At 33.9% G+C, this 288,358-nt stretch overlaps 14 protein-coding genes, 3 long non-coding RNA genes and 1 other non-coding gene across 21 annotated transcripts in view; 7 read left to right on the forward strand and 11 right to left on the reverse strand.

Annotated features, from left to right (window-relative positions):
- LOC119081621 overlaps positions 1–456 on the forward strand; it is a 3,190-nt gene extending 2,734 nt beyond the window's left edge. Inside the window, exon 3 of the long non-coding RNA XR_005088501.1 lies at positions 446–456. This is a non-coding gene — a long non-coding RNA (uncharacterized LOC119081621). The remainder of the gene's footprint in view (positions 1–445) is intronic.
- A 22,611-nt stretch (positions 457–23,067) lies between these two features.
- LOC119081623 (sex peptide receptor) lies at positions 23,068–88,611 on the forward strand. Of its 2 annotated transcripts, none has more exons than XM_037190671.1 (8): positions 23,068–23,114; positions 56,280–56,431; positions 79,592–80,019; positions 80,102–80,267; positions 80,347–80,473; positions 83,782–83,970; positions 86,756–86,920; positions 87,522–88,611. In XM_037190671.1, the coding sequence occupies exons 3-8, from the start codon at positions 79,642–79,644 to the stop codon at positions 87,841–87,843; spliced, it is 1,347 nt and encodes a 448-aa protein (XP_037046566.1). In that variant the 5' UTR covers positions 23,068–23,114; positions 56,280–56,431; positions 79,592–79,641; the 3' UTR covers positions 87,844–88,611. The 2 variants fall into 2 exon arrangements, with proteins under 2 accessions (XP_037046566.1, XP_037046567.1); XM_037190672.1 differs by having other exon boundaries at positions 80,350–80,473.
- On the forward strand, positions 23,098–23,169 carry Trnad-guc. The gene has a single exon. It is a non-coding gene; the product is annotated as a tRNA-Asp (tRNA).
- On the reverse strand, positions 43,179–44,639 carry LOC119081580 (piggyBac transposable element-derived protein 2-like). Its single transcript, XM_037190615.1, has one exon. The coding sequence runs from the start codon at positions 44,637–44,639 to the stop codon at positions 43,179–43,181; it is 1,461 nt and encodes a 486-aa protein (XP_037046510.1).
- On the reverse strand, positions 47,285–49,111 carry LOC119081581 (O-acyltransferase like protein-like). The gene is made up of 6 exons (XM_037190616.1): positions 49,045–49,111; positions 48,479–48,913; positions 48,188–48,401; positions 47,973–48,130; positions 47,782–47,902; positions 47,285–47,713 (listed from the first exon to the last, which is right to left on the reverse strand). Exons 1-6 carry the CDS (start codon positions 49,074–49,076, stop codon positions 47,285–47,287), a joined length of 1,389 nt encoding a protein of 462 aa, XP_037046511.1. The 5' UTR covers positions 49,077–49,111.
- On the reverse strand, positions 51,325–53,142 carry LOC119081582 (O-acyltransferase like protein-like). The gene is made up of 6 exons (XM_037190617.1): positions 53,076–53,142; positions 52,519–52,953; positions 52,228–52,441; positions 52,013–52,170; positions 51,822–51,942; positions 51,325–51,753 (listed from the first exon to the last, which is right to left on the reverse strand). Exons 1-6 carry the CDS (start codon positions 53,105–53,107, stop codon positions 51,325–51,327), a joined length of 1,389 nt encoding a protein of 462 aa, XP_037046512.1. The 5' UTR covers positions 53,108–53,142.
- Positions 59,284–62,221, forward strand: LOC119081622 (zinc finger protein weckle-like). The gene is made up of 2 exons (XM_037190670.1): positions 59,284–59,538; positions 60,271–62,221. The coding sequence occupies exon 2, from the start codon at positions 60,272–60,274 to the stop codon at positions 62,075–62,077; it is 1,806 nt and encodes a 601-aa protein (XP_037046565.1). The 5' UTR covers positions 59,284–59,538; position 60,271; the 3' UTR covers positions 62,078–62,221.
- A 2,903-nt stretch (positions 88,612–91,514) lies between the features above and the next one.
- On the forward strand, positions 91,515–106,668 carry LOC119081624 (Bardet-Biedl syndrome 4 protein homolog). Its single transcript, XM_037190673.1, has 11 exons — positions 91,515–91,783; positions 91,905–92,044; positions 92,214–92,326; positions 92,395–92,489; positions 96,829–97,006; positions 97,098–97,251; positions 97,416–97,538; positions 105,910–105,994; positions 106,063–106,149; positions 106,209–106,408; positions 106,472–106,668. The coding sequence occupies exons 1-11, from the start codon at positions 91,693–91,695 to the stop codon at positions 106,616–106,618; spliced, it is 1,413 nt and encodes a 470-aa protein (XP_037046568.1). The 5' UTR covers positions 91,515–91,692; the 3' UTR covers positions 106,619–106,668.
- On the reverse strand, positions 104,546–105,465 carry LOC119081625 (akirin). Its single transcript, XM_037190674.1, has one exon. It carries the CDS (start codon positions 105,197–105,199, stop codon positions 104,639–104,641), a length of 561 nt encoding a protein of 186 aa, XP_037046569.1. The 5' UTR covers positions 105,200–105,465; the 3' UTR covers positions 104,546–104,638.
- A 5,990-nt stretch (positions 106,669–112,658) lies between the features above and the next one.
- On the reverse strand, positions 112,659–119,641 carry LOC119081626. Of its 2 annotated transcripts, none has more exons than XM_037190677.1 (13): positions 119,348–119,641; positions 119,171–119,264; positions 118,643–119,111; positions 117,751–118,577; positions 117,474–117,687; positions 116,911–117,422; positions 116,707–116,856; positions 116,432–116,647; positions 113,720–115,710; positions 113,478–113,661; positions 113,174–113,416; positions 113,019–113,110; positions 112,659–112,954 (listed from the first exon to the last, which is right to left on the reverse strand). In XM_037190677.1, the coding sequence occupies exons 1-13, from the start codon at positions 119,521–119,523 to the stop codon at positions 112,834–112,836; spliced, it is 5,289 nt and encodes a 1,762-aa protein (XP_037046572.1). In that variant the 5' UTR covers positions 119,524–119,641; the 3' UTR covers positions 112,659–112,833. The 2 variants fall into 2 exon arrangements, with proteins under 2 accessions (XP_037046572.1, XP_037046571.1); XM_037190676.1 differs by having other exon boundaries at positions 116,357–116,647.
- Positions 119,642–120,916: 1,275 nt separating this feature from the next.
- LOC119081583 (zinc finger protein 2-like) lies at positions 120,917–121,855 on the reverse strand. Its single transcript, XM_037190618.1, has 5 exons — positions 121,834–121,855; positions 121,693–121,775; positions 121,230–121,332; positions 121,086–121,169; positions 120,917–121,017 (listed from the first exon to the last, which is right to left on the reverse strand). Exons 1-5 carry the CDS (start codon positions 121,853–121,855, stop codon positions 120,917–120,919), a joined length of 393 nt encoding a protein of 130 aa, XP_037046513.1.
- Positions 121,856–123,298: 1,443 nt separating this feature from the next.
- On the reverse strand, positions 123,299–125,689 carry LOC119081627. The gene is made up of 6 exons (XM_037190678.1): positions 125,500–125,689; positions 124,302–125,428; positions 124,068–124,246; positions 123,801–123,998; positions 123,616–123,728; positions 123,299–123,442 (listed from the first exon to the last, which is right to left on the reverse strand). Exons 1-6 carry the CDS (start codon positions 125,592–125,594, stop codon positions 123,433–123,435), a joined length of 1,722 nt encoding a protein of 573 aa, XP_037046573.1. The 5' UTR covers positions 125,595–125,689; the 3' UTR covers positions 123,299–123,432.
- Positions 125,690–128,179: 2,490 nt separating this feature from the next.
- On the reverse strand, positions 128,180–130,306 carry LOC119081628 (tubulin polyglutamylase ttll6-like). The gene is made up of 4 exons (XM_037190679.1): positions 129,742–130,306; positions 128,862–129,673; positions 128,488–128,805; positions 128,180–128,380 (listed from the first exon to the last, which is right to left on the reverse strand). Exons 1-4 carry the CDS (start codon positions 130,214–130,216, stop codon positions 128,315–128,317), a joined length of 1,671 nt encoding a protein of 556 aa, XP_037046574.1. The 5' UTR covers positions 130,217–130,306; the 3' UTR covers positions 128,180–128,314.
- Positions 130,307–132,445: 2,139 nt separating this feature from the next.
- On the forward strand, positions 132,446–140,289 carry LOC119081629. Of its 2 annotated transcripts, none has more exons than XM_037190681.1 (9): positions 132,446–132,572; positions 134,961–135,096; positions 135,166–135,562; positions 135,626–135,802; positions 135,864–136,114; positions 136,189–136,316; positions 136,410–136,513; positions 136,581–138,178; positions 138,476–140,289. In XM_037190681.1, exons 2-9 carry the CDS (start codon positions 135,081–135,083, stop codon positions 139,384–139,386), a joined length of 3,582 nt encoding a protein of 1,193 aa, XP_037046576.1. In that variant the 5' UTR covers positions 132,446–132,572; positions 134,961–135,080; the 3' UTR covers positions 139,387–140,289. The 2 variants fall into 2 exon arrangements, with proteins under 2 accessions (XP_037046576.1, XP_037046575.1); XM_037190680.1 differs by lacking the exon at positions 132,446–132,572 and adding an exon at positions 132,823–133,337.
- On the reverse strand, positions 133,134–134,387 carry LOC119081630. Its single transcript, XR_005088502.1, has 3 exons — positions 134,145–134,387; positions 133,978–134,077; positions 133,134–133,832 (listed from the first exon to the last, which is right to left on the reverse strand). It is a non-coding gene; the product is annotated as an uncharacterized LOC119081630 (long non-coding RNA).
- Positions 140,290–165,284: 24,995 nt separating the features above from the next.
- Positions 165,285–207,061, forward strand: LOC119081631 (homeobox protein 5). The gene is made up of 4 exons (XM_037190683.1): positions 165,285–167,130; positions 201,940–201,945; positions 206,196–206,302; positions 206,371–207,061. The coding sequence occupies exons 1-4, from the start codon at positions 165,756–165,758 to the stop codon at positions 206,623–206,625; spliced, it is 1,743 nt and encodes a 580-aa protein (XP_037046578.1). The 5' UTR covers positions 165,285–165,755; the 3' UTR covers positions 206,626–207,061.
- A 26,678-nt stretch (positions 207,062–233,739) lies between these two features.
- Positions 233,740–252,833, reverse strand: LOC119081633. The gene is made up of 3 exons (XR_005088503.1): positions 252,823–252,833; positions 242,532–242,537; positions 233,740–233,879 (listed from the first exon to the last, which is right to left on the reverse strand). It is a non-coding gene; the product is annotated as an uncharacterized LOC119081633 (long non-coding RNA).
- Positions 235,664–238,476, reverse strand: LOC119081632 (segmentation polarity homeobox protein engrailed). Its single transcript, XM_037190684.1, has 2 exons — positions 237,352–238,476; positions 235,664–236,594 (listed from the first exon to the last, which is right to left on the reverse strand). The coding sequence occupies exons 1-2, from the start codon at positions 238,175–238,177 to the stop codon at positions 236,245–236,247; spliced, it is 1,176 nt and encodes a 391-aa protein (XP_037046579.1). The 5' UTR covers positions 238,178–238,476; the 3' UTR covers positions 235,664–236,244.
- Positions 252,834–288,358: the final 35,525 nt, after the last annotated feature.

Consider the following 288,358-nt stretch of genomic DNA (forward strand, 5'->3'; position numbering starts at 1 on the left):
TGAAATCAGAGTTTCACTCAATTTATCTTTTACTTCACATTTTAAACTCAATTGGAATACCAATAATTTTATAGGTATACTGTTAGATGGTGGTGGTGGAAGTCAAATTAAGCTCTATGTTAGAATCAAATGTATTTATGCTTTGACGTGATTTAAGCACGGAAATAATATATCTACTTTCCACTTGTTGCTTTTTATTGTTTCACGCAACATACTCAACCACAGAGTAAATATTAAGCGAAGGTATTTTTTTTTCTTGTTATTTTGTTGTACTTCGGGTGGGTGTTGAATTTATTCAGAACTCTGATGTATTTCGGAAATTTTGTTACTTACGTAGACGAACTTTTAAACGTCGAACATAAATGCCTGTTTATTATGGTTCGTATAAGGCGTTTACAAAATTGGTTGTGTAATATTCTCCACCGTTTATTTTCGGTTTTCGCAGTGGAAGTGGGAAGATGAAATGGTTTCACAATAATTGCTTGTCGACAACTCGTTTAACCTTTCGCCGACTGATATTTCTTCTGTTAATGACTGGCGACAACAAAAACAAGCCATGAAATTGAGCTGTAATTGAGCGCTGTTAGATATTGTTAGACTAATGACGTAAAGGTTTTACTTGCAGCACACTGAGAAACAGAAAATTATAGAAATTGAAAACGGTGGGCTTCGCAAGTAAAATACCTTACGTAATTGTTTGGTGATTGTTGTTTTGCCACGAGAGATTATAGCCCATGCCTTCGGCTCGTGCTATAAAGCTCCCTATCGGCAAAATAAAAATCTTCAAACAATGACGTAATGTACTATTTTCGTTTTTTAATTAATTTTTTATGTAATGCTACTAGAACAATACAACGGTATCTCGGTTCGAGATGGAGTAAACGGTTCGAGACGAAGCCGAGAACCTTGTTCACTACATCGAGAGCCAAGATACCGTTATCAAGTGCTAGTTGCATAAATACTTATTTACCAAGCTACTGAAAGTTCGCTTACTCTGCTGTAAAATTCTTAAATTAAACTTACAATAAACAGATAAATTTATGCTTTTTGTGGGGTTTGTTTGTTTCATTCGTTCTATTCGTTCCACATAAGATCAACTCTCTCACTTTACATTTATTCTATCACACAAGTACGTGTGAGTGAATTGAACGTCTCTCTTTACGTTTTCATCGTTGCGCTGACAACATGTGGAACGATGTGGAACAAATAAAACCGTAGAACGTTAACCACGTAAAAAGTTTATTTGAGTTTTGTTTACCTTCGATAATTATGTGCCGTCACTGAACTGTAGAAGATTACACTAAAAAAAATGGAATGGGATGCATAGCACATTTTATGTCATGCATTCATCCCCACAGTTGTTCGCATTATTCCGTAATACTTGAAAGAAACAAATGATGTCGAACCAAAATCTCATGGTTTCAGATCTTCAGTCTATTCGAAGTAGTACAACAATCTTATGGTAAATGAGAAATTTGTAAGAAATCGTACTCCAATCAATAAAAGGATCTCAACCCTTATGCCAAATAATTATTTACAGACACAATTTATTGCAAGTTACTATAGCATTTCTCTGCATCAACAGCGGAAAACAAACCAAGCGTAAATTGATCCAATAAATCTTAGATGACCACCATGACTATATTATAATTTCTTCAACATCAATAAACATATGAAACAATGGAAATTCCTTGCCATTAAACTGAAAATCTAAAGTGAAGTTCTATTTTTCACAATCAACCGAGAAGTCACTACCATGCCATATTTGTGTTACGGCTAATGGGATCCCTTAAATCAATTACTCTACACAGATATGTATCATGATTCCATCCACCTTTTTAGCAATCCAAAACTACATCAGGAATCCCAAACAAGAAAAAAAACCGGCTGCTGAGTGGTTTAATGATGTATATGCCTTCAACATAATAATGCTGCTAAAATGGAGTCGACTGACTAAAAAATAGAGTTTTCAAACAAAAACTGGATATTAACGTATAACGTTCTCTATAAATGAATTTAGGAGCATTGAATGCGTACAATGCTACCTATATCTCATTCCCCCTTATATCATCAAGAAACTGTACAAAGCACCGAATATAAAATACAACATCAGAGCTTATTATCGGAAAATTATTTGTGGAAAGGCTCAAAGTTGACTCTTACATTTCTTAAGTGAAGAAATGGGAAAATAAATTCAACAAAATTAAAACTTTTTTTTTAATTTTTTAAAAAGTTAAGAAGTTTGAGAAATATTGGAGATAGTCAAGAAAGTACTCTTCGAAAATAGGCCCTGCTAATGCTCACATATACCTACGGAAAGTTTAACATCGGAAAATCGAGTATAACTTTCAAAACATGATAATGATATCCAATTTAATGTTGATATTGTGTATCCCATTCACGTTCTTTGAACCTTTAACTATTTTATCAATCAATGTCTGTGCCTGCATTTGTACGGGGTGTTTATTTTGAATATCAATATAAGGAATTTTGTATTTTGAGTCTGAGAATAACCTAAAATGAAAAGAAATTGCTGAAGGTAAGCCGTTTTGATTCGACAGAGAATCAATTTTTCACCGACCTCAAATTAATGTAAATTACTCGAATGTTCGAGGCAAATGTAAATATTTATTTGTACAATTTGCTCGGCTCGTGTAGTCTATTACGTAAATAATTTTGATGGTTGGCAAATTTTGGTTGACTTTGGGCCATTTTAACAGACGCCAGTTCTATCAGTAGTTTTAGCGAGCTTGTATGACGATCAGGTATTTACACAGATCCGAGGTTACTTTTCAGATTTTTCGTTTCTCGTTCAGATAATTTTTTCGTCCAGCATAACAAAACCGAATTCTAAATCTCTCTAAATTCTTTGATATTTTTTTTATCTTGATGCAGATCCACGTTCCACTTAAATAATGTACGTGCGCAATTAAAAAGGTGTGGATGAGAAAGTTAAATTCATTAAAAATGATCTCGGGTGTTTTGAATGTTTATTTTAGCGTTTGGGACTCCTGGGCATTACCAGCAACATTATTTGACTTTTATTTATTTAGCTCCGTGAATCTTTTCGGGTATTTACTACAAGCAGGTGAAACGTTTATATAGTTTTGTTATACTGTAAACATAAACAACAAGTCACCCACACACTCCGGTAACCGGTAAGAGTATTCAACGGTCAAACTAAATGAAAACGAGGCTTAATTTAGATGGAAATTTCTTTTGTTTCTTTCAATTTATCGTTACACCAACAGTAGAGTGTGTGCATTTCATATGCGTGAAGAATCTGAATTACTTTAGCCATGAAACCGATTCGAGCTTGGATGAAACTATTTGGTTATTATATCGTGGTACGCTTGAAGTTTGTAAACAGCACAGTGCTAGGATGTTGAGATATTTATAACGCGTAAATACTTCATTATCATTATCACTTCAGCATTAGAATGCCAAAATAGGAAATTTATTTGAATGCAAATAACCAGTGGCTCATAAGTCGAATGAACTGAAGTAGAGTTAGTATCTTGAAGATTTATGAATTGTGATAGCTAGCAATGTAATTTGTATTCAACGAGCAATTCGGTTAGTAATAAAAATTTAATTATTTCGGTAAAATATTTGTTTTGTTGCTCACGAAAAAGAACTTAAACTGTGAGTGGAATTCATTCCATACAGTTTCCCTATAGTCAAAAAAAACGTTAAACTTTCTTTAGGCATATATGATGCTTGTACCTCTTGAAATGATTAGATTTTCTTATTCTTGTAAAAGGCCATTCTGGCGGTCCCAAAAAATACGAATGTGGTCATAAACGTTTTATAAACGGTCAATCATCTGTTATTGACAACGACGTGAACAATGACAATCTTCAACTAAAGCTTCTCTTTATAGCAAAATATACAGGAAAACTAAGGAAGTATAAGATTTGCTATGAAAAATTATGTGACTCTTTAAACAAAAGAAGTACCAGATTCAATCTTTATGCCTTACGCTTGAAGTTTCTTAAAGGTTATGGTTGAATTACTAATTATAACCCGAAATTTCATTTTAAACGCTGGGCCAAATTGAAAACAAAAGAAGCAGCAGGTTAAAGGTTAATAATGCCGATTCGTTTGCCCTTTATAATAGATTAACAATGGTTGCGGCTGGCGTCAGTCATTTTTGTATCGATATTTTATCACCAGAGCATCAGCTACTTTTTTGTAAACATGCTCAGACTATAGTGCAAGCTAACTTCATTATAAAATTGATTGTGCTCACTGTAAATATTTAAGTATACGAAAATTGTCTTCCGAAACCTTTAGCATTTTTACAGCTTGCCAAGAATAAATCAAAATTTCGGTTTATAATAAGTAAATCAACTATTAACCTTTAAAAAACTTCAAGCGTAAAACACAAAGATTGAATCTGGTACTTCTTTTGTTTAAAGAATCGCATAGTTTTTCATAGCAAATCTTATACTTCTTCTAGTTTTACTATTAGTTTTGTTATGTAAGAGAACTCTGGGTAGAGATTTATTATTCAATCAGTCAAAACCCCTTAAAGGGTAAATGTGACGCAAGTCCTTGTGTCTACTTACAAAAAAAACTGATATCGCTGAGTGTGACGCATTGTTCGCTGTACGCAAAAGTTTTATCAACGAAAAATTGACACAAAAAATTTGTGAAAGAAAATTTTACAAAAATAAATTAACAAGTGGCAGATGTTGAGGAAACTATTGTTAGGAAAATGGTTGAAAAATGTACTGATGGAATTTAAACGGAAGAAAACCGAATCATCTGCCACTTGTGACGCTTTATTTTTGTAAAATTTTCCTTCACAAATTTTTGATAAAACCTTTGCGTACAGCGAACAATGCGTCACCCTCAGCGATATCACTTTTTTTGTAAGTAGACACAAGGACTTACGTCACATTTACCCTTTAAGGGTTTTTTGACTGATATCAGTTCTTTTAGAAGTTTAGGGGTAAGGGTCACTTGTTTTGTAAGCATCTCATGTCAACAACAGCTCACATCCAACAAAAAATCCAATGGAAGTTGGGAATGCCAGAGGAATCATCTTTCATCCCAAAATTTAGGAACCAACCTCGGAACACCTCACTTATATCGAAAATAACTCAAATCCATCGAAAAATCCGGTGGAGGTTAGGAAGTGCCAGAGGAATCATCTGTCATCCCAAAATTTAGGAACCAACCTTTAAACACCTTACTTATATCTAAAATAACCAAAATCCATCGAGAAATCCGATGGAAGTTGGGAAGTGCCAGAGAAATCATCTGTCATCCCAAAATTTAGGAACCAACCTTGGAACACCTCACTTACATCGAAAATAACCCAAATCCATCGAAAAATCCGAAGGAAGTTAGGAATTGCCAGAGGAATCATCTCTCATCCCAAAATTTAAAACCAACTTTGGAACACATCACTCATGACGAAAATAACCCAAATCCATCAAAACACTTTTTCCAACATTTACCAATCATAATTCATAATTACTAGCTGAAAAAAAAATATTTCTTCTGACACACACACTCACACACACACACACGCAAAACACGCTGTTATATGGCATTGTATGGAAACTTCCGGGAGTCCTAGCTCTCAAAAACGCTTGTATACCCGCATTTTTCAAAATCTTATTTTGATCTAGGGCCCGAGATCGACATATAATCAAAATTTCAGGAAAAGAAACGTTTAGGAGTTACGAAATCGTCCTTTTTCATAGGAACTAACTAACTAACTAACGTAGGCGATTTGCATTATCTGAAAATTCGAGATTTTGCTTATTTTCATACAAACATCAATATTTCGAAATTCAATATCTCGGCCAATTTTGCCGCTGCAGTAACGTGTGATAGCTCGTTGAACTCGTATGGATTCCTAGATTCTAATTATTGCAGTTTTGGGGTCGTTGGGGTTAAGGGGGAGAATTCAAAAAGATGCTGTAAATATGCTCCGCCGTCCTCAAAAAAAAAAGTCAAAACATTTTTCGTAGTGGACTTGCGTCACACCCGCTTACTAACGTGCGGGTATGATATGAACTACCTTGCCAATAACATTTCTGATTTCTGTTTATAAAAGTAGGTAATCAGTTAAAAAAAAGAAAGCAGCTCCGTTCGCTCAAAATATACTCTAAAAAACTCAAAATACGTAAGGCTGTCAATTTGCTCGCTCTACGATTTTCGACGGATTATGCCAGATTGTGAGATCTGGTCGAAGTTTTTTTATAATGGCAAAATTTGTGTAAAAAGCAATGATCAACTTTGTATAGCACAAAAGAAGATTATACAGACTCGATAATTATGCTGGTAATATGTTGGTCTTCTGTGAAAGGTTTGGTCGTGGGTTTTGGCATGATGAGAAAGAAATTAAAAGAACATTTTACAAATGAAAAAAGAAATGGGAGAGAAAAAAATTGAACAAATTTTCCTCCAAAAAAAATGGAAAAGGCGATTCCGACCGCCACATTTTCGTTAGCATAAATTTCTTCAATTAAATGCGAAAAAGATGTTTAATTTTCTTATTTTTCATTATCGCTTTGTTGGAAATTATGTAATTCGGTCTCGAACATGTACGTACGTACAACAAACACATACCAGCCAGAATGAAATAATAATAATGAACAATTTATTTTATGTTAATGCCGAAAAGTTAATAAAAATAAATTTTCCTTTTTCTCAATTTTCAACCATTTTTTTTATTTGTTTATACATTACGCGGATTTTATGCTCTAACGCATTTTACACGATTATATCCATTTCGATTTTTCTTTTCTTTATTCGTTGTGGAGGTATCTATAGCTGATTTTTCTCACTGTTTTATTTACATCTGTTTTGTACATCGCTGAGCCATTTCAATGACTACATATTAATTTAAATTCTCCAAAGTATATCTGAATTTGCTTATTTTTTCTACCGACAAGGAAAAATAATAGAAATAGCGTGATAGATAGTTCTCAATGTTGTATAACACAAAGAAGGTCAGTGTAGACGTTAACGCATAAAAAAAAAACTTTCTCCCGGTGTACACAAAATTCTGGAATATAAGAAGGTTACGTAACAGAGCTTCAAAGGTCATTGTAGATTAATGTTCGATGATACTTCTGTTATGAAAGAGAGCGGACCATAAATCATAATCTTATCACTTACGTACATTTTCTTCGTGTTTCCATTGAAATTGGACAGAAAAGAACATTATCTTAGGTTACGTAATGCAATAAATTTGCTGCATGCAAAGTTTGAGGTGTATTTCTTCCACTAATAACGTTATTATGTATTGTGTGAGTGCTTTATTGTTCTTCCAAAATTGCAGTAAAAGTTCAGGGATTTTGAATAAAATGGTCTTTGTTCTATAGCATTCAAAAACTCTGAATTGCAATCTCTGCATTAATTGTTACAAATTTCATTTTCTATTTTCCATACTTTACTGAAACTTTTGATAAAATGATTTTCATAAAACATTTTCCTCAATTGTAAGGGGGACTTTCAAAAAGAACATTCAAATTGTTGACGGCACTGCAAACACGCTCGCCTCTTTCCGCTGTTATTCCATGCATAAATCGGGAAAATCATCTTTATATTTACTTTTCAGTTCCCCTCAAAAAGTGAAGTCCTTTTTGAATGTTCCCACGTAAAATGTAAACTATGAATCAATAAAGACTGATGGTTGAATAGAATGTTGGCAAACATGCAATGCCCTGTGGGCCCTAATAAAGCAAAAATTTCTGATTGATTGCGATAGAAACGTCGTAGAAACGTGCAAAAGTGAGTAAATAATGGAATGTTACTTACAATGAACAACGAGTTTAAACAATAGGACTTCGCCCTAAAGCAGACTAATTTCGTTCCTTTGAACACGAGAACGATAAATGTTTAATTTTAATTGGTTCACTACAGATTATTCGTTGTTTCTCTGTTTTATTGTAATTTGTATTTTATTCGTATTAATATCGTATTGGTAATAATTAGTCAAAAATTATTATTTCACAGATTTGTGGGATGTTTAAAACCTGACAAAGATTTTCCAGGAACGTAGATTAATGAACATGTTTCCTTTGATTTATCGATATATCATCGAAGGGATACGAAACCATATAAAATCCGTACCAGATAAACAAATCAATGTTTTAATTTAATCATATATGGATAGCACACGGCAATAACAATCCATATTACCATATTTGTTGTGTTAATACGATTATGTAAAATCATAATTAATACCAACCCTTTGTGAAACCTTATACAGCATCAGTTTATTAGCAAAGTTTGGCAATATTTCGTGCTAAGCCCATTCCGACCAATTCCACCCAACCCTCCGAACATTCTCATTAATTTATTGACTGAAAACTGAAGTATTATTTCCACATTTTTCTTTTCAAACAACAAAAAATCACTGGTCACTGATATTTCGTCGTCTGAGCTCTGAGCTCATTAATTATCGGTCGCTATTACAATTCAACAATAACCAAAATATAATTTAATGATTCATGTTAAGTGTAAACAAAAACGAAAACTGGGAAAAATTACCATAATTTTGAAATTTATTGTTTGATAGACGGAAAATTATTTTAGCGACTTTTGCGAACGGGCGGCTATAGGATCTAGGTATATACAGATAGAAAAGCCAATATTTAACAAGAAAATAACACGAACAGAGTGAATTTGTTTGAAGAGTGTAGCAGTACAAATTATGTGGGTGTTGGTTCAGAGTGTTGAACAAAACCGAAATGGAAACGATGGCATAATAAATTAATGGAATTTTCATGGTTGTGGTGAACTATCACAATTTTTCGGGTGCCCTGAATTTCTTCGGCTCTCCCTTTTTGGCAACATACAAACCTTTGTTGAAATATTATATGACACAAACTTGATTTCTCTACGTACATACACGATTTATTGCGTAGATCTTTTTGTTTGTTGGTTCGATTTACGGACTTTAATAGGCACTAAAGAAAAAAATAATTTCTGGTGTATGTGATCGACAGTAAGGCTTTATACTAATATCTTTAAATCTGTTGAGGAAAATGTTTTCATTAAAAGAATCTCGTTGCTTTCAGAAGTGACCAAGTCGAGGGGGGACTCACTCCAGTAAATCTCCAGTAAATCACATTAAATCAGAGTAAATCACAGTAAATCACGGTAAAACAACAAAGTCAATAATGTCGTTTGTACTAAATATGCATCAGCTTGGGTCAATTTGCATCAAGTTGGGCTAGTATATGAATTTAATTTTGTAAATTACCGGGCAAGATGCTTATAAATGATATAAAGTGCCATTAAAAATGTTGTTGTGATTTACTGTAATTTAATTTGATTTAATTTGATTTACTGACTCCGAAGTGAGTCCCCCCTCGGACCAAGTAGATGTAAGTGCATCATCTGTGAAAATATGTAATGTCAGTAGAATTACAAGTGGCATCTTCTCGGATTTCATATCAAACATCAATAAAAAAAATCAAGTCCGATGGACAACTGTGTTGCTATTTACAAACATCTATTCATGAATTCACAGTACTTAGATAAAAGATTATTATTTATCTTCCTTTGAAAAATAACTTTGATTGCTTCTGTTTCCAACGAAAAAAAACCCTAATTTCAAACGGAAGATATGCTTTTTTGTTAGAGCCTAACTAGACTGTCTTTTATTAAGCTTCTTTGTTCATTTGGTTGGTAACGTGCGTATATGAGGATAAAGTGCTTAAAGGGATATAATGAAAATAATATGAAAAATATTTGAAGATTTTAGTTGTTCTTTTTGTGTCGTTTACTTTCTTTGAGAAAATATATAAAAAAATGCTAAGGAAACGAACGTAAATACCAACGATGAATATTCTGAAGATCCTAAGAATTTCGAATATTTTTATCTTACGTAATTGTAGAAAATGAAACATAATTAAATTGAAGTAGATTCATGTAGGTAGCATGTTGTTGGGCCCATGTTTTTTTTTCAGCATAAACAATAAATGTATCGTGACTATCATTTGTTTAAAGAGTCGCACCGCTATGGTTTGATGAAATAGCTATTTTCATAATAAGGTAGTAAATGGGAGTGTTTTACGCACTAGATGTGAGATTGCCGATACGAGCGAGGCGAGCTCGGCAACACATCGTGTGCGCAAAACTCCCTTTTACTACAGTGTTAGGAACAAGGTTTTATCTACTGTAATGCCATAATCACAATTAAAAACTAATTTAAAAAATTGAACTGAAACATCAACACGCCATGACACCGGCAAATATTCATATTCCCCACAAACAAATCTCAGATCTAGTACACTGTCAAGAATCTGCCAATTTTCAGTGAATAAATGTAAAATTTTCGAAGGTAGCTGTGCGCAAATGAACCATTATCGAAATTTTCGGTTCATAAATTGATGTTCTAAGAATGACGTATTTAAATCTAGCTCATTTTTATTCTAAAAGTGTCACTAAATTGTGAATATTATGAGATTATAGTAGATAAAATGTTTTATTGCTTGCCCCATGGAAAATTGATTCTTATTTATCAATTCGGCCCATGCGAAAATGGTCGATTACATTAGGGATATTTGCGTGACACTATCGACAGAGAATCTCTAATTTCGCGGGGTACACAGACACAGAAAGTCGCCTTCGGCTCGGATATGTAAACACTTGTCTCAACTAACAGTTACTGAAGCTTGTTGCTCAACAACACACTTGTGCGGTTGCTCTTATCCCAAAATTGTTCCCTCATTCATCACATTTTCGCAGCATGCATTGTAACCTACTATTACTACCTGCCCCATGCGAAAACTGACCATGACATAGCATTGTCCCCTGCGAAAATGATCCATTACATGTGGACTATTTTCGGTTTCACTTTTTAAATTTTCCTACGCGGAAATCAACTTTTGCAAGGGACAGGTAGTAAGCCAGAATACATTGGATGCTGCTACGTACTCCATTACTTGTTACTCAAAAACAAACTGGTGAGTTTGCTTACATCATGTAATGAATTACTTATAATGTGAAAGATAACCAGACCCTTTCTATTATTATTGTTGTCACTGTCGATGACTATACTCGTATATATAATAATTCAACGGCGATTTCTTCTTCAATTTTTTTTACCTATTCGAGAATTGACAGTTTGTTTCGAATTTCGAATTAAGTTCTAGCGAAAACCAAAAATTCAAGAATGGAACAAGAGTTACGTTTTTGTTTTGCCAAGTGTGAGTGACACAAAATTAAAAGTTCTAACCTTTTACGGAAGTCATTTTACTCATTAAGCCGAGCTGTAAATTCGTGTTGGTATATATTGAATTAATGACTCATTTTCGGGAGGTGCAGAAAGTAAATTTTTTACTCAACGACAAATTTTGTTTTTTTAATTATTGCCTAATCTATAAGACACTTCGTTTATCCACTCGCGGAATTATTGCCCTAGACTTTGGCATGGATACAAGTTTCATCCTTTTTAGTAAGTCAGGTTTTCCAGCCTAATTACATGTTAAACTATACATCCTTCTTAATCTAATTCATCAAAGACTTAAAGAGGAAAAACGCTCAATCAATATTCCCATTCATGTCTCAGATTGATAGATTTTTTTTTGTGTTGAGTAGATTGCCTCGGTTGTTATTGATCTTATTCAACATGTGTCGACTAATCCCCCAACTCTGTTGCCAAAAAATATTGGTCTAACTCAAACATTTCGTGGAACGCTATATATCCATCAACTTCTTAATCCTCAAAGAAATTTTTGTTGATGTACGAATTACCGAAATCTATTTGGCAAACAGTCGATAAGTGGATATATCACCAGCATGGCGCAATGTCTGCTTTTGAATGACACAAATTTCCTAAAATGTTACTTCTACGTTTTTTAAATTTTTACATCTTTATCTTCTATCGGTATTAAGATTAATGGGTTCTTCAAATGGTCATAATCTATGTATGTCGATGCTTAATATGTAAGTAATGCTTTCGTTTAAAAAGAAGAAATGGTTTATGGGCATCATTTTATGATGCTGTTATTGACGGATATATTTTTCCCATTTTTGTAAACGAAAAAAAAAACGTCAATCGTTTTTTGCTGAAGCGTTGTCATCACCAATAAAATTAAATCTTGGTTTATATCCATCTTAAGTCATCAGTCACTAACCACCAAACTGCCTACATTTATATAGATTCATTTTATGCGAACATCAAACAGTTTGATATTAAGGAAATAATATGCTCTGCTACAGTTGAGCGCAAAGTAAACTTTCCGTGTTCAGATTTTAGTAACTTTTACGAGCATCAACTTTGTTTGCATTACCACATACAATTATGTTTCTTCTTATAGTTACTTATATAAACTTTTCCTTTCCATAGACCGATAATACAGTCAATAATTCTTCACACACACATATTTTGTGTTAGCCTAAAGCGATTGTTAAAGTTTGAAGACTAACCACTAGCCACTGGTAAAACGGTTAAAGTATTATGTAACAATGTCAATATGTTCTTAAAAATAAAAATCACATTTAGAGGAAGGATGTCGGAAGCTTATTTAAGGGATTTGTAAGTGGAATCCCAAGCGATAGCAATCAGATACCGTTGTTTATCATCCCGAGTGGAAAAAAAACTTTATTTTGTCGAAATGTCTCATCCTTTAAAAGGCAATAGAATTTTAGGCGAGAGATTTTTCATTTCGTTAAATTTGAGGATTTCATTTTCACTCGGGACCGTATTTTATTATATCCGAAACCCCCGAAACCAGATCTTTCGTGGTTAAATGACTTGTAAGCCACAATTTGAAATGGACTTGTTTATCTACCAAATGTTTGCACACATTAAATTCTATTGGGAACCGTTTACTTTCATACAAAACTCTATTGATGATTTCATTTAAAATTTTATGCATTACATGAAATATTTGTATTTATATCCCCATTTCGAAAATAGCTTGCCCAGTAATAACTTTAAAGCCAATTTTAACGTACGAAAATTTTCACTTATTTATTTGTATTAAAAATTTGTTTCTGTCGTTTTGTTTACATTCAAATGAACACGAATTACCAAAACTACACATAACATTTTTCTGCTTGTTGATTGATTTAAGTTGCGCTTTATAAATCGTTATTTAATTATAGAAATTAAATTTATTTTGTAAACTATGCTAAACATTTGAGCCGCTTGTTTGATGATGACATCCATATACAAAAGTTACTCACAACTTTCGAATTTAAATCGACATTTAAATAATCACTTCATATATAATTATGCTAGACGAACATATTCATGGAGCTTAGTTTTAGATAGATGTGGAGTTGAATACACTATAACATATGTAAGTCCTTTGGGATGTAATTCAGAAAAGGAAACGTTCACAAAGGACATCAACATTAAGAGTAGGTCCGACGATCTACAATCTACGTCATAGTTTGTAGGTATAATGGACAAAAATGTAGGAAAAGGTATCAAAAACACCGTGTTATCACGTAATTTTTGAATGTTCCCCTAACGACAAAAGGAATCATATCATATCCTACATATCCTTGTTTCCTGCTATTAAACAAATTAATTCAAGTCAAAACGCTCTTTACTCCGATACGTTCTTCCAACTGGGATTATGTGATATACGGAACATGAACACAAAAAGAAGGATTTTTAATGCTGATTTTCCATGCTCCACATCATAATCTGATACCTTGCTCGAGGCATATATTATATTCATTTCACAATTGAAATGGATACAATTATTGTTGTCGGTTTCGTTTCGACGAATGACATTTCTTTGTTTTATTATTATTATTTTTTGCTTGGATGTTGTTTGGCAAATAATTATACCATTTCGATGAATCATTAATACGCTGCTAATACCAACTCGTACAAAGGGGCTGGACAGAGTAATTATAAGGGGAAAACGTCGGTTCACATTTTTTTTTTATTAAATTACAAAGAAATGCTTGCTAAAGATAAAGACATCCTTAATTGATTCATCTTCAAAGCCTCTTACAGCGAACTTGTATAATTCAATTTCATACAACTTATAATAAGGAAAAATGTGTACAAGGTAATGCAGAATATATAATTAACTTCCCCATTTTCTATATGAATATCTGCATGAAATATAAACAAGAAAAAAGTGATTTATCTCGAATATTTTCTTCGACTAACTATGACTTATCATTATACTTTTTCGTGTTTTGTTGTTGTTAACCGTTGAATAACCGTTAATTTGTACATCTAATTTTTTCTCTTACAACACAAAACAAAATGATGTAATTTTCCATCTTTATTTTGTTTTATTAAAAACTTAATGAACAAAGTTGGGATGATTTTTAATTTGCTACGAAAAGATTGTTTTCGAAACAAAGAATTTCTAATTAAATGAGATAAAAGTTTTAACTGGTTATGTGTGTACCCATTAGATACTATCATGCGATTTTTCATTTCTATCTTACGTTTGTTTCAATATTTGACATTGAGGGCACGCTAAAAAAATCTTCCATCCATATCAAATCTTATATGACGACAAAAGAACCATTAAAGAATTCCCTCAAGACTGGACTGTAATATTACTAGCTATTAGGGACATTGCGATTTTCACTTGACGTAAATTTTCACTTGAGGTTGACGTAAGACTTGGAAATTATAAGTAATTTCTCCATACAGAGTACATCAGAGGTAGTGATAGTTCAACATAAATTTGCTTCAGCTGTTTTTCAGCTGATCCATATATTCAACCAAAACTGTTTATACGGTAGAAACTGCTACACGCACGTGCGAGATCGTGATAGATCCGTATAAACAGTTCTGATTGTTTGTGCTGAAAAACAGCTGAAGCAAAATCATGCTGAAATTTCACTGTATATGGAAAGTCAAATTATAAATTTCAAGTTCAACGTCAACTTAATTATAAGTGAACACCGCAATCTCCCTAAGGCGATGTCACTTTCAAGATATGTACATGTTCTATTGTGTACGTTATGTCGGGCTGGTCGCTTCAGCAAAAACTATAATGAAGTATGAAATAAATTGAAGTTTTAATGCAGCTTTACATGGCGACGGGAGCTTTTTTTTTTGTTCTGATGTCAAAAATAACAAAGATAAAGTCTTTGAAAGACGAACCCATGTGAAGGTAATGATGGAGAAAATGAAAAAAATGAAACCAGCTGTTAATTAATGTGATTGTAAAAAATGAAACTTAACAAACCATCCACAAAACCGAAATTGTGATCGAACACAGACGATTTGATAGGGTAACCTCAACTGTCCGATTTTTTTTATAAGATTATGTGCGGCTGTTGATGTTACTGAAAGTGAGAATGAGTTCCTTAAATGCGAAGTAATTGTTTACCAAAGTTGTACAAGGGTTGAGAAATTGAAAAGTTTTTTAATAAAACCTTCGGTATAATAGAGTTTGTAATGAAATATTCTTTCTAAAGCGAGACATAAAGGATGTAATTACCGTAACCAGTTAGTTAAACATGAAAGACGGCATAAGAAAATGCGGGAAGTTGGGAAACATGCATCTGCGGACAGAATGTTAACATCTTTAAGGAAAAATGCGAAAGTCGTCAACACTGAAAATGATGTTATGCTAAATATATAAACGAATGTTCGTTCTCTAGATTATGTTTTGGGCTGAAAATATTCATCAGACAACGGAGCTTGCCAAAGTATTTGCGGGTTTAAAATCTGTTTTTAAAAAAACCAAATATTTACAGAATACTGAGAAATGTTGTCATAATTTCTTATCGCATAATAAATCCATCAAGTTTCGTCGCACAGATTTTAAGACAATGTTGCGGCATCGATTTTTTTTTTACATTAAATGCGAAAGACGGAATGAAATTTTGCGAAATTGTTCATAAATGAGTGCGGAAGATAGGCATAAATGTTCTGTTAAGATGGTTGAGATAATCCAAATTATGTTTCGCGGAATTTAAAAAAAAATAAAAGCTGAGGCCTAAGTTAAATAATTTTTTAATAATGTTGGCGTATTTTAATATAGTTCACTTTGAAGACAATAACATGCCAAAGAGCGTTTTGCTGTTTAGGTTTTCAGTGAACGATATTTAAATCGGGTAATGCAAGGACGAGCATTTATATAGCTGTGATGTGAGATAATATAATCTTAGCTAATTAATCACAGCAAACGCATTAGGCATTACAATTTTAATTGGATTTTCAATCAAAGAAAACCATTAGTTCTTATCACAAGCTGATCAGGGCCTATTTTAAGGAAATTAAATTTCCAAAAATTCTTACATTTTTCCATCACTTTTCGTCATTTTATCTAAAAACACAACAGATTGCCTCGTAAATTTTGTTTTTACTGCCTTTTTAGTTGTTTTTCATGTCTTTGAGGTTAACTGATTACTTTGGAATGAGATCTAACAGAAAACAAAATTTAGAAATTTTAAGAATTTTTGTGAAATTTGTGAAATTTTGGAAATTTTTGGAAATTAAATTCCCTAAAATAGGCCCTGCAAGCTGTACCGTACTCTGGCAGAATCGCACAAAATAGCCTTGCCGTTCGTTGGCTGTTCGGGTATTTTCTTTATTTGCTACAGATAGATAGGGATACTTAAACTTTCAGTTGTATTTAAATTCACTCCAACAATAAAAGCAGACGATTATTCCTTGAAAATCTTACTATTACCAACGAAAAATAGACAGAGGAAAATAAGATTTTATTTCTGTGTTTTTGCCAAGTAAAACCATTCAAATCAATATAAGAATCTTAATTCGATGGAAAATATTTCACATTTTCCATAACTTCTGTTCTATTCAGCCTCATTGAGCATACAAGAATAACCATTCTAATAAACTTAGCTCATGCTCATTACATAAATTGAATGCACATAGAACAAACATGTAGTTTTGAACATTGGGAGTTATAAGTTAAATTTGCGAATTTAATAAAATTTAGGTCAACCGATGCAATTGATGGTGAATGTTATTATGCCAAATAATTTGCATAAATGTCGATAGCAGATATTACGCAGCACAGAAGAATGAGTAACAGTTGCAATTAAAGTGTAATTGATGAATTCATACACCGTATTTTCAGGGGTTGAAATTTCACTTTAACCAACTACTTACAAAACCAACTGGACGATTTACTGACACGATTATTTAATTACATAAAGGGGATTTAAGCGATTTCTAATACTAGTTTAAGTCTGCCTTGCGATACTCTTCGAAGTTGTCTTTCGACTGTGCAGAAGTTAAAATCAAACCTTTATCAAGAGCTGTAGATGAGTGAAGATAAAATCAAACCTTTTCAAAAGCTACGCAATAAATACATAAGTGCCGTCCATAAAGTTCATACGCGTGTATGATTTCGTGAACTCCTACCCTACCGTTCCGCACATTTTCTACCATAAGGGTAAAATTGACTGACCTTTCCCAACGAGAGTACATACTTTATGAACGTCCCCATAGAAGTTTCTCTTTCCCGCATTCAATTGTGTAAAGGATATTTGCATCGGAAATTTGATCAATGTAATCTCATTGATCCAGAATAATATTTCAAACCTTTGTACATAAACCTCCGTTTGCCATTAAAATGAAAAATTTTGTCAACCAGAAACTGATTTATTTATGGGATCTATAATTTCATTACAAATTTTGGATGAAATACATTTTTCGGATGATAAATTCATGTTGAATATTTGATTAAAAAAATTACATTTTTTGTTCCATTGTCAATAATATAATTTTCAGTATAGTGAATCATATTTGAAAATTTACATGCTGTGCATACGACATTAATTCTTAAAACGTGGTTGCAATGTAAACTATTCTGTTACCAGCATTATCTCTGATAGTGCTTCCAAGTCGGATTATTTTGTTCTGGTTACAATAATATTTTCAACAATATCGTAGGAAGGCTTAAGCTCACTTATTCTTACAAAAAACTTTATCCTTTATCTTACCACGACTTTTACATATTTTAGGTGTATAAATATTGAAGAAATAGACACAACAAAAATTAATTAATTTAGGTAATTGAAGTTCAATTGGTTGTCTTTAACCTTTCACAAACGGCAGGCGTAGCAATGTTTAATCAAAATCTACTACTTCGTTATGTCAACTTTTTGTACTTTTGATGCTAACAAACATTTTACCATGGTAAATATATGGGCGGAGATAATGCCACTCAGACGCGCGGTCTAGCACAATAGTTCGTTGCCACTGACATCTTTTTTTAAAATGCTTGACAAAACAGATGGCCCAGGTTTCTAAGCAATTTTGTTATTTTAAAGACAGGTAGAGAAGGCGTTAAAAGCAAACTTTCGTAACACTGCACATCTGATTCGGTTGTATATGGCATTACCTCCTCACCGAGGGGTGACTCACTTCTAGATTAAATTAATTAAATGGATTAAATGGACTAAATGGATTAAATGGAATAAAAATTGGATTAAATGAATTAAATGGGAAAAAAGTTCATTTTACCAAATACTGTAAAAGTCTTAAAAATGGTTGATTTTGATCGAACCACGTACTACTCATACAACAATGTTAAAAAGCGAAAAAATCCACTTTTAGGAGTTTTTGGTGTAAAGTGGATTAAATGGATTAAATAAATTTAATACCATTTTTAACAAAAAAAAATTCCTCTAACTCACGCTTACTTAAACGACCTGGGGATCGTGCAAATCTAATTTTCGTAATTAGTTTACAAATTTTTCAGGTGGGTAGCCTAATTATTTCGGTAAAACTTTTTTTTTTGATTAAATGGATTTAATGGATTAAATGGAAGTGCTTCACCCCTCGCTCCTCACTATATTTACCTTCCATTTTACTGATAGTGAAGTTGCGATTTTCACTTACAACGATTGTAGATAGACTTAAAAATTCTGATTTTTAACCACGCATATTGTATGGTGACGTTACCTACTGCAGCCGCTACATCTTTGGCGCCCTAGCGTAACACAGTAAATGGAGTTTTTTTCAAACATGTGGTCGAAAATTTATTATTTTTGGATATTCTTAATCAGCTCGTGTACCTGACTAATTGTAGCTACACAGCAATACGAAAGAGATCTAATTCAAATTTTATTTTTGTTATACTGTCAAACTTGACAGAAGACCGAAAGATAAATTTGAATTAGGTGTCTTTCGTGTCACTCTGTGTAGCTAAACTAAGACTATTCAAAAATATCAAATTTGCGATCACATGCTTAATAAAACGTCATTCAACCACACCGTGGCTAGACACAGTCATTTCTTATTGTGGTCATCATTTTTTCTATAATAGATGACTAGCTTCTTCTGTAAGGTTAATGTAAATGTTCTTAATGGGATTTCGGAATCTTTTAAATGTATATCTCCAACAGAGATTTTCGGCTCAATAATTTCTCGCTGTAGTTTTTATGTGGCCATGAAATCACGTATACAAACACATCACGTATGTAAATTTATATATAGAACCGTACACACTCCATTATTATAACGGTACAACGAATTTGAATTCGAAATAATGAAAGTGATTTGAATGTATTGTTGATCCCTTGAAGTGAGCATTATGTATGTGTATACCTTCTAACCGTGGAAAATTATTTTCTCATAGTGCTGCTATTTCACGGACTGAAAAAAAGGACGCAAAATAAAAAAAATGAAAATGGATAAAGTTGGTTTTGTTGCCGTTTTCCCTGGTTGTCAAGGATGTTTAAGACGTTTTTGATTGAAAATGAATATACTTCGTTTCTGTAATAATGTACGAAAATAAAAATAAAATTGGAGCTACGCAACCAACAACACCATGATATCATTTACGTCTTTCGCTAAAGAGTGTCATATACAGCCTTTGTGGTAAGGCGATAAAAGAGCAAAATATTGATGGTATTGTTTGTTGATAAAAATATGCCGAATTTACAGGAACATGTTTTCAGTATAACTATTAAAAAAGTTTTGTTTTTGGTTTACAGCTACTGCGTGCAAGATAATATTTCCTTCGTCTTAGGGAACGTTTACAGTTGTACGCTACACATTCAGTAGCTGTACAAAAAAGACCCTGAAAATATTAAAAATAACAAAAACTTATGCTCATCTTGATCGTAAATCTCCCACAGAAATCTGAATAAAATTTTGAAAATCTAAAAGTTTGCTGTAACCAATTTATTCACAAACGAATCGAAAGGTGCTATCTCGCATATTACAATATTCGATGTAGATGCGCATCAATTTTCCTCATTTCGAAATTTTCAAAGTAGCTTGTAACCTTTACTCAGAACAGTTAAATCTTATTAAATCGACGGGAAAGTTTTAACTTTCGTGTTCTACTGACTGTTTAAGTCAGAATTAGCCCAACTCTTTTCGATAATATTTTCGATTCGTTGCATCAACATTCCATCAGAAGTTAAATAAAGTGTAGATTTATCAACACATTTCACTTCTACTCGGAAAGCATTTGATTGATAGGGAGTATTGAGGGAAAAAATCTCGATTTTATTTTATACAATGAGTGACGAGCATGGATGCGGAAATAATTGCTTTGAACTTTACACATATGAGTGTATGAAGATGATGAGGAATAATGTTCCTGGAAACATATTAAACAACTATACCACCCCTATATGTAACACTAAATATCAAACACCTCCCATATGATTTTCTCGTTTCACATCGCCCGAGATAAATAAATCAATTAATCAGTGAAGTGGTACTCAACCGATTATTGAATGTTTTTCAGATGAATAACCTGCAAACGAGTTGGTTGAATGAAAATAATCTGAAAACTATGCATGGAGATGGCTGACAATTTATATGACGCGAATTTTTGATGTGTTTTTTAAATGAAAATTCGTCTAGATAGCACGCAGCATATTTTTCAATACTTTTTACGTATGTATAACAATGTTTAATGGATCATATTTTCCAGATCTTGACTCGGTGTCTTGATAGCTTTGTCGTCGTTTTGTAAGTTGAAAGTTGGGGTTTGAAAGCGATCTTATCATAGAGAGCGCTGAGTACCACTTTTTTATTTCAAGAACGATTTCTCGGTAGTGTAAGAATTTCGGAGAAAAGAAAGGCTTTGAATTTCTTGTCCTTTTAAAAAAGTAATGTCGCGTCAAAAAATATTATGATGAAAGTCATCAAAATTCATTTTAGGAAATAGTCTTTTACTCGGTTGTAGTTCCTTGGTACGAACAATACCTATCTAACAAGGACAGAGTATACTTTTTCCGTGTATATTCACGTAAAATAATGTCAATTTGTAACATAATCCCATTGCTTAAATTAGTAGTGAGAACAATAAAGTTAATCTACGGAATCTATGCAAAACTAATTATGGCCATAGTTCATGGCATGGCGGTAGCACGATAATAGGTTAAAGAAAATGGGAAAATGTTGATAATTTTCTTCTGTGCATGGTTCGTGACCATGAACTCATCTATTGAAAACTAATTCGAACAGCATTGGATTCACCTACCCAAGCTACACAACAACGTAATTCGATCTAATTATCACGTCAAATAAATAACATTAAAGAAACAAAATTTTGTTTCCAGCAAGGTTTCAATATTGAATGGAAACTTAAAAAAGCTTACGACAGATTTTCACGGTCGAAATTCATTTCACATTGTGAATTCACAATTCATGAATTGTAACGATTCAGACGCGAAGTTAATTGTATATCCGCGCTTTAACACAACAAAGCAAAACAAAGCCGAAAAATAATTTCATTAAATGAGCTGATATTTGTACAGTCATTACGTTATGTGGGTGGTATAAACATTATGGAATGGTATGGTGTTCTGTCAAACCTGTTTCAGAATAGGACAAAATGTTTACTTTCGACATTTTGTTATTCTTTCTATTTATGAATCAAGTGCACCGGGATACAAATAGACCTAACTTTCGAAATCAAATTGGGTGTATGGGGTATTGGGGTATATGGCATATTTTTTGATTAAAATTTTATCCACCAACCCAAGGGTGAGCGATATGAAAAGGGTAGCTTAATTGGAATTTAATTAATGTGAAAGGTGTGTTGAATTACTGTCAAAAGGCACGCTTTCATTGTATATCGCTGATTAATCTATGTACAGTTTTAATCAAATTTGTGGTTTAGCTTTATTTCGAAAATTTTCACGAGATTTTGTTTCGATCACGTAATACAAAGTAGAGAGCAATTTACATCGACTTTGATTATGTGCTAGCTTTGGATATTTTGACTTTATTTGTCCAAATTAAATAAACATTAGCACAACAAAGTCCTGTATACGTATACTTTAATGTGCGTCTGGTAGACGCTATGGAAGCTAAATAAATAACTACTTCAACTGAATACAAACGGGTTGAGTGAATGATCTATGAAATAATGGAAAGCAATTCAAAGCCAAAACACTGAGTCTTTGCTAATGGAGTCACTACACTACCAATGTGGAAGATATTTTGATTGTAATGTAGCTGATTAGATTACAGAGAAGCTGTATGAGCTTGTGACAAGGGGAAGAACCAATTTTTTGTCTGCACGATATTAAAATTGCTATATTGCCAAAGAATATATACTTTCTGTTCGCTCACTCACTTTAAATGTAATAAAAATCACTCTCGACTCGACTGTTATATTCGTAAGAAAAAAGATGTAAGAATATGAATTTTCACTGTAAATTTGATTAGAGTTAAAAATGTTTTGTGTAGGAATAATACGAACAATAATGTTGTTAGCCGTTCGTTTGCCTTATTTTTTTTACTTATAACCGGAAATTCAAAACCTTCCTTAAAACTCGTTTCATAATCTTACCAAATGTAATAAAATAATAACGAGTTTTAGAACTTGATTTAGTTGAAATTTAATTTTAAAAGCTTGAAATCACACGTATTTCCTTTATAACAAAACGATCGGAAAAGATGAAACAACATCGTATCATCAAGAAGCTCTGTGTCATGTCATCAACATAATATTGAAATTAGATTGATAAATATAGCAACAATTTGTTCATAACACCAACACTCATTACAGCAAGTACACAAACGTCATACTGTCATAAATGTAAACGACTCACTGTATACAAAAACACACACATACAGGTGTGTAAAGACGTACTGCATTTACAGATAACAAATTCTATTGAACTATGTGTGATTATTGTATTGTATTTTGTTTCAGAGAGTTCGGTTCTTTGGTTGTTCACAAGTCCTCGGTAGTATAGTGGTAAGTATCCCCGCCTGTCACGCGGGAGACCGGGGTTCGATTCCCCGCCGGGGAGGATTTTTTTTGTTTTTTATTTTAAGTTTAAGTCATTGACTCTAAATTAAAAGACAATTTTCTTTTTTACTTAAAAGTTGAAAGGTGTAAATGTCGTCGGTGAAAATAAATAGTGAAAAACATCGATTGCTTGTCGACGGTGAGAAAATTCTTTTTTTGTCTACTCGAATGTGGTTTGAATATGGCGTTTTTGAACGGATAGCGAAATAAAAAAATTTCGGTACCAGTTCCAAAACTAAAACTTGAGTTTGAAATTTATTAATTCGTTGACCATTTTTCGAGATGATAACACCAATTTATTGTAAGAAGGGTTTTTGAGTTGTCAAAATTTTTACACCGAAAACTTTGTTTTAAACTCTGCAGACGACAGTAAAATACGATCGAGTTGATGGCATTAAATATTTCTTGAATAAATAAATAAATTTTCGTATAAAGAAATATTTTTCAACAATTTTATTACTCATTAAAGTAATAGTCCACAGTTTTCGCCTTCGCTGTAAAATATAGGAAATTTCAATAGAATTATCAACAGTTATCAAGTACAATAATGGCCTAATGTGTCTTTTTAGTAGAGCAATAAAGCATTACGTATTATTACATTGTCAAGAAACTGTCGACAGCACACGACTATAATGTAGTGTTTATATTAAATATATGTCGGGCATGTCTATAGCTATGTCATTCGTATAATTTTGTCATGTCAATTTTCTATTTTCCGCTTGAAAAACAGTCTATGTAACACCTACCATTGGAAGTTAGTTGTCTGGTGAGAATAATCGGAATATTTAGTTACCATCGGAACAGTGAAATTCTTTGACAAATTGAATGAATATTTTGGGTGGCGTGGAATTGTATTGTCGAAATTCGAATAATGAAATATTTTTTGATTTTATGTGCCTCTAGATAGTGAAGATCTCATTCGAGAAACGACCTTTCCCAGAATATAAATTGATTCACAAATATGTTACACGATCTACCGTTTTCCCTTTATACACTCCAAGGACCCATAAAAAAGGAACGGAGAAATAATAGTACATTTTCTACCTTGGTGTATATTTCGAGAATAACTTCGTATGTACAATTGTATATAACGAGCGCCAGCGAGTGTATATACAATTGTACATAAGAAGTGATTCGAGAAATATACACCAAGGTAGAACAATGTTTTATCTCCTGCAAGCTGATATTTCATACATTAGCGAAATAACCACAAAAATTTGGATTTAAAATTAATTAATTAAGCATGTTGTTTTAAAACGCATTCACAACAAAAAAAACATCATACAGAGAATCCTTTATTTACTTACTCACACACATATACTATCCACCTCAACATTTCGTTCAAATCACATCATTCCGACTACTCTGATCATTTGATCGATGTAGAAGTGACTAACGAACCACTACCGACACCAATTGCATCGCGTTATGTGATTTGTTGGCGTAGTGGTCAGCATGTTTGGTTGATATGCTGCTGGTCCCGTGTTCGCTTCCGCCGTTCGGCGATTTTTTTTTTCAAATATGTAGATGGAAAGTAAATTTACCCTAGGTGGGTTATGTGTGAATTATCCAATCGTATAGGCTGTGGTTATGTATGTGTTTGTGTTTATATGCAGAAACGCGTAATGTATGAAATATCAGCTTGCAGGAGATAAATGTCTATAATAAACTCCAAAGTATTTTTAATGTCCAAAAGTTAGCTGACCATTTAAGTAATTTGAATCGTTACAATTTTTGTACAGTCTCGTCTCGTCTATTTTCGTTTCAATGCTTCATTATCATCGTTGTATTCAAAGAGGTAATTGTGGAAACAATTTGACCAAAAAAAAAAGAAACTTATAATGAAGCGATTTGTCCTACACATAATGGTGTATGGGTGTAAAGGCTTTCATCCAAAAATATGTTGAGCTTATGAACGAAAGGTTAAAACAGATGTTTTGCTTTTTTATATGAATGGATCGGTATAACAAGGCAGTATCACATAAAGAGGGTAAATTTATTACCTTGATTTCTGAAACTTGTCTTGATTCTCAATAAATTGCCATCCACTTCATGTGTAATTAAATTCCCATTTATCAATCAAATTTCGTGAAAAAATAAACCAAAATCTACTTAAACAAATCGATTTTGCAATTATAGCGACTTAAGTTGTTGTGACTGCTATAACGAAATGATAGCAGAAAAGGTTTCATATTCCGATTGTATCTTGTCCGTCATAAAGTAGTATAAAAGGAGAAAGAAAAATTATAATGAACGAAAATAAAAACAAAACAATTCAAACGAATTTCATTTTTGTTTCATGTTTGTCGGTTTGAAAAGTGTATTATAGAGGAAAAAAACAATATTCCATTGGTTATATCTCTTCAGCAAATCGCCCAGTATTTTTGAGTTTCTGTCCTACTTTCCTGTGGCTGCTTGGAAGTAAATGAACACAAATTTGCTATGACACCAAATATCTACTTTGTCTTTATGGTGGATATACATGATATGCGCTTATCCGTTTATCAATGGTCCCCTCGGTTAAACATTGATTTATTCATACACTTTACTTTTCCTCGAAAATCACCCTTTCCGTTTCTTCTACTTTTTTTATATTTTTATTTTGTTCATGTTAAACACATTTCATTTCCGGCATGTCCTTCGTATTCCCATTCTTTTTGTATACGTGGACAATGCTTCACGTTTTTTCATCAATAAATTACGAATTTTGACATATTTCACTTCCTGATCTTTGTTTATGAATTGAGTTAATTCCTTTGTCAATAAATTCTAACATTATGGTTTATTTAACGTAATAGCTAGGAGATATTCGGTAATTTGAATTATGACATTCTGTAATCCAATATCGGTGAATAAACTGAGGGTAGAACGTGAAATCGACCTCATCAATTTTTGTATATATACGGGAATTGTGCTTTACGGAGTTCTGTTTTTTTTAAACAAAATTTGATATCATTCAACAAAATTGTGTATTCAGTCTTTAACACTTGTTGTTAAAAAAATATATTCAAATTTGTGAAATAGAAAAAAAATTCCCTTAGGACAGCAAAATCTTGACGGTCAGGCTATACCATGCCGTACATAAAATCAATAACGTGTTGTGTTAACAGTTTCAGATTTTGTGAATGCTAGCCTTTTCTTGAAATGGTTCTTTACTTACTGCACCTCCGGAAAAAGAGTCATTACTTCATTGACATGAACTGATTACCCGGGGGCTTATCAGTAAAGTAACTTAGGTGGTTGCAGCCATATGCCTTTGAATCGGGCCAGCTGAAGCATAAACAAATAATATGTAACCCTAATGTTGTTTTACATACAAATCCAATAATGTCTACACTTTCGGAAACGTACAAGAAAACTTCAAAGAAACTAGAGTTTATCCACTTCTTTGTTCATAGTATACGTATCCACATAATGAAATTATGAAATACGTGACAAGATGGTGAGATAGATAGCTATATAAAATTCATAGATTAATTTACCACGAATATAATCCGTAAATGATAAATTACACCGTGATAGTTAGGGACATAGAACCGCAAGCAATTTTCCACGACATCCGGTTCAACTTTGCCGAGGTCGAGTATACTGTATGTAATATATGTATAATACAACGATGAGCGTCACGATACAATTATACATACACATATCTATCCCACAGAGAATGTTTTACAGCAAACAGTTCAACGGCATGAAATATGATTTCTGTGATAAATTAAAACAAACCCTAAAAAGATCTATCATTTAATAGAAAAAAAATAAAGAAAAATGTGTTGAAGCAAACTTTTTCTTTATCCGATAATATTGTATCGAGCAGAAATAAAACAGAAATGTTGGTGTGCATAAAGAATGGAATTAAAATTTTATGGAATTAAAATATTTTATTTTTTGCTGAGGGTAGTTTTCCATTGTAACGACTCAACGAGTTACAGACTTAAGAAACTTTATAATAGAGAGTCTCGAATCTAATGAAGTTGAGAGTTTATTAGAACAAGATAAGAAAATACGAGGGATTTACATGGTTGTATACAATACAAAGAAACAGCATTAAAGAATACCTAATTGCCTGTTGTAAAGATTAATCACTATTCACTATAAATAACCAGATACTCATTATAAGTTTTTCAATGCGAATACGCACAAACTGTATTTGGATTATAGGACGTCTGAGGTATGTATGTACACTGTACCGTGTACCTATTGTGAATTGGTTGTATTCAATCTATTGTATTCGGTTTCATAAGTTTTTGTTCATCATTAAACGATGTATTGGCATCTTATCATTTGTAATGATATGAATGAGACGCAGATAATCTTGATCTTAAGTGACAGAGGATAACAGATGATGTTCTCTAGAAATTTTGTAGAATTTTAGAGAATTTCTTGTTATTTTTAAGGATTATGTTTGAAGTTCAATGATTTTATACGAATTATTAGATTTTTTTAGGGGTTGTGAACTCAATTTTGAGGACTTTTGATACAAGTATTTTTCTTTAGGTTTTTTTTGCCATTGGAAAAGTTTCCGCTTAACATTTTCTATGTTTATCCACCTCTGCATGACAATGTGTTTGAAATATAATGATGCGCGTATTTCCCATATGTATAACCATATTAACTACAGACAGAAACTGTGCCACTTAAATGTACTATTTTTACTTACTGCTCCGTACAGTTCGTGTAACCGGAGAAATTTTTGTAAGAAAAGTGCAAGCTTTCGGTTTTTGATCACCTTTCACCAGCCTCACAAGCGTCGAAGAATTTTTTTGAAAACTGTTTTGCCTTAGGGTTGAAGTCTAGGTACATATAAAAAAGTCTGATAGCAAATGCATTCGATTTTGGTAGGCCGTTTTTCAAAAGAATCCCTCATAATGGTAAACCAAAACAAAATAATGATCGAATATTACTCTCCTGTACCAATGTCACACTTTAGTTTCCGACCGACATGTTAATGTATATTGTAGAATGAATTGAAATAAATTTTCCTACAATTTAATTTCCGTACTATTCCACTGTTACGGGACGGCTAATGCGGTCTTATAAAGCATGTTCACAAAAATTAAGTAATAGATTTGAAATCAAATTAGATTTGAGGTAATGAAGTAATAAATGCTATAGGAAAGCTGCTGATATAATTGCCGTCTGTTAAAAGTTAATCTTAATATGAAAGAAAAGGTATGGCAATTTTTTTAATATCAAATTACTGGCAGTTTGAGTCTGGCCACATCAATGTTCCCGTTCACTTTACATCAACTTCTTTTTCCACTGAAGACTCAAAAATTTATTTTGTTATTCAAATATACGTTCTTGCGTCAACAATAATAATAAAACTGTCATACCACGACTTCATAAATGTTTTGAACTTTTACCTGTAAAATAATATTTGCATAATATTGAATGAAATTTCTTTTACATTTTCTATCTTCATAACATTTTCGTAAGCGACACATTTCATACAATTTTTTTTATTTTATACATATTTAGTACCAGTATAAGTGTCATTTTTAAATCCCATTAAAGAGAAAACGCCTGTAGCTGAAAACCAAGCTCGTTGGGATTTTTTTTTTGGTCTGTAATAGAAAAGATATGTTTCCAAAGGAATTGAAATATAATCTCAGTTATTGATTGATCTCTCGGAAATGATGTGACATTGTGGTATTGCAGCAATATAGAAAAGGGTTTAACAAAAATACACCACTTTGTCGTGGCAAACAAAACAAAAGCTTTGTAAAGAAAGTTTCGACTCGATCTTCAATCATTAATCTTTAAAATGTCGGTAAAGAATTCTAAATATAGAGTCACGTGTGGGCGTGTGTCCTTTGATTCGTATTGGTGACAATTTTACAAAATATTACTGCTATCACACGTTATTATGTTACAAATAATATGACGGGCTTAAGAAGTCAGTTAATTAACAAAGCAAATAAAAAATAACTACTAAGCCATTGACCCATACACTGTTTGTTCATCAGACATTGAATTATTGGAAGAACAGATGTTCCATTCTAATCTAATTTATAAAAGAATGAGGAAATTTAATTTATATTTCGGGTAACAAACCTTGTATTATACCATCCCAGTCTTGACTTTTAATTAACGACACAATCAACTTACATTAATTGCATTGAATATAATAATGACGCGAATAATGGCATAAAGTGATCCCTTAAAACCTTGTTGAAATAATTTCGCGTTTAAATTTCTTTCTTCTACGCACCAATTCCAAAAATGTAAGCGATAACTCGGTTGAGGTATAAACTGTACTGTAGATTCGTGGAATTGGGAAAAAGTTTTATTTATAGAAATTTGCAAAGTCGAGTCAACCAATTTTATTATGGTTTCAACTTTCCTGTCCTGTTGTTGTTGCTGTATCAAGGTTGAATAGCTCCGTTGGGGTTGTCTCTGCGTTCAAGATCTAACAGTTTTTTTTTTTAAACATTTGATCACAAGGACCTCTTCAATTTAATTAAAAATCAAAACAGATTCAAAATAACGGCAATTCCAATTATCAAATACAACAAGAATTGTCGGTGTAACTTTAAAACCGTTGACAAAAGGCTTCCAATTAAACTGTGAATTGGATTTCTCATTAAACATTTCGCGTAGCCTGCATGTGACTGGAAAATTTTCGTGTGTCAGTATTGTTCTAATTTATTGTACGATAGACATTTTCATTGCATGTTTACTTATCCAGATAAAATCACATTACGCAGGCCCGGATCGGCCATATGTGGCAACATGTTAGCCAGTCCATTCCTGATATTACGATTCCAAAATATTTATTGTTTTCAATAACAATAGATTATTCATAATCGTAAATAAATATGTCATCATTCAATTTGACCTTTCTTCCTACATTGACAAACAATTGTTAGCCGCACATTAAGTTAATGTGTTCTTAATGTGCGCACGGTTGGTTTGAAACGATATTAAATAGGGAACGCCGACCACCAATAATTTGTTTTCATATTATTAATCAGTGATGGACAAGAACATCACACAGGAAAAAATCAGACCGAACGGCTGGGCTGTTTCTGAGAACCAGCAGCTCTGTCGACAACGGCCGGTGTGGAGTATCGATTAATTCTGACTTATATTGTGATCGGTAGCGGGACTAATTCTAAGACTTTTTTTTAAATTCACATTGGAACATCTGGTTGGGCAGCTGTAGTCCCAAGTAGTCGAAAAATCACGATTTTCAATGGGCGATAACTTCTAAAGGAAGCAATAGTTTCGGATTGTTGATATGTATAGAGGTTTACAAGCCCTATCCATCACTAGTAACTGATTTTTTAGATGTTGTCTCTAATGGCCAATTTTTGACCATTTTTTTTGCTACCGTCGCCGAACTTTGAGCACTGCTGAGCACACTTCCAACGTATGTTTTTTTTAAACAAAAAGATTAGATTTTTTATAGCGAGATCGCTCAACTACGAAATTTACAAACGAATCTTAAATTTCGAAATTGTAACTCAGTTACTTCGTGTCCTTTGTTCTTGAATGATTTTTTCGTGTTAATAGACAACAGTTGAGTGTCGAAGAAGTCAAATATGTCTGATTTTGGTGTAGGTGTCAATATCGGGCTTATACATGAATTCTGGTTTCTTCTAAAATTCAATTATTATTGAAGCTATTGTATTTAAAACGGTTGTAAATCATTATTGGCTCACTAAAAAAGATTTAACAACCAAAAACCTACAGAATTGTCGAACTTTCGAAGAAACCAGAATTCCCGCATAAGCCCGATAGTTTAGTGACACCTACACCAAAATCAGCCATTTTAATATGAAAAAAAAATATTGGTGGTCGGCGTTCCCTATTTAATCTCGTTTCAAACCAACCGCATGCGGTTAACAATTGTTAAACTGTTCAACAAAAAAAAAGTTTGTGGACTCTTTCAACCCGAATGTGTTAAAATATGATCACGTATCTACCCATGTCGCCATTCAAAAATTCAGCTCTACCTTTTACTTCAGCGGGCATTCAGTCACTCGACTCATATAAACTTGATTTATTGCTTATGAATAGCTCCAACATTTGTCCTCAATACAATAAATTACTCTCGGCTTGCATTATGTATTTCGGTTCTCATTTCCTCTGATTGTTTCGTTGCACCGCAAAGTTATTGCTAAATGAAATGTAATTGTGACATACACTTGAACTCATTCATTAAATATCCTTTCAAATAAAGCCACAGTTATAGACTGTCTAGATGAAATCTGTTGTTAGATCGACTCCTACTCTACAGGCCTAAATTAATAAAAAAAAACTCATGTATTCATTCAGAGTTATTACTATGTATCTAGCCCCAACTATGTCGATTTTATCCATAAATTAAATTCGAAGTTCAGCTGTGAAATCTCAATTTAATATTAAATCCTAGAATTGCTATAAGGCACTTAAAGAGGATAGAATGTTTGTTGGATGGGGAACAAAACATTGACATCATGTTTTGTAATACGTGACACATTGTGTGTCGTCAATCTGATTGATAAATAATGGTAAATTGAGGCTGAAACATTGTATTAATTAGACAAACACTACTCCTTATCATGATCGAATAAATATATTAGGTAACGATATTACATAATAATCATATTGACTGCAATGTATGTAAACGACATACTAACTGATGATAGTTTGGAACAGGAAAGGAGATTTTTAAAGGATTTTCCATCTCAATAAGCTCTTAATATAATTCATAATAGTAAGAAATCATCCACCCATATACTTGACCTTATTTACTGCATGACCAACAGTTGTATGAGAAAGGAGTTCTATGAAAAAAATAAGAGGTTCTTATACTATTAACTTTTAAAAGGAACTCATAGCCTACACATAAGTTATATCAAAATTAAAGCTGAACCTTTCACTATGTCTCAACAAGACCCAAATATGCCAATTTATTGCATAAATTAAGTTCGAATGTTAGTAACACGTGCGACTGTGAAATGTTAATTTAATATTTAATCCTAGAATTAATTAGTCACTTGAAGCGGATATAATGTTAGTTGAATGTGGAACAAAACATCAACATCAATCTGACGTATTATGCGTCAACTCCATTGATAAATAATGGTAAAATTAAAGCTGAAATATGTGTTAATTAGACATTAATTAAACAGCACTATGCACTATATACCATGATCGAATCGTAAACCTTCGTTCGTTTATAATTCTAAGAAACCTTTATGCTATGTCGTATCTGTTCATCATCTTTGATGCAATTTAAATTCTATGTTTCAATTGTAGTAAAGAGAATATAAACAACAAACGAATTTAATCAAACGGAAAACAGGAAAATTATCAACAGAAAAATGTTAAAACGAATAAAGTAAAAGATTTTACGTTCACCAGGCGATACAGGCGTTACTTTGAACAGAATAAGTAATAGATTTAATGATCAATTGCAACATGATCACTTCTTCTAATTGCGTGTTCTTTTTTGATGGATGAAATAAAAAATTATAAAAGATTTTACGTGTTACGGCATGTTTCATTTTCATTTAAATTGCCTAATATGTAGAAGAGCCTACAATAAAGAAAATCTGAAGATTAATCTAAATCTGCTTCAGAATTGGAACTTTGTATGAATCTGTGGAGGAACAAATGAACTGAAAAATAAATTTCAGCGCCACTGATATGAAATAGTTACTTGTTGTGGACGGTATAGTTTAGGCAATTTTTTGAGCTGTAGCCCGAACGAAGTGATGACGCCAAGCGAAAGTGCCTAAAATAAACCATCCATACCATATGCATATACAAGTTTTCATGCTGAAGGCCTAAATTACAAGAAAAATTACGAAATCTATGCTCAAAACATGAAAATATCATGAATATGAGTAATTCAACGCTGCGTTTGTTTACCCCTTCTCACTTTCATTTTTAATATTCAGGCGAATTACTGCGTCAATTGCAGCTACGAGCAGACGCACATTAAAAAATAATTTGTTTTATTTACTCATCACAAAGATAACAATATTATACTAATACGAAATCAGTCCGTCTGCGTCTGAAGATTTACATCTTTCAAACTTTGTTAATGAAAACAACTATAGTTTATTAATACAAAATGTAGTTCTTATGCGTATATGTTTAGAAATCTGCGGATTTAACGTTTCATTTCTACGCATTGCTGCTGGTAAAATGGCTCCCATTATTGTTAGAATTGATTTCGCAACATCTTTACAATTAAATAAAATCAATTGATATAAATCAGCATCAAGTTCGAATCGGAAAAACAGTTATATCATTCGATGTGTAAGAAAAGATGTGGAGTAAAGTTTATTTTCGGTCTTTGTTTGAAATTGGAAAATATATAAAAATGTTGTTTATTTAAAAATGAATAAAGCACGCAAATGAAAACACACTTTCAGCAAGTGTTTTCTTAACTCAAATGTGAATAGAAAACGTTTCTATCAGACGTCATGAAAGAACACTTAATTTTAATTTTTTTTTTCCTTCTTCTTTCGTTTCGAAACATATAAAAGAAGAATAAGTTTCTGAAGTAATCAAAAACACTTATGTCTGTCCATAAAGCTACGTGAAAATTCAAATCTAACATTGACTTTGACAGTGATGAGGAACATATTTCTCCTTTCGATACTTTAATATAATTCTGTTTGATAATGTTTGTTTTGGGTAAATAAAATTAGATTATACAAAAATTATATGATCGTACTGAGGAGGTTAGATAAAAGAAATATTTGATTTCATTATTTAAACACAAAAAGTAATAACTTTTTTATATGGAAATTAAATTTCCGGAGGATAGGCTTATGTACGTACATAGGTTCTATATGCTTTTTGCTCTCGAATCGGATCTGAACATTATTATACAAAATGGAACGTAATTCATTGTGGTCCATTGTTCATGGAGAAGCAGAAAACCATTTTTTCTGGAAATGTGAGTTCGAAAGTATTAGCGTTAGTCTGAGGTGAAGGTCGGACTGAGCATATATATTTAACGAATATTCGTTTAACATCCGTTTTTGTGAATATTTTTCATTAACTTCCTATGGGTGTCCTAGTAATTATTAAATTAAATTTATCCAGTACTTTCATTTAGTCTTTAAGAACAAGATAACCAACGATAACGATAAAGACATCCGATAAACTTTCAACGCTGCAGAAAACTGTGTATATTGAATACATAAAAATTCTATAAACGAGAGAATTAATATTACATTACACATCTGAGGCAAAATTTGGTTATCTATAGCGTAAAAACATAAGGCATTTTCTCAACAAAACAGCAAAGAAGTTAGTGGGATCACAACGACTGTGTATTGCAGTTGTCAATTGCAAAAAGTATAATGTGCAGCTCGCTTCGCTCTACGGAAATAAGAAATGTCATCGAGTAATGAATCATTACTCAACGCAGTGCACGTCTAAGGATATAAAGGAATACATTGTTTAAATAATTGGAATACAGTGAACGACATCTCAAATGTCTCACTGTCATTTTTTTCAGAGAATGTCATTGTGAATTTGCAATGACACAATAAAATTCTCAGAAAAATTTGACAGTGAGACATTTGAGATGTCGTTCACTGTAGGTTTATTTATTTATTTTATTATTTTTTCCGAGCTTTCGCACACAAACTGTGAGCTTCATCAGGGATGACAATAACTAATGAGACCTACTTATCGTTTTTCTAATTGGTGTGAAAGGGATGGATTTCTACGAATTTGGCTTTCTTGCATGAAATCTTTTATGTTCGGAATTATTGGATTCCACGCGTTACTCAAAATTAATCCTTGATCAGTGTTCATTAACGTTTTTGTACTTTGTTGGATTGCCAGTCCTTCTTTAATTTTTCTAAGACCAAAATCTTTCTCTTTTATGATTATTTTTCCGTTGTTCCAGTCAATTTCATGATTTCTGTTTCTGATGACATGTCTTGCAACTGCCGATTTCTTGTATTCTCTTCTTCTTACGTTGCCTTCATGGTCTTCTTTTCTTTCTTCGAAACGGAAGGTTTCACGAATGTAAATGTTCTGACATGTACCACAGGGAATGGAATAGACTCCAGCTTGATTCGTTGCTTCTTTATCTTTGAGGCTTCGGGTCATGTTTAACATTTTTATCCCTGGTGTGAAAGTTACTTTCCATTTCATTTTTCGACGTAAAAAGCCTCCAACTTTGTTCGAAATGTTTCCTATGTAAGGAAGTGGCACCCAATATTCTTCTTTTTCATCCTCATTCTCGTCTTCATTAATTAAGATTGATATGTTAGAATATAAAGGAATAGTTATTTTGCAAACATGTGCCAAAATCGAAATTTTGCGCAATCGATGTGAAGATTATCAACCCGAGGCGAAACCGAGGTTGACAACACATCGTATGCGCAAAATTCCAGTTTAGGCACAAGTTAGAAACAAGATTTTATGTGCAGGAGTGGGATCTTCATTTTACCAAACGTCACTTTTGCGCACAAGAAGTACCATTTACATCATCTGACCCATTGGTAAGTAATGTACTGTAATTACTTGGTATGCAACCCCTTCCAGATTTACAAATTTTCGCGCATATGCGTAATGTACTATTTACTTGGAGTGCTGTGAGTAATAGTATATTACTTCCGAGGTTCTAAGTTGTGTATTTGATAAGTGGGGTGTTACAGCCCGACCCGAAGGGGAGGGCTGTATTCCCCACTTGTCAAATAACAACTTGGAACCTCGTAAGTACAATGCTTTACATGATTAGGCAATGTAAATGAAAATGAAACATGCCGTAACACGTAAAATTATTTAGCAAAATTTATGGGCAGAATAATTTGAGTTTGTAAACATACACGGAAAGCGACAACCATAACGAGTGAGCATGAATAAACCGTGACGTAAACAATAAAAAATCGTATTTTATCGCTTCCTTGTCAAATTACCATCAATAAGTTATTGGTACTTCAGGTGCTTGATTGACATGGTTCATTGATAAAATAAATTACGTTTTTTGCTAGCTAGCCAATTGTAATCAATTTGGTGGTTGCATAAAATTGATTTTTAAATGTACATGTAGGTAGGAACTAATTACGGAGCAATATTATGTCAGAATTGCTGGGTTGTCGTATTTTCCGGGTACACTTGCGTCAACTGTAGTTACACCAGCACATAATAAAAATTCATGAATTCCTCGAAATTATACCTATTCATTTTGACGTAGTAAATAACCACGACACAGTAAATACACAGAGAGGAACGAATAAATTTTCGAAAGTTATAACTTATAACTTATAAATTTTCATTCATTTACACTGACTTCCGAAAATCTATGCTATCCTTATCAAAACAACCACTCCTGTCTGTGTCTTCTTACTATATCGTGCTTTCGACCTTTAAAACTGAAAACTGAAAACTGCAAACCCCTTAACCTGTTACCCCTGTTACAGACGGCAAGCATATGACCAGTATTTTATCGGGTCTATTACTTCCACCGATCAATTATATATTATGTACCTGTTGCCGAGATTGTTATTTTGACGTGTAGGACATTATTGCCAGAGCCGAAGGCGTGGGTAATAATGCATACACGTCAAAATAACAGTCAATAGATGCATACCATATTTTATCTGTCGAGAACAGATATATCGAGATAAGTAAAAACTCCCTAGAGAGATAAGCTCGAGATTATCGTTCTAGATAGATAAAGTATTTTTACTTTACTAGTGAGGTAAAGTGGCTATTCCCTCACTAGTGAAAACCTTTTCCCTCGCTCGTAAAGTAAAACGTTATACTTTACACGTGAAATAATTTGATATCTCGTATCACGATATATATACTTCACTGGTATAGTAATGTACTATTAATCTGTTGATTTCAAATCTTGTAATTTAATTCGTTTAACATGCATTTTACTATATAAAGGACCATATTACCCAGAACTTGCCAGTTTTTTTGTCGTCGTTATCGATATAGCCGTATATGACACATTAATAACTCTCGAGATGTTGTTCTTCATACATGATCTCATAATAAAATGTAATAATTGACATAATTGACCCAACTAATCCAGATCTACATCCTCCATCTATTAAGTACATAAAACAGTGGTATTAATCGGAATCACATCTCCTACAACATACGTTTAAATGATCAACAACTTGCTGACTCATTACTTTAAAACTATAACAATTTATTGCTATTAAATCTCTGGTGCTTTGATGCTGAGTTATTTACATCATATACATATCAGGAACGAAATTAAAATAAATTTGCTGCACAAATCCATGAATAATATGTGCTCGTAAATAATGAAATAAAACATTTTTGTTATCACATTTACATATTATACATAATATTCGAAGCCTCATACTCTTAAACGATATGGTTGTGCACATAGTAGAGCTACGAACGAATATAACATAGACTTGGGATCCAACATAAAACCATCGAGGGAGTGTGGGCAACCCAACGTTACACTGATTTAAGTCACTTTTACATTTTCTTCTAGAATTCTGTTTATTTTGCTTCCGAATATTTTTTATAGGCACACAAAGGTCGATACAATATACGATGGCATGTGGGTATTAAACAAAAGCAAAAGAAAATATAAAATTATATTACGGTTATTTACCTCAAGTCATTGCTCCTTCGAATATCCTACATGGCTAAGATAGACGTGGCCTTTTGCAGCCAGTTGTTCAGCTTTACAAGACTCATTGTTCAAGAATAATGTAGTATCCTCGTTGATTGGTTTCCAAAATTTCGAGTCTATGAACTTAAATGCGCCAAACTTTGCCGTCGCACGAGTACACGTTTTTAAGATCATAATGAAAAAGAAAATTGCCCGAAGTGAACACAAATCCCCTCACCATCGAACAAACAATTTGGTCAAACAAGAAATTTATATTTTCCTTATGCAATTTATAACAATGCCAACAGTAAAGTATAAAATATATCTACCAGATTTTCTGAACAATTCTGTGATATCTAAGCAAAACTTGAGCTTTTTTTTTCGGATGGAATGTGGGTTGGTTTGACTTGGATATAATAATAATGTCGAGTTGGTTGCTCGTTATATGAAAGTATACTTATTTTTATAAGAATGTACTTATCTACATCACGAAGCAGTAAAATAAAAATGTGTAAATAGCAATATCATAAAATGAGATTGCAGTTCGTATTCCTATACTTCATATAAATAATGATAAAAGTTAGAGAGCAATCGATGCGCGAAGTGAAAAAAAAATGTGGGAAATACATTCCCGATTGTCATTCTTCAATAGAAAATTCAGTACCTCCAAATATGTTATATCTACTTCAAACCGAAATTACTCTTATTAATTTTCATTAATCTTTCGTGGGATTTAACATCAATTGAAATCGCTTTAGATTTTAATTACAAAGTGTTTCGTTTGAAATAGCAATTCAAAGAGGAATTTTATGTGGCATTTAAGTCTTCACGTTTACAGAGTGTATTTAAGGTAAAGGATTTTTTTTAATTATTTTTTTGTAATAAACATCAAAGGAATAGCAACATCATTAATGGAAAAAAGACCTCCAAGTTCTGCGATCTTCTGTTTTATACTTTAAAAAGAATTAAAACATGTTAAATTATAGGATTACCAGAGGATTACAATGTAAACATGAACGAAGGCGTGCTTGCCAATAGGATTTGACACCATTTTCGTATCCTCAAATTATCTATTCAATTCGCTCAACCAAAAAATTCATACTTTTAACGACATTTAGTATAACACTCAAGCGAGTAACGTAATTGGAAGAATTTTTGAACAATTTAATTAATTTCCAAATAATCATTTTTGACTGCGTATTCATGTTGTCACATATTTACATTTTATTATTTATTCTATTTAGAATTTCCAACTACACCCGCCCACATATCGTTTCACTTAACATATTAACAATTTAAATTTTCACTTGAATGTTCGTCAACTCAATGTGACAACAATAAATGGTTTCAATTCAACTAACTTCCTACCTCGCTTCCCACTGTGCTTGTCCATTTATTCTCTATCATTTACGTGTACAAAGTCATCATTCGTTCCCGAAACATTTGTCATTTAAATAAATCGTACCAAGCAAACGCTCCTCGTATTGCGACTAGTGAAAATCTCGCAAACATGTCAATATTAACCGAGTTGATTGCAATGTTTAGCCGACCCAATTTTGTACATGACAAATTGTTTTTCCCGATACATTAAGTGATAACTTTCCGTTCGTTCAACAGGGAGTTCCGGAATCTATTCCGCTGTCATTCATACAGAGCTAAAGTCTTCGTACAACATATATACCCATTTATCATAAATCACAAGAGAAAAAAAAACTTTCTTGTTCATGTTATTCTGTCGCAAAAAGTAATGTTTTTTTCTGGTTTAACGTTCCGTAGAACTATTTCAATTTCTTGTTTCATTTTCATTAAGATTACATTAGAGGCTCGTACTATCCGAAAGTGTTTGGATCTCCTTTAATTAACAGAAGATGACCAATGTTAGCATGAATTAGTTGTAGACAGACATACAGTTATGAAGCCATCGAGAATTTCCCCCAGAGTCGAATCTCACACTGTTGAAGACTGTTTAAGATAGCAGGAGAATCGAACCCCGGTCCCTATGCAGTTCGTGTGTTCCATAAATTAATGACATATTGACTTGAAAGTGTATGTTGAAATTTATGGCGAATTTTACATAGATAATGGTGACATAAATGCTTAGTGGGCAAAAATCCATAGCCAAATGATACAAAGAAAAGAATCTCTGAGGCGTGAAAATCGCCAATATATCCTCGGGTTTATTTTGAATTCAGCGTTTTGACTATACGTAAATCTGATCTAGATCTGTCTATGTCATTGAAAATAACATATTGATCAACCTCTTTCAAAACTACTGTCGCTTTTATGTAATCAATTAGATAAAGAAAAAAAAATTCTTGAATAAATTAGTCAATGAATGAACTCACTTTTTGTCGTGTTACTCGGCCGTTCCATTCATCACACACAAATCAAACCGTAGTGGTCACAAGTGCTTTCTGAACAATAGACAAAGACAAACATTAATGTTGCTCAATTTATTTCGTAAGCTTTAGGAAAATAGATCAATGCTGCCTGTATAAATGTATATAGGACGAACATATAAAGTTGGTCGTAATGCCTTTTCAGATAACTAAAAGCTAAAAGTGTATTTATTCATTCGACCATATAATACCGAAAAAGCATAAAAATATTATAGTTATGACAGCACAATATTGTGTATTGTTATTATGCTATGAAAATACGACATTTTCACACAAACACGCGGTTCGACGTGCACCTATCCCACATTGGGTTTATTTTCGAAATCGTTATTATCAAAATGGGTTAAGCTTTCTTTCGCATTTCTCGAGTATGCCATAGTTCGTTTTATTAACGTTTATTAACCACATAAAAATCAAATGAAAATTACATTTATTAAAGGTCTATATCACCATAACGACACTTTGCTGTAACATGAACGAAATAGACTTCCTTTTTTTCCGCCAAAAATGTGCGTCATTTATAATATACAACCACTCCTCACACGTGGAGCAACAAAAAACAAAACTGCGATTCTTTTTTGCTTCACTGATTGATGTTTTGTGTGAATATATTTACACAAAAAATCGCGAAGAAGAATTGAAAACAAGTACTTAGTGGTCCTGTTCCCTGTAGCGTTTGCTGACATCCAAAGCTATTTATTTTTATACATTTTCTTTTGCGTACCATATATATACGAAGTAGAAGAATAAAATTTGTCCTATTTTTCCCGTTACTATTTCACATGGATGATGACAAAAGGAACACTCATTTTTATCTCATTTATTCTTCCAGAGGGAACACAAAATACATTGAAATAATTCATTGCTAAGACTTATGAACGTATGCCTGTCAGACTGACACCGATCAGAATGTATAATTCATACAGTGATATGGAAATTCACTTCTTTGTACTATGTACCAGATGTAGGACAGCTTTTTTTTTGTGAAAAATCATTCTTACGAGTCGACATTATGACATCTCAAGTCTTCGTTGTGGTGTGTGTGTATTGTCGGATTTGTAGTACTTGTCGTCGACACTTAATTGCCTGCGGATACTTATAAAAAAAATTGTTGAACATAGATATGAGGGAGAAATTGTCTTGTACATTCATACAGTCTTGAAAAAATATTTTGTATGCTTATTGTATAATTCATTATTTTGCTTCATATTTTGCTGTTATAACTCAATCTGTTATGATACACACAATTCTGCCATCACATTCTTTGATCAACTTATGAGTCCTTGGTACAATTCTGTCTGTCACCTTCCATATATCAATTTTTAAGTCCTTGACTCAAGTTTGTCATTTTCCATACATTTGGGACAACCTACATATAAGGCGACTCAATAGGGCCATTTCGAATTTATTGTGGTCTTTGATAAAATTCTACCATTTTCCATACGCTTTTGTCATCTTATGAGTCCTTGACTCAATTCTATCATTTTCCATATATTTTGGTCAACTGATGAGACCTTGTCTTAATTCTGTCATTTACCATACGTTTTTGTGATCTTATGAGTCCTTGACTCCATTCTATCATTTTCCATGTATTTCGGTCAACTGATTAGACTTTGTCTCAATTCTGCCATTTTCCATATATTTTGGTCTACTTATGAGTCCTTGACCACAGCACTGCTACTAGCACGAACATAGAAAATATTCGGAGGCTGATGAAATCTATACAGATAGATGACTTATTTTCGTTGTATGAGTTAAAACATACAATACAAGCAATCCTAAGCGGTAGCTCGCATCACTAAAGCCACCAATTTGACACTTGTGAATTCAGTGTTCCTGCTAGTAGCATTGCTGTGTCTTGACTCAATTCTGTCATTTTCCATATGATTTGGCCAAATTATGACAAGACCGGAACAGGCTAAAATTAATCAATCTAAGAAAGGCATGTTATGTTAATTGCATACAAAATTAATTTCTTTGACTGTACTAAATAATGTGGTAATGTGGTGAATAAGTCATGTAATATTTCAAAAAATATATTGGGCTAAAAAGCATACAAAATATGGTAACAGCTTGGTTGTTTTTAACATTGAGCAAAGCATAACCAGGCAGAAAGAAAACAGCGAAGTCATTCATCTGTAAATAAATAATTTCTCTGTTAACGTACTACAATATATCTTCTCCAATTTGGTAAAGATTTACTTATTTTTTCCTATTTTCTCAAAATACTTCAATTTCTCAAATCCACTTTTTGTAGTTGATCAATACAAATGAAGTTACTTCTCAAATTCACCAGAACAGTACTTTGACTTCGATAATAGAAAACAGATTCCTTTGTTCGATTAGCTTAAAGACGTTTGTAGAAAGAGAAATCTTTGATGTTCTGACTGAGTGAATAAACCGAACCCGAAATTCAAATATCAGCCGACTTTTGAGTCTATCGAAGTTCTGCGCTAATATTTCAAAGATATCTTTGCAATAAAAACGTGAAACTAATGAAAATCTAAAGACGTCATACCATCACAAACCACTCAAGAGTCATGTTTATTATCAGAATGATTCTATATATCAAAGCGACAATATTAATCCGAATCAGTCCAGACTTTTTTTATTAAAAAAAAAAAACTTTTGAAAGCTGACAGCAATGAAGCTGTCAGTTAATCATTGATCTCGCTAACAGCACTGAAAGTGTCATAATTTCCAATGTTTTGTTTCGATATATGAAGTCAAAATTTAAACATGAAGAATATCGAAGCAAAACGAGAAATTATCATAAGAAGCTTCTCGCAGACAACAGATGATGACATATCACCCTTTCGGGTGCAAACGGTAAGTACATAAAATTACTTTGTTTTGTGTTCCTGTTAACCTCAAATTTACTTTGAGACCTTCACTTTACGTTGACCATCAAATATATCCCGCCCCATTTCCCGAGTATATTTACCGATTTTCGAAACAGCTGTAGACCGTACTTACCAATCTGTTGTCTCACAGTTGAGTGGACGGAAAAAATATCGAGTAAAGTTTCAAATCAATCATTTATTCCTTAAATTTTTGCAAACTGTGGTAGGGCTCAAAGCAATTTACACATAACCCAACATCACATTTTACGCACATTGTTCTAATTGAACTTTGACAGGTTTCCAAAGCGCAACGGCGACGTTTTGCTGTCTGTCGAGGCCAATGACGAAGATTGTCATAACGTAAACTTGCGTAGTCCTCCTTCTCCATTTTTCTCTTCCTGTTACCTGTGGACTTTGGTGGTACACCATAATGGCGACAATAGTACAAAGCAATTTCTCGCCTGAAATCGAGTTGAGGCATCTCGGGATGTGCGACTCTGTGCAGCTGCCAAGCGTTCTGAATCGAAACATCTATCATCCACGTAAAGATGCAACTCCACCATTTTTTACCGTGGATGTTGATTCGATACAATGACACGTTCTGGTCCATTCTATCCACTCCTCCCATGCACTTGTTATATTGTGTCACTACCAGAGGTCGCGGAACCTCGACTTTTTTCTTTTCAACCGATGAATATCTCAGTGCTGGGGTGACCGGCTTCATTCCGAATACTGTCGATGCAACCCTAACAACGGAGTTGTCGACCCATTGTGTGAGATGAATGTTCAGGTTTTCGATGGTTTTGCTTGCCATGTATCCTCGTCCACGTTTCACAGTTTCCTTTTTTTTCTCTTTCAGCGGGCATCCTTCGGGTAATCGATTTTCACGTATAGTACCGGTACCGTTGTACCCAAGATTTTTGAGGTGCGTCAATGCACGAATGCTCGTAAACAAATTGTCGAAATAAAATGAGTATGGCAGGTCACGAATATTATCGTCGAAATCGTCGATCATACTGAATAGGGGTGCCATACACTTTCCGAATTTCGTCTCGTATTCCGATGTTGAGCGGGAATTCTTGCCTTGATAAATTTCGAAATTCACCAAGTAACCGCTAACCGTACAAAGTGACCAGCATTTATATCCGAACGGAGAAGGTTTCGCCTTCAAGCATTGTTTCATCCCATGTTTACCGAAGTATTCTATCATACTTTCGTCATACGAAAGGCTTTGTTGCGGGTGAAAATTCGATAAAAATTTCTTCTTCAAGTCATCGGTTATTGGTCGAAGTTTCCATAATTTGTCCGACGCATCTGGCTCGTTCATATCTTTAAAATGTAGAAATTGGCTGATCTTCTTGAATCGATTTTTTCTCATTGACTGGCACACTAATTCGTTTCTGAGATCTGGATCTGGAGACCAGTACGACTCAAGTCGTGACTGAACCGAATAACCGCTAACCACCAAGATTCCAATGTACACCTTCAACTCCTCAATAGTGATTTTTGGATCGGGTTTGTCGAGATACTCTGCATATTTTGATGATTCCTTTACGATTAACGAGAGTAACTGTTCATCAAAAAACTTTTCAAATTGCTCCACTGCCGTTTTTCCAGTGCAATCCGTGTAGTTTGCTTCAGGAAAAATTGGAATCATTGGTCTTGACACATCGTTAATCCACACGAGATTTTCTGTTGAATTTGTTTTCCGTTTTTCAGGTTCGATGTCAATAGACAGATGTGCCTTTTTCTGAGATTTGGCGGTCTTCTGACCTTTCATATCAGGTTGGGTGGCAATAGACATATGCGTGGTCTTCCGACCTTTCGTCTCAGGTTGGCTGGCAATAGACAGATGCGCTCGATCCTGAGATTCGACGGTGATCTGTGTTTTGGTTTTGGCACCATTGCGACGCGTTGTTGCACCATTGTTTTTCAGTCGTTTGGGTGGATTATCACGGTTAGAAACGCTAAAGCTTTCCGATGCTATACGCTTTCCGCTTCTTAGAACAACTTCACAATTTGATTTTAAAACCGTATCCGACAATTCATTGTCATCGGTCTCATCAGCACTCGCATTGGTTTCATCCGGTGGTTCTATGAAAATGCGGGCCAAATGATTTTCGTCAATTTGTTCGTCATAATATGCCAGGGCTGATCTTAAATTCCAACGCCTGGGGAAAATAATGTAAACAATGTGTTATATGTATTCAGTAAAAGAATAAAAAACAAAAACTCACGTTTTCTTCATATTTCTACAAGCAAACAGAAGTTTTACGTGAAAATAATCGTTGTGACGTAGGTGAGTGAACGACATTTAAAAATGACAGAATTCAACGGTAACTAGATCGTCAAAGTATTGTTGTAAGAAAGTGTTATATTGTACCAGGCGGTAACATTGAACTGATTCGGATTAATGTCGCACATTACATAGTACGCTGAAAGTGTTGAGCTTATACTTCATACATGTGTTCTTTATTCATTACTTACTATACGAACTGGATAAAAGTTCTTCGTACTTTATGCTTTATCATTTGAAAAAGTTTATGGTCTGTGTCGTGTATCAACGTCCAATTGTTTGACACAAGTTTCAGTTTCTGCTTTCGCTTTCTTCCCTTTCGTTTAAAGTACACGAGAAGTAAAAGTGCTACTTTAAGTTAAAAGAACAGAAATACTGAAGGAAATTCCAAAGTCGTTAATGTTTTATGATAATCGTACATACATATAGTCATATACAACTGGAATTGATCGAATTTAAGAAAATATTAAAATAGAAAATCTTTTCTTTGAATCATGCACGTATACCATTAATTCTATCACGTCTGCAATTGTATACACAAAAACTTTTTCAAATGTTTTCTTTTCTGTTAAAAACTTTTTAGCAAGAACGAAAAACAACCAACTGCATAATTTTCTGAAGCACTCACATCCCACATCGTCTATAATATATTTTTACTTTCTATTATCGTTTATGATTTTTGTAAAACAACGAACCTCTGCAAATTCCAAGTATTTCTTTTATCACTGGGGGAAAATGTATTCGACCTATACAGACAGCTTTCAATTTTCTATCGAAGGAAATCTTAACACGAAATGTATTTTCGATTTGATGATTTTGATGGTTTCATTCGATTATACATACTTTATGGGTAAAGGTTTGTTGAACTAATATACTTTTTCTTAGAATTAAATTATTAACCTTTCACAGGCGGCAAGCATATCAGCAGTTTTATTATCGGATCTATTACTTCAATTGATCAAAATATTTTCAAGAGATTGATTTCAGATCTTTTACCGAGTCGTTTACTAGATTTTTTGAACATGCTTTTTTATAGGGCTATTAGGACCGTATTCGTTAGAGCTTGTAGTTTCGTTTTTCTTTAGGGGCGATGCCCTCGCCGATTGAGCTCCAGTGTACACTTTTCATTTCGAGTTAATTTGTATACAGTGATGTATTTGTGTGGTCATTACATGTACAGGAACGGTCGGGGTGTGTGATTTTTAGTTGTTCTCAATAGATGGACAGATGATTGATCATTTGAAACTTCAATCATTTAATCACACAAACTTAAAGCATGTTCCATTCTTTATCCTTGTAATACAAGGCTTGTATGCAACTTGTATGCAATAAAAAATGAAATTTAATGTCTACAAACTAAGTTTGTGAAGTGTACCTTTTATAGCTAGCATTTCTTACTAACTTAAACTTTTTATCGACAAAAGAAAACCTTTATATTTTATTGCAACCCTCTTATTATTTATCGAGTTTTCATCTTTGACCATACCGGCGTACGTATGAAAATAAAGATCGGCAACACAATTCAACGCCCTGCGGGAAGCATCGCGAAAACCGCACTGGACTGGAACCCACAGGGAACGCGGAAAAGGGGCAGGCCTAAAATCACGTGGAAAGCGAGGAAAGCCGGAAAAGAATGGACGGAAGTCAAGGCGCTCGCTCCAAACCGAATTCGATGGCGACAATTTGTAGACTCTCTATGCTCCCTCGAGGAGTAAGAAGTCAGATGATGATTCGCACAATGTGCGAATAGCATCTACCTTGAATCCTTGAGGTTAAGTTCGAAGATGGACAATAACAGATCTTAGAGATATTCCCTACAGGAATATCTGTCTGGTTTCTATCATACGACACCTTGAGCAATTTTCGATAAGAAACGTTTGTCAATCGACGAAAAATGACATTTCTCGAGTTATGATCTAGGAGTTATTCAGTCAAGGCACCTGACTCACCCAAAAGGTGATGCCTAGTCTTATAGCACAATCGATAGTGAAAAATTGCAACAACTTTTATTTCAAAAGACATTTCAAAATTACAATCGATGGTGCTTCAATAACACAATAAACGACAGCACCGAACACTATCGAAGCAATAATGTCACCGCCAATAATATGGATCATCCACGCCGAATTCAACGATAACGCGGCTTCCATATTCGCAACGGTTAACGACTGGTAAACTTCATGAATTAGATATATACTCATGCTCATCTTAGCTATTGGTTGCCAGACTGGATGTGACAAACACCAATTGACTACTCCACCCGATTTCAAATGATGACAGACGAATATGGCCCAACTAGTTAATACAGTCCATGCAAGACGACCAACGGATGAATATAACGATTTCACGAATCGTTGCTCTTGATACAATTTGTGGATAACTTCGATTGAAACAAAGACAAGTATTGTTACTATCCATCCAATGCACTGGGTTCTCTAGGGAAAAAAAATTGTTTCATTATTTCATTGGCTAGATGATCGTATCGTAGGCTTGTAAATTATACCTTCCGCATGTGGTGTTTGCCCTTACGCTCGTGCATGATATAACCCAAAGCAATTCCGACAAGAAACTGTCCTATGCGGAAATGTGTTTGATAATAAATTAAATCGTTGGGAACGGTATCGCTAAAAGACACATTAGAAACGGACATCTCGTCGGGTTCAATAGTTTCAAGATCCCAATCACAAGACTTACTAGTAACTGGCAACGAAAATGCCAATTTGATTCGCCAAAATAACGGTCGCAAAAAGCAAAAACGCTTTGTATTTGAGCTTCCACACCGTAAATATGAACGCTGGGCTCAGCACGAAGAGGTGAAAGTCTGCACTCAAATACCATGTCGGCCTTATACACTGTTCATATTTTAGAAAAATTATTTGGAAGAAACATATATCCGATCACCGATTTACCACTGCCGTAGGGTTGACGTAGGTTTGAACGAGCAACAAACTGCTCCACCAATACTTGTGACAAGGTTCAGTTCTCGATTCGAAATATTTTTTCAAATAACCATCAACTAGCAATGCCGGAAACGAGCTCATGATGAAGAGAAGTATTGCAGCTAGAGTAGGCATGTACCTTCCGTATCGACCAATGTACATTTTAAGCAAGTTTACCCTTTTCCTTAAAATGAAGAACACATTCACTTGGTGCTCATGCTCAATGGACGATGCTAGATTACATGATTGGAAAAAACTCACTCATCTAGTGCTTTTAAAGTCGACAGTGTGACTAATATGCCAGCCATTAGAAAAAACACTTCGGCAGCATATTTGTTATTCCATACTACTTTGGTTACAAACTCCGAAAACGGACCGGTGTATTTCAGTGGTTCTTCCGAAAAATGCTTCCACAATCTATGACCCGCAACCACCCAGAATACCGCCAGCGCTCGAAGACCGTAAAAGCATTCAATGGTTTTCGATGATGGTGGTTCGATTTTCAATAAATCACTATAATTTCTATGTAACGAAAAGGCAAGGTAGAGAGTTGTTGGCTCATCTGAAAATCGATTCGAAGTGATTGTACTGTTGTACCATGATTTATTGAACAGTGGCCTACATAGGTTCCTTTCCATATACAGGTCATAGATTGTTGATGAAATTATCAGACCCAATAGCAGGGAAAAAATCACACTGAAATATTTAACTGCAGCGTTAGGTATCAAGCATTATAAATCTCGCGTCCATTTTAGAGTAAACGGAAAAGTGTCAACTAAAAATTAAGTTTCTAAGTTTACTTTACTTACTAGCACGAACGAACTTACATAGCTATGTAGTCGATAACGGAGAGCAACATTCTATTTTGGTATTCCTCGATACGAACAGAGACTAAATTCAATTTAAAATTGCTATCGGGCAGAGCTGGCGACAAATTAATCCACAAATCATCTTCATGAATACTTCAGTGCCGAAATATGTATTTTAGGTGCGCAAATATTTCTTTGAAAGCCAAGATTTCGTGTGAATTTTGTTGAACCAAGGTGAAGATGAACGTTCTGTACTTAATGTTATGTAATCTTACTTGTTATGGCAATGAAAATTACATAATCACGTAAAGCACAGTATGTCCGTGGTTTCAAACGTTCCTTTTGACGAGGGGAAATACCGACCTCCCCTTCGGTCGGGCTATAACGTCCCCGATGCGATATGTAATAGTAGATTACAGCAGACCATATGTAAATGATTAATACATGTGCGATTGTGCGATGTTGAAGCCTTCCGCACACATGTAGTAATCATAAACGTCTTCTGTAATCGACTACAACATGAGGAAGCCGTCGAAAGAATTGACTTCAAAAACCATAAGAACACGATCTTTGACGTATGTACACAGTACATTGAGAGTACTTATTTATGTGAGTATTATTGAAAATTAGCTTCAAAATTTGGTTTCGCAACGAATTTAGAATCTTCACATCTTTTGTGGTTCAGACCATCCGACACTTGCTATTCAATAGCTATTTAAACATCAGTTGTTTTTCAACCATTTTTTGTTTGCCAAAAACACACCTTTATTGGTATATGAATAGTTTAGGCGCTTGTGTCATAAAAAAAACGGTTCCGTTCAGAATTGTGTCCAACCAGCTAGTACATTTGTCTTGTTTCGTGTTTCCTTCAGAGAAATGATAAGTTGGTACGCCTGCGGCAATTTATCATTTCCTCTGGTTTGCTTTGCTGTGCTTTTTGTCTCGCGTAATGTTTCCAGTTTAATTTGTTGTCTGAGTTTTAGCCTACATATAGGAAGGAAATTCGGAAATTTGCGAGGTTTAAAAACCGGCTTTGTTACCGAAATAGAAAAGCTTGTAGAAACCAATGTTTTCCTGAAAAATCGGCCATTCAATAGTAACAGTTAGTAGAAATATTTGAGTCAAAATACTTCGGTGCATAAAGCGCATAAGTCTTCCTATACCATAACTAAGAATAATTAGAAACTAGAATTTTATAAACGTAGTGTTATGTGTTTATTTGCCGTGGCAAGTCAATAGTTATTTACATAACAAGGGATGAAAAGTTGAAAAGTAGAGTTTTCGTGTGAATTTTGTTGATCCGAAAACGAGAGTTTTCAACTTTTATCTTGAGTTTTGTAATGGATTTTACATACTACATGCGTCGAAAACCGTACTTTTCATGTTTCATGCACTACTTTTAGCGCCCTCAGCATGTAATATATATTACACACTTGTCACGAAGAAGTCGAGGCTTGCCGAGACTGATAGGGACAAGTGTGTACTCTATGTTATCACATAAGCGAAAACGAGACAACAACATAGAACTGAAGTGTAATTTTTGAATTAAACCTCTAGTTAAATAATTTTGACATCCGAACACCGCGCGTATGTGATAATAAATATTATGCACCTGTGTCCAAATGAACGCCTTCGGCTTAGGATCACAATCACCAACTCGTTAAAATAAACATTTGGACATAGGTGCATATCATTTTTTATGTGTCGATGCAAAGATAAACCCAAACTTTGGCTACGCCTCGGATCAACAAAATTCACACAAAAACTCCACTTTTCATCTTTTTATCCCTAGTCGTGTAAAATACTTATACATGCTTTTGAAACCTAAACCAATTTTCTTGTTTTCCCTAGGTGTGTAATTCGCCACTTTCGACCCTAGGGATAACAAAAACATGTAAATGGTATTTGTTGTTTTATGGGGTCTATACGCAGCATTTCTTAAACGTCCAGAATAATATAAAAAGAATTTTACCAGAGGTGGATTTGACTGAACTTCGCAAAATCCACTAGAATCCACAATGTACGAATAGCATCTACCTAAAATCCTTGAGGTTAAGTTCGAAGATGGGCAACAACAGACGGGTGATCTTAGAGATATTCCCTACAGGAATATCTGTCTGGCCTCTATCATACGACAACTTGAGCAATTTTCGATGGATTTCCAAAAACCTTTTTCAATTGACGAAAAATGACATTTCTCGAGTTTTAATCTAGGAGTTATTCAGTCAAGGGACCTGACCCACCCATAAGGTTATGCCTGGTCTTATAGGACAATCGAGTGAAAAATTGCAACAACTTTTATTTCAAAAGACATTTCAAAATCACAATCGAGGGTGCTTCAATAACACAATACACGACAGCACCGAACACTATCGAAGCAATAATGTCACCGCCAATAATATGAATCATCCACGACGAATTCAACGATAACGCAGCTTCCATATTGGCAACGGTTAACGACTGGTAAACTCCATGAATTAGATATATACTCATGCTCATCTTAGCTATTGGTTGCCAGACTGGATGTGACAAACACCAATTGACTACTCCACCCGATTTCAAATGATGACAGACGAATATGGTCCAACTAGTTAATACAGTCCATGCAAGACGACCAACGGATGAGTATAACGATTTCACGAATCGTTGCTCTTGATACAATTTGTGGATAATTTCGATTGAAACAAAGACAAGTATTGTTACTATCCATCCAATGCACTGGGTTCTCTAGGGAAAAAAAATTGTTTCATTATTTCATTGGCTAGATGATCGTATCGTAGGCTTGTAAATTATACCTTCCGCATGTGGTGTTTGCCCTTACGCTCGTGCATGATATAACCCAAAGCAATTCCGACAAGAAACTGTCCTATGCGGAAATGTGTTTGATAATAAATCAAATCGTTGGGAACGGTATCGCTAAAAGACACATTAGAAACGGACATCTCGTCGGGTTCAATAGTTTCAAGATCCCAATCACAAGACTTACTAGTAACTGGCAACGAAAATGCCAATATGATTCGCCAAAATAACGGTCGCAAAAAGCAAAAACGCTTTGTATTTGAGCTTCCACACCGTAAATATGAACGCTGGACTCAGCACGAAGAGGTGAAAGTCTGCACTCAAATACCATGTATACCTTATACACTGTTCACATTTTAGAGAAATTATTTGGAAGAAACATATATCCGATCATCGATTTACCACTTCCATCGGGTTGACGTAGGTTTGAACGAGCAACAAACTGCTCCACCAATACTTGTGACAAGGTTCAACTTTCGATTCGAAATATTTTTTCAAATAACCATCAACTAGCAAGGCCGGAAACGAGCTCATGATGAAGAGAAGTAATGCAGCTAGAGTAGGCATGTACCTTCCGTATCGACCAATGTACATTTTAAGCAAGTTTACCCTTTTCCTTAAAATGAAGAACACTTTCACTTGGTGCTCATGCTCAATGGACGATGCTAGATTTCATGATTGGAAAAAACTCACTCATCCAGTGCTTTTAAAGTCGACAGTGTGACTAATATGCCAGCCATTAGAAAAAACACTTCGGCAGCATATTTGTTATTCCATACTACTTTGGTTACAAACTCCGAAAACGGACCGGTGTATTTCAGTGGTTCTTTCGAAAAATGGCTCCACAATCTATGACCGGCAATCACCCAGGATACCGCCAGCGCTCGAAGACCGTAAAAACATTCAATGGTGTTTGATGATGGTGGTTCGATTTTCAATAAATCACTATAATTTCTATGTAACGAAAAGGCAAGGTAGAGAGTTGTCGGCTCATCTGAAAATCGATTCGAAGTGATCGTACTGTTGTACCATGATTTATTGAACAGTGGCCTACATAGGTTCCTTTCCATATACAGGTCATAGATTGTTGATGAAATTATCAGACCCAATAGCAGGGAAAAAATCACACTGAAATATTTAACTGCAGCGTTAGGTATCAAGCATTATAAATCTCGCGTCCATTTTAGAGTAAACGGAAAAGTGTAAAAATTAAGTTTCTAAGTTTACTTTACTAGCACGAACGAACTTACATAGCTATGTAGTCGATAACGGAGAGCAACATTCTATTTTGGTATTCCTCGATACGAACAGAGACTAAATTCAATTTAAAATTGCTATCGGGCAGAGCTGACGACAAATTAATCCACAAATCATCTTCATGAATACTTCAGTGCCGAAATATGTATTTTAGGTGCGCAAATATTTCTTTGAAAGCCAAGATTTCGTGTGAATTTTGTTGAACCAAGGTGAAGATGAACGTTCTGTACTTAATGTTATGTAATCTTATGTTGAAGCGTTCCGCACACATGTATTAATCATAAACGTCTTCTGTAATCGACTATAACATGAGGAAGCTGTCGAAAGAATTGACTTCAAAAACCATAAGAACACAATCTTTGACGTAGAGTACTTATTTATGTGAGTATTATTGAAAATTAGCTTCAAAATTTGGTTTCGCAACGAATTTAGAATTTTCACATCTTTTGTGGTTCAGACTTCAGACCATCCGACACTTGCTATTCAATAGCTATTTAAACATTAGTTGTTTTTCAACAATTTTTTGTTTGCCAAAAACACACCTTTATTGGTATATGAATAGTTTAGGCGCTTGTGTCATAAAAAAACGGTTCCGTTCAGAATTGTGTCCAACCAGCTAGTATATTTGTCTTGTTTCGTGTTTCCTTTGCTGAGCTTTTTGTCTCGCGTAATATTTCCAACTTAATTTGTTGTCTGAGTTTTAGCGGTTTTAGCCTACATATAGGAAGGAAATTCGGAAATTTTCCAGTTTTAATACCGGCTGCGGCTTAGTTACCGTAATGGAAAAGCTTGTAGAAACCAAGGTTTCCAAAAAAAATCGGTCATTCAATAGTAACAATTAGTAGAAATATCTGAGTCAAAATGCTTCGGTGCATAAAGCGCATAAGTCTTCCTATCCCATAACTAAGAATAATTAAAAACTAGAATTTTATAAACGTGGTGTTATGTGTTTATTCGCCGTGGCAAGTCAAATGGTATTTGTTGTTTCATGAGGTTTATACGCAGAATTTCAGAAACATCCAGAATATTATAGGTAGAATTTTACCAAAGGTCATCGAAGATTTGGCTGAACTTCGCAAAATCCATTAGAACTTCCATCAAAGAATTGTCTTATGTGATTTCGAAAGTTTTTTTTGTAAGAGTTGCGTCTTTCATATTACATAATGCTGTCAGTAAATTTTAAGCAATGTTCACTTTATTTGAAAAGTTTTACTGATACTAAACCAGGACAAAACGATTTCGAAAGTTCGTTCAGTGTGACGTGAGATGAGACCTTGCAGGTGAGGTCATTTTTAGGCTCTTGGTTAATTTTGCACATACTAATACCACGAGCAAATTTTAACAAAAACAAAAACAGTCGAAATCCGTTCAAATTTGGCCAAACTACAAGCAAAAACTGCTTCGCACCCTGTTCACATCAAGGGCTCTAACTCACGAGTCGGTTATCCAATTTTCATAAACTTGTTTTTTGTCGATTAGTATTGTAAATACCTTTCATTTGACGTATCACTAACAACTGTAGCGTTTTAATTGCCGTAGAAAAACCATAAAACACTTATTGGGCCCCAGCTCAGGAGGAGTCGACCCAAATGTGCCTATTTTTATATATTCATAACCTATCAGGGAAAAAGAGAATTTTTAAAAACGGTTGAGTTTTACTCAAGTTATCATCGTGTACACGGACAGACGGACAGATTTTTTTTTTTTATTGTGGATTCGTCATCTGTAATCATAGGCAAATGCCCTTACCTTTACCGTCTGCTTCGAATTCCATATGTTACAAACGGCATGATGTTCTTATAAGCCCCCAGTACTTCGTACGGGGCTAAAAATGAAATGAATGCGGTCGTCATAACTGAAATTAGTAATTTTCCGTTTGAAAGAAATTCTTACTTCTGTAATAATAAAAAAGGTCCTTTGTGCGTTCAAACCCCATTTAAATAATAAAGTTCTTGCTATCGATATGCCAAAGGCAATCAATTTATGTTTTATATCCTCTTCGGCAACAGTTCTCATAAACAAAAGAACAGTAAACTCTAGACAAAATATGTATGATAGCACGTATGATTTGCGATACATGTAATGTAGTATGTATAATGTCTCGTGGTTTGCCGATGAAATTGTTTTATGGAATATTTGAGTTGAAAATTCAATCGTTTTATTCTCATGAAATCGTTGATTTAAGATATTTTCAAAATAATAAATGGCCTTTACTGTCATAGATCTACATATCCAAATATGATTTAGTTGATAAATGTATCATTAAGTTGAAGTTGAAATCAAAATTATTGCGACATTGTTTTTGTCGTAAATATTAATTGGGTTAGACGATATCCATAAAATCGGATTTCTGTTCTAAGAAAATATTTTCTAAAAATTCAGAATGGTAAATATAATGTCTTTGTTTGGATGTTTTTGTTTTGCCTAGAGGATGGTTTGTGGCTCGCTCCAATAGAGAATGTCAAAACAATTATAGTTTAGTGAATATTTCTATGAGCAATGACTTTTTCAAAATTTACAAAATGAGTAGTGGGTCCACATACCACTGTTAGGAGTAGATAACCAACCCGCGATCTTAAGAGTACAGGGAAATCGTGGACGAGGGTAGGGAAGGTTTACAGAATTGCAGAACAAGCCTTTTTTACACATGTACAAGACTGTGATAGTGAAAGTATAATAAAAAATTTCTTTCTCAAGATTAGTACGTTTGTCGATAAGATGAAAAACCCTGTAATTTTGGGAAAGGTTAGTTCAAATACGGATAAATTCCACGTAAAACGTAATGTGTCTAGTCTACCGTTAAGAGATCAATTTATCAAGAAAAACACATTCCTTAGCTGAAATAATCGTAAATGACTAGCAGATAGTATATGTTCTATAGAACCTAAAAACTATGCTAAATAACATCAATGAGCCACTATACCACGAACACGAAGGATCTTCGTTCATAAATCTAAATATTATGTCAAAGCATTAATCAGTTCCATTTTATTAATTAAAACGTTGAAAGTTTCTTAACAATTCTCTTAGAAATTTGATCCTGTTGTTCGTTTCCTATAATCTTTTATGAAAATAATTAATTTAATCAACATAAGTAACTGGCTCTTTGTTGACTATACAACTATATACAAATCATTAAATTTCGTTGATTTCTATTAAATGATATTGATTACTTTCCGTATTATATTCGGTTACAGATCGTCGAATACACCAATGTTACACCAAAGCCTTCGTCGGACACTTGTGGATTATCTATAAAGTTTCATACCACTTTTTTGTGTATAGACGTCTGCATTAAGGAAAAAGAACTCTGGGAACTTAAAATTGAAGTTGTTTATAGTCTCCAAAGGTAAGAAAATGTTATTTATTTTTATGTTCCGTAGCAATAAAAGCACATAATGTACAACTGCTATGTGAACAACATTATATGTACAGCGTTGCTTTATAAATTTTCGTAATTTAACGGCTCAATAAAAGTGTTTTATGCATCGAATAAATGATCGTTTCTGAAGTCGTGAACAGTAGTGAAGACTATTCTTAATCAGATGTGTAGGAGCGGTTAATTGTGTTTATACAACACAGAAGCGAAACTCTTTTAGTAAGTGTGGTTCAATTTACGGGAAGAAAAAGTGTGTGGCTTTATTATAATTGCCATTTCATGTTTTTCTATTCATGTTTCTTGGAGAGTTTGGGACATGAGGTGCTTAAGTCAAGTGACGGTTTATAGATTTTTATTAAATCCAGACATTTGGCGCCTGAAAAATTAAAGATTTATTATTTACTGAACAATGTCAACTGTAGTAGTATAGTTGTTTGCGATAATGATTCAACGATTGACAACGTTTTTGAAAAACAAGATAATATGTTACAAAAGCTTGTTTACCCAGAACTATCTACTTAAATCTAAAAAAAAACCTGAAAGCTGACCTTTTAAGGGTACGTTGTGAGAATAATTCAAGAAGTTAATACGATGGGTACGTGCGTGTTATATTTTTATCTCTACACATAGTCTAGAACATACAGAGCTTAGCACTATATTAATGTCATCTATTGGTTATTTATTATTTCGTCAATCATGTAATTACTATATTTTCATGATTCAATTAGTACTATATCCATCCATAGAAATATTTTAATTGCAAGACATAGACATTAGATATAATACACGAGCCAATAACAAGCATATTCCCCTGGTACAAATAAAAGAAAAACTAATTCGAAACACAGACGTGACTAATATTTTGATTTTCATTGACTATATTATGAGAATAAATATCTGTATGTAAAAGGCATTCAGAAAAATCCAACGGTTTATAAATATATTTGTAACACCTTTGCGACAGTTACTGCTGATGTGTTTATATATATTTGTAGAGATAGTAACCACGGCAGAGTAAAATAAACCAGGCAGGAGCGGTTCATTTTCGAAATGTCAAATAACCTAATACACTGGATGAAAATGAACTCAAATGAACACTGACATAAATTGAACAATTTTGTTCGCAAAAAATATAGGGCTACTAGATTAATCAGGTCCCCAGTCAAATCAGCGCTCCTGCCTGGTTAACTTTACTCTGTCGTGATAGTAACACATCTGAGAAGTTTTACAATACAATTTACATGTATGACGGTTCCATATATTATGTACATGAAAATCTGTATCTTCCTCAGAATAAGATAACAAATTGGATTGGAATACAGGATTTTTTACTCGCATCAATAGCTTTTTTTTGTAGCTGAACTTCAAGTAACCTTTATCAAAAAGAAAAGTTAAGAAATTATTCAGCAATTTATGCTGGAATATTGACGACGAAAATTATTGAGGTGGAAATAATGCCAAAAGTATAACAGTAAATTGGCCAATTCAGCATCTTAACTTTAGTATTGTGTTTAATATTGGGTGTTTTGTACTATTAAAGTTGTTCCCCGAAGGAAAATTTAAAGAGGCTTACGATCATAAGAACTCACGACTCTCAGTCGGTTCATTCTCGACTATATTTAAAATATGCAAATTAATAGTAGATTGTGCACCTCTGAACAAATGTTTATTTTGACGGGGTTAGAAGTTGTGGTCTGGTTACATAAATCAACTCATCAAAATCGAAATTTTAATAGATTACTAGTATGAACTACAGTCACCTGGTTTAAGATACTTTTTGTTGTAACAGAAATAAAGGAACTTCAAAACATTTTGTGCCACCTCAAATAATTTGTGCTATCTTGAATGGGGTCTACACTTGTTTTTTTATGTGTTCACGGCGGGGTTGAAGAAAACTTAAATACATCACCTCTGATTTTTCTTCAAGTTCTGGTTGAGGGAGTCGAGTATTCTGTTTCCGTTTTGGAAAACTGGCACACATGGCCGTGCGGGACCGACGAGACAATTTGAATACAGATTGTTATCGCAACAGATAGAGGGTTTAATTCTAAGCTAATTCGTGTTAAAATAGCTTCCCTCGACAACCTGGCCACGGAACTACAGCAAGCTAAAGTCGAAAATTCGACATTTTTCAATGGTGATATGTCTAAGACAAAGAGAGTTTAAAACTCTTTGAATGGCGATATTGGTAGTATAGGGGATTTCATGATCTAGGAACTCAGAAACTTTTCAAGTGAATAACACTGTGAATGGATTTTACAAAAGACATCTGAATTGTAAAATATTTGAAAAAGTTAATTTTCACCATCCTCGGCGAAACTTGAACTCCTCTGTTCAAATTTACTCGTCAACCCCACCGTGATTGATTCAAATTTAACCCATTTTCCCTCTTCGAAACAAGCTACGTAATTGCACAGAGCCATCACATAGGGTAGAACAGTAGAATAGTACATAGATTCGTAGAACATTGTATATGACATTAATATAAAGCAAATTGAAATTTCCGATTGTCTACAACACGATTGTAACCTGGAAAATAGTGTCTAACGCAACGGAAATATTTTGTATAGCAAAAAACAAATCAGCAAAACCTTACGATTGCCGGCTACATTAAATTTTCAAAAAAGAACCTCCACAGTCGATCCACCAGCGCTGAAACAAAAGTAGTCTCATGACATTCAACACACACATGCGATTGAAGGTATCGAACGCTGAATCGGAGAGAATAAAAATGTATACGATGTATACTGCCACACACAAAACATCGGCTGTGGCTCCAAGTACGCATGACATTTGAAATATAATTCGGAACTGTTCACACTCATGCCTGATAATCACCGTTGAACATTGTTGAATATATGCTTCCCTGTCGCGCCTGTTAAAACACATTGACGCCGTCAAAAACACAAAATGGCCGTAATTGATAGTGCTGTTGAGTGCTTGATGTAATATCAAAACGGAAAATTTAGAGTGTTTTATAAAGAAAAACTTAAAATTTCTGGTGTACTTATAGACAGTGAGTCGTTTGGAACGAATTACAATTGGATTGCAGTGTTCATCTAATGAAAATTTGACAGGTTAATAAGTTTTTGCATTTCACAGCTTTGTATCCCCGGAATGCGCGTCTTTTTTATTGTGTGACGTGACGTTTACTGGATGTTTATAGTAATTTCAAAAAGTTTTCTTTCTTATTTTATCCGTAAAACACCTTTGATTATAATCCTTCATTGTTTTGAACTACACTTGCTCATAATATTGTACATAGAACAACTACAATATTCCTTGATTGAAACGTTCATTGCTTTCACCGCCAAATTCGTTTTCCATGTATTTTGCTTTATCAGTTCAGTTTTGACAGGCAGTAGTGGAATTCTAATTTCGGATCACTAAAAATTTTTGTAAAATTTATTTGAGCATTTGAGCAGCATAGTGGACTGTGTCGTAAGATAATTAATTATCGGACTTGTAAGAAACAAATTAAATTTGACTTGAGACATGTTGGGAACAACAACGACAGAGTCTAGAGTGTCACGTCACACAATGTTTGGAACACATAATGATCAAATTATATCGTAAAATGTCCTTTGACTAAGACAAAGAATCTGTGAAAAAATCATGTTCACTCAACTCGCCCTTTCCGATCTACTTTGTGAAGTGAATGACTTTTTAAAATGAATCAAAATGATTCTTCGTCCTTGATAAAACTATCCCGTCAATTCCCGAAACTTGATTCTGTTCCATTGCTAACCAGAACCTATGAACCCCTCATGCAAAACTAACCCAAAATTTTCTCTTGTTATTCTTTAAAGGATGGAAAGCTACAATCATCACATGATGGATGCAGACTATGGGAATATAGTTTACGGTAGTGGGATTCCCAATCAAATGCATCAAAATTTACCGACAGAAGAACTAATCATGAACAATCCGGATGTAGCCGTAAAGGATGCTGAATATCCATCGCGCGAAAGTATCATAACGAGTAATTTGACAAATACTCAAGTCGATGGAGTGTATCAGGCGAATGCAAATTTGGATAATGGCGAAGAAAACTTGAATGCAATCGTGGAAATCAATCAATTCATCAATAGCACGGATAACGACAAAGTAGATCCTCAAGCTATATCAGATACGGTTCAACAGATTGAAGAGGCTGTACAGATTGAAGAGGCTGTACAAATTGAAGAGCCGCCGAAAATAGACACATCGATGGAGGAATCAACAGAACCGGTTGCTAGTAATGTGCTAGAACCATTTGTACCAGAAGCAGGTACAACGACAAGTCTAGAAATTGAAAAAGTGGAAGATGTCGCACCCGTTGCCACAACTTCGAAAAAAGATAACGAAGTGGATCAGAATCAGTGCCGTGTTTGTTTGTCAAAAGACAATTTGATCAACATTTTCTCGTTCGAAAATAAGTCGAGAATATGCGACATAATAATGAGCATTTGCACAACAGTGAAAATAATTGAAAAGGATTATTTGCCCCATTACATCTGCCCTGAATGTTTGGATAAGCTAAAAATAGCGGCCGAATTCAAATCACAGTGTGAGACGACCGACACAGAGTTGAGAAAGAAATTGAAGAGAAGTAAGAACAAGGTTCGCGGTGGTGGTAGATTTCTATTGATTGACTGCGAAATGAGCAGCGGTTCCGATGTTGATGATAACAAAGATGATGACGAATTCCAAATATCTGACGTGGTTGAATCTGATCCAGATAGCGATGCTAGTTTTAAAATTGGTAAAAGAAAATCCACTCGGGTCAAGAAGAAAGCTTCACCAAAAAGGAAAGCTCAATCACGCGTGCGAACACCGTCAGCAAAAGCTAAAGCCTCTAGCAGTGTCACCAGTGGCAGTAAACGTTCATCAAAGGCTACGGAAAAACCCGCACCGGTCGAGACGAAACGTATAAAACATGATGTCGTGTACATTGAAGCTCTTCCCGAACTGAGCGACGACGAGAACGATGAAAAAGATGCGCCGAAGGGTCGGGCTCGTCGTTCAAATGCTAGTTACAATACACCAAAATCCAAATCGGCTGCAAGCCAACCGTCATCCAGTAAGACTTCGAAAATTCCACACAAGAAACGTGCCATCGTTGAAATGATTGATTCAGATGACGAAAATTCAAAAACAACAAAAGAACCAGCGAAATCCCGTGAACATACATGCACTACTTGCAATAAAACGTTGCCGTCTTGGAATGCTTTGAAGGAACACCGAAAGACCCATTCCGGTGAAACATTTGCCTGCAATATCTGCAACAAACCGTTCAAACAGCGAGCGAGCCTGGATGCGCACATTCAGAAACATAAAGAAGACGAATCGAGAACGTGTAAACCATGCAATAAACCATTTGCATCGAAATTGGAACTGCGAAAGCATCAACAGTCGATGCACGAGGACCAATTCACATTCGAGTGTAACACCTGTAAGCGAACGTTTACGGCTAAAGCTCGGCTGGACAAGCACAAAGAGGGGAAATGTCCAGGATTCGATACGAGTACAAAGAAAAAGAGTGAAGTAGAAGTCAGCTCACATCTTGGTAGAGATTTGTTCAAGTGTGTGGCGCCGTTGACTACTACATACTGGAGTGATAGTTTTTCAGAGTAAATTGGATATAAAAGGGTACTAGTGTTTTCTTTTCTTTCTTCTAAGCCGAAAAGAGTGGAAAAAGCAATTTGAATTTTATAAGTGAATTAAAGTGGATTTCAATTTTTGAGTTTATTATAAATAAAAAAAATATTTTGAAACGAACAGAAGTTTTATTTTTTAATTGAATTGCTCCGAAATGCAACAGGACAAAAGCTGGACCAACCAATCCGTTAAAGGTAAGCAAAGACATGTTTACCACCAACTTTTTTGTGGTTTGAGGATCTTCTGATTATTTAAATGTAAACGACATCAATTTGGAATCAGGCGAGTGTACCGGTGAAAATCTTCCAGCAGCGACTCTCGTTTTCGTTTTGTTAAGTTACATTTTTCACACACAGTTTAGGTCGCGGGTAAAGCTGAGAGAAGGTTTAATTCAGTTCAAACAAAATTAACTTAATGGCTGTATAGGGATGTAGGCAGTAGATCGAATTTAGTATGAAGATTCATTTGCGAGAGTATAATTTTCATTGTATCATATTGTTGGACAAAGTAGTTTGTAAACTACTCACGGTGCGGTTGAATGAATTTTAACTGAGCATTTCGATGCACTTTTGATATTTTCGGATATTATTAGTCAGCTAGGAGCCCTGAACAAGGTTCCAAGTCTCAGCTGTCCATTGACACCACACATGCAATGACTCATGTCAGCAATGCCGATATGTTGGATGAATAAGTGAAATGTGTCCTTCTACTGCGAAATTTTGTGCACATTTTCCACGATCCACACCTCTATGACTGTTTGAAAATCACGTTTTTTCAACTTTAGCGTGTCTCTGCCGGCTTCACATGCACTTAGGGCACCAAATTTTTGTACAACTGTTATTAAAATTTCAGGCACTATCAATTAAAACTACAACCAGTTTTCCACCACTCCACCTGTAGACAGGATGGGCTAATTGGACATTGGGCTATGCACTAATGTCACCGACGGTACGGATGAAAATCAAAAATTTTTTGTGTAACCTTGTTCAGGGCTCCGAGCTGACTAACAATATCCAAAAATATCAAAAGTGCATCGAAATGCTCAGTTAAAATTCATGCAACCGCGCCGTGTTCTACGCAGAATTTCCATTCATCTTCAGCTTTATGAAAAAGTTCTTTTTCAAAACAGTATGGGACAGATCAACTTATAAATCAGCGATTAAGTACCAATGGTTTCGTTCTGCGAATACATTTTTCTATTATAATTAATCTCCAATCTCAGGCTGAAGCACATCAGTAAAAGCAGCTATACGAATCGGAAAGTCTGGAGATAGTTTAAAAAAAATCCCATTGCTATCAATATTTATTTTCCTTTACGAGATCACATAAGTCGGAATCATCGCTTATTTTTGCTGTCGTTGTCGATAACAGATGACACGGCCGTAAAAGGTCATCCCATGCGCTCTTTCGAATATCAACATAGAATAAATGAGTCCGAGATTATTTGTTAAACAATATAATGTCAACAGTTAATATTTCATAAAATTTAAGTCTTAAGCTGAACACGTAGGACCAAACAAGAACACTAAACAGTCGGCTAGTCATCTGCTATCGAAAGCAACAGCGGAAATAAAAAATGACCTAACGTTAACGTGGTGTCATACAGTAAAATGTATGTAAAAAGAAATTAAGTAAAAGATGTGTCGTATTTGGGAACACGTTTGCCTTTTCTAAAATGTTTTAAACGCAAATTCGAATAGAACATTCCGATTTGATATTTAATTTGGCTTCTGTCTTAAACAAATAGCGAATCCAACATCATATTTGGAAGGTATTAATTTGTCAAAAGAAAGTAACTATCTTCTACACTCTCACTCTATCCGTTAAAAACCAACTATTTATTTTAATCACAAAATGGACTAATTTGATGTGTCGATAGCAAAATGGTTGAGTTGCAATTTTTTCGCTCGACATTTGTTTGATGTTTTCGATACATCTAGGATAAATTAGATGTCAATTCTTGAAGTATTTTCAAATATTTTTCAATATTTTCCTATAATGAAAATGCAACATGGGGAAAATGTTTTTTTTTTAAGTTATGGCTTAGAGCTGAATGAAAATACCGGTTTTATGTTTTCGGATCATGAAAATATTCGCGGAACAGTTTTTCATGTAAAAAATTGTTTAGATTATCTAAAAAATTTTCAGTGGAAAAATCGAGAAAGATTAATTCGTGGAATCTTACCAAAATCGCTTTGAAGAATTTTCCAACGGAAAGTAATCTTTCATAAACATTTACCCTCTATAATATATGTCGTGGTTTTTACTAGATGCAAAATTGTTTAGATAATGGTATTCTGGGTAAACAATATAGAAATCATCATGGCAATGGAATAAGTCAATCTTTCTATTTCAAAAACAATTACCTTCCACCCAGGGTTCAACTTGTTTTTATTACAACCATTTTATCAATAAATGGATCTCTGTAAAGCACGAACACATACAGAATTTCTACGATTCAAAACTGAATTTTATTCCGGAGATGAAGTCACCGTAATTCTAGATTCAATGTAATGTTCTAGATACAGATACATTTACTTTAGATAATGATGTTTTGATGCTACCACATACTGACCATCGGCCATGTCAATGACAATAACATTCTAAAAATATTTTGTGAGCTGGTATGCGATCGGGGTCTTTCCAACTTGTCCATTAAATTGCATTGACTAGTCACTGTTTCAGCATATGATACAATGTGGTATAAACGGTTCCAATGCTCTAGGGAGAACAAGAACCAGATTCGCAGAGAATATTGAGGCTTTCAACAATGGTATCATCCATTATGCACAGTCTGTGTGTTCTTGTATGTATCACTCGTCAGTAACAAGTTTAGTCGGGATGTCTGGCAATCTACTAAATTCTGAAGAAGTTGGTCATAGAAATGTAAAGCACGTAAAGAAGCAGATATTTAATATTTTAATTTTAGGGGTGGATATTCCATAACAGAATATGCTTTCACCTCTAATATATGCCGAACACATACGTCGTTTAACATGTTTCACATATTGCTGTTTTAAGTCTACGAATATTTTGCTGCAGCATTACGGGGAAATTTAAATTTCACTTTATGCCGTCACATTACACGTTCGATTTACATATTATGGAAAAGCTTTCCAAATGATATGTATTTTGACTTTGAGCTAAATGATTTGCTATGTCAGTTATTCGTGTCAATATGAATTTAAATATAAGCCATGTGCAGACGAAATTGGGTAAATCCAACAATTTTTATACAGCAGCAACATAAAAAATTCAGGTAATGGTTGCGTTTCGAACATAACATCAACAAAATCATAGTAGCATAAAAAAAGGGAAAATAGATAAAGCTCCACAACTGAGACCTAAGACTATATACCATCTACAGTGTACAAACAAAAACTCATCCTCACGTTCCATTAAAAACAACCACGTTAGTGTTTGAATAAAATTATTTAAATTTAATAAACGCTGACTTCTATACTCGAGTGGAGACGAAAGTTTTTCAGGTCTTTGAATTTAATTATCGCAAAGAAATGTTAATGTTAATGGATTTACTAACTTCTTCACTTCAACAGGAAAAAGGTATTCGGTAAAAGTGGTACATTTTTCATATTGTTTTGTTAAGCTCGTTCCCCATCTATCATAGTATATAGGATTGAAGTCCATATATTATTCCAGAAAAAGTTTTGTTAAGTAAATCTTTTGGGAAGCAATTTTCTGAAACACACTAATAAATAGACTAGGCTATGCAGCAACACAAAGGGTAAATTAATAACTCCAATGGTAATGATATATGCATATTATTGAATGTCCCTTGTTAAACGATCATAAATCATATTATGAAGCCAACATTTTGGTCAGAATTTCTATCACCTTTCATACGAATCGATTCCTATTAAGTGTAATGTATGGAAATTATTAGTACAAATTCTAGCTAGTGGTTTCTCCCTCGACCGACACCCACGTGCAACCTGTCATCAACAACTCAAAATAAACTTTTCCTGTCATTAGGTAGTCAATTAATGCTTTGAATTTTTAATAAACTATCGATTCCTCATTAAATACAACAGTGAAAGGATGACTTAAGTCCCGAAATTGCTAATTTGTCTCTAACATTTAGCAATGAGAATTTAATTGTGGCCTACATTCTCATGGAAAGATCGAAACGCTGTGTATTGACATGTCACTCAATTATTGAGATTTTAATTAAAACTTCCACGAAAACTTGTAGAAAACTTTCACAACACAGAATAAAGTTGGATAAAACTTAACGGTGTCCCATTTCGGTGGGTTGGTCCTGACTGTTTTATGCATGTGTAATACATTGTGTATACAGAGACTATTTCTATCATTTGAAATAACTGACAAAATAATAAGACTACATCAGGACCACCATTACCTGAAGTATATGAAGCAGATTAGTTAAATACAATTACACTGGAAGGAAAAGCTAAAGTTCGAAATTGTACGCAACACCTTTTAACCAATTTAGAGGCTATTGTCAGGTACATAGTACATTGGCAATTCAAAACATTATACACAAAGTTTGAATTACAAATCTGAAGTCCTCTTGTTCTCCTATTTCGCATTAACTATTGTTTGCACAATCGAGCTCGTAAAACGATTCTACGAAATAATTTTCAGAGTTGCAGTTTGAAACTTTAGTTAGTTCTCTCAATAATTTAAAAGAAAGACGACGTTTGCTTGGTTGCTACTCAAGCATTCTCTGTTTTATCATCTTCACTTGACAGGGGAGATATTACGACTGCATTTCTCTATTCTCTTCTCTATACTCTACCATCAAATCTGTGCACAGAAATTGCACAAAATGTGTATGTAATGTGCACATAATGTGCACAAATATTTATGTGCACATTATGTGCACATTACAAACACATTTTGTGCAACTTCTGTGCACAGATTTGATGGTAGAAAATAGAGAAATGCAGCCGTAATCTCTCTCCAGGAACGACGAAAATAAACAATGGGATAGAATACTTGTAACTTTATTCATCATTCAAATAAATGCCAAGGAAAGGTGGTCGGCCGTCAATCCGACCTGTACCTGTGTTATGTCTTTCATTATAGAATGCATGTTTAAATTAATTAAGTTAAATATTTTGTATTAGTGTAGTTAATAAGGACCAAAAAAGGCCGAACATTTACAGATCGGGTAGAGACAAACCAGTGATTGGATATTGTTTGAGATGTCAAAAAATGAGGTTTTGGAAGGGTAGCCCAAAAATCCCCTCCATACTTCCCCCCCTTTCAGCCCTTCAAACTTCAAATGCAGAGTCTTCTTGTATGAATTATTGTGAAGCGACGAATGAGCGTACAACATTGAGTGGGCACTCAAATGAAAGCTAAAAGATCAAAGTTTTTTTCTCTACAAAAAAATTTCCAGAATTTTCCGATTTCCTTGCAGTTTTTCCAACTTTTCTTAAAAACGAAGTTTTAAATTTGAGGTTAAAGTTAAATATTTTTTGAAATTAGTTCACAACAATATTTTTTTCTTCGCTATTATCGTTTAGCATCCCATTACCAAACTTTTTACAAACAAAAATTATTTTGATGTTCCGCAATTGAAGCAGTTATCGTAAATTTTCATCAAAAATTGGTACCCTTTTTGTATGGCAAATTTTTTTCGTCACTTTTTTTTATTATACAGGTGTGATAGTTGTTGGGTAGGCTCAGAGTGCCTCAAAAACGAAAGAAAACAAGTTTTTAGATTTGCAAAAATGATTCCGGTCTTGAACTCGGCTAAAATATTGAAATTTTCCACCCTCGGCGAACTTTGTCGAACACTACAAACAGCAAAATCGACTCATACACCATAAGATTACCCCTGGAAATTCTGGAAATTTTTTTGTCGAGAAAAAAACTTTGATCTTTTAGCTTTCATTTGAGTACCCACTCAATGTTGTACGCTCATTCGTCGCTTCACAATAATTCATACAAGAAGCCTCTGCATTTGAAGTTTGAAGGGCTGAAAGGGGGGAAGTATGGAGGGGATTTTTTGGCTACCCTTCCAAAACCTCATTTTCTTACATCCCAAACAATATCCAATCACTGGTTTGTCTCTACCCGATCTGTAAATATTTTGGTCCTTATTAACTACACTATATCCAACACTGATGATACACTATAGAAATAACAAAAGAAGTATTTAAAAGATTCGATAATTATATTAGTGAAATACTTCGGCCCAAAATCTTTGACAGAATTACAGACGAGCATAACCATCGAATAACTATTTGTGATTGATTTTTTATATTTGGATGGGATGGAGATGAAGCTATGCGTTCTGTTACGCCCAATTACATCTGCCATTCTAGGTTTTTACAATTCCAATTTCTACAAATTTACCAGCAATATAATCACGAACTTCTCTTTTCCAAATGCCACATAAACATTCTACGATGCAATCGATTATCAATATTTACAACATGGTGTGTTATCAAAGAATATTCTTTTAGCAATCGAAGTTATACATTATATATGTTGTAGACATTTTCATTGAAACAAGTTTAGCATTTTCCATTGATCACATGTTGTAATACATTATGTACGAATGAGTTTATCGAATAGCATCACATGTTTTATGTTCGCACCGAAATTGAAAGTGATGTAGGTTCTCCATTCGGGCGCGAATTTATGATGTTAACTAAATTCGAAGTACATCGTTCAATCAATATAATCAAGTCACATTTACTTAAAAATTCGTTTTTGCATGAACGAAATAACCCTTCGAATATATTCCGATCACGAATGAGAAGTACAAAAAAAAATTCTCGGAATACTAATGACATAGATATTGAGAAAAATGAAGTCATGCTCGACATAGGAAAAAAGCTTTTTATCACTTAATGTTTTCAATTAAAGAAGGAATGTGTTTATGTAAATCAATCGGTATACTGACTGTTACAGCTACAATTTATAAAGTATTGATTTTCTCTATGAGCAATACTGAACTATTCTGTTACCCTGACTTGGTGGTATGGTATAGGAATCCCAATTTACATGTTTTACAAAAAAAAACCCATCATGGGTATTCTACAGTTTGACAGACTACACGATTTACAAGTGATTAAAACTAAACTTGCATAGTCAATCAGCTTTATGTTGTTTTTTTTTCGACTATCTGTAACCCACTGAAAGCTGTACGTACTTTACCCATAACCAAATTTTCACTTGTATTTGATCAAACTGTGTAAGGTCAGCGAGTGTTCTTTTTTATTCCCAGGAGCGATACATTCTATACATGTTATGATGACATAAAAAAAATTTACATAAACGAAAGGGTATAAAAATCTTTACATGTTTTTAAAATTACCTGTTCCGCTGTTGTGGTATAATGGCGTTTGGTTTTTATACACTCGACAAGGTGTGAAAAGTGTATGAAAACTTTCCAAATTTGTTTTTGTGTGATAATGGAAATTGACATTTTAATAAAAATATCTCAACTAGCTGTATAGTCACGTCTATTATTTATGGGACAGGAACGTGGTAATGCAAGTAATGCACCGTAAAACTTAATTGAAATGCAGTAGATAATCCACATAAACAAAGTTTCTTATTGTGGTGGGTACTGAGACGGAAATTAAGCCGTTTCGATCACAAGCTTCGAATGGATTAATTAATTATTATCGGCTTAACTATTAAAAATTGATCACTACTCCAAAATAAACTAATTCCTTGTCATTTAACATTTTCCTGACTCAATAAATTATAAAAACAATTTTCGATTTGCTCGATTCTAATTTAATTTTGGTTCAGCAGATTTTCCTCGTTATGTCGTTTACAATTAGTTTCCCTGTCATTTTTATTCATTCAGTTTTATACTAATACTCGCAAAAAGAAACTAACAAACAAAATCGCAAATTTGCCACTTGCACTGTAAAATAAATAATTCAGGCAACGTTTGAATGAAAATTCTGTTTGTTTAACCCGGTAGATTGAAATGATAAACTAACAACTTTGGTACACGAAAAGTTATTTATGCAACAAGTTGAGAAATGGGGTTGTTTATTTCACTATAGATAGGAAGTGTCACATCGTGTGACAAAAACACTCAATTTCGCAGGCCAATTCCATACTGAGATTTTAAAGACAGGCACTTACGTATTTGTAGTATAACTTTGTCGCCCTGAATGGATAATGAAGATATGTAATATGAAGAGTAAGTTTAAGCACCAAAAGCATTTGAGCATTTGAGTTCTCATTTAAAAAACATTAGGAACAGTGATAAAAGACCCTTCATACATTACCCAAAGCATGCACGAAAAAATTCACTTTTCGCAGCTCAGTTGCAGAAACAATTTTACACGACAAATAATCCTGTTAGTGTGCAGTGCGGTGAACGAAAATGAGTTCAAATAGAAGTAGCTGAACCATTCCTTTAAAACAACTATGTATCTTGAAAATTATTGCAGTTACACCAAACCCATAACCGTTCGTTGGAGATAATTTTGATTGAAAGTTGAAAGTTTCTTTAACTTTCTTTTTGAACTTTTTTTATCTTTGAGTGAAGAAGTCTTCAAAACATCATGAGTCAAATTGTGAGTGCAACTCTTATATTCTTTCCTTTTTCAATTAGATCCTAAAGGAATATACATTTTAAAACGATGGTCTGACGTTCTGTTTGTCACTGTATTATACTTATAAATTAAAGTAATTAAAAATTCGGTCGTCAACTCACTCTAATATTTCCTTTTCGTGTTACCAAATGAATCGTGTTGTGAATGCTAATGCAGTATTAATAACATTATAAGTTTGTTTCAGTAACAGCTTTAAAAAAAAATTGTTTACACATAAATTGGTTCATAGATGATTTGAATAGTCGATGATAAATTGGGTACACACACTCGCACAAGTGTCGGAGCTCAATATACCATCTTTGAAAAGATATGAATATATTTACATGTCAACTTGATGCGAATAAAGGAAAAATTGTGGGAAAATCATGCAATATAGGAGCCGCTTATGGCGAAAATATTCAGAGAGTTCCTTTACAAAGTACCTACATCATCGATATAAATATACATAAAAATGATTATTATGTGCCTTATTATGTTGAAGGCTAATATGTAACAGTAACAGTAAAATACTCGACATAAACTTTCTATGCAGTAATAAATCTCTACATTAGAGAAATAGCGAATATATGAGCACTCAGCGGGTTGTGTGTGCTGATATGGTTTAGAGATATTATCAAGAAAGAAAAGGGAAAAGATTTTCTTATTTTACCCATAAATATGGAGTGACACAAATCTTGTTTTTTAGGGATTGAACTGACGGTGAAACTTATCTGTATGAATAGAATTTAGTTATCGCTGACATGAGTATGTCATCAACAGAAAAAAGTTTGTGTTTGTAGGTGCCGAAAGATGTAGATTGGAATAAGAAGGTGTTGTAGGTCATGTATCAAGCGGAAATCATGAAGTTCGGAAATCCTAAGGGAATTGAACTCACCTCTTGCACATATATTATTTATCACTGTAATTTACATAATTTTTCATTTTCAATTTTGAGTTACTTTTGCAAAATTATTTCAACGTAGACGTCTAAGTCCTAAATCCACACTCCACTTGATCTCAACAAAACGCTGGCGAAGTGAAAATTATGAAAAATACAGTAAAATAAAACCGGAAAGATATAAAACGGCACATTTATGCAACTATACACTCAGCAACTAAGTCTTTAGATAAATTTCAGGATCATGACTGAAACAAAGAGATAAAAGCAGAAAATATGAAAGAGCCAGACATTGAATTCATTTTATATGTTGACTACATGTGTAGACCGGTGTAGATACATTGAAAAATTTAAATTGAAAGAACATGGAGAGGATTGAGGATAGCATTATTGTGGAGATTCATTGATAGCGAATAAAGTGTGAGTTGTGAGTTAACTCATTCAAGACAAATATGTTACAACGTAACAGTTACTTTGTGCGAAATTTATATGATTAAAGTGTTGCCGACGAAAACACAAACAAAATATTTTGATGTAAACATATATTCAAAAAGTAATTTCTCGTGATAGATGGAGAAGGAATTGTTTGGATACAATATTTAACTTCTCGTACAAACTTAATTCTAAGAACTTCCATGAACAACTTGAAAAGCTCAACCTGTTGAGAATTCTACGTTTCACTACAATGAAATACTGAGACTTGGGGATGTTGTCCCCGGAAACACGTCTTTATTTGATCGATCGTACAATTGTAACTGACTTTTTCGTTCTTTTCTCCGTTCGTGTGTACTCTGATGTGTTTCATTCTAATGGCCGTCTAGATTAGGATTTCCACGAGTGAATGTGAGATACAATTCTCAACATACTCCCACCTTGACCTTCCATAACCTTGTTATTGAGGTCAACCAAATCTGATTCCAAAATGTTCGCTTCCTCAACATACTTCCATGTTCCTCGCTTTTTCGTTGTTACCACTGCGGTACTGTCTTCATTGAATGCTGCACTGAATCCTGATTTCTTTCTGTTATTGCATGCTGCCAAATTTTCTTGTCGATATTACTGCCAGTCCGATACTGACCAATTTCAATGCAGATTTATTGTCGACATTACTGTCAGTCCGATACTGACCAATTCCGATTGAGAGCTTTCCTCGTCACAGTTGCCAGTTACTTCGCTACTGACCAAAACAATCCATGAAATTTTACTAGCTCTTTCGTTGAATGTGCTGTGTTTCATCCGATGTCGACCACTGCGGCTCGACCATTCACCCATTGCGTGAATTCGCGCTTCCAATTTGATGGCGACCACTACGGTTCGGCCATCATTTAGCGTGCGTAATGTATCGTTACACTTCTCTTGCTGTCGACCACTGTGACTCGACCATGTACTACCACGTGAATTTCGAATTTGTGTGTATTTATCGTCGACCACTACTGTCCGACCATCCATTAGAGCCTGAATAATGTCGCTGTTAATTCATCGATTCACTACGGCTCAATCATCTTTGACTTGTCCATTGCTTTAGTGCGTTTCCATTTCGATGTCGTCCCCTTCGGCTCGACGATCATTTGCGTACGAAATTTCACTTCCATTACGATGCTTCGAATCGAATCTCTCGTTCCTCGAGTCGTCAGAACTCAAAATATTTTACTTTTGTCTGTAATTAGTGGTTGCAATGTCCGTCGTAAGATTTCATTCGCCACTGTTGCCAGTCGGCCACTGACCAATTCCGATGTTAATCTTCACCATTAGATGTTGCGTTACTGTCTGCAATCGATCCAACAAATTCCGACCTTTTTTCCGTTCTATCATTGGATGCTGTGCCATTCCTCCATTGGCCAAACAAATTCAGGTGTTGCGCGTCTTCTTATGTTGCTAATCCGACCCGACTATCTTTTATGTAAACTTCGTTTCTTCACTGTTGCCCGTCCGCCACCGATCAAATCAATTGATATTTCAGTTGTTGATGTGATGTTACCAGTCCAATCATCTTCGATGTCGACTCGTTTCTGAGACGTTACTAGTCCTCCACTAGCTTAAGTCGATATGAAACCTCACTTGCTACCAAGGGTGTGACACTATTCAGGCTATTCACATATATTTTCTGGCGAAGTGTCTAGGGTGTGCTTGCTACCACGTTGGACCTTTTACTGATGATTTCTTTTACGTCTTCCTGCTCATTTACGTTGGTTAAATTCTGTAGAGTTTCACTGTTACTCTCCTTGCTGATCCACTTATTGCCGTTCTTCCCTCTGAAATTCAAACTCTTTGCACATAGTAGTTCGCTACTATTGTCTACCTGTTCGTAGCGCCACGAATAATATTGTCAGCTCCGGTCAACCAAATTCTCATCGCGTCAATGACCAACTGAATGTTGCGTCCAATAGCCAACCAAATATCAGCAATGTTGCGCCCAATGACCAACCAATTCGTCGTGTTGCGTCCAATGACCAACCGAATATCTCAGCGATGTTGCGCCCAATGACCAACCAATTCGTCGTGTTGCGTCCAATGACCAACCGAATTGCCATGTTGCGTCTAATGGCCAACCAATTTGTACTGTACTTCAATTTCAATTTGTGGCAGTTGAGGAAAAACTCCCACCGTCCAATTTGTATCGTCAGCCGAATCTGATGGATTATTTCGTCTCAATTCTGACCGAACCGAGTTTGATGTTGAATTTCTGGAGGTTGCCAAGTCGCTCACTTAACTTGAATTCATCGATTTGGCATGTGGACGATGCCTTTTTCGTTATCCTTTCTCAGCACATCACTGACCAAACGTCATCCACTACTGCCAAAACCAATATTCGACAAAGCATCTCTAGTTTTTCTCTTGCTTACTCCACTACGACCTTGCAATATTGCATCATCGGATGCTACTAGTCCGATCACATGCTCCTACCGTTGCATTTTCTTACTTTTTCTTTACGCTCTCTCAGAATGGTACGCCAGTATTCGTTCGCTACGATTAATATTAAGTCCATTGCAGTTCCAACCAAAATCTCATATAGCCAATGCGTCTGGTAAGAATAAATTTCGAGGTTTCTTGAAAGAATATTTACCGCCTGTGCCCAATCCACACTCCGGTGAGCTGACTCCGGCCACATCCCCGGCAAATATCTTACCTCTACTCTTTATCTGACTTTTACCAACAATTCATCCATTTCCTTCTGGCTGTGCGCCCATTTTCAACAAATTGTTCACATCATTATGTTGCCGTTCGTAGTCACACCGATGTACTTAGTTGCCGTTCGAAATCATCTTGGTAATTGCTGCTGTAGCAACTGTAAATATACTGTCTCGGCACTGCTACGTTCACACGATACAACCAGTTCATTTTCGACCATTCGTGTTCGTCTTCGTCCACAGTCAAGTCAATTTCCCACCTCAATCTATAACGTTATTCTAGCTGATCACCCTCGCCCAATCACAGAACCTTCAAATTTGTTCACACTTGAATTACAGACATCACATCAATTCGGCGGAACACAAAATGAGCTCAAGAAAAATTAAAAAAAAAAAAAAAAAACCCCGCTGTAAAACAATCGTGAACAATTTTCCACTTCTTTGAGCCTAGCCTCAAACAACACACTCCTCCACACGAACGCAAACGTACGGTAGGAAGCGATGCTGATTTCTAACACTACCACGAAACCACTTGTCCTATAAATTGCATACATTCAACTCACGTCCTACTCAACCCAACGTCACAGTAATGTCCAAAGTCATGAGTGCACTCACCTGGTCGAAAATGCAAACGACTCCAACAAGGGTCCAATCAAACGATGCATTGTGTGGTTTTGTGGACGAATTCCACCAAAATGCTGATTTTTCGCTTCCAAACTTGGATCGACTCTGATTGCGTTCTCCGTACGCAACGGTTTTATGACTTTTTACTTTAACGATTCATTGGGTGGTAGGATTCATTTACCGATCGTTTCAACCTTCACAGCAGCTGTTGAATTTTACCAAATTCTGATTCATATTGGTTCAACTGAATGATGGATTATTTGCAAGTCAACGACTGATTCGAGTGCTCAATAGCAGGGTCTTTGATCTGTAAATTACGTCCATGACCACTTTGAGGAAAACAAACGGTTCGCCAAATGCAATCTTCGTCACTTCACCGTAACTTTGCGTTCGAACGAAGCGTGTAGAATTTTTCCATCTAGATTCTATTTCTTCGCTCGGAAAACTCGACACTTTTCCTTTCATGTTGCAACTTTTCGCCGATTTGTTTTTTCATTGACATCCACACAAAACTATAGCCGTCACTGTTTTTTTTTTTTTCTTTTTAGCTTTTCACTATTTTGCTTTTTTTCAGGCTGCGCCACTTGTTGAGAATTCTACGTTTCACTACAATGAAATACTGAGACTTGGGGATGTTGTCCCCGGAAACACGTCTTTATTTGATCGATCGTACAATTGTAACTGACTTTTTCGTTCTTTTCTCCGTTCGTGTGTACTCTGATGTGTTTCATTCTAATGGCCGTCTAGATTAGGATTTCCACGAGTGAATGTGAGATACAATTCTCAACACAACCCATAATCCAATCCAATCATATTTTCATAATTTCGATAAATGTTTTCCATTATCCTTGAATTGTTTGCTCGTTTTTCCATCAGTTGTCTATTTCTTGCGAGTACAACAACTCAGTAAGTCTGAACAAACATCCATTGCCACTATGTTTATTGAATGGAGAAACCTACGCGTTAACATACAAATAAGTACTCAGTGCTAATAAATACTTTAAGAATACATATCCACACACAAGTCCAATTTCAATCGCAACCGTGGAGGTCATTCGACAGACCGTTTATTATTAATGACAAATAAATAGATGTAGACACGTATTCGAAATGATTTGTTGGAGAAATGTGAATATAATTCTTTGGAATTGGCTTTAAGCTCATTACTACAATTTTCGATTGTTGAACTTTGAAGTCAACAGTTGGCATAATCGCAACAATTTTCATAAAATATAATGTAAGGGCGCACAAGCTAAAACTTATTCATTTATTCGGTTGCGTCGGATGAAATGTGAGTAAATCAGATTATTTATCTTAGATGTGATTGTGGTAATGGTAAAGTAATGAAAATTCAAACAATAGTTTGTTGCGGAACATGCTGATACAGAATTTATCTGGAATAGTTGAAACAGATGCAGAGTGAAATACCTAGCAGGTTAATTACCTAATTACTCGGTCACACTAAAAGGAAATATCAATTTCTTATGATAAAATTGAACAGAATGTAAACCAAAATGTATCGAAAATTGTTTGATTGGGCGGACGAATTTGGATCGGGAATAAATTATTCTAACATCTAATTATGATGCCGCACTCGATTGATAAACTGAAAGACTGAACTGGAGAATTATACATTTTTAATGCTACAGAAGCGATTCAACAGGAGGGATGAACCGTAGATATCATTAAAAATTTTGCAGAGATGTTCGTCTATAAATAATGTTCATTACAGTATGGATGTACGTCTATTTCGGTTTATTAGAATGCAAATTAATGATGAATTGATTTCCACCCAACAAACGAACGGATTTTCACTTCTGTGACTGTGTGAGCTATGTATAATACCCTCTGTCTACTATCCATTTCTTTTTTTAAAACTCAATTTTAACTTTATGTGGGATAAAAAAGCAAAGCCAAAATTAGTTTTCATTAAAAACTTTTGCTTAGAATAAGTTTAAATAAAAAAAAATCTTTTAGTAGGGACGAATTAACGAATGAAATAAACGTGCACACTTATTTTGTACTCATGCAATTATAGCACACAATAATGAATAATATACTAAACAATGCATTTGCAATTTATTCAAAGTTCTCATTAATTTCCATTAAATTTTCGAATCGAACAATGAGGTTATTTTGCAGTAAATAATATTGTTTCAGAAGGGGATTGCTAATTTTCATTGTGGCGAATCTATTTTTTTCTACTGTGGCATTGTTTGTTTGGAACGTGAGCTAAATGTGAAATGCATATTCAGAAAAGCAGGATAAATATCACCATAATCATATAGTATGCTTTGCTTACCAGTCCATTAGGATTATCAGTTTTTTTTTTGTGTTATTGTGAAGAGATTGTGAATAAAACTTGTACGTACGTACATCCATCTGCAGTTTTCCCTCTTACTTTATCCGAATCTTTTGTTCCAGGAATCACTCACCACATTCATTTAAAAATAATTTTCTTGCAAAAAATATATTCCGAAATAATTCGTCTTTTATGGGTGGTTCATTTTTCGCTTAAAACTTAAATAATACATTTTTCGCAACAAGTGACGAAAAGTAGGACTTTCCATTGCCTTTACTGCGAAAAATTATTGAAAAAAATGTTGAAAAATTGCGAAAAATATTGTATACAACTCGTTGATAAATGCTTTTTAGGCTCATGATGTGTATTGTCACACTCGGACCGCGACCTCGAGTGACAATCTACACATTCAGTACCTAAAAAAGCATTTATCACTCGGTTGTATAAATAACTATTACACTTTACTTGTGTAGAACGAACCCATTGCAGACACATAATGTGTAAGTGTCATGAAACGAAAGTCACTAAATGTACAGATGGACATTTCAAATCTACGTTGCGGCGAACATTGTGTTTGACAATATTATTTGTGCTTGTTCCAGGGCCTATTTTAAACGAATTAAATTCATGAGAATTCCCTAATTTTTACGTCCCCTTTTATCTGTTTCTCTAAAATAACAATATATCGAAATATCTCGAAAACGAGTCTTTTCATGCTTTTTGAAACCTAACCAACTTTCTCGTGTTACCTTAGGTATGTAATAAGCCACTTTCGACCTTAGGAAAGACAAGCATCTAAATGTTTTTTTTTATGTTTTTGAGCTAATTCTATTACATTCAGATGTAGTTTTTATAAGATTAAAGAGATATTAAAATTCAGGAATTTTCGATAATTTAATTCCCTAAAATAGGTCCTGACCTGATCTTCTTATCACATACAAAATATTCATTGCTCTAAATGGATATTAATTGCATTGTACTTCACACAGAACAATATTCAAATTCGTGGCCTGTAGCCACCGAATATATACTCAACATTGTGTGCAAGAAATGCAAGTTAGAAACGGATAGAAATTATGCAAAATGTGTCTGTTCTGTATAAAACACAAAGCTAATCGCATTTATAAAGTTTATTAATATTCATAGCAGCAATGTGTTTTGCTTATGGTTTGTCATGAAGTTTGATGATAAATTTTCAATCGAAAAATGTGAAAATCTTTGTGAACTTTAAACATGAAAATTTGTTTTCAAGATGTGAAGTTGTTTTTCATCAACGTTACTCGTTCTGTCAAAGCAATATATTGTCATGGGGGCGCTGGAATGGGAATCTCGGGCTAGCTATGTCGTATATTTTATTGTATAAAATGCTTATCAGTGCAAGGATAATTTAAGACGATAAAAACTCTGTATAAAATGCTAAACCTCAAATGTGAGGTTGATTCAGATTTCGAAAGATAAAGTTTTTGTCGAGTCTTATTGCATGGAAAGAAACTTTTGATTAAATACGGATAGTGAAAAAGTGTTTTAATTGAATGTTATGAAAATGAAGCATTCTCAACACTCTAGAGTGTTGGATCTGTCTAATGAAAATAAAAGGAATACTTTAACAAGAAAAAGAAAAGTAGAAAGTTAGGCAAAACAAAAATAAACCGAATCGAATCCTGCAATTATTTACCCAACTTATTTTAATGAGTATAGAAAAGTGAAGATGTAACGTTAACCCCAACGTTAAGGGTAGATTTTCCCAAAGAAATAAGTTTTTGAGTATGATGAATCGCAAACATCCTACATCCTGCTATTAAGTAGGAAAAGCTAATTAAACTCTTTTTATATTTCTCCCATTTATATCCAAAATTTATACGATCAATCCCTATAATAACACATCTTCCGATTAAATCTTTATCACGAAATTGCAAATAAAAATTTCCCTCATTTAATATGGATATTTGAATTAATTTTTGGTTTTGTTTTCCTTTTCAGGACGTAACAAACAATCGAGTGTAACAATATGGGCAATCACAAATTCGGATATGAACAGTTACATACGCCAAAAAGTTTATGAATGGCTTCTGATGATTACTTCGAACAGAACATTATTTGACCAACAGCAATACGAAAAATCCCACATCAACCCTTCCGTCAATGAACAGATCGAATTCACAACAACGAACATAGATATGGCCGCTGATACTAGCAGTTTTTTCACCCAGTATAATCTAAGCCAATACAATATAACACAGCGAAATTTGCAAGAATTTTTGGAAATACTAAATATTTCCAAATTAAATTTATCCAAACCGCATATAGCACACAAATATAATATTGACCCTTGTGCCGAATATTGTAGTGGTTCGTTTCATGATGCCATTTCGGGATACAAATCCTTTCATGGTTATGTGTCGCTCGTGGTTAGTAGGAATTGTGATACACATTTCCATGTTACATTATAATAGTTTTACAAAATTCACAAAAATTTCAATTTCGGTTCAGGTATGCATATTCGGAACGATAGCCAACATATTGAATATCATTGTGCTAACACGAAAAGATATGAGTAAAACCCCGATAAATATGATACTAAAATGGCTCGCTGTGGCTGACATGTTTGTGATGATTGAATATATTCCATTCTCATATTTTCATTACATTGCAGCAGGTATGTGTTTGACGGACAATGTGCTATTTGAACGTTTTTGGTTTTCAACGAAATTTTTTCTTCCTTTTTTGTTTTTTAGAAGGACATCGATATGCTTACTCTATGGCAACATTTTTGCTATTTCATATGAATTTCACGCAAATTCTACATACGATATCAATTTCACTGACCGTTACATTGGCCGTCTGGAGATACGTAGCGATAAAGTGAGTATAATTTTAGATATGAGTGATTGATTTAATTTGAGCACATAAAAAACATACACAAATTGAGTCTGAATAGATTGAAGAAATAACCGATAAGTGCTTCCACAGTTTATGTATATCAACATTGAAATGGCAATGGCACAAATGGATGATGCGACTCCTTGTGCTTCCTAATTAAATACCAAAATAATCATTGAAATACCATGACAAAAACAATAAAGTCCATTTCATTTTACTGATAAAGCCAATAAAATCTTCTCCCAACTTCCTAATCTACCAAGAACAATAATTATAGCGCAATATAATTGAAAACAATAAACACTAATCTACGATGTAATGTCTATCGTGCAATGCTTACACACACACACGAACGTAAATAAAGGATTTAGAGAATTTTATCATTACATCCCCCAGCCATTCCAGGATGGTTAGAAAAATAAAAAGCTACGACTTAACTACAGTTCTACTGGTGTAAAATGTACACGAACATGTTAACCCCCTTAACGTAAATAAATTTACATGTTTAAATGCCTTCATTCACTGATTATGTATAATGTGCAATTATATACATTGTGTTTTGACGGCTAAAACAAGGAGTATTACAGTTTAGCTGTAACGGTGTGATTGTGTTTGCTAATTGCTTTGTCAAGCTAACGTATAACCAAAAACCAAACCGCATGCGAGTTTATTTTGCGTAGTATATCTGCAGTATATTGATAGTGAAAAGATAAACAAACAAATAAACTGGTTGGTCCCACTTAATTGGATTGGTTGGAATCGGATTAGGGTTCGTTTCGCCCATAACACATTGATTATCCTTGTAACAATTAAGAATCGCTTCCGGAGAGCATTTTTGATGAATGGGGCGCTTATTGACCTACGAACTTACGACCATCAATGCATTCGTCCATTCACATGATTTCACGTGAATGAGCCAGGGCCTATTTTTGGAAATTTTTTCCAAAATTTCCAAAAAATTGCCAAAAATTGCCAAAAACTGCGAACGTCCAAAAACCGAATTTTTCCATCATTTCGAACTGTTTTGCCAACTCCTGAACTCAGCCTTGAGTTTTAACTGACTCTCAATTATTTTGTTTGATTCTTAACACTATCATCTTTGAGAGCCGGATAAAACACAAGGCTGAGCTCATGAGTTGCCAAAACAGTTCGAAATGATGGAAAAATTCGGGTTTTGAACGTTAGCAGTTTTTGGAAATTTTTAGCAATTTTTTGGAAATTTTGGAAAAAATTTCCAAAAATAGGCCCTGGAATGAGCAGTAGTAAAAGAAGATTTCGGGAATTCGGGAATATACTTGCTTATACACCTGCATTGCCACTGGTTAATTCAGTAACGAACGAAAAGCTCGTTTGGATCACCACAGCCGGTTCCAAGGACGCCATAGTATGAGTGATACCAGTCGTAAAGCTTGTAAAAGACACCAAAGCATCCCATAATTTCATCAAAGGCGGTTATTATTGACCATCTTCAGCCAACCTAATGTATCCGGCGATCTAAGATTCGCAATGGCTACTAATACCAGAAGAATCCTATTTATTTGACAATGTCCCAGGTTGGACGGTTAGCGAATTAAAGTACTTTCCTAGACATCCGAAACATGTGAATGCACCACACCATAGAAAGTAGAAAAACATAACGCTCACTATGCAGAATGTCTCCGTCAAAATCCTAAATGCATTTGTCGCAAATAACCAAATCCCACTACATCAACGTGAAAGGCATCTCATGAGCATTTAACGTGTTCCGACTTTCTACTATAATCAACCACAAAATGAAAAGTGTAGATTTGCAGTCAAAGTAACTAGTGGTAAATTTTTCTGCCTTTGAAGTGAAATTACATTCGTATTGTCATGCCTCGGGCATAAATTACGGAATTTTTCTCGTAATCTAGGCCCTCAGCATGAAAAGTTGTATACGCATCTGTTGTGGACGGTTTATTTTAGGCACTTTCGCTTGTCGCCCTCACTTCGTTCGGGCTACAACTCGCGAAATTGCCTAAAATATACCGTCCACCTACGTATCTGTAAATAAATATTGTTTTTTCATGAACTTATTACTATGCCCGCATATCTATTTAATTGTATCCTCCGGTTCATTTAATAACATCTTTTCTTTTACCATTCATTAGCGATTACTTGCATTAAGATTTAATTCACTAAACGTGTTTTTGCGGTTACATATCCCTAAACGGAAGCTAATTTGTTTGACAGAAAAGAGAGGAAGATCCGAAATCCTGTCGAAAAAATAGTTACCCATCGTTCAAATTCGTAATTTATTTATGTATCTTATATAACTTTAACTATAATGTCTGTCACAATGAAAGCTGAAAGGGAGAAAGTGGAAATTCCTTGAATGTGCACGGATTTTTTGTGGATGAAATTATAGTCGATGGGCAGAAATATGAAGCAATAATTATTGGTTATCGAACACAGGCGGCAAGCAAATATCATCCCATCAGTGTAATTAAAAATCGTGCTACCGTCCTCGAGCCTATCCTTAAAAGTTTTGAAGAAAATTTTCTATGAGTAGATTTCGTCGCTTTTTCACCAACGACACAAATACGTAGTGAGTGCAAATAAGAGGGTGAGTAAGGAAATTCATCCCAGGACCATTTCCGCTATCGGCGGCACAATCCGTACATGGCTAATGGTTTTTTAAGTTGCTGTACAAAGTAAAGAGTGCCAAATGATTTTCTTTATAGTATGATTACTCGCATTATCTCGCTTCCCATTGCAAATGAAGCAGTGAATTGAAAATGGACACACAACAAACTTTACCTAATTAATTAAAATAACATTTACTTCTTCGAGACGTCTTATTTAAGCTGTTTGTGTTTTCCATTAATTCGTTTTTAATTGGATGCCACTAGTGGGATATACCAGATGACAGTACATTACAAATGTATTAGTTTTGTGGAAATAATACAGTTGCCACAAGTTTATAGCGAAAAGTTCCTGTTTTCGAGTATAGACATTTTGGACAGTTATTTTCGTATGTAGCAAGTATCTATTCATATCTCCTGGTATAAATGGGTTAGTTCTTATATTTAACGACATTAATCTATTTGGCCGGCAGGCGACACTTTGTCTGTTCTAAGGTTTCCATCAAAATGAGTAGCAGAATTTCGGAAATGAGAAAATATTCGTTTCCTCCTCAGTTATAAGTTTTGGGAATTCGGGAAAAGTTTTTCACTTATTTTTCCGATTGAAAATGATTTCATGGAAATTGCACTTTATCTATACGTTTTTCGTTCTCCAACCATATTCAATTAATATTTTCTATTTCACAGACATCCACACGGAAAGTTTGCCACCCATTTACTATCGCATTGTGGCGAAGCAATATTGGTTTCGTTCGTAATATCACCAATCTTATGTATGCCAACATATTTTGTCTTTAAAGTGAATGAGAAATTTAACAACGCTACCTATTCGATGACCTATCTTTTGGATGCTGAGGAGGATACATGGCTGTACAGGTAAATAAGATTTTCATATTGTTTTCGTCTCTTTTGTGTTAATTTATGCTCAACGTTGTGTGGTTGATTTATTTAAGTGGCTTATTTAGTTAACGGGGGAATTATTTACGGAAATCATTTTGTTATTGTTTAATTTATATATGTTAAGTAGCTATTAAGTACACGTTTAAAGCGGCTTGTCATTGTCGTCGAAAATTCGTTATATATATTATAAGTTATTGTTTTTAACGAATTTCGAATTTAGAAAAAGTAATCAAATTTTGCTTCGACAAAACATAATGAGTTCCATAATTAAAGAATGAATGTTACGCCTCGTCTTTGTGTATTTTAGCGTTGCTAAAATCTAAATTATTTTCCTGGAATTCTGGGGTATACTTTTGTAAGACGAGTCGACGCTGCGTTTAGTGTTTAGCTTTGTAAAACAAAATTGTTAGCTTGATTTATTCCAAACTTTGGTGACACCATTGAATATTTTACACAAACTTCATGCATTTGAGGTGACTTCACCATACCTTACGTATAAATTAATTACAAAACTTTATTGTAATCGTTTGATAATTACAAAATCTAAATAATGCACTGCAGTGCGTCTATAAAATGCATTTCATAACGTATGGGGTTATGTTTTCGAATTTCACTCTGCTGAGAAATCGCTTTGCGAACAATAGCACCAGAGTTCAAGTTTGGAAACATGTCAATGCAAAATTAATTTACCCGAATAGATTATGCTGCCAGTTTCTTTAAACTACATCGATGTCTTACATTTGCATGCAGTTATCACCACTATCCACTTGAGAGACCGTTCCCTCAGTCACCATTCATCCATTCACTACCCACTGAATGAATTTGACTTATGACATGATAGAATACCAGCAATGTATCCAAGCTTTTGAGCTTAAATTCCATGACAAATATTTGATATAATAATCTGAATTAAATTTGAAATGACATCGAACAGCTTTAAGTGAACGTTTAATTGAAAGAAAATGTTTATAAATAGATGTCTTTTTGCGCAGCTCATAAAAGATGAATTTATACAAATTTTATGTACTTCACACCGACATCGAGCAAAGATTAAAATAATAAATTTATGAAAACCTACGATCGCGACAAGAATAATTGCTTCAACCATTATACAGTCATTTGAACCCTTTGTTAAGTTCATTTATGATTCTTTGTAATTCATAATGTTACGATGTCGGAAAATGTTAATTTTAATTTAATAAAGACATTCTTAAGACTCGTACGAATCATAATGGTTTGTAAGCCATGTCTAGCCGGTGGTCGTATTGAACGAACGATTTGTTTGGTATTTTGCAGTCAATGTTAATCGGTGAATCTATAGTCGTATGAATAAAATTAAAAGTACATCTACGGTACGTTCTATAAGTGGCTGTTTCGACTTGTCGCAAATACTTAAGTTGTATACTTAAGTTAAAGACAAAGACTTCAATTTCGTCAGTTTCAAAGATTTTTTTTTTCAAACAAGAAACTGTTAGGCATGTAATCATTAAAATCATTAAATCTGTTACTGCTTTTTTAGAGTGTTTGATATAAAATCTATTACTTCATTAATTTCAACATTCATTTTATTAGAACACTGGCCCAGACTCATATCCGATTTTTTTCGTTAACAGATGCCAAATCGCATATTCATGTCTTCTCCTCGTATCGTTCTGTAGCGGGTAAAATAATATACCAAAATCGTACTGAATCGAAATATTAAAACTTCATTTAAATTCAGCTGAGTATTCCGACCGTCGAAACGGTTGACAATTTCAATTTCTTATTCATATACAAACATCTACCCTGTAAATATTTAAATTATGATAAAAAAGCATTCATACATAATGTCCCAACACTTTTTTTTAGCGTTGTATGTCTTTAGCATATATAAAATATACGCTTGAAAAATGCATCGTAAAATTATTTTTTTTCCCTCTCGTAATGTTGCATTAATAAATCAAATCCATTGTTGTCTGTATGTGTAATTGGTTACGACGACATTAATGATAAATACAAGTTTTAATCAATCTTCGCATTTCAAGAAACCCAAGAAAATAATTTGTAAGTGGAGTGGTTTATTAATGGTTACTACTATCATCCTACAAATAAATCATCGATACGCTCGTATGAGTTTAATTAGTTGAATAAACTCGTTTATCGTCAGAGTATACACTAGTTTTAAGAATTGATTGCGGCAATAATGCAAATGACTGGGACGATTTACAAAATAACCCATTCTGGGTGAGAATATAATATACGAAACTGTTATTTAGGAAAAAGCTTTTCATGCTTAGGTTTTCTTTGAATTTTCATGAATTACAAATTATTAGTTAGAATTTCATTAAAAGTTTCGTATAGGTGTTTCATTAAGTGAAAAAACTTTTTTGTCGAGATTAAAATTATTCGCCAAGAACTTTACGATGTTTAATTATGAAGGTATTTCTCGTATAAGATCCAAATTACAATTGCGTTAAGACTTGATACGGTTTCGAATTGTCAGACTGAGTAGAATAATAGCAGGCATAAATTAATTAGTTTTTTTGTTCTTTGTCGAACTTACATTTATCATGGCTGCGATCTGAAAACGAGTCATTGTTGTTTGGGAGTTCAACGTCTTTTACGAAATTATTGACACCCATGGTCAAGCCAAAAATACCTTCGTCTCACTTATCGAAACACCCTCATGCATATTGCTCGACGCTGATTTTATTATTTTTGAAACATACTTTTATCGGCACCTACCTAGTCTAAATGAAATATTTTTGATTTTCTTTCACAGTGTTAATTTTTGGGTACACTCTGTGATAATAAAGCTTTTACCATGTTTGGTGTTAACTGTGATCAGCTTTATATTAATACGAGTGCTGTGTCAAGCTGCTAAGAGGAAAGTCAAGTTGAAGGGGTACAGCCAACCTACACCAAATATTTTGAACAGCGGTCATAGGTAAATTTATCTTTCAATAAAATTATTAAATTGTATGCAACTTAACACCATACAGTTAGAGGCAGTGCAATTTCACCATGAATTTGCTTCAGCCGTTTTTCAGCTGATCCACACAAACAATCAAAAGTGTTTACGACTTTATATGGTTTTAACACTACCCATATGTATGTAGCAGATTCAACCGTATAAACAGTTTTGATTGTATGTGTGGATCAGCTGAAAAACAGCAGAAGAAAATTCATGCTGAAATTGCTCATTGCCTCTGACTGTAATGTACAAAAGGTGTCTCTTAGATGCCACTGTTGCTCAATCGTTGAATGAATATCGGTGCAATAGTAGATTATTCACCTCTGTCCACATGTTTATTTAGACACTTGGACAGAGGTGAATACGCTATTTTATTTACCGACGGCGAAATAATAGCACTTTTTCACTGCCATTATTTCACCTAGGTAGATAAAGTACTTTATTAGGCTCACGATGTGTATTATGACAACCAGCCTCTCGTATCTACAGCCTAATATAGTACTTTGCATGCGATGTCGTAAATAACAATTATCAAATCACATTGTATGGATTGTCCATTTATGTAAAACTCTAGACCTTCGCGTTGCGAGAAAAGAACTGATCGAACTACTATGCTGTTGGTGGCCGTCCTACTGCTTTTCCTAATAACGGAATTTCCTCAAGGGATTTTCGGTCTATTAAGTGGAATATTACCAAAGTGCTTTTTTATACGCTGCTATCAGTTGTTCGGTGAATTAATGGATTTACTTGCGCTGATAAATGCTGCTGTGGGCTTTGTACTGTACGGATTAATGTCGAAGCAATTCCGAACAAGCTTCAAAGCGGTTTTCTTTAAAACGAGACTGTCCAACATTGAAATGACTAGAATAACGGGATTGAATACAACGTGCGTTTGACTAAATGTATTTTTCTGGAAAAATATCGAACAGAAAGAGAACAGTGAAATGTAAATTTCTTTTTTTCGTATTTTGTAAATAATCAACGAAAACAATTTTAATGAGGTGTTTAATGAATTGCAAAAATATCTCTCAACGCCATTTAGATTCACACAATTAATGGGTCGTTGCATTCAATTTAAATAAATTTTAATAATTTCAATAAATAAACAAAATGTGGAGAGAAAAAAATGATACGAATTTACTAAACTGTTATGGACACAAATATGAATTATTATTAATGTAAAAAATTAGTCGTAAAAATGATTTTTAATTGTAAAATGAAATGTGAAAAAAAATTAATTTTGATGATAATAATACCAGAAATATATTTTTATAAAAGTTCTCATTTTGTGAAGGTTTATTGTAAAAAAAAACGTATCTAGCTAGCTGTTAAATACATCCAAAATCAATTACATTAAGAATTGTACATAATAATAATAAAATCCAAGTCAATGTTTTTCAATAACTAATAACCGTTGTCTTTACACAGGATTTTTGGTTATAATATCGCTCGTTTTGTATAATCATAGCTGCTAGTGGATTTCATTTTTATTATGCATTTAAGAAAAAAAAAGATAAAAAATATATATTTAACGATGTACTTATAACTAACTATATAACTTACTGTTCACATCTCTAAATCGGTGTACGTTTCCAATGAGCCCGAGAAATGTGCTTCGATTTACAAAAAACCAAATAAATTTCAATAAATAATTGTTTATGCAAAGCCCACAAAGTAGTTTCCTTTTCACTCGATAACATGAAATGACTTTCAAATTTCAACAGATAAGAGCGCAGCGCAACAGAAGAAGAGGTCGATAGGACGAATTTGCATGTGCCGACAAGTCAAAAGGTATTGTGAAAATTCTGAAAATGGAGTAGACGTTTTCCAAAAGGTACCAAATCTAATACAATACCTTTTACAAGTGCGAAAGAGAAATTTTAAATTGAATGGTAGAAAGAAAACAAATCGATTCGGTTACTTTGGGAATGGCTCATCAATGATATAAGAAGAAATAGACTAGCACTTTATACACAAAATTCTACGTATTCTTCAAACCACAGTAAAAGTCATAGATAGACTGGATTTGCGTAGTGACCACTTACGTATAACGTGTATGTATATATACGCACTGAATATTTTTATTTAAACTACCCAGCCAAGTTCCATAAGGAGCTAACACAGACTGTTGTACATTTCATATTCTACGTTGTTTTTTTTTTTTGGTTTGAAATCGGCGCAATGTCCATCAGTGAACAAGTGTACGGATTCGGAAGGTATGCCCATACAAATGGGGCTCACCAAACTTGTATCTAAAATTCCACCACTTCTCTAAGAATAACGTCACTACCAGATAGTTCATCTACTCATTTTCAATGCATAAAACGCCTATTTTTGGAAATAAAGAGTGGACCACTACAATCTAGCGCCTCATTTTTGATTGTTTTTATTTTTTAAATATGTTTATAGATGAATTTATTTTCGACTTCAAGCAAGCTCTTACCAAACATTACCCTTGATCATATCTGATTGAACAGCATAGAACAAATACCCCGAGAAAGTTTTTCTTTCTTAAAGAGGCATCGATGCTTAGCTAAAACTGTGGCCAAAATTTGCGTGTCTCGTTTTTCATTTTTGTTAATATCTTTTCATCAGAATCTTTTTTGGAAAATATTCGACCGCAATAACGACGACGAATGTGTTAGCTTTAAATAAAACTTAGTTTTGGTTGTTTTCGTTTGAATACCAGCTCTGCGAAAAGTGAGCAGATAAATTTAACGAAATTTCCATAAACTGCTCAGTTTTCTCAGAGCTGGTCAAACCGATACAACCAAATCTATTTTCTTTGAAAGCTAACACAATCATTATTGCGGACATTTTTTTGAGATACATGAAAAAAACAGGAATTCCAATTAAGGTTCAAAGACTGGTTTTCCAAATCGTCGATTTTCGTCTTTGTTTCACTTATTCGCTGACTTGCAGCTGTTAGAACTTACTGTCCTTTAGCCTGTACACATTTGTCTGCGGTTAAGTTTAAGCTTGGTTAGTTTCGTAGCTACCGTATTATCCGGTAATTAATTGAGGACGCCAGCATTTTTGGACAAAAACGATAATGTCCAACAATGACAATAATTCCCAACAATAATGCCCCGTCAAAAATGGCGACCATTGTGAATGCATACACATGGACAAGTAAATTTTCTATTTATTTTTGATTTTTATTCTAAAAGTGCGTCCGGATCTACATTTTATTACTGCAACCCGTAGATCTAATTTGTAGGTAGCTAACGACATTGAGCTGGAAAAAAATGTTTCAATTTACAACACGCTGTACGACGACAAACATTATATGTTCCGCTTGCAGGTTAAGCACGTGTTTGTTGTGTAGTGGATGATGTTTGTCGTCGAACAGCGCGTTGAAAGATGAACAGATTTTTTCCAGCTTAATGTCGTTAGCTTCCTACAAATTAGATCTACGGATTGCAGTAATAAAATGTAGATCCGGACGCACTTTTAGAATAAAAATAAAAAATAAATAGAAAATTTACTTGTCCATGTGTATGCATTCACAATGGTCGCCATTATTGACGGGGCATTATTGTTGGGAATTATTGTTATTGTTGGACAGTATCAACGCACTTCAAGCAAAACTACTCTAAATAGGGTACTGAAACTTGACAGTGCTCCATACAAAATTTTACACTGTAAAAAGAGTAAGGATAAAATTTCATTCAAAATAGTACTCTATTTGGCAGCTGTAATTAATAGCACTTTTGCTTGAAGTGCGTTGACAGTATCGTTTTTGTCTAAAAAAGCTGGCGTGCTCTAATAAGAATTGAAGGAAATACTAGAAACCGTATTTTACAAACCGAATAGCCAAGACCGGAAACCCGCAGCTCGTGTAAAGATCAAGTTTTTTTGCATTCGCTTAGTTCTTTCATTCATCATACTTATCCGTATTTCCTTTCATTTATGTTCAATTTCTCGTATTTCTAGTCAATTCCTCTTTTACTATCAGTAACAATAAAGTAAACTTTCAACTTCTACACTGACGAACTTGTGTACGACGGGCTGAAGATAAAGACTCGAGCGGTCTGCGTAATTTCCTCATACAGTATATGAATCCCATGTTATGATACTTCAAGCAAAGTATGTAGTATGAAATTTCTGTTCGAATGACAACATAAAACCATTAAATCTGTTACTTCAATTGTTTACAGTATCTCGTGGTGTTTATCTCAAAATCTATCACTTCAACAATTTTATCATTCATTTCGCTATATAAGGAAACACTAGCCAAAGCCTATCGATTTTTCTTATTGTCGTTGCCGTTTTCAGATGAGTAACTGTTTTTTATAAGGACTAGTTGATATGTCTATCAGTTCCATAAGAGAGGGTCAAATAAGTTAGTCGATTTAGAGACCATTTTTGCTGTAGATGAAAAAATGGGAAATAATTTCACTCGAGAATTAATTTCTCCTTTAGTTGGACAGGACACTATCGAAAATAGTTTGTCACAAAACAAACTTATTTCACTATAATCTTCTTCCCAGCCGACAGCAAATAAACTATGTTGTTTCGGTCGTGCACATGTTTCCCTTAGCAACAGATTGTGTTGGCATCGATGTTGTCATAATATTTTGCCCTTGTTACATTAAAGCTTTTTAATTTTTCATTCCATTCATTCGGTTCAGAAGATAATTTTCATTGTGACGATTATTTACCGGAGGAAAATCATAAATTCCGGCCATTTAACCAGTTGCTTCAGTCAAAGGCTTAATAATAAAATAATTTAGCAAAATAAAATGACCAGCGAGATAACAATGGATTATATGGACGTTGTTTGTAATGGAAAGTCAGCCAATTCAACATCAAAAATAAATGTTTTGAAAAAAGGTTTGTGTGTGTTTGAACCGACCAATCAATCAATCACTTTATGAGTCTCTACAGCCGATAAACAATTAATCTAAATTTATTTCCACTCATGTTAAATCCTCAAATTCTTTATGGCACATAGAACCAATCAATAAAGCTACGTCAAATATGAATTGGCTTATCTACACCATGTACGCTCGCCAAGAATACCAATTTTGCAAAGAGATTATCGCACAGCAGCTGGAAGAAAACTATGACCAAGAATATCTATTTTTCATTAAAGTGAGTTATATCTGTTGTATTATGTGAAATTTGTGGTATGATCTTGTCCGTTGTTGCGTTTCACATAAAAGATATTTAATTCCGGCACTGGACATAAATTTTAAGTGACAGTGATGATAAACGAGTTATATATAAAAAGAAAGAAATAGTTCAGTACGAATGATTTTAGGGACTCATCGCACGTATCGAAGGAGAACTACAAGAATCGTTAAGATGCTTACAAAAGACAATCGAACTGAATCCGATGAATTATGAAAATTTTAAGGAAATAGGAAAAACATTGTGGGTTATTCTCCAAAACTGTCGTGTGGTATGAAAATATACATCAACTATTGATAGTTCTATCGTAGGTTTTTGTTAGGACGTTGGAGGCAAGCCCTAGACGTTTTTGTAAAGGCTGAATCTCTTCTTCAACGAGCTGATGCTGAGGTATATTACTATATTGGTAAGTAAAATGGAAAAACAAATCTTAGAAAGGTCGCTTTTTTCATGTTTCTCAAAGTGCACAAGAAATTTAATAGAAATGAAGAAATTAAAAAAATCCACAAACCACATTCTCAAGTATAAGCACTGATTGCAATAACACTGTCACTGGCACTGAAACCACATTGGTTATCACAACCACCCATTTCAAACTATCAATGCATTTACGTATAGTATCAATTGATTAATACAGCCTAAGAGAAATTGAAGGCAGTCTTTTGAATTTCAATTACTGAATTCCATAGATTGATTACATCAGTCGTGCGGTTTCGTCAACCATCTTAAGTGGTTTTCCGCAAATTAAAGTGTGTTTTCTGAAACATCTCTTCTCAAACATATTTCACAATTATAATTATGATATTTTTACAGAATGGAACCGTATAATTACCAGCGTATTTATCTGACGTCCATAAGATATAAGTCCGTATACCCAATTTTCAGACATTTATTAAAACGAAACAGAAAACATATTTCCATTAAATATCAAAACTCAATTATTTTCGCTAGAGTACAATCGAGATAATAATAAATGGCGTTTCCAGTCTCTTCTCTACATCCACACAATTTATAATAGCGGGATGCATAAAATGTGGACAACACCAACCAAATTGAAACGCTTCTCATGGAATGAATTTTCGAATTTTGTGTTTATGACAAGGGACAGACTTTATTTGAGACTGCTTAAAAATGCATTAGATAAATTTTAATAAACAATGCTGCGAATGCGAAATTCGACTGAGGCCATTGGTCAGCAAATAACCAACGGCGTAATTTTAATACAGTCAAAAAACCTTTAAAGGGTAACTGACCCAAGTCCTTCACTGACAAAATATCTGATATCACTATTAGTGACGAATTCTACGTCCTTACTGACGCCAACTAAGGTGGATACCGCTTGCCGCCGCATGTGGGATGAAAAAAAAGCCAATTGGATTATATTCGTTGAAATTGTGACTTCTTTATTTCCTCCCACTGTAATAACAAGCTGTAGCTGCTGCATTGAACACATAAGTACCACTTCTTTAAAGACAACCATCTTGTTCCATTATGGGAAACATTTCACAATGAGATTTTCATATAAATAATATGAGAAGCTGAAAACCATAGAAAAGAGCAGAGAAAATGGTGAACTAAAAAAGCAATCTAAAGAGGGTACAGCTGTAACAATACAAATGCAATGATTATGTTTGTTTAAAACTTTTACTCGAATCTTTTCTATGGTCCGAGGTACTTGCAATCCAAATGAATAATGATTCGATGAAATCAAATTTCCTCAGGAGCTTACAATTGTGTAATGTAGTTAATACTTTTCCTTAACAATGCATTTCAACAAACCCATAACCATGTCATCTGATTTCTTTTCGAGTTGATCGCGTACAAAGGATATAAATACAATTTTCGATTAAAAAATAGTGATTTTTCCACGTCTTTAATAATTTAACGTACGAATAAGAATTGAAAGAAAAATAGTTGCTTTTTCAATTGGATGTCGATCTCATCGACATGAAATAAGGGTGTAGTTGCTTTCGAGCTGCAGAAAATTCAATTTAAATCTTGGATCCATTATTGCTTCTATTCAATGATTGAAAATTGTTTTCTTTATTTAAATCTCACAATTATTTGACATGAGTTCAATATACTCCAATAATGGCTTAATAAGAAAACTAAATGAAAATAATATAAATGTTAAATGGAATGCAACAAACGTTTCTGTAGCCGGATTACTGAACAAGGAGATAATTAAAGTTACGGTTTAACCGAATTAACAGAAATACTCGTTCGACCAATATTGGGTCATTATGAAACAGCCATTGCTTGAGCTAATGAGAGCGCTGCAACGAATGTTTCCAACTGAACTGTTCGAACTGAATTCACCTCGATTAGGACCAGCATTCGTATCTCGACTTTGACCTTGAGCAGCAACCGTTTCTCGATTTAAGCTTTGACCTTGACCTCTGGCTCGATTCATCGGACAATTTCTTTGATAATGACCCAATTCATCACAATTGAAACATTTTACTCCTAGCAACAAAGGCTTCACCCAATTTCGTTTCCTCTTGGTTTTTTAGTCGATGTTCTTTCAATACCAATCTTGAGGTTAGCCGATGGCTCGTGTGTATGCGTTATTTTATACAAGAATGTGTTGGTGATAAATTTCTTTCAACATTTTTGTCCTCTAAATTCTTGAAATCAATGGCCGAAGGGTTTATGCGACTGGAGATTAGATGCATTTTTTAAATTCGCTTTGAAAGAAACACTTTCGCAAAGAAATTTCAGAAAATTCAAGAAATTCGAGAAATTAGTTTCTTGAAATTTCTTGCATTTCTCGAAGTTTCTCGAATTTCTTGAATTTTCTGGAATTTCTTGAAATTTCTCGAATTCGAGAAAATCAAGAAACTTTGAGAAATTCAAGAAATATTTCTCGAAGTTTCTTGAATTTCTCGAAGTTTCTTGATTTTCTCGATTTTCTCTAAAAGTTTCTAAAAAGTACGCCCTGTTCGCAACAGTTAGCTATAGTTACCATTTGTCGCGTTATTGCTATATTCCAGCACTTTAGGGAAAGGTAGTTACGGTATAAGCAAGTTTTATAAAAACCGACTGTAATGCAAATCTTCAGCGGATCACAATAAATACAGAAAACAAGTTTCACGTGAATATCAGCGTCATATTTCGTTTGGTGCAACGCTAGAATTTCCATAATATTATGTTTACATAGAGCAAAGAGTATGAATGTTGGAATGGTTATTTGTTCATTTAGGAAAAAAAGGTGGAAATTTCATTTCGAGGTTATCACCCGAGAAAATGAGGTTTCCCACTTCTTTCCCGAGATTAAAACATAATTCTTCACAACAAATCAGGGACTATTTTAAAGTGAATATTTTCCCAAATTTTCTCTTTTTTCGTAAAATTCCTTGTCTTTGAAAATTAGAGTTTTCGTGTGAAATTTGTTGATCCGAGGCGTAGCCGAGGTTAATAAACACACGAAAACGAGACTTTTCATTTTTATCCAGAGTTATGTAATGGCATCGGTAGTAGTTTATGAAACATGAAAAGTACGGTTTTCGACGCATGTAGTAAGAATGTAAAACTATTTACAAATGTTGAAATCGTATGTGTTACAATATAAATTGTACTTGCGTTGCACTCAAATTAGGATGAAACTTACCTTCCGTCGTTGAGGATTTGCATTACCTTTAGTGGTATGTGATATGCACTATTGAAGAAATACGCGAAACGTTCTCTTGCAATATTAAGCCAAACCGAACACAGTTTAAAAGTAAATAGATAGATTTCAAAGAGCGAATCGATCGTCCCAGAAATTTGAATAGTGGAACAAAATCGATGTAAAACCTCCGGATACAACCAAAATTTATATTGTTTCTTCATCACTCTTTACTCTAGCACAGCTTTACAAGCATTCAATGTACTATTGGAAGATAGCTTTGCGGGATAAAAGCAAAACTATGTTTTGGGTCTTAACTTTGCAAGGAATATAGAGAAGTTTTCATAATGTGGCTATTTCGTTGTTGAAGCTGGCGCAATTCCCGAAAATTTCCGGAATGAACCACAATTATTTGTTTCAAAACAAACAAACAGCAAGTGCTGTGTGTTTGAATTGCGATGACGATTGTGTCTGTTCCGTGAATTTTAAAATTTCCTGTTCAATTCAAAGTTTATTAAAAACGAGTTTTATTTATTTGGTGGTTCGATGGGTGGTAATGGCATGATATAGCGGACAAATTTGTAATTAATTTCATTTAATCGGTCAATTTATTGTATTAAATGTATTAATTTATGTATTAAAAGAGAACCGAATATTATACGTAGTATTGACCTTGATTTCATTATTTTTCGTGGCTCCATACATTGACGGTAAAATGCAATTGAAAACAATTTGCACAGCAAACAATACACATTTACATTTTGAACGATATCGGTGATACATTTTATGCATCCATAAACCAGACAATAAATCGAAATTGCACAGCAATATACTCAACGAATAAATAATGTTTGAACATATAACCATCAGTATAAATCTAAAATTTTTGCATCGAATTTGTTTTGCTTTAGAGACACCGTCTGGAAAAATTGTTTAGTGCAAGATGCACATGCCATTATTCCCAAAATTTTAAATTCAAATTTTAGAAAATTTATTTTATATGACGAGTGCGAGTGGGTGTAGATTTTGAAGTTATTAAAATCGTTCCACCCTACTCAAACAAACTCAAAAAAATTATAAATTCCATATACAATTGAGCCTTGAACCACACACATAAAATCATCAATTTTTATCACAGGTGACTTACTATGTCGTAATGCCACCCACCCACGTTCCAACATCAACGAGGCAAAAGAGTATTTCCATCGTGCCATTCAAAATGGTAGACAAATTGAAAGCCATCAGAAGCTAGCTCTTATCTACAAAGAGGAAAATAATTTCGCAAAGGCGATTGAAATTCTGGAGCACAGTTTACAGTAACAATAAATCTTGATACGACAACATCTATAGAGATAAATTTGTTTTCCAATTTTTTCTTTCATTTTCATTCATTTTGCGGCGCTACAGGATAATACCGGAAAATGTGGATGTGCTAACTGAAATCGGAATATTGTATTTGAAAGTAAACGACACTAAGAGCGCATTCGAGAAGTTGTTTCAAGCAACAAAGTTGGATGAAAATTGCACCAAGGCAATTATGGCACTAGGAGCTATACTGCAGGCAAGTGACTGATAGAAAGTAGAAAACAAAAAGTTGGATAAGTTTTTCCGTGAGAAACTAAGTCAAAGGTGTATTAACGCTCACCTGTCTTCTGCATCATTTTTATTACTTGATGACTACGTAATGAGTAAATGAAAAGCATAACAAAATAACATTCCTTGTAGTCCAAAAATGACATTGATGGGGCGCTTAATAAGTATAAATTGGTAAATACATCTACGGACGACAGTGCTGAGATATGGAACAACATTGGATTGTGCTTCTTCAAAAAGAAGAAATTTATAGCGGTAAGTTCTCTAGTGGTGTAAAGTAATGAATGGTGAATTGAGGCAGCAGTTAATTGGTGGTTTTAAGTATGTTTGTAATGCGACTCACGGTTGACGTTATAGGACTCTGTTAATACTTACTTATACAACCGAGTGATAAATGCTTTTTAGGCACTAGATGTGAGGCTGTAGGCCGAGTGTGACAATACACATCGTGTGCCTAAAAAAGCATTTATCATCGAGTTATATAAAACGCTTTTCGCAATAAAGGCAGCGGAAAGTCCTACTTTTCGTCACTTGTTGCGAAAGTATTATTATTGTAGATACAGAGGTAGATGTTTTTTAAACGGCTTGAAATATCTCTATTTCTTTGTTTACCACCGTTTTAGTGAGTTTTTGCTTAAGAAATATTTTTTCTTGTAACCAATAGGCATGGGCGATAATGAAAATGATTATCGATAATTATCAATTATCGATAATCGATAATTATCGACTTTTTTTATCGAAAATTATCAAAAAAATATCGATAATCGATAATTATTGATATTTTGATAATTATCAAGATATCGATTATTCGATATATCGATATTTCGGTCCGAAAATCCGATATTTATCGATATATTCCGATATATCGGTATATTATCATGAATTTTCAGATAAATATCAAAATATCGATATTTTGATAATTATCGAATTTCGATATTTTGATAATTATCGATAATTATTAAATTATCGATAATGATATGATTAATCGATTATCGATAATTTCTTTCGATTGATATTATCGATAATTTTGAACGCCTCCCATCCCTAGTAACCAATACTAAAGTAGGATACATTCGCTTTCAGACGCAAGAAAGCGAATGTGTACTATCCTGAGATATCAAGGTTCTAGTTACTGGTGTGATAGAGTCCTTTTATCGAATGTTCTCTGCCTCATATACGCTAAAAAACACTTTACATACAAATTAGGACGGAAAATTCATTCAATAAATTCAATTTCCTCAATAAATTATTATCTACTGTCTGTCCACCGGTCAGGTGGGGCGAACAATCGCATCCCAAACCATAAACATTTTATATAACGCATAAAAAAGAGTATATATCGGTGCCGGTTTTGTTAATTTAAAAAAATATTTATTTAATAAAACAAAATTATTTGCTGGCAATCCGAAAACGTCGCATAACATGTAGATATTGTCTGTTGTGATAGCAAACACAGTGTTGAACAAATATTTTAATAAACCCTCTCCATTTTTTATGTTTGTTTCATCATTTTAAATAATAATCAAAAATTGATTAGGTCGGGAAAAATGCCTAATGTTTGCTTTTTTCTCAACACAACGAGAACATTTATTTATTTGGAGCTTTCATAATTTATTTAGACCAATTTAATCCAAATTTTACAATGACGTGTAGCCAGGACTCAATGTCTATTTTTTGGGAATTCATTTCTTTCAAATTCCATACTATACTTTAAAAGTTACCTCATTTCTAAATGAGGGATGTGACCTACCCCTAACTAAAGGTGTTATCGTAAAGTTCCTCAAAAGTGATTGCTTTCGCACTAATTTGTTTTACCGGAAACTTATACACATTTAAGCTAAAGCGTTTCCGCTAAAACGTAATTTTTAAGATTACCGCCGACATTTTATTTCTACTGGGTCATCTCTTTTGAACTTCAGCATCACACCAAACGACAATATTGTTGTTTGTTTACATGATTGGTCAATGTAAATTTTTCGTAATTCCCTTGACTGAAAGTCAGGGTCTTACACCAGAAAATACCGAAATATGTGGGTAACGAAAAGGTTCACTGTGATTGAAAATGTATGAAATGCTATGAAAAACGTTAAATGTGGGTAACAAAAAATCGTTGAGGGCACGATAACTTGAGTAATTTTCAACCAATTTGGATGAATCTTTTTTTTAAATTTGTGGAAGTAAAATACCGAGGCTAAGTTCGAAGATGTGGGTCGAAGGATCTGGAAGCTATCCCAGAAAAACAGGATTTTACACTGTTGATTGTAGCCTCAATCGAAAAAGATTACTTTGATGAAATTTGATTTTGTTGCGTAGTGTGTGTAAATCGTATAAGTATGTTTTCGATAATGTGCATGAAACAAGTAGGAAGAAAAATTTCGTCACTACATGCCCAGCCTCTAACCGGTAAACATCTCTTGTGTACTGCTAACAACTTGATAGTTGACTATCAAATTTGATAGTTTACTAACAACTTGATAGTTGACTAACAACTTGATAGTTGACTATCAAATTTGATAGTTGACTAACAAATTTAATGGTTGCTAGGAATCTCGCGCCGCGTCATTCACAATAATTCACATTTTGACACATTTTGTATAAGGAAGATGTCACTTTGTGAATTATTGTGAATGACGCGGCGCGAGATTCCTTAACACCAATTTAATGCGTCTACTACCAATAAAAGATGTTTTTTTTACTCAATGTCTTACGGCAGAAAAATGCCATGAGCACACTATGATTGAAAAGTGTAGGAAATTTTATGAAAAACGTTAAATGTAACCATCATTCTTTGTAGGCAATATAAGATAAGTCATTCTCAACTAATTTTTGAATATTTTTTTTAAATTCATTATTCCAATTATCAAACAAAATATGTTACAACTCCCATACGAGTGCGAGGTTTGCGGCCAGAGCGAAGCGAGGGCCGTAATTCTCACGAGTCTTAATAATTTTATGGGATATTATATTCAACCGATAGAAAAATTCAATTTGACCGATAAAAAATAATAAAATACCGATAGAAATGTGGTACATGTCGCTGGAACCTCTTCAGTAAATCAGTGAAAAGTAAAAAAAATGTCTTTCCTTCACACTTTGTCGATTTTGGAAATATAAAGCCAAGGCGGCTCGTTCCTAGCGAATTCGTCCTTCAACGAAATGTAATGAGAATGCGTTTTGTCTGTTCCTAGGGAATTCATCCTTTTACAAAATGTAACGAGAAGGTCTTTTGTTCGTTCCAAGGGAATTCATCCTTCTACGAAATGTAACTTAAAACCAAAGTGAAAGAGTCCTCTCATCGTTCCACATTCGTAAAACTTCTCATCAACTCTGATTAAATTTGACAAAATGGCAATCAAACAGAATAATAGATAGCTCATACGAGTGGGAAGTTTGCGGCCAGAGCGGAGCGAGGGCCGTAATTCACACGAGTCACATTTTATTTGTGGTTGATTTGTGGTTGATTGAAAATCTTGCTGCAAATTTATAAGAAAAATGAGACCTCAAAGATCATTCGGTCTTCGAAGGTTTATTTGAAGAACTTTTTCTGACAAATTTTGTTGTCATGTATAGAGTAATAGATATATTAAATGTAGGAATTTGTATCACTGATGCTTCGGAAGTTCAACAATGAAATTGATCAAAAATATATTGAAAAAATTGTCAGTCAAGGGACCTGACCCGCCCAAAAGGTGGGACCTAGTTTCGGTGGTTTTGACGAATATTTTAAGTCAACCGTTGATTGCACTGTTAAAAAAACACATGAAGCACATTTCCGCACAAAATCTGAATTAAATCACATCGAAATCACCGAAATTATTACAATTTTCACAGTCGACACTAAATTTTTGTGTTGTGGATTTGACGTTTCAAAAACAATACTCATGTTAAGATTAACGACTTTGACGACGATTTTCTTCGTTAAGCCATATTGGACTAAGTTCAGAGTGGATGTGATTTGGGTGTGAAATTGAGTGGGAAGTGCTATTTTCATCGATTTTCTTTTTGTAAAATCTTTTAAATGAAACAATATTTTGAGAAAGCCCGTACCAGTTTCTTATTTTTCGTGTTTCTACTGATATGTGACAAAAAATCGCGAAAAAAATCGATCCGTCCCTCCCTTATTCAAAAATTAAGGAATTTTGAGAATTAAATGTCTAAAAATAAACCTTGCAGGAACTTTATTTATTTATTTATTTATCAACAGTATAAAACCAACTGATATTTATGACAAAAATAGAAATTAAAGATGAAAACAAGAATCATATTCAAACAATTGAAGAAAAAATATTAGTCAAAAAGATAAAAAAAAAGCTGAAGAAAATTCAAAAACAAGAAAAAGAAAAAGAAAAGGAAAAGAGGAAAACAAATCAGTAAATCAAATCAATCAAATTGCAATGAACGAAACGGCAGCTAAACACTTAGCTCATCCTGTAGGTGATAAACGAATAGCGCTTAGGTAGCTCCATGGCACGAATGCGGTTACGGAACGTAATCCTAGAGGTTGATCTGTCGTACAAATGTGCAAATCGATTGAAGATCATGCTCATATAATTGACTGGTTCATATAATCCATAGTTGGTTCGGTGTTGGTCGATTCACGTGTAAAGTGAATTACTTGCTCTGATACTTATCACTTGTACTATGTCTCATAGACCTAGATTATTTTATTTTTTAGAAATGAGGAGCATATCGCGGTCTTTTGTTCAGTGGCTAGTATTTGTTACAAATTTCCATCATTTTTTACTCTTATCATACATTTTACTATATTTAATTTTCCCAATGGTACTGTTTAGTCAGGAGCAGCACTTTTAAGTACTATATACTATATAAGAATCACCGTTGTTACTAGCAGATGAGCATCAGTTTTTGAAAGGTTAATAGAATCTGATGAATTAATAAAACTAATTGAATCAATAATACCAGAATGTGGATACACTCTAACAATTGCGAAAAATTGCGCTAGATCTGAATTTCCTTCTGTTTTCGTAATGAGGACCAAAAAAGTACAACTTCGCCGCACTTTTTCTCCGTTGAATATGAAAAATATTATTCATACCACGGTAAGCCTCGGTTCACAAACACGCATTCTCATACCCTTTGCAAATTTGTAGCCTACTGCCTACATTTAGGCGGAAAAATATTCGTTTCTTGATGCTCTGAACTAAAATCTTTTTCTGAAAAAGTGAAACCATTGAAACACGCAAAAATGTGTTACTTTTAGAGGAAAAATTGGAGAATCCTGTGCAGACTACATTTTACACACAATCTGCTGAGGTTTCTGCAAGCGCGATAAGTTATCACCCACAAACCAAATTTTTCCTTTAAAAGTAACACAATTTGCGTGCTTTAACTGTTTTACTTTATCAAACAAAAATTAACAAAAATTTTGCTTGGGAAAAGAACCCGACCGCTTTTATTGCTGTTCTGAGCTCCCAAAAGGTCTCTGAATCGATGTCATGAGTGCGTTCTTAGTTGCTGGGTTGTGTGTTATTGAGAATTTTATTTAATAAAATGTTGAATTCACTGAAATTTACCAAAAAAAAAGTCTCCGGTACAATTCGAAAGGAATCTCATACGAATTGCATCGTAAAAATTCTACTCATGAAATTTAAAATGTGTGCCAAGCCATGAGTACATTAAAATACGCATGCGCAGTAACAATAGCCCGATTCAAATATATAAGCCCGAATCTACAAACACAAAGCACACACTCTACACTGCAACCTCTGCAACTTTATTCCATTTTATGACATCATTATATTGTCATTAATTTGCTAAGGAGTTAATTTCATTTCGATGGTAAAATGTAAAAATAAACTAACGGAACCTTGTACAATTCATTATTCACGAGAATCAAGTTTGCATTCGCATAATAAAAAGTGGACGTTGTCCTGAGACTCGTATGCGATATTATTATATACAACTGAATCATGGCCGAACGATTCAATGTAATTTCATGTTGAAATGGAATAAGAAATTGATCCACTTCACTACTTCCTTTACTCTAGCGAAATGTTTTCTTACAAATTTTATGATTTCAGAAGAATGATGATGCTGATGACAAAACTATTAATAAATTTAAATTTCGTTTATTTATGAAACTATTGACTAGTATGAATATGCATCATTTAAGTAAGAAATCACTTTTTAAGTGATGTTACTACTTATGCACATATCATTGGACTTAGAAACTGTATATGCAAATGACAAACAATTTTCATTAGATTTAGTAACGAAACTGATAAGTTATCTATCACGTTCAATACTTAGTTTGTTTGAAAATATGTCTCTCAGAACCAAATTCCCTTATCAACTTAGGAGTTTATAGATCCCGTCAGGCAAATTCCAGCAGATTAATTTAATTAAAAAATAATTCAACGTACACTAACAAAGAAGGAAAGGATTACAATATCACATTATCTCAGCAAAACAGAGTTTTTAAAAACTATTTCGCAAATTCATTACAATTACCTATAGTTCGTAATTTCTCTTAGAGATTAGGTTTTTAATTCAATTGACCAGCTTCATAGCAAGATTTTGAATGCTTGGATTCAAATAAAAAGGAAGATCCCCCTCCTGATCATTTGAACTAAATCAAAACTGGAAATTCTAATCAGAGTAAGTGTGTTAATTAGCATCAGTTCCTGTGCCTACATCAGTTACTACGTCTTGATCAAATGGGTGACTTGCATCAGATGCAATGACCGTCGTGCAAATAAAATGACTTGAATAAGGTTCACTGACTGATACTGATTACACTGTCTCAGTGGCCCAGGCATTCCAACGAATCTATCAAGTCTTCCTCAATTTTCGGAGAAACAAAAATTAATGTTGGAACAAAGACACTTGAGACTAATGACAGACCAAAGAAGCAACCTAAGTCTCAAACAAGTTAAAGATATTTAATTTAACAATTTTAGTGATAAAGAAATGAACCAAACATGCTTCACAGCCTTTTAGGACTCCAACGAAATTGAAATAATTTTTCAAAAATAAGTTATTTCCCAACTGTCTCTAATGTGAGATCAAGGCACAACAACAACCTTGATACTACCTTGTGCCCAACCCAAGAGACAATCAAGAGCATACCTAACCTTTCATTTATGCCATGTCGTTCTCCAGCAGTCAAGGGACAAGTGAAGTTCTTTTGAATTATCTGATCAATACCTTCAAGTTGCTCCATCAGATTATAGTAATACTTGTTCCCATGATGGATCGGTGGTGTAAATAGTAGCAAATAATAAAAGAAAAGAGACAAACCGTCTGCTTCGATCTCAAACACTCGTGTATTTTTATTAAATTTGAAAATTACAGTATTAAGTAATTAAGTATGAAAGAATGCGATTACATGATTATTACGAAAGATAGCTCGGAGCGGTGGCGCTGTCATATCGCTTTTGAATCTGATCATAAGTGAATTTAACAAAAACGTCGTATTGTTCAGCCAATTTTGTGGTCAAAACGGCATCATATTGTTCTCGCAAATTGTCTTCCTGTTCTTTGAGCATACGTTCGCAAATCATCTGGACTTCTTTGTAGGTGAAAAGTCCTTTTTCTGTATTTCTCGGGTTCCTCGGTGAACTGGTCATGCTTCGCGGACTGTCGATTTCAGCGCTCATTTCCGATCCACTCGATTCGGAATCTTGCATCGGTTCGTAGTCGTTTGAAGAAATCTGTTCACGTCGTCTTTTGCGCGATTTTTGCGCATTGATGTTTTGAGCCAATTTTTCCGGAATCAATCGCTTGAAGTCCGATTCAGCAAAAGCGGATACTTTCGGTTCTTTCAACAATTCGGATGAGCATCCGGGCTTATTGGGTGACGAAGTATCACGCATCGACGTAAAACGTCGACGTTTCGGCGAAATTTGATTGATTGCTTCCCAATCCAAGGAGCGTTTCAGTGTAGCACACGCCATTGCAGTATTGGTAATATGAATAACAAAAATGACAAAGTAAAAAAAAACAAAGTCCACACACGCTGGCTGAGCAATCGAAGGTGTGACTTTTTTATGCCAATTGAAATCTCTGGCTACTTCTGTACGATTTAATTTTGTTTTGAGGTTGTTATTTGCACACTTGGTTATTGAATTTTGTGAAAAATGTCGATCCAGAATACAATAACTGTTTAGTTCACAAATAAAGTTCAGCCTTCGGGCTTCTTTATTTACATGATTGACAGTTGTTGTTTCTTCCAAGGTGTCAGCACTTGAGAGAGTTCGATTCGGCGCATAAACAAAATGTGATTTTATCTCTACACTGCGGTTTGTGTCCACGGTCATCATGAGTACATTCAAATAAATACGCGCGAATTTAATTGTGAAGTTAGACAGGAGTGAGAGGCAGTAATTTCGTTTATTCCTAAATAGGTAGATAGAGGTTCTCTGGCCTATCATTTTTGAACATTGGTAGAATAACCAACCCGACGTCATGGACTTTTAAGGTTAAACAAAATGTTGAAGGAGTTCAATTAGTTGACGTGAACAAAGAACTTTAATATTTTGGTCGTTTTACTTTTCCTACGAAATGCATTAGAAGAAGAAAGTGCTACGCTTCCATGAGAAGAGACAACCATAAAGTTACGTTCTCTAATCCAAAATCTAGCTAACATTTTGTCTTGTTGTTTCAGGCAATATCATGTTTAAAAAAGTCTACTTGGACGTCACCTCTAAACTTCAGCGTCCTATACAATCTTGGGCTAGTCTGCCTCACGGGTATAGTATCACAGAAGCTAACGTCTTTCTAACTCATTATTATAGTCCATTAATCTTTTCAATTTAAGCCAAACAATATGCAAGTGCGTATCAGTGTTTATCGGCTGCGATAAACCTTCGTCCAAATTATGCTGAATGTTATATGCTACTTGGAGGTTCTGTTATTTTAATTTTTTATCGAGTAAATTTTAATTTTATTTTATTCCATGGAAAGTTTGTTTCAAGAATTTGAACGACATGGACAACGCATATTTGGCGTTTGAAAGGGCGGCAATGTTACCAGAAGCTATAAAAAATCCGCTAATTTACTTAAACTTTGCAATCCATTGCTACGAAACGGGACGGATCGAGCAGGCTCAGTTAAATTTAAGTAATTTTGCTAAAATGACCGAACAAACGAATATGAGAATGGAGGTAAGGAAATGATTGATCGTCAGAGACATTAACCACATTCCGTTCGAAACATTTAATTTAAAGATTGGAAAAGCATATCAAAGGCTAAGGACTGAATTGTCCAATTATGATGATGCAGCTCGTGGAAGTCCAGAAGAAGACACTACCAATGATTTGGAGAACCAAGAGAATCAAAATGAAGAGGAACACTTTCAAGAGAATTTGGTTTAAATTCGAACACAACTTACAGTTAGATTTGAATAATTAAAGAAACGTTGTACATACGGCAAACATTTTTCATTCATCAGATCACCTTTCTCACTCGATCAAAAAATCAGCAATTTTTAAATACAGAGTTCCCACGGCTTAGGAAGGCTCCTAAAATTAGGAATTTTAGGAAATTTTAAAGGCAATTTTAGGAGTATTTTAGGAGATTTGGAAGGTAATTTTAGGAAAATTTTAGGAGGAATTTTTTAAAATGTGGGAAAGGTTGTATAAGTAATTTCCGGAGGAATTTTTGCTCTGTTTCTCTGTTTCTCATACACTTCGTAAAATACTAAAAATGTTTAAGAAAATTGACAAAAAGTTTTTTTTTTTTGTCAAAACATATTTTTCCTTATGTTTTTTCTTTAATAATTGAAACTTTTATAATTTCCTCTTTTCTGACGCCAGTCTCGACTAGCCAGCAACTGATCCTTTATCAGGTTTTTCTTGTCGACTGCGCCTTTCGAATTAACAAGATTCACCATAATTTTGTTTCCATCTTTATCAGCTCTTGTGCACTAAAAAGTTTTTAGCCCCGTACGAAGTACTGGGGGCTTATAAGATTAATATGCCGTTTGTAACACGTCGAATTGGAAGCAGACAGTAAGGGCAAAGCTTTTGGTTATGTTCATAGATGACGAATCCGCAATAAAAAAATGTCCGTCCGTCCGTCCGTCCGTGACCCCTCTAGCTTGAGCAAATCACAACCTTTTTTCAAAATTCTTTTTTTCCCCGATTGGTATCGACAAAAGTAAGGTCAAGTTCGAAAATGGGCATGGTAGGGTCGGCCCTTCCAGAGCTAGGGCCCTATAGGTGTTTTTCAGTCTTTCGACGATATCTACCGAAATACGCACGTAATAGCTGCTTGTGATATATCAAATGAAAGGTATTGACGAGTAGAACAAAGTTGCTGAACATTGTTTTTGTGTAGGATGCAACGCGAGCTTGTTGGGAGGGCTCAAAGGTCGTTACTCGGCCCTAAGTGTTTTTTCCACATAAATCGAGTAAATCTCATCCGATTTTGCCAGATTTAGTTTTTTATGGAAGGTAATTGAATACCGAAAAGAACGTGGCGAAAAAAGTTTCAAATTTGGGCCCTTGGACTAAGGCCGCTACTCGGCCCTAAGTGTTTTTTGCACATAAATCGAGTAAATCTCATCCGATTTTGCTAGATTTTGTTTCATTTGAGAGATAGTTGAATGCCGAATAGAATGATGGCAAAAAAAGTTTCAAATTTGGGCCCTTGGACTAAGGCCGCTACTCGGCCCTAAGTGTTTTTTGCACATAAATCGAGTAAATCTCATCCGATTTTGCTAGATTTAGTTTTTTATGGAAGGTAATTGAATACCGAAAAGAACGTGGCGAAAAAAGTTTAAAATTTGGGCCCTTGGACTAAGGCCGCTACTCGGCCCTAAGTGTTTTTTGCACATAAATCGAGTAAATCTCATCCGATTTTGCTAGATTTAGTTTTTTATGGAAGGTAATTGAATACCGAAAAGAACGTGGCGAAAAAAGTTTAAAATTTGGGCCCTTGGACTAAGGCCGCTACTCGGCCCTAAGTGTTTTTTGCACATAAATCGAGTAAATCTCATCCGATTTTGCTAGATTTAGTTTTTTATGGAAGGTGATTGAATACCGAAAAGAACGTGGCGAAAAATTTTTCAAATTTGGGCCCTTGGACTAAGGCCGCTACTCGGCCCTAAGTGTTTTTTGCACATAAATCGAGTAAATCTCATCCGATTTTGCTAGTTTTTGTTTCATTTGAGAGATAATTGAATGCCGAATAGAATGATGGCAAAAAAAGTTTCAAATTTGCGCCCTTGGACTAAGGCCGCTACTCGGCCCTAAGTGCTTTTTGCACATAAATCGAGTAAATCTCAACCGATTTTGCTAGTTTTTGTTTTATTTGAGAGGTAATTGAATACCCAATGGAAAGTTGGCAAAAAAATTTGGGTGTATAAAATAATGTCGTAAATTGTTGGTTTTATTTGAGAGGTACTTCGTACGGGCTTTCGTAATTGCGCTATGCGCAATTTTAAAAATGAACACTTTCAGTAAATTTGACCATGCCCAACTTGACTTGCATTTTGGTAACAGACGCATCAGAGGGTTGTAGACGTATTAGGGTTCCGGGCGTATTACGGCTACGGACGTATTATGGTTACGGACGAAATAGGATTACGGATCGTACGGGGCTAAGTCGCAGCAAACGCTCCGACTGTTCTGATGCCTTGTTTTCTACTGGATCTGGAGAGATTTCTCGATATCGGAAAGTTTTTCTGAACTCGATTTTTTTTTTGTGAAGATGCTTTATTGAGATTATCTTCCGCCTCTTTATTCTTAAGAAGTAGTACCTTCTCGACTTTTTGTTGTTCGAGAAAAGTAAAGTACATTGGAGCACACCTGGAAAATACGTCGATTCATTAGGAAGTCAGTGACGTTTATATTACTCAATGTATCCTTAAGAGTGATATCGCCAAATCTTCAGGTGATTTTTTTAACTTTGGAAACAAGCGGTCTCCGATTTTAATGAGTGATAGCTCGTTGGATTCGTCTTTCAATTCTAGGAAACACGTGTCTTTCACTTTTTCTTAAAAAAATTTGTTTTCTTTGAAAAGCGCTCAAAAGTGAAGACATGTCAGAGGGTACCTAAAACAGTTTTTCGGCAATAACTCAAGAAAAAATTATTTTAAATTGTTGTAATGTTGTACGATTGTCGGCCTTGAAAAGACCTACAGGTAGAGTGTACGCACCGCTCGGTGCTAGTTGATCCACTAGAGTTATGACTAGAAATATAGTGAATGTTCGGAGAGTTCGCCTTCTCTGCAGCTTCGATGTACCACGGAGCTGAGTATGGGGTGTTGTAGCTGGCCTCACCCACTATCGTTGCACATATAAATGAACCCAGTACTTTTGGGCTGCAAGCCTACAGAAGTCTTGAAAAAAAGTTGGTGCCAAAATGTAGATTTTTTTCCTTCTGTCTGAGGGCCCAACTGCCAGAACAGCGTCGGGAACGGTTCTACGTGAGTAATTTTGTATCGTCTACTACTCTCTTACCGTATACGCTTCACTTTGACTCGAATATAGGTCGTTACAACATATCCAGTGTTAGTAATTCTTGTGAAAAATTATTAAATTTTTCTCGGAGGATTTTAGTCAAATAAAGTGTTAGCGTATAGCAAATGACCTCAGGAGTCCGGAACAGTAATTAGTTTTTCAATTGGACCAATATTTGCTACGCGACAGGAGTTTGGAAAAACGATACGATCAAGTGGGAGCAAACGGCTTTCCAAACTCCTGTCACGTAGCAAATATTGGTCCAATTGAAAAACTAATTACTGTTCCGTAGTCCTGAGGTCATTTGCTATACGCTAACACTTTATTTGACTAAAATCCTCGGAGAAAACTTTAATGATTTTTCTCTTGATATTACTAATAGTGGATCTGATATATTCGCGACATAGCGAAGCGTTTTTCTATTGATAAGGTGAAATAATAGTAGACAATAAAAAATGATTGCCGTAGTACCGTTCCAGATGCTCTTCTGGCAGTTGGGCCCTCAGAAAGAAGGAAAAAATCTACATTTTGACACCAACTTTTTTTTCAAGACTTCTGTAGGCTTGCAGCCCAAAAGTACTGGGTTCATTTATATGTGCAACGATAGTGGGTGAGGCCAGCTACAACACCCCATACTCAGTTCCGTGGTACATCGAAGCTGCTGAGAAGGCGGACTCTCCGAACATTCACTATATTTCTAGTCATAACTCTAGTGGATCAACTAGCACCGAGCGGTGCGTATACTCTACCTGTAGGTCTTTTCAAGGCCGACAATCGTACAACATTACAACCATTTAAAATAATTTTTTCTTGAGTTATTGCCGAAAAACTGTTTTTGGTACCTTCTGGCATGTCTTCACTTTTGAGCGCTTTTCACAGAAAACAAATTTTTTTAAGAAAAAGTGAAAGACACGTGTTTCCTAGAATTGAAAGACGAATCCAACGAGCTATCACTCATTAAAATCGGAGACCGCTTGTTTCCCAATCACCTGAAGATTTGGCGATATCACTCTTAAACGTTCGAAGTGACACGATAGTCGCATCTTCTAACAAACTGCGATCCTCGATAATGTATTTATTTTCGCAAGTTGAGTCAGGTTCATACAGAAGTTGAAATTCATTGCCGCATAATTTTGCTGTTTTTACCGTTTTTAGTTTTCCAGTATTATTAAAAAATTTCTTCGAGAGTGTGAGCTCATTTTAGGAATTTTAGGAGTTTTAGAAGATTTTAGGAGATTTTAGGAGAATTTGGTCCATTTTATGAATTTTAGGAGGAGTGGGAACTCTGTAAATATATTCAGGAGTGACTTTGATTCTAATCTATTCATGGCCTATTCATGGTCTTTGTTGCAAAGAAAAATATCTAAAACTTAGAGTACAACTCAAAATTTTAGAGACTTTCAAAGGGGTGGTAAATGGTCACGCCAGAATGGGTCATTTTGGGTTATACCTCACGATCCGAAATTTTGATTCAAAAACCTCGGATTGTGAGGTGTAGAACCGAAAATGACCCATTCTGGCGTGACTATGAAAGATCAACTCGAAAACTGACAAATGTCCAGAAATTGTTCCATTCCAGTCCGAAATTTCAAGTGTCGTTTCGTATTTTAATTAATTACCCTTTACCTTTCTGCAGCGTTACCTTTAATCGATTCATCTTCGAGAGAGCGATTTTCTCCGACAGCTAGGGAAAATATCCCTCTCGAAGTACCTGACTGATGACATTTGCGGTAATTTCAGTTCCCGCTAAGATTCGCTAGTAATACATAGTTGCTCGATAGCCGAATCAATTTTTTGGTCGTTTTTGCAAGTAGTTCCAAATTGTTCCGTTGGTTTAAATACTAATGTATGGAATGTACTAGTCTTTTTGATGCTAAACCAATCGTCTATACATCGTGTTGACCCAAAACTTGTAACTTGTAACTTGCTATGACTTTCGTTCCTATTGATTCGGCTTTTATCTGTTTGTATTGATGCTATTTGGTAAGGACAATGGACTGGTGCATAGTGCATGAGAAACTTCGTCTTCGACTGTATCCCGTTCCGAAAACCCATATGGCATAAGAAATCTGTTCGATACACAATGGGAAACTACGATTATTATCCCAAAAATATGATGAATCGTGGAGTAATTACAGAATCTTTTGAAATTCAGTTTCACTGATTGAGTGCTTGAGTAGGGAAGAGCTGATTTCGTTAAGAAGCATCGTAAGATGTTTGTTGCGTCAATTGTTAAAAGTGAGTTAAACACACTCCTGATGAAGTGGACGTAACCATAAGATGATGCGTAATGATGCGTAAGACCGCACCATTCCGACTCTGACTTCACTATACCCAGCGAGTGATGCTACTATCACTATGCCTCTTGGATTACGCTAGGCGAAACAGGTAATTGGATAAGGACAATTACATAAAGAGGTGACCCTCAGTTGGTATACAGTCCGACTGAATACTTTATGCTGTTTCTAACTAAACATACAAAACGTTTCATGAAGAGATTCATCATTTCATTTAGAAGTATAAGATCGCACCATTGCAAACAAATTCATTACGATTGAAATAGTCAGATCTTTCAATTGCGTTCTTGTTAATTCCTTTCTTAAAATATAAAGGGGACTCTGGTGATATCTCTTTAAGGGGCGAGATCATTTGGAAGACACCGAAAAGTAGGACTAAAAACGTTTCTCTTACCTTTGTGATTAACAGTCAGGAACTTTCAAGGACTCATTTGCAAAGCACGAGCAACGGAATCTTGATAGCCCGAACTTCTTTCAATTGTAAAATTTGGGATTTTCTTTAGAATTCACATTTTTCTGTTGAATTGATGGTTTGCATTTTATAGGTTCGTGAAATTAATTTTTCTTCAATTGAAAAACAAGGTTTCTGCACTCACCTCTAATTTCCAGCATGTACAACGCGTCATTTCACTTGTTCTAGCATTTCCAAATCATTTCAAAGCAAAATCAATTCGAACTTTATTTACGACTCTATTAGAAACTTAAAATATGTTTTCCAAATATTCTGTTCGTCGTTGTTGTTGTTGTTATAATATATTGTTGAATTCAAATCAAATACTGTAAGAAAAATAAATTGTTCGGTTCTCTTAAAACTCTACAATATTGATTTTAGGAATACGGATACGACGATGCCTCATTCATTTCGTACAAAACTTGGGCAATTGTTCGGCTCGACTCCACATTACTTAATGCCACTCCCGCCAGATGAGGTTCATAAAATCTTAAACTTCTGAAACGGTAAAGATTTCGCTCAGTTTGCGTTCAGTTTTGAATGCACATTAAATTCCACTAACCGTTTCGCAGAACTAGTATAGTTCACGAGATTTCGTAGAATCAGAGCGGCAGTTAGCCGAATGCTTTTTGTGACTGGACCTTCGTTTTCATCCTGGAATACAAAATAATCGACGTAAACATTTTAAACGAATTTACAATCTACGATCGGACAAACCATCATTTCTCGAGGATTTACAAAATCCATTGCATGCCGTTTGATCGCTTGCATTGCAGCACTAGCTGCAGGCAGAGAACCGGACGAAGAGGTTGATAGAGCAGGCGAAGCTGTTCCATTGTTTTCACCATTGTTTGAAGTGTTATTTGCTGCGATGGGATTTTTTATTATCGTAACTGGTGCTGACGGTTGATTCGGTAGTGGACCAGCAGCAACTCGTCTTTGTAAAGCTGATTTAAACGACTGAAAGTAAAAAATCAAATCGTTATGAAGAGGAAGGCAAATGATTCAATGATAGAATTACCTCGGTCGTACAGTGTCGATCAAATAAATGAGTCATCAACGAAAATCGTTTCCTGGGAAGATTGTCACACAGATTTGGCCCGGGGCCCCACTGACAATAGATCTCAGCGTTGGGATCAATATTGTCAGGACAATGTACGGTACATGTATGAAGGTAGACATCGTTAGCAGATCGAAATTTTTTCCTAGAAAACAATAATTTCGATGAAAAAGACGTCATACTAAGCTACTCGGGATATTTACTTTGAACAGCCTCTCCAATCGCAGATCCATAACCAATTCGGGTCCGGTAATTCTTCTTCAACTTTTGGAACTGTCAAAACCGATTTGACATCGGGAGGTGGAGAAGGAGTCAATGCTTTTGCCACAGGAGCCATCGATTGGGGCTTTGCAGCTTGTATTGTGCTTTCACCAGATTCAATTCCAACAAAAATTGGCTTTCGTTCTGTCACAATCGTTTGTTGTTGCTGTTGCTGCTGTTGTTGCTGTTGTTGCTGCAAATGTTGTTGTTGCTGCTGCTGCAACTGTTGTTGTTGTTGTTGTTGTTGTTGTTGTTGTTGCTGTTGTTGTTGTTGCTGTTGTTGTTGTTGTTGTGGCTGTTGTTGTACTTGTTGCTGAATTGGTTGCTGTTGATGATTTACTTGTTGCGTTAAGATTTGTTGTTGCACTACTGGAGTTTGTGACCGAGGTGGTAATGCTAGTTGTTGATGTTGTTGCAACTGTTGCTGAGTGATAATCTGAGGTTGCGATTGATTTGCTGAGGATAGTATCGACGCCGTCTGACTAACGATTGCATTAGTAGATATAGACGAATTACTTTGGACAATGGTGGCGGTGGTAGACATTGGGTGATGATTCATAATAATTTGATGTTGAACTGGACGTGGCACTTGTGTTACTATCATCTGTTGACCTTGTTGCGTTGCCATTATGACTTTCTGTGGTGTTCCCGGAGTTGTAATTAACTGTCCACTTTGCTGCATATTTTGGTTAGGGCCTTGCTGCTGCAGAAATATAATAGTTTTTGTTGACGCTCCTGATGGCGATTGAGTGACTAAAACCGCTTGATGTTGGTTCATTGCCGGAGCCTGTTGAGCTACCAGGTAAGTTTGACCTTGATTATTCGTAGCTAACATGTACTGAGTTTGTTGTGGTTGTTGCATCATCGGTTGAATAATTTGCTGTCCACTTGGAACCATTTGCTTTTGGATTTGATAATTTGTAGTCAGTTGATTCGTCCCGCCAGAATGTTGCAAAATAACAGGTACTGTTTGATAGCCCGTCTCCGTTTTGATTGTAGCAGTAGCTTGGCCGATTTGCTGTGGCTGACTCGGTGCTAAAACAATTTGCGGCGGATTGTTGGGCGACACAATAATTTGACGTTGTAATGGAACAGGAACGGTAATCACTTGTTTTTGAGGTTCTTGCACGATCGTTTGATGCATGATAGGCGGCTTAATTTCTTCCTCTTCTTCCATATCTTCATCTTCGAGTAGAGAAGCAGCTAATTTTGCGTACAAGTTAGCAGCATTAGATGATGCTGAATTTGGTACCACAACATCGTCGTCCCCATCGATCACAATTGGATCGCCAATTTCACCAGTTTGTCTCTTTACAGGTACACTCGATTCACTGCCGTCGCTAATTGAATCAACTTTCCGCTTCATCGTATTACCCTCAGTTGCACTAATATTATACGGAGGCTCCAATGATTTTCGTTCCAATAAGTCAGCCAGCATTTTATTCGAACTGACAACCAGGGAAGGAGATGTTTGTTTGTTAAACGAATCCTTCGAATCTTCGTCGGTTAAATTGACCTTCGAATTCGGCATTAATAGCCCCTCGAAACTAGTAAACGAATTCTCAGCATCTTCAACAATTGGGGTATTCGGATTTGTACTGATAACACTCGACGCAATTGACACATTTCCGGTTGAATCGGAGTCTTCATCCTTTGGAATGACTGCCGGAATCATAGTCCGAATGGTGCCATGCATTCCACTTAACGGAGCTAGTGGCGGGACCGGATCCCAATTTGTTGTTTCCGAATCGACATCCTTTTTGATCATTGTTGTTGGCAATATGGTAGTTGTTGCGATGGACTTAACATTCGTTGGCTTAATTGTTAAGCTGGAATTTTGATTATGCGAGTTGATTATGGACGTAACGTTCGAAGACACAGATATTTGCTGTGCAATTTCTTTTTGCTTCTGTAAATGCTGCCGTTGGGCCACCTGTATCAATGTAGGTAGTTTGTTAAACATTTGTATGAAATGAGCAGTTTGCGGATTAATGTTTAAACTAACTGTCCTACCGTTTAACATTTTATGGATTGGTAGGATAGGACCTGTACGGACACAGATTCAACGAAAACATTTCAAGAAAATTTAGACAAAAAAAACGAATTCTACTCTGGTCCCATCGATTCTGAATACAAATAAGCGCGATGGCAAAAGACTTAAAGACTAATATATAATTTTGGCTACGGTTGCCTCTGTTATCTGTTAAAATGTTAGACGTTAGCATATCACAACAAAAATGTAGGACACAACGGTTGCAGTACACTAAAGGTTAATAGATTCAATTGAATTATCATATTGAATACGAAACTTTGTTATTGGTTTTAACTCGAATTGAGAGCAGTTTTAGTGAACGACTTTACGTACATGCTAATGCAAGAGACGAGCGGTACTTATCGATATGATTGACAAACTTGTCAATTTTTGCGGAGCTGTTAGATTGGCTTCGTGGAACAATTAATGTTTTTGAATTTTTAATCTTTAATTTAAATGCAAAAAAGGCCAACATTTCCAGCTGCTACAATCGAACAGCTCCGAATTTTAAATGATTAGTAAAAAAACACAAAATCAACACGGTTACCTGCTGATGCACATTAACATTCGGAGCAATCAAACACGACGTTATATTACTTGCAGCATTATCGTGCGGCGTTACCTTATTAGCCAAGAGACTTTTGATTAACGATGAGGACGTTGTGGTTACCATCTGTGGACTATTGATGACATTCGTCGTATTCACCTGTTGCTGTTGCATAATTAAATTGGAATTCGGTTTGTTCGTCACTACCATTACACTTTCGCCTTGACTCGTCAGAACTTGCTGTAGAATTTGAGTGGATGGGTTGTACTGTGTTTGCTGTTGAGACTGTTGCTAAAAATTGAAATTTGTATAAGATTAGGAAGACTTCCCGACACCCATTCTTTACTTACATTTTTATTACTCAATTGTGCCACTAGAATCGATCCATGCTGATTACTATTTTGTTGCTGGTTTTGTACTTGAGTTTGATTGGTCGTCTGCTTTATCGTTGACGAAGGCTCCTGTTTCTTAATCGTAACTTCGTTGGTGACCTGTCCTTGCTGAAAAAGATGATTCTGTTGATACGTCTCGTAGAAAAATTTTGATGAAATTACCAAAATCGTTCCCTTATGCACAACAGCCAATGGCTTCGCCCGAATCCGAATGCCCTCGTAACACATAGTGTCAACGTTGCTGATTTTGATCTTATTCGGACCAACCGTTCCACCGAACACCGTCCGAACGCAACGCGGAAAATGAGCCAGTGACACAACACTTTGTCTTCCGATTTTCATACTCGCCGTGTTGTACATCTTGTACAAATCGGACTGTTCGATTCGGCTCGTCAACGCCATTACCGGTTCGAAAGTCGCACGCAGCCAGGCCAGTGCAAATTGTTCATTTTCCTGAACCACTTGCTGCTGAGATTGTTTTAGGCTCATCTGTGTGGCAGCTGGAGTGGTTGGGGTCTCAACTTTTATGGATTCGGTTTTAATTGGGGATTGGCAATTGTTTACAGTTGAATTAATTGTCGAGACCGTTTGTGTAGCTGGTGTCGACTGGCGAATTAAAGGCGGTTGGAGAACAACAGCTTGCTGCTGAACAGGAGCCGAAACCGGAAGTGGCTCTGAAACATCAACGATTAGAACTGAAAATGATAAACTTTTGCTGTGCTTACTTTGCGCTTCGTTCGATGTTATTGTAGTCAATGTACTGGTTGTACCTCCATCCTTCATGTCTTGTTGTGTCAATGTCGCTGCTGGTACCGACTGAACATTCGCTAAGTTGGCACTTGTATTGAGTGTGATATTTGGAGAAGGAGCAGGCATGTTACTCGGTACAGTTTCAACTACTCTCATTAAAATACAACCATCCGGGCCATAACTCTGTGCCTGAATCAATTTGAAAAACATTTTTCAAAAAATCGTTTCAAATAAAAGGAAATGACGACCTACCTCAACCGTAACCAATGACACTAATGTGTCAATAACTCCACTGACATGAACAATTGCCAAGCACGATTTTTCACCCAAAGAACTCAACGCATAAATGCATTCGAGCGTGTACAACAGTAGCATAATGTCACTCAACGACAAGAACAGGCATATTTGTCGGTAAATCTTTTTATCCAAACAACGATGCAGATGATCTTCATTGTTGTCTTTCTGGCACAGTTTGTACAATATTTCCAAACAACTTATAACCACACCACGATCTTGTCCTTCCAGTCCATCGCAAATGGTTGACAATAGGCACCGCGTTAAATCATCCGAAGATGGATCACTCAAGTCAATTTCCGTAGCAACATTACCCAAAATATCTAAACCGATGTGATGCAGATTGCCCCACCTGATGTTAGCTGTCATCACCAAAAACCGAATGAAGGATCGATTGCGCACCAGAGTGGGCAGATTCTCTTCAATGAACGACAGATTTCGCAGTATTGAAGCGATTTGGTGAACGCGTTGACCTATGTAGTCATGGGTGCCAAGGCCGCGACGCAGATTTAAAAAATCTAATGATCTCGCTGCATCGTTGTCTTCCTCATCATCGTCACCACCAATTAAACCATCTTCAAACGATTCTCGATTACCATTTACCGGTTTGGGCAATGGATCGTCCGGAATGCCATTTTCCATTTTTTCGTCTGGCGATTGATAGTAGTCCTCGTATGTGAGCTCCAAAATTTCCGGCTTTTCTCTCAAACAGTCTGACCAAAATGCATTGAACGAATGTCGACGAATTTTCGAATAGAATTCAATGAAAATGACTCGTAACGTGACTGAAAAAGACAACACACTCGTTTAGCATACACAGTGCACAGTTTTCTTTGCATCAATTACTCACAATGAGAGTATATTCCCGCATGACCAAGCAAAACTTCCAAGAGTTTCGGTGAATTTTCAATTTTCAACGTATGTTTGCTCTCGTTCGCCATCAATGTGCACACATTAATGGCAAAATCTTGTTCATTCGGCAGTGGAGACATAAGCGACATTATCAGCCGGTCGTATTCACTGGCCTTATACAATTCCGTTGACAGTTTATGGATAATTCGCATCGAATCGGGAACGGTGTGCTGATTGTAGTTGTACTTCAATGGCACCTCGTTCAAAACTTTGTTGTTCCATTTCTTGTGGCGATTATCGTCGTCGGGATCGTCAACACGTTCGCTGTCTTCTCCCAGAAAATGCACTTTTTCGTATCTGTCCAGGTAACGCAAGTAAATTTGCTTCAGGGCCACTGATGCATTTACACATTTCTTGGGAAGATTAAACTCGGGAACCAAATCCTCCCATTCATTCCGGTAGTTTATCTGCAAATAGTCGGTTCACATTAATTGATCCAAAATGTGTTATTCATTGCGTAAATCACCTTGGCCCATCCACCGCGGGCAATAACAAGATTGTAAAACTTATGCAAATCAATTTCATGTCCATTTATTTTAGGCACTCGGGGTATAGGTGTTCTGTAAATCATGGAAACGTAATTATCACACAACTATCACAACCATCAAAGCAACAATTGTACAGTAATGGAGCTAATACCGACCCTTTATTTTCATGAAACTGGTAAAGTTCTTTGTAAAAACTTCCATGATCGTCACCACGATTATGACTGACGCCGGCAAGATTCTTGTCGTTTTTCTTGGTTGAACTTTGTTTAAAACTGCTAAATGAATCCTCGTTCAACGACACCGTCGACGTATTACCTTGTGATATTTCCATAACTTAGTACTGATTGTTAAACATAAGAATTTCTCTATTTTACGAATATTACAAATACAACTTAAAACAAAAACCATCGATTAATGTTAAAGACCCTTGTCAAATGACAGTTGTTTGTTGGTTTTGTTGTGTTGGTTGCACTGCAGGTGTAGCTAGTGGTGAGTGTTTTGCGAGACCGCTTTTAGGCGTTCTTTTTAACCATAAAAATGGTGTGCAGTGCTGACAGATCGTAACATGCTATGCACCACTCAGCCATATCCTTTCATTTCCATATCAACTATAGCATAAATTCTGAATTTTAAACGGTCCCCTGTGTGCAATTCATGTGCATTACTTTAGCACAATTCAAGAGTTAAGTTGAGATTGAGTAATGCTAGTGCGATCACTTTGTCAAGCGATGGTTGTTAGTCATAAGTGCACTGCATGACGAGCAGCGCCCCAGCGATGTTTTTGTCATGAACACACAAATAGAACAAACGGACAAATTAAAATGAAAAATCATATATTTGAATGTGTGTGTGACAGCTCCGTGTACAGCGTGTACAGACAGTAAACGGGACTCTAATGTATAGTTTCCATTTAAAAAGAGCACTCCGTTTAGCCTCCGTCTACATGACAGTTGTAAAATAGAACAAAAGAACTGTCACGCAAACGGAGTGGAAATTGAATTTATTTCAATTTTTTACTCCGTTTACGTGACAGTTACTTTGTTCTATTTTACAACTGTCATGTAGACGGATGCTAAACGGAGTGCTCTTTTTAAGTGGAAACTATACTTAAGGCTGCGAGCGCACTTACGCCGTTTAGCACTCCGTTTACGAGTGAACAATGGAAGCTCCTCCCACTTTCCATTGTTAAAACGTAAACGGAGAGCTAAACGGTGTAAGTGCGCTCGCAGCTTTAATGTCAAAAGTAAAGGGACTCATAATGTCAAAAGCAAAACAAAGTTGACGTTTTCGTGTTAGTGGTGTGATATAATTTTTCAATGAATTTCGGTCATAATTCCTCTAGGTAGTCTACCTCTATGTGAACTTTTGGCTTCTAGCCATGGATGACTGACATTAACTGTGAGTAATTAAGGGTAAAGTCAACGCATTGTCAGTAAAGTAAATGGTCCATCCACTGTAAATGTTCTACTGGGATCGTGCACAGGCACATGCTCGTATGTTACAAGGCCACCGCAACATTGAAACATTTTCATTTGGGATCTAGACACTGCTATCTGGCTCTTTGATACTTTGATGATACCTTCCATTACGATGTATCACTGCCCTGTACTTCTATTTGTTAATGCTATATTTCCCAGACGAAATTCGATTAATCTTTGACGTGTAAATTAGAACGATGTTTTAAATACTTGAAAATTTTAATTTAATTGAAAACAGAAATCCAATCAACGTTTTCTTTTACCAGCATGAATCCGATGATGTTCGACCAAAGTGTGCTTCTGACTAAAAGCTTTCTTACAAATTTCGCACCCGAACGGCTTTTCCCCTGAAAACATTTTGAAATTTCAAAATTCTCTTTCGAATGAATGAACGGACATTAGTACATGTACTTACCACTATGGGTCCTTAAATGCAGGGTCAAAGTGTACTTTTGACTGAATCCTCTGTGACACTCCGGGCAGGAGTAAGTCTTCGTTTCTGCAAAAGTGGACAGCAAACAGTTCAATCGACACAAAATCATTGGGAATGAAAGCTTACCTCGTTGAATGATTGGCGAGCTTTTTGATGAAGCAGTGCTTCTCTTTATTTTCCGATTATAATCCTTTCCGCCATCTTTCTTATCCCGCTTTGAATCTTCCACCTGAATTGCAAAATTGAAGGATCATCAAAAAATGAGCCAAATCGCGCATCTTCATCGTTGCGAATTTTGATTTCAGAAAATGGTAAGATTCATGCAACTAAAACAGGCTCAGACACAACAGGAGGATGCAAAACGAATCAACATATTTTAGAGCTACATGCGTCGAAAACCGTACTTTTCATGTTTCAAGCACTAGTTTCGACGCTCTCAGCATTTAAAATCCATTACAAAACTCGGAATAAAAATGAAAAGTCTCGTTTTCGTGTGTTTATTGACCTCGGCTTCGCCTCGGATCAACAAAATTCACACGAAAACTCTGCTTGTCATCTTTTTATCCCTAGTCATGTTTACTATTACGACCTTTTTCTTTCGTACTTCACTCTCAGACTGCTTTGTGCCCGGTTTTCTCCGATGTGGTGGTATTTTCTGCACTGGATAAACATCTGAAAATCAAAATTTTTGAACATTTTGGCAGCTATCCATTCTTCGAAAAGAACAAACCTCGGCTGGTGTGACTATTCATGTGGTCGGATAATTGGCATTGCAGCCAAAATGATTGCTTGCAAATGTAACACTCGTATTACTTGTCATCTGCAAGCGGAAATCGAAAATCTCTTGAATGTTCTCTCCTAGCTGTGAGTTGAGTGAGTGAAAAGAATCCGGTACCTACGCCTATTAATGTCAATATGAACGGTCAAAAAGTTCTTTTGAAGGTGTTGCTTGCCACACACTGGACAGAGGTCTGGTCTCGACTCTTAAAATGTAAACAGCGGGACAATTAGATCAACATCGTCGACATTTCGATCAAATTGTTCGGAATCCAGAGCCTACCCGGTGGAGGATTGACCAAGTCGCGTATGTACGTTGTTACGTCATCATCATCATCATCATCATTTTCCTCCTCATCAACATGCCCATTTTGGTTTGATGAGTGAATCTGAATTTAGAGACTTAAGTTAATCAAAGAGTTCCGAGACACCGCGTGATCTTATCGTAAAAATCGAAACGTTTTCGGTCCTGAGAGCACACACTCTTTAGCTAACGCATCCGCACCCGCGAAAGGTCTTTTTTAAGCAAGCAAAACAGAATGTGTCCACAAAATTGCTGCAACTTTACTCCGTTTTCTCCATCGAAAACCATTTTAGCCCAGGCGGTCGTCAAAAACACATTAAACCAAACGTTTTTTTTTATAGTGAGTCAAGTGCACCTGTACTGCAGCTACTCACACAAAACGATTTTGTACAGGTTAATGCATGTGTCAAATATTGGTCTATTGATCAGATTTCTAACCCATTGCAGTGCGATGGTCATGTCGGTTGAGTGGTGCCCCTCAGATATGAAAAATTTTCATGTACCTGACCAATACGCTGTCTAGCAACCAAACTACTTTTATTAAGGTGGTGAAAGAATCAAGTAGCCTTTGGAATTTACATGTACATTACATTGTGGATTCGACAAATTGCATTCAATAATTGTTAATGTGAAGTCTCGACTTACTATTGAGTTGTTAGGACTGCCAAATACAGTACTATTTTGAATGAAATGGTTTTTTACGGTGTTTTACAGTTGGGTCACACTGTCAAGTTTCTGCCCTATATTTCGGGTACCACTCATGCTTGAAGTGCGTTGGTAAAAGTAAAATTTTATTGGCATCCGCGGGAAACCTCTACTTATATCCTGTGGCTGACTGTGTCCCTTTTTATGCCATTACTTTATCAACTTTCTACGTAACAATGATCTGCGAATCCTTAAAATTTTGCATTGGTTTGAATTGATGGACTCCGTATTGTATCGAGCCAGGCGCTGTATTGTTGGCGAGATAACATCAGACAGGTGTGCGGTGGCGCTGGTTGAGGATTTAAATTATTTTGTAGTGTTACTCCCCACCAGTGTACATACGGCTTTGGTATCAAGTGACGTCGAACTAAGTCTTTCGTTTCCAAAGAAAAATCACTTGAAGTAGGAAAAGAGTGGAAAAGTTTTATTGATAGAAAATAGATGGGAAAACAAAATTCATTTCATTCAAAGTAGTCAAAATGCAATCGCACTGCGATAGATGAACGCGGAACTCGTTCGAAGTCGTTGTATAAGTATTATACGTTAGATGAATCTAAATGGGAAAAATGAAATAAATTGACCTAATGCCGCACAGTATAACTGCCGTAATTCGCATGTCGGACTTAGTGCAAAATTTAAACAAAAGAATTCTTTGTTTAAATTTTGCACTAAGTCCGACATGCGAATTACGGCAGATAACATAACTGATAATTCCATCTAACTTACCGTAAAAAGTCTCGTAAATATTCAATTTGAGAAAGTGTCTCGTCGTCGGCGCCGTCAGTTTTCATTTTATTCACCCAGTGAACAACGTATACGCCATCGATCGACAAAAAGTCCTGTATGGGAAAACACAGATTTCAAACGACACGTTTTTGAAGAGAAAATAACATGCAGATGCAAAACCATACAATAAAGTCATTCAATCCAAGGAATTCGAAACACTTGACCATCATGTTATGTACAAATATGTACAAATGTAGCAATATTACGTCTCGTGCAGAAATATTGCTTGGAACAGCAAAACCGTCGGTGTACTCTTCATTTTCATCGGAAAAATGAATTGCTAACATAATGGCGTTAGATTCCAGCTGGCTCAGTTGCTTCAGCTGAAAGTTGTAATTATGAAAGTTTGCGTTGTTATCTCTTCAACAACAGGTCCCTGTTAGTGATCTTACCTTACACAGATACATCACTGTTAAGACTGTAACCATGTACCCTTTTGGAATATTTTGAATCTCAAATTCAGGTAAAGTGTCGTCACCAAATATCATCCATTTCAACAGCGTGAATCGAACATCATTGTGGTTGTCGTCATTTTGGTTGAGTGATAATTCCAACAGTTCAGGCATCTCAACTACGAATCAGAAACTCCTTAGATTGCTGTCATTGAAGGAAAACTCGTTATTTACCTGATGGGTAGTCAGGCGTCACGCGCATAGATCGGATCGGCTCAGAATGACCCAGTCGCAATTCAAGAACATGCTGGTAATTGATGTCATTCTTATGATTTCTAACGAAACCAATTTGCCGTTTGAGAATGGGCATTGCGATCTCATAGTACGGTGATACGTCGGTTCTTCTCAAGTCATAAAATGTAGGCGCCTTAACTCGGATCGGCATTTCTTTCAATGAATTGTAATATACGGCACCAATGGACTCTGCAAGTTTTAGCAATGGATCCTCATCTTTAGTGGCGTCATTTTTCATTGCATAAAACAGCAAACTATCGCGTAGCATCTCAAAATAACGCGGCTCACATGATCCGAACAGATCTAGCAAAAGATCTCGTTTTTCATCGTTTGTCATAGTGTTCGGTATTTGCTGAACGTACTCGGCCAATTTTAGGGGTTTGTTGCCGTCGAGACTGCCATCAATGTTTTTGTGAAACGAGTACAATGCCCCAAAAGGAATGAAATCATTTCCAAGAATCGATGCAAACATTGGCATTTGTGGCCAACTTAAGCCAATGTGTTCCAAAAGAGCATTTTTGTTGAACTCCAGTGTAGTCCAATTGCCTTTCATTAAATCGATGTCCCGGCATGACCAGTATCTCCACGAACCGTTGAAAATGAGGAAATGTGAATTATTTCCAACAATGGCCATTGCATTGTTTTCATGCGAATATTTGGCTATGTCTGCGATGTATTTTGAATCGATGGATGTATGTAGCGTACCGTAGGTTTTGCATATTGTGAGCAAGTCGTACAATGCTGCAGAAGCTCCTTGTTCTTTTCTTATTTTATCTTCAGCCGCGCCAGTTGAATCCACTTGGTCGATTATGGCTATTCGAGATAAATATTGCTCAGATTCTCTCTTGGACCAGACTTTTAGGTCTTTGTGGTATGCCGGTTCGTTTACAAAAAAATGTAATTCATCGGTAGAACGTGCAAGCTGCCGAAGAAAGTCGTCGAAAATTTTATGAATTTTCTTAAAGGACGGTCCACATACCACTTCTGTGGCACTTAAATTAAGGAATATGGTATACAAAAGGTCAATCACTTGGAATACCAACACAACAGGTTGATCGGCATGCTCACTAGAAGAGAAAATTTTCGATCTGAAATTTCCGGTTCATGTTCGAACAAAATAATCATCAAAGAGTTTTACCTTCGCATGCGATCAATTTCGTCCAAAATATTTATCGGAAATGTACCGTTCGGTACCTGCTTTTGCAGGAATGTCTCGAGTCCACGAACGCCCATTGAAAATTTTAATTTTTCTCATTTAAAAACAGTTGTGAAAGACAACAAAGTCGTGCAAAGTGTGGCAAGCAAATGACACTCGGCTAAAATTCGGCTAACAATAAGCTTTGATTTACGAAACCGATGACAGTAAAGCACAGTGCAGTACTTTGACGATTTTGTATCGTAACTTATCATAGCCAACCTCACAAAAGCGGAATATTGTTTAAATTCCTGCAAATGCAGCAACAAAGACTGTACAACGAATTTCGCCGCAAAAGAAGGGGTTTGCGAAACTGAACCTTTTGAGATATTTGACTGAATTGGAATACGGTAAAGAAGCGAAAAAGAATTGAGAAAATTGACAAACATCGTGTTTCCCTTACTCAATGAGTAATACTCATCGATCAGATGAATAATGCAATTGCGTCAGTTCCTCACTTTGAGACTTAGTGGGCGACTAAGTGGTACCAGATCAGATCATTGCAATCTTCTATCGTAAACATTTCTATTAAATAGACTTTGCATTTCCTACTAAGACAGTTTTATCAAAATGAATGGATAAACCGAAATTCGTAGCCGTTCAGCGACATTCCACCTACTTCCATTTCCTTGTCGTTGCTGATTAAATTCACAATTAATAAGGCGTAACCCTGTCCGTACACCTTTCATATTTTTATCACATACGCGCGGTGTTCGGATGTCAAAATTACTTACCTAGAAGTTTAATTCAAAAATTACACTTCAGGTCTATGTTGTTGTCTCGTTTTCGCTTATGTGATAAAATAGAGTACACACTTGTCACTATCAGTCTCGGCAAGCCTCGACTTCTTCGTGACAAGTGTGTAATATATATTATATGTCTCTGTGTGGTAAGACTAACATTATGCAACAGCTCGGAGAGGGAGTCTAGGTTTATCTTTGCATCGACACATAAAAAATGACATGCACCTATGCCCAAATGTTTATTTTGGCGAGTTGGATTACGATCCACGCTTTCGGCTTAGGATCACAGATCACAATTACCAACTTAACTCGTCAAAATAAACATTTGGACACAGGTGCATAATATTTAATACCCGTGCCACAAGCGAACACTCGTCTACACGATATTGGCAATAATACCATCCTTAAATTAATAGGAACTCCGATGTGTAAAGCAGGAAATGCAAATGAGTTTCAGGTGGACTATTGCTTCTTAAGTCTTAGCGAGTATTGTATTGGAGAATATAAATCGAGAGTTTGTGATTCGATTTCAACGGAGACGGAAATAAATGGGAGTATATCTCCATAGTGAACGTGATGCGGTGTGGAAAATGAGTGTTTTCCGCCCATTTTCTTTTGTTAAAACCTTTTCAGTTATGAGTTGAAATACGTCCTTTTAATAAATTTTGTATTTTACCACGCACAAAGCCTGTATCCAAAAAATGTCTGCGCCGTTTTCTCATTATTACAGCTTTTTGCGGTAACTTTTTGTTTTTTGCTTCTAACGATAAAATCGGTACAATATCCAAAGCATTATAGATTAATATGACGAGAGAGAGAGGGAAATACCACCAAAGCAACTTATAATTAACTGGTTCTCGGTTTTCTCGCTCTGACCATAACAGTCTATATATATGGTACCATTGTATGCACTGACAATAACATCTGTATTATCAGAACTCATCGAGAAGGAAGCAAACAACATGGCACCGAAAGAGTGGACAATTGCAAAAATTAAAACCGAATTGGAGATACGAGGTGTGTCCACAAAAGGACTAAAGAAGAAGGATGGATCTGGACGGTTTCAGAATCTGGAACAAGTTAATGACTGATATCCAATCCAGTGAGAGTTCTTTTTGTACATATTATTAAAATCCCAAAAGATCGGAGAACTTAGAAATAAAGACTGCATTCAACCAATCTAAATGAGAAAAGATCACATTGTTAGGACTGAATTATGTTAAGCGTTCCTTGTTTTTCTTTGCATTAAATACCTTTTTAGGAGGTCCACCTTTAACAACGGCACTAGTGAGACCACCTGACGAAAACCAACGTGTGAATACTGCAGAGCATACACATGGTAAGAGTCTTATTAGACGTTTTAGACATGTTATGCGTGCCATTCAGTAACATTAATTTAATTGGATCGATGCAGCGCTTTTTGATCGATTCATCGAACTGGAACGGTTGCGCAAAGAGCGATCCAACGGGGAAAACCGTCACAATCGTCTGGTGCTTATTATCGTGCTGATATTTGTCGCGTTAATGTCTTTTATTCGAGAAATAACAATTGAAAATCCGAGACTATTAAATTGAGGTCGAAAGTAACGTGTTTTTGTTTCGAGAAGCAGATGTTGTCTCCCATGTCTGGTAAAAACATTGTGGCGATTTGTGTGTGCTTCGGAAAGCTTTCGTTATATTTCATCAGAAAAGAGTCGGTGGCACATTAGTTGTAGAGAGGGGTATTGGAGGTAATTGAGGTACTTGCACAAGTACAAGCGTAAGTATTAGCGAACGGAAGCTACGCCATCTGCGTACTTTCTGCGTACCAGTCAAAGTGCTAAGTTTCACAAACAAAGTAACGCCGCCTGGATATTTTAAAAATTACCAATAATCTGTTATTGGTGCTGCTCTAAGTTTCCTTGCACATTTATTTAAAGAATTACTGTTCGAGTACAATATTAAATAATCAAATAACGGAATATGATTCAAAGTACGTCAGTTACACTCACGCAAAGTGTTTCGTTACTGTATTGCTAGCATAAGCAGTTGTTTAACATCAAATCCCGATGAATCGCAGATCTTATTCCACAACTCTCTACCTGAAAGTTAATTTTCTTTCAACAAGATCCTACCAATGACAATTATGCCAGTCATGTCAGAACAGCATAAAAATTTTGTCTATTAAAAATGTCGTAATATTTCTTACCAAAAATGCTCGACTGGCCATCATCATTTTCCTTTCCTTCTCTTCCCAATCAGCAATTGTGTTGGGCAAAAAACCAATGTCAACCGATTTAAACTGATTTTTCGGAATATCAGAACCAATTTTCTTCGGTTTCGGTCGTGGAGCCACTGCGTTTGCGCTGATTGCACGTCTTTGCATTGCAGCACTTTGCCTCTTTTGTGTAGTAGATATGGTCTCTTTGTACACCGACGTTGTGTTCTGATGTTCGATCAAATCTCTGTACTTTTCAGGGTTACCGGCAACTGGTATTATTCTTCGAAATCCTCCCAAGTGATTAGCCTGATAACGCAAAGAATGAGACAAACAAAGTCTAGTTTTGGTTAAGTTCTCCTCACCTCCCATTCAGCTTGCTTTTGGTCGCAATTTGCTCGTGTTTCATTCAACTCGTTTGCATACTGGACTTGACGACGATTTCTTAGAGATTGCTTTTCTTTCGGATGTCTGATTAGCTTTGTCATCCTCTTCTTTACTCTGATCTGATCATCTCGCAAAACATTTTTTCTGTCCGTGCCGTTGACACCGAGCAAATTAAAAGTATCGCGTACCAGACCTGATTTGACTTTTCTGTCAACGTATTCTGAAGTGGAGAAACTCGGCGAGTGGTTTACTTCCAGCAACCAAGGCTTAAAATGTTCATCGATGATAATATCAACGCCTAAGATTTCGAAGCAAGCTTGCATTACGTCGTGTCGCGGAAAGGATGCGGAATAATTGTGTTTCAGAACAGGTAGTGCGCTGATCACCGTTTTGACCACAATTTCATCGATTTCATTCCATAACGTCTGGACATCATATCCGTTCATGCTAAGTATTCGGTTTAAGCTCGAAAAGGTTCTTTTGCTTCCTTTATCTTTGTCGCTCGAAAACGATTCGCTGTGCTTATTAAGAGAGTAATTGGTTAGATGCATGAACGCGTTCCCGGTGTTTGCTTTCGTAGGAAGGGCGTATGGTTTTGTTGCAAATCTTGTCAGTCCTTCGTTGTAAATGTATATTCTCAGTGGATCAAGTGATGTAACGAGAGCATAAACTCTAAGATCAAACTTAAAACCATCAATCAACAGAGGTTTCTTCAAATAAACTTGACAAATCATTCCGTCCATGTTAATGTCTTTAAGATTCTGCGTCAGGTATATTCCTCTGCCTTGGGCTGTTGTAAATTCATATCGCAAGAGTTATTTAGATGATGGGAATATCCATGGTTATGTTATAATGTACCTGCAGCCGCTGGTTTTATTATATAGGTTCTGTTTTTGTGCTTCAAACTATAATTTAACGCGTCTGCGTAGTTGGACGGTAAGGACCAAGTCTTAGGAAAGATGTTATACTCTTCCGGAAACACTTTTAACATTTTGTTCAGGTTACGCGCCAACAGATCTTTTCGGCAGATTTCCATCATGCCAGGAAAATGATTTATTTTCTGAAAACGTTGCATCGTCAAGCAAAAACCCACACCCATGATCGAATCAGTCCAAAATATATTCCACAAATTGTGCTCATTTGTCAATTTCCACTGAAGTTCTCTAGCGATTTCAGTAACGATTTTGTATTTTTGGCCGGAGATGCAAATTAGAACTTGATTTTTCTTCGGTTTTAATGAATGACAACTTTTCGTCCTTCGCATCATTGCATTCACGCTACTCTGGATAAATTCTGAGCTAGTTGATAGGTCCGATACGGATTCGGACTTCATTTTACTGTTCAATTTATATTTTAATTCTAATTTATGGATTTGAGGATTTTGATGTAGTGTGATGAAATAAATCGATTCTAATATTATGTCGGCGTTCTGGCATTGACTACTTGATAATGAATTAAGTGATTTGGAAAACAGTGGGACATGCATTAGTGACTTTGTATGGAGTTGAGAGTCAAACTGAGCCAATGACTTTGACATCAAGTGTATTTTGTAAGTTCCCCTCGATCGGCGCTTTATAATGTTATAGTTAACTCTATTGAGTATGGTTCCAGCACAGCACTGCTACTAGCATGAACACTGATTTGACAAGTGTCAAAATTGGAGGCTTTAGTGATAAGAGCTACCGCTTACGATTGTTTGTATTGTATGTTTTAACTCACACATCGAAGTCATCTATCTATCTATACAAAAGAAACGCAGTGCCTACTGTGATTTCATCAGCCTCCGAATATTTTGTATGTTCATGCTAGTAGCAGGGCTGTGTTCCAGTCAACAAAAAGTACTCCGTTAGAGAGCCAGCTGTCAAGGACACAAAGCAAAAATTGATAAAATTCAATTTTGCCTCTCACACTGAGTACGTTTTTGTCAAGAGGAAATCAAGCATTAATCCTTGAAACGTTAGCGCTCTCATCAGATACAAAATGATAGCATCAGTCAAAGCAGTAAATGTAGTTTATTTTGACAGGATGCAACCAACTCTATAATAATAGCCGCGGTTTAATGTAAACACGTGGCATTACCTTCTTGAAACCCAACTCGCGATTTGTATGTAATGTAGGTGACACTACTTTCTACGTTGAAAAATTTAAATATTGAATAATCGAACTTATGTGCTAGGTGAAAACATTGCTTGAGTTCCAAATGCATAAGCGAAAAACTGCTCACTACAATGTCTAAATTGTAAACCAAGCGAACTTCCAAGGCTTTAAACTTTGGGGAGGTCACGCAGATGTAGAAACGCGGGTGACACCAATGAAAGTATACTCTATAGTTAATGGTCTAATGTCAAAATTTGTATGGAGCTGAGGAAATAGGTTTGTTCCAAGTAACTGTAAACACGAACTTTGACAACCCGAAGAACGACAATTTCATCCATAGCAACGTCGCTTACGTGATATTTCATACAAATCGACCAACGTCGCCTACGCGATTTACACAGAGGCATTATTGAGGTTATGGTTATATGGATGAAATTTGACAATTCATATGGCCTTGGAACAAACCTATAGCCATTTCATATAAAGAAACTCACCTCTCAATGATTTTCATTGAAAGGTGAGTTTGTTTGTGTGAAATCGCTATTTCCTCCGGTTTGTATGGACAGACCATACCTGGTTTGTACATTCATTAGGTGACACACTACGTTTCATACATAAAAAAAACGACCACGACATACAAATTCAATTTTGGTGAATTTGTTTGAATGGAAAATGTGTGTTCCCGTGTATCTAATAAAAAGGAGATCACCGTGACCTCCGCAAAGTTTACAGGCTTGCGAACTTCGACCTTAGGAAACTAACCCTAAAGAATTTTTCATGCGTAACACGTTGCCGGTTATTGTGACCTGTCACCTTTAGGCACACCGGAAAGTGCTAAGGAGGTCGAGGAATACCTCCAAATAAATTTCTAAAAATCAAAAATTCGACTTTTGATGTTTTGAAATTTATTTGGAGGTATTTTTCGACCCCCTTATCACTTTCCGGTGTCCCTAAAGTGCCTGCTCGAGCATTATCCCCTACGTGGTAAGAAAGTTGTGTGTTTTTACAATTGGTCGTATGACATTTCCAATGAAAGTATAGACCAGGTATGGTCTGTTTATACAAACCGGAGGACATGGCGATTTCATATATGAAATCGCTCCGCTCCATACAAAGTTTGACATTCGACCATACCTTGCGTTGACGTTCATTGGACATTTCTAGTGAGAAAGGTGCACTTCTCTACAGTGGGGAGAAAATAGAACGCCGTAAAAGTAAACTTTTGCTTTTGTTGGAATTTTCGGTTTATTCCCTCGGTAAACAGATAACTATTCTAAGACTTATTTTTTACCAAAACTTCAATAAATCAATAATATTTTTCGATCGATACCACCTATCAGGTTTTCTCAAAATTTTATGGTTCTAAAATGAACGAAGCCAACAGATTTTTCGAACGCTCACAACCAACACCATAAAAATTGATGAAAGTGTGCAGCCATGAGTTCTATAAAATTTTGTGAATTTAGTACAATAATACCATAGTCGTGACTTAGGAGGTGATCTTAAAAATACGGATTTAATTGAGGAAATACGAATTGATTTAACTTAAGAGTGATTGTTTTAAAGTGAGAACATATCGTGCGTGATAACAGGTAATTAATTCCATCTTAATACATTTTAAATTAACCGATTTTATCGAAAATTGCAGACACTAAAACGAATCATACCTTTTAGCAATGTCCGCCATGACAAAGTCAAACTAGCATCTAAATAATAATCTGTTGTGTAATTGCTGTAATCATTCTCGACATACAATAAAAAAAATTGAATTCGAATATTAATCAGTGAATTTTAATCAAATTACAAAGAGTTGACAAGGTCGGCAAATTATTTTCCGGTTGAAAGTGGTGGTGTCAACACTGTCTGTGACACGCAGTAAATTTTATAGCAACTGAATGGCATTATGGATGACAATCAAGAAAAAAATAGTTCACCATAGTCCGCCATAATGGCTTTTTGTGAAAATTTCGACTCGAAATCAGTTCTAAATTGTTTACCACAAATTGTGACTGAAATTGTACGAAAATAAATAATTGGAATGATTTAGGCGGTCCAAAATACATGTAAAGGTCCCATTGGACCGCATTGCGGACCTGGAAAGTAGTTTTAAGTGCGTGTGTTTGTTCATTTTTTTCTCGATTGGACCACACCACCCCGATTGTGTTTTGTCCAGGTCGCGGCCTTCTGTCAAACCAGAAAAAAAAATGTCGAAGCTATCATTTAGGGCTCGGGCCCTGGATCCCACCAAACCAATGCCCATTTATTTAACTGAAGAACTACCAGATTTGCCAGAACATTCGGCAATAAATCGTGCTGTTCCACAGATGCCCAGCGGCATGGAAAAAGAAGAAGAATCTGTAAGTTTTTTTTGCGTCGGCCATTTTTAATTTGCTTTGAAAAACGAGGTATCGTCCATCTTGAACATAAATTATTGTCGCGCCATGAAATATCAAAACAATTGCATTTACATGGAAAATGTTTTTCTTTTATGAAAATGCGAGATATTCCACTGAAATTTTGTTGAAACTATCGATTTTCAGCGGTAAAATTTACAGACGAATGAATTTTGACTGTGTTTTATGATCCGAGTGCAGCTGCGATTTTTTTTCGTATACAAATTACATTGTTTATAATGTCAAAATTGCCTGATCATTTTCAGTTTCGGTCGTTTCGGTGTTGATTGACTGAGAATGATGATTTAGGCAATTGTTTCACTATTTCGATGAATCTTGCATGTTCACTGGTTTCAGTTGAATGTCCCAAGAGCCAGAACCCCAAAACAATAAATCGATTTCAGGCAATTGCATGTTTTTACACCAATTTACACCAATTTATTGCGACAAAAGTTGAGCCTACATTTTGTTTACTGTTTACATAGTGGTCATAAAAATGTTTCAATAATTCTATTGTGTTACCGGTTAGTGTTTAATCAACCATTGTAGGTGTTCATAAAGAGTTTAAAACATTGTTTTAGTTTAGGTTTGGCTTAATACTTACTCGATTGTTTAACCATCCATATAAAATGCTAATTCTGCCGCCAAATAGTATCAGTTTCGGATAGAACCAAATTCTAGAAATGTTTGTTCGGCTGGTTTTTCTGTTTATCATCAGCAATTAAAGCGCATAATAAAACGATTGGTATTCATATCAGTGGAAAATGTTACCTGCCATTCGCTTGTAAGGTTTTTTTAATGGAAATAACATTGATTGCTCATTCGTTTTTCGGAATTAAGAGGAAAAAAACTCCCATTGGCACTGTGGAGTTTTTTTTTGTATTACGCGCTAGGCAAAATGCATTTGATACAAACAAAAAATCGACAGATGATGAGTCAGAGGTCTTCGATTTTGAAATAATTTCGCAATCGAACTGGTCGTTTTGTTTTGACAGTCACTGAGTCAGAAATCAAATCATTGCTGCGTTTCAACAATCATTTAGTCGAAAAACAAGTTGCTTTTCCAGTTCAAAGATTTTAACATCTTTGACCAATGATTGTTGTTTAGTATGAAACATATCAAGCCGACATTCAGTAACTCATTTACAAATCAGTAAAGCGACGACCAAACAATAAATATTCATCAAAATTTAGCGGATATCTACCGCAACAATGATAACCCCTTGACTGCGAAGGATCACGTTCGTTGAAGAAGTAGCAAGATAATGAAAGTATTTACCTAAGCTCTACGACTAAGAGTTTATTAAAGTCGATGACAAAAGCTTTTTCGATTCCCACGTAACGTTGTCAGCTTTTTATCGTCGAACTACTGAATAGTTCAATTTTATCAATTTGTTTTTGAAAATGTTTCTGAATCGTGCTACATCAGCACTGCTGATTAGGTTACTTAGTCTCGTATTTCTGGGCGTTTTTGCTAAGTGATGTTAGGTATTAGATAAGGTGTTGAGAGCGGAATTAGCTCTGGATTGAAATTTGGTCGCTGACTTCCGCTGACTTCTAAAGTTGCATTTTTCCTATCTACTTCAGGAACATCATCTTCAACGAGCAATATGCACTGGATTGATTATACCCACGCCCGAAGTATTGGAAACCGACCGAATTTTCTACGAAAAATGCTACCCTGCCGACTTCAAACCCACTCGCCAAATGATCCATATGCAACGTAAGTTCTTTTGTTGAAAGTATAGCCGTGATCCGAGATGCTTACACAGTCCCATTTTATCTCTGACAGCCCTCGGTATGGAACAAGACATTCCCGACTACGATATGGATTCGGCTGACGAGGCATGGGTTACGTCGCAAGCGCGTCGACTGAATTTGACGCCGTTGAAATTCGAAGAAATGATGGATCGCTTAGAAAAGAGTTCCGGCCAAACCGTTGTTACCGTTAATGAAGCCAAAGCACTGCTCAAACAAGACGACGAACTGAGTGTGACCGTGTACGATTACTGGCTGAATAAACGATTGAAAATGCAACATCCACTGATATTATCTATACGAACGGAAAATCGACCCGGTGCAGCGCCGAACAATCCATATCTGGCGTTTAGGAGACGTACGGAAAAGATGCAGACGAGGAAGAATCGAAAGAATGATGAAACGTCGTATGAGAAAATGTTGAAATTGAGGTGAGTTTTAGATTTGCGACCGTAGAAAGGGAACGAATGTGACGGAACATAATTGTCTTTCAGGCGAGACTTAAGTCGTGCTGTGACGCTGTTGGATATGGTGAAGCGAAGGGAGAAAACGAAACAGGAGTCCCTTCATCTGAGTATAGAAATATTTGAAAAACGGTTCCAGGCTAGGGATTTCAGTGGCCATCTGTTGAACGAATATACAAACAATGCTGTTAAATCAGCCGCAGCAAGGTATTTTACTCGACTGTTCGCATTTTCCATAAAATGTTTCTAAATTCAACTGATTTGCTAGGCCGGCTTTTGCTCCAATTTACGCGAATCAATACTCTCACACAACATCCAGTGCTGCACAGTCCAGTCCATTACCGTGGGTCGGTAACCATCATCCATTTTTGACACAACAATATCATTCCGTCACAGCTGGTGCCAATATTAAACGTGAAGCTGATATGGCCAGCAGTTGTAGTGGTCGTAAAGAGAAGCGACAGTACAAAAAGCGAAAGCACAAAACAACACAGCGTGACAAACCGTATCCAAGTCCTGGTAATATTTTTCATTGGATTGTTTGTCTTCTTCGCCACATCAACTCACGAACACTTTTTCCATATTTTCTATAGGACCTGTCGTTGAACCAGCCTCATCTGATGAGGATGAACCACTTGCGTCCAATCATTTAGGTCATGAGAATGCCGAAGATGAAGGATCGTTTGTATTCAAACGGCTCAAACCCTGCACGTATCAAAAGGTTAGTTTACTCTTCCGACTTTTGCAGCTGTCCTCTCTATATGTGGCCTTTTGGTAACAGAACCGTTATACAACAAGACTTTTTCCCTTTTAGCCTCTCACAAAAGAATTTGGAAATTGGCCATGGACATCGAAAACGGACAATGGTTTGGGCGATCCGAAATACCGGTACACGTTAACATCTTTAGGACATGGACGGTAGGTTTAATTGAATTTGAATTGAAATGATCCAAAGTGCTAAATACTGTGATCTGTTCGTCAAAAGACAACGGTGCATTGGTTTCGCTCGTCGACGTACTGGCCGCGGTGGACGTGTCATCATGGATCGTTGCTCTACTAGTATGGATGAGTGGTGGTCCGGCTTGGACTATACGATATTCGACAATGATCCAGATTCGTTACAGCAGCAGCAGCGACCCTATGTAGAAGCAACAAGTGTTAAAGTGAAAACGGACACAGAACACTTGAGTGACAGTATTGTTGTGGATTTAATTAAAAATCGAAAAAATTCGATGGATAATGTGTCTAGGACAAGAACACCACTGGAATGTGGTGACAGTGATATTGTGATAAGAAATGAACAAAATTCGATTAACGTAAAAAAAGAGAAATTAGATGATTACGAATTAGCTGGTAGTCATAGTTCCAATATGTTAGGTTCATCGTCAATGTTTGACAGAAATTTTAGTGAAATACCAAGTAATAGTAGCAGTTCAATTGAACGAAACGGTAGTGTGACTGATGTTAAAATCGAAATACCTTCAGAAACAATACAAATTGATCGCGCGAAATCACCAGTCAAGACCGATGACGATTTATATTCAGATTTTCTGAACGAAATTCGACGAGATTGGCTGCACTTTCGTCCAAAGACGCCGCCTGATTTACACAATGAAGATTCGAATGAATTAGGCGTACAGTCATCGCCATTCACCGAAGCCACATCGTTAACAGTTGAGATTCAACGGCTCGGAGAACAGCCGCCCAGTTTTATGCTAACGGACGCCCAGGACAACCTATTTCGCACCAGTCCATTCACATTCGAGGATCTTGCTGGTGACGAGCCGCCTACAGTAGGACACGACAGCTCGTCATCGTTACTTGAAAATAATTTAAGTGGCGAAAGTTTGCCGGAATTAAGTTTCAGCTTGGAGAATGAGGACAATGAGAAAATGTTGGAAAACATACTGCAGGAATGTCAATTTGATGATCTCAAATCGTTCAACACGAACGCCAACTTTTGGAACGGTATTCTCGAAGACGATGTTATCGACGATCCGAAGAAGACCAGCTTCGAGCGAATAGCTTCAGATTTGCTACCACTTGGAGACGATCGAATGAAACGGGGCAAACGGAAACAACCGTATCGGCCACAACGGATCGGTTCGTCAACGATCACCATATCTAGTATACCTGAGACACCGTTTTTCCGCAAAGAAAAACCGTCAGATCAACAGCAACCGGATCTATCGAATAATACACCAAAAATTGTGTCATCGTTACCTATTGCTGACAATGTCAATGTTACTGCCGTTTCGAATCGCACACCTGAGATTATCTTATCGTCGCAAATCAAAGAAGAACCAGCAGATGATGAAGTCGTTCCTATCCTGTTTAAACAGCAACCGATAGCCCAAGTTTCACAGGCTCCACAGCTGGCAATCGTCAAAACGGAGAATGTCAACATAGGCAACACAATGCCGATGCAACAAAAAGCTTTCATTTTGCATCAGCAACCAGCCCAGTTGCAATCCTCGTCACCGATTATTCAACAAGTTTCGAATAGTGGTGAAGGAACGATTATACTGTCAGCAACAGGAACGCCGCTGCGAAAACACACTAATGGTCCCACGGAGAAGAGTTGTAAGTCGATTTTTTATTTGATTTCATTTGAATCCTGTCCTACAAAACAACCTGCTCCTCTTAGAATAGTTTGTATGGATCATGATTTAAGATTTATTTTCGGCAATGAAACGGTAGTAAATACCAACACGATCCAGAATAATGGGATAGGTTCTACTTGAACGAGATCCCGACTTCTTTAAGTAAAGAGGACCGTAACTTCCACCAACTTCATTCTCAATTCGCATATTCCCACAGCAAACATTCACACTAAACCTGCACTTTAATGTGAACTGAACTTCCATTTATTATTTTTAGCGTTCGAGCTGATTAAAAAGGCCTCCATCATCAATAGAAAACTTCACATCCAACAACGACCGGTCGAAATTAAGGCTGACGATGCATCCGATGTAAAGCCGAAAATTGAGGGTGCAACGTACATAAAAATGGCTGCATTTCCTGGCGAATTCAATGTTGTCACTAGCAATAATCTTGCCCTAAATGCGGCCGCCGTAGCATCGAACCACAATTACAGTTTGACGCCCCAGTCGGCCGTTCACCATCAACCGATCACTTTGATTGGTCAAACATCGCAATCTCACAACAAATTCATCATAAATTCGGTGTCCAGTTCGTCTCATACGACCAATGCATCCAACATTGCGCTCGGTACGCAGACACAAGACCTACAATTGAAGATGCAAGCACCGTTGTCCAATTTCAAAGTGAATATGGTCCCGTCGTCAGTGGCACAAAACTTACAGGCATCATCACTGAGTATAGCGAGCGGCGGTAAGCCGACAATATTAACAACGCAGACCGTGCACCATTTGACATCGCAACAGGCGTCACAGCAGCAACAACCGAATCGGAAAATTAACATGGTGTACGACAACGAGAGGAATCGCATTTTGTATGTGAACAAGAATAACATAAACAGTCGTGGACAACCGATATTTGCATCGCTGAATCAAAAAGTGTTGAACATAGCGTTGCCAATGCAAAACAAAAACAATGCGTCCAGTACGGTACAACGAATAGCAACGGTGGGCAATGCTCAGACTATTTCTAATATTCGGCAACAGCACATAATGGCACCGAGCGGCAGTGCGTCCAATCAAGTCATTGTGGGCACCAGCAGCGGTGACACATTAACGAAATTAGTTCAAAATAGTGATGGAGGTGGGCAGCCGTCAACGGGAATAAATGTGAACACGACAAGCAGGTGAGACAAGGACAGATAGCTGATGATGATGTACGGTGAAAATTTTCTTTTTTTTCGATTTTCTTTCGTTCATTGTTTTTTAAGAAGAATTTTCTTAGTTTTTGTTTAATGAAATTTTTTTTATATTGGGCGTATGTGCTTCAGCAAGGACAGACGATTTTAACAATTTAAAAAAAATAATTTTTTCGAATTATTAAGTTGGGTATATTCATCGTGAATAATTTTTGTGAAAATGTGATTCACATCAAGATGTTTTTTTTTGATAGAATTTTGAAAATAAAATGAAAAATTAAATGAGAAAACATTTTTTTTCTAATTTAACCGTAAGTTTCTTATTACGCATACATTAATTAAAAATAATTAATTAATTATTGAAGTCGATTGTACATATAAATTAATGTTTTTTTCTGTGTTTAATTTAAAAACAAAAAAAAATTAGTGTTAATGAGAATAAAAAAAAATTAAAAAAACAAAAAAAGAAAAATACAAAAAATTATAGGATCCTATAAAAAAGAAAACAAAAAAATAATAATAAATGAATCAATGTGCTACGTCAAGTTGTAAAGACAAAACCACACAGCAACTATATACCTAAATTTAGAAAACAAAAATAAATAAAAAAGAGAAAAAAAAAATGAATAAAAATGTTTTGATTTGACAATTTTATTGAAAAAGGAAAATAAATTAAAAGAGAAAAAATTACAAGCAAAAAGAAAATGAGAATCAAACGGTAGAGAGATGAGCAAATGGATGAATGAAAGAAAAAAAGGCAAACTACAAAAAAAAAACTTTATATCTAAACGTTTGTGACAGTTGTATAATTCGACGTAAATCTAATTCATGAAAAAAAAAAAATCTTAAAAATTAGTAAAAAGATAAAAGTGTAAAAGAAAATACAATAAAAGAACTAATTTAATTTACTAATATTTAACAATGAAACTACGCTTATAGAAACTTAATTAAAGAAGAAAAAAAGTTAAAATTAAAAAAGAAAATGAGAAAACCAGAAGTTAAGTAAGTTGGAAAAAAATGTTTCTTAAAAAAAATCTTTTTTTTTGTTAGGTTTACACACACAAAACACATAACACTTTTGTCATAATGCTCCCAGCATAGATTAATTTTCAAATTTATTCTGGTTGCTGTGTATGAGAGTGGTTTTTCGATAAATTGAGAGGAAGTATTAAAGAATTTTTTCTTAAAAAAAAGTTTTTATTTAATTTTGTTTTTGTTGTCGTTAATATAATCATTCAATGCTTTAATCCGAGGGGCGAATGCGCTTGATTTTTGAGTGGCACAATTTTTTTTTTATTTTCTTCGAACTTCTAAAATTTTGTACGACCGTGAGGATATTTTCAAAGACTTTCGAGTCCTTTGACGGATTTTCCATTTACTTTTGTTAAAGTTAATAGGCGTATTCCCGTCAGCTCAGCGCCTTTTACTGGTAAATTTACCAAAACTTATCAAAATTTTCTGAAAATTACCAAAAATTTACCGAATTTGAGTTTCGGTAAATTCACTAAATTTTCAATAAATCCCGGTAAATTTTGGTAAATTTCAATAAATTCGGTAAATGAATTTGCCAACATACCCTGCGTTGATAGCTTTGATGAATTTAACAGTTGTTGCCGTTAGTTACAATTATCCGAGTTAATTTATAATAGCCACGAGACTAGTTTTTTTTTGCTGTGAGGTAATCAACAAACGGTGACAGGAATACACCTAATGTCAACAAAATTCGTGTCTAGGTTTGCTTCAAATGTTTTACCAGTTGGTCCACTCATACGAGCACACTGCTTGCTTATCTTCATTTATATTGGATTCATAGTCACACTAAACCCACTGAAAAAAAGCGTTGAAAATCTCACCTGTGGCGCGTAACTTTGTCTCTATGTGGTGTTTATTGTCTGCTTGAGCAGTATTTTTTTTGTATGACGCGCAACAGCTATTACATGGAGACGAAGATACCTCCTACAGGTAACATTTTCAACTGGTTTGTTTGTCAGTTCCATATAATTACATAACAGTGTGATTGTATTATGAGTGAATCAGCTGGTAAAGTAGATGAATTCAAACTCAATTTTCCACAATCTTCACTTTACCTAAAAAATTTCACTGAGAAATAATTTTCTATCATTATGCGCCCCTCGGCTTTATCGTATCAGCTGTATACAATTACAACCCACACGAATCCCTTGAAAATTCCCGTATTTTTGCTTTACAAGAGTTGTACACAAAGTTTTCTTTTTCCCCTAAATGTACCTTGCAATGGAACTTATCATCGACTGTTCCACCTCAGTAGCACGATAAATGGTGATTTACGTTTCACCTTGCCAGAACTATTTTCTCAAGTATCGTGAATCATATATTATGACATTCACATTTTAGACTATACAAAAAGCCAATTACCGACTCTGATTCCTACGTTGTTGAAGCAAATCATTTTTCTCTTATTCGTTTCTCGACAGTTGAGATGTGATGAAAATCGTAGCGCTGATGCCTCAAATTACGATCGTTGGATTACATAAAACTTAACTCGGCTTTAGTATGCAGATAGTTTAGTTTGGCTTGGTTATAGGTTGGAATGTGATATGTTTTCGCGTAAAAATGTTGTAATACGCTTGATTTGCTAAAAGTATCATCACGATACGTTACAACATGTACATGTTCAACAAGTACCAATGAAATCCGAAAGTTACTTATGGTCAGGCGAAGCAAAACAATTGTAGGTATGAAGTACATTACTTTTGTTTTTAACTAATAAACAACCCGATTAACTTTAAACGTATAAATCTGTTAGTAGTCGAACACTCTACCCGACGTAAACTGCACTATGACTATTGATTTGAGCTTTTCTGATATGTATGAATCCACTTCTTTTCATGGAAAAGCATCGGTATATTGTGAATAATGTTGGATTAGATTTACTAAAAAATACTGTTCATCTTCTCGACCCTTTACTCGTCTAAATAAGAATTCTGCTAGGTGTCTATCATGTGTTTTAAACAATTAATGGAGGCTATTACTTGTCACAGAATAGGAATCTTAGCTTAATCTTATCGCTGTAAGTTCTGCAAAGTTTGTCGGGATTGTTCAAAAATTGTCAGTCAGCATTTCCAATGAATCGTCAAGAATAAAACGCCTCTATCCCATCCGGAAAAGCAATAAATAGTTAATAGAGTTAAGCTTGTTTGGTGTACATAGTGTAAGTGTTGAAAAATTTTTTAATCTTCACAAATCACTAATCGCCTGCTAATAAAATCGATAATTAACAAAATAACATTTCCAGGATTGAGCATCGTTTTTGATTTCATATTGGTTCTTATATTTGTCCTTTTTCTTCTTTTTGAATTGAATTAGTTGTAGAGAATTGAGATTGTCGTTGGGGTCTACTATTTGGCATCAAAATTTCTTAGAATTTGTGAGTTTACTGGTCTGCACACGTAAATACTGCCACTTTCGTATCTGAGCTGTTATTGCTGTTATTCTCCGTTTCAATGGTTTCTTTCGTACGTTATTTCAAATAGAAAATAAGAGAAATCAGAGAAATGGACAATACCAGCATCAACAGCTTAGATACTAAAGTGACAGTATTTACGTGTGCAAAACTGTAAGGACTTCAATGATGTCAATGGAAACTAAAATCTTTAAAGGATTCCGAATAAAAAGCCCGGACTTATCGCCAAAAAATACTCAGTGCGGTGTGAAATGTAGAAATAAATTTTCTTGGAACCTATATTATTTGCTCAATTTGAGAATCATTCAGAATCCACTTTCTACTCGAGACATTTTTTATTTTCAATTTTTTTTTGTAATTGTTGAACATTTTTTGTAAAAATAAAATGTGTTGCTTATAAAAACTGATAGAAAATATTTTTCTGATGTAAAAAAAGAAGTTTAGGATATAAAATCAATGAAAATTTAAAAACAAAAAAAGTTTGAGGAAATTATGGCTATGTTACCGTATAAACATAAAAGTAGACTAGATTTACGATTAAGAAGTTTGTATAAAGTAAGAGTTAAACATTTAGTGGAAAACTTTGATAGATTTAAACATTTACCTCGAGACATTTACCAATAAGTTCAATTATTTCGTAAAAACTGAATTATTAGAACGAGTAAATCAAGTGAAATGAGTAATTTTTTCTTTTAAATAATGGTTCTCTGTCTGACGACGAACCGTTCAAAAGCTTTGAGAGCATACATCTTGTAGTTTTACGTTCGTTTGTATTTTTCAACCAACTGACGTAAGCGATCTCTTCTTTTGAACCTAGTGGTAATTCGGCAATTTAGTGTAAAAATACATTGATCGAACGAACCGGCAGACCAACCGAGCAAATCGAATTAAAAATTTTGATTTTTGAACAGTAATTTATAAAACTATTTTTTTCATAGACTTGTGAGTGATTTTGGTAGAGATGTGCGCCACTCAATTTTTGTTCATCGACTTGGTGGAAAGACTGTAAAAAAGGGGTGTCAACGGCTTGATTTTCATACAAATTCAGTCAGTTTTAAGTGGCTGCGCTAAATGACGTCATTTTTAAGAATATTTATCGTAACCCAGCCGGTGCACAAATCTAGATTTTGGAGCTTTTCACGTTCATGTAGTTTGAAAGTTCCAATTTTAGCAAGTGTGTAGTTTTCCAGATTTAAATTTTCATTTCACTAATGACGTGGCAATGAAATATTTAGATTAAATGATTCCAACTTCATGTTAAAAGGCTTGACATAATGTTCTTGTCGTCTTTCTTCTCTGATGTCTATCGGAAGGGTATGCGGCCTCAAACTTTTGTTGTATTACACATTAACTATGAATAAATTATTCAAAAAGAAAATAATAAAAAAACAAAATTACGGGTCAAAAACAACCGCGAAAGAGTGATACGAAAAAATAAAAACGTTTTCATGATAAAAGTAACATTATACTGTAATTTTATTAAAAACATATAAATGTCTGGCTGTATATAGAAAACAAAAAAAAGAACAACAACACTGAACGGTAATTATTTGAATAAATGCATATGGCAATTATTGCAACTAACATGTAAGAGTTATTTCGCTGTAAAAATGTGTACATAGAAGAGTAAACAGTCTTTATTAAAATATAAATTAAAAAGTCATACATAAGAATGTGTTTGTCAAATCCTCGTCGGTCAGATCGAGTTACACCAACGCACTGAAGCCATTGTAAGTCACAATGATTACGACACCCCAAGATATTACCTCCAGGTAGATTTGCAAAATTGTAATACATGTTCGTACGAATCAACTTCACTATCGTGTACTAACAATGAAACAGACATTAACTAAAAGAAAACCAGCTAGATGAGGATACTGAAATTACTTACTTGCTGTAATTAGTGAGTAAAGTAATTAGAGCCTTATCCTCATAAATCGGAAATCTGAATTACCAATTCATGATTTAAATCGATTCCAATATAGATACTTGGAGTTGACAAATTGTACTGTTTGTATAAATAAATACAGCTAGGGATGAGAATGCTCTTTTCACACTCACCTGTGTATCATACCAAAAATAATCACTAGAAAAATTGATCATCAAAGAATTCTTTTCCTCAAAAAACTCGGCTCTTTTGCTTATTTAAAAGTAGGCATTACAATTTCTATTATAATCAGAAATCAATTACTTTGATGCTAACAAGTTTTTACCAAATTAGAAGTTTGATAAATCAATTTAAAAAAATCGATACGTCATCTGTGCCCTTTTTGCGGCAGTATTATTATCGAGTCTATTACTTCCATCGATCGCAGTGTTTTCAATCGTTGATTTCAAATCTAATACTTCAATTTTTTAACATGTATAACATGTACTGTATACAGGATCATATTACTCAGAACTTGTCATTATTTTTGTCGTCGTTATCGATAACAGATGAATAGCAGTATTTGACAGGTCTATTTAAAGAGAATTCCGTTATAACGGAAGAAATCAATTTATGAGTCATGTTGCCGTGTAAATCCAAATAATGTATCGCATTTGTATCTCTGCTTTTGAAAAGCTTCCGCTAGCTTTGAACTTCTTTTGTATTGCACTGAAATCTTCCACTTTCCCTGAAACACTAAGTCACTTCTAGTTCTACACCAACTAGTGGTTGTTCATTTATGAATAAAAACTTCATTGAATAAACTAAAAATGAACTTTAATTTGACTAATGTTAAAAAGTCAATTATGACTGTGAAGTCTATTGAAAAGTTTGAGCGAAACAACATGGAGAGCATCGAAAGATACATTACTGTTGACAGCCAGTAATTCAGCCAACAATAAACTAGAAATAATTCAAAACAAAGCAATACAATTTTCTAGAGAAGAGGCAGCCCTAAAAGCATACGAAAGAATTATTAGAACCCCGAACAGCTTGTGGAATAATTTCAAAACCACGGAACAACGACTGAAATCGAAATATTCATTTGTGAATAAAATAGATTCACTATTTCAAAAATATGAAATGAATTTACCGGAAAAAGTTCGTAAATTTACATATAAAAAGCAATCAAAGCTGCGCAACAAGAAATTCAATGAATCAAAAACGATGATCATTGATCATTGTTTTTGATTCATTGAATTTCGAACACTTTTGAGAACCGCAAGTGAATTCGAAAATCTGATTTTTTTTATTGAAAATCGATTTTTCATACAAACTTTAGTCATCCGTGCGGTACTGAAAAGTGAGTGGAAACGAAAAGCTAATGATGCCGCAAGTCTAGTTTCTTCAAGCTACACATGTCACTAAGTGCGGATTTCAAAGTTGGTAAAATCAACCCACCCTAATGATCAAACAGAACATAAAAAATGCAATCACGCTTCAAAATAATGAATTATCAGATGGAAAAATTTCGGCATCAATCAACAATAAATCTGTGAAATCAAAAGATAGACCAACGTACGTTGCGAACTTTTGGAAAATAACGGGAAACGACCTTCTTTACAAACATTTAAACAGAATGAAATTAATACCTTCTCCAATTTGTCCACTTTGTCAAACTGAAGAACAGACGTCAGAACACATATAAACCTGTAATGGACTGAAGGCTGAAATCGAAAATCTGAAGCAAACTTACCTGGACGAAAAAGAACTGTTCTCAAAACTATATTGGTCCGTACGCGGAAGACAATTTAGAGAAGCGTGAGACTCTAAAACTATTCTGTTGGCTTGTGAAATCTTTTTTGAAGTTAAAAATAAATAAAATTCATTTATTGGATCACCATTTCAACATTAAATCGTTTACTTACTTTCTCTAATTTTCTTAATCTCGTAGTGTTTGATTTAATATTTTTGTCATACATTTCGCTATGTATAAGAGAACAGTAGCCAAAGCTCATCACTTATTATGTGTCGTCGTTAACAGATGATTATAAAACATTTTTTCTGTCATTCAACTTATAATAGCCGGATTAACATTTACCAAAATCAATATAAACATTTTTCAGGAAATGACTTTTAAAGGTGAAAAAGTGCATTGTTTCCAGATAGCATTTCTTGCGAAACCAAAAGCCAAACCACTTTCTACCTATCTATCCTATTCGCTGTATAAATCATAAAACTTTTCTGCAAAACTTAACATAATTTTGATTGATACCAAAATAAAAGCTTTAATTATATACACACACTGTGAAAATGAAGGATTTATAAATTGCAGTTTGATATATTGTCGAGAACACATTCAACATTCAACACAGTATACTTATTCATAAACATGGTTCATCTGAATGGAAAATGGAAGCATAATTGTTATTATTAATCAGAAATTATTTACTAACAAAAAATTATATATCTGTCTTGTTGGTTATTATAACAAATTGCTGCAATTTCTTTCATGCATTTATCTTCAGTCTTTCGATCAAATCATTCCAGCTGAACGATTGTAATCCTTGTTTGTCCGCAACGATGCTGTTTAAATATATAATTTTTAATGGCATCATACACAACATATTGTCGGCTAAAAGTTTCAAGTGATTTAATCGATATAAATATGAGAAAAACATTTGTTCCGATTCATTATTTTAACAATTACATTAACTTGCTTCAAAGATATTCGTTGTAAAGCAACATAATGAACACAATACTCGCTGGTTAATTACTCTATCCACAGAGGCGCCGACTTCTAGGTGGCAATGGGTGCGCGAGCACCCGACAAACGAGTTTGTTGGGTGCGTAGCACCCAATAAAATATTGATCAAATTAGTTAAAAACCGCATCATTTGTATGTGTGTGTGAAGTACCTGCGAACTTGAACCTGCGAATTCTACATTATAGTCCGGTCGTTGTGACAATCATTTTACATGACTTTCTACTGATGAAAGTTTAAAGAATTCGCAGGTTCAAACCTGCGAACAAAAAAAATCGCAGTTTCAAACCTGCAGAAAAAATTCGCTGGTTCAAATTCGCAGTTTCAAACCTGCCAAAAAACCAACGCAGGACCAACAGGGAAGTTGGAAGCTCTGGTTAAAAATTCGCAGGTTCCAAATGAAAATTAGGAGGTTTAGCTAGAAAAATCGCAGGTTCAAAACTAAAAATTGCGAGATTGGAGTGCTCCCACAGTGTCCTACTTTCCTACTTTGTCGTTTTATTTCGAAATTTGTCCTACTTGTCCTACTGTCCTAAGTAGGACACTTCGAGGACTTTAATTAAGTATAACAATCAAGCGGATTTTATGCTCTAAAAGTAAATTAAAATAATTTTCAACGAAACTTCATATAATTATTGGCTTAGATTATCAGAAATGAAAGATATTCTTGGTCATTTTAAACATCCAGTTATTTCACGACTGACAAAAGCCACGCAAATGCTGTATTCAGCACAAACTTTCTGCATAATAAAGAGTCGATGCAAAGAACAACAGCTAGTCAAGGATGCTATTGATGCATATAAGCAACGCACCATGCAAATGCACGTCAAAATTACAGATACCACAACCGGACAGTGTCCAAAAAATCTTCATACAATTCACTTAAACTACAAAAAAGTAATTTTCATACAAACTTAGATACTGTCAATGTCACTTTTTTTTGGTGCATCTGCATGGTGCGTTGATATAAGGGTGTTATAAATATTCCCATAACTGTTTGTCTCCTGTCACTTTGTTTAGATCTTCAAAAATTCTAAGGTGAGAAGAGCTGATCTTGAACATAAGGACAAAAAAACGAAGAAAATATAAGGGAAATCGATAGATCGATTGGTCAGGAAATGGCAACGTTAAATGTGGCGGAAAAATTGTTGATCGACAGTAACAAATATTTGAGCAAAGTTGTAAATTCACGGCAGAGTAAATTAAACCAGGCAGGAGCGGCTCATTTTTAAAACGTCAAATAAGCAACAAATAAGGGACCTAATACACTGTATAAAAATGAACTCAAATGAACACTGACATGTAGGTTCAAAACTGGGAATTTTTTATTTCGCAGTTTTAAACCTGCGAATTTCTTATTTCGCAGTTTCACACCTGCGAATTTTATTTAATTTCTGAAATCACTAAAACTTCATGTAAAATGATCGTCACAACGACTGGAATATAATGTAGAATTCGCAGGTTTAAGTTCGCAGGTACTTCACAGACATATCATTTGTGAACCAACTTAGTTCGTCTGTGCCTGGAAAAATTTCGCCTGCGGCGCTTTACATATTATGGACTTAAATGTTGCACCCAACAACCAAAACAAAAGTCGGCGCCCCTGTCTATCCATTTTATTGACACTTCACTACCTTTTCAGACCTTTTAACACATTGCCATATTATAATCAATGGATCGTCTACTTCTTTTGTTCAAAATATGTTGTTTGAAAAAAAAATCTTCTACTTCATTACATATATACATAGTCTGTTTATATATGAAATTGCATATCGTATCAGCGCATATTTTTGCCATTGATATCGCTGTCGGCAACAGATGATTATCCGCTTCTGGAAGATTTTCAGGGTTCTTCTCGATCTCGATCGTTGTACATTGCAAATGATCCTGATTATATTGATTTTTAAATTTAAAATGTAGATTCTAAGCTTCGAAGTGGAAGTTGGAGTTGTAAGTGAAATTTGAACTAAACTGCAAAAAATATATTATAAATGACAACAAAGCAAAATCACCAAAGTTAAAATGATGACATTGTTGATCTGCAGATGCCGTATACCTCACCAACATTTTAAATTAAAAAGATGGTTAAAGCAAATATAACAATGCAACATAAAAAGTTTTATTTATGTTTTTTGGGTAAATAAACAACTCGGAGCATATAATCAGATTGTATGTATGTGACTTTCGATTTTGTCTGTGCACCCAAAGCGAGCAGATATTATTTAAATTGAATTATACATTTTACGTATCACAATGTGATTGGATTGGAATTTTCTTAGGAAATAAAACAAAAAAAAATCTTTTCATTTTTTATTGTAATTGCGTTTTGATGCTAAAATGTTATAACGGACGAATGGAATGCGATCTGAGACTTCGCGTCTGAGATTAAAGATTGACGATACAATCTACAGTCTTACTTCCACGTTGATAGATATATTGTATAGATGCAACATTTTTATCTTTTATTGTGTTTCAATAAGCTTTGCATTGATTGTTAATTTGAAGTTGAGTATTAGTGTTAACTAAATGTCGCGAAGTTCAGCATTGAAGATAAATCTTACACTACATCTAACAAAGCAACCGTTCTACGGATTAAATTTTTTTACGTGTTACGGCGTGTTTCATTTTCATTTACATTGCCTAATCACGTAAAGCATTGTACTTACGAGGTTCCAAGTTGTTATTTGACAAGTGGGGAATACAGCCCTCCCCTTCGGGTCGGGCTGTAACACCCCACTTATCAAATAAACAACTTGGAACCTCGGAAGTAATATACTATTACATGCTACATGCGTCGAAAATCGTACTTTTCGGGATAAAAATGAAAAGTCTCGTTTTCGTGTGTTTATTGACCTCGGATTCGCCTCGGATCACAAAATTCACACGAAAACTCTATTTTACATCTTTTTATCCCTAGTCATGTAAAATACTATATGATTTCGACAAATGTGAAGTACTAGATTCGTATGAGAAACTGGTAAATTGTTGGTTAAGCGGCTAAGCAAATTATATTTGAAATCAGGTAGAAAGTAAATTAGTATAGTAAGTAGAGACTAAAGAGTTCAGTTTCCATAAAGTCCGAGAATTTTTACATGACATACGATTGCTAATATATGGTCTGATTTTTCACCAAATAACCAAATTGGTCGAGATTTCAAATTTAAAATATTATTGGATTTGAGTTAAAATGAGGGCAGCTAAATTGTGACATTTCGAGATATTTTAACTAAATATTAACCGACTTAAGCAAACATTTGTCTCCTGAAAGATATTGACAAGACGCGTAGTTTGAGCCCCATATGATATTTGTAGCCCAATATTTGGGGAAGATATGACTATAAAAGTGGTATTATTCGGGGGTCCTGGATAGCCAGAAATAAATTTTTCGAAATTGATGGTGTAAATTTGCAAGTATAACGCTTCGGTTCTGCATGGAAAAGATCTAATGTATGTCACTTTACACTTTACACTTTTAAATTAATTACAGGTCTTCGAATTTACACATTTTATGTGGTTTGCGTTACACTGTACAATTTTATCAATATTAAAAGGGGTTTCATCAATTAAATGACCTTTTTTCAGAGGCTGATATAATTGATCAGCCTGATGGTGATGATGCTAGCATAGCTAGTGAAACCGGTCAGGATAAATAAATGATTTAGTGCAATTTAAAATAAAAAAGGTCATTTAATTGATTCAACCCCTTTTAACAATTACAGATCGATAAGGTTAGTTGGATGAGTCAAGTAGTTGAAAACAGCTTCCTCTAATGGTGAAAGTGAAATTTTCTAATTTTAGCTCGTCGAATTTTAAGCAATGCTCAATGAGCATAGTATTGTCAAGCATCGAAGCTGAAGCGAAGTCAAAACAATATTTTCTGTGGTGCAGCAACCGTCAATATCGAAAAAATTGAATTGTGGCCATGCAGGACCCCCGAAAAATACTACTTTTATAGTCATCTTCCCCAAAATTTGGGCGTCTTGGCGTCTTCGTATCTCAAAAGACCGTCTCGAAGTGTCATCGCTGATTTTTGCGGTAGTGACGAGAATAATTTCCACAATCTATATCTCGAAATGTAACAGATTTGTAACGCAACTAACAGTCGACTTCTCGATCACATAGACCACACTTTGCAGCCTAAAAATATTAAGATTTTGAAAAGAATAGACTGATTTGTTACCTCAAAACATAAACCATCACAGTTCACGTTATGCCTCACAAATGACGAAATTTCTAACGCAACTAATTTTGGACTTTACCATAAGATAGGTTTTTTTATCTACTTCCTGCATCCTGCATGACATTTGAAAATCAACCTCTTTCTTGCATTGTCAATCGACAAAGACAGTGTTTAGTGTGTTAATGACTAAAGTGCTCGCTAAAGTGCTTTTCATTCGCGTGTCCACATTGCACATTATTATATGCGAGATTATTTTCACAAAAGTAATTATCTTGGTGGATAAACGTACACCATTCATTCATTCATTCATGTAATCCAATTTATAAACACAATCACATTATATATGTGTGACCTTCTTACTTCCACTTTTGGTACCGCAAATGCAAAAGGCTTAGGTGCAGTTGACGAACACAAGGTGCTAATTGAACAGCCGAGCTCGTTAGAGTCATCCATCGCACGTTGTATCAACCATATAAACAAACTATTATTGCAATGCAAAATATAATGGTGAACAACGTTTTTATAATTGTGGTATTGAATATGGGAACGTTGATTGTTTTTGAATGTTTTATTTGTTCGTCTAATTTGCATGTATTTTGAATTAACCTTTTACAGGCTGTAAGCATATCAGCCTTATATGACCAGAAGAATTAGTTGCCTCGATTTTAGTGTTTTCAACAGATTGATAAATAAATCTGCTACTTCTTCCTAGCCTGAAAGTCACTTCAATTTTAGATAGTCTAATCTGATTTCCAACATCGCATTTTCAGTTAGGTTTTCTAGAATGAGAATTTCAGGTTAGCCCTGACCTGTTTCGAGCCTGATTTAAATGTAATTTTATCACGGTTAAAGGCATATAACTTCCATCTTGAATATGAAATTGATTGAGGAAATTATGAATTTATTAAATTTGTGATTGAGGTGTAGCTACAGATCAACTGGAATAAATATGTCACACATAACAGCTAATTCAGAAAAAAATTCCTTCATCCCCTCGAAGCCTATTCATGTGCGAAGGTAAACAATTTCAAGACTAATTAAAAAAAGATTCGAAAAGAATGTTGTTTTGTACGCTTATTCTCCTCAATGACGCTTAGGTGTTTGAATGCCAACATTAGACCGTATAAAAACATCGCAAAAGACAAACAAAAGTTTTTCGCTTAAATTGAAATTCTTTAATGCACCTCTGTTACACGTATCCCTGAAAAAAAAAGTTTTTTTTTCGTGTTCTTGTATCTTGGCACGTAAAAAAAATTTGGAATAGCACAATCACCATCGCCGCGTAATATAATTACACAATTTCTCATTCCATGAATAATGAATTACACCCTTATTTTGAAAATATATTAGCAAAATGGCGAGTGCCGAGTGGTGGATGCGAACTTTTGGTATTGGTAGCTATCTAGCTATGATGTATTTTTACATAGGAAGTGAAGTGGCTAAAATAAAAATAAATTAAAATATCTGAAATATACGTAAGGATATTTTGTATTCGGGTAGTTTGAAAGAAAAAAAGTAGATAAAATGGTAAAAAGATTTCTGATGAGTCATAAACATTGGAAAGAAGTACAAGGAAAGAAATTGAATGAAAAAGAAATAGATTAACTTTAATTGTCTGTGTCAGGCAGAGGAAGATGTTTATTGAATTTTGTTTGTATGTTCTTGGCCTGGGTATGGTAATTGACAGAAAATTTATTTAATTAGAGAAAATAATTTAAGTTTACAGCTTCGTTGATGATGAGTAACTACAATGGGATAAATTATGGAACTGGTGCTTCTTGTGTGAAATTTACTGATCTGAGCTGAACGTATCACGTTACAGAGGACCCAAATTGGTATCAAAGTCATTAGTTCTTAGTGACGAAAGAAGAATAAATATTTTATTTTCGTGCCAAAAAAGTGGGTATTCCAAATTGTCTGGCACTTCATAATTATATTTGGGCTAAAAACCTTCATTTTTGACACAAATATTGTAAATCTTAGAAGACTTTCCCCACTTTTTTAAGCCAAATTTAGACTTTAAGTAAGATAGACGTAAAAGTTGATAGTATTTAATGATTATAATTCAATTTTATTTGATTTGAATACTTCGTGCACCACGCACAATCTATACGTAGTTTGTATTGCACTAAGTAAACATGTCGCACTCTTTCGCAGTAAGTTTTTCTGTTTCAAATAATCTTGTTGGTCATCCAGCGTGACAGTTTAAAATGTTTGTCATTGCTAGCATTCCGAAGAGTACCACACGTTGAATCGATGTTTATTTGAATATAGAATGAGTTCAATTAAAGTTTGTGTTTCTTAACCTTGTGTACCTTGAAAGAAGTATAACTCACCGACTTCTACACCGCCTTTTATATAGCCATGAGTGCAAAGAAAAATGAAGTAAAAGATTTTGTGTTAAACACGAAATGTTACTTTAATTGAAGTAATAGATTTTGTGATTGTGATTGAAAAACTGAATAATGTTCAACCAATTTTTCTGTGGAAACGATTCTAGATTTCCACCATTTTCCATAATAGATGTTAAATGGTCTTCACACGGCATGAACAGAAACCATGATGTAAAACGATGACAATTCATTTAAGAATATTTTTCTAATGTATGAGAATTAAAACTAAAGAAAAAAACTGAAAATTATCATGGCGAAACGAAACGATAATTACAAAGCATATATTTGTTCGTAAGCATAAAAAATACTTATCTGCCTAGCTAATAAATGATAAATTAAAACGCTAAATTACCAACTCCAGTAATGTTAGAATTTCTACGTGGAATGAGGTATAACATCATACAACTCTATATACGTATAATACACATAATAAATGCTGTGAGTCGTCCATATTGAATATGAAGGAAAATTTAGTTCAAATGCATAATTCAGTGGCAATACAATATTCATGGGGTGTTATTAAATAGATTGTGGTATAAAGTTATTTTCTACTTGTTTCAGGTTAAATGAAAGAAAAAAAACGTTACAGATAAAATACAATGCACTGCATGGTGATTACATTAACATATCATCCGCAAAAACTGATCGTTGAAATGTTACCGTTGATTCTATAGTTGTTAATTCGATAAAATAGATATTTTTATGACGACGTGAGGCTTTGCTGATTTATGGGAGGGGTTTGAAATATTTATGCATTTTATTCAGAAATTATAGTTTTTCACTTGAGCTGTATAACTGTTATCTTCATTGCACGGAAGCTTCAACAGCAACAGTTCTTTCAACAGTTAGTATTTTTTACTGTTTCTGTTAAATCACAAAAATCAAACCAAATTCGTATTAAACGTATGTTACTTCCTTCAGCTAAAACCCTAACCGTAGGGCTTCAGTCTTCAGAAGAAGTGAAGAACATAATTATTGACCTATCGACAAACTAAAATTTAGTCATTTTATCAATACCGAAGCAAACTATATTTGGAAAATATTAAATGGAAACAAAATAAATCACTCATTTTATGTGGTTGTAAAGTTTTACGGGTTAATTGCTAGATAATTATGTACAACAACCGAGAAACAATTTTGTAGAATTGACTATCAATTACAATATATGGATGTATGCGTGAAGTAGAATATACTTAATTTAAGTTATAATACTCATAATAATATATACGGCACATCATGTCAGTTTTATATTAATAATCCAGAAAATTTAATGGAAAATTAGTAGGAACACTGGTATATATACCGACAAATTAATGGTAGTTTAAATAATAAATTAATGAAATTTCTTTGATATTTTGAAAGTTGTTAGCAGTAGTGGTGCTGTCGTAGGTGGAGTACATATATCGGTAATTAATAATTTAAATTAATTAATTAAAGAGGGGATGTCCTATCAAAATAAATTGAATAGTTAAATTGGTCACTTTGACTGGGGGTCATCGTAATAAAAAATCCAACTGAAATACACAGATTGTCAATTCGAATCATTTATTGATTGTCAACGATTGGTAGATGTACAGCTACAGCTTACAAGATATCACATCATTGTTGACTGAAGTCTAAGAACTTGCACACACAATTGACCAACCAAACAAAGAGACAACCAAAAGGATAGTCAAGTCATCTGTTATCGTTATTGACAACAACAGCCAAAACCATAGAGTTACACTGATCTGATACATCTCGCAATGAGAATGGCCTTTTTTACCTGTCGTCTTAAGAAAGACGCACAGGGGTTTAGAGGGTCTACGGATTATCCATGGTGGTGCTAACGCTGATGAAATACGAAGAAAAGGCTTTAATTTCGATTGTAACTAATTCATTGGCACTAGAAATAAAAAAAAGGACAAACATTGCAACAATTGAAGTAAAGGCTTTTGTACCGAACATGAAGCGACATCTCAAACAAGCAAATGTAACAAATTTATTCATATCGCAATACTTCTGTCAAAAAGTGTAAGACTCAGATAGGCTGTTTTTACTCATTAACGCAATGTGTAATTCACATAGAATTATTGGATGGCCAATTGTGAGTTCCAAACCGCAACCGCAGCGCAAATAATTCGTTTCATCAAGTTGTTGTCCACAATAATGACATCTGACCGAATCGATTATTAGGTTGCGTCTTGGATTTAGTTAGATCTAATTGGGTTACATGTAACTGTTCGTTGGTAATGTCATTTAGTTGGTTAGGCGAAAATTATGTTCACGCTTTGTGTTGTCAAACCAAGAAATAATGCACGGTGAGCTTGAAAAAAATTTTATTCGACCTCTCGTGGACATGAAATGTTTTTAGTGGTTTTTGTAGAGGGCGGCACCACGAGTAAGAATAACATAACAAGAAAATATTTCGATGGGAAAATTTTTTAACTAGATCGATTTTTCGTTTTTCTGTGCCCTGCAGGAAGCTTCGAAAACTGTTTGGACCCTACTGGTGACTTGTTTGATCACAAAAATATAGTTACTGTTTAGCCTGAGGTCTAAGCTTTACAGCGATACCAATCATGACATTCATGACTACCAACAAACATCTTTTATGAAGGAAAGTCATTCTGCTATGTCGATGTGAATTTTAAAGGCTGTATCATACGTGGATTACTTTTATTTTCTCTTATAAATTATTTTTAGTTATTTTACATAATTTAAGGCGTTAATAAAAGGTCAAAGGATGAGCGAGAAAATGCAGAGCCTATTTTGATTGAATAAGCCTCCGAATATTTCTTATGTTCATGCTAGAAGCAGAACTGTGCCACATGTCATGCGAGCCTAGACTATCCACATTCATGACATTATACGTAATTACCAACTCACATTCTGGTTTATACCCTACCGTATGCAAAAGTTTATTATCACAAATCAATTCACATAAAATGAACCGAAAATATTCTTAATGTAATGGATCATTTTCGCGTGGAGTTAACTGGCATGTAATGGTCAAATTTCGCAAGGGACAGGCAATAAAATTATTCTAACAAAATTAAGTTGTTCTTCAGTGATTTGAACTTTGACCATAAGATCAACGAGTTAAGAACAGTTTTTATGAGCCTCAAAATACATTTTGGTTGTACTTTTATCATCTTTTCCTTAATTTCCAATGAAATGCCGTACAATATGTACGTATTGATTTACCTACAATTCTGGCTTGTTTGCCGTTTTGACCATCTGCCAAAAATTTTAATGCAACGTATGGACTACATAAAATCATTATAAAAATACAAAAAGAAAATTTGTATAAAATACGTGTAAATAAACGAATATCCTAAACCGACTTTAGATAGCATCCTGTGTAGCACCTCGTTCATGTAAAAATACCTCATTGTACATAGTTGAAATAAGTAAATATTTAACGTAAAACCCATACAAGATTATCACGATAATTTCATGGTATAAACGATGCAAAATATAGGAAAATGAACCAAAACCACGAGAAGGAATATTTATAGACCAAACATTTAACACAATGGAAATATTTTGCAGATAAAACGTTTAATATATGTGAAGCGAAATTCACTTTTATGGGCTAATATATTTTGAAATTTTATTTCGTTAAATTCTAAAATGGTTATTTGTTTGTTGTATGTATTTTATACTTGTTTACCTATACGAAATCATACACTAAATTTATACACATGAACGGGAGAAAAAGGAGGAAAAAAATTATTGTGGATTTCAACACGAGCTATACACATACGAAGTTCCAATAATATAAATATACAAAATCGAAGAACCTGGCGAGAGAGTTATCGATGAAGATACACCCAGCGTCTTATACACGTAATCAGAAAATTATATGTTCCTGAAGGCAATCGCTTTATACGCAAGCTCATGTTATAAATAAGAGTCTTCAAAATGGAAGAATTCACATTTTTCTGCGTTCGGTGTAGGTATTTTGTTGGTTTTTTTTTGTTCAAACACAGAAGGTCAGACCGAATATGTTTGACAAAAAAAAATTAAGCAAAAAATGATCGAAAAAGATATATACCCTCACATACAATGATATGTCGGTACTATTTCAAACAAATTGAAAACGTCTTGCAGAAACAAACAAAAAAAAATGGTTAAAATGTGTGTAACACGTTAAGGTAAATTGATTGATTCGTATGACTTTTTCGGGATGAGTTGATCATTTTGTATAATAGGGTGGAGCAATTCGCAACACTGGTCAAAGGTCTAACCTCCTTACATTAAAGTAAAAAGCATTTAGGAAAAAGAGTTTTCTTTGAATTCTAATGTAGATCCAAACCAAATTTTGAGGAATTGTGTCATTTATGGAATTTTTTGAGCCACAAGAAACTGAACAATTGCAAAATGTTTACCTTCAACGTTTACCTAGGAGTTCATTTAAAAAAAAAACTTATTTCAAGTGCCTTTATTACTCAATACCGTTTGGTGAGATAGTTGATAGTTGAATTCAATTTTATTTTCAGAGTTTAGTACATGAGAGTTACGTCATAGTTGAAAAAAAAAACTTTGCCTTTCGTTTGAGAGCAACACATTATGTTACAGCAGGGGCTATTTAGTTGAATTAATTCGCCGAAATTCGCCAAAATTCGCCAAAATTCGTCGAAATTCGCCGAAATTCTCCCAAATTAAAAAATTCAAATTTTGATAATTTTCTTCCAAATTTATGTTTGTTGAAATATTTTGCTAGTTTTGTGATATAGCATAACAAAAATATGGAAGAATCTACCAAATTCACAAATATATGTAAAATTCACAAAATTAGGACATTTTTCATCGTTTGGCCAAAAAAAACCATCATGGCTTCCCGGTTAAAAATAGATTTTTATAATGTCTTGGGAAAAAATATGTAACTAAGTTCTACGATTCTTTGAAATTTCTTAAAATCATGTATAAATTCACAAAAAATCGCCAAAATTCGTCGAAATTCGCCAAAATTCGTCAAATTCTCCAAATTCGCCAAAATTCGCTAAAAATGCAACTAAATAGCCCCTGTGTTACAGTGCTATGGGACAAATGATGGAAATTTCTTCTTGAACTCCTCTTTGACTGTAGAACTAACAAATTCCATATAAAAAAGCATAGCTTTCGTGTCCTATGTAATACTGTTAGCAATTGTAGTGTGGTAATATAAGAATTCAATTTATTCAGAGATTAAAAAAACAAATTTTTGGTTAAGAAATTTAAATTTACGATCTCATCTTCATGAAAATATTGTTCGTGTGAAGTGAAATAATTGATCGATTTACCGGCAACGTCAATCATTGAGAGTCCTGTAAAATAGTGGTCAAACCCACAATCTATAACCATACACCCAACGGAATTACAGCAGGAACGCTTTTCTAACCCACAAAGGCACAAAGATTATCCTCATTAAATCTGTCACTTCATTCGTGCAACTAGAAGATAGTGTTTGATACAATAATAGATCGTTAGCAAGAGCTTGTTCCTTATTCTTCACGCCGTAGTCGATAACAGATGATAAGGCTAGTCCTTTCCATATAATGACTTGTGTATTCTGTGAAACGAATTATATCATCCACAATGAAATTAGGGTAATTAAGGAATTTTATAACAGTTAAATATAAAAAACGGAATGTTTTACCAAACGACTTTCTAACCAATAAAAACTGAATTACATTTTTTTGTAACTCTTTTTATTTCAATTTCAATGTTCCGCTTATCAAATTCCGTATCTCCATGTCAGCGGGCGTAACAATTTACATTATCTGCAAACACCAAACACCATTTACAATTGCTTATAATGCATCAAACAGAATGTAATACAAGAAACATCCTTTTTTTATTTTATTTAACTTTTTTTATTGAATCAACGAAAGGGTGCCATTGTCGAGGGTTGATGATGTTCCTATTCAGTACATTGTATTCTGAATGCTGGATATAAAACGCGTTTAAATATATGTAAAAAAAAACTTTTAATTTAAGTGATGTGAAACAAATTGAAGTATTTTATTTGTTTGTAGATTATATACGAATGATGTATATCGGTAGCAAGCACTCGCTGCAAATACGAAATTATTTCATCACGTAGTCAATTGAAGAACAAATTTGCTCATCTATTGCTGTAGTCGCTTTTTAGTCGGAAAATGTGACTTCTTTATATATCGCCGTAATATCGTACCTTAGATGTATCAAGTAAATCTAAATAATTTTCACCAGAATTAACGTATCACGGGCAGCCGGGACGTTTAATTATCGAGTGTATACTTCTTTGAATCTATACATTTTCAACAGATCACTAGTTTCATCATAAATTCTGCTAAGTTCACATTATTTTTTGTCGTTGTTGTCGATAACAGATACTAAACCACTAATCCAATTATTCAAAAAATCGATAACAGATGAGAAAATTTGAATTAAATATACATTTCTGACGAATTTATATGACCATTCGAAAAATGTATTGATCTGTATTAGATTCTATCAAAAACCTATTTTCCTGGACGCCACCACCGCTTACCTGTCCAACAAACAGTGCTACAAATTAAATATATATTTTCACGATTCCTCTTCATAAAAGTATTCGTCTTATTTGTTTCCAATATTGCGTATCAGACTCAGACAAAGCACGTATTGCTTCTATAACAAACATATTCCATTTATTATACCAACTAATACTATATATGTAGAGAGGCAATCACCATGAAAGAAGAAACCATTCGCAACGATAGCAGCGATATACAAAAATGCTACATACAAAACATTTAATTTCTATATAAAATGGACGTATGAGTTAAACATTTGTACAAGAATCGAAGCATGTACTTTTAATGATTTCACTAATTACATTTGACATTTTGCACCTTTTCACGCGGAATTAAAAAAACAAAATAAAAAACCGAGATAAAAACACATATATAAAATACAGACAGAGAGCTAATACACAATAATCCCTCGATTATATTCGTAGATATAAGCGCAAGAAAAAGAATCCACTAAATTAAAGATCGTATACAAAGTGAACACAAGAAAATGAATTAAATGCAAAAAAGGAAAACAGAAAAATAAGTCAAAACAGTGTCGATTTAATGTAGAATTTTAGATTAATTCTTGGGTGTTGCGACGAAATTATTATTGTTGGTGTGTATACGAAAGAAAGTGTCACGTATTTTATTCGACTTGTAAGTGTCAAGTCCTCTATATTCATGGGATATAATTTACAGTGACTTAAGAAGCTATAAAAGGAAAACAAAAATTTCAATTAAATTTACAGGACGAGTAACTACATTGGAATAATTAAACAAAAAAATTGAACACGAAAACGAATTGGTGAAAGATTCATTTGCATATTTTAAGGACGAACCGTTTTTTTTAAATAAACAATTTATATCTCACCGAAGGCATGCTTTATTTTTAGTATTTTTTTTTTTAAATCCACTTCGTTTGATACATAAATTCTGCTATGTTTACAATACAATTATTATTTTTGAGATTATAAAATATGTTTTGTAATTTTCATTTTATATATAGTCATTTCGTGCTTCGGAATTAATTTTATATTTAAAAGATAGGATATTCAACGAGAACGAGGAACATTATTTTTTTGTAGAGATATATAGGTACTCGTGTTACAGCGTACACCATTGTATATCCAAGCTATATAGAATAGCTGAAGCTGGCTTTAATAGATAGGATTAACGTTATGGTTTTTAACCTTTTCGGTGAAGTTAACTGCTGTCACAAGGTATATAAACCATTCGGATGAAATATACAGCACTGAATAAATAGTAGATAAATTTCGTGTGATACTTAAATGTCCTTAAAAAAAAACTGATTTTCAACGTCAATATATACATATGTAACAGCTGTAGTTGATTTAGTGTTGCATGGAATGGTAAATAAAAGTTTCCATTTGGTTTTCGGTGAAAACTTGATGGTGATAATTGTAGTCGGAGAATCTTTTTTCTTTTCTGATAATAAAATAGTAAGGAATGCAATCTTCTGAATTTATGAATATACCGTGAATCCATGGCAGAAACTTACTACGCTCGTTCTAAACACAATTTTTTGCGCGCTAATGTGATTGTAAAGGCTCCCATCAATGGTGAATGTGGCATCAAAATATATTGACTTTCACAAGTCAAAAACTTTCAGTAGGGTTGGCAATATTTTGATATTGACTTTTCTCAAAAAAGTACCGTTAACTTTTTTGGCTAATAATTGATATAAACTCGTCGCATGGTCCTAAATCCATAAAAAAAATTCGTATGCAACGAAATTTTTATTTAAAAATTTTTTCAAGCTCACCGTGATTTTCATCCTCTTCTTCTTCTTCTTCTAAAAAGCTTTGTAATATAACGCGTCTATTTAAAACGAAAATACTACAGCGGACGTCAGTAAAATTCAGACATGGCCCACTCAAACAAACAAAACTGCTTATACATTTTTATGGTTTTACCACTGCCACGTTTATACGGACAACTATTGCCCCCATGTGAAGACGCCTCAGCATGTTTATATGAGTGGACCAACTCAAAAACAGCTGAAGCAAATTCATGTCTAAATTTTACTGATGTCGACTGTATTCGTACAACCTCTTCATCGCTGTTCACACAAATTGAACGAATTGTACTCCTAGGAACGTACAAAACGCATTTTCCTTACATTTTGTAGAAGGTCGCTAGTATCGAACGAAGGTGTTAGGTCAAAACCTAATCCAGTAAGTTTATGAGAAATCTAAATGAAGAAAGAAAGTTCCTAGACGAACACCTTTTTAAAAAGTAGTAAATTAAAGTCTACTATTTCATTTCATGTGATCAAGACATTCACGATATTTTACTTTATTTCAGTTGTTACATATATCTCGGTATATAACATGATCACTATGTATTGCCTTTGGCTTAATTTTTGTCGTCGCTGGCGATAACAGATGAAAAAGCAAATTAAGTGTAGTACGGGCGTATGTCTGGCTGACTGCGTATGTCAAAAAGGTTGGAGCAAATGACTCGCCGAATCAGAAATGTTGAATTTTTGTATGGGAGAGACGTATATATTACTGAGAAACAGCGTAAAATCTGTTTCTTATTCTTGAAAAACCACACAAATATCACACTTTGAAGCCTATAGAAAAATTCCAATTTTCTGATTTAACTTAATTCCACGTTTCCCAAAATTTCAACACGTTTTATTTCTCCACCTGGAAATTTAGAATTCTGAACTAGTTCAAAAAATGTCAAAAGGCTGCAGATATTTAAATTCACCGATTTCCTGCTTTTTTTATCAGACCCCTTTGCTCTTCATCTGTTGCTTTTTAGCCAACACAACTGCTACTTCTGAAAATATTCGTACGAAGCCACAATATTTCAGAATTAATGGTCCTGGTAGGATAATAGATTTCGTCAGTTTGAGCCGACCATTTCTGATAGATGCACACAGATCTTGAGATCCTTTGTGCTACCCAGTCATCATTAAAATCTTTAAGACGTCCTTTTCAGGACCTCCTCTCCACACACAGACTTATCCCGACCTAAATCTCAAGCTTCATACCAGAACCTGCAGTCGGGTGTCGAGCCTAATCCAGGTATTCTACACATCTGTAAAATCATTAAAATTCTCCTGCTTGTGCCTCGACTAACACGGAACGAAGCCATGTATCATCCCTTCTGCGCAGCTAGCTATCAGTTACAGCAATAGCATAGCCGATGAGCGGGACGACAGCTAGGCAGCAGTACCGATGTACCGATACAACTGTCTTCACGTAAAGCGAAATCAATACAAATTCGACTGGTTCACAACGTACAAAACACAGTTCACAGCAAATGTGACTGACTTATTTCGGAACATTGTTGACAGTTAATCACACTGATAATAGGGAAACTACTTATAATTTCCGCGTTCTACGTACGTTACAACTGTAACTTAAGTTTACAATCAGTTTTGACAGAAAATATATGGGTCATCTGTCAAAATTTTCAGTTCATGTGGAAAATTGTATGAAAATTATATTTCACCGACTGGTACACTGTACACTCGCGGAATTTTGAAAACCGACACATTTTCTGTTTCGAGGTTTACTGGTTTTTTGTGTATTTTGCATGTATTTTTATATGGAGAAATCAAAAACTCAAGTAAAACACAGAAACATAAAATATGTCGGTTTTCAAAATTCCGTGAGTGTAAGTGAAAATAACAATCCTCTTAATGTTTTTGCAATGTGGAGGACAAATTATGTAGATCTATATATGTAAATCCAAAGTTGACATACATTAATACATAAATACTAAAATCTGGAACGCGTTCACGTAATGCTCTTCAAAAAGTTTTCACAATTTTCTTTAAAGCAAAATCGTGAACATAATTTGGTTAATTGTCGCGGTATATACTTAATAAAATGATTAAAACTGAGTCTTGTTATGATTGTGATAAGAAATGTAAATTTCACCCACCAGCTACACTGCATAAGTTTACACGATTTCGTAAAATTAACTTAATTCTATTCAAATTATAATGGGGCCTCTTGGAATCACCATTCGTGGAATGCAAATGTAACAAAATTAACACTTGGCTATATCGCTTCATCATGCCATTAATATCAAATTAACATATCGATGAATGTGCGCGCATATATAGTGGATTTTAGAGCGTTCTAAGGCTTTTATTTAAATGGGAATAAAATACACTCTGGTCTTAATAGACTTTCTAGTGTGTTCATTTACACAGATTATAGATAATTCAACGAATGCAAAGCCGGAGAACACAAATATTTCATTAAGCAAACAAAATTGATATAAGAATACCTCAATTTTCATAAAAAGAAGAATTGAATACAGAAAAGAAGAATGGTTTGATTCGATTCAATAATAAATCCATTGCCACGGAGACGTAAGACGTATTACAAGAATACAAGAAAACAAGCAACGAGCTTTTTTCGCATCGTCGTGCTCGCAGCTTTACTATACACACATACTTACATGTATCTATACGTATATAATATCTCACAATTTCCACCGCACTACATAGACAATTTGTTGGTTTAACAAATACATCAACTGAAAAGTGTGACACTCTGAAATGCACATGTGTTGTTTCTTATACACCACTACAATCCAGCGTCACCAATTCCAAATCCAATCAAAGTAAAATATTTCCCCACTGTCAGAGAAAACATGTTTATTCAACATACTCCTCCCTTGGCATATTCCACCGAAAATGAACGCCTTTGCATTTGATCGCCGTAACGCCTCCAATAATATGAATGAGTTTTCAGTATTACGACGGTTACCGACTGAGAACGACGGATTTTTAGTTCTATCAATGTTTTGAACGTATTTAAATGGATCTGAAACAAAAAAATGATTTTTAATTAATAAACGCTTTCAATCAGTTTTGAATGGGTTTAACTCGTTAAACTGCTGTGATTTATCCGACAGAACATTATAGTGCAGTGAAATTTGTAAAAGCGAACAGTTAGAAGGGAAATTGATGTGATTGTTTTCGAATTTTTTGTCGTAATATTTTATCGATAATTAGTTTCTGTAAAACTCCATGATAGCCAAATATTCGTATATTGACTATCGAACTTCTTCGGCAAATAAGTTTACTACACATTCGGTAAAAAATAAAGACAATCGTTCAGTGCTTGATTACTAATTGTGTTTTGACCGTCGGCACTTCTATATCGTCAATCGCTAAATAAATAACCATGATCTAAATGGTCCGCACCGATCACCAACAATCATGACAACACTAACCTCACGATCGCTGTCGCTAATACCACTACCCCTTAACATATCGATCGGAGGCAACGACTTAATGCAAGGGAATCGAATGTTGCACAGTCATTGCATTCCTAGTCCTCACACATCATCGCCGAAGGATGATCGTTTATCACCTCCCAGTCGTTACAGTAGTGAAAGTAGTCCAAACAATCATTTATCACTAGATGGCATAAATCGTAGTCTCGTTGAAAATAGAAAGAACGTGATGGATGATTTTAGCGATGCTCGATCAAGTTCAGTATCTAGTTTCAATCGTGAACAAGATGAAATGAGTTGTTGCAGTGATGATAGCGAACTATCGGTTGGAAAAGAAGTCGACAGTGGGCAAACATTCGATGCCGAACAAGTCATAACGAGACATAATTTAAATCGTGTTAAAAAACGTGTTGATCTCGATGATATGGATAGTGTTGATGATTCTTGTGGAACGCCAATAACGGAAAGGACGAATCCTTGTGCTAGTGATGATTTAAGTAACGATTCCTCTAGATATACAACATTACAGCCAAATAGTCCTCGTGACGAATCGGTACGGTTTCCCATTGTTAGACCAAGTCCAACACGGCTACAAGAAGAGTTTCTACGAAATTCACAATTGTACGCCGAAGAATTGATGAAACATCAAATGAGTTTTATGGCTGCAACAAAAGGGCTAAACATTAGTCCGAAAATCAATGATCATTCGTTCGGTTACCCTGTACGACCCGATGTCAGTCCGATAAAAATGGAAGAACCAAAAATTGGGTTTCGACCTTTGATTCGATCGCTAGAAAAGGATCAACGCTGGAATAATATGGACGATCGAGCCTCCCACTCACCGGAAAGTTTAAATTTTCGCGGTATTCATTCTCATCTCAGTGCGATATCGAAAATTACATCGGCATTAGGACGCGGTGAAATGGTCAATCTAACGTCGCCCGGCAGTATGACGTCGCGTGAAAGCTCACAATCGCCACCCATCAATATACAACAATTGATCAACAATAACATTATGAACGACTCGAATTTAAAATTTAGCATCGACAATATTTTAAAGCCGACATTCGGCCGACGCATTACCGATCCCTTGTTGAAACGAAATAAAAGCAATAAAAAATCGGCAGCACAAAGGGCGTCCCAGGGAAACGATAAACATGGTAAAGCTATTGATCTAACGGCGACAACAAATGGTTTAGATGCAATGACAACAACAATGGCCACGCCATCAATAGCAACACCACCATTGTCAGCACAAACCGAACAAGATAAACCGACAACTGAGTCAACATCAAAGTCACCTATGGTATGGCCGGCTTGGGTGTATTGCACAAGATACAGTGATAGGCCGAGTTCAGGTAAATTTAAAGAATTTATTTTAGAAAGTTTTTGTATTGCGTTATTGTAGTGTTTGTGATTGAATCGATTGTGTTTAGTTGGACTGGGGGTGAAAATTTTGTTTTTGATTTCGATGAATGTAACCGACTCATTTTACCTTATCTGGAACTTTCATTCGGCGTAGAGTTTATAGAATCGAAGAATGAGAGGCACATTACAAGAAAAAAGCTTTCTATCAGCTAACATTGGCACACTCTTAAAAACTTTAATTATCAACAAACGTTTATGATAACGTTTATGTTACATGCACGGACGAATAGAAATCACGCACATTTTCCTTTTTTTTTCATTCAGTTCATGACAATTTATCCGAATGTATAATCGTTTATAAAGTTCACACCCATGCATGTCTTTGAGAATTACTAGTGAGCCTTTCAAACTGTCGCTTCGTCTTATGAGACTTGTAGCCGAAAAATAACTTCCAAGCCTATAATTTAATCAAATCTGCACATGGAAGAGTTCACCAAATTTCACTCTACATCATATATGTGTCTCAGTGTCCGTCATTCACGAAATTATATTGTTCACAGTACTCAAAATGAAGGTTATTCGACGATAAAATCTCTTCGCATAGAAATATTTATTTACTCCCCGTTACGGAAATAATAACATGCTCGAAAAGCATTTGATGTATGTCCAGATTGTAGAAGAAATTTATTCAAATCGAAAAAATTTTTAATTTTCGTAGTTTTTGTGCATTAAATTTCATGGGTGGACAACTACTAGAAATGCATGTCAATAAATTTTAGTCTTCAGTCAGGAAACCGAAGGATTTCATCGAATTTTTCCAACCACTTTCGTAACCAATTTTCTCTAAAAATGGTTTCATTTCAAGCCAGAAACATTTTGAACAAAACTAAATTAAATATCTCGAAACTATGTGGTTGTTGGAGGTAATACGGTTAATTTACGTGTGTTTCTCGTTCGGAATGTAAAATAAGGGTTTCACCAACATTCAAAATCAAACAATGGAAAATGGTCTTGTCATGGTTTTTTGAATTAGTCCTTGCAAGGTGTGATTGAACATAAAGAATAGAAACAAAATATGTTCACTTTTTTTTCTAGAATTCACATAATTGAATGAGCTGTGCATGTATGGCCACTCAAATTCTCACTCATACCAAAAATAGTTCCTTAAAAGATTGTAGCCATTTTTAAAAAAATTGTTCAATAATTACTTTATATATTGGAGTGAGACACGCCATCGACGGTACAACCTATTGTCGTTCGTTACAACCGTTTCTTATTAAATAACATATAAAAAGTACATCACACATATTACGTACACGGTTAAAAAAAGTTGGTGTGAATTGGATAGTAATCCTTCTATCTGCTTTCATATTGTAGTAAAATGATATATGAAAATATTGAAATATTTTCAATTGAGGTAGTAGTTTGGTGGATATTCAGTGCTGTTAATGAACCACATCTCCCCACGTTTACTCAGGGCCTATTTTGATGGAATTAAGTTTCTTAAATTCCCGAAAATTCCCGAGAATTTCTACATTTTGTGAAATCTTAAAATTAATTGAATTTCAATTGTCAAAAATCAGACTCGATCATTTTATTTTGCTTTCATTTGGCGTGTCGCCTTAACGAAGATCAAAAACAAATAAAAATCCGCAGGTTGTTCAATATGTAGCCTTTCGATTTTATTCGTTAAAATAGGCTAGGCACTGCCAGTCGGGCTTGATAAAGTACAGAATTTTACTCACTTTCAAGTACCACGATTTATTTAATGAATGCGAGCTAGTCTCTTTCTTTCTTCTTTACAGTAAACGTCGTATGTACAAAATTCGGTAGACTTGATAAGAAAGGTGAATAGAGCCGAAATATCACTACTGTAAGAACTTTAAATTCAGTTCGAATAAAATGTCCCGTATCTGCACAAAAGTCGCTAGTAAACCATAGAGCTATAATCGAGAGATGGCACTGATGCTGATGCTATCCGGCACCCAAAAATTACATGGGCACCCCAGACATGTTTAAAAATGTCATCTCTCGAGTGTAACTTTATGTAGTAAGCCCAGGAGTAAACCCAATAAACGCTAGCCTTTTAGAAACGTCATAATTGTTAAATCTGGGCATTCTTATGTTTGAAGTATCTCAGAGAGTTTAATAAAAAAAAGTCTTTTACTTCATTTGTTTCAACATTCATATTGTTATATAAGACTTAACGAACCAGATTCCATGGATTAGTTTCATCGTCGTTATCGATAAAACAGATGAATAGCAGTTTTGGAAAGCAAATCAATGCAATAAAGGAAGAAATTTTTAACAGTGTAACTTTATTGCTTTACGTCTTGCCCACCTAATTATTAAACTGGATAACCCCCCCGAAAAAAAATTCAATAAAAACTACATTAAGTACGTTATTTCTTATGTATTATGATATTATTTATAATTGAATTAACTAAATATATCATTAAAATGCTAATGAACCGGAAATACTGTAATACACATAAAAAATGGTCTACGCAACAATCCATACGAAATATTCGTACACTACTGTCGCTGGTACTGTAAACCAACCATACACATATCATATCATATCATTATCATTGTTATTTTGTATAATTACAACCAGAATTAACGTTTTAAAATGACATTTTGAGTACATAAAATGAATGGTTAAATGACCGCAACAAAACAGTCATTTTGGGCCTCATTTTAATACTTCGGAATATATAATTTTATCATAGAGACAATACAATGTGATATAGCAGAGACGTTTTGTAGATATTGTGTGCGGAGGTACATATTTTGGTGTGGTTGGAGAGATACATGGAATGCGTGTTTAATGGATGTAGTCTGGTATATGTTATACATGGTGCAAAGTGGATCTGGTTACTTTCGTTCCAACGTAAAATGCCATACTGAACAAGATTTAGTAAATGGAACATGCGGATCTTGTTTTGATTGATTTATTTATTAATTGTGAGCCAAGTCCGTAGGAAGGGTTCGGAACTTGTGTAATGTAAGGGTATCATTGTCCTTACCCTTAGATCATATGGAATGTTAGTATAGCATTTTGCAATTATGTTTTCGTGGTTCTGCTCGGTGGATGCAATTTTTTGCGTTCATTTTCGCATCTACCATCCCTTTCAGGTCGGGCTTTAACGTTGCAACTCGTCAAAATATAAATTTGGAACCACGGACGTAATGTACTACTCACTAATAGATTCAAAGAAACAGAAATTTTTGGAAGAAATCATATTTCCGTAGATGTGTAGTCACACACCAGGCACCAGAAAATTATTTACTTACAGCCCAATTGCCTTAAAGGCTTAGTATTCATTGAGATTACCTCGTATCCATCGTTCCGTGTTGAAACTGTTTAGTCGACTTGAATCTACTTGCTATACGATTCTAATAAGTTTCTTGATGTTGTGCTGATTGTATCTATACTGAAAACTCAAAAAAAAAAATCGCGTTAAACGTGCCATGAGAACCTAAGGTTATTTAAGAAAATAACTTATTTGATACTGGAAGAGTGTATGTATGCGTTTTGCCTATCTTATTAACAATCAGTTTTCCGTCAGTTACGGTACCTATAACGACAACTTTAAAATTACGACTAACGTAACTGATATTTATTAAGGTGAAAAGAATCGATAATTAATGGGCGAGGGCATTGGAGGAAAATCATAATTATCTTTTTCACACTCAATTACCGGTCAATAATTGATGATGAAAATTAGATACAGTGATTTTTCATCAATAAAAAAATTGACACACGACATTTGATTTCCATTTGAACTTATGATTATAGCGCGAATAATGGTTGTCCAACTGTATAAATTATATTTGTTGAAGGACACACACCAACAACAGTAAATATAGTTTATGACTAGCGCAAATTTTAAAAATTATTTAATTGACACGTCCATCGTGCTTAGCATACAAATGTTATCTCAACTTATTTGTCAAGGACTCGCATTTTATAAACGTAAATCATAAAGTGAGCATCAGGCTTATAGCTAAAAAAAGTGATCTATTTCGTCAGCAATTACAAAATTTCTCTTGGACTTTTATCCTGTAGGTGAATAAACTTTATGAGGCTCATAGCGTAGTAGCGTAGTAACTAGTATTGAAATATCGCGAATTCGTCGTGTAATTCTGACGTCATTTAAGACCAATGTTGTTCGTAGCTTATGCTAAAAGGCTTTTTTTAGTGAATTCGATTACAGAACTCTTCCGACGAAATATGATTATATTTGCACCACTTAACTGTACTGCCCTGAAGCCAAAGTAAATAATTTTATCAACACGAGACTCTTTATTTCTTTTCCCGGACTTATGTACACACATTAACACATGAACTACAAAATAAATACTACTTATGTACAGCTAAAAGCACTTGCTAAAAGTGACTTTTATAAAAATTAGGATCGTGTTCTTTATTAAAAACTGGAATTGTACGTATGAGATGTGTTGTCAACCTCGGCTTCGACTCAGGTTGACTATTTTCACATCTTTTACATAATAAAATATAAATCCATTGCACCAGGTATTTATGTTAATTTTCCAATTGTAGTACAGTCCTATTATCCTAAAAACTAACTTTTTTATTAAAACATTTTAAAATTGTTCTGTCTTAGATTTCTCCATATTACTTCAGACTGTACAATTTTATAAACGCAAGATTTTATTGATAAATTGATTTATTAACACTATTTATGATCAAAGAATTTGCGCTAATCGGACAATAAAAAAAGCTCTGTGTACGACACAGTCAAATGAAGCGTAGAAACGATTTTATCGGTCTTCTAGATTTGTTCATTGCCAGTTAATTTAGCGAAGTTTAAAAAACGAGTGAAAAAGCCGACAAACGCTCAATATGGATTTTCAAACTATAAATAATTGATTTTTGCAGAATAGAAATTTCGTAGAATAGATTCTGGTCAATCACTTTTACTTAAATAGGATTCCAATAAGAACAAATTGGATTTTTCATTCTCTTGAAAACAAAAAAACCGAAAGTTAGATTATATTCTTAACAGAATCCACTACTATGTCTGTGTAGTATGATCACAAATAAAATATTCCTACAAAAAGCATAACAAACACGTTATACCCCATAATTCCTTAACCGTACATGCAAAGCTATTTAATTATAAAACTAAACACACCGCATCGCAGATCAAAGTGTAAATTAAGCTTTAAAACAGAAAATCATTAAATATTTCACAGTCAATTCACTTCTGATTAATATTGATAATTTTATTTAATAGTATGGCTTGTATATAGTTGAAGCTGTTTGCTGGCAAAAGCATGTAGCATTAAAATGATGATAGGTTATGGTTATAACGAATAAGATATATGTATATATTCAAAGCATATTGGTGGTTTTGTGTTAATTCAAAGGAAATAAGACATTGAGCACATAGAAATAAATGGCTAGTTATATTAAACGGCGAATTTATTTACGTAATCTGATGTGCATTCAATTTAATATGAATGCAGTAGAAAAACAAAACAAATCGAAATCAATAAGCACCTTTGAATTATATCAAACGTCAGAGCTAAAATTCATGTCCAATAATATATTTTCACACTTAGCAAGAAGAATAAAATCTGAAGAAGAAAAAAAGTCGAATATAAAAGCCAGTAGACAAAAATAAAAACGAAAATTTCTTTCAATTTGAAATTACAACCCATCCGCAGCGCGTAATTTTTTCCCCGTTTTATAAAATGAAAACACGTTTCGATAAAAGAGATACTTTGAAATAAAATGGTTCAGTGATTTTATCGTTTATGTTGTATTGATTCGTGGAGTTTTTTCTTCGTATTTAAAGATCTACCGAGTATAATTTCTATGTAAACATTGGTAGTTTTTATTGCTCGCATTGACAATTTAGAAATTCTTTTGTAACTTCAGAATACTACTCTCGGAATGTTAACGTTAAATTTAATGTATAATTGAATTTAGGTTCTTATTGTCTTAGAAAGTTTTTTTTTTAAATCGCACATGCATCCATAAGCGCTTTTTTAAAAGAATTTTTGATACGAAGAAATCTTCCAATAAAAACTGGTAGGTACATCAAGCAAATAATTTTAATAATGGTAAAACCCGAAACCCAAAGCTTACATTTTATGTTTAATGACGAGGTTCATGCCATAAATTTAATTGGCTGTTTGCGAAATCAGTTGGTGAGCTTCAACGAAATTATCAGACGTTGTATAACCTATTAGGCATCTGTTATCGACATCAACGATAAAAATAAATGATGAACTCAGACTAGGGTTCGTTTATTTATTGTAAAATGTATAGTTACACGAACAGAATTTTGAAAACCGACAAATTTTTTGTTTCTGTGTTGTACTTGAGTTTTTTGGTTTCTCCATATAAAAATGCATGTAAAATTCAGAAAAAGGCAGCAAAGCACAAAACAGAAAATGTGTCGGTTTTCAAAATTCCGTGCGTGTAAGATTAAGAAGTACATTAAACAAAAGAAGTAACAGATTTAATCGACCATTGCCGTTTATAAAAGTAACATCTTATAACAGGTCCTAGGGTGCGTCGAAAGTTAATAGTACATTATGCCTCGATTGGTAAATTTCACACAAGAAGTACCATTTCCAACATCTGCCCCATTGGTAAGTAATGTACTATTATTTAAAAACGTGATATAAAGTTAACTTTACTGCACGGATCTAAAACTTTACCTCAAGTTTTTGAATAAAATACCTTACTTGGCACTTTTACTTCCTTCACTCATTAGTAAGGATTCATAATTTTACGATTAAAATTGAGTTCAAGTTAATTTTTTAAAATAATAAAAACATAGAATCGAAGGGCGGATAGACCTAAATAATCCTTATTCACTTGTCAAAAGTTTTTTAAAAAAAATAGAAGACTTAATATAGGATATTGCGAACTGTGTTGCACAAAGTCGCTTTTCAAAGCAGTATGCAAAATTAGGCTGTGTCCATCAACTTGTGATCCCCACTACAATTTAATTATAAAATTTAAAATTGAGACACAACGCAAATGTTATTCATTTCGACAAAGTGCGCAAAAGTATGTCAAATTTTTGGTGGTGCTACAGATTATGTTCGCAAACTGTTCAGAAAAATCTAACATTTCAACATTGTTACCTCAGTAAAATATTCTAAAAACAACGATTCTATAAGATTTTCCTACAATATGTACTATATTGTCGTCATTTACAACTTTCAACGTGATTCCATTTTTTTTTTTTACGAGTAACGTCCATACTCGACCCGAAAAGGAGGGTGGTATTCCCGCGGTAAAATAAAATTTGGACGTAAGTACGGTTTTACGTGATTAGGCAATGTAAATGCATATTTCATATGAACGAAGCGCCATTTATATTGCCGTAACACATAAAATTCCTTACAAAACTCGACTGAAAAGTCTAAAATGTTTACTGAGCTCGGCTCCGCATCGGATCAATAAAATTAACACAAAAACTGGACTTTTCACCTTTTTACGTAACGGGATGTAAACCAATAATATCCCACTTTGTCAGTAAACATTTAGTCACTGACGATAATTAATTAACGTCCCGTTAGTGTATATGCAGCAATATAAACCAAATGAATCTTATCGTTACAATTTCATCACTAAAAAGAACGTACCTTCCAACATTTTTTAAAAGAATTTTGAGTAAAAGCAGCTAAAAAAGCAATTCATTCAACAATTTTACTCTCATCTTGCATCTTCGTATAATTGGAAAATAAAAATTATTTTCATATTATTCGTTAAATTAAATCGATACTCAGCTGGCACAAAACATAAAACAACTCCATTTGAAGCATGTAATGAGTTCTTTATTAGGCTTTTTTGCTGTACGAAAATCCTTAAATAGAAACCTTATACTTCACGTAGATTGGCATTATTCTAGCATAAAACGTAATACTCAACATGCAATACCAGTTATTACATTATTATAAATGCTAAGTTAGATATAATACACCGTCATGTCTACACTAACATACTATATAGATTTATTGCATAGGTGTACGTATAAATTAAACAAAAATCATAATAAAGGAGTTGTTTCGATGTGCAAAGTCAATTACTCATTAAATGTACATGACTTTTAAATTATTTTCGTTAGAAGTGCGATTCATATAACGTCGAAGTGTACAATCTGCAGTAATTAAACACAGAACGAAGCGGTCGGCGCCAAAGTTCATTTCAGTGTTTACAATTTGATTATACTCGAAGTAACTACAGGAACGTAAAGTTGTGCTATGAGTTTGCCGTATGATCAACGTGTAGTCAAAATAAGCCATTGCGATGATGTTTTATGATCGTTTCGCTCAGATAAGAATGATGGAAGTAATTATAAGCCAAGTTCGTCAATATAATTTCCTTATTATTATAGTCGATTTAAATCGGTGACATTACCCAGCCTTTTAAAATTTATCTATATCCCCTACCTGTACTTCCCCTATTTCAACATATAAATACATCCTACAATTTGTGGATAAATATGCACTACTGAGGTAATTCCGCCAATATAATTTATATTTGATGAGCTAAGATATTAAAACTGGATACGAAATGAAGGGAACGATTTACCGTAATGTCAGAACACAATATAGTAACTCAATTCAGAAGCATTATCATATCAGCAATTCAACCATTGTAATTTAATTACATTTTATAGGTCTAGACAGTGAAATTATCTATATGTCCGGTGCAAATTCTTTTCATGCTCTTGCTCATTTCATGCAAGATTATGAAATTGGATAATAGCTTCATTATTTCAGCTTTATGTCCCGTACTGGTACAATATATACTTACGGAAAAATTGGTACCAAAAATTATAGCGAGATCAACGACCTTTAATGCATGAGAATCGCGAAATGCAAACCAATTTACTCTTTCGAGTAACGCATATTTAACTTAACATTTCACATTTCGCCCGGTCGTAACCGATCGACATGTAATCAAAACATTCGATTAAAGTATCAATTATGGATATGTGGAGCAATTTAACATAAACAAACAAATTTACTGGAACAACACTAAAAACAATACGCAAATTCCTTGAAATCGACTAATGAGAAAAATTCATGTAGGAATTTCCATTACATGCTCATTATAAATTAAGCATGTTTGGATTACATTAGCTGCATTTCACTTTGTATACAAAGAATCTAGCTTTGCAAATTTAATCAATGTGATTGACACACAGTTGGAGCTGCACACATTTTGAATAATTTATTCCTGGAGGTATGTATAAGTAGAAAGGTTGGAGATCCGCTTTCTTTTAGTCTGACAGATTTATTTTACGTCGTCCGCTCATAAATAGAGACACTTTTCGCTAAAGGCTCAATGCGACCTATTTAAGTACAAATAAAAATCATTTAATGTTCATCACTTGACCTTTCAGTCCTTCCTCTAGTTAACACCAAATTAGTTTCCAAATTTCAACGTTCAACAGATTATGGGCCCAGTAGGGTTTATTAACTTATCAAATTGTTATTATGTGGAAACGAAAGCCAGTTATGTCCAACGTAACCTTGTACAGCGACAGAGCAAGGCATTGGGACATATCAGTAAATAGTATCGTAGTATGGTTTAGCACCGTTGTCAGGTATAGCAGCGTAGTCGCTTCATCATATGGATATTTTATTGTTTATATTGTTTATCTCAACGAAAACTCAAATTGTGAAGAAATGCAAAAATATTGCAAAAGTAAACATTCGTTGTCACGGATCTGATTTGGTGATACCACACCCGAACTATATCTAAATTAAGCGAGATACTAGCGTGTCAACTTTGCATTTAATCATTATAGGGGTTAGCCATTATGGTTCGTAAAGTTCGTGAGTATGACGATTTTGTTCATACACTTTTGATATAAAATATATGTGAGACATGTCAACAGTTCACAAAAGTTTTATACTTTCGAACATTACGAACCATAATGGTTTACCCCTTATTTTTCATATAAATCAAGAATTTTGCGATTTAAACAATGAAATTCTGATCCATGTTCGTGGTCACTTTAGTTTTGTTATACACTGGAACAATCATTTGAGTCGAATGAAATTTTTATTATTTTTTGTGTATAAGAAATACAAATTGCCTGAAACAAAATTCAATAAGTGATTTTTCAATAAACTTTTTGCTTTTTCATACTTAAGAATTGAGAAAAAATCGTTTAACAAGATGTATTCACACTTTAAATCATCTCCCACACTTCAATTAGTCCAGCTTAAGGATATATCATTACAAATATTCTTTTTTTATGTTACTTTAATCACAATACCCATAATCGAGGTGCGCCCACATTGCAACGACTGATCACCGTTGATGTTTCAACTAAATTTGCAGAAGTTGCAATAAACGATTTTTTTGCTATAGCTTGGACCCTTGGCCAATTTTTTATCATTTTTTTGTATGAAGATGACATGAATCTCTGATGATCTTTGTTGTTCAAAAAAAAATCATGAATCTGAACAGTCATTTTTATTCATAATAACATGAAACGGTAGGAAACGAGATATTTAATTAAAATTTTATTTTTGATATCATTTTTTTTCTCTACCAGTCATAGATGTCTTTGCAACATTCTTTAGCAATGTATCACTTAAAACATTTTTTTATCTCAATTTTTTTTTTCTGAAACATATAAATAAGATACGCTACTATTGCATTTGCGAATATTTGTTTGATTTCGTAAAAATTTCGAAACGGTAAGGTTGAAAAAACGACGAAGAAAAAAAACTTTTCCTCCTGGATCCATTTTAAGTTATTCAAAGGTGGGACCACCCAAGTGAAACTATCATTCGTTCTTTTTATCTTTATGAAGTTTTTATTAAGCATTAGGCTTTATGATCGTTCTGACGTTCTTAAAAGTTTGCTGAAGTTTTTGCATTTTTTTAATGTTTGTTTTAGTTATGTTTCTGTTCTTCATCTTTTTTTTCTCCTTTTCTTTTAATGTATCGTTATATTGGCGACTTAATTATACGAAAATTAATTAAATGATGATGTTTGATTAGGTTGATTGTAATTACTGATATCAATTTGGCATTTTAAATAAACTTTTTTTTATCGATAATTTATGGGTCACATATTTGAAATTTCTTCTCGGCACGTTGCGGAAAATTGATTGTTTTTTATTGATTTTAAAAATGTTTTATCAGAACATTATATGGCTTAATTGTGATGCAAATTAGGTAGATGATGCGGTTTATTGGAAATGAGGACTCAGCTTGATTGCTTGGTAATGCATTATCGAGTTATTGAATAAATGGCTCGTTTACTTTCGTATTACATGCAAAATGTTCTGAAAACTGTGTTTTCAACTTTTTTTTAATGAAATTTGTCTCCGACGACATGCAACATTGATAAATTATTTATGCCAGTCTTACCTGTCTTTTTTGAATGCTAATCACTTGTCCATTTGGATGTAAAATAGTTGATTAATGATCATCGATCCAAAACTAAGTCGAAGTTTTTCATGAATTGACTGTAATTTTAAACTTTTATTGAAAATTTTTATTGAAATGAAAATAACAAATGAGCGAATGGCTTACAATTCTCAACAGAAATATGTACGAGTGGTCATGTTATATACCAACAGTAACAATAAAGTATAAATTTTGAGAGGAATATACTTCTCCGGAACATAATACACGGAATGAAACTGTTATAATAAAGAAAAAACCCATCACCGATCGATGGGGGGTCGCAATCGCTCACCCAGATACCATAGTACTTATATATTGAAATTATACCAAAAGTTGATATGTATTGACAGAACAGTAATGATTTAATATTGCATTGATTGTAATATAAATTTTTGTGATGATGTGGGTATTCATATTCATATAACCATCACTTTGCTATCGGATGTCTTAATGGTATGCACGAATGAAAATTTATGAATTTTATAGGTAGCGAAGATCGTAAATTGTGTACGTTACCTACCTACAGAGAGTTTTATTCAAATATTTTTGTTTTGTTTCTTCTTTTATTTATAAAAAAAATATTTTGGATTATAATTCCATATTGAATGTTTTCAGAGCATTTTACTGATAGACCCAATGTACTCTGTGGACTTCCTCGACCAATTTAAAGAGATAATCCATATAAGAGAATCCATCACTTATAAAATTCGCTAAATTAAATGTTTTATCACATAAGTAAATTACAATCACCCGCATTTTTGTCGATGATTTTTTTTTTGAGATATTTGCATGGGCACGGCCGGCAAACAGACAAAGAACCACATGCTTTATGTATATTATAAAAAAATTATTTCAATTAATCTTTTAGAAACAGAGAGTCTCCATATCTTAGGATCAAATCTGTTACTTCATTTGTTGAATGAATCTTATAGTGGTTGATACAAAATCTAGCACTTCAATATTTTTAACATATATTTCGGTATTATAATAGAGAACTGACCAGAACTAGTCTGTTATTTTTATCGATAATAACAGATGGAGTAAGCTCTGCTCATGGTTCTCATGTTGTGCATATATGTGTCGATAGCCAGATGACAAGCCGTTTCAAAAATTTTCAATGTGATTAAGGGAAGAGAACCGCGTGGAACAACAGAAATGTAAAGAGAGTCGCTTCTATTATGTGATGAAATATACGCGCAACAAATAGTTTGCCTGGAACACACAGAAGAACCCATGAAAAAGAGAAAATATTGGATACCTTTATTCTTAAATCCGAATTAATATAAAATTCATGAACAAAAGTTCGTTTTGACCCTACGAGAAAGACTTAATTAGTAACAAAACTATGTATAGACGGTGTACGTCCCCAGTGTTGTATGTATGTACCTCCAACAACTACATAATCTATACATATAATCACCACCTGTATAACAACTAAAATAGTTACATTGGCGTATATTTTTAGAGAACTCAACAATTTCTAGTTTACATATCGCATGAATAATTTCATATCATTGGTATTATAAAGCCATTACATATCAAACTGCCATAAATCATTTTTAATTTAGCTTTCATTTGTACAATTTTATTGAAGATTCGTTTGCATAAAATATCAATAAACGACTTCGTCGTTTTTTTTTCTTCATTTTATTTAAACTCGTCGTACTTAATGCGATACAGAAACATTATAATTAAGTTAAAGAACAATTATTTCATTCGTTCGAAATATTATGTGTGGTGGTTCGTGTGCGTCTTAATTATTTCTTTCTACATCTACATTAAGAAAATGATTTGTTTGAAATACATTTGAACATGACACATAGTCCAGTTGGTTGTAATTGATGGTTTGGTGTTAAATAATGAAATGACATCAGCACAACGGACCACCATGGGCGAACGAAGAAAAAAACATTTTACATTAAAAAAATTCCGTTGTTTTGCTCTCTCGTTACTTTAACTTTTTGCTCATATTTGAAATATCATTTAATTGTAAAAAAAAAGGTTTTTTCAATAACAGCGAATGAAACTGACAAACATTTCACATTCTACATATTTCATATCGTAAATACACGAGATAGGAAGCAACATTAAATCTTATTAAACACTCATAACTTACAATCAAATATAATTTTTACCACCCAGCTTGTAACTGACAATTTAAATGATATGAAAAACCATAACAATTTGTCACTCGTCTCAACAATGAAAAATGTAAATAAATAGAGAGGTTCCCAAACAATATAATAAAGATCCGAAAGAAGAAGAAAAAAAAACTTTCATTGACCAACACACAGTGTTTTGATGTCTCTATAATGTATCTAATAATAACGCAACAGAGAGTGTTTTGTGATGTTCTATTGTCATTTGATATTTATTTTTTAATATTTTTTTCTTTCTTTTTTTTTGCTTTTGTTGGTTTTATTTGATACCATGAAGAGGCTTTTCATTCAATAAATCTTTTTTTTTTAATATTCATTCATCATTTGATTGCACAGATGATTCATTGACACTGGTAGAAATTTGATTTGATTGAACCGTAAATCATTGAGAAAATAAATTGTGATATGTGTGCTAGTACGTTTGGCAAAATAAATTCGACTACCGAAATTTCAATGCCAATTTTCAATTAAAATTGATTTTCTGACTATTCCGTTTCTCGAAATCCAATTTTAGAAGTTTGCTTCTGCATGAGTAAAATCGTGGCACATGTAATGTGGTACGAAAGCGATCTTCATTTTTTCTCCATTTACATCAAAGAGTAAGAGAGTCTTGGTAATATGCTTCACAAATATGTGAAATGAGCCATAGGTAATCTGGTCTCACACGAATAGACTGATTGACGCCTAAATTCATTGTTTTTGCTCTATCATACAGCGGACGTCAATGAAATTTGTACAAGAATTTGATTAAGCAGTTTTTCAGATGGTCCACTCATACAAACAAAACTGCTCCTCGGTCTTTATACCTGTGTAAACAAGTATAAGTAGTTTTATTTGTATGACTGGACCAGCTATAAAACAGAAACTCTGATATAGTCGGGTCTCTTGCGTTAATCCGCTCTCTCTACGTTTCTCGAGATTTTCAATTATCATCATGATTGGAAATGAAAAGTTGTTAGCGAAATTTTCTTTTTGGGCGAACGGAGACCTTTTCTGACACAAGAGCCTGGACTAGTGTCGACATGTCTTGAATCTAAATGCTGTAGTTGATTTTTCAAAATTTGTCAAACACAGGTCACAGTGTTGCGACATGTTGAATTCATCAACGAATGCGCAATCGCTTTGTTTGAATCGGAGAAAAGCGCGTGTTAGGTTTCGGATTGATGGACAGCGAACATGCCCTTTGATCGGGGAATTAGAATTAAATTCTGCTCCTGAAATTCTTACCTCCAATGAAAAATAGTGTTGGCTTTCCGCCGTTTGTCAGTCGTTTCACTATGCTGTCGATTTGCTTTTGAGTATTTGTGAACTTGTCGAATGCCATTTCCGCATACGGTTTGGTCGTGCAATTGTTGATCGCCTCTTGCCAAAATTTTAAAGAATGTTCGATGTACGGCCAATACATCCGTGTTGGTGTGGGCGTTTCCGTATATAGCTGTCTGTTTTCTCTATCGCTTGCTGCAGACCTTTCAAATTCACCGGCCAGCCGTAAGAATTTCTTTTTCCGCAAGTTGTTTTTCGTGTTACGATGGAATCTCTTTGACTTTAGCGTTGTATTCACCTCCTTTCCGCTATCTATTGACCGTCTAATGGCTGCGATGTACGTATTGTATCCCACCCCACATCAATACTCGTTTCATATTTGTAGTGATTCTCTCGGTAGTTGCTACGGATTCGACTGACTCTTACTTCGGTCCTTACTTCACGCTTCGGCACAGCATTGTACAGCAGAGATACGGACACACTGTCACTCTGAATTCTCTGAATTTGGTAGGCTTATTTCGTGTACTGCGACAAATCTCTTCTATCATACGATTCTGCCTAAAGGCGGTGGAAACTTCAGACATTGGTTCCATTTACATCCTACACTTCCCACATTCAATTTAGTTTAGGATTTTACATGCTTGCGTGTCAAAAATCGTTTCTTCGAATTTGATGAACTGTCGACGCCCTCAGCCTGTAAAAAACCATTACAAAATTCGGGATAAAACTCGAAAAGTCTCGTTTTACTGACCGTGGTTTCTTCTCGGATCAATAAAATTCACACGAAAACTCTAATTTTTACCTTTTTTAACTATTACATACTGAGAGCTCCTATACCAATTCTTTTAACTTCTCTAATAAGTTTTGCCTTCAGTTTACGTTTTGTGAATAGGATAACAAATGCGCGCTGTTTCTTTATGTTATTAAGTGCATTTGCCGATGATAGTCTTGGAATCTGATCCTACGGAATTAAATAGTTAGATCACATAGTCAAAGGCAATAGTTGCTCATTTAAAGCGTTTTTTTGTGTCTCAGCTGGGAATGAATTATAATGCAAGAGCTTATATACAATTTTAATTCTCTTAATTTGATAATTTGATTGATTATTATTATTATCCATTTTTATCAAAAAGATGTGGGGTTACAATATTGTTTCCTTTTCTTTTCTTTGTCACTACGATCACTAGGCTTTCCGTGCATACATTAACTTAGCTCCAAAACCATTCACAGACATAGAATACGATTTCCACAGAACTCAAGAAACTGCAGCCTAAGAAAAATACGGCTCCACCGCACCACCGCATTTAAAAAAGAATCGACCACAATTTGTCGTCATTTGGTTGCACAATAAAAATTCAACTGAAAACAAATTGCATTTGATCGAGGCTCTCAACGGAATTGTTTGTAAATAATTTGTTTTACTGTACACACGCAATTTTTAAAATTCATAAACCGCCCTTAATACGACCATTCCAAACTACGTTTAAATTTAATTTGCAAATTTTAAATTATTTGCACAAGAAGTAATAAGATTAGGTAAAATTATTCTTGAAATGCTAGTTGGTTAGACTTATAAACAAGCGCATCTGTTATTTAATTTGTCCTTCGACCGCAGGAACAATGAACGTTTTGTGGTTTGAATTATCGTCGTACGCGAGGAAACAAAATTATAAGTGCAATGTTTCACCTATAATCGGAATGAATTGGTAAATATAATAAGCAGAGCTACAATTTAAACAAAAACCACTGTACAATGGTTTACAATTTATTTGTAAAAATTAAATTCATTTCAATTTTTATTTCTTCGTAATGATGGAATTGCGTGAACCGTTTCTTCTTCTTCCAAGTATGAAGAGCAGAAACAACATGCCTTGGAATATAAAAATGTATTTTAAATAAAAAAGCCATTAATTCAAAACATGATTTTTTTTAAATAAAACGTTGTCAAGTCGAAGAACTGTTGTAAATTTTCTAGTTTCATACTAATTGTTGTCCATATATTGCAACTGGCCGTACGTTGCTGCGATGATCATATATGATAGACTCTTTTTTTTAGAAAGAATTCAACCCTTTAGTGCGATTAAGATCACGTTTATTTTTGTTCGATGAAAGACTTCGTAACAATTTTTTTTCTGTCCATATTTAAATTGCCTCTGTGTAATTAGGCCGTTAATTACGATAATGTGAAATAAATATAACATTTTTTTATTCGGTCTGTAATTTTTAATGACTTTATATAGTCAACTGGGTAACCATATTTGGATTATTGTTGTTATTACATTTTATATGGAAATTGCTGCAGGCGGAATTAAATCAAGTTGTTTTTACTGAATGATAAACTCATCAAGTTTGACTGGCAGGAGGTCGTTTGTGTAAAAGTAAAAGTCTGTATCAATCTTTAAAACGGTATGAATGCAGACACATATTGCAATGTAAAAGGATTGATATATTTTAACATTTCATACAATATGACTCTTGGCATTGTGCGAATGGTTTCTCATTAATTTATGTGCTTTCGCTACTCCCATTCACAAATTATTAAAATTTATATGATGAGGTGACAGAAATCATTATAATTTTTTATTATTCCGTTTTTTTTATGTATATGAACTTTTGAGCCAACATTCGAATACTATTTCTGAACGATAGCTTAAAAAGAAATAATAATCGTAAACTATCATCATTGTCATAAAGAATCATTTTATATGATTCGGAAAATTTATTAATTTATTGTATTGAACTTTACTCAAATTAGCTTCAAATTTCCAACTGGAAATATCATTGAAATTAATGCTGTTAATTTGTTATGTGGGGGCTTTTATTATTTTAAATCTCCTCTATGTACCGTATTATATATATATTTCAGATAGAGATACACTTATTGCTATAAATTTGTATAATATTATTTTACATCAATATTAACATACCAGACCATTTACAGTATAAAGAATGAAATTTATGAAAAACGTTGCAACGTTTTATATTTTCGGTTTATTGTATTAGAGGTAAAGCGATTGCTTAATGTTTTATTAATTTATGTATTTGGAATTGGAATTGGAAATTATATTTTCATAAAGAAATATGATACAAAAAAAAACGTATTTTGGGAGTGTTGTTTAATTTATGAAAAGCTAAAAAGTGTTTCACAAAAATAAAGAATTGCGAGTAATAGTAGATTATCAAACATTCTGGCAAGAACTGTTATGAATAAGTCCTCAAATTATTGATGGTGTAGCAACGTCAAAAACTTTTAATTTCAATGGGTTGAAAGCTAAGACGAGAACCCTCTTCTTTATCTCCTATTGAAAAAATAGAACAAATCGAAACTATGTAATATTTCATTAGTATTGACAAGACAACTAGTGAATAACGATTCTTATAAGTCTCTAAAAGACGGCAATTATATCAACATTTTCACAATCAGATCTATTACTTCATTTAATATAAGTATTTTTAAGAGATTGATTTCAAATCTTTTACTTCATTTTTTGTATATGATTTTCAGTATAAGAAAGCACTAGTAAAGCAAGTAAAAGAAATCGGCATGGTCATTTTGCTAGAATGTTTGCACCTGACATTTCTTATTCATTAGTCGACCTCATAATTTGTTGGGTAAAATTTTTCAAATATATAGTTTACTTGTTTCATTCGACTTGAGACGTGTTGTCATCACCATCCGTCATCATGGACGGAGTTTCGATTCTGAATCAAGGTGGTGATTATACATGAAAAATCGTTTGTCATTTTGAAACATGATTGTAACGGTCAATAGTTTCATTGATAGAGTCTCTATTAAGGGCAACCATTAAGGGCAAACTTCTACTATATCTTCTTTACCATGTGTTCGCAGCTTTTAGTAAGCCTACTCTTCGCTACTGTATTTTTACTGGACGGTATTACTAGATATCCACAGAACAGTGTTGAAATTAACCAACAATAGCAAGTGATGCAGATAGAAACATTACAACAAAAATATGTTAGTAAACAGGCTAACTCATACCGATCACATACAATGTTCTTGCGATTATTTAAACAAAATTATTGCCGTACGGAACATGTACTTGTACATAAGGAATATAATAAAGTCGGATATTGATTTGCTTTGATAATAAAATTAACTTTATTTACTTCATAAATTAAGGTTCATCTGGATTTTCCGGAATTTATACTTGTCGCGTCACAACTCGTTCATCTTTACTTCTCATAAAAAAATTGAAATTTTGAAATTTTTTACATTTTTTTATCGTAATGACGTGAGGTATCGAAGATTATCATCAATTCGGACACCATTTAATTTACGATTTAATTTGCAAATCAACTCGCAAAGTGTGTCTTGATGCAGATTCAAATACCAAGTACGTCTAGCTTCCTGCAATTCACCCAATTATAAATATTGACTGAAAAATCAGCCCATAGAAAAAAATATCATGAAAATTATTATTTAATGTTTCCTTCATTGTTTCTTTCATACATAATCGGTTAGATGGAATATAAATCTCATCAGAAACATCTGTTTTGATGCCTCAATTTTGTATGTTATTTTAAAATGAACATGATCAAGTTCTTTGAGAACAAAAATGTTTGACATTTAAATATACGCAAATGATGATTTCATTAAATTTGATTATGCAAAAATTTTTGTCATTTTTTTGTGAGTATCAATTTCCGTTTGTCAAAACCGAAATGAGGGTTAATAAAGTGATATGCATGGAAAACATATATATGTGTGTGGCCCATATCCTTGATTTTGTATGAAATTTTCGGTATTTTATTCGCAAATTTAATTGGATTATTTTTCATAATTTGAAATGGGACTGTGATTTAAGTGTACCTGCTGGTGGAACCAATTCTGAATTAAACTCTTTCAATAATTGATTAAACGGATTTTTTTTTACCAAAAACGGTACTATCGTAGACCCATCGTCCGATCTATATTTGATTAAATCGATTAAATAATCTCAGTGTTTAATTGAATGGAACAAAGAACCATTTCAGAAATTTAAATGTGATTATCAGTTAAGCTAGAACCTGTCCCTCAGTCATTTATAAAGGAAATAGTTTAACAGTGTAACGTGTTCACGTTCAGTCCAATCACAAAAATTTAACCCGAAAACATCAACAAAACCGTCTTAAACACAAAAATACATTTTAAATAACAAATATTGACAGGTTCTAGCTACCTGTACTGAACGTGTTAATTTACGGCCTCTAATGGTCCCGAATAAATAAAATTAGAGAAAAGTTTTTGTTTGATCTGACGATACCATACATACGCATATATGAGAAGATAGCGCTGCGTTCAACAAACATGTATATATGAACAACAAAAAAGTATACCGTGTGGTGTGTATATAATATTCCATTTAAGTTAAATAATCACCCAGTCATTAAGATACAAAATTGTATATTTTCAAGTATAATTTCCTATATTTATTAGAGATTATTGTGTTAATTGAGATAAACATGTTCGCTATGGTCCACAGCCCATATCAAAGTTACATGGTGGTGTTGATTCAAATATTACCAGCAACAGTTTTTTCTTTTCTCAGAGCTTTTTCTTCAACAAACAAGTGATCATAAATTTAACACCTACGCCAAACAAGAACTAAATGAACGCACTCATAAACGTTTAAGCATTTTGTCACTTTGGATTCTTTACGGTTTAATTTTTGCAATTTTTTTTATTCGTTCTTTCGTCTTTGTAACCGACCACCTTGAATTTCTTAGTTGCGTTGGAATCAATGGAATTTCTTTGGCTGGCTGCAGATGACTTTGTATTCGATTTTTTTTAAAAACTGATTTCGTCAGTAGCATTACTTCCTGCCAGCATGGTACAACGATTAATTACAATTAAATTAAAGTTCATTCCTGATTTGTTGAGATCGTAAATCATTCGTTTTGTATATGGGACATTGGTGTAATGAATGGGCTAACCCTATTAAGTCGATCAACGTCTGCATTCTTAATAATAACAACGTGTTACCTTCACATTTATTCACCTGCTAAATTAAAGTCCAATGAAAGAGCTATTCATAATTTTTCCATGTTTCACCACACAAATAACAAAACTTGCAAGACTCTAGCAGCCGCAATTAAAAATTCTCTATAAAGAAATCGACTAATTAGCAACAAAATTAAGTAATAAAAAGGGTTAATAAATAAATCTACTGTAACATGTCTCTTAATCCATTCATCTGCGCTAACCGAACATATTCCAGTACTTCTCAGCAAAATAGAATAATCAAACGCACATCAGAATTTCACGTGTCTGTTTGTTTGTTGTTGTTGTTAATCTTTTCGTTTCACTCTCACTTACATGTTGGGTGGTCCTGTTGTCAGATTGTGTGGTCTTTATTAATAACCCGGACTCAAGTTGAACGATACAAACGAACTATATCTATAAAACGTTCAAAAAAAAAACTTGAACACACATTTCTAGAATCATATATACACACAGGCATTATATCTCTGTATATTAAGTGTATTTGCCAGAGTGAGGTATAATGCTTGATTCGGAAGAAGATTTTTTTTTTTATTTCTGTATTTCTGAGCGCGGTGAAGCATTGGTAATGCGCAACCATATGACTTTTAGCATGTCAACATTATTTAGCGCACATTTCGCGAATAATTTGCAAATGAAAAAAAAAAATCTTATTTTTTTTTTCTCCGTCGATGTATGGTGAGATTTTATGCAGTGCTTTGCATATGGCAAGTAAAAGAAGTTATTTTGTTCTAGATTGAACACGAAAAATATATTTTAACTTTTTGTTGTTGTGCAATGGTCTGACGACTCTGAATTAAGATGTCACGGTTTTAATGTCTTTATGACTTCCTTTATGAAATGTGATACATTCTTATACGTCATTCTTGCTGGCACACATATATGCATTCGTTCGATGCTGGAGTTTTGTTTGGTAAAAAGGAATAGAGTTAGTGTGAATGGATTCCAAGGTCTTTTGAGTTTATTATTGTACATTTGTAGTTAGATGTGATGTTTGCAAACATTACGACTATCGGTTTTGTGTTCGAAAGCAGGTAGAGATCGTTCATTTTCTCACAGTTTAGATATGGATGGAATTTTAATTTTTAAAGCTGCATTGTAGAGGACAAAGTCTACTACTGATATGCGCTATTGGCTTGTTTTTTAAAAAATTTTATCAGACCTCATTACCAGATTGCAATTTTTTTAGCATTTTGATTTGCACTGAGCTTTAATTACATCGTAATGCCTACACATATCGGGTCATTACACAAATAAATGGAAAATGATTCAGTATGTCGGAAACTACACGTATCCATCATAATATAAACTCAATGTGTAATTTTAGTCATTACAAGTTTAAATTATGATTACCTTTTGTTATTACATTGCCATCTAAATGACACTGCTTAAACAGAAGCATATTAACGTTTCCCTCCGACTGTAAGCCAGTTAGCTATAACTTAATATCTTATTTACAATTTCATCGTTTAACAATCCAAATCTAACAACTATGCATTTCCTAAAGCAACAATATAGTCATATTAGTGACGGATGAAAGAGATTCATAATACGATTTTAATTGGGCTCTGTATTCGAATTCCAACTAGAAACGAAATCTTTTCTTTTTTATGTTTATTTTTATCATCTGCCGACATTTAAATTATGTTGAAAATTATGTCTATTGTTAATTGAATAAATTGTTGCGAAGCTAAGGAAATCTTTCTTAGTCAGAGGAACACTGTATTAGACAATAAAATCAACATGCACAGAGATCCATCACAATTTGTGACGGATTTCAATTGTGCTATTATGTGTCCTACATCATGTGTGCATTCTTTTACTTTAAAGTAGCATAAGTCTCGTCATAAATATTATTCGCTATTATGATTACTTAATCACCGAGCAACATCAGACCACTCAGAATAACATAAGCCCCTGACTAGAGTTTAGTGATCACAAAACTAAAGAATTGATAAAGTACCCACTTAGACTCCCAGTTTAATACCGCCACTCATCAAACTCTAATAAAAACATAGCTAACGCCGACCCGTACGAAACACCTATTCGTATCAAAAGCCTTTAATGTGAAACTCTTCATTTCTCTTACTTCATTTTCTTCTCTGCTGAAAAACTATTCTCCCTTTAAAATCAGTTACATTATCCACTCTTTGCCTTGTTATCATATACAACTAAATTGCCGGAGGCAATATAGACAGCCCCGTACGAAGACAAATTTCATAAATTCCTATTTAAACAGCTATATACCGCTATATTTAACTATATTTCACTATAAATAAACATTTCACAGATAAATATATGCTATTATATAGCTCTATATGCCTGTATATAGCTCAATATAGCTGTATATAGGTATATATAGATGTCCGTATATGGAATCCCTGAAACCTCACACACATAACAAATTATTTCCATGTTAACAGAAACTCTCTAAGTATCATTTTTCCCAAGATATTTCTATTTTACTAAAATCCAATATGGCCGCCGGCAGCCATTTTGTTAGGAGACCGGAAATAGTACAGACGCTTTACATTCGTTAATACCTTTCAAACAAAAAAAATTCATGAAATTCGGTCAAAATTTACTCGAGATATTGTCAAAATACACCACGTTCACTGTACTTCCGAGTAGCCAGATAAGAGCTCACTCCAAGAGACCTAGCTCACGCTCCGGAGAACATAATTTCATAAAATTTTTTTTCCCTGATTGGTACGGTCAATACCTATCTAATAAAGCTAAAACAGACGAAATATGTTCAAATGTGGCCGACCTACAAGCAAAAACTGCTTGCCGCCCTGTGCCTGTTCCACACCAAGGGGTCTAACTCACGAGTCGGTCATCCGATTTCCATAAACTTTTTTTTGTCGATCGGTATTGTAAATACCTTTTATTTGACGTATCACTTACAAGTTTAACGTTTAAATGTCCGGAGATATCTTCGAAAAACCGTAAAGCACTTATTGGGCCACAGCTCGGGAGGGGTCGATCCAAAATCACTCATCTTCGAACTTAGCCTGTCTTTTGACATTACCAAACGGGAAAAAAAAGAATTTTCAAAATCGGATGCGTTTTACTCAAGTTATCGTGCAGACAGACGGACAGACGGACAGACGGACAGACGGACAGACGGACATTTTTTTTTTCGCGGATTTGGCATCTCTAGACAACCACAATAGGTTTCCCCTTACTCAGGGAGTCCAATTCGACGTGTTACAAACGTATGCGTAAACCCATAAGACCCCAGTACTTCGTACGGGTCTAACAACCACAATAAAGACAACTGCTTTCTTTTATACAAGATATCGCCCGACTAAAAAATTTTTTTTTGGGAATATGAAAAATGGGAGGTCCAAAATGAGCAATGATAATTTAACATTTTAATAAGAATCTTGTCACCTGCTGCATTTTTAATTTCCGAAAATAATGTTGTTTTGTTTATTTATTTTTTGGATGTGAGACATAGCAGTTTGTCTGGTCGGGTTTGGTTATATTAAACGAAAGTTACAACATTCTACGAAAAAGAGTATAATGTGTACACACTTGTATACAGCGGTCTTGGGGAAAATAAAACATACATTTTTATGAAAGCAGAACATATTTGCTGCTGCTGTTGTTGTTCTTTGGGATCAACCTGAATATTTTCGTTCACTAATTAACTCATTATGATGTTTGCTTCGGAATTAATTCATTTGATTTATTTAACATAATTGAAAAGCCGGTTACTGTGGAAACAACTACAAAAGAGACCACAGAATGAGATAACGATAAATATTTTTGATTCGAAATGGATTTAAAAATAGATTTACAAAAATATTAATTTTGGGTCACCTAATAAATTTTGAAAGGCAATACTTTTATGATGATGATCGTTGATTTATGACGGAATTCCGTTGTGGTTCATGGTCTCAGAAAAGATACATGAATTTGTTTAATTAATTAAATGGCATAACTTCATCGAACTTTGTGGTACACTTTGTAAGGAATTACACAACGTAAGCGAGAAAATAGTCATCTTTTCTCCTCAGCGGAAAGTTCGGGAGCCTGTGTTGTGAAAAATGTTGAGGCGACATCGGGAAAAGTAGGAAATTTCATTTTTTTTTTAAACGAAGTACTGGGAACTATTAGGTTGATATGACTTTTATGCTTAAATCTTCTAGTATTAAGATATTTTCCCATTACAAAACAATAAAATTGACTCTGAATTCATTCGCAAAATTACTTAGACGTGACGTAACTGATTCTTAGAAATGATTTTTTTAAATTTAAATTGCGTCTGCTACCATCGATTGAACTAATTTCAGAAGCAGTTCATCTGTTATCGACAACAATGGCAAAAATAAGCAATGTGGTCTTTATAGTGAAATATGTTCTAACTCAACAAAAGAAGTAGCAGATTCAATGGCTATATAGCAATAAGCTTGCCGTTTCTGAAAGGTAGATAAGAAAGGAAAGATTTCTGAAAGGTAAATTAGTAGATTTCTACTTCAATTTTAAGGTTTTAGCTTTATTTCGTAAAGTGTGACAGCTAAGGAATTGGATCAAAAGGAATAGTTCTACGAGTTGAAAATGGTCTTTTTCTTAAGACGTCTTTAAATTCTCGTGTTTTAACCTAGTATGAGGGTCTGTCATAATGGCGCTTTGTGTAGTTTATGCGATGGAGACTATACCTTCGGACAGATTATGGCAGTAGACGCAGTATGTAAATTAGTATCATATTTTATGATTCACACTAGGTATACGTTTTCGCGAGGGTCTAACATCGCTGTGATTTGCTAAATTCTCAGCTGCTAGAAGCAGTAACTGACTAACTATAAAAATTAAAATGAGTCAAATTCATTCATTCATCAATGTTACCTATATTGCAAATCATTTCCAATTCTTACACCCTCGATGTATAGTTTCGAATAAAACCTTAATACAACTAACAACATATGCCAGTAAAAATCTATTATCAAAATGGAAAACAACAATGTAACAACCAAGACGATGAAAATCGCATTCAATCAAAATATGTACAATACAAATCCAGTCAAAAGAAGAGCTCAAATTCAGCACTTCATATTGATGTACACATTTACAAGTAACAGCAATCTGTACGTAACGTTACATAAACCAATATATAGAAAATAGCAACCCCAAAATTTACCGTGAAGTGTTCTTGTAAATACAAAACCCTCTGAATAAATTATGCATTGTGTTATCACAAATGTTTGCGTGTGTAAGTGGTGTCGATTATTGTATCGTCCCAATATATAGATGGAGAGCTAGGGAGTAGCTGCACATATATACGTTTAAACAAAATTGGGATTGAGGGTGAATGTTACAGATGTGAGCGTATCAGATAAACCTAGGAATGGCAAATTTAGTCAATGATCACATAATAAAATGATATTAAAAGTTCCGAGAGTGGATAGATTGGGAATGGGAACACACTGGAGCAAAACAAAATAGGAGGGATGTGTATTCGGTATGAATAGGTTTATCGTATTATTGTTATTAGGTTGGTGAACATCATGAATAAGCAATAAGAGAAGGGAAATTGTGGAAAGCAATAATGTTTTATACACAATACTGTCTGTAGACGGGGGAGGAAATGTGGTCGGAGAAGGCGATGCTATGAAAACGGAAAATTGTTTTCGACAATTTAGCTAATGCCATCATGATTATGGTGTGTTTAATAGCTACAAATTGTTTTTCATATTTAAATTAAGCAATTGAAATTGAAATGAATCTGTTTTACAGAATCTTGAGAATAGAGAGACGGATGGTTAATGGTTATGTTTCAAGTTTACAAGTTTTTTTTCTGAGTAACAGAAGGTTTGTGTTTTTGCAATGTAATAATTAAACAGAGTTGAAGCAAGATAAAACACAAATTAATTCCAAGCCAATAAATTCATGACTATTCAAAGTTTCGTGCCAGCGAATTTTTGACGATTTCTCGACTTTTTTATTTTTATTTTCTCAATTACGTGAAAAAAATGTAGACCATCGTCAATGAAACAATAAATCGTCAAAATTTTCGTTTAATCTACCTATTTCGATCCCTTTTTTGTAACGAATTACTGGGTTATAGCGCTACCTACTTTCAAAAACAACTTCATTACAGAATACCAGTTTAAATTTGTCATCCATGGCACAGAAAAAATTAATTTGATTGATTCATTACAAGATTAATAGAAAAACCCAAAAAAACGGTTTCAAATGACAAACAAAAAGAAAAGAAAATTGTTTTTGAAGGAATTTAACGCCAAGCATCTAATACCCAAAATCAACATAAAATTTAAAACAAACGAAGAAGAAAAAAATTACTAAACAAATCAATACCATACTCCAATCCTAATCGTATTTATACGCATAATTACTCGGATGAATCATCTGCTCAACCAGCAGCACACACATCGGCTATAATACAAAGAAATAATTAAGAAATTCTATAAAATGTTTGCCCTAAAGTCAAGTTTCCGATATATATGCCGTCTTGAAGAATCGAGTATATTTGACTGCCTTCAATGGAACACACAAGAAAGTCGAAAATATTTTGACTGAGTTCGGATTTAATAAAAATCCAAATTCATATAATCAAACATCTTCTACCATTTCACTCATATGCATGTTAAATGATATTGGTACCTTCACAAGAGCAAAGACTGAGCACATTTAATCGAACTAAGAGCATTATTGAGTGTACACTATTCCAAATATCATATATACCCATAACTTCTGCCGTACCAAACTCAAAAGCAAAATTGCTGTATAAATACAACACAATATATAAATTAAGGTACGAGCATCCGAAGAGCCACTAACTCATATAAATTTAATAAAAAACAAACAAACATGACAAATAAAATTAAGAAACTAACAGATAAAAAAAACAATCAAGACCTATCTTCGCTGGACCTCCCAAACACAGTTGATTACCCCTGATATTAGCCGATTTTTTTGTTCGACGTGTTCATGGGATATTAAAGAAGATTACTACATACCAGTAAGATGTCTTCATTAAGAAGTTGTAGCGTGACGTCAGTTTCTTTCTCTCTTCTCGTTATAATTCATTTTCTGTTTTGGGTTTTTATTAGTCATAGCATCAATATGAGCGTACGAGAAAAGACCGTTCAGCAAACGGAGGTTTCCTTTCGATTCATGCGAATGTTCTTTCAGTAACTTTTAGTAATGTTCATCAAACTTGCTGAGCATGCATAAAATTGCAATCTGCAGACATTTAGCTAATATGCTGACTATGCTTTCATGCACACAGAAAAAAAGTCGCACAACAAATGTCTAATTTCAAATTAATTGCACTCACCAATCTACAAACCGCCATCATGTCTTCATTTACACTAATCGGCAGATTAAATATTTATTTATGTAAGAGCTCTAATGTGTAATTTGATATATTTGTAATTATTATTTTAACATCTCTGTGATGTTATAGTACATTAGCGTTAACACTTTTATGCCACAACAATTCGTTTTACATTCAAGTGTAGAGATAATAAGGTGTACAAGTAAAGTATATAACATCGAGACTTGATTTTCATGTAGACAACTTAGTACCACACTGCAGAAAAACGTTTGTTTACAAAATATAGTGGTTTGGTCTTACTATACAATATTCGCCTTCTTATACGTTAAATAAACATAATTATATGATTGTTTACTATATTAACAAGCAGTCTCAACCACAAGTCGTATTTATTTGGTTTCGTCTAGTGTATCGATACGACGGGGCACATGTACTATAGCTATACGTCTGTATAAATGTTCATTTCATTATAGGGAATATTTAAATGCAATTGTCAATTTTAAAGCTAGTGATATGTGTATACAAGAAATTTTAGTATTTATTAGCAAGATCGTGATTTTCTCTGATTGGGTTAATTTAATGGATATCATATGATGTTTGATTTTGATCGTTCAGCTCAATTAGATGCTTTATAAGTTTGTATATGCGCGATTTCAATCAGTTTGGAAACGTTGATAATTGTAAATGTTGACGGAGTTGCGAAATGGAAAAATAAATATTTCCATTCCGTAATTGACGTTACTTGCTAAACAGATTAATCTCCAACAATAATGTATATTTAATCGCAAAATAAATATTCAGTGCAAATTTCTCACAAAATTGATGCAAATCAGATATGGTTGGGAAAATCGAGGTAAAAATTGTAACGATGCCGTACGAATATTAGCGGTCAATTTCTGATGAGGTTCTCGTTGATTATCAATTCAAAACTTCTCTCAAGCTATGTTTGCCTGTTACTTCTCGTTGTCAGTCTCCTACAAAGGCCTAATTAGTATTTATATTTTATTCCACACATCGATTTATTGCCACTCAATCAATCGTGTCGCCATTATATAGCGACTAAATCTATTACTTCTTTTGTTCAACATATCTCCACAGTATTTGATTTCAAATCTTGTACTTCAAGTTTTACTATAAATTTCCCTATATAAGGAATCCTTATATTGAACGCCTACCCGTATTAAAAGGGATTTCGGAGTCTGCTAGTCATCCAACAGTACTAAAAATTTCTTTGTCACTGAGTTTATGTTTCCCAGTTTCAAACACCACTTTAAAGATAAACTGAAAACCGTATCCTAATGCTCTCTTGTGTTTATCGGGTTTAAAACTATAATGACCAGAAGGCAAATAGTAAATATTGACCATCAGAATGCCCACAACATATACATATATCCCCGTACGCAAAGTCAATATACAACCAAACCAGAAAAACCACACGAGAAACGAACGTTTAGCATGAAACCCTGTGATTTAAAATTTTCAAAATATATGATTATCGGTTGAAGTTTTAAATTTATTTTCTGTTTGTTGGAAGGAACCAAAAAAAAACAATGTTTGCGAATCGCTTTTTGGGGGTCTGAATATTTGAACAGTTTAAGAAGCAATTATGTTGCATTAGACATATTAGACTGCAACAATTCCATGACTACTATGGAAGAATTTCCGTTTCCTTAGCAAAATAAATGAAATTCATTTTCAATTTTTCAAGATTTATTTCACTGATTATATATTAGTACAACGAAGACAGTAAATCCATCATCTCAGTTGAAACATTTTGCACTATGGCGAGCACACTCTACTTGAATTGTGTTAATAAATAAGGTATATTGACCAGAGTCAATTATACACTGCCGAGCATGTTGATCGTTACAATTCAACTGCAATAACTTACATTGAGGTAACATAATTCCGAACTGTTGAGTAGTTTCTTCAGTTTTTGAGAAATTCAATTTCAGTTGAAAGATAAGATTTCTCACCATATAAACACAAAGCATTATTTCCCCACTCGCCCTCATATCCGTTATACGTCACATAAAAATCTATATAACTTACATAGCACGTTAAAAGATTTATTTTCTCACTTTGTTCATTCAGTTGATAGCAAGGTTGGAAAGTGTTTAAAAGGGTGGTTTTATTTATGGACTTTTTGCTGCTGTTTTCACATAATAATAGAAAATCTATTATCTTGCTCGACAAGCATACACACACGTAAAAACACCATAGTATCAACCGGGCCGCATAAAGCTTTTATAAGGAGTGGTTCAAGAAGGTCGATAAATAATTTACCAGCAGTTGGTTGAGTTGAGGGTTGCATCGGTTGGTGCTATATGGAGTAGCTTATCTGCTGTAAAACATGTTATTGTTGGGGCTGCTGTTTGAGCAACGCAAAATTGGTTTTTATTGAAATGATGTTGGATATAACGATGCAAGCTTATACTATACAGAACTTGTTGCACTGTAATCTTGTGGGGTTTGAAGTGACACTATTAAATGCGAAACGCTTGCATGCTTTCATTTGTTTTGATGATTTTATTTGATTTGTGGTTACTGATAACATAAAAAATAAAAGAAAGAGAGAGATAAAAGGAGAAAGAAGAGACAGCTTTTTTAAAGCAAACAATGCTAAGCGATAACAACTTCTGTTTGTTTACTCTTATACGCTACTATCAATCACACCATTAAATCTCTTCCCATTTAAATTTACATGAAAAATTCAATTAAATACTTTGCACACCACACAGGTATCAGTTTACATCAATCTAAAACATGTTGAATATAATAACGTCTCATATTTACATTTAGTTGCAATTATGCACCTCCAGACAAAGTACCAACCATTAATATGCAAATTAATATGACGTATAGCAGTTAATAGCTTAATAAACTATTCATTCAGTTTCTGATCGCGCATATAATTATAGTAATTTAGAAAGTGATTCCTGTCTGAAAACAGTTAATCGCCAAGAGTCCGAGTCTTTTTGCAATTTGGATTGTCGTAGAATCTCTTACAATACAGCTACCCTGAAGCTATTGTAACGACTAATAGGATTAATTTCTGCTTTAAACCAGAGCTATTGATTTTAAGTTGAGTGTATGTTAAACACAATGAAAATGACCAGCTGGAATTACTTACAAATCCAAATCTTCATTCCTGAACTTTTCAAAAATAAAAACTAAATTTTCGCAATGACATGCCAACACTTACTTTTCAACCGAAATGAAATCAATCAAAAGTTATGTCTGTGTCCAATTACATCTTGCGTTTATTGTTAATTTGATAAATAACAGAGATTAAGTGACGCATAAACGCAAAGTTATTTCTTAATTAACCAAGATTACGGGTGATTCTGGTTTTGGCAGAATGCCGAAATTGTGAGATGTGTTAATATCGGACGAAGTTAAAATCAGTTAACAACGAGACTGAATTGGAAATGTGTCGGTGATAAAAATAAATGTTTTTCACAATTCTGGGACATAATCTTCATCTTACTCTACATCGATTGAATGTGCTGAAGGTTTTAAATTCACTGAATTCCAACCATTGATTCGGATTCACCCTCGGTTAACAATCTGAGATCTAGTACGATAAAATTCCTTTCCAGGGCACTTGGTTGATAAATAACTCTTGTGTTACAAAGAAAAGAAAAAACATTTCAATCGGGTTAAAGGTATCATTATGTCAACCCCAGGGCCTGTTTTAAAGGAATTAAATTCCTCAATTTCCCGAAAACTTCTCAAAATTCTTTAAAATTTCTAAATTTTATTTGCTCTTAAATCTTAAGACATTTAACATTAATTAGCTGGCTGGTCACATGTTTTTCAATATGTTAGCCTTAGAGGCGAATAAGAGAAAAAATCTAAAAAATTAATGGATAAAATAGGCCCTGGTCAACCCCAATATGGAAAAAGTGTCCTTCATCCGATTTTCCAATGACTCCAATCCACCCAAGCCAAGCACAAACAAAACAAAAAAGAACTCTTTACTTATGTGACTATTATTTGAGACCTAAATTTTATGTGCCTCACATTCATTTTGTTTGAAAAAAGATCGAGCGAAAAGATCCGAAAAGACCCCACACATCAAATCCAACACGGGGGGCCCAATTAAGCATGTTCACGGCATTCATTTCGCTCGTAACATTATTAAATAAAAATGTTTAAATATGTTGTTGTTGTTATGTTAGATGTTGTTCGTTTGGGTATAAGAAAGATATATAAGATCGAGCTCACAAATAAGTGATGTATGTTATTGCCGCGCTCTGTTAATTACTTAATCAATTGAAATGTTTATTTTGTAAAATCTAAAATGCTATTCAATTTCATATTGTAATTGTTATGTTGTGTTATACATTCGGTTTGGATATATATATTTGTATATTGGCTACGTTATAAAAACATTAAATCGTGTTAATTGGTGTTTACAATTTTGACTGCGGATTTCGATTTAAATTGAACTTCGATTTTCGAACATGTCGTGATTCTTATATAGGTTTTCAATTTATATCTATTATTTGATCGGTGTGAAATTGATTATGTTTGTGAGTCATTCGATTTACAGTTTCAGAAAGGTTAGTCTTTTTGGTTAATGTTAGTATTGTAGGTATTAGGCATGCCACATACTACATTGTCTTGACTTTACAAAAAAAAGTTCTAACCTAAATTGGTAAGAAAAAGTATATCGAACAATGCAAAATTTCGAGCAAATCAAACAGCAAAAAGTATAATGACTAGGTAGGTGGGACGGGTCAAATTTAGAACAACATTCACCTTTTTAATGTGGCCTTTCTGACGAAATTACCATGTTAACTTAATTCGATTTGATCCTAATATTTACTTTACATTCGAGACGAAAACTGCACTATAACTATGACCATTGTATTACTTATAGATTGCGGTCGGCTCACTATGTCTACATATTTGTATAATACTACTCTGATGGGTCTAAGATTTAGTCTCTTCATATTTTGCGAACGCCAAACATTACGGACCCACTCACAAAATAGAGGATCAGGTTCCACAATCTATATGATTTCAATCCAAAGCTCAGTTTAACAGAACACATACGTATAAAAGCATACATTGTTTCACTGTTGGTCAAAAAAAGGATTGTTGACACTTTTCTCGAACTTCTCGTTTATAAAATAACAACTTTCTCATACATTCACGTTCGTCCCGACAACTGCTTGATGAAATATTTCTATTCTAATTTTTCACAAGTGCAGAACCGGAGTTCTTTTTTTTCCTCTGAATAAATGTTGAATGTTAGAGATACGTTCGTACCATTTACACAATTGGTAACAGACACAACGGCGTGAAGATTTTAATTAAATTTAACATCATGACAGGCCAAAATGTGACGTCAACATCAAATCTCATTTTGGTAGATCCATTTAATCAACATTTTTACACCCATCGAGACGAGACAGTGTGTTCTACAATATATCACGATAAATAGTATGAAAATATAGCTGGGTGGAATGACAGCAATAAAGTTTTCTTCGAGAGATTTTCAAATTGGAAATGAGGAAAAGTTTATGTATTCGAGCATTTTGGGCTGTGTGGAATTCCTTTTCAGTTATTGGACAAAATTGAAAATTTTTAGTATATCTTTTGATCAGATTGTTTGGGGAAATGGATTCCGTAATTAAAATTTATCTGAAGTTTCCACTCTCGAATTCGATTTAGAGCTGGACTGAAATCTTTTGAAAAAGAGGCCTTTTATTGCTTTAGTATTTAATAATGAAATGTATTTAGCAAAACTATTACTCGGAAAATCTTCAGGTACTTGGTATGCCAAAGATGACCGAAAAATGAGGAAACAAATCTTAAGCACACACCAAACAAACGATTTTTTTTTGAACATCAATCAAATTCGACTTTCCAATCTGTACGAATCTGAAAATCAAATTAAATACTAAAGTACCGCATTCCAATGAGAAAAATCGAAAATATTTTTTTAACAACCCTCAACCCTTACGCATAGGAAAAAAAGTGGCGTGAAGATAACCGGATATTTTTTTAATAAATGCTACGCTCAGAAATAGTGAGGGGAGCTGTAAATCGGAATAAGTCTTTCCACATGCCTGTCAGCGTGAAGTAATAAAATAGTCGAGTCGGTGTGTTTTTTGTTAAATGATGTGCCGAACAAAAAAAAATCAACTGAAGGAAAACCACTCAACAATAATAATACTATTTCGTCAACCTTATTGATCCTTTTTATGCTTCCCTACATTGAACAATAAAAAAAAAATCCTCAAAATTTCTTTTATCGCTCCATTTCGATAAGATTGTCCGAACATCCCCAAACACCATAGGATATATAAAATCTCATATTATTTAGCCATAAAATCATCCGCTGTTATTACACCTATTCAAAGTCGTTATTTGATATCGGCTGGGTATTTCAATTTATAAAAAACTTTATATATCTCCGTTTACACAGCAGTAGGGGCTGTTGTTGAACACGTGTTTTCGGGTTGATAGAGAAAAGTGAGTGAACATTGAATTGATTGTCGAACATATTTTACCGAATTTAACGCATTTGCCATAGTACATTTAATTTTAACTAGTTTTTATGGAGTGATATTGCTTCATGTTATTTTATATTAAAAACTAATGAAATCTGTTTTCTCTTTTCTTTCAGGACGAAGTAAGTCGACACACATTTGATGATTACAGATTTACGATACGGTGATGTATGAAAATATCTAAAAACAACTTACTGTAGAAAAAATTTTACGAATTTTATCCGCTACATTCTTGATTGTGTCTGCACTAGCAAAGAAAAATCTTAAAAGTTCGAAAAATGTTCTCTTGGTCCCGCAAGATATTAGATTTTGTGCCCAGTGGCTCAACTCAGCTCTAAACCTTTTAAATATTGTATTTAACCCATAGTGCTTTACAAGCTTCTGCACCAAAAACCGTTCAATGAAGTATTTTTTTTTCGGTGCAGAAGCATGCAAAATATTGTCCGGCTTCGATCGAATAAAAGACTTTACAGACTTATTTTTGACCCAAACAGTCTTCAAATAATTTTGCTACAATAAAATCATCAGATAACAGCTTTTCATATGCTATCGACTTCAATGGCAAAAATAAGCGACGTCTCAGAACAATGTGGTTTTTATATCAGATTCAGCGTTAAAAAAATGAAGTAAAAGATTTTTTCGAACGATACTTTGAGCAAAAGAAGGACTAGATTCAATGATTATATGGCGATCCGGTTGCCCTTTCTATGCGCTCGATCAAAAACCCTGAAATAATTGAATAAATGTATACAATCAAACGTCTTTCAATGCTGCACATTTTTGGAAAAATGTCAAGCGATTCATTTCTCACATTCTTTAACTGAGGGTGTTTTTGTTTTACATTATTTGAACCTTTCCCCCATGCGGACATATGTTTTTAATAATGTCACTGAAGTGGCCTTCATTTTAAATAAATATCGGGAAAAGAAGCATTTCAAATGAGTACTCTACCAAAATTATTAATTACAACCAATTAAGGAACATAAAATAACGGATTGTAAACTAAAGACGTATGCCTGAAGTGATTAACCCGAAATAATGTAAGAAATTTGAGCAGTACTTATGATGTCAATTTTACCACACATATATCAGTGCTCCCTTCTTATTAAACTCGTGCCATGTTTCACTACATTTTATACGAGTAAAATCATGAGCATACGTTCCCGAATTAAGTGTGTTCGGTGTTAATTGTTGTAATGAGCTACATTTTCTTTTAAATTCTCACAAGATTTATGAGTGTCAAAGCCCATGGATTGTGTGGTTGCTTTTATGAAAGTATTTATGTTGATGATGTATGCATTGAAATTCGAAGTCAAATTGAGTACTGAAACTTATAATTTGAGAAAGATTTGTGATTTCTAAAATATTGTGCGTTCTAATTACCGTTGGATGGAAGCCTTTAACTTCTTTTATTGATTTTGACCTTTAAGACTTGAGTGGAAAGTTGAAAGAAATGTTCGTCTCAATTTTTATTTTCTTCAATTTATCTTCAGCCTCTAAATTTTCTCATTCAGCACGTGAGTTTTCTGCAGATGATTTATTTAAGTAGAACAACGCTCCGTCGCTCCACTCAATTTACCATTGTCAAATTTATGTTGAAGTCTTATTACTACTAAATAAGATCTATCCATTTTGGACAAAATAAATTCATTTGTCTAAACTCATTTAGTCCGATCCCATTTCCTGTTAGGATAAATGTTTTCATTTCACTTTAACAACTAAAAAGTACAAGCCATCTACCCTACAAATATTATCTTTGAACGCTTTTTACTAGGTTAAGGAAACAAATATAATTCTTAGAATGCGAAATGCTTTTCTCCAACAACAGTTCCATGTTCTATAACATTCACCAAATGAACATTTGTTGCCATAGACGCATTCGCAAATGAATACATGAGAAGAAAGTATGTAAAAGCAATTAAGCAACCCCAAATATCCCTTTTTAAGTAATGAATAAGTGTTGCTAATTTTCGCTTAACACATAATCTTCTTCAGTAGAGTGTTATACTATTGCTTTAAAATTCAATGTAAACATTAATGAAATAATGAATGTCTGGGGTTGTTAAATGGAGGGTTTTCAAAATCGAAGATTTTCTTACAAAAGTAAAGTCTTGAAACTTTGAGATTTTGGTACGTGTTCTTTCGTTAATTGCATTTAGCAACTCATCAATTATTTGGAAATTCTTTAGTAAGTGATAGTGTATGTAACACATTTCTCCGAAGGAATACTGCACTAGCTTTCACGCTTTCGACAACAGTTAGGTGCTTTAAGACTATTGTATAGTAACTCATATAACATTAACTTCTCGAAGTGTTAAGATCGTCATGCTGTAATGTGTGCCATATTACACCTAAAACTACACTGCACAAATACCTCCATCAAATAACTTCATAAAACAGCATTTTCTAATGATTTGAACAAATTACCTTCAATCATGTGTTTTATTCGTTTTATTGTAATATTGAAGATACTTGAATATACAACTTAAGCAGCATGTGTAATAGCTAGTTTATGATTATCATTCACCTTTTTTTTCTTCTTCCTTCTCGTCTGTACGAATAATAATAGCGAAAAATGTTAATGACTTCATAGATCATTAAACGGTTGTATGTCTTTCGTCGCAATAATTATTTTTGTGCCATAGAAACCACACCACGATTCGTATCTATTTAGCTAAATATCATTGACTATAAAATTAATGTTGATGCACACAATATTTTATTTCCAATTTATATCAACGAATGGTAATAATAATTTAATATGCTGGAAAAGTATCATTTTTTTTCTTCATTCTTTCTTACCAGTCATGTTCGATGATGAATCTGGTGACTGTACGTTACACTGTGTTCCGTATCGTATATTATTGTATTAAATAAAATGCCGCCACATGCGTTTTGCACAATAATATTTTGTTAAAAGATCGTTCGATCGAGATGTAAAATGGAATTTCAAATAAATCGCAACAAATAGTCAGTCACGTTGTAATGCCCAATCTATCTTTTCAAAACATATTTTCTGTGTAAAATTTATTATTATATGGTGTGCCTGATACGTATACCTCTCATATTTACAATAAATATGGCGATGACGCATTAATTTAGTAATTAAAATTATTTATGTGCCTGTCAATGCATAAAATATTTAATTATTTTTATTATACGGTGACAGCAATAAATTTAACGAGTTTTAATTGAATTTAGGTTTCAATTACATAGCACATTTGTTTGCTCTGTGATACATGGAAAATAAATTTATCTGAAAGCAAAAGTACGTGATCTTTACTGGTTATTTGCGTTAGTCGATCGTTTTATTATTTATACTCGATCAATCTGGCGAATTGTTGGTTTTTGTAACAAAAATGTTCACTCAGAACTGGTGTTCGCTTTCATTTTCATCGACCAATGTACATCGTTCCTTACCTAGCGCTGCTATCGAGTAAATACACAGAACGAGGTTTCATAATTTAATCCCCACCGAATCTCCTAACTCCACTTATTACGGATTTCGTCATACGAAGTTGGAATTGTTATCGTAATTTCGTATGGGAGATGGGAGAAATCTAATAAATCATGCATCAAGCTTAGTGAGTCCAAATTATGATGAGGGATTCTTTTGAAAAACTGCCTACTTCAATCGGTTTTTAGAGGAAACATTTTTATGTGCCTAGACACAAATTGAACCTTAGAATACAAAACCGCTTTCAATTTTTTTTCGGCCGCTGTGTCGTCAGTGGGAATGGGAAGTGGCCGAAATCTGAAAATTGCAGTTTTCTTTTTTGTTTTTCTCCCACTGGTGACGAGGCACATGACCGACCATGGTATCATTGGATAGCTGAGGTCATGTAGTTACGGGCCAACATGGGTTATGTGGGTTGTCAATGCCATCTACAGTGAGCAACATCACTTTGAACAAATGAAGATTTCATACTGAAATAGGTGAACTTTGGAGGCTGTTGTAGCTTTGCTAAGATAACAGAATTGTTCTCATCCAGGTGATGTATCATTAGAAAGCTGAGATAGAGTTCTGCAAGAGCAGACATTTTTTTATATCGAAAGTTATTTTAGCAAAGCAAAAGCACCCTTCAATTGTAATTTTCAGATTTCGGTCACCTCCCACTGACACAGTTCTTGGGTTCAATTCATGTCTAGGCACATACAAATCCGATCCGATTTCTGCTGTTTTTCAAAAGACTCCCTCGATGAGGGTATATGAGGATATTCAACAGAGGAACATCTCTCTGTCTACATACTTGAACTGATTCTGTTAAATTTTTCCTTTTTAAATTCTAAGACTCAGGATTCATATTTTAAAGTCTCGTTTGTAGAAATTCTCTTCACAATGGAAAGTAATGAAACAACAATTTTTCATTAGGTCCCCGAACGAGAAGGCCCAAGAAACCACCGAGTGAAAAAGGAAGTTCATCGGATGAAAAAAGACCCCGGACAGCATTTAGCGGACCACAGCTAGCCAGATTGAAGGTAAATTGATCAATGCAAAAGGGAAACATTTCGAACTGTAGGCCAATGATGTTCACTGCTTGTTACAGCACGAATTCGCCGAAAATCGATATCTAACGGAGCGACGGCGTCAACAATTAAGCGGCGAACTCGGCTTAAACGAAGCTCAAATAAAAATCTGGTTTCAAAATAAACGCGCAAAAATAAAAAAGTCGTCTGGTCACAAAAATCCGCTGGCACTGCAATTGATGGCACAAGGTTTGTACAATCACTCCACCGTTCCGTTGACGAGAGAAGAAGAAGAACTGCAAGAGTTGCAAGCTCAAGCGAAAGCTGGTGCTTAAATTACGTTGGACCTAACAAATGAAAACAAGACAGATTCTCATGCAATTTTAGCATAAATTGAAGTTCGAGTGCCATTAATAAAAAATTATTGCTAAGAAAAGTGCGTAATTGAAAAATTATAAATAATGTGTACCCGTAGCATAGGGGTATCGCGAGTCTCAGTTACGGAGAGTATAAGTATTATGAATAATGTTCACGATTTATATGTATAGAGAGAAAAGAATTATAAATACGAAGATTATACGTGCGTATAAACTGAAGTCAATTCAATAAAGTGTAACGATCATTCTACTTTATCACAATGCCACCATAAAACTTGTTTTCTCAACGAAAATTATGTACTATAAAATATAGCAAAATATTTATCAACAAAAAAAATTGTGTATTTATGTATTTATTACCGAACGTATACCTATTTGACTTGAAATGAAAATTTAATTTAACGAAAAAATAATAAAAGAAAAGAAAAATGGAAAGAAAATCATCAGTAACAGAAAGCAATAAAATTAGACTTTAAGTGAACCATAAAAATAAAGAAAAAAATTATTAATAATATTTATAAATCATAAAAAAAGCTTCATATGCTAGTCCCTCAATTCATCATTATGTATATAAGTAGGTATATATAAAGTACAAGCGTATTTCTCGATTAAACAGTTGCAGTAAAGCTGTGTATTATTACTTATAACTTCAATTTTTTTATTTCATTTTTTCAATTTTTTTTTTGTATAACTCCAAACTGTTTACCACACACAATTTATTTTACTGTGAAATAAACAGGTGCTATCATCATCATTCACATGTTCACATTGAAGAAAAAAATAATGTTTTGTTTGTTTTATTTGATCCGAAATCCTGTTATGCATTTTGTACAAATTAATTATAAAATATATTTATATTTTAATTTAAAAATCACCTTCTCCCGTTGAATGTGTAAAATTATTTACATACAAAAAATATTGTTAAATAAATTTAAAAAAAAAGAAATCAAAAAAAATTGTCAATATTATATCATGTGAAGTGAAAATATACAAAATATTTAAAAAACGAACAAAGTAAAAATTATGTGTTTCTCTTTTGAATACGATGCTGCCCTGCTATTGACCGCTCTGATGTCCTCCAACAATAAGGAAAATGAATTTACAATAAAATGTTGTAACTTTTAGTCAATACAAACTATCATGCCATGTGGATTACACATAGTATAAGTTTGTAAATGATGTAATTCCAGCGAAGTGTCTGTCAAATCATAATAACTTTCAAGCTCTTATCAATCTTTACTTAAAAACTTCTAAGCAAAATTTGTTAGTGCTTACCCACATACCTTATGGACACTCGCGAACGTGGTCTTTGCATAGTGAAATATAAAGCTCTAAAATGAATGTTGAATGAAAGAAGTAACAGATTTCTAAAAAGTTATTTTTTTTTCTACAAAACTCGATCAATTAATCTCTAAAAACAGAACTATAAATGCTACAAATGGGAACATCGATGACTGACATTTAAAACTGATAAATCTAAAATTGTGTTTTCTTAAGTTGAACAAACTGTAAGTTAAATCTTCGTTTTCATTAGCGATAACTAAAAACAGGATCAAAATCTGACATATATCCCCTATTTCGATGAATCATTCCATGTCAACAAAAACAATTAATTTATTCATGATCGATAGATAATTGAAATTAGTGAAAAATGGCTCTTGATTTGAGTAGACTACGAGAGAGTATGTGAAATTGTAGCATGAGTGAGGAAAGTAAATCAAAAATTGAAGTTAGAAAAGATGATGGCACTTGATGCTGTTATAGTAAAGGTGAGTAGTATTACCTTCGTTGATCTATTCGCTTATTTTTTTTTTAAATTCAACTGAAAAATTGACTGCTTCCTAGTTATAAAAAAATGTCTTCTTTGCAGAATCAAATCATACTTCTGAGCTAATTATAGTTGAGTACTTTAACGACTTAAAACTAAATTTATGAAGAAAATTGTAAAAATTTGAAACTTATTTCATCTCTAGATATGATTATAACGGACACAAAGATTGAGCCTATTACAACTGTAATAGTATTACAGCCGGCTTTCATCTGTTATCGACAACGAAAGCAATATTAAACGATTAGCTCTGACTAATCAGGTCTTATATAGAAAAAAACAAAACAAATGAAGTAAAAGATTTCTGAAATCAATTTCTGAAAATCTTCGATCAAATAAAGTAATAGTTTAAATAGTTAAACTGTTAGTCTGTGACAGATTTATCCGAGGCTCGACGAACTTCGCAAATAGACAAAATAAAGTGTAAACGGTTGATCCAGCGCAATCGTTGAATTTATACTAGTTATTTCTATCTAGAAATTCATCTAGATATTGGCAGTATTACAATACCTTGCAATATTTCTAATCTTTCACACGGACAACAAGTATATTATCAATATAAGTATATCTAAGGTTTGATAATCTAGATTTATGGTCTCATTTTCTCTACAATTGAAATCTATATCTTCAAGTCTTTTAAATTTCTCAGGTATTGGATTTAGGCCTTCAATATTATTGCTTAGTAGGGCAAAAAATTCCATTGAATATTGAAGTAAATAATCAGTCACAAGATTTTAAAAGTGTGCGTTGTGCGGTTTTCTATACAAAAAACCTAAATGTGATATAGGTACCTAAAGTACCTAAGGCCTAATATTTGCTGAATTCTAACAAATAATTGCAACTGTTGGTAGGCAGAAAATAATCAAGAATTCATTCACAACTGAATCAACTGTTTTTGCTAATAAAGCAGGTTAATAAAATAAAAAAAATGAGAAGAAAAAACCAAATAAACATACGAACAAAGCCCACATAGAAATACAATACATTTAACATACATTAAGCCTGGCTCTTACAGATTAAGTAATAAAGTTGTTGTCAAACTAATATGCTCATAGCATATATTATAATGGAACACACACGTTGTTTTTATAATTCTTTTTGACATTGTTTATAATGTTGATGGTTTATACCTTTTTCTCCTATATATGGGTAATCTGAAGCTGAATGCTGAGGCTATCATAAAATTGAGTGTCTTAATACGTATGCATGTATTTTATATCTGTTCGGTATTGACGAATGTGTAGTACGATCATTTCCCCAGAGGTATAAATGCTGAACGAGTAAGTAAAGCGAACGAGAACGGTCATTTGGTTGAATAATTGTATCCATAAAAACACATCGTCAGTATAAGACGGATCATAACAAAACATTAAAAATAAAAATGTGTTTAATGTGTGTGGGGTATTTTTATTTTGATTATTTGTAAGTGCTTTGAATAGATAACATTATTAAATTAGGTAGAAAACATATCAAAGTATTACGACTCACAAATTGAGACAGTAGTATAAATGACCAAGGTGATTTCGATTTTCTTTTTATGACTCTCAGAAGCTGAATTTCTTTTATTGAACCGAATAACGGGAAACGCAACCAGAAAAGCGAAAGTTGATCGAAATAATAATAAATTACGATAGTCCTGATAGGAGTTTTCTGGTATCTTTGGAGACAAAAAAAAATCACTGTTTGAGGCCACAATAAAAAGGGTGACAAAATTGATAGATTGAGATAGGGCCTATTTTTGGAAATTTTGCCAAAAATTTCCAAAAACTGCGAACGTCCAAAAGCCAAATTTTTCCACCATTTCGAACGGTTTTGGCAACTGATGAATCAGCCTTGCGTTTTACCTGACTCTAGATTATTTCTTGACACTATCAGGTTTCAAATGAAAACGAGCATGATTAATTGGAAAGATGAGAACGTCAATAATCAAACATAAATCATTGAGAGCCGGCTAAAACATAAGGCTGGGCTCCGGAGTTGCCAAAACAGTTCGAAATTATGGAAAAATTCGGTTTTTGGAGGTTCGCAGTTTTTTGAAATTTTTGGCAATTTTTTGGAAATTTTGGAAAAAAAGTCCAAAAATAGGCCCTGAATTGAGTTTAATTTTAACCGTTTAAAGTATGAGTTACGTATCCATATTGGAAACAGAAACAAAATTTTAATGATGTCAATACCTTTCTCCTAAGGATCATTTCTAATTTTAGTTATTTCCATTCAAATTACAAGATTTATCTTTGTGCGCATGACTTAGAATAAAATGAAAGCAAAATAAAATGATCGAGTCTGGTTTTTGACAATTGAATTTCAATTGTCAAAAACCAGACGCGATCATTTTATTTTGCTTTTACCTTATCTGCAATGAAATGCGAATTTCGAAATCTTATCTTATACGGGCGGCTAGTTATCTCTGACATTTGTTCTCGGTTACATGGCTGATTCCATCTGTTGTCCGCATTACCCTATATTCAACTTAGAATGATATCTTATGAAGAATTATAGCTCTATCAGATTTTACACAACGCTTTTCATATTATCCCTGAACAATGAGTTAGAACACAGGAGGCAGAGGTGCACAAGTAACTGAGCGTAACTGAGCCTATGAAAACCTATGCAATTTTCAATATTTCGCCATGACATAAATATTGAAAATGATTGAAGTTTTATACCATACGAGATTCGAAAAAGGAAATGGAAAGACGATGAAAATCTTGAGGAAATTGGCAATTTGTTGAGGAACATGCATTAAAAAAAAGTCCAATAGTCCAATTAGGTGAGGCTAATCAACACAGTATCCAGCGTTACCATTTACAATATTTCAACTACTAAGTATCCATCTGTTTAATTACTTTTTTTTCTCACAAAAGATAAATTTAACTTAACTAATTATCCGACTAAATGACGCATTTATCACTTGATAATTTCAAATCGTTTGAAAATTAATATTAAATGCATTTAAATGTACAGCAACATTTATTTCAACGTAAACTTTTCAAAGAACAATAATTACTCTAAAATGCTAACAAGAGGCTCGAATTCAACACAAGTAATTCTATATAATAACGATGGCGTTCCTAATTAGTATAGTTTTGTTGACTCTTTTTGAGCATATGAATTTATTGGACTACATAAATAAAAGGCGGATAAGTTATTTGAAAGAAAGTGTTGGCAATTAATTTGCATAATTACTCTAATTGCTGTGCGTTGATGAGACTTTAAAGTGAATGTTTTCTTTTCATTTGATAAAACGTTTTTATGTTTTCATGAACGTTCTCTGCAAATAAACAAATCAACTTTAAGAACTCAAGCCAATTAATTAGAAATTATCGTTTTCTTTTACAGCATCGTTAGATCAAAGAATTTGTTTTTTCTGTGGAATTTCGACAAACAAATTTTATTCACACCACACATAATGGGTCGCTATTATTTCAATATCCATAGCAAGTAGTTCTCAACATTTAATTACTCTCAAGCATACAAAAACTTGAGAATTTGTTAATGGGTATGCAAGATAATTTCGCTTATTTAACAAAGACGGAATGCTTTGGCCAAAGCGTGATAACCACGAGAAATTATCGAAAAACTTTTCTTCAATATCGATATTGATCAAACTTAAAATGCTTTGTTGCTCATACCTTCCTTACTCATTCATTTCAATTCTGCCCATTAATCATAATTAAGTAATAAAACGCAAGATTTTGAACGTCTGATTGTAGAAAGTATATTTATAGCACACTTACCGCAGTTGTATATACACCATACTACTTTGTTGGTAACAAAACTTTTATTTTTATGTGCCATAGCACCACACACAAAAGGTTGAATCCTAAAATTTATTGGAATCGATTTATCATTTCCGTATAATTTGAGTGTCTTTATAGAATGCATTTTCTTCCAATTGGTGATACAAGTCAAAACATTCAAAATTAAAATATCCGCTAAAATATTACCAATAATTGCTTAAAATGTGCTGGGGATTTAAAGTTCCGAAGAAATAATCTCCGTTTTCTTTACTGGATGAGAAATAGTTTTGTCAGGGAATTTATCACGTGTATTTCATGTATAATTGGTAAGTGAATGGGTTTGAATGTTCAATAAATATTTTGTAATGCCTGCGTGGGTGATAAGATTGGCTATTGGCTCAATTTGTTATTAAATGGCTTTTCGGTAAAGTCTTTATATTATTAACGAAACATAAATCGGAAGTGATATGTTTCTAGACAGGTTTCAGTAAAGTATAACTGGACCTGGACTCGTCAAATTATGGAGACTCCAGATTTCTATCAGGTAAATCAAAAAATAGGAAAATCTGTTCTAGTGCCCATTTTTTACATTGCAGATTTTCGAAATTGCGTAATAGATGTTAAACTGAGGCGAAGCCGATCTATTACTTCATTTGATCCAATTATTTTCAACAGATTGATTTCAAATCTTTTACTTCAGTTGTTGTAGTAATAATTGTTGCTATTGACAACACTTCATACGCGCACAACTCCAGCTTAGACACAAGTTAGGAGCAAGAGTTTTTGTACAAGGAGGGGTGGGATCCTCGTTTTCACCACTTTTACGCACAAGTGCAGAAATATATATGAGAAAATACTCATATTTTGTGATATGTTGCGAAGCTTACGAGAGAACGTTTTACACTCACGGAATTTTGATAACCGACACATTTTTTGTGAATTTTGCATGTATTTTTATATGGAGAAATCAGAAACTCAAGTAAAACACAGAAACAGAAAATGTGTCGGTTTTCAAAATTCCGGGTGTGTATATAAAAATACATGAAACGCTCTCACGTGAGCTACGTTACGTGTTAGAAATTACGTGGATTTTCGCATGGATGAAAGTCCATTTACGCCTTAGTTTTTGATCGCACTTCTGTTCCTAATATCATTTATCACCGAGTTGCATACAACGTTTCATGGCAGCGAAATTTTTACTTTTCGTCGCTGAGTTTTGCTTTTCACATTTTCTTATAAGTGTTAAATGCAAACAATATTTTCGGTCAATTTATTAACCAACTGGTGTTCTTTCCGCAGTTTCTTTTGCCATCTTCTCTGCAACACTGTGCAGCTTATATTTCACCGAGAAATGATTAACCCGCAACTGTGTAATGCATTTCGCCAAAATGAAAATAAAAACGAAATTATCGCAAATGTTTTACAGTGTAACCGAACAACCGCACCGCGGTAAATACCGTGCATTTCAATAGAGATGCGATATGTTTGTAACAAAGTGATTCTTGCAGACCACCCAAGTTGCAAATGCATATTGCATATATACACACACAGCACATACGACTGCTCTTAAAGGATTATAAACTGTTGGGTATGTATAGTATATATGCGAACTCTTATTCAACTTCATTGATTGATGGTGCTGTTTTGATTGTTCATAAAGTTTTTCTTTATGCATGCCTTCTCCTTGAACTTCATTAGCTTTATTAACGCGCTAAAAAATTCTTTAAAATGACTGCAAATAAAAGGTTTTACAGTTTTGCAATGCTAAGGAATTCTGGAAAATTAAAAAAAATTTGTTAAAGTCTTTCCGATTGTCTCTGGTTACAAGGTTCGTACAATGGTCTTAGAAGTCGATTGGGAAATGTGTCCATAGATCTTTTTATTGTTAAGTATCTATGTGCGTTACGAAAAATCTATTAAATTTCTAAATTACCACCGATGAAATATTAAAAATATTAAATTTTACGCAATTGCAAATGAAATAAGTTATAAAACCGATGTCAGATTGACTATCGAATCGAAATTTTATGATGCTGTAATGTGGACTATCCTAACGTCGTGATTTATTGAAATTATACATTAAAATAAACATTAAATTCGCGTCATTTTCATTTTCAAAATTTTATTGCCTGTATGCCATTTCGAAAATGAAATTTGATATTTTCAGACTTAACTGGGTAAAGTTTACTCACTCCAAAAAGAATTTTTAATGACAACGCTAACAATTGGCATATTAGAGAAAATTGGATCTTAATCTCACTACGAAAATACAGAAAGATAAATGAAGAGAAATAGTTGTCTCAACCATCTGGATTAATGAAAACATCAGATAGTTGCTGCAAATTACATAAATTTAGATCATGACTGACTGATTGCCTGCCATAAGAAAAATTTCTAAAACAATGTACTCCTCACGTAAGTATAACTTTGCTTAAGATTATTTCCTCCAGTTGTTAATAAAAATAAATTCTTTTACCGCGACTATTGCCATAGTTGAAAAGGTAAGCTTTTAAATGTAAATTATTTTAATTTACATGTTGGAAATAACATTTAGTTAAAATTCACATATCAATTGCAAGTTAAGCGTCACCAATTTGCTCAATTTGTTTTCTTAATGTTTAATCAAACATGCGACCGAAACGAATTTTCAATTGAAAACTTTGTAATTTGTTTGAAATCATATTCGTCACGTCGGAACATATCAATAATGCGAACAGGAATGTTGTAAGTAAATTTCTACAATTTTTTTTCCCCACTTCTTCTTCTGTTAAATTTGTAAGACATTTTATGCTATTTTAATGTTACAAGTCATTGCATTTTGCGAATTTTGTCCAGTTAAAAAGAGTTTCAGTTACCATGCCAACATCGATGGGAAAACAAATCACATGAGATTATTCGGGTGTTTGATATTTGATATTCAATTCGCTTTTTCTTGTTTGCTCAAGAAAGAGCTGCGAATTATTGTGAGATCTGTAGATTCTCATTTATTCCACTTAAAAACTTACGTAATTTCATATCGTACTGTATAATCATATCATAGACGATAAGCATGTCACTGGCTGGTGTAACTATTATTAGTAGATTATGCCCCCTGTCTAAAATATTTATTTTATTTTGAACAGTTTATTATCAAACGGCCTCATAAAGAATACAAATTTACAAAATTTAGTCAATAACGAAGCTATGCTGACAATGCGTGTAAGTTAAAACGAATTTGCATGTGAGCCGAAACGAAACCAGCAACGCGGAAGCGGCAACGACCCAGTCGACCCGTCGGAGTCGTAACCACCCTCTGCTTTATATAGTACACTATGTGCCAAATGAGCCATACCGCAAGACTATTTTCATGTCCAACAGCGTGACCATTGCAATAATCGTGGTGAGAAACGAAAAGTTTGTGCAGGACGAGTCAAGTAGATGATGTGATCAGCGATCTTGCCCTGGAACGAAAATCTTGGCGAGTATAACTGTTCTCATAAATTGCTTTGAAAGGTTCGAATTCTCTGCAACTCGCAGTTATTGGCTCATTGAAGCCATAATCGGTCCTGTGCTGGGGTGGGCGAAACATATCAATCACACGTAGTCCGTAGAAATGAGATGGCGCATTACGGTAAGAGTCAAACTGGGCGCAAAGATCAGGTGCACTAACCCTTCCCTTTAAAACGTCATACAAAAAAACCACACGACTCAGAATGCGTCTATCAGAAAGACGGTCAAGTCCCAAAACTTTACGTCTCTCGTCGTATGGTGGGAGCCGAAAGTTAGAATCCCTTCTGACCGACCGCCGGAGTGCAAACATGACGAACTGTTTCTGGATCGATTCGATTGAGTTGCTAAGTGACACAGACGCGGGGCTCCAAACCACAGACGCGTACTCGAGATGAGACCTGACGTGAGCGCTGTAAATGGATGTCAGGCACTTCAAGTTAACAAAATCCGCGCAGATCCTTCTCAGAAAACCAAGCATAGAGTAGGCTTTCGCTACCTTATTGTCGATGTGGGCTCTAAAGTCAAGATGGGGATCCAATACTACACCCAGATCCGTCATATTAGACACACGTTCCAATTCGGTATCACCAACACAATAGCTGAAGAAGGTCGGTGACCTCAGGCGATAAAAAGACATAACCTTACACTTGGAAACATTGATGGACAAGAAGTTCCTTTCAGACCACGCCAGAAAAGCGTCAATGCCCAGCTAAAGCTCAAGCGCGTCAGACACGTTGTTGATCACACGAATGATTTTCAGGTCATCGGCGAACAAACTGCATTCAGCTTTCTCGAAAACATCAGCAACATCATTGAAATACAGAATGAACAACAACGGGCCAAGATGGCTGCCTTGTGGAAGGCCAGACGACACAGTGAACGCACTCGACTGATATTCAAGGACTTTCACATACTGTTTCCTACCAAACAGATAGGATCTTATCCAGTCTAGCAGGCAGGGGGAGAAGCCGAGCTCGCCAAGCTTTTTCAACAAACATCCATGCCGTACCTGATCGAAAGCCTTACGAATATGAGTATATATAACATCTACCTGAGATCTGGATTCGATTACTCTCAGGATCTGACTTACAAATTCCATCAAGTTTGTCGACGTAGAGCGTCCTCTCAGAAAACCGTGTTGTCTCCGAGACAGCTTTTCACACAGCTTATGGATCAACCGATCGCAAACCAATGACTCAAAAACTTTCCCGATAGTTGGCAAATTTGCAATTCCTCTGTAGTTTTCTACGTCGTTCCTGGAGCCACTCTTGTGAATCGGATTCAAGTACGATACCTTCCACCGGTTCGGAAATGAGCGTGTCCTCAATGACAAATTAAAAACACCGTGGAGAGGAGCGAGAAGCGATTCAGCACATTTCCTAACCAAAAGTGGCGACACATCATCCGGCCCATTGCCTTGAGTAACGTCAATGCTTTTGAGAGCTTTCAGAACTTCAGCTTCAGAAAGCTCAAAGCTTCGAACTTCCGCTAGCTTTGCTACCCCGAAAGGCGAACTCGGAACTACATCCTCCACGTAGACCGATTGAAAAAATTCACCGAACAACTTACAAATTCCGTCTGGTGTTGCAGTCTTCTTATCCTTAAGATACATTGAGGCTGGGTAACCCTTCGTCTTCTTCTTAGTACCGACGTACTTCCAAAAATTACGCGGATTGTCAGCTAAATCATTCTGTAAGTCATGCAGATAGCTTTCGTATGCCAGCTGCTGCTTCCTTTCGAATTCCCTATTCAAAGCGGAAAACTTAACCTTATCATCGAGAGTATGAGGCCTGGACAGCTTCTTGTAAGCACGGCTCTTCCTATTCTTCAGATTGATAATCGTTCGCGTGTACCATGGCGGATGAGAACTATTCGACTTTGTCAAAACTGGTACAAATCGTTCGAACCCCTCGGTCAGCTTTTCATAAAACAACTCAGCTGCATCATCAACAGAATCGTATCCATTCCATAGTGACTCCCATTCGATTCCACGAAAATACGCATTGAAACCATCAAAATCGGCGTTCTTGGAATCGTAAAACTGAGCACCAGCAGCTGGTGACAACTGATCGAAATCAGGAAGCTCATAACTAAGTTCGACTGGCTCATGGTAATCTCGATCTACTTTGCTCAATGGAACGCTCGCCTTTCGAAGTACCACATTGTCCGCATCATTCGAAAAGATCAAATCTAAAAAATTACCTTGGATGTTCTCAACAGAATTGACCTGAGATAAGTCAGCACCCAACAATGCATAAATCAAATCACGGTCACCGCTTGAACTCATTCCAGACGGGAGCAACGTGTTTCGAGGTTCTGGATCGAAAGACCAACAACATCCGTCATGTTAAAATCGCCCATCACGAAAACTGTGTCATTCACACCGCAACGAATGAAATTGAGAAACTTCTGGAGAGCACCTTCATATCATATCTCTGATACGTTTCCACATTGGAATTTGAGGGAATGTATACACACGCCAGGTACACTCGGTGAATTGTAAAATTTAACTTGACAAAAACTGCTTCAACATCATCCGTGTCGGGTACTAAAATCCGTTCGCTGGACAAAGATGATTTAACAGCAATTAAGACACCGCCCCACGATGCATGACAGCTATTGAGTCGAGATCTGTCACATCTATAGACAATAAACTTAGTCGTATCGAAGAGTTCTGAGTCATAGATAAACGGACGATTTTGACGATTTCGAAGTTATGCACCGGGTAGAAGGGGTGGTACATAATCCAAATCGTTAAAATAAACACTTTGGACAGAGGGGAGTGCATTAATTTATCTGCTGAGAACAGATAGATATATCTAAGTATATTCAAGATACTCACACAATTGACAGATAAGAGTCTCAGTGCAATTTGGTGTTGGGTTTAATAGTAAGGAGCCTCCTTCAAATTGACATCAAACCCTTAAAACGGCTTTATCTCTCAGTAATTAGCACTAGCTAGATAATGAACCACATTTAATAAAAATTCGGTTCATTTCATGTGCATGGCTTCGTGTAAACTTCTACACCCCAATGGGGTATTACGTCATTGAATATTACGTTTTGATATAATTGTTGTTAAAAACCTAGAAGGTCGAAACCTTTTAAGGGTTAAGCAAAATAGTAAAATGTTTTTTCATCTGTGCGGCGTGAATTACTTTTTTTCTCCACTCAAATGGGGTGTGTTTTGTTGTCACTCCCTCCGATGACAGTTCAGGTGAGAAAATTTCTATTGTCTCACCTCTTACTTTTCCTTTATGACGAATAAGAGTTTTTTTTCTCTCTGCAACTGTCACTTTGTTTTGATTTTGCAAAATGGTGAAAGAAATTGATGTGTTGTTTCGTGGATAAAAACGGTTATTCATGCCACGCGAAAAATTGTGTGTTCACCTGAAGGAGAAATAGGAAATTCCAACTTTCGCTCCCCTTGGTAAACAAATAACTATTTCTGAGACTGATTTAACTACATCGTAGTAAAAATCAAAATATTTAAATTTTGAAATACGTCCAAAAATCAAACGACATAAATACTATACACCTATTGACTCTAAGACTACGTATTTCGAACTTTCAAAACTTTCATTCTCACCCGAATTTCTTTATAATTAGCTCTTTAGCTTTGAGATAAAGGCAGTTCATGTTATTATGTACGTTCAGCAAAAATAATATTCAACTGATTACTATTAGAACAATACAGAGAAATCAATTAATTCCTATACGTACATCTTACAGAAAACGAAAGAATAAACGAAATACAACCGATACAATGTATGTAAGTATATTTTCAATCTTACAAAATTAATAATTCTCTTTTTCCATTTTACAAACGAAAGGAATAAAACGAATTGAAAACACAAAAACAAAAAACAAAAAAAAATTAAATTATGACACAGTTCAATTCTCTAAAATAAATACATCATTTATGCTATACAAATACAATTTATTCTCCAATTTAAATGTATTCATTTTCTTATTACAAGAAATCAATACACAAATATGTTCAGCGTTCTTTTGCTCATACCAAAATAACATAAAATTCCCATCATAGCAAATTTATTTTACGAAACATGACGTTGTATAGCAACTGGAAATCCATTTAACGAACAATGTTGACAATCTGGCTTGGAACGAGCTATGTGCGCATTGTGGACCTCGGGACCACACACGACGATCGAAGTGAAATAAAGATCATGCATTAATGGGACTTATGAGCGTAAAATTTACACTGTTACAAAATGTTGTGCAAAATATTGGCCATCTATATTTCTCTTCGGAAATAATCAAGGTATTTTAAACTGTTTTTATGATGAAGGTTGAAGGAGAATCAATTTGGCTTATACGTACACGAAACATTCACAAACCAAACAGACATTTTCTTTAATTTTATGGCTCATTTTTTGGCATTTTACAGTATTTTAGTCTAACCGTGCCCTTGATCCCCCTGGACACTTCGACAAAAATATATATGAATAGCATGAATAGTGTCCCTTTGGCATCAACAGTAATTTTATTCAAATTATTTGAAAAAATTTCTAAGTTCGGCTAAAACTCCCACAAGGCACCTACAGAAAATTCTCGACTAGCTCTCATTTGGTATCAATAATCACGACAAAAATAAATGATTAGCTCTGGCTAATGTGGTCAATTATAAAAAAATGTATGTTACAACTAATGATAAGAGATTTAGATCACCACATGAAGTAACAGATTCAGTAATTATACTGGCAATATGCTTGCCCTGTGTGAATGGTTGAAAGCGTTGAAAAGTACAGTTTTCGTGCGAATTTTGTTGAAGTCATACGAAGCCGAGGTCGAGTTATGCAAAATATGTTAAAGGCGTCATAAGAAGGACTATAAATTTAAGCTATAAATTTCAAAATATCAGAAATTAGACCGTAATATTTCTAGCTGCCACATGAAGTGGCAATATTTTTTTCCAATCATTTTTAAATGCTCAAAAAAATCAAAGAGGTCACAAAATTCTTGAATTTACAGTAAAATAAATCTGTAATCACCTCTCCGGAGACGTATTAATTACCACTCAACAGAAACATCACTTGTGTCAATGAAGAAAAAAATGTCTTTCTGTCTGCCCGTTTTCTGTATAGATATAAACACACTCACAAGGTAAAAATCGAAGAATAAAAAATTGTACGAAGAAAAAAAATCCATTTGACATAAAAAATCACAACATTTCGTCTTTCAGTAGCCAAAGACGATTTGTTACCATGACAACGGATATTAATAATTTTTGATTAAAACAATTGATAAAATTGGTTCCTTTGTAATAAGAAAATTTTTGATTATTAAATACCTGGAACTTAAGACTCAGAAAACACAATACAACAATAATACTGTTTACCAATTATACTGGTACCCGCTCGGCGTAAGTATTTTTTGTGTGGAATCGAGATTTTTTTTTATTTTGTGGTTGCGATTAATGGTGATTTAGGTGATCTTTTACTTTACAAAATACTACTAAAAATGAGGACTAGATGGGCTCTAATGTCAATCATTTTTTATAAAGTGGCTGTAACAAATAAATTGCTGCCAACTCACAAGAAGCTGGCTGAATTTTGAAAAATCGTAAAATTTCAATTCAATCTACGCACTTCAAGCAAAAGTGCTTTAAATTACTTGGCAGCTGTCACAGAGTACTACTTTGTACGAAAAAAATTTCCAGGTTTTTTTACAGTGACTGTGACAAAATTTGTTTGATACACTGTCCCGTTTCAGTCCTCTCGTTTCCTCTGTATAGGTCTGTTCCAAGGATATTTAAGCTGTCAAATCGGCATCGATAATAGACATAACCAAAAAATTATTGTTGACGATTCTGTGTATGGTTCTGTGGATGCTCTCGTTCGATCTCGGCTTGTCAAAAATCGTTTATAAAGTACGATGGAACAGACCTATTGATGCATAGCGTGGACAGATAAACTGCTTCAGTTAATAAATAATAACTGCACAAACATCTAAGAATAATTATTTGCAATGACAAATGATGAGCAAAAAGTAAGCATACCCAATCCGTTTCTCATTCTTACAAATCAGAAATTTCAAAGTCTATTTGAGCTTATAATTGATTTGAAATGGCATTTGTCCTCATCGATTCAGACGTTTTCTTTCCTTTTTTGTTGTATTTATTTTTGCTGAATCAATAAAAGTGTTTAAATGGTACTCCAATCAGACGTTTTTATAAATGGAGTTTTGCTGACAGAAAAGTCTAATTTTAAGCGATAGACAATTTAATAATACCAGGTAGCTTATACATGCAATATGATCACTGATCAATCGACGAATGTATAATATTCAGTGATTTCATAGAATACTGTCTGCACGATATTACATTACTATATATATAGATGGCAATATCCGGGTGGTCCCTAAATTAATTCATTCATTATTTCAGTCTAAATGTGTGTGATCCTTTGTCCTTTATATCAAAAACGGTAGTCTTTGTGCGCTGATAACAATATTTTGTAAAGTTTCCATAATAATTCATAAAAAAAAAATTCATTCAAACAGCTACCCCTGTTCTCTGTATACTTAAAACGTATTATACCTTTATTATGTGACATGGTTAATTAAAATGCGAAGTCACGCCATCGTATTTCGGGTTGACTATTCGGAAACTTGTCCCATAGTATATGTATGTATGATGCCAGATTTGGTATTAATATATCATGGTACAACAATAGTAACTTGATGTTTTTCATGACAATGGCACTGAAGACCAAATTTTGGATACACAAAAAAAGAACAGAGCAGAAGAAACTACATAATGTCAAATTATTCATTTAAAATATTTATTGCGGTTGTGGTTGTCCGGGTGAAGTAGAAATCATTTGCTTGGAATTGTCTCATATATATGTGGTCTAAATACATTGTTAAGTAATGAAAGTGACAGATGGGTTGCATGAGTAATTTTTCCGAAATGATCGCAGTGCTTAAAGAGTCACAAAATTAGTGCAGACGTTACGTTTAACAGTCTGACATCTGACATGAAATGAGTCGATTCAATGCTTGCAGCATAAGAAAGGAGTCATAATCGAAGAGAAAAATCATGGAATCACTTTAGAAACTGTAGATGTATTTCAATATAGTCATCTAATCTATTAATTCTTTGTTTAAGGAACCGCACCGCTCAATGTTTGATTTAAAATCTTTTACTTCATTTTCTTTAACAATAATTTTACTTTATAAGACCAAATTGAATGAGATGTCATCTCTTATATTCTTGCTTTTTCTGTTGATAACAGATGATTACAGAGTTTAAAAACGTTTATATTCGCTGGTATATATTTTACCAATTTAACAAAATTCTCTGAAATTCAAACTGATGAAGAATTCAATTATTTCTTAAAACTGTGAATCCGATTCTTGTTGTTTTATAGATTGCTCGAACCGATTGAGTTCAGGGCCTTTTATAATATTATAAATATATTAGATTGTCCACATTATTAATGATCTAGGATATTCCTGCTGCAATTTAAATAAAATTTAAACAAAATGTTTACGAAACAATATCGTTAAAACGTGTCAACATTTCATCAAAATGCTTGACAAATTGCATCCTTTATTTTAAAATCGTCTTATCGAAACGATTTATGACTCAGACGTACGGTCGTCTATTTTATTTTCCGTATAATACACAGTGCTTTATCTATAACGTGTAACTCATAATATATTTGACTGTCAATAACCAAACAGCATATTCATGTTTTTGAATTTAGATTCCCATTTTGAACGACATTAACATTGATGAATTTATCGAAATGTTGGCATTGTTTCATTTTGCTCTGGTGATCCATTAAGTGAGTAGTAATGAAATTTGACCAATTTTTTTTTTTGGTTATTCAATAAAACACTGTCATTGTTATTCTAGTTGATTTGTTGCTTTTGTCTTAGTCTTTTAGGATGTCAAGACTAAATAGATAAAGTTGAAAAAAAATTGCCTCAAAAGGCATCATAATCAATCCTATCTTTGAATATATTTCAATGAATAAAGATGGCAGCGGACTTACACCGTTTAGCTAAACTGTGTTAGTCCGCTGGCAGCTTAAGTCTCTACTCAAATGTAGTTTAAATGAGAAAAATTATGATATCGATAGTCATATCAGCAGCATTTTGCTATAACCATGTTTAAAAGACATTTTTTAAATGTTAGAAACTTGGTTATTACAAAATGGTGTCCATATATTGTGTTTCGTTAATGGTAGCCACCACAACCACAAAACTACTATTTCACATCTATCCATAAGACTCACAAAATCAATAGACAATGTTGGTGCCAACGGTGCAGTAGTCTCCCATAAAACAATAGCGCATTTAGGTGTAACTTATCTATGAAGCTGTGATATTAATGCAATCTGACTTCTATAAGTAATAGAATTGAGCGTCGCTTACACATAGAACGAATAAATTTTCTTGATTTTAGACTCGTGAGTATCGCTGTGCAACCAGTTTTCTTATTTGCATTGTGCGAAATTTAGAGGATTTACTGAGATAGAAAATGTCAAATTCAAATATATTTTACTGTTGCAGAAGATAAGTTCATTTACTAAAAGACATAATTTCCATCGTCTGCGTATCAGCTTTCAGTCGTTTTTCCTTTAAGTTGACAGTTTGCCCAGCTTCATCGACGATTGCAACTACACTGTTCAATTACATTAAACTTTGCAATGGTATAGTGCGTTTGCGATTAGTATACAAAAAACCAATGAAGAATAAATGGATTTTCGATATTTCATTTCTGAAACTTTATTAGATATGCTATATATCTTATAGCTGTTGTGGTTATACATATAAATTATTACACATAATATAAAGTGTGTAGATATACCAATAAAGTACATGAGAATACGGTCAGTCAGCACAAGCGCGGCTTATTGAAGTTGAAGCAATCACTTATGGTAGCCAGACTATTATTTTTTATATATATATATATATATATATTTATACAATCAAATATGGATGGAGAATGAAGTGCAAAGTTATGTTCGACACTTTGGATATTTCTTCACCATAACAGTATTCGATATGGTTATTGTGAGCGGGTGAAAAAGTTTTTCTTTTTTTTAAGGTGCGCGATTAATTTCTATTTTCGATCGAAAATTTTGATTAAATTTAGCGTGACTAATAAATACATTTCCAGAGTGTTTGGGTGCATTAATGGGTATAAATATCCCTTTCGTTTTGTCGTTTATGTACATATATACGAATGTGTATCACTTTGTTACAGATAGAATTCTATATTTATTAGGAAGGGTGTGTGTAGAGTCTAAATATAAAGTTGTTTTAATTTAATATGTGTCTCTATATCATATGATGACTGGTGTAGAAAATTGATATTTGGTTTAGATTGTAATATAGTTTAGTGTACGGTGATTATAAATTGCATTTTAGGTGCGAGAAAATACCGTCTAATATTGGACACAGAATTGAAATCACAAAGGGGGATGAATTCGAATTTCATTTGAAAATTTTGTAATGAGATACAGTTTAATTTGAGATTTGGTAGCTATGACTTTATATTATTGCACAGTTGAACGATACTTAACGCATTCACTTAATATTCAATTAAAATTGAATCGGTCACATGTGTATGCGTGATATAAATGGTAAAATTAATTAAATCATTTTGTGCTAACGATCCTACTTTCGATTTTTTATCAGATCGTGTGAGCACCTCAATACTGCCAAAAACATATTTACATTCATGTTTCGGGAGTTACGAGAATTGAATGTTATATAATCGATAAAAACCTGTTTGGATGTTTCGGGTTCGACCTGAATGCAACCTGAGCCCTGAAATAATTAATTAGGTTGACTAGTTCAGGTTGAATTTTAGTCGATCTGGGCGTTGCTAACGGATGAACAAATTGAATGATGTATATACTACCATACAAATTTTGTACGTCCTTGAGAGACCCTTAAATTAATTCTGATCAAACTGACCACTTAATTTTTTTTAAAAATCTTTTGGACTCCCCTGCTGAACAGTCTAAGGTTTTCATGGAGAGTTAACGGAGAGACAGAGAGATTGAACGAGATTTGAGGGCAAAGTCAAACATTTAAGAAAAGAAAATTCGCTCATTTGGACATTGTCCACGACCTTGAACAAAGGAAATATTTTTCAAAGTTCTCTCCGTTAACATAGAGTGTTAAATACAAAATTGTATATGTGATGACGTGATGGTTTCTTCATACGATACCTGTAACGCATGTGAGATGAGTAGAGAGAATCGTATTGCTGATTCATACAAATCTACAACAGTACGATAGAGGGCCGTAGATATGGGATGGTGCGAGAGGTGACTGTGTTGTGGTTTAAAAGTTGATTCTTAATTATTATATGTAATGCGAATTCTCTATTTTATCGACAAATTTATTGAAATCCGTCTGAAGACTACATGAATGTAGAATACCACTACCACTAATTATAATAAAAAAGTTGACATTTAAAGTATTATATTCTTCCGACGACAAAACGAATTATGTTGGTTCAATAATTCAAGTAAACTTCCAATTATCTTATTAGCATATAATCAAAAATATCGATTGAATATCCAACAGATAAATATATTTTATAGTCCAAAACGACCCAATCATTACATTCCCACCTACTTAATTTGTTTCGCTTTCCTCGAAATTCTGTGTTATCTTTCTTGTACTGACACCAATTCGCTTTATATTTTTTATTTTAAATATTCCTATATTTATCGACAGAACATGCAAATGAACAAATATATGATATGTCAACACCAAACACTCTGAAACCTTTTTCCCGAGTCGTCTTCGATCGACCATATATATGTTTTGAAAAGGCTTTTAAAATCATATAAAAATAGATGTAATGCTTTTTAATTTGTATATTTTCATAACGATGAGGAAAAAAAAAAGAATTTTCAGAAAAATTAAGTACTCTCATGACATCATACTGAGAGAATTGATAATAAATTGGTGATATTGTTGATCATGCAGACTGATTTATATAAATATGTTGAGTGTGGAGTGGATCACGATTACTGTTATTTTTTTCAGATTTTCCTTTTATTTTTATGTATAAGTGGATGTCATTTAACATTGATTAATGGGTGTCGATGGATAATTTGTTTATTTTGTTGAAATGTTCGGAAATGAACTATTAATTGAACGAATGCCATAATTGATTTGATTGTGACATATAGAAATAACAGATCGTTGAAGTTTTACTCGTTTAAAGTACAATTTTTCCTTTTGCTTTTTGAAAAGTTCGTTCGGTGAAGATACAGAATCTGCAGTACAGTATTGTATCTGATACAATTTCAAATACAAAACTCTTCTCTAGTAATGAACGTTGACGTTGACGTTATCACTACCATAAGCATAATTGTTTGAATTACAGTTAGAGGCGGTGAATTACAACATATATGTAATTCTGCTGTTTTTCACCTGTCCACACAAACAATCAAAGGTGTTTATACGTCTTTATACAGTTTTATCAATACCACTCGTGTCAGTTTTAACCGTATAAACAAGTTTAAACAGTTTTGATTGTACGTGTGAATAAGTTGAAACCCATCTGAAGTAAATTCATGTTACAATTTCACTGCCTCTGACTGTACAAGTCTCCTGAACAATAGCTATTCTATCAACGAAGGAAGAAAAGGTTGAAATTTCATTTCGAGAGTGTTGTTTCCTGAGAAAATGCAACTTCCAACTTTTTTCCAGAGGTAAACACAACGTTTCTCACAACAAAGGCTTCCGAAGTTTCCCGACTGAGGTGTGAATTTTATTGATCCTAGGCTTAGCCGAGGTCAATAAACACACGAAAACGAGTCTTTTCATTTTTATCCCGAGTTATGTAATGGATTTTACATGCTGAGGGCTTGAAACATAAAAAGAACGGTTTTCGACGCATGTACAAGAATTTGGAAGCTAGTGAAAAATAAGGCAGGTGCAAATACCGTAAAATTTCTCTTCCGTAAGGCAAATACTATCTTCTGATTGGCTCAAACTCTCTCGTGTGAGGCAAATGGCGTTGATTGATCGGATTGCCTATGCTCTTTTGCTCTCTGCACTTGCCTTTCAAGCACTGCTCATATTAAGATGATTTACCCTACAAATAAACAATGTATACCTAGGTGCAAACACCAAATTTTGAAATATTATACGAATATATCTTCAGCACTTCAAGACTTAAGTCGTCCAACAGCATTCGTTTTATATAACTGAGGCCTACCGTTATATCTCAAATAAAACACAGTTTCGAGAAATCTTTTCTTACCCCGACGACATGTGTTAATTCAAAAGAGTGAACAGAAAGACTAAATAAAGAGAAAATGGAAAATGACAAACAAAATTCAAGTAGCAATATTGTGACAAGTTATGGATCACACTCCAGAGAATTTTTGTTTTTTGTTTGTTTGTTTGTTTTTTATGAAAAAAAAATATTTGAAAATTATGACATCGTTAATATATTTGAAGTGACATGGTGACGGGTTTTGGATTTAAACTTATATATGTTACGGTTACCTCTAAAAAGATTATTAATCATTCCAAAATTAGTATTAAGAATGGTACCGCATTATGTTATATCGGCGATGGGTTCGTTGTCGATGATAATTAAAAAAAATTGACAATAATTAATGATGATATTTGAATGATTATGTCCGCTGAGAATTTGAACGTGTGAAATTGTGAACTTTTATGTCGCAAAATTTGCAGAAATTGCTTACTGAAAAATTGTTTAGTTCAAAGGAGTTCGTAGTAATGAGACCACAGAAAGAAATAAGTACGAAAATGAACAATACGCAGTCTAGGATGTGCAGTAACGATGTATGCGACACTTTAATAAAAATTTCCTTGACATGTTCCTTCTCTTAAAGTACGTTTCTTTCTATCGAAATGTAAACCCACATCCTTGAACGTCTGTCTAGTTTGAAAAAAAGACGAAAGAAATCAACAGAAAAAAACAAACATCAGAATGATTTCGCTGTATCTACTTTATTTATCTATTTGATCTTTGACAAACCATTTCACCACAAACACAACCACCGAAAAAAAAAGAATCGCACACAAAACTCAATCGCATCACTGGAATAATATATATAAACAGCAACGACTTCTATCACTATGTTTAGATCAAAGAATTTTTCTGTCCAACAGTCTAATTAACAAGATTATTCTAATTGGACCACCTATTCGAATTGTGGGTATTTATATGAGATCGTTTCAACATTATCCCATTCCGAAAACATCTCATATACATCACAATATACACCCGTACCGAAATTCTGTATTTCAGTTATATATTATATGCTATGCACAGTTGAAGACATTGTTGTGTGCATGGTAATTCATCCATTAAATTTGAATGAATGATTTATAATTAAATTTCCATTTAAAATGTGTACACTATTTCAAATGAAATGTGAGATAAATAGATTTTGTCGTCGTGTTTTGAGCAGAAAATATAACATTTCTCATGCACCTTTCGGATGCGTCTTAACGATTTTTTGGTTGTTGTTGGTGTTGTTATGAAAGGAGCACTTGTTTGTTATGATTTTTGTTTTAGATTAGATGAATATCATCTTTCGGTTGTTACAATTTTATATGAGTTGTCAAGTCATATGAGTATCCATAGTGCATATCATACGGTCTATCCATCGTCATACTAAGGCGAAGTTCGGGAGATAAAATTTTTCGAATGTAATTAAAATGAAATTTGAATTTTATGGCCATTTTTTCTGTACAGATTTAAAGAAATTTTAATTTCTTTACGACCAATTTGAGATTTAATTTTAATTTTAGTGTTGACAGTTTTTTTTCTCTCTCGTCTTTTAATTTATCTTAACAATATTTAGGTGCACAGAATGGTCAAGTTCAACATTATATTATGTTAAATTAGTGCCAGTAAAACGCAACGACCGAAAGATTGATGAATCGTCAAAATGTGTTTTTATGGGTTTTGATAAAAATTATCATTTTTCACTTTAAATATAATCACATTTTGTGAGTTAAGCTTTTATAGTTTAATGGCATTTTTTGGTTCAAAGTATTCATTTTTATGGTGATGCTTAATAAATTTAGATAAATTCTGCAGATAACAATAATATTGGAAATGTTGGCTATTTTGAATTGGAATTGAAAGGATTATGATGAACATGCGTTGTTTCGCTAATGATTTAATCAATTAATTACTACAGGGGAGTGCTATTAGATAGATCGAATGAATGTATATGGAAATTGGTATGACATATCAGATGTATGAGTGACCTTGGCGGTTATTTTGGTTTATCATATTAAGTTGTGAAACGTCGTCAGCTTCTCCACAACAAATTTATATTAGTTCCTTTCCTAACTAGTGTTGAAAAATCGCGACTTGGTCGTGTATTTCCGACATCGTTTAAGAAAAACGAATTCTAAGCGAATTCGATTCCAGAACTCGCCTCCAGTTCTCATTCGCTGAAAAAGCTCTTTAGTGTAAGTTAGGAACATTGTTTTGTGGAAATGAGTGATGAAGTATTTTAGAAATTAGTATTTAGAAATATTTTTACACTAATTAGGAAATAGCTATTTTGCTAACTAGTTAGTAAATGGGGATGTTTTCCTCAATAGATTTGATCCATTTACGCACTACTTTGATCGTACTGCTGTTCATAAATGGTTTTTAATTTAATACAGTGGAGTCTTTGTTTCAACATTAGGCTAAGTTTTTTTGTAAACAAACCAAAATTTCTTGAAGAGTACCACGGTTAGCTTGAAATAAATTTTAGTGGAAAGTGGTTGTACCCAAAATGTTATTGCTGATTAAGGTAGAGAGCTAGGCCCTGATCATTTTCCAATAAAAATTTTCTTTTGAGATATCTTTGAATGCATTTTTGGACCCCCGTGAAATAGACACTAACCCTGAGTCTTAACCTTTCTAATGATACCACATAAATCATAAATTGGAATAACATTTTAGGTACAACCACTTTCCACTAAAATTTATTTCAAGCTCACCTTGGTACATATAAAAGTCAAGTTCAAGTTAGCTACAATATGGCAGAGTCTGTATTTATATTGGTCAGGGATGATCACCACTTACCTCTTACCACTTAATTGTCAGCATTTGGCCTACACATTCTTAAAATCGATTTTTAACTGTGAAGCTATGATGGGTATCGATTCAGTATGGTAGCTGCTGGTAACAAATGTATTTTCAAATGAATAGAGTAATGAATTTGTTCTCGCATTATTCGTTCGTCATTAATGTATTAGTGGAATCAATTCTTTATTTTATTTCAAACCTTTACAATATTTGTTGCTTCGCTTAGCACTTCTCTTTACCACAATATCCATTTAGTCACTATGAAAATAGCTATTATCATTCTAGGTGCCAAACAAATTCTTTGAGTTACTAGTGTGAAAAACGAGTTCAATTTTGATATTGAGATAACAGATGAAAATGACATTTTGACGTCAAACCCAAAACTTTCTGCATTTTATCAAATTCTTGAAGGTCCATCCACATTTCCTTATTGCTTGGCCTTTAAAGCACTATATCTTTGCATATTTACTTAGGGCAACACGTACGTTCTGACAATACATTCTACTAAACTTACTTCTTCGCAAGGTATGTGTAATGGAAAATATGTGAAAGAGAAGAAATTTCGAATTAGAAAAATATTTCTATGATGATTTATGTAGTTTGCTATAATTACCGTAGATTTTACAAAAATAGATTCAGTGCTCGTAATTTTTATAATTTTCCCATTTTTTTTACTTCCATTTCTAAACAATTAAAACTATCACCAATGGTGGCCCGTCATAATTATCATTTACGATGATATGATAAAATAATTACTCATACTGACCCAACCAGCATACCACGAATTCCATCAAACGGATTAATTATTCAATTAACATTATTTTTATCTAATTATCTAATTAAATTGTCTTTAATCTAATACTGTTATGCTAATGAATCAGTAGCACATTCATGTCTATAAATTGAATTGAATGTATATTATATATAGTGAGAATGTAGTGAATACCTTGAGCATCTACAAGTATATGTATATTACAGATATATACATACCTAATAACTGAAATAATCATTATTGAATTGGACAATGGTTTAATGATTGTCATATATTTATTTAACAGGTGTCAGTATATTTATTATAGAGATGGAAATAACAACAAAATTTAAAAAAAATAAAAAACAGAAAGAAATAAAATTAAATTAAAAATGTGATTGTCAATTGTTGTCATCTGTCTCCTTGTCACAAACAGCATGTTTGTTTAGATTATCATGCGTTTTGTTTTGTCTTTTTTTGTTATTGTTGTTGTTGCTGCATGCTCAAGTCAACAATAATGAAAGTAAACAACAAAAAAGATTTTTTTTAAAAATAATTTTTCTTACTTCAGTTACAATATCATATTGTGTTTATGCGGTTATTTGTAATGGTTAATAAACATATGGATGTAGAATTAACTGCTCATTTTCAAATCTTAAGGCTGACTCATTAAATCGTTGATATGATACAAATAAGTCCAATCGAGTTATACAGAAAGCTTCTTTGTTAATTTGTTAAGTTAAATCAACTCTGCAATTATCATGACAACTCTCAACTGTTGAATTTTATAAAAACAGTGATAATGTTGACAATTTAACAATAATATCGGCTAGTCATATGTTATTTGCGAGGGGCTGATAAACAAAGAGAATAGATTCTTTTGCACTCAACTAGTAAAACCTTTGCTAAGAAAAGCCTCAAATTCGTTGATAATTCTAAAAAAAATCCTGAAAAATTAAAGTAAAATCTTTCAAAATCGTCTAAAAATGTTTATGAAAAACCAATTAACAAAAAAAAAACCCAAAAATAAGATAAAATCAAAGCAAATTCCAGAAAATCGTTTGGGGATATTTTTTGAAAAATCCTTTTGCACTTTTTGCTCATATGAAATATGCATTTACATTGCCTAATCACGTAAAGTACAGTACGTACGTGAGTCCAAATAAAAATTCACGGACGTAATTTACTATTACACGACTAGCGATAAAAAGATGAAAAGTAGATTTTTCAAGTGAACAACCTATTAACACAAGAAAAAGAGAGTTTTCATTTTAGATGCTGAGAGCGTCGAAAGTAGTGATTAAAACATGAAAAATAGGGTTTTCGACGTAAGTAGCATGTTAAAATTTGTGTGTTAAACAAAAGAAGTGACAGATTTGATGATTTTATGGGGATGCGTTTGCTGTTTGGAAAGGTTAAATTCGAAACTCATTAAGTAATAGTACATCAAATTCAATATACACGATATTCATTTTCAATTCAATTTTTGGTGTAGCATGTCAGTCCAAACCAAAACACCAAAAGAAATTTATAACTCTCACAATACTTTACAAGTTCCTTCCTTACTCGAACCGATTGATATTGCCAGAGACGATAACTCTTCTCGGGTGGATGGTGTAACTATCATTCCCTGGAGTCGCGGACGCCAACTCGCATGGGATGCAACTTGTGTCGATCCACTTTGTGCCTCGTACGTCAGGAAATCGTCCGTTGAAGCGTGTTCAGCAGCCAATAGGGCAGTTCAACAAAAGCGGAGGGACTACAGTACGGTTACCAACCAATATCATTTCGTCGCTTTTGCAGTGGAGTGTTTGGGGGGCTGGTCAGATGAAGCCAAGGTTTTCGCCAAGGATTTGGGTAGACGTATGTTCGACGCCACAGGTGAGCCAAGATCACTTTGGTTTTTCAGACAAAGGGTTAGTTTGGCAATACAGAGAGGCAATGCGGCCAGTGTCCTAGGGACAATTCCGCCACAGCTGGATTTGAACGAAGTGTACTATCTTCGTTAGTCATCCTTATTTTATTTTTGTAACCTCTTGTGAAACATTCTGTTGGAATAATAAATCGTTTGAAATAGCTTTACAAAATGTTTGTTTTCTGTCAATACTGTGAATTACTGTGAATTCAATTAAATAGAGGAAAACGTGTAGACTTTGTTCTCCATAAATTTTAGGGGTTCGGGCTGGTCAGACACTGTCTATTTTAAGGGAATTAAATTCCCGAAATTCCTTAAAATTTCCGAAAATTCCTAAATTTTGTTTGCTCGTAAATCTCAAGAAATATCATTTAAAATCAATTGGTTGGCTTACCGAAGATCAAAACCAACTACTGTTTTTTCAATACGTAGCCTTCAAAGTGAATAAGTAAAAAAAAAAACGTCGAAAATTTTAAGTAATTTTAGGGAATTTAATTCCCTTAAAATAGGCCCTACATAATTATATCAGTTATTGCACTAAAGAAGATTGAAATTTGAATATACCATAAAGATATCACTGTCCATGCATTACTTATTATGCAGCAAATCTGACTTCCTGTTGGGTTAAATTATCAAAATTTTACAGAGTTTCAGTACCAATTTTGAAAATGTTTACAATTTTAGGTTTGCCCGGGTTTGACAAATAGGTCACAATCATCAAAAACAGTTTCATTGTTTACACGTGAAATAATTTGATATCTCGTATCACGATGAGTAAAAGTATCCGAGGGCTTCAGCTGGATACGAGATATCAAATTACTTCACTGGTATAGTAATGTACTATTAATGAACAAGAACGGCAGAAAGGCAAAAATTGTTTAAAGTATCGTCTAGATTACAATACAACATCTTTTACTTCACTAGTTTCATCATACGTTTTGCTATAAAGTATAACAATAACCGGAGTTCATTACTCATTTCTGTCGTCATTGTCGATAACCAGGGTCGTGCAAATGAGGTTAACTTTTGGATTTATTCTTACACTTACACTTACCGCGTGAATTACGTTGACCGCAAACAATATTTCGCTAATTAATTTTTAAAGCTTACGGTTTGAAATCTTTATCAAAATATGCCCGATCCGTGATTATTATTGTGTCCAGTCCAGTTTGACCGCCGTAGGTAACAAAAAATAATTTCAAACTTTTCATGTCATTATTTTGAAATTATTTCTTTTGCGTTTCGAGCAAAATAGCGCTACAGGCAACTCTTTCCATTAAATCGTCTTTTTACATCGACTGAAATTTTGGCATAAAGTTCATATATATGTCAGATTTGGACTGTAAGTCGATGCGAAACAATACCATCTCCATACGGTCACACTTCCAAAATACTCAATGATTTATTGCCTCATCACAGAGATTTCTTGCTTTCCTTGACTTAATTTAACACATTTTATAGTAAGATCTACATCACCTTTTGCTCAAATCAAATCAAATCATCAGTTAACGACAGCAACGACAAAAACAAGCGAGGTATTTCGTTCTATAAAGTAAAACGAAAATTACATCAAATGAAGTATTGTGCATTGGCCAATGACGACGCTTTGAACAACAGTGGTAATAGCCTTGATAATAGCTCTAAAAGGGTAAGATTGCCTTTTCTAAAAATAAAGTTACACGTCGATTTATGTAGCATTTTAAAAGCTATTATAAAATGATGTAAGGATTTGTGCACGTAGAGCTTCTAGCAGGGCCTATTTTAATTAATTCCTCAATTTTTTAGTTTTTTTTCACTTATTTACTTCCAGGGCCACATATTGAACAACTTTAGGATTTTTATCTGTTTTCGTGTTAAAGCCAGTCAAACAGTTTTGAATGATCATTCTTTAGATTCTAGAACAATTTTTTTAGAATTTTCGGAAATTTCGATGAACTTTACGTAATTTAGAGAAGTTTAATTCCCTAAAATAGGCCTTGGCTTCTAGTGCAATCATAATTTCCAAGGTTCAGTCAAATTGCATCGATCATCCTAACTATTTGCTTCTTCTCACAAAAATACTGAAAAATTGTTTTTGTTTTACTCGATTGAATACTTACTGCGAGATCTGCTTGCAGACAATTATTGCTAGTCTAACACTGGCTTCAACTGATGTATTTCTGTGCTCTTTCCAGTCTCGTAAAATAAAACTATTGGATCTATGTATCACAAGAGTTTAGTACTTAGATTTATTTACCAATATACATAATGTGTGGGTTATAGTCGATCATTTCAAATATAAAATATTTTTCAAGAATTCAAACTGTTTTAAAGCAAAATTTACCGAAAGATTTTATAAATGAATTTGTTCAATAAAACTTGGTATTCGTGATAATATAACATTATTGTTTGTTTGATGTGTGAAAGAGAATTAACGAAAGACAAAGGAAAACCAATTAACTGACAAATGTATTGCACAACATAATACTAGAGGTATGATAGATTTGAAATGGCGTTTCTTTAATTGATGAAATGGAATCGATGACAAAACTTGCTTAGATTTAACGATCTATTGTATAATATATTCTACAAGTAAAGCCTTTGAAAAATCTTAATTATTAGGAATGAGAACTTAACCATTTTCTATGCCTATAAATTGAATAATTTTAGGTAATATTGTACTATATCAAATGTTCATGTGTCAATATTTACAATTCACAATTTAATGTTCACGCCACTCTTCGTTTCATCTTCACTGGTTTTTGTACACAAAATAATTTCTCTTAAAAAAAACTTAATTTATAATTGACCATTCATTCTCATTTCCAATTCTTCTTCTTCTTGCGTTAATGGTACCGTCGAATGATTGTACAATCCCTGGGCCATCAATTGCAATGCCAAAGGATTTTTGTTGCCGGTGGATTTTTTGATTTTTGCCCGTTTATTTTGGAACCAAATTTTAATTTGCGCTTCGTTCAGGCCCAGTTCGGCAGACAATTGTTGCCGCCGCCGTTCGGTTAAGTAACGATTTTCGGTAAACTCACGCTTCAGTCTAGCTAGCTGATCACTGGAAAATGCAGTTCGTGGACGCTTTTCGTCGGGTATTTGGGATTTGTCTTTTGGCTGTTTTGGTTTTCGGTATCTTGGACCTGGAAATGGAAAAACAATCTAATTAGAAACTTAAAATTTTATGCAATAGCAAATGTTGAATCGAACGAAGAATAAATTTAAGAAAAAACGAAATGACAAAGGTCAACCGGTAAAATTCGCATTCGACTCTTTGCAACTAAAAGTTCCAGTCTCCACAAAGACGTTCTGGATAATTATTTTTGGGGCAGCATATTTAGGTACATTGTGGTATCAGGACCATCCAAAACTATTCATACGATAAAAACAGATCATCTGCTATCGACAACGACGACAAAAGTGAACGATAAGCTCTGGCTAGTGTTGTATTGTAGAGTAATTTATCTTGATTTGGGACAACAGTCGACTTTCGACCATTATAACTGAAGGTCCCTAATAAATAGCGGCGAATCGCCTAATGTAAATTTCGAATGTCGAACAAATTTTTTAGTTTGGAGTTCCAAATCAAGATTTGACAGTTTTCGGATTTGGAACGATTAACATTGCGGCGTATGGCGTTCGAAATTCGGATCGTTCCCAATCACGATAAATTACTCTATACTAAAATGTATGACACAAATGTTGAAGTACTAGATTTTTATGAACACAAGAAAATATTTTCCACAAACAAAGTAATAGATTAAATGATTTTATTGTGATACGCTTGCCGGTTCTTAAAGGTTAAATAAATGACTGTAGAGAAAGCTAACAAAAACCGCAGACCGTTATTCCAATCACGACATATTTCAGTAAAAAAATATTTAAGCAAATCAAACTTACCCGAACTAGGTCTATCGCTGTATCTGGTACAGTACACCCACGCCGGCCATAATTGTGATCCATTATCATCTTTCGTACTGCCCGATTCAGATTTTGCATCGTCTGAAGATTCCATTCCGGAATCACGACTCGAAACCATTTGATGTGAATTTTGAGATCCATTACCTTCACTTCGTGCATTGCTAGCGCTGGATATGGGTGATGGCAACAAATCATTTCTTACAACAGGACTAGGTGTTGATTGTCGTCCAATTTGCGAAACTGTTTTGCATAAATTGCCCAGTGGCGGTATTTTCGAAAATGCACTCTCCGACAAGTGTTGTTGATATTTTTTACTATTTAAAATTTCCTCATGAATACGCGGGTATACCGACTGATTGAAACTGTTCAATATGCTGGTTTTTTCCAAGTAATTATTTTTACTAAAGTCTAAAGCTGCTTCACTCTCCAATCTTAACGCAGATTTATTATTTACTGTTCTATTCACTTGTGTCGATTTTATGTTGCTTATGCTATCAATGTCGTACGGCCGGAAAAGTAAACTTTTCTTTTCAGATTTTTTATTAATTTTTCCGAAATTTTCACTTAAAATATTTGTGATCGAAAAGGTGATTTGATTTGTTGAGCAATCCTCTTGTTTTATTATTACGGCAGGTGATAAACGATCGTTCGATGCACTAAGCGACATCTCTTGGTGTATAGGCGAGGATGAATTCGTTGAACAAATAGTCATAGCCGATGCTGATGTGGTGTTCTGAGGTGAATGTGGTGCTCCCGGTCCTGGACTCGACGCACTTTGAGGACTAAAACGATCTTCGAAGGCCATTTTACAATGTTTAAATGCACAGTTTTTCACAGAACTTTTTTTTTATAAATTAATTATTTTTTTGTTCCTTCTCTTCTATATTCCTCGTCTATATACTCAAAGTTAATTTTCCTCACAAAACACAATTTCGTTTAAAAGCCTTCAATCAATGATGGAATTATTTCATCATCATTCTATAAGTGCAAGTACTCACTGAAACACAACACACCACGTACTCGAAAAAAATGTTTTTGATGTGACACAGTCAAATGTCACCTGTAATCTGACAGACAGTTGAGTGAGAACTCAAGCGAATGACTGAATTTTTTGATGTGTCTTTATTAAAGCTCAACCACTCCCATTCCACCAATACTAACAACACATTCACAACTACACTGAATCAATTCGACGTTAGTGTTGGTAACTCAGTGGGCGGAGTCATATTGTGTGTATTATAACGTAAGAATATAAAGACTTTAACAAACACCACCGTTATTAATTGAACAACTCTATTTGATGTGAAGACGATTTGATTATTACTTGGATTACTCCATGATTACATAGTACGAATATTATTTCTTTAAGTCGTATGTTTGTGTGCGTGTTTGTGTAGATGTGTTTTATTCATTTAATTTTTATGGATGGCCGAAAATTGGTACCATTCTGTATGTTTTGTTTCATTCGTTTTATTGGCGATTGGGTGAAACAGATTGAAACTTATATATCGGTTGTGTTATATACCTACCTGATTAAGTGGATATATATGTTGAAATGAAAATGTTTTTTTTTTCTACTTTTTGTTATATTTGTGGATATTCTTTCTTTAGAAAATTTGTAGTTATTTTTTTCGGATAAAATTGAGTGATTTGTAGATGGAATTGACCTTGAACTTAAAGCTACCGCAATATCAAAGCTGTGATGAGAAAACGTTAAATATTTATCGCTTTTAATGCCTATCTATTAACAGGACACAGATATTATATTTAAAAAAAAATTTAAATGATTTAATAAAAACGAGTTTTTTTTTCTCGTTAAATTATTTAATTTTTTCACCATTGAGTGGCACTTAAATTAATAGGTTTTTGTAATGTAAATTTTTGATTTAACAACCAAAAAATCTTTCACAAAATTATTTTGAAAATAAGCTGTGAATTATGACTCTATTTTGGAAATTTTTTCTTATTATTATTTCAAAGCTTTTTTTTGTTCGCAAAATTTATTACCGACGGACTGCCATCGGCATCAAGAGAATACGTGCTGATTGACCTTAATCATACATATCGAAACATTGGAATATGATATCGTTCACATTTAAAAATATTTAAATTATAATATTTGTGATTTGTGTATTTTAACAGTCTTCCAATATAACATCGATTTTATTAGACAATGAACTCTTTAGATAAATATTTATTCATTTGTAAATGGAATTCGCGTCCATTGATCTGCTTGAATAGAGAAATGTATATGGAAATGAATATATACCATATTGATCGTCCGATCGTATCTGTTCAACTATAATTATTCAATTATTTATTTAATTTAGAACGTGGCGTTAAGTGTTTGAATTAAGCTTCGTTGCCTTAACATCTGATTAGTATTGATTAGATATTGTCATTTCTTAATTAATTAAATTCTATTCGAGTTATTAGAAAATGGTTATATACAACAATTAGAATGGGTTTATAGACAATGAAAATATATTTTGAAATAAAAATTGGATCCATCAATAATTTTGGTCCCAAAATTTATTCAACATTTTAGTACCGTAACAACAAACAATAAAAAAATATTTTCTTTATATAAATCATAACTTTATTAAATATCTCTTTGACTGAAATTGAAATGAATTCATCAATCCAAATAAAATAATCATAAAAAAAACATTCAACTTATTGTGTAATGAAAATGTATAAATAAAACCTTTTTGAACCACAACCGTGTATAATTTTGTCTCAAATGTGTTCATTAAAATCAAAAAATAATTTTTATTTTTCTCTTTCTCTGATATTTATCCATGCTGATAGAATGTTAATGGTGATGTTGTTATAATTCGTTTATGTGTACAAATATAAAATAATAATAAAAAAAAACCTAAAAAGAAGTTGTGATTGAGTACTACGTATACAAGTAAATTAAAGACGAAAAAAGAGGAAGACGTCAATCCAATTTGATTAGCTATTGCTGAACAGAGACAGAATTTAATAAGTTTATTTAACCAAAAAATATGATCCAATACATGAACGTCCAAACAGTATACCTACCTATAAATGAACATAATACACATGAGTATCACCTGTAAAAGGTGAGATAAGGTGGAAAGAGAAGTAAATATTCCATTCACACATTTACACGAAAGTTAACTATGCGTAAAAGATGGCTCTGTTTGCTTTTCATTACACTATACAAACGTAGAAAATTGGTTGTATATAAACAGCGTTCCACACACTTAACTTTTGTTATATGGATGGAGGGCGTGGCTTTACAAACGAATGATACATTCACATATATATAAATGTATGGCTACAAGAATACACATTTTGTGATTCAGTAAAATTACTAATTATATCAATCGGATTATCTTTCCGATTCGATTAATATATTTTACAACAATTTTTAGATCAGCTCAGAGTACAATTTAGAGTTAGTAATGATCCAGAACATAGAATTATTTTGATAGTAAATTGAAAATGTGGCCTTTCCTCTACTCCTCTATCCACGCATTGAACTCTTTTGATTTAGTTTTCCTTTGCGATGATTCGGAAAATTTCAGTAACAATTTTTTTTCCCCGAAAACCACTAAATTAAATTTTATACTGAAATTACATGACTCAATATTTTTGCTCACAGGCGATAAGCAGACCGAACGTTGTGTTTTCATCGAATTGTTCGATTCAATGTTAAGTTTACCCGACGGCAACGAATTTATTCCCCGTTCAAATTAGCCAATGCATGTTTATTGAACTTTTCAAACATGATTTAGATATTAATATTATTGGCTGCATATCCAAAAGGTAATAATGCTCTTAACTAGACTTTAGCACGACAGGTGTTTTATAAGTGAATATGTGTGTACTTATAGACATTGAAAAACGCCCTTAATTAAGCGTAAACATTCCAAAGCTTAATGAAAGTAATTCTCTATTTCGACGTACGTCTAGATTAGTTTATTGCTAGTAGTGTGTTGTATTGGTATTAGTAGATTATGCACCTCTGTCCAAAATGTTTATATTAACGGGTTTGAAGTAAACTAAACAGTTTGGATAGAGGTGCATACGCTATGTTATCTGTGGAGTTTTATCTAAAACTACTTACGCTTCTAGAACGTGAAGCCGGTATCTTGGCTCTCGATCCAGTTTACTCCATCTCGAACCGAGGTACAGTTCAAGAAGGTAGCATAATAGTTATTTATGCCACCGAGTGATACATTCTTTTTTAGGCTCTAGATGTGTCAGGCCGAGTGTGAATGAAACATTTACCATCGTGCTGCATACAACGTTTTTCTCAAAAAAGCTAATGAAAATTTTACTTTTCGTCACTGAGTTCAGAAAAGACTTTTTTCGCATACTGTGAGTGTGTATTGCAACACCTTTTGTAAGAAAATGTCACCTAGAGATATAATGAATATGCAATAAGTATTATATCACTAGATATTGTAACATTTACATACTGTGAATACTTCACCATACACCGTAGTTTATACACGACATTGCAATAATACTCGCGCAAGCTCTCGTATGCGTACGATGTGTAAACTACTGAGCATGGTAATGTATTTTTTTTCACTGTGGTAAGCAAAACTGGGATCGGCAAAATTGGTAGTATATTCGTCTGATTAATTATTTATTTGTATGTGACACGACGTGACAAGCCAACCAAAACTGTTACTTCTAATTAATTAATTTTACACAGTTTCATTAATATTCAGATTAAACATAATGATATGGTATAGCCAAAACTCGTTTCGCAAATGTTCAGATAACTTTATTATGAATGAAGCTCATGCAATTTGACATATCCTTGTTTCGAAATTCGTTTGCCGTCGGCTGTACTGGCGAGTGGCGAGCAATATTTGTATTGTCGAAATAGTGCCGACTTAACCTTAAGCCGCTGGCTGACTAAACGAATATATATTGAAGACATATGAAATGAAATTCTAAAATGTTTTCCAAAACCGTCTCCATAAGTAGATTCAATCAATATACTCATTCGCTAACAGTAACGCATTATACTATCAGAAATCATGCCAATATTTTAGTCTACCATTTTATCAAGATTTCAAACGATTGTTATTGAAATCGATTGTGTGTAACAACAAACAATATCTCAATACCTTCTAAATGTATTTCGAATTATTACAAGTCTTTTATAAAACAAAAACCTTTTTATTTGTCAATGAGAACAAGACTCATCTCCACAGACAATAAGTTGTTATTTTACTTCCAGCTAGAAATTATATATCTCAACCATTAAAGAGCTCTTCTTGTATAATAGTCGGATAGCATAAGTATTTACTTATTTACTTCTCATTTCCATATATTTTCTGTTTTCTGCATCCGTACGCATTACATATATATATGCAATGTGCAACTAACGTGTACGAGTAAAGGTATGCATTATTTAATGATATGTAATAAAGAAATCATTCGAAATTGAAAATGCATGTGATTATATGCATCGTAAATTAACTTATCTCTCTGTAATGTCATTTGTGCATACACAGGTATTTCATTTTGTAAATAATGTAATAATAGTGGAAATACGTGATTTGCATTTCTCAAAAAAAAAAACGAATAATCACAAGTGTATGATTATCTTCCTTCATGTTTATGGTTTACAATTGTTGTCATGAATAGCATTTTATTGCGTGACGTTTTAATAAGTTCAAAAATGTCCGCACCGAGGTCTGCACTTTAAAATTTATCTGAGCTTTTAGTGATTCTTCTTTTAATCTATGGTCGTTTATGATGTAAAAGCTTTTTGCGATTTTTCTTTAGCGAGTTTTTACTATTAATTGACCATCCACTGTTATTTGTTACATGGACACAATTTCAATTATACAATTAAGAGTAGTTATTTATACCACCGAGTGAGAGTTTTTTGTCTTTCTTAGTGTTTTCATGATATATCTCTCGTCATCGTACCTAATTCGAGGACAAAAGTTTTTTACTACTAAGCCTTCGGCTAATGTGCTAACAACAAACTTACATCAAACAAGTTAAAGCTGAAATTTTGAGGCATGTGGACATGAGACATTCTTTTAACTTTCAACAATCTTTTTAAGTTCACATAATTTTCATTTCGCTGTTTCCACTTACTTGAAATTCATCAAAATGAGTTCGTCCTATTTTTATCGTTATTTTTTGGCATATTGATGTATCTTTACAATAACTCTATTTCCAAAAATCGTCTAGTATGTTGCTACTGCAATGTTTACATAAAATGTTTTCTCTAGGGTCTGTCAGAAACATAATAGTTATTTATACAACCGAGTGATAAATGCTTTTTTAGGCACTAGATGTGTAGATTGTGACTCGAGGCCGCAGGGCGAGTGTGATAATACACAGCGTGTGCTTAAAAAAGCATTTATCATCGAGTTGTATACAACGTTTTTGCAATAAAGGCAATGGAAAGTCCTTCTTTTCGTCACTTGTTGCGAAAAGAGTACAATATCGTTACTGGTGTTGTACTACCTCGGTACCGGTACGGGCATTAACTTCAAATTTTTGGTTCTGAAAGTAACGTTACAGATTAATCGTTGTTACGTCTTTGCTTGCGTTACGAAAAGACAAAAAATCCGATAACGTCGCCACTCGGAAGGTTTTTGTATAAAGTTGTAACGTTAAGGAAGGATCCCTGCCCCCAAGTGAACGAATAGGTGGAAAATTAATTAGATTTTATCACCAAACTCAAAATGACCTAAATTCAATTCATCTTATAATAATGAACCAATACATACGTATGCTAAGCGTTGGTATCACATTTAGGATGAGCCGGATTGAATCTACCTCAAAAGATGAAATTTATGTTATGGTCAGGTCACTGTAAAAAGTGTAGCTTACAGGCATATGAGATTCCATAGATTTTTGATAAAGAAATATTTGTAATAACTAGGCTTTGTACTACGCGTAATTTTGTTTAGTTTGAAACAACTTAACTGTTGCCTGAAAAGGTCAACCTATCCATTTTGAGAAAAACATTTTACAAGAATTTTATGAAGAAAAAGCAACCAATTCAACGCACTTGCTTAAAATACTATGACCATTAAAGAACGACTATCTAACTCTTTGTTTTTCGTATTGAAAAGATGTTTAAAATCCAACAAATGAGTAGATAACATCAAACAGCATCATTCGCTAATAATATAATCACTGAAAATGTTTTAATCCAAAGTATGTTCTTTCTCAATTCAGCAAAAATATTTTTTCTACAATTATATTCACGATGTTGAAATGTTGTTACAATATGGTGAATTCATCCTCCTATATATATGGACATGACGAGTAGTGTACTGCAGAAAAAAAAAGTTCAATGTTTCACATAATGTAGATAGCGTTTGCGAGTCTTTAACTCGGACTGGTGCTCGTACAGGTAATGGGAATGAGTGTTTGGAGTAGGTCTTAATGTGAAAATATAGTGGTTTACGTACATAATTAAAGATGTCAGAAGAAAATGTACATTACAATGTAGAATAAGAATTTTCAAATTAGACAAATTCATCATGGTGGAACTTATTAAGTTTTGAATCTTTGTGACTTGCAGAATTTTAACTTTATTACTTCAGACAAATGTAAATTGTAAATAATCAAAGGAAAGATCTAATCAATTTTTTGTTGTTGGATATTGGGAGTCCGCCTCGAAATGATTTATATTCTCATACGTAATGTGAGGTGGTAATGACTTTCCTGTTTTCATCTGCCAGTTCATTCGAATTTAATATCTAATTATAGGAAATCTAAAAAAAGCTTTGCTTTATGTTGGCACTAATACTACATGAATATGATAATTACAATGAATGCTTTGCGGTCACATCATTTCATACAAACAATTCTTTTTATTCTAAAACTTTGTAGCATAATTTAAGCAGTCAATTCAATTCGAAATTTTGAGTCGAAAAAATGGTCTGCCAAATTATATTTTTAAAACAACAAACCACAACATAAAATGTATGCATACGATCCATTGAAGAAAAAACAGTCTACCACAAAAGGGAGAATACAAGAATTTAATTATTACCAAAAATTCTGTGGTGAAGCTGAAACGTTTCATTCAATATTTCAAGTGAATTATTATTGTTGTTTTGAAATTGGATTTGTGCTTAGCAGTTGGACGATCAGACCATTGTGAATAGAGCTTAGCTTGAATTGTAATTTTCCTCACAAAACATTCAAATTTATTGGATGGCCATTATTATTACTTTTATGGGCGATAAACTTTGTTGGTAAAATATTTTCTATCATTATTTACCACTTTCACATGAAGTTTATTTTTTCTAGTCAATTTAGTTTGTGGTTTACTGAAACATAAGTGCAATTACGTGTACGTAGAACTTTTACAATGCATAGAAAAATGAAAATCAGAAGTCAGCAATCAGTACAATTGACGACATAATTTATTGCTGTAGTTTCAATTTATAACTAGTTCGGTTTGTAAGTGTGTTGTAAGAATTAAATTGAATTCTAGAACGTTTAGGACGGAATGTTATCGCAGTTCCGATCAGCAATGATCCTTACCGTAATAATATTATACAAAAATGCCAATTTTTAACGTTATCGTTTTGATTTTTTTTCTTTTTGTTCCAATTCGTAACATTTCAAGCACGTTACCATCCCTGTAACGTTGCAACTCTATTTCTAAAAAGATATGACCATACCGTAATTTTTACATAAAATTACAAGTACAAATAACGTTACTGGTGTCGTTCAACCTCTGTTCCCTTACGGGTAGTAACATTAAATTTTAGGTTCTGAAAGTAACTCTACAAATTAATCGTTATTAGAGAACGTCAATTTTTTTGATTCTGACGTTCTCTATTGTAACGATACGATAAATGATAAAATAATAAAATCGATAGCGATAAGAATACCGTCATGCCGGAAGCCTGCGAGATCAGGTTCAGACTTACCTAATAGATTTACTTGAACTTGAATTCGACCTGAACCGGAATTTAAGAAATCCTGTTCAATCTGAACGAACCTGGAACCGAAATTATCACTTCACGTTGTTATGAAAATTTCACTATACCTGAAATGATAAATCTTCATAATTCTCCTAGATTTGCCATTGACGTCTGCTATTGAAAACTAATGGCTCTGCCTATTATTAAAAATTTCGAATTTTACTGTAAACTTAACTCTAATTAACAATGGTCGCTAAGAAATTCTCAGATGGCCCCACCCCGAGACATGCATCAATTCTAAAAATTATTTTATATGCCGGTAAAGTTCAACCATTTTGTGACTTACAATATGTGTAATGTATAACATAACATAGACTTAGTCTAGCCAATGTGATCTTAACAGAAATAATTACTGTTCTATCCATTGCATTGATAAAAAAAAAAGTTTTTCCAAAGCACCGATATGTTCAACCTCATTTCGTATACCATACCATATAATTATAAAACAATTTCGTCCAAAGTCATAAATCATGCTCTCATATTCAATACATTAAAACGTTCAACGTATTACTTGAACAAACAATTGAATGAAGTATGTGATTTAAACATAAAAATAAATTACATTCAACGTACGCGCCTGTTTACAAATAATAATAAGCGAAATATGCTCATAATTTTCTTATCAAATTTCCCATTGAAAATATATTTTTAAACTGAATAACGAGAGAAGGAAAAAAAATCTTGCATCTAAAATGAAATGTTGAACAAATTCATAATAATAATAATAGTAATATGAAATACAATGAAAATACCATGCATTAATAATGGTATAATGTGTAATAAATACACTCCTTCGAAGTTATGACAAATGTTGAAAGTACCGTCCCACACTTGATTTTTGTTCCAAGTCATTTGCTTCATTCCATTTTTCAATACAAACTCTGGGATTTTGTTTTTGATTTTATTTTTTAAATTTTATTTATGAAATATCTTTGATTCAGAAAACAAATGTTAATCAATTGTTTTCATCGTTTAATTTACCATATATTTACAGGTTAACAAATTTCCGTCAAACACAAAACCAATAATAATATCCAACAATCCTCTTTAGAAAACAAAATCGTTAAAATATTTCAATGAAGGAAAAAAATTATTATTTTTTTTTTGCATCGAAGAATACTTTGAATACCATCTCCTCATTATACCTAAAGAGAAAAAAAAAATTGAGAAAACAAAAAAGAAATAAAATCCGAATCTTCAAATACACAGAATAATCCTCAATGCGATAGACATGCAAGAATATCCATCCAATAATCTTTTATTTATTTATTTTTATTCTTCACACAAAACACTAAACGAACACTGCCACAACAGCACACAGAAGAGTGCAGTTGAAACACAATAAATAAATAACCGCGTGCTCGAATTTTTCAGTCAATATATTCTTTTTGCTGTTTTCCAAGCAAAGAGAAGGCTATTTAATGTTAAGTTGCCATCAACAAGAATCCCATCAGAATGGACCACACACGTTGAATTTTATATCGGCCTGTTTGTAATCACACCGCTGTGCTGCGGCGCGGTTCCTTCAGTTAGTTTTCATATCGGTATAAATACACGGTATATGTTAGTAAAAATGATTGTTACATGATAGCACCCATGGTATTTTAATATCAGCGTTTATAGAGGTGTTTCTTTTCTGGATATATATTCTCCTTTTGTTTTGGATTCGATGTGTGTTTTGTATTTTGTTTCTTTTTATGTTTTTATATTTTACGGGAACTGAATCTTAACGTAGGTTTTGGTTCATTACAGGTCTGTAAATAATTGAAAGGCACAAACGAAAATGAAATTACTTGGAAATGATTTCCTCTGTGTTACTCAGTGCTGAAATTTCTAAAGGTAAAAAATGGCTTGTTTATATGTGCAAATGTAACATCATCGGTATACTCGAGGAAACAAAGTTTAACAAAAAAAAATACATGCATGTTTGATGCACACTGCACAGAACACAGGGTATCCCTATTGAAGTCCATTAGAGAGATTGCGGCAACTTAAAATTTTTCGAACTGAAACTTTCCATTTATTTGAATGAATTGCGCTGGCCCTACCAGGGGTTGACACAAGGGATTTCTGTCCAGTGCTCTGAATGTCAAAGTGAAGATGTGCAAACTTGAATCCTTGGACTACTGGATGGAACTAACTTTTAAGCCACATAAGAAGGGAACCTGACGATCAGTGTATGCAATATAATATTGCGTACACTGATCGTCAGGTTACCTTATTATGTGGCTTAAAAGTTAGTTCCATTCAGTAAATATAGTGTCATGTATCTTGAAACTATACTGAAACACTACATCTTGAAAACTTCTATTAAAATTGCTTATAGCAATATTGACAACGCGTGTGTAAATTATGTTTTCTTCCCGGTATCCGAGTCAAGATTTCCTGGATTTCCCGGCATCCAAAAATGTAAAAGTGACTTCCCGCTGGTTTGTGCAGCTATATTTCGATTTCCCGGTATCCTAAAAAAAATTCCCGGTATCCTGGATAACACGAAAACACATAATTTGCACACGCGATTGATAACCCCGTACAAAGTCGAATTTATTAAATGACTATGTCAACAACTATATAACGCTTTAATTTGCTATATATAACTACAGATCAACAGTTTACATCTAAATATGTTCTTAATAGCTCAATATAGCTGATGTTCAAAAATGGAATGCCCGAAACACGCCCAACACATACCCAGAAAATTCACTCTTGATAGCAACTCTACAAGTATCATTTTTACTGAGTTATGCCATTTTCGCAAAGAACCAATCTGGCAGCTGGCGGCCATTTTGTTAGGCAACTGAAAGTAGTACTTACGATCACCAATTCATTACATTAAAAAAAAATCGGATAACTCGAGATTCAAGCGAAACTTCACTCCTTAGCCTGTAAGCCCCAACTTCCAATCCGGATCCGATTTTACCATTTTTACCATTTTTTTTCCTGATTGCCCGAGCCTCTAAAATAGATCAATATGTCTGGACCTACTCGATCGATTTTGAACATCTTCTAACTGAGACTAGCATTTGTCAAAATTCATTTTCCTCAAGTCTAAACAAACACCCTTTACTTCGTATGGGTCTAAAAATCTTACATGTATGTGCAGCGTGCACAAAACGCAGGTCTCTATATTGAAATACATTAGGGAGATTGTGCCAACGAATTTCTTAAAAAAATTTGTCAACGTAAAAACCGTTACGTTTATTCTGACAATAACTTACAACTTACAAGCTTTCAGTCGATTCATAAAATTCGTCTGCTGGATCTCTCTATTACAATCAAGTATATCTGGTAATTTTCCACAACCGATATAACTTTGACATATTAATTTAAATATTCCGCAGAATATTTACTGCGTTTAAATTTCTTCTTTGACTCAAGAATGCCCATCGCATTTTATTCTGCTATAAAATTTACGTTATATGCGTAGGGAAATAAAGAGTAGTGCGAGGTATTTTATTGAAGAGAAACACGATAGGTCTGCCGTTTTATTTATAATTGAAGCAAGTACGTGAACACAGTAAATAATTTAAAAAAATATGAAAACAACTATACGTCCTAGTTGAAACCTTGCAATAATTCTAATTTTATGTAAATTAAATATTTCTTTACAATTTTATTGGTCATTGTTTTCCACTCATAAAGAAATAAATTTCAAAAATATTCGCTCTTTCAACCGTAAACAGTTGGATACTTTTCCATTCCAGCTCATAAATAACTACATAATTTTGATATCAATTTCTTAACTTAATTCTATTCACAAAAATGTTCTCGCCCAGCTCTCTACGTCATTAAGAGAAAGGGCATAGCTTCAAGCACATAGCCATAATAGTACATAAGTAGATAGGTGTCTCCTACACTAATATTTCAAGTCTTAAGATGTAAAATGTAATACACACACCGCGCATTTTTATATATAAAAAAATGTTCACATTTTGAGCTGCATAACCTATTAATATCGAAAAACATTTATTACTGCGACTGACAGCGTTTTATTACCTCAAATTTTTTTTATATTCAATTTCCACCATTTATACAAGGATTGGACAACATACATATATTAATACAATGTTATGCGATGGCTAGATAAAAGGTAATCCAATAAAATTAACAACAATTTTCATATTATAATGGTACTACAATGGAATGGAGTCTCGCATATCGTTTCAATGAATATAAATAATAAGATTATATATATTTTAATATGGAACCATTTGGAGAATGAGCATAAAATAGAGAAATATGACTGTACGAAACGAAGGTTCTTATATTGCCCGAATAGCAAACAAATTTTCTCTATAAAATACAATTGGGTATAATTTGTATAAAAGCAGCGTGACATTAAAACGCCTTGTTAGCGAAGATGATTGATTTTATATATGGCTTTTGTACCCGCAAGATAGACAATATCATTGAAATGATATCATAGTTTTCATGTACAAAATTATACATTGGCACAGACTCAGCATTTTTTTGTAAACACAAAAAGTTGCCTTGTGGAAACGGCTAATCATCTTCTATCGATAACGACGACAAGAATAAAAGATCAGTTTTGACCAGCGTTCTCTTATGTAATGAAAATACTGATAGAAATATTGAAGAAATGGACTTATCACCAGTATTATTATCGGGTCTATTACTTCCATTGATTAAAGTATTTTTAATCTGTTGATTTCAAATCTTGTACTTCAATTGTTTTAACATGTATTTTACTATATAAATGGCCATATTACCCAGAGCTTGTCATTATTTATGTCGTCGTATCAATAACAGATGAATCTCCGTATTTGACTGGTTAATGGAAGCTCTAAAGATTGGTCTACACCAAACGCTAGTTTTTCTAGCTGGGCTATCTGATTTCAAATACAAATTTTTGAATCAAATATGCAGTGTTATAAAAGATTTATTTCATAAACATACAGCAATCAGTTCAGGAAATTAACACCCATTATATGCTTCAGAATTGCGTCCATCTCTACTCCAACAAATATGCGAATCAAAATAAAACACAGCAAAAATTCCCACACCATTTACCATTTTCCCATCATGTACCGCAGCAATATTTCGAAAATATGCAGCATTATAACCTTCTTGTTGCGAGCTGTGTGTTGCTATCGTGTGCTTTTTGGAGTCTGCCGAGAATGGACCACCCAAGTCGATTCGAATTTTGTGCTGCTGCATGTAATATAACATGGAAAAAAGCGCTCATTCACAATTGTTGTGTTGTTGAAATTCTTCAATAAATTTACTGTGAAATGAGCATTGCAATTATTAAACGATAAATTTTGATTACGATTTTACAAGTAATTGCAATTGGCATTGACGGATCGAAAGGGAATGTGAGTTTTTGTGTTAATAAAATGTAGAGCAGACTATTTAATGCTAAGGTTCACTTTGCATTAATTGACCGCAGCTGAAATGCCTGCAAAGAAAGATCCTATATACAAAAACCCATATCAATTAATTATCATAAATAAGCTAATGTGAAATGATACTTGATGCGATTTAGATATATATTTAAGCCGCTCATCATCGTCGTTGTATTAACGTTGCTTTTTTTGTTTAAATATTTTTTTATTGCAGTTCTTCAATGTCAAGCATTAAGAGAAAAACGTTTAAATGCATGATATGCGATGCTAATTAAGTCTTTCTGATGATTATCTTTTTGATGGTTTTGGCGTGGTTTTATGTTAATTAAATTGTGCTGTATATATGGACATGGTTCGGTTGTATCGATCATTGAGATGCCTACGATATTATTATTTTCGCTTCAAGGTCTGTAAATGCACATATTTTATCGAGAACCAAAAAAAAACGTTTGATCAGTTCATCATGTGTAGATTTTCCGAATTGTTTAACAGATTTGGCTAGAATTGAATGCACCTCAAATACTAGCTGCTTGATTTTGTATTTATATGTACGTCACTATCACATCTAGCATTGTTCATGTATTGCATCTTATTGTTGAGAAAGTGTAGAAAAACATCGTACCTTGTCACAAAATATTTAGGACGTTCACACGAATTTTCATCCGCTCGAAGCGATGATGAACTACGATGATGATCAAATTTATAGCAACAATAAGTCAGACTAAAAAATGTTTTTGATATTATAGTCGGTTGCATGCAAAACAATATTCACGACCCATGATAACTAATTTTCCTGTCCTTGAGCGACAATTTACATCTCTGGGTAACGACAAAAATGATTTGATAAATTGAATTTATGGTGTGCAATTTTAACTGTTCGTGTTCTCATATTGTCATGTTTGGAAAGACGAAACTGTGGTTCCTAGTAACAGATTAAAATTTGAGCTATGATATGGTTGATCAAGTTTCGCTGGTTTTTTTTTTTCATCTGTGCAACGATTTGTTATGGTAACGTAAAACGATGAAGACTATGGGAGACGGTCATCAGAGCTTTATGGAAATCAAATCCTCATTGGACCGAATTAAATTCCATTAAAACTGGGAAAAAGAATATATTCAACAACAGGTTTTTTTGATTGTATTTTACCAGAAATCAATCGATTTATAGTTAGTATAAAAACGTGTGTTGCGCATACGTAACAAGTATCAATAGGAACATACGATCATTGCCTTCAACTTTGGCATATACCTCATTTAAATCGAAGCAAATCAATGCCTGGTATTTCTTATTGTAATACATATTTAAATACATCTTTGGCTGGCAGACAAAGAGACGTCATGGTCATCAAGGGTATTTGTTATTCAGAAAAGTGATGTAGTTTATTGTGCACTTTGTTTCGCTTTTTTGGGATAATGGTTGTTGTTCAACTCAGTTTTTTGTGTGTATAATAACAATCAATTAGCAATATGTTGAGCATTCAAAAAAAAATGCAGCTTGCTGAAGGGGAATTGGAGTTGATTGGGGGCAATTTTGCGAGTTCAAGTACCTTATGAATACAGAGCGACGTGTAAAAGTTGGTATATTATTGGTAAGAAATGCGTTTTTAAGAATGGTTCTTTTGAACACTGTCACACCAAAGAAACCGTCTTTCTCTGCATAGTCTGACTAGCCTGTCACATACGGCTGTTCATCTGTTATTGATAATGATGACAAAAATAATGACTAGCTCTGCGTAATACGGTCCTTTATATGGTAAAATGCATATTAAAAAAATTGAAGTACAAGATTTGAAATCAAAAATACTTTGATGGAAGTAATAGACCCGATAATAAAAACTGGTCACAGGTTAACAGGTTAAAAAAGCGTTTTTAATTTTTAATTAACTTTGGCTCACGGCAAATACCGTGATGTAAATCTTTAACTAATTCCTTCAGAACATATCTGCCAATTTAGATTCCCCTTTATTCTAAAATCATTGTCGTGAACAATTCACACATATCAAGGATATAAAACTGTTCAACTAGAAAACGTGTACACTTTGAATAGCACAAAAATTTTAAATTTCATCGACTCGGGAATATCCACCTTTACATTATACTCTGTATTCTTTCACTTGAAATTGATGTCGGATCATTGTATACATAACACCAGCCGGTATTATATGTTATGTACCTTGAACACGGAGTTATATCGCCGTTGTATATAAATATATATAAGTTGGTAGAACACTTTATGTTATGCAGTGTTAAACAGACAAAATTGATAAGGCACGCTTTTGTAAATGGATGGAAATTTGCATATCTCTCGCCTATTTGAAAATACTCGGGGAAAATTTATTCATAAAATGAAATCAGTGTTATGTGCGCACGGTGCGAGTAGATAAGTTATACATACATATTGGATAGAGCAAATTAATGAATAAAAAGGTTTGGCTTTAAATGGGAAAATGGTATCATTATGGGAGCTGCTAAATTTTTACGACGCTTGGTGAACCTTATGTGGCTCAGCGCGTATGCTACATTCATAATTGAATCACCGTTGAACGGTGGTAAATGTCCTCGACAGTGTTTTAAACATAACGTTATGAACATTATTTCGTGAGTGGCGACGGTTTCATAGGTTTCATATAGGATAGTTCAGAAATAATGTGACACAGTGCCAGAAAGAACGGTCAAAAAGTCGCAAAGTTTATTATGTAAAGGGATTACAAAGATAATCAAGAAATGAAATTTTTCGAAGTTAGAAATTTTCGACTTTGAGGACTCTTTGTAACGATATCTGCTTATCAATTGGAATATGAAATGGTAAACTAGACTTAGACTCAGCGCAGTTGTTTAAATAGTTATTTACGTATCTGTTGTGGACGGTAGATTTTAGGCAATTTCGCGAGTTGTAGCGAGTGAGGGCGACAAGCGGAAGTGTCTGAAATAAACCTTCCACAACAGATACGTAAATAACTTATTATCACATACGCGCGGTGTTCGGATTACTTAACTAGAAGAATAATTCAAAAATTACACTTCAGGTCTATGCTATTGTCTCGTTTTCGCTTATGTAATAATATATATTACACACTTGTCACGAAGAAGTCCAGGCTTGTCGAGACTGATAGTGACAAGTGTGTACTCTATTTTATCACATAAGCGAAAACGAGACAACAACATAGACCTGAAGTGTAATTTTTGAATTAAACTTCTAGTTAAGTAATTTTGACGTCCGAACACCGCGCGTATGTGAGAAAATAGAGTACACACTTGTCACTATCATTCTCGGCAAGCGTCGACTTCTTCGTGACAAGTGTGTAATATATATTCATGTAAGGGACCGAAATAAAGAGAAAATTTCTGCAAAACCACCGTTTTCAGCCCCGTCACATGAAAAAACTTATTCATTTCTCTAAAGTGTTTGCATTAGAATATCTCTCCAGCTAGTCGCTAGTCCACTTTAATGTTATTCCATCGAATTGTGATACAGTACCATTCGAATATAATTAAATCAAACACCTACGCCTACAGCCTCAAACTCGACTTGATTAATTTCCTTAATAATTAAATGCCGTTATCCGTTATCTCGTATTTTCACACTTTATTTGCAACACACGTGCAGTTATTATGGATATATCAAAAGCAATCTGCACTAATTTGTTCTCGAAAATATTTCAATTTATTTCATTAACGGCAAACATAGCGAATTTATATATTATAAACGACGGTGTCTAATGAAATATCTCCTTTTCGAAAATTTATTATATTGTATACAACACACAGGCCATAGACATATTAAAATAGTTTACATACCAAACCGGAATAAATAGATTTCATATTAACGATGACAGGTTATTAAAATGTCCATCAGTTTGATGTTTCATTTTTACATAATAAATTCTCGTGTATAATGTTCAATCGTTTTTATTCTCATTATTGTAATTTTTCGTCGTTTGATGATGAATAAGATTCATTACGGGAATTGATTGATTTTTCAATTGATAACTATTTTTGATGAATTAAGATATTTTTGTATGGAATATGGGAATTGTTGTGTTGTGGTCTCCAATGATTAATCTAAATTGAAATGTTGGACTTTGGAAAATTAATGCATTTTGTGGACGTTGTCTGGATGAAAATGTTGGCATTGTCATGGGGTTTTTTCCTTCGACGTTCGTTAGATTCAATTATGTTGAGAACATTGACGACTATGTGGAACAAATAAAGTTAATCTTTATGAAACCAGCAACGATCTCGTTAAGTAACGACCCAAGTTCAGTGCATGTACATACCTTTAATGTTTGTTTTTTCATGCGTTATTTGGTACGAACACCTTTGGCACCGATCTGGTTTTTCTCCAGTATTTTAAAGTAGAATGTTGAATGTTTACTGGGAATACTCTCGTTAGAGCCCTTCTGGCACTCAAAAATTGTCAGAACAAAAAGTTTTTGACTTATGTAGTATTGTAACAATGTAACAAATTTACCAAAAATGTAGCTTTATGAAGACTGCTGAAGAGACTGCTACGCACGTGTGCTGGGTAGATACAATCTTTTTCTAACTCAAACAATTGACAACTTCTAATAATAGTAAAAGATAAATATATTACAAATCATCAAATTACTTAGACTTTGAAGTTAAATTAGTTAGGAATTTATTTACAAAGAAACATGCATATTGTCCGTAGCATTTACTAAATCTAGTACTTCAGTCAATAAACTTTATGTAAATAACAGAGAGATGATAACATCCACTAGAACGTCACATGTAATCATCTCTCTGATGAATACTGTTTGTTGACTGTGCGTGCATCTTGGTATATATGAGAAATGAGAACAATAGCCTGGTCTTAACAATTATTTTGGTCAACTTGTTCGATTGCTTGTAACTATTTGCTTAATGATTTGGTGGATTAATTAACGCTTCGCCTTCTATGTAAGACTAAAACTTAAGCACAAATAGAAAACAGTCGATTGAATTTTTAAAATTTTCACTTCTCACGAAGTAAATCCAAGCGAAATAAAAGATCGTGGGTTCAACAAAGCAATATTGGACTAAAGTAGAGGTGTTGAATATGCATTACTAATAAAATTATAATTCTGTGTGTGTATATATAAACAATTGCAATCACGTTGCATATTAAGTCCAATACAAGGGATATAAATGTTATACTGCTTAATGTGCATCGTAGGTTTTTCTTTTTTGAATAAATGTAAAGGTAAACAGCAAACTTCAATATTTTATTATATTGAGTGCATAAGATGCAAGTATGTGTTAGGATTGCCTTGAAAATATTCTTTAAAAAAATTATGAATCGTTTATTTCCAGCCCGCAGTTGGTATAGCTATTATGCAGTCTACAATTGTGTTAAATTTATTGCTTAATTTATGTAATTTTATCATCATTTCTTTTATGTTCTTTTTTTCCGTTTCACGTCATGAAAATCGTGTTCTAATATTTTTCCATTTTTTTTTCTTCTTTGTAACACAAAACGAAAATATGAACACAAATTGTTGAGAATCACTAGCGCAATATCGTGTGTACGAATCGTTTTTATTCGGATATTACCATTTTTGATTTAATATTGGCAAACACTCAGTCAAGCACCGCGCCGTCCTTACGTATTTCTTTTACATGTATTGTAGAGTTGGTTTACTTCTAACACAGCGTATATCAAACCTTTTTTTGACAAATAGGAAAATCTTTTGCAATTTGTAATATAAAATGAATTCATATCGAAACAATGGCAAATGAACGAACCATTGCACTTCACTTTTTTCACTAATTCAGTATTAGTAATGCTAAGAAATTTAGAAAACGTTGAACCTCTTAAATTAATCGTTTTTTTACGATTGTCAAAATCCTTTCATCTCCTATCACACTGCGACTTACTTTTTTCATACGTCGATCCTTCATCATTACATTAAGTGTTGTAATGTTAATTCTCTTGACTGAAAGTCAGGGTCTTATCAAAGAAAAAACCCTTAAATGTCCGTAACGCTAAGTTCACTTTGATATTTTGAAAATGTTCTACATTGGCAAAAAACGTTAAATACAGAAAACGTCCGTACACTTGTGGACTCGATAACTCGAGTAATTCTTTACCGATTTGCAAAATTTTGGTTTTAATCGACGGAAAATGAAAATCATGAGGTTAAGATGGGCAATATTGGAGTAATGAGATGGGAGTAATTCTCAAGAGATTTTTTTACATGTTACCGCGATAACTTCCATAATTCTTATCCGATTTTCAAGGATTTTGTCTTAATCGACGAAGATTGAAAATCTTGAGGCTGAGTTTGCAGATGGATGATGTTCGAACAACGAGATGGGAGAAATTCTACACAGACGCTTTCTCTTGTTACCGCGCGATAACTTGAGTAATTTTTACCCGATTTTCAAATTTTTTGTTTTAATTGACATAACTTGTTTACCACGACATTTTTGCAACGGATTTCCAGAAAAATTTCTTATTTGACGAGTAGTGAAATTCTGGATTTCTGGTCTAACAATTAAGAAGTACTTCCCAAAAGAGTTTTTGCTTGCTTGAGAAACCGATAGCTTGAGTAATTCTCAGAGGCTTCAAAAATCAATTTCGACCAGTAGCGTAATTCATGTGGTTGAACTCGAACATTGGAATTTAATTGGACTAGTAATCTGGGATATACGACAATTTTTGCGTGAAATCCGTATTCTTAAAAGAATTTTTTTCGTTCCTAAAATGTTTGAACGAGTGTGAACTTTGTGGCCAGAGCGAAGCGAGGGCCGTAATTCACGAGTTATATTTTTTCAAGAGGTAGGCAGGAAATACGCCAAATTATACTCAGACGCTTTTCCTTGTTATCGTGATAACTTAAGTAATTTTTACCCGATTTTAAGTTCGTAGATGGATAATATTGGAGTAGTGAGGTTAGAGTATAATTGTAAACACAACTTGTTACCGCGACATTTTTGCAACGGATTTCCAGAAAAAAAATTATTCGACGAGTAAGTGAATCTGGATTTCTGGTCGAACAATCTAGAAGTCTAGAACAATCTTGCTTGCTTGATAACACGATAACTCGAGTAATTCTCAGAGTCTTCGAAAATCGCAGATTTGAAAATATTAAGTGTTTTCGACCAGTATCGTAATTCATGTGGTTAAATTCGAACATTGGACTTTATTGGACTGGTAATCTGCGATATACGACAATTTTTGCGTGAAATCGCGTTCTTAAAAGAAATTTTTCGTTCTTAAAGTGTTTGCACGAGTGTGAATTTTGCCAGAGCCGTAATTCACATGAGTTTTTTTTTCAAGAGGTAAGCAAGAAATGCATGTGATGACTGCTGTTTTCTGAATAAAAGAGACATCACCTTTTCATGTGACTTTAATTTTGTGATCTCAAAAACACCACCTCATTTAAAAATGGTTAGAAAACTAAGGCTGGAATTATAGAAAAAAAAGCCAGTCAAGGGACCTGACCCACCCAAGAGGTGGGGCCTAGTTTTTTAAACACTCTTCGAATTTGATCTATCTGATTTGATGCTTCATATCGACACTGCCTGCTGCGCCTCGAACCATTTACCATTTCTCCAACATAAAATACCCTGTACAGTTCTTGTAGTGTAAATAACTATTGCAACAAGAGGTATCTAAAGTTAACAAATTTTGCACATTATGCTGCTGAGTGGCATAATAGTATTTTTCGTACCAAGAAAGGAAATGACGATTTTTTCAGCACCAGTCCTAAGTTTTCCTTACGAGCGAAGCTGAAAAAATCCATTTCCTGTCGAGGTACGAACAACGTTTTGTGCATCGGACAACTGAAATAGACAAAACACATCAATTTACTTGAAAACATACACACTTCACATTCACCATATTAAATTAATCAATCGTATAGTCATAGAAAAATTCATGTAATTCTTTTCCCGCACTATAAATCTTAAGAAATGAAGTTTTTTCCCGCACGATATATAGTTCGGGAAAAACTGACATTTCTTAATGAAAAATCATGGCAAAATAGGTCGTATTTCAGTTGTCGGATGCACAAAGGCAATTTAAATAATGAAATTTTCACAAGTTATTCGAAGTCAGAAATAACTATTTCCTAACTTGTGCAACTTTGTCTTTTAGCATTCGTTCGAAAAATAACAACTCTTCAATCGCTATCCAGCATCTATGAATGTTCCATTCCCGAAAATAGCTATAGGAATCATAGAAAAAGCGTTTGATGACGATATATTTTCGCTAATCAAATTTTTTCATCAAGTAAAATCAGTCCAGCAAAGGATTAACTAAAGTTAAATTTATTGAAAGACAAAAGAAGAAACTGTTACGCTCATCAGCATTAGGTTTCAATTAAATTCGAATTTACAGAACGCATTAAAAACAATATAGCCGAATAAAGATAAAAAGTGTCCATCAAAGTCGTATTTTTATTTTAGATATGCATGTTGTGGGTAACATACTTGAGATCAATGTATTTCGAAATGTTAAAATTAACGACCAGGTAGGAACGTTATTGTAACACACAATCGCGTTGTTTTTGTTAAGAATTTGAAACCCACAAAAAGTAACTTTGAATCAAAAATCCACTCTTCAATTAAATTGTTTTTACAAATTAGTTTTAGTGTATGGCATCGGTTTTTTCGTATGCTAAAGGTATATCAACAATTACCGCTTGCTGGATATTCAATTTGCTTTCATTGTTTTGTAAGTTTTTAATTGTAATTACAGTCGGTAGTTTGCTTATTGGCGGTGGCCGAAATGAATAATAGCCCTACTCACGTTAAAAAAATTTGGTTCAGATCCTTCGGAGGAATGTCGATTTCGTTTCTTTATCGAATCCTAAACAATTCTCTAGAACATCAAAATTGCCAAAAAATTGTTTCCGAGTCGCGCAACGCATTTGAAGTTTACATGAAAACGCATAGAAACGCGTGGTAACGCAGAGAAACGCATGCATTTTCGATTGCGTTGCGCGACTCGGAAACAATTTTTTGTCAATTTTGATGTTCTAGAGAATTGTTTAGGATTCGATAAAGAAACGAAATCGACATTCCTCCGAAGGATCTGAACCAAATTTTTTTAACGTGAGTAGGCCTAATGAATAATGTTAAATGGCGGAATGTTCAAGTTCTTATGGCAATTAAGATGTTATGTTCCAACTGAATGTTTCGGAATGACTGCAAGAGTTTCTTTACAACGTTAATTCGAAGGAATGTACCATTCAGGCACAAGTTCTCCTCAATTGATATTTTAAAATTTTGAGTGTACATTTGGCATTCATTGATCTTTTATAAGCGGCTATGCATCTGTTATCAATAGTAGCGACAATAATAAATGAAGACCTTGAGCTGTTTTTTTCTTATATAGCAAAATAGATTCTAAAGCGAACGAAGAAATAAATATTTAAAAAGGGATATAAGACATAGATTGGAAGATAACATGACAGGAAGACGGAAAATATCCAAAAATAATCGGTATTTATATACATCCTTTGTAACTAAATTGGAAAGTTTCAAATTATTCTCAAAAATTTTTTTTTCGGAATCATAGATTTTCAAGAAGATCCGAATACTAGGGGTGTCCAAAAAATAAAAGTGTCGAGGAAGTTGGCGGACCCCGAGGAAAACAAACCTTTATAGCCTCCTGATAAAAATTGTATATGGGGCCGATGCGATCCGAGTTGGTTTATGGGTCGCTCAAGGACGAAATATGGAATACCACATTTTTTTGCTTTGTTTTTTACGTTTCTACTTACTACAGCCGATAACCACCGTTTTTGTGACTATATTTTAAAGGCGGTTATCGGCGGTAGTAAAAAGAAAATTTAAAAACCTTAGAGTAATTATACCTAGAGAGGTATTTCGTACGATAAAATGTGGTCCCGACATCAGTTTGTATAAGATTCACATTTCGTACAATTTTACGTAAATCTTTTACTAACACATGTAGGCGTTGACAATTTTGATAGTTGTCAGTTTTGTATCTTCTAAATCGCGTACCTCTATTTTGAAATTTTGTTTGAAATCATTCGACATAATAATAATTAAATATGGTGCAAATGTGATTCATTACGGGATGCCAAAGTAAAGGAGTCAAAGGAAATGCCTGTTCATTTTTCCGGTAATTTTATGCGCTTAATAAAAAATTGCGCGAGTTGCATCTGTTTGTTGATTTGTAGTTTTCCTTCAAGAGACCGATTACCCAACTAATTTGCTGCATAAAACAACATAGGTCAATTTCTATTATTTTCGTTGTGTTAAACCTGTTAAACACAATGTGTTTGTTGATATCAGTTCATATCAAGGGTATGTAAAAGTTTCACATTTTAAAAAGAATCCTTCTCGCAGGCACATTTAAATTTTTTTCGCTAATTTGCCCACCAATTTAGTAGGGAAAAACCCACACTATCAAATATTACGTATTTCATGTCGGGACCACAAATTTTACGTAATTCTGTTCGTAATTTCCTCTCTAGGTATAATTACTCTAAGTTAAAAACCATGCGGTAAAAACAAAATATCATACCTGCACGCTACTACAAAATTTTCCAATATTTTTTTAGGGACTATGGTAGTGCCTTCCACCACAACTCTGTTTTTTTTTTGTTATTAAAGATAGTAGCTCGAGCTATTACTTACTTGCTTACTATTACTTGTTTCTTACACTTGTGGTTTAAGTGAATCTGCCTGTACTAGCTTTGTAGTTCAGGATGTGTTGTGGTTCCAAATGTATAATCAATTTGTGATTGATTAGATAGCCCCCTAGGAACTTCCGCCTACTTTCGATTAAAGCCGGACAGTTGCAGAGGTACTGCTCGGCTGAATCTCAACAACAACAACAACTCCGTTTAGTTAGGTAAGGATAATTCTGATGTCATTGACATACGGATTCCAAAAAACGCTAGTATTTCTTCGAACATTCTCATTAAATGAGCAACAAGGTACATCATTATTAAGTACATAAGCATAAGTCACTCAGACACATGATCTAGATGTTGACATTTTTTTTTCATTCTTCAACATACCATTTAATTCTTATAGTGGCTGGTATTTCAATTTCATAAGCTTAATCTGGCATTATCTTGATATATAAACATGTATGTAATTACCAGATAGAAAAAGTTTCTTTTCCAAAAACATCTCGTTTGCTTATCAAATCAATTCAATTAACCATTTTTGGTAGCCATTACAGAAAAACCACATCTGTTAAAATAAATTATTATATCACTTGAAATGCGTGCAGAAATAACAAGTTTATGGTGCATGTAATAATAAACTTTGCGCGTTTTGTATACAAAATCTGTTAACCGTACACAAACGATACTTTTTTTTCGTTGATTTATAAGTGCACTTAATCTCTACTTTATATGTGAACATTTTTGCTGCTATTTCAATTTGACTTGTATATTAGATCCAGGTTAATAAAATATTCAGAACAACATTTTATAATTTTTTTCAGTTAAAACGAGCATATAATAAAAGCTAACTAACCAAGCCATCTCAAGCACATCCCGCAGCAGGGAACAGTAAACGTCTTATAAGATTAACTAACGAAAGAAGAAAAAAAACAACTGTACGAGCAATTCGTTTCGTTTCGTATGTAGCGCGTGTTGTAGTCCTGATTATAATGAAGTTCCATTGACGATGAATTAATATCAAACAAGTTGAGCATATTCTTCGTTATCGATGTGTCTTTTTGCTGTTGGTTCGATAATGCTTGAGTGGAATAAGGTATTGTAAATGGTATATATGTTAATACAATGTTCATTAAACGTATGTATGTTAGACCTGAAATATCATTTATTGTATATATGATGTTATGGGCTTACAGTCTGACTTTACTAATTCTCTTAAATTAATGTAACTGATCTCTTTTATTTTCATGTAGTCGCATTGCAATTTAATTTATGGAGATGTAATCTGCATGGAATTTCCATACAAAGAACTATCTTCCTTGTTTGGATCTGAACTTCAATCGGTTGTAATAAATTCGAATTAATATGCCACTGAGACGAATAAAAAACCAGAAATTAAGCAAGATTCCTTTGTGGAAATTATATGGAACTGGACATAATTTGGTGTCACTTTTTGTTTTATAGCTTTTTTAACACTGGAAAAAGAATGTGAAGGGCTCACTGTTAATTAATGGGTGTTGCTTCGAAATAAAAAGGAAGACAAGTTCTGTCACTGTATTTGCACTAGAACGGAATACGTTTATGTATTCTATGTAAAGACGTGCAGGCCATCGGCATTAAAGCTGAGAGACTCAATCCGAACAGGTTTGGGTTCGGATCCAAAAATCAATAAGGTTCGGGTTCTGGAAATGAAGATTTGGATTTGACCTGGTCGGTTCAAGTTTTAGGGAAAAGAAAAATTTAAATTTAAAAAATAATTAAAGTTTGAGTGAGCTCATTTGAAAAATATTGCGCTTAATTTTCGCCGAGACAACAAAGGGTTTCTGGGATAAACAAAAACATTTACGGGATTTGGCAATTCCATTGTGTAATTTCGCGAGATAAAACTTTATTGGACAAGCGTTACATTTGACCTGTGAGAAAAGGCAAACGTATAGTAACTATAGTACATTATTTAACAATGGGGCAAATGATGGAAATGGTACTTCTTGTGGGAATGGTACCGATCGAGGCGTAGCCGAGGTCGGTATACACACAACAAGTGCCATTTCCATCATTTGCCACATTGCCAAGTAAGGTATTTTATTCAAAAACTTGAGGTAAAGTTTTGGCTCCGTGTATTAAAGTTAACTTTGAGGGTTTCTTTTGAATTTCGACTGACCGAAATCGGCGCTATTTATTCCGGGACTTTTTTATACATGCCTAGTTAGGCCTTGGTGCCTAGGCCCCAAAACCAGTCTCAGATAATTTTGATCTTTGTAGGACCTCAGCTTTACAGCGATACCCATATTTAGTAATTTGGCACGCGACTACGTAACAGATGAAAACTGTGTGTTTCACTCCGCCAAACTACTAAATATGCGTATCGCTGTAAAGCTGAGGTCCTACACATTCATAATAAGTAATAATTTAATAAAATAATTGCATTAGTGAGGTCACAGCACTCATCAAAGTTCACCGAGGTTACATCGATTTTCAGAAATTTTCCGGAAGTCATATTTTCGGCCGTTTATCATCAAATTCTACGAAGTTATTATTTGCCCCAGGAGTACTCGACCTCAGCTTTCCAACGAACCCATACACGCCAGTGTCCTCGAAACCTTACGGAAATGAAATCCGGATTACGAAACCCCATTTTTCGACTTCGCACCGTTGACCACCAGCCAGGTGTGGAAGATCAAAATTATCTGAGACTGGTTTTGGGGCCTAGGCCTAACTAGGCATGTATAAAAAAGTCCCGGAATAAATAGCGCCGATTTCGGTCAGTCGAAATTCAAAAGAATCCCTCTTTACATAATGTATAGCAACTAAATAATTAAATCTATTACTTCATTTCTGTAATAGTATATTACTTCCGAGGTTCCAAGTTGTGTATTTGATAAATGAAAATGAAACATGCCGTAACACGTAAAGTATCTTAGTAGTGTTTTGTGTTTGATGCAAAATCTATCGCTTCAATATTTATGGCATACATTTCATATACGAGCACACTAGTCAGAGCTCATCTCTTATTTTTGCTGTCGATGACTATTGTAGTTTTATAAGTTTAACGAAAATCTATTTCGTAATTTTTATATGGGCGGCTGAAGGTTTTGAAGTTTATACTGCAGAACAATTTTTTTGTTTAGACAATTGTTTTACCTCGATTAAAAATAACTTATGCTGACAAGTTAAGCCTGACTTAATCGAATGTGTGTATCGGGGTGTATATTTATGTCGAAACAAAGATGCAAATCTCTAGTTCTGCGTATTCACGCGAAGGTATTGAGGAGTTGTTCTGGGTTTTACTGTGCAATAAAAGTTTCGATACGAATTGCATGATTAGTACAAAAATTGAATATAAAAATCATTTTCGGTCCAGAGCAAGCTAAATTTTTTATATTAAATTACCACATTTCTCATTTGACGTAAATAATTATCAGTAACTGTTGGTAAAACTGACTGACTAGCCAGTCGATATTTAATTTACTTACCGTTTCCATAATATAAAAACAACTATCCATTAAGCATTTTCGTCGTTTCGCAAGAAAATCGTGTACGTGTTAAATTGTTGATTTGTTTTAATCGTTCATATGATGTCAAATAAAAAATTGTTTTCTCTTATTAATAACACATGAGATATGATTTAATTGATTATTATAACTAATTCAAGGTATGTTGAGAAAATGTCTTTAAAATTAGTCTGATTACACACTCTGCGTTCATAATATGTATTATGGTTAATAATTCAGGTTATAGCATTGCGTTGCGACTTCATAATTTCAGGACATATCTTAGATTCTTCCATGATTTTACAAATGGAAAACTTTTTTTTTTGAATTTATATCAAATCGGTTTCCATGGTATTTAGGGCAATGTAAAACTAACATTTCAATTGAACATGTGCATCAACATGCCCATTGAAGCAATTCCATTTTATTCTTAAAGAGAAAAATACTATTTGTAGCGATGGATGTAACGTTAAAGAATTTTTTTTTTAGTTTCCTGTAACTAATTCTCTGTACAACAAAAGGTAAATGCACAATATTCATGCGTAAAAATCAAAACTTTCCAAAAGCATAATTCTATTCCTCCATTTATTTTTAGAAAATCTAAAAAGAAGTAAAAGAAGAAAGAAAAAAAAATGTGTAAAAACATCATTAGTGAACGTCCATCATATACCCATCCAACGAGATATAATAACATGTCTAGCCCATATACCGATCCATATCCACATACACACCTTTCTTGTATACGCAAAGGGATCAACGAATTATTCACGCACCTTACACAAAAGGAATAACCTTTCACGGACTTTTTCGTTGTTTATAGTACTCTTTACTCTCTTATTAAAAAATCAAAATATTTGGTAATTTTATTTGAAAAATATTTTGACATCCAACCGTTGCGGATTGTTGCTAAACAATTTAAATTGTCAGATTAGATGGGATAATTCGGTTAAAGCTTAAACGCCTTCAAAATATGGATAAGGGAAATTGTGTGGAATGAACGGACAGTTTGAAATTGGTTACATGTCAAGTTATTTTTCTTTCGTCTTCCTTCGTTCTTTTGTTTGATTTACTGTAACTTGCACTGTGGTATTGTAAAGTGCATTGCCTGCAATGGTATTTATCCATTTATTTACCTTTGTAATTGTTTGTTGTGTTACTTCAAGAAAAACTTACGAAATTAACACGCCATGCATGACAATAACATATTAATTGACATATATACAGTGACCTTCAAGATAATATCGTACAGATCGTGAAAGATCGTGAAATTTCTCCGTTGCTCCTCAAAGGGCAAAATGATGAACCGGCAGCAGTCACAATTCCAGTAACCATTCAACAACAATTTGACGTGGCTCCGCTTGAGGAAGCAGTTGAGTAACGAATTTCCAGAATCATTTGTTATTGACAGCAACGACAAAAGTAGGTACTGAAAAACGATCAGTGTGGTCATTATATAGTGAAATAAATGGTTAAACAAGTGAAGTAAAAGATTTGTATATCAAACATCAGTATGTGTTTTAGAACAGGATTAACAGATTTAATGACTATACGAAGATAGAATTTGAGACAGTAAATCGCACTAAATCACAATACATATTTCTTAATAGAACTGTTTCAAATTTCTAAACATTCCGAGAACGAATAAAATAAAATTCATGTACTTTACAAATTGACCCAAGTTGGTGTATTAGTGCATTACGTCCGAGGTTCCAAATTTTTATTTTGACGAGTGGGGACGTTATTTCCACTAGTCAAAATAAAAATTTGGGACCTCGTACGTACAGTAATTTACGTGCTTCTGGTCGTAAATGCAAAAAATGTGCTTAAAGAATTGCATTTACTGACCAGCAGCACGTAAACTTTATAAAAACGACATTTTTGACTATATTGATTTACCGCAATTTACAATAGATTATACTGAAGCGAGTGTCCCCTCGATATAGTACATCTGAAAGGAAAAATTCTTTACAGAAAAATAAGTCTTCAACCTATGTCAAGTTCTAACCCAACATTATTTGTCTATGAGCCTTCAACTAAGATCTAATATAAATTATCTCTAAGATGAAATAATGTAATTGGTGCCCTCCAAAATAATTACTGTTGCTTGTGTTTTTTACCGAAACTTACCTGACGAATAACTACCATTTGAAACAAAAGAAAAATGAAAGCCAGAACCAGAATTATGTTTTTAAAATGACCTGCAACATAAAAAAAAGTTAGATTTGTTGGGATTGTATACATAACGAAGTCAGAACATAAAACGCCCAGTTTTAAGCAAGACAATCTTTCACAGAGAAGAAAAAACCATCTTCGAAACGATGTTCATTTAATTACCAAAAACATTGCCTACAGTGTGTTTTGGATTCTTGGTTGCTTTTTTTTTGGTTTTTTAATAAATTACAATTACATTGCATTTATATTTATGTTTTCGAGATCTCAGTGGTTATGTTATACCGTATGGCTGGCTGGCTGGCTGTGTATAATATGAATGGCTGCCGTAAATAAATAATACAAACTCTACATATGAAACTTCGATATGGCGTTCTGAATGAATAAGAAAAAAAACGTAATAATGAAACTTCAACACATTTATCTTTTATACCTTCATTAATTCTCTCTGGACTTTGAAAATGAATTTTAACTGCTCGACGATCATTTTCGTTTTACTGCTAACATTTGTATTTTGTGGTTCAGACTGAATCATGAAAACGAGAACCAAAATTAATTTTTTTTTGTTCATTTCAGAAAAAAGGACCAAATTTGTGGTTTGGTCAACACAATAAGCGAAGAAAATCTTAAATTTATTGATTTTCAGTGTTGCAGGGAACACGTTGCAATAAATGTTAAACATCGTTGTTACTTTATATGGTTTTGGGCTTTGGTTACTTGTATTGTTTATGGAGCCCTCATGTGGCGAATTTGCGTAGGGATAAAAAAATTACGTTTGTCAGTTTTACGGACTCGCAAGTATACATGGAATGTATGTGAAGATTGTAAAGATGATGCGACATGTTTAAACATGTCTATAAATTTAGTTATTTAGTATACATGTATAGTCAATAACCCAGAGGGGTAGGTTGTAAAAATGACCACAATACTTAACAGTAGTACTTATATCCGGTATCAGTTAGTTAGCGCAACCACAAAGTCGTGTAACAATAGAAGATGTTAGAGCATTTGTTAGGTGCATACCTTAATAATTCGACTGAGGTGATATTTGAAGTGTTTTAGAGAATTAGGGAACAAGTTTATGTGACGTCACAGTAGGTGAATCTTCTGAATACAACGAAATGTTTTGAAAAAAAAAACAATTTCTATTTCTAAGAAAAGAAATGTGAAAAATGATAAAAATGCACTAATCATGTCGTGGTCGAGGTTCGATCATCAACAGTACCTTATGATGTGATCAGTGGTCGATGATCAGTGATCACTATTACGATGAAGTACTAGATCAGCAGATTTTCTAGTTATTTTCGTTTTGAACTATTTCATCAAATTGACTCTATTGAAGCAGGGCAGAAGTACCCTTATTGTTTAAACCGCTCAACATTTCTCCTGGAGATCAACAGTGCTATAAGTAAGCAAAATATGTCCAATCTCTGTCTAGGCGCAAGTCTTGTAATGGAGGCGACAAACTTATCCTATCATTTCCTATGCCGTACGTTGATATTGATCTGTATGCAACATGTACAATTTGGTCGCTGTCACAATAGATTGTTTTGGGTGAATGAAACGAAAACCTTTGGACTATTTTTTCAGAGGATCAGTGTGTCACAATCCGAAGGCAGAACTATGTGACGGTCTTGAGTGCGATCCCGTCTGATTTTTCTTTGTCAGAAATTTATTATTTTAGATAATGTTTACTGACTTCATCAGTATTCATGTAAAGATCTATTACTGTACCCGTACCGTGAGCGACCAGTTCAAACATTATGGCACATAGTGTCGTTTATTTCAAATTGAATCATTCGTGCCATAAATTAAATACATAGAATGCTGAGTCGACACATTAATTTCTTGGAAAAGCGATTTCAAGAATCATAAGAAATTAAAGCGAAAATAAACTCCAGTTGAGCGTTAGACATTAATATGCGTCTATACAATGGCACATTATTATTTATTCTATTTTAATAGGCGTGAAAAAAGTGGTTCAAACTGTACCATCATGCATAAATGTATGTATATACATACAGTTTATGATTCGTTTAATAATTGAATAGACTATTAACTCACAATATATGTATGAATGGAAATATACATATAATATATCGTTGCCCATTAACAAATAAAACGCGATGTTCATAATTAATGAGCAACAATTTTGAATCTAATCTGCTTCCAACGTACAAATGTGTATGTATAAATGAAATATAAAATTTTCATTTTGTGTAAAAAGAGTAATAAGTTTATACGGTAATTAAAACAGACTGCGAACAGTGCCAAGTTTTTATCGCATGGTTACGCTATAACGCACAATACGATCTGTAGCATTAAACAGATTACAAAACAGCACACCTTATATGTGTGATATTATAATTACATAAATATATCATTAGCCGAACGAAACTCCTTTAATTAATTTATGATTATTTCAATTACGCATTTGGTTAATGCTGTGGAACATGAAAATAAATTAATTACCGTATTTGCGTTTCATTTTATCCAAAAAGTAATTTCCTAACTGTCTTAGAGAATATTTTCTAATCAAAATGCACAAGAAATATGTTGAAGGAATTGTGAGAGCATGGACTAATATCCTTGAACCTCTCATCAAAGTCTTTCGTTAGAGGTTCACACACATATAATCAATCATCACTGAGTGAAATCAGTTTCTTTCAAAATTGTAACAATAATAAAGATCTAAACCTTTGGACATCTATGCCATCTGTCAACCATAGCGACAAAATAAGTAACAATGAGCATTGTGTAACTCCCTTCTTTATAGCGAAACGTTTGTTTAAACTAATGAAGTAAAAGATTTTCCGACAATATGTTGAATATAGATCAAAAGAAGTAATAGATTCAATAATCGTAACTACTGTTCTGCTTCTTGTCTGAGAAAGTGTGAAGATATAAGTAATCTAAAAACCAGACTGTTAATGCCACTCCTAAAAGTCTCCACTTCTTACATCACCCACCTATATGACATTTGGCATATAATAGTTTAGTATCAATAGTAGCACAATTCAACCTTTTTTTAATTGGAAATACCACATTACAAATTTTGTTTTTGGTGGTACATTTGGTAGACCCACTTTCATAGTAATTTTGTAAAATCTCAATTTAAATATTCAATGGGACACAATTATGTTCACACAAAAAAAAATCATGTCTGCAATTAGGTAACACACAAAGAACAACATTTTGTGTACACATAAAAACTTGAAAATTATTAGATTCAAACATACGTAAAAAAGGTGTGTCCATTCCATTATGATACAAAAATGGCTTAATAATAAATAAAAAATATTCAAATTTATCAGAAAAATACTTTATTTTGTCAGGAGCCCGACCATGTTAGTTTGGTTGGATTATTGTTGCCATTACACAGGTTAGGTATACAAGAATATATTAGCTGTTTAATTATAATTAATAGAGCTTGCGTGTTTATAATGTAATTGGATTGGTATGATGTTACGTCATGTCGGATAATCTACCCTTTTTTCTTCAAACAGACCGTCATTATTACGTTATTATATAGTCTAGTGCTAGGCGCTCAAATGGTTCACATATTGTTAGAGTGTTAGCGCCACTCGCGTCTCCTGAATTAAAATTAAAATATGGAAGTGTCTTTCCTAGTGTTACTCTTACGAAGTACTAAAATTAAACTAATTTTACGAACGGAACAACTGACCAAATGTGAACGAAAAAACCTTTATTATTCACTCCAACGTTATACTACATTTATCTAAAGCGACAGAGAATATTTAAACTTAATAGTAGATTACGTCCTTGTTTTTATTTTGCCAAAAGTGTTGTTTACAGCTCGAGCCAAAGGCGAGAGATGTAATCACAAAAGATAAAATACAAGTAGATTTACTTCACTTCACGGGTAGCGAAATTTTACGCCAAGTTTTTGAATAGAATACCTTATTTATCGCCCTCGCCTCCGTCTCGGGTTGTAAATGTTACATAAGAAGTATCATTTGCATCATTTGTTTTACTGGTAAGTAATGTACTATAAAGTGAAATGTGCTCAATCGTTTCCTTAATGTGCCACATTTTATAATAAAGATAAGAATTAACCGACCTGGTTAATGACACCATTTTCTCCATTTATGATGACGACCATCAAAAATCATATCACAATTTTGTATCGAATCTAAAAATTATAAAAATTATCTGAATTATTTAATGGCAAACGAGTTTTTTTATGTATTTAACGAAAAAGCCATCGTGTGTATGTACTTCGTATAGATTGACCAAACTGTACAACAGTCAAATGTTGATAATATTTCCGTACCAAACATGGGATCGTACGTGCTAACAATCAATTTTAGTTGGTGTATTTTCCAGCCGAAAAATTTAATTCAAACCATATCATTAAGCAATCATCTCACTGTTTAATATTCTTTACAAACTGACCGATATACACGTTGCTGCATATAACAACTTCAAAATACGAAACCTTTAATTTAACTTCTCTTTTTTTTTGCTAACAAGCATAAATTGCGCGAAGAGTATCTCTCGTTTCGTGTTTAATAAAATCACTTACCCCGAGGTGCTTCAGTTGGTCTCACTCTTAATTCAAAATTTATTATTTTTGTTGATAAGTTTAGATTATACCAAACATCTGAATGTGAATACAGAATATTTGAGTGGGATCTTACGATATTGTTTCCCATTTATGAGTTCAAAGGTGCAAACATTTTCAGGTTACAACCATCTTATCTATCAATTTTCAGAATCGACCATACAATGTTTCATCCCATATTCAAAACGTTTTTCTGATTGAATTCTTTTCACTGTTTTTCTAACCTACAAATGGTGTCCACTTATTATGTTTATGTGTACACACCGAAGTACTAGATTTAGTCAAAAATCGTGCACAGTGCGAGTGAAAATTATGAAAATTATTAGAAATGAGCAATGTTTCTATCGTAGTGTTGTTAATTTTCCCACATTTCTACCGACGGTCACATAATAAAAAATTTAATAAAATGAATCGACGAAAAACCGTTAAAGGTAGAGACCCAGAAAAATAACCGACTCTCACCAAAGTTCTTTTTACTTCACACAATACGAAAAGATGCTCAAGAGAATGCAAAAGAATGATCCTCAATTATTTTAACCAACTTCAACTTACAATTAGCAGCAGAACCATAATTAAGCTAAGGGTTACAGTTTATACCATGAAACTGTAATACATACTTGCACTTGCATTGGATAAAATAAATATGGGTTGAAAACCGAAAAATGTGGTCGATTCAAGCATTACAATAGGACGAACTCAAATTATTATATTTTTACAAAAAAAAAATTATTTTAATAATCCGAACATTTGTTCATTGATATGGGGCGCCCATGAATAAACATGCCACAAAAAAACGTATAATCAATTATATTTAAAACGATTCAAAATACAATGCGATATGTAATATTTGAAATTAGTGCATACGGTAAGCATGTTAAGCACACGTATAATTGTTCTATTGTTTAATTTAATATTTTGCGGTTTGCAAAATGTATAAAATTGGCAAAAGCAGTAATTTGTAAACCATTTATTTGTAATCAAGCAATTTAGTAATTCTAAAAGGCACATCTCACATCACTTTTGTCGACATATAAAAGAAACATTTTAAAGAGAAAAAGAAAAGTTTTGCAACCTTTCACAGACATTAAGCATATGAACAGAGCTTTTATCAGATCTATTACTTCTTTTGATTTTATAGCTATACAATGCACAGATTTTTTTTACAAAATCAATTTGTTTGTAAAATACGACATCCACTTTTACCCATTCTACAAACGCCAAAAATGTGACTGGGGCTGGTCGTAGCTGCAATATGAAGAAATTTGTCTGAGCTACCTGGTAGCTAGAACAATAAGTGTGACCACAATTTCAATAAGTAAACTATCTTCAAACAGTTTAAACTCAAAAATATTCTATCGGCCATTCCAAAATTTGAATGCACGGATTGACGTGGAATGCGCGTGATTGACGCATTTTAGAGGAATGACGTAGAACAATTTTTTGCTAGAATGATTTTTCACATCGATTAACAAAAATTACAAAAATTGCGTCGACTAATTCCAGTTTGGGTTCTATTTTCCTTAATGTTGATTTCAAAATAATCAATTGTGTTCGGCTTCGCCTCGGATCAACAATCACACAAATAGTTAATTTTTCATTTTTGTACCAAACTCCGTGATAAGTTAAAATTATCATTGGAAACATCTGGAAATGAGTTTAGACTACTGAATAACTCAGATTGTAATTAAGAAAAAGACGCCAGGAACTTACAAGTAACCAAAACATCAACCCCTTTTCTAACCTAATGACCATTGAATTCGCAGAAATTCAATAAATTTCATGAGAAACGAAAAAAAAGTATTTGAAAATCGATATCAACCAAAACATACCGCACATACATACATAATCAAAATCAATTTGGCATGCAATCGACAAAAAGCGAATGACCTTTTTTACACCTCATCAAGAAACACAGAGCTTTTTTTACAAAAATTACCTAATTCACTTTTCAGGTGTTTCACCTTTTCATTTCGCAGCATAACTACTGTGAGTGTAATGTACCCAACCAGTTTCATTTCAATTTCAATAAACTGGCGTACGTGGTAGTATTCAACAGCCATAACTGCCTGACAACCTAATCAACCAAAATATCAATATTTGTTATAATATTTTCGCTAAATCACTTAATAACAAAAATATTTCTCTCTCGGTATTTATTAGTGCACGGCATGTATGTATATACCATAGAATTGAATAGAATCGTACGTATATAAGTATAAATATTCCATCGCGACTCACACACTATTCAGATCTACTGAATACGAAGCCATGATGATGAAAAGGAAGAAGAAAAACGATATTATAAAGCTGTGTGAGTGAAATTTTATTGGATAAACGTTGAGTATATCCAGCGCTTAGCTATCTAACCCAGTATGTGTAACGATGAAGAAAAAAATACAGAAAACTTTATAACTCGCATGCACCAGAAGGCGGAGCAGATTTTTCTTTTCTGTTACCAATCCAATACCCAACTTATTGTAGGGTGTATACATTGGTTGCAGATGTACACGTATATATATATGTCGCTTTTCTCTGTACTTAAATCGTACGCTATCAAGTTATATAAATGGAGATGTTGTTGATGAATTTAATATTTAAATTAAAATTCGTCACTAACAATCAGTTGCGAATATACACATTGAATACATAATCAAGATGTTTCGTTAACTTCGCAGAATTCAATCTTTGTAGCAAAAAAAAAGAAGAAAAATTCTCAATGTCATGGCAAACGGACCATCTAAAAACGGTTACTCATCTGTTATCGACAACGCGGATAAAAAATAAAAGATTATCTCCGGCTAGGTACTCACAAATAGTATAAAATAAACTTAATCTTTAGTTGATGTCACAATCTAAGCTATATTTGAAGCAAAAGAAGTAACAGATTCTATGTACAGTAGTACGATCAAAATAGTGCCGTAGACCGCTTTTCACCGGTGCGTGAAATATTTTCCCACTCCTGTACAATTGTGTTCCGAATATGTGTCCAAACTGGAATTTTCCTTATATGATGTGTTGTCAACCTCGGCTTCGCCTCGGATTAACAATATAGAAGGTTAAAGGTTCGAGTGAGTTCTAAAAATGTTTTTAATAAGAAACATCATTTGTCAAAAGTGGTCCAGTAATGTTATCCATGAATTACATATATGATAAATAAGTTGAAGGACAAGTAGTTGTAATCCGACGTGAACTTTCATTTTTTGAGAATCGCAATTCACCGGTAATCACGATTTCGCTGGAATCTTTTACATCTTTTCGTAAAAGGTTGTGTCAGTGACTGCAGTCAAATCTAACACCGCTTTAAGTGTTAAGCTCTGGTAAGTGTTTTCTCGCATAGAAAAATTAATGTAAAAATGAAGTAAGAGATTTACATTTGTTAAACAAAGTTTTTTTGTGGAAACAATTTCAAATCATAACAACTCCCAAAGCAGAAAATGATCCATTAGTCGTAAATATTCCAAAATATATGTCAAATTAGATATACAATTATACAATTTACCTACATCGAGTAATTGATCGTACAGCTATGTACTTATAAGTATACAGAGCTAGAAAACTAAATCATTCGCTCTAATCTCAATTAATTTTGAAACATCCTTCTCAAAAACATTTGAAACATATTTCTGATTTAACCAATTGAATAATTGCTGCTCTTAAACTATATTCAGCTATTCAGCGATAACCTGTGAAAATTACCAACATCCGTCAGCAGTTCGTTATGGCGATAATACCAAAGATATCAAATTTAATTGAGTAACTAACAAAAGAACGTGTAGTTGTTCATTGTCTAAGACGTTCAGAAATACACGAAAAATTGTGTTGAAAGTGCATTTATCGGATGGTTCTTTTGTATTTCAAGTCAACATGTTTGACCATATTTTTGATGAAAATTAACGAAATTTTCGGTTATTATCATTTACTTGAAAATTAGGTATCTAATTCCGAATTCACTCGCCTAATTGTAGCTCAAAATAAAAGGTTTTATTTCTCTACCAATTTTAAATAACAATAAAAGGCCATATATTTGTTTGGATTGTATTTTGTGTCTGTTTGTTGTTAGATATTTGCCTTTGTATGCCATTAATTTAGAGATATTTTTACCTATTGTTAAAAATATAAAATTGATTTGCTCACGCAATTCTTATTTATTGTTGGAAAATTATATTTATTCACCAATTTGTATTAGTTTGTGTATACAAAATATACAAATAAATTACGATCTTAACTACCTCGTATAAAATGTAACGTAATAAGAGCCATGATTTCATCAAAAGAATGCTTTTTGAGTATGCCGCGGAATTGACGTTGGTAATATTATATTTTTCTTTACAATTTTTTCTGCTTCTTTAATTCATCATAAAAATTAGAACAACAAAGCTAACAAATAAGACGAAGGTAATTAATGCAATTAAATGTTTTAATAGTCAGACGTTTTTGATTTATCGTCCATTTTTGATATTTCATACCATTTGTTAATTAATCCTAATTTACATTATTCGTTGAGAACTGGGGTACACCAAGAACGAACAATATTTTATTTGTGAAATTTTTAACCTTTTTCCGGGGAAAGTGTGTCAAGAAAACTGATTCAATTCTAATGGAAACTTAACATTTTATAAGCAGCCAGAACCGTATCTTTATATAGCGATTAAATCTATTACTTCAAGTATTCCTTAGTGTTTGATATTAAATCTTCTACTTCGTAAGTTTTACGGTATGATTTCCTGTATGTCATATGAGGACACCGATCAGTGCTTATCGATTATTTTCGGTCACTGTTGTCGATTACAGATGACCATTTCTTAATTACAGGATTTTGACGAACGAGGTTGTCAAACTGTATTCAAAATCGATAATCTCTCTAGCAACGAAACTTCGTTTTTAGTCACAAATTATTCAGTTTCGAACACCGAAATGGTGACAGTAGACGTAACATTTTCACCACAAAAAAATACATCGCTGCTCATACTTCATTTAATTCATTTTTAAAAGTGTAAAATTTTCTACAGCATACACTGTACAGTTTTACCACCCTAATTTTCCTAGTTTGTTTCCGCAACCCGCAATACAACACGGTCATATTTCTGAAATTATCAAGAAACCTACCACCGATAGCATCCCATAGCCCATCCATCTCTTTGACGTTGATCAGTCCACCTCGTTCTGGTGATGAATTCGTATTGCTATAGAGACTATATGAACATAAATTATTTAAATTTAATCTAGTTTGCTATACACAACGCCAGGGTCGTACTGGCCGTCCTAATTGCGTCTCTTGGTTTTATTTATTGAAATTCCTATATTGGCGCCTATCTCACATACACAAACGGAATTTTGAAAACCGACACATTTTCTGTTTCTGTGTTTTACATGAGTTTCTGATTTCTCCGAGGATTTCTCCATATAAAAATACATGCAAAATTCACAAAAAAACCAGCGTTTTACTTTACGAGCGAGGGAAAGGGTCTTCACTAGTGAGGGAAAGGCCACATTACCTCACTAGTAAAGTAACATTATTTTACTTCCAGGCACACCAATGACACTTGCGATAATTTTCATTTTCACAGGGCTTCGCAAGTAACAGTATTTTACATAACTTAGGATAAAACCAATAAAAGTAGATTTTTCTTGTGAATTTTGTTGATCCGAGTTGAGCCGAGGTCAATAAACACACTAGAACGAGACTTTTCATTTTTATACCGAGTTATGTATTGGATTTTACGTGCTGAGGCACGGCAGAGTAAAATAAACCAGGCAGGAGCGTTTCATTTTCGAAACGTCAAATAAGGGGCCTAATACACTGGATGAAAATGAACTCAAATGAACACTGACATAAATTGAAAAATTTTATTCGCAAAAAAAATATAGGGCTATTAGATTGTTCAGGTCCCTTGTCAAACGTCCACTCCTGCCTGGTTAACTTTACTCTGCCGTGGCTGAGGGCTTCGAAAGAAGTGCTTGAAACATGAAGAGTACGGTTTTGGAGATCGTTATTTTGCCATGAGGGCCTTCGGCCCGGACTTCAAACCTCACTTTTGACAAAATAAAAATCTTCAAACAAGGACGTTATGTTCGTCCAAATAACTCGGGTCCAATAAATAGAACTTTATGGCGTAGTTCCAAGCCACACGATATCGCATTACTCGAGGGGGACACCACTCGGATAATTGATTACACACCCTGCTCGGAATTGACGGAGAATCCGGTAATTAAACGGAATTGACAGGAATTAATGGGAATTGAAGGGAATTGAAAGAAATTGACAGGAAGTACCTTTAGAAATTGAAAGGGAATTGAAAGACATTGAAAAGAATTGAACGGAATTGAAATAAATTGAAAGGAAGTATCGTGAATCCGGCAATTAGATGAATTGATCCGGTAATTGATGTAATTAAATGGAATTGACAGGAATTAAAAGGAATTGACAGGAATTAATGAGAATTGTAAGAAATTGACAGTTAGTATCTATAGAAATTGAAAGGGAATGGGGGATTGAAGTTTTGACCGATTCGACGCAGAACGTTATTCTAAGCAAAAAATTATTCTACGGTATGCCTCTAAAGTTCACAGATTTTTTTATAAAATTAATTTTGTTTACAAAGTGCGACCCTAAATCAACCCAATTTGGTCAGCCGCCAAAAATGTGCCGGAGGCCGTTTCCAGTCTCGATGTAGCAAGAACTACATGGGTAACGACAATTCTGATCAAAAGAATTTCTAAAAACAGTGTAAAATTAAAAATATATGACCGCCAATTTGTATTTTGTTTACTGTACGTTTCGAAGTTTATTCGAACTTATAAAATGATCAGTGCATTTTAGAGACATAGCGTTGAACAATTTTTTGTTTAGAATAATGTTTTACGTCGATTAAAAATAACTTGTCAAAACTTCAGTCACCAATTGAAAGAAATTGAAAGGAAGTAGAGTGAATCCGGCAATTAGAAGTAAATTTGTGATCATTTTAAATATTTATAACTTAAAAATTTCGTCAAACTTATTGCTTGTTGGGTGGGTACCTAAAATGCTGGCTGCGTTGCCTTGTTGAATAGCCAAAGATAAACGGTTGTATAAGAATTGTTTTGCTCGAATGTAACAGGTTCCTTAAATTAACATTTTGCCAATTGAATCTACGAATAATTTTGTTTCCTTGCACCACGGGCCTTATGTTTCGAATTAATGGAAATTGAAAGAAATTGACAGGAAGTACCTATAGAAATTGAAAGGGAATTGAATGGAATTGAAAGGAAATAGAGCGAATCCGGCAATTAGACGAGTTGCTCCGGTAATTGAGGTAATTAAACGGAATTGAAAGGAATTAGAAATTGATTTGCCACTTTTTTGGACAGTGGTTTACCCCTCGGCATTACTTCTTTTGAATGCATTTATTCGGAACATTTGTTTCTAATGGAGTAGCAGAAATCATGAAAAATAATTTCTTTTTTATTCCACGATGCAACGTTAAAAATGCCTCATCAAATTCCTAAACCGCATGAAGCTGTAACATCATTTGATTCTTGTTTATTAATAAACATATCCTTCAACATGTATATATATTGTATGAATGTTTTTCGTTTGTTTCTTTCAATTCTTTTTCGCGAATTCAAAACACAAAAATTTATTTTATATTCATTTATTGTTGAATAATATACAAAACCAATGTATTTAAGTATCTTCATTTTTTTACGTTCTGTTCCTCAACATTTATATAGGTATTCTCTCGCCGTATTGCTCACGAGGAAGAAGAAGAAAAAACCAAGAACACAAAATCAATTCGCAAATTTTTCGTACCTTTTTAACGCAGATTTCTTTTTTATTTTTGATACTTTTTCGCCTTTTATTGTTTTTGTTTGCGCGCTTCACCAGAAAAATTCAACTTGGGTGGTCTGAACTGAACGTGGATTTAGAAACGCGTTTCAATTCGGTAAATAAATGAGTTAACAAACCCGGTGCAATTTTAATGGTGTAAAGTAATTCGGAGTATTGCTTCCGCACACGTTCTGTTACCAAAAAATTGATTACAACTTATTGAATCCCGTTTATAACCAAGTACATATCTACAGTAAAAATGTTGTTTCGTTAAACAAAAACTGAGAACCATTTGTAATGAATGTGCACCTTGTATACGCGATTATACCATTGTATCGTGTGGGTCTTGTTCGTAGCGTAGAGGTATTAAATCCTTTCTGTCTGTTAATGATGTTAGTTTGCAATTTCGATTGTCGTTTAAATTTTTCAAAATATACTTGGAAGCGTTTCAATCAAAAGTATACCGCCAACCGGTGTAATTTTATGATTATGACGTGCTCGAGGATAATTTGAGCCCATAATAATTATGTTCTTCCTTTAGCTGAAATAATCAAGTAATTGATTCAGGTCACAATTATGTATTGAAATGATTTCTCAGTCATTCCTTCGAATTATCGTGTTGCTGGTATTTTATTGAGATATGGTGTGATGCAGAACACGACATTGAAGTTGTTATCGAATCTATTACTTGATTTGTTCTCTGCAAAATGAAAAAATTCTTTTACTTCGTTTGTTTTGACATCCAATTTGGTTCAAAATTTTAGATTAGGCTCATTTTGATTGTTGTAGTTATTTTCAATAACAGATGATATAGTTAAATAGTTACCCATTTTTATATGTGGTGGAATATGGAACTCCCTGTCAATGTTGTGTAAGAAAAATATTTGCTATACAAGCATGTAAGTCTTTTACGTCTTTGCTCAGGATTTTAGATTTTTTTCTTTCTTTCGAGAAACATGCCTTTTCGCAAACAAAGGTGCGATATCCGCACAGACGCTCATGACATCCATTAAACGAACAATTGTGATACACGTGTTTACGTTACAAAAGAACAAAAAAAGTGTCCTGATGTATCTTGTATCATCCATTCAACATATTATATGTATACAAAACATGTAACAGATTCTAAAATTCAATGTCATTTTGTTGTTTGAATAGTACAAATTTTACAAGAAGCCAATAAGGTCTTTTAACGTTCTTTTATCTATATATACACGAACGACTGTTTGGTGCTAGAAGGTTTACTGGTGACATTTTTTTCGGTATTTTATATTAAAAAAAAATCATTTCAAAAAAATATATTACGTTTTATTGTGTAGTTCTGGTGATGCTCAACATCTGCTTTTGATGAGCTTATGTAATGAAAAGCGCATATTGCGGTTTAGTTTGCCTGGTACCAAAAAAAAACTAAATAAAAAATAATAATTACATCCCTTAAGGGACACTTATTGTGGTAGCTGCCTCTAGCCGAATGTCGTCATTTATCTTGTCTTATCTGCATCATTGTGTTTGGTATGAGTTTTTGTATTTCAAAATTTATTGCACACAAGTTGGTTTTGGTTATGATGTACCAACTTCTATTGTGTGTAACACGATTTAGCTGAAGGCATTAAATAATTCACAGAAGCAGAAGGATAAAATGAAAAGTTAGAAAAGTTAGAGCGAAAGTCAGATATAAATGGGAACACTCCAATAAGTTTATAAGACATGATATGTGTACTACACATTGTGTAGTATATGTAATGTATGCAGCTTGTAGTCCTATATTGTTGGAAAACAATGCAATTACCTTTACGTGTTACGGCATGTTTCATTTTCATTTACATTGCCTAATCACGTAAAGCATTGTACTTACGAGGTTCCAAGTTTTTATTTGACCAGTGAGGAATACACCCCACTTATCAAATACACAACTTGGAACCTCGGAAGTAATATACTATTAACCTGTTACAGACGGCAAGCGTATGACCAGTATTATTATCGGGTCTATTACTTTCACCGATCAAAGTATTTTTAATCGGTTGATTTCAAATCTTGTACTTCATTTTTTTAAACATGCATTTTACTATATAAATATTACCCAGAGATTGTCATTATTTTTGTCGTCGTTATCGATAACAGATGAATAGGCGTATGTGACAATTGTGACATGCATGATCCCATAAAACTTTCATGTAGTCGATGGTAGGACTAATCCAAATTTTATCAACACACAACAGGAAATACGATTCTAATGTGAAAGTGAGCTCAGTCGAAAAAACAAATTGTCGCCAGTAACATTTGTTTCGTTTTTAGCCATCAGTGCATCAGTGTATGAATGAATATAGCCATATAATGCACGTAGTGTTTAATTTATCACTTGGCAGCTACAAATTAATGTTTTTCTAGTGTTTCGGGTGGTTAATTTTAAAAATGAAATGCCATTTAATTTCCGTGTCTGAATAAAAACGACAAATTAAAATATCATTACACATTTGACTAAACAGTTGTTTGGCTCGATACATCTAAACCAATATAAAGTGATGCAGGTTATTAAATTTTAAAAAACTGAAAAGAAAACAGTACACTCGAACCGTATCACCATATCCTCACCGCACTTGGATTGTTACATTCGAAGATAAAAATTATCATTAAATGAGGAGCGATGAGGAGAGATATCATGAACCGAAAATTTTTATTTGGAAAATGTCTTTTTGTGACTGTATTAGTGCATAACTCTCCTCAAATAGGATGTAGTCTTGATAACTTAAGAACTTCCCTTATAAGGCAATTTGGGCAGGTCATATTAGTTTATGGGCTAGTCCTATAGTATTTTACATGACTAGGGATAAAACGATGAAAAGTAGAATTTTCGTGTGAATTTTGTTGATCCGAGGCGAAGCCGAAGTCAATAAACACACGAAACCGAGACTTTTCACTTTTTATCCCGAGTTATGTAATGGATTTTATCTGTCTAGAACGATAATCTCGAGCTTATCCCTCTAGGGAGTTTTTGTTTATATCGATATATCTGTTCTCGACAGATAAAATATGATATGCACCTATTGCCAGACTGTTATTTTGACGTGCAGGCATTATGACCCACGCCTTCGGCTAGGGCAATAATGTCCTACACGTCAAAGTACCAATCTTGGCAACAGGTGCATAATATATATTACATGCTAAGGGTGTCGAAAGAAGTGCTTGAAACATGAAAAGTACGGTTTTCGACGTATGTAGCATGTAAAAGATTTTTATCGCATACGCGGTGTGATTCCCCGAAAAAATTATTCACCTAGGATATATAAACAAACATTATACTTCTGTAAATTGTCAAAGTGTCATTCGCATATCTTGTTGTCTCGTTTTCGCTTATGCGATAATAGTTATTTATCTACCAAGGTAGGTATGAAGGTATTTTTTCGCACTAGATGTCGATTGTCGACCCGAGGCGAAGCCGAGGTCGACAAGACGTCGTGTGCGAAAAAATACCGGCATACTTACCGTGGTAGATACAACGTTTTTCGCAATTTCGGGCCATAATCACCTTTCCAATGCAAAACATGTTCTACATTTTGTTCCAAAATTCTTTTGTATACAGAAATTCATTTGAACGATCAAGAAGGCTGCATTATAATACACATTGCAATGTGATGTAAAGAGACGCGTTGAATGAAATCGAGTAGTCAATGCTTAGTATATACGCTTCAACAATACGTTCGGTATAAATGTGTGACTCTATAGCCGAATGGCTATAGACGCTGCTTTGTGTTCAAAAACCTCTTGGTGTCGGGGGTTCGATTTCGGGTCAATGCAAGATTTTTATTTATTTCGTTGAAGGTAATAGGTTCTTTAGCGTGCGAAAAAAAGTTGATATCGCACTGCGTGCGAAAAAAAGTTAATATCGCACTGTGTCCAGAAATATAGTGAAATAAATACCTTCAAAACGACATTAAATGGATGCATGGAAAGGTGATGATTATGGACCGGAATTGCGAAAAAAAGAATATGCACGTATGACAAGCCGTCTCGGCAAGCCTCGACCGCTTTGTCATACGTGCATAATATTTATTATGCTTTTTACTTTATACTAATTCCTTTATTGCCGATAATTTCAAGTGAAATTGGATTTGTTTACATTTTAAAAGCACGACGATCGATACACTTTTAGTGTCCTTCGAATATCCCGACAAACACGAAAAAAGACAATGAAATGTAAATCGACCATGAATGGCAATAGAAACAAAACAACGGAAACGGACCAGACCAACCTGACTAATCTAAAAATTGACCATGAATGATTTATTCAAATTTTACGTTGACGGGTGGAACAAATTTTTTTTTCGCAAAAATAAGGATTTTTCAAATTTTATGTTGTACAAGGACGAACTCGTAGCTCGTAGCTCCATTAAATTACAAAATGCAATTACCTAGAACTGACTTTTCTCACGATTTCTATATATTCAACCTGAACACAATACCTGTCACAATATTTTTTGCTGATAAATATATTGTCGATTCGAAGCTGTGTGTTTTTTCTCTGGCAATTATTTATGTTACCTTCTAAGGTTATTGTCAAAATAAAAAAAGTCAAACGGCAAGGATAGAAGATAATTCCTGTTTTCCTTTTTAAAAATCAAAATGAAAAGATTGTGTCTTTGCGACACACATTTGTTGTTGTTTTTTTTATCCTGGCTCAACGGGATAAAGAGATACACAAAACGAAATCATTTTTTTTGATATTTTACCGCAATTGTTGGTATGAGGTATTACTCCATTTCCATGATTGTTACACTCGCAACTCGACAAAAAAACATATTTAAGCCTATTGTCACGTTAAAAAATTGAGTGTCGGGTTGTTTTGATTTTCTTAGTTTGTGGTCTTCGTTGATAAAAAAAAACTTATACTCTGCGATGCGCATTTGTATGACTTTGAATGGGATTTTGCCTTAAAAAATAAAATAAAATTTCTGGTGTAACGACTGACTTGAATTAAAAAAAAATTGTTGAATGAAAAAAGTATCGGTATCTTGGAGGTGTTTATTAAAGGAATAGATCAATCATTTCATTCTACATTAAATTATGAGGTTTGTTTGTGCGTGAGTATGTCTACTTGTGATATGCAGTACTGTGGTAGCACCATATCGTTATTTAATTGGTTTTCAAGCGTTTATGGTAGAAATTGATTTTTGGAATAAGAAAAAAATCTGTCGTCTCTTTCGATGAATTATATTTTAGACAACTATAAATGAATTGTCTAATTAAATAACCTTTACATAGTCGGTAAGAATATTGCTATCACAGTCATCGAATCTGTTACTTCTTTGACCTAATTACTTTCAACTTTTAATGTAAAGGTTATCAAAGTGGTTGAACTTAGTAAGAAATCCGAATTATTAAAGGTTAATGAATTCTAATTGACCAATCGGATCAAAATCCACATCAATTTGCAAATAAGAAACCAAAACTATTGAAATTTTTAACTGTTTGAAATGATATTGATACTACCATCATAATATCTGCTACTTATTCTGTTCAATGTATCGTTTGGTATAAAATCTATTACTTCATTTGCCTTTAACATACTTTTCACTATAAGAACACATTAGCAGGACATCATTGTTGATTTTTACTTTTGCTGTCGATGATGGCCGATGATCACATTGCATCCAGACCTTAAAACACTTTTTCGGAGATCGTACAAATTTGAGAGTCAGAAACAATCGGTATAAAATCACTTGCTTCACTACTTTTCATATCGTCGTTGGTCCACAATTCACTTACAAGACACCAACCAAAACAATTGAAATCATATACTGCGAGGCAGGCACACATTCGTATATGTAATATAATCAGTCGTGATATTTAAACGAAAACTCGAAGAAAATTTTAATAATGCAGGCAAGTTTCTACTCCTTGCTTACTTAAAATTGTAGCGGAGTTTGTCTAAAGAGGAAGATTCGGAAAAATGAAACATTAACGAAACTCTAAATAATAAGGGCAATATAGAGTAGAGATCACACAAACGATCTGAAGATGGGTCAAAGTGAATAGAAATTTTTCAGAAGTTAAAGAACCGAAAAACTCCAGAAATAAACTTTTAAAAGTTGTGTGGTTTTCAAGGAGAAAAATAAAAAAGAGAAAATTGTCGATCAGTACACCTCAATATTGAGCTACACTTTTCAACAATGATAAAACGCTCACTTTTCTCCTACAATGTGTTTTATATTAAACATTCAATAACAAAGTAAAATTGATTTATTGTTCACGTGATAAGTTTGTTTTTGTTTTGTTCGATTTTCTTGTATAATGTTTGATTGTTTTTATAACATCGTTTCAATAAGTATATATTTATTACTTTGTTCCATTTGAATTGTGTTCAGTTCTATATACAAACATATACGTCGCATATTACAGTCGATACAAACAATATGGCGCATTTATGGAAATAATAACACTGCACCAGTAATGAACAGATCCATGGTTAAACGATCCGATATCGTTTTGTGTGTGTGAACGATTATCAGTCGCGATAAACTTGTCGACCTTTCGGTTCGGATTTTATTATTTTATTTATTTGCTATGCCTTTAATGCTATTATTAATTCCGAAGCACGGCGCTTGCTCTTATGGTAAATGTATTCGTAGAGCGAGGGCAAAAGAAATAAAATTTCCATTTTCTTTCTACGAAAGAAAGCTTTTTCTACTTTACAGGAACTTAAATAGAAGAAATTGTCTTTGTACATGGTCTATTATACAGAAACTCAAGAGTCCCTTTATTGTTCGTTCTGTTTCTGACAAATTTTTTAGGTGGCAACATAATGTTTTAGACTTTCTCCTCTGCAAGAACAAATGTTCACCGAATGCATCGTTTGAACAACAGGCTCCCACAAATTAAAAAAAAAAAAATTCAAAGAAACATTAACTGCTTTGTACATGGAGTCAAGACATTATTTTCAACGATAAACACTCACTCTGCATCATCATTCAAATTCGGTTCGTTTCAATAAAATAATAATAATTTGTTCGATGGAAATTTATCAATTGCCATGAATTATTTATTCATGAAATTATATTAGACTTCGATTGTCTATTATAAATGGTATGGGAATTTTGTTAATGTTTGAAAGGCATCAAGGTATTGATTAAGTGATAGTTTGTGGAACAGACTTTCAATTACTTTTTTTTTCTTCAAATTATTCAAAGAGTGGGAAAAGACCTCATATTGAGTTATGGGAATAACTCATACACAAATGAAAATGCCTACTCTGCAGCTGCATTGTTCTGATTGTTGTCAATCAATTAGTCAGGTGATTGAAGTAGTTGGGGTTAAAAATGATTTTTTGTTAAAATATATTTTTTTAATGGTTGAAAAATGACTTAGACTGTAGACTTTTTACATTTCTTCACCAATTTCTTCGTTAAACGCTTCTAAGCTTCAACGGAAAAATGAGAGCGGAATGTGCCTTGGATGCTAAATAAATGTTTCAAAGAAATACACAAGTTTAAACTAAAAACTTCAGTGAAGCTTTGGTGGTCTTGATAATATTTGTATCATTGAGCTACAAAAATTCACACATTTACTTGATCTAATTTAATCTGCTAAAGTTACCGACCGAAAACGATTTTCACAAATCAACATTCATTTCTCTAGAGTTTCAGTGAGAGTGTTTCGAGAACACGAATTTCTCAAGGAGAACAGACGATTCTACTGCTTTTCAAATTATCACGTAGTGTATGATGCAAAATCTTGTACTTCATTTGTTTTAACATAATTTTACACGTAGACCCAACTAACCTGAGGTCATTGTTTAGTTGTTCGTTACTGTCGAAATTCGATGATGATCACCATAAAATTGAATCAGTTTTGTTTAGTAACGGATTCCCCGTCAGAGTACATAGGTTTGGTAAAATGAATGTAAAGTTTTCCTTTAAATTCTCTTACGTGTAAAATTTACATATACTTCAACTTCAAAAGTCTCAATAAAGAATATAAAATATTGCCCTTCACGTAACA

This window comes from Bradysia coprophila, unplaced genomic scaffold (assembly GCF_014529535.1).
Source record: "Bradysia coprophila strain Holo2 unplaced genomic scaffold, BU_Bcop_v1 contig_358, whole genome shotgun sequence".
Lineage (NCBI taxonomy): Eukaryota > Metazoa > Arthropoda > Insecta > Diptera > Sciaridae > Bradysia > Bradysia coprophila.

Bases quoted from the DNA above. Each gene is read 5' to 3' on its own strand.
- LOC119081622 (XM_037190670.1), top strand. From the start codon at position 60,272: ATGGAAAGCTACAATCATCACATGATGGATGCAGACTATGGGAATATA.
- LOC119081625 (XM_037190674.1), bottom strand. From the start codon at position 105,199: ATGGCGTGTGCTACACTGAAACGCTCCTTGGATTGGGAAGCAATCAAT.
- LOC119081583 (XM_037190618.1), bottom strand. From the start codon at position 121,855: ATGAATAGTCACACCAGCCGAG. The intron at 121,776-121,833 runs GTTTGTTCTTTT...TTTGATTTTCAG, and splicing joins GAATAGTCACACCAGCCGAG to ATGTTTATCCAGTGCAGAAA. The intron at 121,333-121,692 runs GTCGTAATAGTA...TTTGCAATTCAG, and splicing joins GTGAAGTACGAAAGAAAAAG to GTGGAAGATTCAAAGCGGGA.
- LOC119081581 (XM_037190616.1), bottom strand. From the start codon at position 49,076: ATGTTGCTCTCCGTTATCGACTACATAGCTAT. The intron at 47,903-47,972 runs GTAAGTCTTGTG...TGTGTCTTTTAG, and splicing joins ATTTTCGTTGCCAGTTACTA to CGATACCGTTCCCAACGATT. The intron at 47,714-47,781 runs GTATAATTTACA...TTTTTTCCCTAG, and splicing joins GCAAACACCACATGCGGAAG to AGAACCCAGTGCATTGGATG.
- LOC119081628 (XM_037190679.1), bottom strand. From the start codon at position 130,216: ATGAAGTCCGAATCCGTATCGGACCTATCAACTAGCTCAGAATTTATC. The intron at 128,806-128,861 runs GTGAGGAGAACT...TTGCGTTATCAG, and splicing joins AAAAGCAAGCTGAATGGGAG to GCTAATCACTTGGGAGGATT. The intron at 128,381-128,487 runs GTAAGAAATATT...ATTAACTTTCAG, and splicing joins TGGCCAGTCGAGCATTTTTG to GTAGAGAGTTGTGGAATAAG.
- LOC119081580 (XM_037190615.1), bottom strand. From the start codon at position 44,639: ATGATTCCAATTTTTCCTGAAGCAAACTACACGGATTGCACTGGAAAA.
- LOC119081632 (XM_037190684.1), bottom strand. From the start codon at position 238,177: ATGGCCTTCGAAGATCGTTTTAGTCCTCAAAGTGCGTCGAGTCCAGGA. The intron at 236,595-237,351 runs GTAAGTTTGATT...TTCCATTTCCAG, and splicing joins CAGCGATAGACCTAGTTCGG to GTCCAAGATACCGAAAACCA.
- LOC119081582 (XM_037190617.1), bottom strand. From the start codon at position 53,107: ATGTTGCTCTCCGTTATCGACTACATAGCTAT. The intron at 52,442-52,518 runs GTGAGTTTTTTC...CTTCATTTTAAG, and splicing joins ACTTTAAAAGCACTGGATGA to GAAAAGGGTAAACTTGCTTA. The intron at 51,754-51,821 runs GTATAATTTACA...TTTTTTCCCTAG, and splicing joins GCAAACACCACATGCGGAAG to AGAACCCAGTGCATTGGATG.
- LOC119081631 (XM_037190683.1), top strand. From the start codon at position 165,756: ATGACAACACTAACCTCACGATCGCTGTCGCTAATACCACTACCCCTT. The intron at 206,303-206,370 runs GTAAATTGATCA...TGCTTGTTACAG, and splicing joins CACAGCTAGCCAGATTGAAG to CACGAATTCGCCGAAAATCG.
- LOC119081623 (XM_037190671.1), top strand. From the start codon at position 79,642: ATGAACAGTTACATACGCCAAAAAGTTTATGAATGGCTTCTGATGATT. The intron at 80,020-80,101 runs GTTAGTAGGAAT...ATTTCGGTTCAG, and splicing joins ATGGTTATGTGTCGCTCGTG to GTATGCATATTCGGAACGAT. The intron at 86,921-87,521 runs GTAAATTTATCT...GTAAAACTCTAG, and splicing joins ATTTTGAACAGCGGTCATAG to ACCTTCGCGTTGCGAGAAAA.
- LOC119081624 (XM_037190673.1), top strand. From the start codon at position 91,693: ATGACCAGCGAGATAACAATGGATTATATGGACGTTGTTTGTAATGGA. The intron at 92,327-92,394 runs GTGGGTTATTCT...GTTCTATCGTAG, and splicing joins AAGGAAATAGGAAAAACATT to GTTTTTGTTAGGACGTTGGA. The intron at 106,150-106,208 runs GTTCTGTTATTT...TTCCATGGAAAG, and splicing joins ATGTTATATGCTACTTGGAG to TTTGTTTCAAGAATTTGAAC.
- LOC119081629 (XM_037190680.1), top strand. From the start codon at position 133,185: ATGTCGAAGCTATCATTTAGGGCTCGGGCCCTGGATCCCACCAAACCA. The intron at 135,563-135,625 runs GTGAGTTTTAGA...ATTGTCTTTCAG, and splicing joins GAGAAAATGTTGAAATTGAG to GCGAGACTTAAGTCGTGCTG. The intron at 136,317-136,409 runs GTTAGTTTACTC...TTTCCCTTTTAG, and splicing joins AACCCTGCACGTATCAAAAG to CCTCTCACAAAAGAATTTGG.
- LOC119081627 (XM_037190678.1), bottom strand. From the start codon at position 125,594: ATGGGCGTTCGTGGACTCGAGACATTCCTGCAAAAGCAGGTACCGAAC. The intron at 125,429-125,499 runs GTAAAACTCTTT...TTTCTCTTCTAG, and splicing joins GAAATTGATCGCATGCGAAG to TGAGCATGCCGATCAACCTG. The intron at 124,247-124,301 runs GTAAATAACGAG...TCTGATTCGTAG, and splicing joins GACGCCTGACTACCCATCAG to TTGAGATGCCTGAACTGTTG.
- LOC119081626 (XM_037190676.1), bottom strand. From the start codon at position 119,523: ATGGAAATATCACAAGGTAATACGTCGACGGTGTCGTTGAACGAGGAT. The intron at 119,112-119,170 runs GTGATTTACGCA...GACTATTTGCAG, and splicing joins CCCGCGGTGGATGGGCCAAG to ATAAACTACCGGAATGAATG. The intron at 113,111-113,173 runs GTTTGTCCGATC...TTTGTATTCCAG, and splicing joins TAAATCCTCGAGAAATGATG to GATGAAAACGAAGGTCCAGT.